The sequence below is a fragment of the Eretmochelys imbricata genome, chromosome 12 (assembly GCF_965152235.1).
Source record: "Eretmochelys imbricata isolate rEreImb1 chromosome 12, rEreImb1.hap1, whole genome shotgun sequence".
Taxonomy (NCBI): Eukaryota; Metazoa; Chordata; order Testudines; family Cheloniidae; genus Eretmochelys; species Eretmochelys imbricata.
This window is the reverse complement of record NC_135583.1, coordinates 24675563-24932632: the sequence shown is the minus strand read 5'-3', so window position 1 is coordinate 24932632 and position 257070 is coordinate 24675563. Positions and strand designations below refer to the sequence as shown.

Here is a 257070-nt window from a genome sequence, read left to right as displayed (position 1 = left end):
GACAAAGTTGACAGTGGGCCTAAAGCCCTGGATGTTCAGGTGATGTGATTAGGTTCTGCCTCGACCCATGTTATAACTCAGGGGTCGGCAACTTATGGCACGCGTGCCAAAGACAGCATATGAGCCAATTTTTAATGGCACACTGCTGTCTGCCTACCCCGGCCACCACTCTCTCCTTGCAGGGCAGGCAAGCTTCCCCCTCCCCCTGCCTCTTCCCCCAGCGTGCTGGGTTCCTGCCCCTCCTCCTCTCCCTCCCTGTGGCCAATTAGCTGACGGCCCTTCCTACAGAGGGGAGAGGGAAAAGCGGAGGGGCAGCACGCTCTCTGCTCCGGGGACCTTGGGGAAGGGGGTGGAATCGGCATATCCCCTCCAGCCCCCTGCCGTGAGCCACTCAGGGCAGGGGGCTGGGATCACCCCCCATGACCCCAGCCCTCTGACCTGACCCCTGCACTCCCCCACACACATCCCAGCCCTCTGCCCTGACCCCTGCACCCCCCCACAACCCCATGCCCTGACTCCTGAACCCCCCCCACATACCCAGTCCCCCCATGCCCTGACTCTTGCACCCCCCCACACCCCCCCAAGCACCAAACAGGAGCTCCCGCACCCCCCCACATTCCCACCTGCACCCCTCCCACCAATTGGGAGCTGCCCAGGTAAGCGCTCCACACCCAAACCTCCTGCCCCAACCCTGAGCCCCCTCTCTCATTCTAGCTCCTGGCCAGACCCTACACCCCAACCCCCAGCCTGCTCCTTCACCCCCAGCCCTGTTCTCAGTGCACTCCCACCCTCATCTCAGTGCAGAGAAAGGAAGAGAATGGCTAGAACCAGGGAGAATGTAGGTACCTACTCTATGTGGACAGGGACGGGACCCCAGACCGGCAACGGGCTGAGCGGGGCCAGCAGCTGGGACCCTGGCTTTTCAGTCTTTCCTTTAGAAAGGTAGTCTCAGAGCCTGCAGACGGAACCCCAGACTGGCAGCGAGCTGAGCCGCTCAGCCCACTGCCGGTCTGGGGTCCCGGCCACCGGCCCCGCTCAGCCCACTGCTGGTCTGGGGTCCCAGCCGCCGGCCCCGCTTAGCCCACTGCCGGTCTGGGGTCCCAGCCGCCGTCCCCGCTCAGCCCACTGCCGGCCTAGGAGAACGGAACCCCAAGCTGGCAGCGCGCTGAGTGGGCCAGCGGTGTAAGATCAGCATTTTAATTTAATTTTAAATGAAGCTTCTTAAACATTTTGAAAACCTTGTTTACATATGACAACAGTTTAGTTATATAATATATAGACTTATAGAGACCTTCTAAAAAACGTTAAAATGTATTACTGGCACGCGAAACCTTAAATTAAAGAGAATAAATGAAGACTCGGCACACCACTTCTAAAGGGTTGCCAACCCCTGTTATAACTGTTGTTGATCGAGACAGAAAGTGAATTAACTTAGCGCAGATCTGCACGAGAAGCACTACATTGGTGCAGCTGCGCTGGTGTAGTGTGTCTGGTGAAGACGCTCTATGCCAATAGGAGAGTGCTCCCTCGTCGGCATAATTACTCCACCTCTTTGAGAGGCAGAAGCTATGTCAGCGGGAGAGCATCTTCTGCCGACATAGTGCCGGTGTGGATAGTGCTTAGGTCGCTTTAACTTGCGTCGCTCAGTGGGTGTCGTTTTCACACCCTTGAGTGACGGACATTAGATTGACTAAGTGGTGGTGTCGATCTGCCCTTTTTGTTTATTATTGGGTATTGCATGTTATGGTACTAATTTTTGTTTAATCTCAAAATAGACACACAAGTATAATGTGTATTATGTTGGAAAATTGATTATCATCATAATTAAAAAATAAATTCTCAGGCAATAGAGGCAGGGTATTGAAAGAGTGATGGATAGACATGTTTATAGTGACTCAGCCTGGTTCTCACTTAACACTAATGTTATTTTGGTAAAGTAAACTCTTAACAGGACAAAAAGGGCTGTAGAGTGAGTATGAATTACTGTAAAGTTGTGGAGACTGGATTAATGTTCAGAGATTTTCTGAATCTTTTGAGTGGATTCCATTTTGAGATTAATAATAAAATATTTTGGTTTCTCTCAAAAGTCAGATCTGAAAGAATAGTTAGTTTGGGGATTTAGCATGTATAATAGTGAAAGAAACTCAATCACCTTGACAGCAGTAAGCTCCCAAATTTCACGCTGCATTGCAAAGTATGGTAAGCCTTTTTTAACTGTTGAATTTCTCAGGAGTGCTTTGCAAGTAGTACTGACACTTGGATTTCCAGAAATAGATGTTTAATCAAAACGTCTGGAATCATGAATTCAGATGGCTATTTGTTTAGGTGCTTCAGAAAATAACTGATTTTAAATGAGTGATGAAATAGTGTTTCTCTTCCTCTCCCCCTGTCTGGATAATAAAAGATAAAATAATAAATAAAAGAAAATAAAGAATTATTCAAAACATGAATTAAGTGGCACTCACATTACAAACACTTCATATTTTTGGATTTCTCTGTTTCAGAACAAGACACCACAATCACTTCACCTACTCCAAAATTCTTCTCTCCAATTTGGCAAGATGCTTTTTTTTTTTTAAATAAACTTATATAGTTAACACAGCTGCAGTTCTCTTCATTGTGTACAATTTGAATTATTATGTTCCTTAAAGTGTTTATCCAAAGCATTAGGATTAAGGAAATGCATCACTATCCAATAACAATAGAAAATGTCTGCTTTTAAACAGCAACATGAATATTGCCCCTAGAACCTTTTAGAATGCACTTGTGCCCTCTGGATGTAGAGCAACCAAATGGATGGTGGCAGATAAACTCTTCAAATAGGACTCTTGTCCAGAACTGGAGAGAGATGGCATGAGCCATCTTTCTCATCATACCTTTATTTTAATCCAAAAGGTACTGGGTTTTACTGCAACCACAATATCTTGATTTTTGGTATCTTTCTTTCACAAATGCACAATCTATTCTATGCTGGCTGATGCATGGCCAGAACACCTCTCATTGAAAATACTGCCAGGTGCTAATTTCACACCAGCCTTAAGATGATACTGAATAGCTGACTGAATTGTTAAAAGTGGCTGTCTTCTTTCTCAATGAAAAATACTTATTTAAGATTTTCTACCAAAAACACGAGACAACAGTAACTACTAAAGAGATCATGAGGGAGGTATAGCTATAATGCAGTAATTGAAACTTTTCAGTCTTTCCTTTAGAAAGGTAGTCTCAGTGACTGCTGATTGTGTTTCATGGTTGGTTTGTACCTTTTTCAGGAACTAACATGTGTGGCCATCCAGTTTTTCTGCTTGTCTCATCAGAAGGCTTCTTCCCTGTCAGGAAGACATTGCTCAAGTGTATGTTGGCTTCATGTCTAAGGTAAGACATCTTCAATTTCAGGCACTCTTTGAAATGCTTCCATCGCAGCACTTGTCTTTACTGGGGTAATGAACTGCTGCATTGCATATTTAAATGAGCTAATGCAAATACCCCTTCAGCATAGCTGTCAAGCTAAAAGATTTGGCAGGATCCTTGCCACATTTGGTCAATAGTTTGATAGGGAGATCCATGTTTAAACATCCGAATCCTTGGGTAGTAAGAGCAGAGTCCATTCTGAATAAACAACGAGGAGTCCTTGTGGCACCTTAGAGACTTTATTTATTTGGGCATAAGCTTTCGTGGCATAACCACTTCATCGGATGCATGGAGTAAAAATACAGGAGCAGGTATAAATTCATGAAAGGATGGGAGGTTGCTTTACCGAGTGTGAGGTCAGTCTAACACGATAAATCAATTAACAGCAGGATACCAAGGGAGGAAAAATAACTTTAGAAGTGGTAAGAGAGTGGCCCATTACAGACAGTTGACAAGAAGGTGTGGGTAACAGTAGGGAGAAATTAGTTTTGGGGAAGTTAAGTTTAGGTTTTGTAATGACTCAACCATTCCCAGTCTCTATTCAGGCCTAATCTGATGGTATCCAGTTTGCAAATTAATTCCAGTTCTGCAGCTTCACTTTGGAGTCTGTTTTTGAAGTTTTTTTGTTGAAGAATTGCCACTTTTAGGTCTGTTATTGAGTGACCAAAGAGACTGAAGAGTTCTCCTCCTGGTTTTTGAATGTTATGATTCCTAATGTCAGATTTGTGTCCCTTTATTCTTTTACGTAGGGACTGTCCGGTTTGGCTAATGTACATGGCAGAGGGGCATTGCTGGCACATGATGGCATATATCACATTGGTAGATGTGCAGGTGAACGAGCTCTTGATGGTGTGGCTGATGTGGTTAGGTCCTCTGATGGTATCTCTTGAATAGATATGTGGACAGAGTTGGCACCGGGATTTGTAGCAGGGTTTGGTTCCTGGGTTGGTGTTTTTGGTGTGTGGTTGCTGGTGAGTATTTGCTTCAGGTTGGGGGGCTGTCTGTAGGCAAGGACTGGCCTGTCTCCCAAAGTCTGTGAGAGTGAGGGATCATCCTTCAGGATAGGTTGTAGATCCTTGATGATGCACTGGAGAGGTTTTAGTTGGGGGCTGAAGGTGACAGCTAGTGGCATTCTATTACTTTCTTTGTTGGGCCTGTCTTGTAGTAGGTGACTTCTCGGTACCCTTCTGGCTCTGTCAATCTGTTTCTTCACTCATCTTATGCCCAAATAAATTTGTTAGTCTCTAAGGTGCCACAAGGAGTCCTCGTTGTTTTTGCTGATACAGACTAACACTGCTACAACTCTGAAACCTGTCACCATTCTGAATAGTTATATTTGTATGTTAATGCTGTATTTGGTATCTAGATGCTGAGGTGCCTTTATAAATGTATTGGATGGCGCTAACTTTGCTATTAAGGTTTAATTTGCCAGGAACAACTGCCTGCCGTGGCAAGGCTTGCTGTCATCGACCCACCAATTACAGTGTATTGTCTCTGATTTCCATGTTAGTGAGGCAAAGACGCACCTGTTTGAAGTTCATAGATAGCGATGGATTTTGAAAATGTAGAAGTTCCAGGAGCCCTAATTTTTTCACCATCTCATAATTAGAAAATTTGCTTTTTGAATAAAAGTTATTTAATCCTTAATCTCTCAGTGCACAGATATAGTATGAGGTGTGTGAATATATATGTGATGTGTGAATTGAAATGAAAGATGCTGTACGCAGATCATTTGTAACTATTCTTTTATATCAGAAGTGATATTTTTTAGGGCCAAAACTTATTGCCAGCTTTGGATACCAAGGGGAGTTACTGCCATGAAAATATTGTTTGGCATGTTAGATTCATGTACTTAATAAAATATTAGTCTGTATAAATCAGACATGTCTGTAAAAGATCAAAATATTTTTATTTACAATATACATTCAGCCTTTTGCTCAATAATTCTTCTTTTGGTTGAGCTGTTATTCCCAGGGTCTGGTCTGTGGTGAATATGCCCTAAAGTTTAACTCATCAGAAAGAAAACTTGCCTTTATTTAATAATCTAGGGAGGAGGTATCAGGTGAGTACTAAACACACTATCACCCACAGTATGTGATTATTAAGGGGAACTGTAAACTATACTTGCCTAGGGATGGATTTAGTGATCCTGTACATAACTTCTACCTGAACATCCAGGACCTTGTTAGCGAACTTCTGGCATGACGTACACCCTTGTGCATCCCCAGTAAACTCAGTGCTAGAATTTAGCCCATGTATTTTTCTCGTGCACTGGTGATCATGGTAATGTAGTGATAACTTCCTGATATGTAAATATTTACAACGTTAATCAAAAAGCTATCATTAATTTTAGCTCTATTGTGTTGGAGGTTGGGTATGCTGTTTATAGAGCAGAAAGTTAGATACTATATAAAACCCTTCACTATGAAAAATGTTACAGTTCTGAGCACACAGTGAGAAAATTGCCTTTTAGAGGTCAAAACTCCCAGTGCCTCTGGCAGCATGGACTCAGATGTCATCTGACAAGGTGGAAACACAAGCCCTTCATGGAGCAAGCAGCCAATACCTGCACAATTCATTTTGTTAGGAGGTCTGTCTTACCATTGCTCAGTGATATTTATAATGTAGAGTAATGAAATCTGCTCTGTATTTATTTAAAAAAATCTTTCTTCTGCAGCCTGTCTTGCATCTGATGTTAACTAGCTAAATAATAACTTCTCCTTTCCGCAGAATTAGCAAAGAAAGTAGTAAGTGAATCCCATGACATTTCATGTGCCCTGGTGACACCTGAACCTCTTAGAGATGGAGGGAGGGAGGTGGGAAAGTTCTGGCACCTGGTTAGCGGAACATTCTCTTGCTGTCTTCCTCCTTCTGTACCTTTTTAGGGCTGTCTGTTTGGAAATGCTCAGCTGTTTTGTGATGTGCAATTCTTGTAGAAGAAACATGGCAGAGACCAGCAGACATTCATTTGAAATGATCTTCATTCACTATATTTTGGAATGGACTTGAAAGCAGGTCTCAGAGGCAACTTGTATGTACCAGTTTGTCTTTCATATTTATTTATGATAGACTTGAATCTTCAGGATGGCTTTCTATCAAGTGACATACCCGTTCAGTGTGATATGTGTCTAAAAATAGGTCATTGTCAAAGAACAGGAAAGAAATTATATCAAGTTATAAACTAAACCTTTGTAGTGGAATATTAACAGCAGTTTGTCAGTCTGAAGCTGCGACAATGAGGTAGTGTGTTGGATATTCACATTACTGCTTCATGTGGATTAATTTTTAGCATATTAGACATTTTTTATTAAAAATGGAAAAAGGCTGGCTGCAGACTGTTCAGGTGGCTTCTTTTAGAGATACTGATTACTTTTGCAGGGAAAGCATGAAAAGATTTTGAAAATGGCTAAAATCTTCCAATATGCGAGATAATAGGAATATTGGACCCAGTTCTGCTCGGTTACACAGGTATAATTCCCAAACATTTCATTGACTTAAAACAAAACAAACACAAAAACAATGTCTTCCATCTTTTGAAAAGGACGCCACTTATGTAGGTGCTTAAATAAGGATTTAGGCACTCAGTTTTTAAAATGTTATCCCTGGTCCATAGAATCATAGGACTGGAAGGAACCTCGAGAGGTCATCTAGTCCAGTCCCCTGCACTCATGGCAGGCTCTTGATGAATAAGAAGTGAATAATTACATTCGTCTTACTATGGAATAAATATTATGTATCTAGCTGAAAAGAAAACCGCTAAGAAATATGGGCCTTAACTATAGTGTGTGAGTAGGGGTGGGGAATTAAAGGACGAAGTTTTGGCTGTTCTGATTTCCCATTCACACTTATATTTAGGGATCCTTGGAAACTGTCTAAAGGATCAGAATTCAAATTAATTCAAGTGACTTGATGCCCAGCTATACGTTTAGTACTTCAGGATGCTGAAAATATGAAATTGCTTTTCTGGTTGTGATACAGTTCAATAGCTCCTATTTAAATTAGGCTGGGGATCGAGGTATGCAGTATAAAAATGCCTTCTAATGTCTACCTTAAGGTTTATTATGACTGCCAAATTAGAGTGACTGATATCTGAGTATTTATTCTGGAGGTTTGCAATAAGAGATGAATAAATTGAGAATGATTGTGCATAGATGTTTGTGCACTTAAAAAAAAATTAGTGAATGTGATCTGAAATTAACCCCACATAAAAACTGGCAAGAAATAAAAGGGAAGTGTGACATCTGGTGGAAAGATGATCTCATTGGGGTGCAGGAGTTCTGCAAACAATAAGCAGGGATTTCTTGTAAAATTTGAAATTTACACTTTTGAATATCATGCTTTAAGCATAAATATCAGTATTTTAGCAATTAAGTTGGTGTGAGATTTCTCCCTTCCAACCTCTAATTCATATTGTCCTAGATAATAAAATATGGAAAGATTAATATATTCTTAATGAATGGTGGAAAAATATTCTGATAAATAAAACTTCTGTAGTATCTTTTCTTCCAAGGATCTTAAAAGCCCTTATGAACATTAAGTCTCAAACACCACATGAGATACAGAATTCAGCCACCTCAGATATGTAACAGTTCACAACGGTTTAGGAAAAAAGTAGAAATAACTCTACATTTCCTACCTTGTTTCTAGAGCAGTTATAATGCAATATAATCTGGCCAGGACACCAGGTTTAACATCATTACTTACTCTTGTGAAAAGTACCATGGAGTCTAAAGGATGATAAATGACTAGGACCTTAGCTTTCTTTAAAAACATCACCAGCAGTACAGTACCAACTATGTGTTTCTCAAATGCAGCCACCAGGGGCTTTTCTTGTGTCCACAGCCTCCTGGGATGTGGGCTTTGGCAGGGCAAAGCAGCGGCCCCTCCCCCTCTCTGTTACTCCTGGATCCACTCCCTTGGTGTTGGTTGGTTGGGCCCTGCCCCCCTCTGGAGACACCTGGGGCACAATGCTGGAGGAGCAGTCAGCCGGTGAGTTCCCCACCTTCCCAGAGGCATTGGGGCTGAGACTGTGGGTTTCAGCCCAGGAGTAGTGGGGCAGCAGACTCTGAACATTTGGCTTTGGGTGCGTCGCGGCAGATCCCAGGCTCTGGCCGTGTGGCTTTGGGGTCTGTCCCCGGGCACCGTCCCCTGGCTGTGGGGCTTCAGGCTCCAGCCACCCATCCCCATCACTCCAGGTCCCTGTTGCCTCCCCCATCCAGGGCTTAATTTGTCCCCCAATTTGCTGGGGCTGAGCAAGTTTGCTGTGAAAAGTGATACTTGTGAAAAGTAATATTAACAAACATACAAATATCACTTTTTACAGCAGACTTACTAACTAGCAATACATAAATTACAATCATTTGGATGTGGATATGTACATATTTATTGGTTTTTCCTAAAGCTAATTAAGTATTTTAGGAAAGTGTGAGAGTGGCCACCTGCAAGAGTTAGTAGCTGCACTCTGAGGCCACCAAATAATTTGTCCTGAGAACCCCTATATGATGAGAGGTGCTGGCTCAAAGGAAGGAGTGGTATCTACTGAATGAGCAGTGCCTCTTGGAAGCACCTTGGTATCTCATTCAACTAATACCTATCTTATCTTGGAAGGTATGGCTCCAGATATACTAAAGAACAGCAGTCTCTGAAATGGCATTGCCTTATGCTTCTAAACTGAGAAAATGTAAAATGTTCAGATTATCTGATATTTAATGAATATATATTCCTGTTTATAAAGCATGTCGAATAAACATGCCAACGCACACTTCTGCATTTAGTACAGTAATATTCTAGATTGGTGGAGAATGGAAGGTTGGAAGAGAGAGCGAGTAGGAGCCCTCCAGAAAGAACAGGTGGGGAGATTAGTTGCCCATTGGTTAGTGTTTTTAAACTCCTCAGATAAAAGATCTTGCAGCAAAACTCCCCTTGAAACCAAGACAGGCTTGGAGCCAAAGACTCCAGAAGTAAAAAAAAAAATACTCTGCAGAAGAAATTCCCAATGAATGCAGCACTGTGGCCTTTTCAAATTGTTCTGTGCAGAGCTTGAGGGAGATTCCTATCAGCCAAGAGCAGGTAGAGAAACTAATGAAAAAGCAAGGTGAGTCACTTACACCACTGCAGTAAAATCTCTTATCTGATCCTTGTGTTGTCTTCTCTCCATATGGTATGATTAATTCCTTGCTATTTTAAGATTTGCCTATGTTCTCACTTTTCTGTTGTCCATTGCATTATCCTATGATCCAGTATGGGCCAAATTATATTTTCTAGGTCAAGCCCATCTCTGGTAAATACCCTTACCCTTCCTTTTACATAGAGATTTTCAAAAGCGCATATGTGCCTTAGATGTACAAGTCCTGTAGGTGTTTAATAGGACTTGGGCTCCTAAATCACACTGGTGCTCATACTTCATTTTTGTTGCATACACAACACTGGGAGTTTAAATGTACCAATTTCCCTTTTGGTGATGGATGCTGTAACCTCAGCAAGTTTTTGTTTGTTTGTCTGCTAACTTATATTCCTGTAGTCAAATTGACAAAAAATACTTGTGAAAAATATGACATTCAAACTTCCTGTTTGCCTTCCGCTGCACCTAGATTGACAGAGTTTGAGCAGCTGCATGTGCAATGTTAGCAGCAGTGTCACCGATCTTCTTCTCGGGTTCCTCGATCAGTGGGTGTGGGGGAGGCAGGAGCCTGTTTCCTAAACACCTCAGTAGCCAGGAAGGGGGGTGCTGGGGAGTCCGTGGGGAATGAGGTATTGGAGGGGAGAGGTGGTGTTGTTGGAGGGAGAATCTAGAAGAGGGTTTGGAGGGGGGGAAGGAGCCTGCTGGTGGTTGCACCAGAGGGAGGATTATTGTGCGTGAGTGGGAATTGCTGGGGATTTGAGGGGCAGTGCCCCTACTTTTTCCTGCCCGTAATCTCCTTGCCTGGGTGCCCACAGCAGCTCCGTGTTCTGCCACTGCTGCCTCCCTGGTGCCCAGACTCCAGCAGGGGGAGCAGCAGCCACCTAGCTGCTTGGAACAGGGCACCAGTGTTGCCCTCCACAGGCAGGAGGAGCAAGTGCAGCTGTCTGTCTGCAGCCCTGCCAAACGCATGAGGGCTTGAATGGATTGCCTGATGGGAGTGTCGCTCCAGATGGCGGATGATTGGCAGCCTTATACAGGTGCACAGATAAAGCCAATGATGAAGGCTGGCCTTGTTGTGGCTAAGGACCTGGCCTGGGACTCAGGAGCTCTGGGTTCAATTCCCTGCTCCAAAACAGACTTCTGGGGTGACCAGAACTATGTTACTTAATTGATCTGTTCCTCAGTTTCCCTCTCTGTAAACTAGAAGCGTTATTCTCCCAGCCTCTGTCTTGTCTATGTAGACAGTATGATGTGCAGCGCAGGGTCCATCTCTTACTGTCTGAACATATGCTACGAACTGGGGCCTCAGTCAAGGCACTGCTATTATGCAAATGGCAATGTAACTGAGTGATCGGTTTTGCTGCCTGGGAAGGACCACGACTGTTAAAGACGTAGCTGCTGAGTGTAGAGGGTAAGGCACATCTGGCCTGCTCTTGGGTTCAACCTGCAATGCAGGATAGGAAGCTTGCTTTTGCTGGAAAATGTTTTCTGGCAGGTCACAGAAGCTCTGTTGCTCCCCCTGTAGGAGAAATGGAGGAAACAGAAGGCACATTTAGCAACTAGCAGGCTAAATTCACATACCTATCGTTTGCTTCAATACAGTTTAATAAACTTTATTTGGAATTTCTTTGTTAAATTGGCTGTGACAACATTAAAAGAATTGCTACAGGGAAAGTGGGCAACCCTGATCTGACTGTCAGTGGGCTCAGGTTAGGTAGATCAACCCAAAGTAGATGAGAGAGTGAAAGCTTTGATGTTGTGCTGATCTCCCAGTTGATGCGAAGCTCCAACCCAGAGTATTGGACTCCACTGCAGAAACAGATTTAAGTGTCCTATTGGAGTTGGCAGCAGTGGACAGGGGCACAGCCGGTTAAGTAGTGGTTATGAGCTGAAAGAAGCCATCCACCTCCTTCCTCCATCCCATTTGACTACAATGGTGTTGAACTGGATTAATGAGTGAGGTTGAGGCAGGTATTGATTTGGGGGCCTCAATGAGTAATAATAAAGACTGCAGTGGGTTCAATAGCTCATGTACATGTTGGTTTTTCTTGAGCCTTGTTTATACACACAAGTTATACCACTGTAACTGTACTGGTATAGTTATCTGCACAGTCTTCTAGTTCGGGCACAGTTACACTGTTATAACTTATTCCCATATATGAAGGTGATGATTAAGTTATACAGAGGCAGCCACACTATAGATTGTACAGGTATATCAGTAAAGAACCATACCCCTAATGGACATAGCTACACCAGAACAAATACTGGGTAGAGATGAGGCCTCAGTTTCTTACCAAAATAAATGCTTTTTCCTTTCCTAGATAAGGTATATAAGTAGGTTCTCAGATAAAAGGTAGCTAGGTAATTAGGTTCCCAAAGACTCCTGTGGGGTGGCTGAATGAGAAAGAAACACTGGTAAAGATGACCAAGTGGTTTAGTTTTAACTTCCTAGAATCCATAGGGTGTGAATATGCTTCTAGGTAGGGGCTCAAGACAAACATTTCCTTTATTTAGAAAGACTCCCATAAATATAATCTATATATCAAGTGCACTTGGACCTGGTCCTTTTTACTGTTCTTTGCCTCTGGCACAAGAGCTACATATGAAATTAATTTATGCCTATTTACTTAGTAAACAGTTCCCTCTTTCATTGTATAGTTGGCTGACATGAACCTTTGAGAACCTTAAAGGTGCAGTGTAATTACAAAGCGCTTTACAAACATTAATGAAGCCTCAATATACCTGTAAAGTAGGAATTATCATTTTGAAGGATAACAGTTGAAGGAACTCAGGCACAGAAGTAAACTGATTGACCTGCCCAAAGAAAACACAGAGAGTCACTGGCTAAAGTGGGAGCCAGACATGCGGGACTTGGTTCTCTGTTCTGTTTTAATCACTAGACACTTCTCCCTCTCTCATTCTCTCTGTAATGATGATAGCTGCGTCAAACTTTACAAATATCTGTTTATGCTATTGATAGCATCACAGAAACCTTTTTGGCTGGTGTCTTATTTCAAGTGTGAGTTCATAGTCCTGAAAATCTTCATTTATAAAAAAAAATCCATATGCAAGACTAGTGGTACTTTTAATGTCTGTTCTGTTCCCTGTTCTGGCAACAATAAAAGGGCAGCAAAAATGACATGTGTTTGCGTAGCAATATACAGAAATGTATGTTCAAACTGTCGATTGCATCTAAATATGTTCCTGATATAACGGTTCGTTTACTGTCACTAAAATCAGCGTTTCTCAAATGCGGCCACCATGACTGCATGCGGCCACCAGGGGCTTTTCTTGCCGCCACAGCCTCCTGGACTGTGATTGAGGCGGTAAAGTAGTACCCCCTCCCCACCCTGTTGCTCCTGGATGCACCGCCTTGGAGTTGGTTGGTGGGGCCCTGCCCCCCTCTGGAGACACCTGGGGCACAATGCTGGAGGAGCAGGCAGCTCGTGATTTCCCCACCTTCCCAGGGATGGAGGGGCTCAGGCTTTGCGCTTCAGCCCTGGGGTGGCAGTGCGGCAGGTTCTGGCCATGGGGCTTTGGGCTTCATCCACAGGCTCTGGCTGCGTGGTGGCAGGTCCCAGGCTCCAGCCACATGGCTTTGGGCTCCATCCCCAGGCTCTGACTGTGGGGCTTCAGGCTCCAGTCCCCTGCTGCTTCCCTGGTACCCCACCCACTCACCCATCCCCATCATCGCTGGCCCCTGCTGCCGCTCTCAAACCCCTATCCGGGGCTTAATTTGTCCCTAGGCTTCCCAGGGCTGAGTAAGTCTGCTGTGAAAAGTGATACTTGTGTGTTTGTTAATATTACTTTTCACAACAGACTTACTAGCTAGCAATAAATAAATTACAATGATTTGGACATGTGTATGTGTATATTTATTTGTTTTTCCTAAAGCTAATTAATTATTTTAGGAAAAAGTGTGAGAGCCAGAAAGAGTTGGTGGCCATACTCTGAAGCCACCAAATTTTTTTTTCCTGAGAACCCCTCCACTAAATGATCAGGAGACGGGCAGTAACCCAAAGAGGGCCTAACTGAAAAGTACAGACCTGGAAATGTATCTGCTGCCATCTTGTGGACGTAAGTGTAAAAAACAACTGCAGGGCCAGGAGACAGCCCTAAACACCTCAAAAAGCAAGTTTATTCTCTGATAGCTGGAAGAGAGAACTCAGACAGCAGGGTTCCAAATTTCTGAAAATAAATAATTTGAAAAAATGTTAAAATCTAACATTATCCAGCTTGCACATAAATTTCAAAGGTGCCTCAACCTAGCTTCCAAACTTGCAAAGATAATTTTAAATGCACCCTAATTTGTGCAAGACCAAATTTGCATGCGAATCATAGAAATATAGGATTGGAAGGGACCTCAATAGGTCACCTAGTCCAGTGCCCTGCACTGAGGCAGGTTTAAGCATTAGTGTAAATAGCTTTCTAACTAGCTAACAGATGCACATATTGTGTCTGCTGACACACACACTCTTTTCCTGGTGCTAATGACTGCATGGGTGCTGGAACAATTTGTATAGTGGGGGTGCTGAGAGGCATTGAACCAAACTGCAAACCCTGCATATGATGGAAACCACTTCATGCTGGAGGTGCAGCAGCACCCCTAGTTCCAGCACCTATATATGACTGTCCAAAAGTGAGTGCATACTGGAAAAACAGTTTTGGAAAATTTGCTCCATAGAATATTCTGACGGATGGCACGATTAGTGATATTTTTATCCAGTATTCTTCTATGGAAATATACCACTGGATGCCACTGTTGGTTCATGCAATAGCATACAAAAATAGCATTGCATCTGCTTATTTTGTTTTTATTCCGGTTTCCCTCTCACAATTTTTTCTTTCTTTCTTTTTCATATCAAAGGAAAGGAAAAAAATCATGCCCCACTTATTCTCTCCAGCCATGATGATACAGTTCCCATATCTACAAGTGACAAATAGTTGCAGAAAAAAAGGGGAAAGCTTTGAGGGCGACACAGGTTTCTTTTTCCAGATGTAAAAATCTTTCTGAGAAGACACGGATTTGGATGAAAGAGTAGCTAAATTCTTTCTAGCTACTAGCTTGCTTCTTTCTGGCTCTAACTCCCAAGTTAATCACTCCTAGATAAGTGTGCAAAGGCTTTTATCCTCTTACTATAAAGGGGATGCAAGGCTGGGAGAGAGGTTGATTTCCCGAGTACAAAGAATTTTGTGCCTGAAAGAATGTATTTAGCTTAGCACAAACAATTTGTGTCCCCATAGGGTGAGGTGAGGGGATAGTTGAAGGTCATAAGGTAAGTTTTGATGGCTGTAGTTATTTTTACAAACTCACTTGTAATCACCTGATCAGCTGCTGTGGATTTATGGGAAGAAAGGTTATGGGTATCTTGGGAGACGATTTATGAAAAATACTCCCAGAAACGCTGTAAGTGCAAAAATCTGCTCCCTCTCTTTCCCTGATTTTTCACTTAGTTCATACTTTTTGTATTCTGACCATTATATTTATATCAACTGTTAAGTGCTGGGGGTGTGGGGGCATAGAGAGGTGGATAGGTGTTGGGAGTGAGGGACTTGGAATACTTACGGTATTGTCTCTTAAGCCTAATACTTGGCTTGTGTAAGATCTTCAGAGCAGGAACTGTGTCCAGTGTGCTTGCACAGCTCAATAGGGCCCGCAGTGTTTGCTAGGGCCTGAAGGTGCTAGCAGACTGCTAATGATGATAGAAATGTGGAAAAGGCAGGGGACCCTCATGAAAAGAAATTGGTTAAAGGGGTAAGAGACAACCATGAAGATCGCAGAAAGCAAGTTTATTCTTTGATAGTTGGAAGAGAGAACTCAGATAGCAGGGCTTCAGCCTAAAGGCCTTGGCAGTGCCGTGGAAACTGTGTGTTAGGAGCAACATTTCCCTCAGGCTCCCAAGTCCTCGTGGTTTTATTGGGGATTTAATAGGAGCTGCATCCACATGACCTACATTAAATGGCTGTGGAACAGAGAGGGTTAAAATGTACATCTGTTCTGACTTGTCCACCCTGCAATTAGCTTCTAAGGTGAAGTGAAGGGGTGGTGGTGGTGGGGGAGACAGACAGAATAGCAGCTGCAGCCTGCTCCCCTGCTCTGAATGTAGAACAGCCAGAGTTAATTAAGCTACTGGCTGTAGATGGCTTTAGTTTCATTGCTGGGACCTGGGCTGAAGCTTTATCTAAACTTGGCATTGTCTCTACCATGTCCAGTTAGTACAAGTGCCTCTAATAAGGTAGTATGTTAAGCCACTACAAGTGAAATCTTAGAGGAGGGAGGACAAATGCCACTAGCATTGATGCTGCATAAACTTGTAGCAATGACCCAGACAGCATTGTGACTGACCAGGAAGTTAGTATATTGTATTAATTTAGATCAGTGGCTCTCAACCAGAGGTCAGGGGCCCTGGGGGGGGGTTTGCAAGCAGATTTTGGGGGTTCCATCTAGCAGGGCTTGCATTAAACTCACTGGAGCCTGGAGCAGTTGTCCTGCTTGCTACCCCATCACCCGGCCCTGGCTTTTATATGTAGAAAACCAGTAGTTGTGTGACGTGGAGTTTTTAGAGCATGTTGCGGGGCGGAGGAGGGGGCTCAGAAAGAAAAAGGTTGAGAACCCCTGATTTAGATGGAATACGTGGGCTAAAGGTGTTAATGTAACTCAGTTACTGTCTCATATTTAACAGTGTTAAAAAGGTTTGGAGTTTGGTATACAGACTTCAGCCTGCTTAGTCCTATGACAAACACTCTTAAAAATTCTTTAAACATTTTTATTAAAGATAAAAGAAGGAAAAACAGTTAAAGCATTTAAATGTAAAGTAAATAAGGCTTTCATTAAAACAACATTTCTGGTTCCCTTTTTCTTTAGCTGGAGATCATTTTAGGAAGGGAAAACACCCTTGTTTGACAGTATTTTAGATGGTGGTAACTTTTTACCCCAAAGGACAGATGTTAGTTGAAGTGAGCTGGAGCCGTTCAAGTCTGATCGTGTTTCATTTTAGGTGGTGGTTGGGATTCAGCTTGAGCTGGTAGGGATGGTGATGTTGCCTGGATACATCTGTCTGGCCTGGCCTGGCCCGGTCACGACATCTCTCAGGATCAGGATGACAAAGGCCTGGGGCCCAGGAAACAGTGGGGATAGCATCCATGATAGTGAAGCTTGCTCCTGTTGCCTTAATCTGTTCTTCTGTCTTCCCCCACACAAGTCTCTTTAAGGACTCAAAAAAGGGAGTGGTGGGTAGAATAACCCATCCTCTTATTATTTGTCTGCTAATTAGGCCTAGTTTTGACACCGCAATTTTGGTTTACTTATTTTTGGACTCACATTTTTTGTTTACTAAGCATGATTTTAACACAATCTTTGAATTATACCAGTTGGCCTTTGTTTAGACAAATTCACTTTTTCTCTCTCCCTTTTGTATTTTTCCCATCAACATATTATAGTTTATTGGGACACTTTATGAACTTTTATAAACTTTTTACAGTTGAACTCACAATTAGGGTAAATTTGTTGGCCCAGTTATTACAAGTGTCTGTGGAAATGACTGTCCTGTGCTATGGTGTGTGCCCTTATGCCCCATCTACACTAGGAAACTGACTCACTGCTCACAACAGTGGGGACTTTGACCATTGCTTTGAGGTTTATAAGTTGGTTATTTCAAATAGCTTCAGAGAATATGTACATGAAATTGTTCACCTGCTTTATGGGTGAGGTCTCTGGGCTGGTTAATTGGGCTCTGTCACCACCCACCTTTTAAGGATTCCATCACCTAATATCTGAACCTCTTACTGTAATGGCCTCTTGGGTATGGAACTTGTACTCCCTCTGACTGTCCCATGAGCCCACCAGTCTTAACTTGAACAATACACTAACACCTCCAAACACACATGACCCTTGCCATGCCCCCCAACCCAAAAGAGAGAAAACCCTCTTCAGTGACTTTCTTTTCATCATTAAACGCTGGCATCCCCAAAGACAGGACTTCTCCTCCTTCCTTTCTGTTTTCCTGTTTTGTTGTGCCTTTACATTTTACGGACTCAACACCCCAAAGTGCAGCCACCTGTTGGCTGATTCTTGGTGGTTGTTGTATCTCTCACCTGTCATTATTCCCTAGGAAACTGTTATAGTCTTCCTGCTCCTCATCATAGAAATGTAGGACTGGAAGGGACCTCGATAGGTCATCTAGTCCAGTCCCATTCAGTGAGGCAGGACTAATTCTTATCTAGAACATCCTTGACCAGATGTTTGTCTAACCTGCTCTTAAAAACCTCCAGTGACAGAGATTCCACAATCTCCCTAGGTAATGGGTAATTTGTGCTACTTCCTGTGGGGAAGGGAAAAAGCACACAGCCCTCTTACTCCACAGTCTTTATCATGTGGGAGGGCCAGCGTTTCCCAATAGCTATCAGTAGCTGATCTCTCTAGACTAGACGCGATAAATCAACCCCCGAGTGCTCTCCTGTCGACTCCTGTACTCCAGCGCCACGAGAGGACAGGCAGTCGACGGGGGAGCGGCAGCAGTTGACTCACTGCGGTGGAGACACCACGGTAAGTCGATCTAAGTACGTTGACTTCAGCTACTTTATTCATGTAGCTGAAGTTGCGTAATTTAGATCAATCCCCTTAGAGTGTAGACCAGGGCTAAGTCTCTGGCTTTGAGCAAGAGCCTTAACCCCTCTCCCTCAGCTTCCTCATCAGTAAAATGGGGATCATAACATTTTGCCTGGGAAGAAGAATTATGTACAGCTTTATCCTGCACATCAGAGGGGCTGAGTTTTGCAAATATTAGTGCAAAATTTAAAACATTGAACAGGACAGAGTGCAGGGAAACCTAGCCCTATGTTAATGAAGATGCTGCTGTGTGGCTAACAAGCTACTCCTGCCTGGTAGCAAGGATAAAACCAGAGTGGGGAGTACGGAACTAAGAATCTCATTTGCATGTTGAGGATCATGTTTCTGTCAACATCTGCCTAGACGCATCTGTTCTTAATCCACACTCCATCCCTTATTACCTTTTAAGTGGGCGGATACACACAGAGCTCAAGATGAGCACACTGGATTACACCTAGGCTTTACCCTTACTTGCACACCTACATAGCCACTGCTCACACTTGTGCTGCAACAGCCTGGAGTTTGCGTTGAGTATCGCACAAGGATGCGCGGGATTCAGCCCCTGATGAGTCTAAAGCATTTTGACGATCAATATTCATGATTGGTTTGTAGCTGTCTCCTCTTCCGTTGCCCTGGAGTCTGTAAAATATATATCTGCTGTAAGCCCTACTACCAGTGATCTCTAATATCTAGAGATCGGAAGAATCTGAAGTAGTAGAGGAGGAGCAGATGTCTTTCTGGAGCAGAGGATATGAGTTCTCTTCTCTGTGCTGCAGGCATGCAGTTGGCAGAGGGGCGTGTGTGTGAGTGTTTGTGTAGCCATGGTTTATTAGAGCATGATCCAGTTGTTATCCCATGTGAGCCTCTATTCATTTGTCTGCTTGAAAGCCACAACTCATTCTCTTGCTTTTCCTTTGTGAGCTTCATGATTTAATGTCAGTATAAATCTTACAGGTGACATCCTCACACTATAGTTGCTCTTCGCTCCACAGTTGTGGAGCATAATTGTTTGTAACCTCTTCACTGGAGGCAGTCTCTGTAAACTCAGTCTCCAATAGGGATGACACCAACTCCAGGCATATGGATTGCACATTCAGTACAGAAATGTTTATGGCTCTTTCCTGCCATATTGTTGGATCCCTGTGTTACTCCAGCATGAGCCTTCTTCCCAAGTATTAGGATGATAAGATATTTTCAACAGGTCCTGGGCTGTAACCAACCATTCTTAAGTCCTAATTCTGCTCCTTAAGTCCCTCATTCTGCTTCTACAGGTCCAGTTCTGGGTGAGCAGGTTCACTGAGGCCTTGATCTAGCTACCATCAATGAAATAAGGCAGAGCTGGGTGTCGTTGGTGCTTCCACAGGCAGATCCATAGGCAGTATCTTCCCCTCCAGTCAGTGCTGAATGTATGGGGTAAAGAGTCACTGTAGGTGGCATCACATGGAGAGGATGTAAAACTGGCATTAAGGGGTGGGATTTCAAAAGTGCCTGACTGACTTAAGAGCACAAGTTCCATTGCAAAGAGCACAAGTTCCATTGCAAGTCCGGTTCTCCTAAGTCAGTTTTAAAAATCCCACCCTAGATATGTTACTTTAGATGAGTAAGGATTTCGGCTTCCTGTACCATACCTACATTTACCCTGAGGTTTCAGTTATATATGGTATTGTTTTTCCTAGACTATCCTAAATTATCATAGTTCCTGTATTTGTCCCAGAAGGGGCAGCATTTCAGCAGTGGATGAAATAATTCCAGTAATGCAAAACGTCTTGGGACAAAAGGCACTAGGCAAATGCATGAGATGATGGGAGAGAAGTATAGTAGGACCGCATGACATTCTTAAGAAATAATCAAACTTGTCCTATGGAATAATTTAGTGTAAGTCTGTGTGCAGAGTGTCATTTTAAAGCTTTCCTGGGGTAGTTTTAAATTATGCACAGATTTTTAAACAGGGGCCAAGTCCTTGATTCAGGTAAAGCATATGCTCACTGAATGCCATGGGAGGTGGGTGAAAATAACTGAACAGAAATTGGACATAGTGATTTTAGAAGGGAGAACATAGAGCTGGTTGGAAAAACCTTGATGGAGCCATTTTCCATCAAAAAATACAGTTCTGTTAAAATCTAAATGATTCCCGAAATTGCTGATTTCACAAACTTAATTTTGGAAAAAATCTGGGTTTGTATGGGGGTGGAGGGATGGAGGAGTGCGTGTGGTATATTTCAATATCCTGTCAAATTGAAACAATGTTTCAATTGATCCAAAATGAATCTTTGTTTGGAATTTTATTGCATGGAAGATTTTGAAATTGTTGGGTTTTTTTCAAATTCAAAACAAAGCCAAACTTAAAAATGTTTATGACATGAAATTTCTATCCTCTGCACGGCTCTAGGAGCAGGAGTGTAACTTGCTCAGTGTGTCAATGTACCCCTTTTGAATACTGGGGAGGTTGAAAGAGTGAGACGTGTCCTAAGGGACCAGAATATTTTTAGTGTGTAGAAGGCCTTATAAACTGAATGAGCTGCATTATTATGCTGCTTATTTAAAGTACATATAATGATCTAAATAAGAGAATGTACAAAGGCGCCAACTAGTGTCCTAAATATCTTTAGTATGATATCACATTGCTGCTTTGAGTGCATCCTTTGAATTGGTAAAAAGCAGTTGTATTATTATATTTAGGCTTAGAATGATTGTATTTTTATTGGTAAATGTAAAATGTCAATTTTGGTTTGCACACGGAAGAGAAAATATTTCCATCCAATGTAATAAAAATTCACAGATAGGCAAAGTAAGAAAAATGCTGCTTCAGTTTGATTGAAGGCTGCTTACTTTGTATATTTTGACATGTTGATCATTTTTTTTAAGTTATAAAGCTTTAACTCTTTGAATCTCAACATCTGTCCTTAAATGATTGCCTGATCTCCTTATTGTCTGCCCCCATAACTTCCCACAGCTGTGAAGATCTAAATAGATAAAAATAAAAAAAAAAGTTTAAAGGTCTATATTATCTATCAAAATTATTTTAAAAAATCACAAAAATGAATCTGCCAAGCCTAATTATATTGCATACTTACTATGTTGAACACCATTAAAGTAAGGCTTCAGATTTTAAAATACTCAGTTCTTACTATCCTCATTATTAACATCCATATTCTACATTAACGCTGCTGGCAAGAGGTGAAAGGCATCCAGGGTGAAAAGAAATTAGTTTCATTATGCAGTAATTATAGGAAAAATTGTGTTCACTGGCTTTAGTCACCCTCTCAAGTTATTCCAGTGCTTCTGGTTAAAAAGACCCTGATCTATGATGTTCAGCTAATGATCAACAGTTTTAGAAATGACATTTCTAGCAGCACAGTTTCTGTATTATTGGGACACCATTTTCCGTTAGGCAGCTGCTAGATCCTTCAACACTGCTAGGAAGTTTATGAAGGGTGTTTTTATTCTTGATGTTGCAATCTCTTTGGATGAAAAATAGTGGCTATTTCCTTTGAAAATTGAGAACATTGCTTCAAGACTGACATTTAAACTTAATATCAATCTAAGACCAAGTAGAGAAAAATGTTTGTTAGTGCCTTAATACCTTCAGAACAAGGTAAAGGAAGAGCCATTGGAGACAATCAATAGAAAGAAATGGGAGAGGCAGAACTGGGTGTTAACGTCGCAGTTGGATGACAGTACAGTAAGCTCAGTATGGACTCAAACAGGAAAACACAGCTGACAAACTTAATACCCAGCTGAGAGAAGGAAGAAGTCAGCTCACCTGGCAATGCTGAATGAGAGTGGGTGGGTTGTGATTTGAGGCACTTACCCTGGAGGAAAGAGAATTTACCACCAATGAAAATTATGAGGATCTGGCTCATTTAAGTTTCACCTGGTAAATCATCACCCTTATGGGCCTGTTTTTTATGTAGTCCAGCAGATAGCATGCAGCTTTGTTCCAAGCCATGCATCCTATACCTTACAGCTAGAATCTTGCACATCAATGAGATGAAATTGTATGCCTAATTTTCATGAAAATTATTGCATTTGCATACAATTGGATATTTGCAAGTGCAAATAAACAGTTATGGGTTCAAGTGGTCTTTAAGTATCTCAGTGACCATTTATACATGGAAATGCTCTATTTGCACATGAAATCATAGTAAACTCTGCACTTATTGTCCATACAACCTTGCAGGCACAAGCATGCTTTTTTGGGAGAGGCGGGGGTGAGTTTGATTTTTCTAATAAGAATGAGGGAAGAACAGCAACGGGGAGGGAGTATAGGGCTACAGGAAGGTGTATATTCCAGAGGATTGGAGAAACATGGATCTTCTGAGCCTAGTGCACGGCTTTGCCCGGCACCTCCCATTTCTCCGCTATCATGATGGGGACTTTGGATGTATGGTGCCTCAATGTTTTTCTATCCTACTCACTGTGGTTTCAGGATTCATACATATTTACACCACCCCTCATCCCTGATCTCTGTATTGTTTCACCTTGGATTAATTAGAAGGAGCTGGATCCTCAGGGAAGGTGGGGGGGAGTAACATCTGGTGCTACGGAGTAAGAGTGGTTTCTTGAACTGGGGGGAGAGGAGAATCATGAAGTATCTTGACTCTTGGGCAGTCTCAGTCATGCAACTAGTGCGCTCGGTTACATGTTAGTGCTATTAGTTCTTACAGTTATAAGTTGCTCTCACCTCATCTTTGAGGCAGTTCCATACTGTATGAACTAGAGCTCTTTCAGGTGGTTCTTAGTAATGTGCCACCAGATGAGGGCAGCATCCTCTAACATCACTCAAATTTATTAAAAGAAAAGATAGTAAAAGCCTTGCAATCTCTTTTGTATAATAATCCTATTAAATACCTGTAGCATGAAGAGTTATAATTTAAATGCTCTTGGTTTAGAAACTTAATTAAATTTTAGAACCTTATTTCCATACTTCATCTTCTTCAAAATAGGAACATTGGACTTTGAAGACATTAAAACTGCAGCAAGATATTTTACATGAATAGTTTATATCTTCTGTTACCAATCAAGCTAGTAGAATGTCCAGATTCTTTCAGGAATTTGGATACCATAGAAATGATTCCAGAACAAGTTACGTGGGATTTGCCATAGAGCATCAGGCCACTGCTCTATCTAGTCCGGAATCCTGCCTCTGGCAGTAACCAATATCTAATACTTCAGGGGAGAAAAAATATGAAAACCCTTCATAATACACCTAGCAATTGTGCTATGCTGCATGTGTGTGTGGGTTGGGGAGGAGTTCCTTCATAATCCCCACATAAGCAATCATTTTATGTCTTGAGGCATGAGCTTTGATTTCCCTTCTCATTATCTTAGCTGGCCTAGCTACAAGGGCCTACTATTGGAAAATTATTCAGACCTTTTTTTTTTTTTTATAAAGTGAGTGTCTGGCTGCGGTGGCAGCAAATTACACAGCTGACCTGACCAAACAGTGTGCACAGTAGTATTTTCTTTTTTGTGCTAAATTTATAGCCCTTCATCATAAGCGCTCTCATTCCTGTAGCATGGGATAAAGTAAAAGGCAAGAGTCAACTGGTTTTCACTGCATCCTTTGTAACTCTTCTTTAAGTTGTTGTTGCAGAGTCATCTCTGGCCAGTCAGTGCTTGCTCCAAGCTTTGTTAGTCAAAAAATAAATGCCCTGAAGCGCACAAAGTGACTCTCTACCACTGGTGGTCGAGGGGGGCAGCATGAACTTCAAGCAGTCCACAGCTGGGGCACCTGTTCCCTACTCTGAGGTAGAAATACTCTCTCTAATGTTGGATGCCTGTTTCTCTCGCTGGAGTTTGTGACTTTCCCTAGCCCAGTGAATTCCCTGAACTCCTAACTTGGAAACAGGCTTGTTTCAGGCTGATTGAACGCTGGTGGGACCAGACAGTGTCTAGGAGTGTCTGACTTTATCAAGATTAGACTGGTTTTCAACACACATCCTGGATGTCTTAAACAAATGTGGAGGCTACAGTGCAAAGAGGATGAGGGTTACTATGAAGGTGAGAATCAAAATGGCATTCACAATTTGACACTCACATACACTCAATCTGTCCTACCTTGCCCCTTTCACTTCTTTTCTAGGAACAGGAGTTTTTGTAAGGTTTTGTTCTACGATATAGGTGAACCTTCCACAGAACTGGCCTCCACAGCCTTCTAGGATTTGCATGATTTAGAAGATTGCAAGCATAACATGCTTGATTAGCCCCCAAAAGGCTACAACATTCTGTGTAGCCAGTGGTAAGGAATTGCTTACTCATTTCCCAATAGCGTTCTGTTCAATTAAGAGCTCTTCAGAGACAAGCCAATGATAAGGTATCCTGAAGACGTTGGAGCCTATGGCTGGTATTTTCAAAGGAACAAAAGGGATTTAGGAACCTGCCTCAGAATGAAATTCAATGGGAGTTGGGTGCAAAAATCCCTCGTCTGCCTTTTGAATGTCCCAGCCAATACGTTCATTTAAATATATTTCATTGTTAGAATATATCAACTTCCGTTAGTCTTGAAAACTACATAACTCATGGTGAAAGAGTCACGATTTGGCCTGGCTAGTTTAATACTGGAAAAATCAAATACCTCCAGATCATCATGGTACAATGAGCTGCATGATCACTACTTTAATCCCACAATACTGAACTGGAAACAAAGAACAAATGACATAACTGGAACCAAAACTTGTATTGTCATTTCTTAAAAATTCAGATTCTACCTGTGGCTAAACTATCTTCCCTCTGATCATGCATTTAAAAAATGCCATGGACTCACTCCTGTAAGGAGGGGTGACTCTCGAAACCCAATTACAAGACCAACATCATTTGTCACACATTAATAAGGGTTAGATAATCAAGATATTCAGAATATAGAGATAAATTGGAAAAAAAATTGAGCAGGTAAACATTTTTTAATATACAATTAGCAGCATGGTATGATTGATTTAACTTTGGGTCAACCTGGATTGTTTCTTCTGGAAGTTGGAATTTCTTGTATCTCTGGAAGAAAATATATGCCTTAACTACTGACCAGTCAATGACCTAGCAGAACTAGAGTACGGATGTATATAGTTGAGTTTGAACTTGATTTTGTGGTGCTGAATATCTTTGAAGACTTAAAATTTATTCTGGAAGAAAAGTGGAGTCATATCCCACTTTCAGATCTGTAACACCTGCAGCTGCTAATCTGTTTCCCAGTGATACATCAGCATTAGACCAGATGAACGGCATGCTATATCTGAGAGAATCCAACCCTCAATATGCAAGCATATAGCCCAAGTGGACAGTTTAATTTGCAAAACATGGTAAGATATTTAAGCCATCCTTTTGTGGGTCTTTCAGTAGTGTCAATGGATTCTGACATGCTTAAGTGAAGACAAACAAATCCAATTCATTGTCAGTCTTGGGAAGGAGAGATTGCTTGGTGTAAAACCAGAATCAGACATGAGGGTAATGGCCTTATATTCAGAACTGCTGAGCACCCACTAAGTGTTTTGGAGTCAATGGGAACTGCAACGGCTCAATATCTTTTGAAAAATCAAGCTAGGAAAAGGCAATTCACTCATCTTGCCCATCTCCTTATAAATCCAAGATTGTTCCCTAGAGCAGAATCAACCGATGTGTATGAAGTCAATTGGATTCCCAAGGCTGAATGTATAGCTCTTTCGCCAAACTGCATTACCATGTCAGCTGCATCTGGGAAGGTTCAGCCCAGCAGAGTGGGTACGTGGTGGCAGTGGGGAATGTGTGTTAGAACAGAGGTGGATGTGTTCCCTCAAACAAGAGGAAGGGAGGAACCTGTGGTGTGCTCCAGTACAGGCTTAGAATAAAATGGGAGACTTGATATATCTCACAGCAGTCAGGCAGCTGCTCATGCCCCATACCATGTGGCACTTAACTGTGACCAGTGTACACTGCACTAGCATTGCATCCTGTATCTATCTGGTGGTGGTCCTCTCCCTGTATCCTCAACACCAGGGCTTCTGGGGAGTGCAGGCTTGGCAGCGTCTTGCCAAACTACCTCGTAGCATATTCTCTGTTGCTTGGCCTGTCTCTTTTCAAATTACTTTAGCAATGCTGCTTGCACCCCATCCCTTGGCAACTATTCCTCAGTTGAGAAATATCTTCCGGCTAGTCAGCATACACTCTTTCTTCGCTAAAGGCTAGAGTGGAAAAACTCAGTCCATGGTTGGGGCAAAGCATGTAGTACACTTTTAACTTGCTGATCTGCTGCTTGATCTTAAAACTGTCAGCAGACCTCTTGGTGATTAAAGGATAAGGCAGAGCAGAAGGGGCATTAGTAAGCTACTGGAGAACGTCTCTTATGCTTCACAGAGCACTGAACAGCGCACTGGTAACTTTCTAATTCAAACCTTGACATGTCCTAGGGTTGACCATGACCAACTAACATCTGTAATGGTGTTAAACAGTCTTTTTGCAGAGACAAATGTGGATAAATGAGTTTGCTAACAGGGTATTTTTCTAGTTTAGAGGGGTCTATGCCAGGGAAAAAAAGTTCCTAGTGAAAGGAAAAATATACAATACAGTGGTAGGCATCATATGTTGAGTCACTGGGTAGAAAACAAGTATTGCCTGGCATCACTTTGTGTGCAAAACCACCCTGTAGAAGATGGCTCTGAAAATGCAGCATGGATGAGTGAGGGGGTCTCTTTAGTTGCACTAAATGGCACCAATTTAGTTTCTAAATTGGCTTGTTTCTGAAGTAAGCTAAATCAATACAAGACACTCTTAGACTGAATTTGAATGTCCAGGCAAGGGAGTTGCACCAATTTAACTGAACCAGTTTAGAAAACAATTTAGTTAATTGTCATTTCTGTTTGTACAACTGCTCTAGCACGTGGTGACATTTAATTTTTCTTCCAAGTTTTCTTGGATGAATGCATTTTTGGCCACAATTACTACTGGGTTCCTGAGATAGGTTAAACAAACTGCAAACCACAAGCAACTGGACACAAACTCTCAACAGGAAATATTTATGGTCTCTGCCAGTTCATCGGAGTACTTTCTACTTCCTACCAAGTTCACCTCTGTCTTACAGAGGGTAAGTAAGCTTGATCCAACTGCATTTCATCCAGGTACTTATTTCTTTTAATATCCAGGCCAGCTGGGTGATGGTTTTGTCTCTTTTTGATGAGAAGATATATAGCAAGGTGTCATCAGTATATTGCTGGCATTTGTCATCTGTAGCAGTCATGCTGAAATTTAAATGTGCAATAATTGCGTTCCTAATTAGATTCTAAATTTCACTTAGGGTCATCCACAGAGTGGTTTTTCTCCCTTTGTAATCAAATCTACAGAGTCTCAGGATGGTGCATATTATCCTGTATAGTTTTAGCTCTGTTAAAATCAATTCACTTTCTGCTCCTGTTGGTTCATGATTCTTTCTGACCTCCGTACTTGTCCAGATCTGGCCAAGCTTTTCTATTGATTCCTGAGCCTTGATTTTTAAAAAGGTTAGTGATTGGGGTAGTGGTAGTTGGTTTTAAACTTATTTTGAAAGAACTCCAAAGATAAAACCCTTTTTTGACTAACATCTGCTGTTCCATGCTTCTGTGGAGTACAATATACAGCTGGCGTTCAGTTTTGTTTGGGATGAGCTAATGATCTCAGACATGTTTCAGATAATTAAAAAAGCCCTGCTTTGTTGCGGAGACAAATATGGATAAACTGTCAAATTCATAATACAGCTCGTATTATAGCTGCAAAATTTTCCTACTTTCCTACTTTAATTGGTCACTGTGTGCATGATTTATGGAGCAAATATCACCTTGAGTGCACTGTCATTTTGGTAGGATTTGTCTGTATGGATTTCAATGCAGAAATCTAGCAACAGGCTATATAAATATCATGTCTCTTGCTCCTCCATGTCTTCTTTTTATTGCGCAAAGACTGGTGAGGTCATGGTGACTGACCGTGGTGCTTTGTGTTTGGCACTGCTTTGTGTCCTTTTTTCAAAAAGGAAAAAGTAAGATCTTACTGAAAAAAAGTTTCAGTAAAAGCGAAACCCCTTTTATCTGTCCTTGTGTATTACTGGGGATGAATAATACTTTGAGATCATCAGATGAAAGGTGCTGTTGAAATGCAAAACTCTTTAAAAACACTATTTAAGCCTTATTATAGCTCTGTGAAGGATGGAAGTATTATCCCCATATTGCCCATGGGGAACTCAAGCACATTGTGTCCAAGGTCCCATAGCGATTCAGTGGCGCCTAGGAGGTCTGATGCCTAGTCCCATGTCTTAAAGGCTAAATAAAACATTCATTTGTGATTGACTGCAGTGGCACGCTTTGGTAAGAGTTACTCAAAGACTGCAGAATTAAGCCTAAAATTTGCTGTGACCATTATCATCATATAAGTAATCTACAACGGTGCCCTTCATGGCCTTCATCACTATTGGACTTGTATGTGTAAGTATGCTGATATTCACGGGAGTTCTGTGTGTGGCTACATCATGGGAGCTGGATAGGTTACATTGATTAAATGTCCTTGAGTGCACACTTAAAACAATGGCAAAATTATTTTTTTTGTTCATGTCATATTAAATTCATAAATCCGAAGGTGAACGGTAGCCTGGACAATTCATTTGTTAGCTAAGAAGCAGACTCCATTAGTACGGCATGGATTGGTGCAGGCTGTGACAGTGTAGTCTTGTGTCACTACTTCATATGCTGATGCTTCAACTTCTAGAAATTAATCTTAACACACTCTGCAATTGCACATGTTTGGGTGTGTATGAGAGGGAAGAGAACAGTGAATCTTCGTGCCCCAAGTAGGGATGGATTGGGACAAATCCCAGATCAGAGCACCCACAAACTGGAAAAATTCAGCTGTGGATCAGAACCTGGCTGTTCACACTCATCTCTAATTTCATATTTTGACAATCTCACTTTAAATCCTTGCACAATTGGGATATCAACAGAAAACATCACTGATCACTTTTGAAGGGGAATCCTATGTACCTGAGTATGGAACACAGTCCAGGACTCCTGCCATGGTAGAATCAGAACATAGAGGAACCCAAATATCAAACATGGGGTGCTTTTATGTGGTATGAATTTAATAGAATTACACTAGAGACAAATTTGTTCAATTAAATGCTCAAGAAGAGAGTCAATAGCATAACTGGAAATGGGTGGCAGATGCGTAAGGAAGAGCTCATTTTTCTGTTCCACTGGATAAAATGAATAAAACAAATCACTGTAATATAAAGTTTTCTTGGGTAATGTTGTCAAACATCAGGCTATGCAGGAGGTATTGGCTGCATATATATTTATCATCTGAGTTAATTTTCCAGTAGCAGCTGAATGCACACACTGGGCTTTGAAAGATTTTTTTAAACTAATTAACTGGTGTTCTTATTACAGCCAATTCACAAAATATTTCTGAAGAACTACACCCATCAGATTGGCCCCGACAGCAGCAGGTGCAATTTATGTGACTTGCATTTATGAGGCAGCTGATGTGCTTAAACTTGATTTTGAGAAGAGAATATTTCTTCACTGCGTTGATTATCCAGATGGATTGTCAGCTTCAAATATGACTCATGTGGCAGTCTTCCCTATCAATGTTGTTGCCTTTTATGACACTTGGCACTTACCTAGTTTCTTGCTTTAAAATCCCTGAAAGAACTTAGCAAATGCTAATTAAGCTGCCCCTGAGGTCACTTCAGGGGATAAACAAGCATGGAAGTCAAACTGCTGCTGGCCAAATCAATGGGAGATGTGAGTGCTTGGCATTTCTGAAATTCAGGCCCAATATGTCTTAGGCTGGAAACTCAAAAATAGACGCACCCAGAATTTATGGCTACTCTGGAAAACTTTGGCCTAACATGATTTACTGGAGGTCACTCAGCAGCCAGAGCTAGGAATAGGCCTGGCTTGAGTGTCCATTCTAAACATTAAACCTGATCTCCTCACCCATACTTGTGGGAGCCAATATGAACAAATTCTGATTGTTTCTTGTGCTTGAGTTTCGATACATCCTCCTTAAAGTACAGCCTTGGAGTTCGTTCAAGATATAGAAATATTTATTTACAGGTCTGCCTGTTAGGCTCAGTTGCTTTAACCTAATGGATAGAGTCAAGGGCTGTTCTTCACCTATAGTTCTGCCTTTGGGAAGAAAACGAATTGTACGCATCTTGACATATGAAGCATGAGACACTTATTGAGCCCTTGTTCAAGTGTGTGCAGGCTTCAGCTTTGAAGTCACCCACAGATAGCATCATCAACACAAGAATAATCTCTTAATGCAATATGAACATGAACAAACTGTGCTGTTACTTGTTTCCCACCCGGTGCTGTGGAAATAAACTACCGTGGCTGCCTGCAAATGTTACTGCTTTGATATTGGTGGAGTATAAAGTGTAGAGGCCAGGTTAGGACTTGTGTTATTCCTTTATTTAGTTATACCTCTTTTCCATATGGCCAACAAAATTCTGTCCAGATACCTATGAATTGGTTGGTTTTTGGGGAAGGAAAAAAATGAGTCCAAGCAAATTGCATAACAGAATAATAATAATAGTTAAAAAAAAAAAAAGCCTGTAAGATCTGGCATAATACCTCAGGAGAACATGGCAAATAAGGGCATGCCCTGAGCTATCGCTACACAATAAATATGAATTAATGAATGAATAACCAAGAAAAAAACACACTCAAATGATTGTACAGATGACTTATGTGGAGGCTGTCCTTTATCCAGGCTTTATCATGCGTATCATACATGCATACATCTATTATAAATATCTGTAGGCTCACATATAGAGTGAACAGTGTGTATACACATTTGTAACTAACTTTAATGAAGTTACTGATTTACATCAGTGTAAAACTAGCAGAAGAGATTCCAGTGTTGGATGCAGGTGTGCTGTGTGTGTACATAGATCTACGTGGGAATGGATATTGAAAACATGAAAGGCAGTGCATTAAACTCTGTAGGTCTGTCTTGACTAGTTAGGTATGATTGGAGTATCAACAAAGAAGCAGACTTAAATGTGAAGACTTTTAGTACTTTCAGTTCAAGAGACACTTTCACATTATTATTGTCATTATTGTCACTCATTTTTATTTGAAAGAAAACATGAAGGTGTCTGAGGGGGAGCTCTGAATGTAGCTTTTGTTACCTTCTCTTCCTTCAGATCCCTCCTAAAAACCTCCATCTGGCCTTTGAAAAATGACTTGCATCAAAATGGAAGGAACTAAACAAAAGTTATCTCCTCATGTGGATTTCCTATCTTTAGACAGCAAGCTCTTCAGGACAGGAAGGGACTGTCTACTTTTTGCATATTGTGTTGGGCTGAGCACTTTGCTGATGATAAATAATAATGTGTCAAAACTGGTATGTACTGTACAGACGTATAGGAGAACAGAGTTTGCTGAGAGCCTAGAAATGATGCTAATTACAAAAGATCTTAGGCATTTAAAAAGATAAGCAAGCTCCCACTCCACCATTTCTCCTGTTTGTACCTTTGTTTATATTGCTAGATCACAATATCTCTACATTTTTATAAATGACATTGAGCCATAGGGCCAACTTTATTAAGCATGCATTTTTGATTCAGCAAAACCAAGCTAGGACATTACATTGTTTCATTATATTGTTTCTCAAACACTTATGCACTTTTCTAAGGGAACAGAATTTGTCTTATACATTTTATAATGAGTTTGAGATGCAGCAAATCTTAAAATATTTTCAGGAATGTTTAATTTATATACATTGCTGGTAAATTACCCACGAAATAGTACAGAAGGATTGTCAAGGGCTGTTAAATTACAGCTTTTACTACCAAACTTTGAGAATGCAGCTTTATAAAATGCACCTTCTAAGGGCAAGAAACCATCTGGCAAAAACCTTTAACTGGAGATATAAGCAGCACTAGATCTTCAGCTTGACTGAATTCCTAACTAGAGACATTAAAAAAAATGGGATTTTCCTTTGATGGAAATTTTGACACTTCAAAATTACTTTACATTCCCAATCAGGGGGAAAAAACTTCAATTTTGGAAATATTTTTGCAAAATGAAAAATTCTGAAAGTTTGAATTGGAAATGTCAAAAATGAAACCTTAAACATTTTTCCATAAGAAGATTTTGACATGTCAAAGTGGAATTTTTCATTTCAAATCACCCAACTGGAAAATAAGCAATAGTTAAAACTGACATTCTTATGAAACACTTTAATTTACATGAAACCACATTTTCCAGGAGGTACATTTATTTTGGTCAAAAATGTTGACCAAATATACTCTTACCTCAGACTGAGCTTCTGATCTGGATCAAATTAATTGGGCTCTTTAACTGGTGTGAGAGCTAGGACCCGCTGATCAGTTTTATAGTTCCCTGGTTCTGCCCCTTATTGGCTTTGGCCAATCAGCTTTCTCCATTTCTTAATACAGTTCCCCCTCTCCTCTTTTCTTTGTATATATATATGTGTCTCTCTCTCTATATATATATTTCCTTGCCCATTAAAACACTCTCCAACCACACTGCTTATGGTCAGTAAGAAGTAAGAGGCCCCAACCAACAAACCACCCATAGCTAACAAACCTATACTAAAACAAACCAGCAGTCTAATATATAGCGGATTCCACGCTATGGGGAGCTGCCATTCTTGAAATATCATATTAATTATATCAGTTGGTGCTGTGTACAGCTGATCAATTTTTTTTTTTGAATGAAGAGTTTTTCCTTGAATGGCCTCTTGTTTTTAAACAACATTTTTCACAAAAAAAAATGTCAAAGATTTCATTTTTTGTGGCATTCCCCCCCCCCTTTTATTGAAATGGTTAATGGGGTTTTTTTGGTGGTGGGAGGGGAGCAGGTGGGAGGGGACACTAATAAAAGGTATGACTTTTTACATGATAAATGGGTCCACCTTGTATGCTTCAAAATATAAGCAGCTTCAAAATTTAGAAGTTTTTCACAAAATAGGTTTTAATTTTTCGACCAACTCTACTGGCATATAAATAGTCGTTCTTGTGGGTCCCTTCGCATGACCCAAATCAGCTCAGCAGCAAATGCTGCCTTCCCTGGAGGCCAGAGAAAGTTTTACCAAGTGTTGCTCTAAGGTAAGAATGCCCAAATCTCTATTCTCTCAGGTCTCATCTACACCCAAAAATTGTACCAATCTAGCTATACTAGTATAGTAAAATCGGTAACCCCCCCCCCTCCAGTCTGGATGCAATTATACCAAAATAAAGACACTTATAACAATACAGCATATCCCCATATTGGAAGGGGAATAAGCTATACTGGTATAATTGTGTTGAATGAAGATACAAGCCCAGTGCTTCTCTCAGTGAGAATGTGCTCCCATTCAGGTAAATGAATAGGGTTCAGCACTAGGCAGAAGTGTATCTGGAGGGGTAGCAATCACATATTGAGTGCTCTGGTTCTTTGTGATCCTTTTGGCAGCTTTCAGGGTCAAATCCAAAATGAGTAAATTACATCCATTTAGAGAAAATGAGCTCAGACCTTATCACATCCTCTTTGTGTTTCTTAGTGACTCCTCCAGATTTCCTTGAGTTATAGCCAAACCTAATCATGTTGATTAGAGAGACACCTCTTTTTTTTTTTTTCATGGACTGAATTCCAAGGAAGGTGTAATAATGAAGAACGGCATTTTCAGCTACATTGCTGCCTAAATTACTATTGCCTAGACTTAAACTTGCAGTGTCTCTTATTTTAAATTCAGGAATTTACATGCATAAACTTCTGTAGGACCCACTGAATAAAACACCTCTTTCTGTGCTCAATCCTGCAATGTGCTGAGCACTTTAGCTCAGATCCAGCAAAACACTTAAGAATGTGTTTAACTTTTAAAAACCTGATTTTCCCATTGACTTCAATAGGGTATTGAATGTGTGTATACAAAATTTGTTTCTGCATCCAACCTGTGATCTGCAGATATAAAAAGTATATACACGGGTTTGCAGGGCTCTGTCAATAGGATGCTAGACACACAGATACTTGTAAAACTTTTTCTGAGTGAAAAACATTCAAGGAACTTTTTTAAAGTATATTTTCAGTTTTTAATGGCAGACATTTTAGAAATCATGCGGGGGGGGGGGGGTGAGACCTTTTGTCAATAAAAAATATTGTATTTATATTTGTCCTTTTGTTAAAAAAAATTAAGATAGAGTTAAAATATGACGATTTTAGTGGGACCCTAATGGAAATACTTGCAGTGTGTAAAAATATGCGTATATGTAAATGTTTGCAATATTGAGTCCTAAAATTGTAAGTTCTTTGGAGCAAAGAATGTCTTATACAGGTTTGTTAGAGAGACACAGTGGATGAGGTAATCCTTTTATTGGACCAATTTCTCCTGGTGAGAGATGCAAGCTTTCGAGTTTACACAGAGCTCTTCTTGAGGTCTGCATTAGCCAATGTGTGTACAGAACCTAGCATGACTTATAACTGAGGCTTACAATTTTTGATTGCTTAATGGATACTGATTCAAATGTGCTCACCTAACTGAAAATAGCATTGACCTCAAAACCAGGACAGCTAATTAATTAGCCACATATAGTCAGCAATAGTTTATATAAAGTTAACATGGATGTTCTGCTGCTGTTGTAACTCTCCAACATTTGAACCTCATGGAGCTTTCTACTTGAGAGAAAACGCAGCAAAACTACAGTTAAATATAGAAAATGATGAACAAAATGAAACCACAAACAAATATGCTCTGCTTGTTGCTGTGAACTGAAATCTGATTTTAATCAAAATAAAGCCTTATTGTTTGTAGCGATAAAAAGTACCCTGATGGGCAGGAAGTTGTATTTACATTTATTTGCCACTTTAAAGGAAACATTTGATATTCCTGGTGACTAGACAGATTAAATTAAAGATTTGTTAATGCAAAGGATTAAAATAATCTTAGTAACATGCATAAAGATGTAAATGTTCCTTTGCATTTTATCTTCTTGCAGATTAATGTGGCATAAGGGGAATATGGAAGGGGGACAATACATCCTCACTCTGTGAATTGCAACATCTGCTTTAACACTGCACTCACATGGCCATTAAGTATTAATGTTTTCACTAGAACATGTCTGAACATAGTATTGTAATTGTAATAAATTTTCTCTTATTCTAATTAATTTGGTAATCACAGAAAGTAATTAGAAATCTGTGTCCAGCTTCAAATTTATAAGACCTTCTTGGTGTATGGTTGCATGCATTGTGGATTGCAAGGAACTGTAAAACTGTTAATGAAACAGCACTTTGTTTTCTTTATCTTATGGTATTTTAAAGAGCTCATCAGAACAGTTAGGAATTTAATAGACTATTGGATCCACCACAGGATTTCAGGTGCTTTCCCCATCTTTTCACCCACTCTTCTTGCCACCCTCCAATGCAAACACAAATAAAGACCAGAATGGAAAATCACGTGCTTTATTTAGGAGCCCTGATGTATATTATCAAAAATTTATGATTTAAAGGAGGAAGTTAAGGAGCAGATGTAAACGTCACTAATTGTAAATCATTTATGCTCTGTTACGTATTTTTTGCTGCTGTGGAAATGCTCTTTAACTGACCCTTTGCTAAACAGACGGTAACATCTAGGAGACGTCACATGGAGGCATAAGGACTTTTTATTTCCCGTTTTTCTTTGATGTTTCAGGCCAAATGTAACAGTCAGGTTTTTATTTATGGTAAATTTTCTAAAATGAGACTTTGTACATGAAAAGCTATCCATTTTTACTATGTAACATGAATCCACTGATTATTCTTAGAAAATATGAGAGTGATGTGCTTCTAGAGTATCAGTGTACCAAGACCTGTATCTATTATGTAATTCAGCTGATATGAAATAGAAGTGTCTGTTACTTTCTAATATAAATCTTCAAAAGGTTTTGAATAGTTAAACATCAAATAATCCATATAATAAAAATCATAACTGTGTTGTCTTTGAGCAGGGGAAAGCTGTGCAAAATAGCTCTGTGTAATTTTAGTGGTTGTTCGTTCTTCGTTGGAATGTCTGTCTTTAAACCTAGGGAAAGTTAAATTTTGTGGAGCACCAATTAAATGCAGGAAAAAATTTGCATCTTCTTCCATGCTTTCAAATTTCCCTACAAAGTCATAGTCTATTAAACATGGGCTGCAAAGCCTGTTGATGTGATCCCAGTGAATGTCCATGCCCACTGGCCTATGTACATCTAGAAGATATTGAATGAACTCTTTAAATTTGACTCCAGAACCTGTCCTTAATGCTTCTTTGGAGGCATTGACACGGTATCTCGAAATGATAGCTTTTCCAAAAACAGGGTGGTAGTAATTGTTCGGATGCTCAAACTTGTCGCGAAATGCGGATACCAACTTTTCAAAGGGTTCGCGAATGAAAAGCATCTTGGTGTAAGTGTTGAGTCTGTGATAAATCCCTTTGCGATCAAACCCATCCAGCCTTTTTAAGTAATTTCCATAGTGCACTGTGTTGTGCTGTATATCTTTTGTGGAGGAAGCCAACCCATTGAGAACCATGAGCACCCGTTTCCAGTTAGAACAGCCAGCTTTTGGAACTTCACAGTATAAAATTCTGTATTTATCTTCTACAAATATTCTGGAAACGTGATAAGGAGTGATTATCCTTCTGTTATTACTCTTGTATTTGGAACAAGTATCTCTCATTATTCTCTTTCTTTCTCTTTGGATTTGATAGAGACTTTTCCAATTGTTATTGTTTCTGTCCTCAGATTTAAGCAGAGGCAAGTTGAGAGAAGAATTGTTCATAGCAATCAGTATAGGGCTCTTCTTAATTATAAATCTCCTTCTCCGTTTGTGGAGCCCGATAGGATTAATTTCTGCATCTTTTTTTTGACGGTCTTTCATCACAAACATTATATTTTGCTTTCTGTCTGTACTTTGAAACTGAGTTGGTACGTTCACAGGTGGGTATAATGAACTTTTCTGGTTTCCCATTGCTAATTCCTCTGCAGAATTTTTTCTTACTCTTATGTCCTGATTGTTGCTAGAAGTGCAGTCCTGTTGGAAGAAAAGTCCCAAGAAATTAGTAAATGAGATGTTATCAATAGTGATAAATACTTTGTACCGTTTAATGGCAGATCTATTCATTGACTCTCAGTTCAGCTAAATTATAAAATGACATGTATTGCAGCACATCTGAGACTCTGCTCCTGCACTAGACTTTTCCATTTCCTTGTCTTTCTGTTTTAGGTTTGTTTAGACATCAAAGCTAGAGGTGAGCCTGAGCTGGCAAATGGAATGTTCCCATAGTTTGGGGGTTGTCTGTGTCCAGGATTCTGGTATGGATCCATCTCTGAACTATGTATCTGTGGCATGAATAACTTTTGTACTCATTGGAAATGGAGGGGCAGGGGGAGGAATTAATTAGCTGTATGGTGCAAGAACTAACACTCACCGTGTTGCCGTTTCTCTGTCTGGTGTGATAACTTTGGAATGCATTGTAGCAATTCCAAAATTGCAGGGAATGTTCTAGGCACCATGGGCACAAGACTATTGATTTTTGTGCAAACTAAAGTAGCAGAAAAGCCTGATTCACAGGAATATCCAGGCCCTCAGACTGCATGGTGCTGCAGGCAGAGAAATCTCTGTCTGCCCATTGTTGCTACCTTAACTTGTTGCATGAGGACACAGGGAGGGTTTATCAGGGAAGCTGCAGTGCTTAAAGTCAGAGAGAGAGTGTGTGTGTGGGCATGTGTACTGAGGGGGGTTGCAACCCTCCATTTAAAAATCAAGCTGAATCTCTGAGGGACACACTGTAAGCACTGTCTCATCAAAGCTGCCGCCCCCACATTATGGTAGGCCCCACACTTTTTTTCAGACCACTGTAAGCACTGGACAACAGGGATGCTGGTGTGGGGAGGAGCCCTGAATGAGGGTAGGAGGGAAGCAGCAAGTATCAGAGGGATGGGAGGGGCAAGGACCTGGGGCTAAATGGGTGGTTGGGGGCAGGGGCAAAGTAGGGACTGAGACATGGGCAGGGGGAGAAACCAGAGCCTCAGGGAGGAGGAACAGAGATGAGGAAGGGAGATATATGAGTGCACACAGAGTCCCTGCCATAGGGGAAGGGGAGTGGGGGACAATGGTATGTGGGAACGGGACGTGGAGGACACACAAAACCCTTGGCATGAGGGAGGATGGGGCTTGCAGGGAGTCCCTGAAATAGGCCTTATGTCTACACTGCAGCTGGGAGTGAATCTCTTAATCCAGGTAGACAACACAGGGGCGTGAATGGGAGGGGGGAAAGCAGGGGTATGGGCCAGCCAATAATCTCTGGGGACACAGAACTCCTCTGGCCCCGGGGCTGCAGGGTGGAGAGTGAGCTCTTCCGACTCTGGGGCCATGGTGAGGAGAGCAATCTCCTCTGGCCCCTGGGCTGCTGTGGGGGTACAGAACCATGCCTCTCCAAAAGTAGTAAAATTTAAATTTCTGCACATGGCCCTGACAGACAGCGACGGTGGGGCTTGAGCTAGTATGTTAAAAATAGCAGTATGGACATTGGAGCTCTGAAGCTAGCCCATCAATCCCCTCGGCGTCAGAGCCTGAGCCGTAATGTCTATACCATCTCGAGCCCTGCAACACAAGTCTGTCTGCCCGAGCTGCAGCGCAGACATAGGGAGTTTGGGGAGGAGAATGGATGAATGCAGAGAGTCCTTGGTAGGTACAATCCACTCATCTTCCATATGCTACAAATCGTGCATGACCTCCTTGTTACACTATTGCCTAGTCTTTCTAAGCAGGCTGCACTGGTTAATTGCCTTCCAGTCCCCAGCCCAGAGAAATTAAGTTCCTTCCATTTTGACACACCTAAACTAAATTTCTGTCTGTATCTCTAGGGATGAAATTTGCTCCTGTAATGAGATGCTCCATCATTCAAGTTCTGCATCAGTCTTGTTTTGAAGGCTTAAGTAGGGCAACGACCCGTACAGGCTACCTGCATGGCAGTGAATGTCACCCTTGGAGAAGTCATTTTCCAGTTACTAGCTAGACCATGATGCTCTAGCCCCTAGAAAATGAGCCATCTGCCTTAGGACATGTTCCGGGAGATGGCATCTTATACACATTCTCACTTTGCAGCAATTTGTGCCATTTCTTTCACTCAGCAAGATCTTGCTGTCTTTAAAAATATGCATGTACATATTACAAGAGGAACACAACATAGATTATGCAGGTGAGCCTGAAAATGATGACCCAGATAGGTTACAGTTCTGGCAAGCAATCATTATTCAGCATAAAATACTACTTTTTATTATAGCTATTAATGGAGGCTTGAAATAATTTCACCTTTAAATGATTTCACATGCTTGGCATGTCAGGAAGAAGGAGAATCCCACACTTGGTTCCAATGAACTTCCTCACTTTGACTTGTTTGCTCATTAGTTGTTGGAGTGTGTTTCAAAGTGAATGTTTATAAATTATAGCTGTCATTATCGCCCTAATCCAAAGGCCAATGAAGTCAATGGGAATCTTTCCATTGACTTTAATGAGCTTTGGATCTGGCTATTTGGAGTGAAAAATGGTGAAGTGGTTGCAAAGCAAAGACAGTCTGTGCCTCTTGCTGATCATTTTCCTATCTCACCAGAGTGGGATTAGGGGCGAATTGTATGGATTAATTAATTAATTAATATGTTTGCATTATCATAGAAAAACTATGTCTCCTGCTTTGACTAAAATTTTGTTTAACTGGTTATTATAACTGTGGTTTTCCAAAGATGTTATAGTTCAGATGGAGGGCGGAATGGGAGGGCAGGGAATACGCAGATATAGCTGTTCAGCTGGTGAATACTTTAGCCTAAAATACTTTAACATTTAGAGGTAAACTGTGATGCAAATCACAATCTTTCCTATCTTCGCCTTTCACCTGCTACTTGATAATGATTAAAGATGTCCCAAAACTTAAAAAATCAGTTTTAGATTTGAAATGAGTATTCTTTCTTCTTCATGCTGAAACACTTTTGCGAATTATCACGGTGACATCACAGCTCTTCTGCCTGTTCTCTCAGCTGAGCAGGGGGAATCTGCAGTTTGGGCTTGATCCAATCCCCTTGAAAGCAATGAAAAAACACCCAGTTGACTTCAATGGGCGTTAGATTAGCCTCTCTGTGGCCCAACAGAAATCTTCACAGGGTTTAAGATTAGGTGTCAAAGAATAAGAACAAACCTTTCCTGCCACTCAGTTACAAAGGGGAAGCTGCAACTCAGGCTACATCCCCATCTGGCATTGCTACTGATTTACTGTATTTTCCCAAGTTCCTCCTTCAAAGGAGAATGGGTTTTACTTTCCCTCTTTTTTTTTTCCAGGAAAAAGTTGCTTCAATATTCATCATCAAAAAGCAATGAGCAAAAATCCAAACGGTGCTAGTAACTCATTAACTTGTGTTCAGAAATAAACTGGAACTAGTCACTATTAAACAAATTCTAAAAGCAGCTGTGCGTAATAGTGGAACAAGGGCGAGGTGGAACACAGTCTGGGCTGTCTCTTCACTTCTTTGTATACAGGACGCTAAGACCCAAACAGAGCAGAATGTTCTCTACACTTGCTTCCTTTTGTAACTGTTCAGAAAAAGTTACACTTTTTTCTAGAATGACTATGTAAAGTTTTTCCTACTGCTTTGCTATTGCTATTACCATGTGATATAGGCTGACTTGGAAACCAACTCATTCTGGTACTCCCATGTATAGTTGCCTGGGGGGGGCTATGCAAGTATTTGATTGCTATTCTGTTGAGATACTTACCCTGATGTAAATGCATCAAACTTATATTGCAGTTGTCTTGTATATGTAAATGGCCAGCTGTTTTGTTGTATTTACTGCATATTGCTCTTTACTGAGTGATGTGGAAATCATATGAAGAAATCAGACTTATATTTGATAATTCGTACTTATACCATGCTAGGGTACAGTCCTCCCCACAAAAAACCCAACACCCCACATTGCTGATGATGAATCTAAAACTAGCATTTCCACCATAAGCAAATGTCATAATTTGAATTGTGGACAAAATTCCTATTCACTCCCATTCGAAAAGTAAGTTGAACCTGCAGAGAAGGAGTGATATGAACTACATCTCACTAAGTTCCCCCTGGAATTTGTATACACAGCTGGCAAATTCAAGCATTCTTTCAAGTACTTGCATTCATCCCTTAAACTTTAAAGAAGTAAGAGATATAGTCACAGCTACTTTGAATGAACTAGTAGCCACTAGATGGCACACTTATACCAGTATTTTTCTTTCTAATATTCTAAGTACACTCAATCAATTCTTTTATGCAATAAAATTTCATACCAAATATGAATATGCAAATATCTTTCAAGTTTACAGTATCTTTTAGGAATATCTAGTCTAGCAAACAACCATAAAACTAAATTTTCATGGCTTACCAAATTTGTATTTTAATAAAAAATATTTGCACGCCAGGGAAAAGCTTTAATGCTTCATTCCTGTTTGATACTTCCAGTCTAATGGTTTGCTCTGAGCCTTCTCTCCCACATTCTGTATTGCAAATATGTCTTGCTCTATTTTCTTGCATTTTTTTCTGAAGAACTTACTTTTTTGGGTTGTTGGGGTCCCATGTTATATTTTATCCCTAAAGAAAGAAAAGGAAAATTACAATAATATTTGGTAAAAATACATGACATGCTTATCTTGCACCACTGAGATCAATAAGAGTTCTACCATTAACTAGAATGTGAGTAGGGGCAGTCCCTATTAGAACAATATTAAATAGACCTGCAATGTTTTATATCAATGTATAGCCCATAGTAATAATACTTAACTCTTTTATAGCTCTTATATCCGTAGAACTCAAAATGCTTTACAGAGTAGGTCAATATCATTATTCTCATGGGGATAATGTGGAAACTGAGGCAGAGGTGAAATCATACAATTATAGAAGATTAGGGTTGGAAGAGACCGCAGGAGGTCGTCTAATCCAACCCCCTGCTCAAAGCAGGACCAACCCCAACTAAATCATCCCAGCCAGAGTTTTGTCAAGCCAGGTCTTAAAAACCTCTAAGGATGGAGATTCCACCACATCCCTAGCTAACCCATTCCAGTGCTTCACGACCCTCCTAGTGAAATAGTTTTTCCTAATATCCAAACTAGACCTCTGCCACTGCAACTTGAGACCATTGCTCCTTGTTCTGTCATCTGCTACCACTGAGAACAGCCGAGCTCCATCCCCTTTGGAACCCCCTTCAGGTAATTGAAGGCTGCTACCAAATCTCCCCTCACTCTTCTCTTCTGCAGACTAAATAAACCCAGTTCCCTCAGCCTCTCCTCATAAATCTTCTGCCCCACCCCCTAATCATTTTCGTTGCCCTCCACTAGACTCTCTCCAATTTGTCCACATTCTTTCTGTAGTGGGGCCCCCAAAACTGGATGCAATACTCCAGCTGTGGTCTCACCAGTGCCAAATAGAGGGGAATGATCCCTTCCCTCGATCTGCTGGCAATACTCCTACTAATGCAGCCCAGTATGCCGTTAGCCTTCTTGGCAGCAAGGGCACACTGTTGACTCATATCCAGCTTCTCGTCCACTGTAATCCCCAGGTCCTTTTCTGCAGAACTTCCACTTAGTCAGTCAGTCCCCTGCATGTAGCAGTGCATGGGATTCTTCCATCCTAAGTGCAGGACTCTGCACTTGTCCTTGTTGAACCGCGTCAGATTTCTTTTGGCCTAATCCTCCAATTTGTCTAGGTCACTCTGGACCCTATCCCTACCCTCCAGCATATTTACTCTCCCCCCAGCTCAGTGTCATACATGAATTTGCTGAGGGTGCAATCCATCCCGTTGTCCAGATCATTAATGAAGATGTTGAACAAAACCAGCCCGAGGACCGACCCCAGGGCACTCCGCTTGATACTGGCTGCCAACTAGACATCAAGCCGTTGATCACTACCCATTGAGCCCAACAATCTAGGACTTGCTCAAGGTCAGCAGGCCAGTTGCAGAACCAGGAATAGAACCCACGTCTCCCGAATCCCAGGCCAGTGCCATACCCACTAGGCCAAAATATCATCTCATAAATGCCTGTCTTTAAGTTAATGAAAAATTGCTGTTAATTGTGCCCACTTTGATAGTTCTGAATGCATGCGTTGTCCTATAATCCCTTCCCTCTACTGTGTTATGTATATAGGAGGTAATATTTGTAGAGCATTTTGAACATACTATGGAAAGCACTTATCACTTTTACAAGTATTATGCCACATGCTCTTAGCTATTAAAGAGGGATCCAATCAGGAATATAATGATAAAGATGTGAGTGTCTCTTAAGGCTAAACTAAGAGAACTTTGCAATTGCTTATAGTTTGTTGTATGAAGTGTTGTTGTAGCCATGTTGGCCCCCGGATATTAGAGAGCTGAAGTGGGGTGAAGTAATAGCTTTTATTGGGCAAACTTCTGCATGTGAGAGAGACAAGCTTTTGAGCTTACATAGAACTCTTCTTCAGGTCTGGAAAATGTACTCAGCATCTGTACTTTGAGTACATTTTCCATACCTGAAGAAGAGCTCGGTATAAGCTCAAAAAGCTTGTCTCTCTCACCAACAGAAGTTTGCCCAATAAAAGATATTCCCTCACCCACCTTGTCTCGCTTATAATTTATGACCACTGTTGCAGTTAAGCTAAAGTGTATGCTATTGAAAACACTCTTTTGTTTTTGGAATCAGTTGAGATTTTTGGTGCATCTCTCTGGTTTGAATAGTGCCACTTGTCACTGTCAGTACTGACTAAAAAAGATTTCAGTTTAATTAATGGGGCTACATTACAAATCTGCAGCCGTTGACAAGGACAATTGCAGGTCAGCATACCACTTTACAGTACCTTTGTACTACAAATTGAAGCACCACCGGAGAAGCTCAGTCCCATCAGATTAATTTTCATTACATCATTCAGGTTCTCATGAATACTGTGTGTGTTTAAAGTTATTCTATCAGTCCCCTGACTATATACCGCTTACATTAATGAGTTTCTTGCAGCTATAGCACCTGCTCCAACAAGCTGATCTTTGGCTTATTTTTTCAGAAGTATGAACAGATATTAAGGGTTGTACCTATTTCTGTGTTGCTATGGCTATGTGTACATGTTCCATACCAGCAATTTGTTCGCAGAAGGCATGAGTTAATGTAGTACTATGCAGGAAGGGCATGAGACAATGCATACTATGTGTCTGATTCTGCCCCATTAAAGTCAAAGGGACTTTTGCCATTAACTTCAATGGGAGCAAAATCAGGAGGTGCCTTGTTTTTGATGAGATGCAAGTCCAAAGTCCCCTCTTACTCAGTTCTAATATAGTACCTGTTCAGCGGGAAGTGGAGATCTTAAGGGTTTTGTTTTTGTTTTTTTTACTCAGAAGAGTGGACACTAACTTGTGGAGTCCTGGCCAGGATTCTTAGGTAACAAAACTGTTCTGGTGCCCATGACTGAGCGATGTTGTTGAGTTTTTATTGGTGGCTATATTTGTTGATGCGGTCAGTGTAAAACAAACATTTAATCCATGGTTTTGTAAAATGCTATGGAATAGTGAGTATGAAAACTGCTATGCAAAGAGAGGCCTGGAATTCCAGAGTTCTAATCCACTTGTATAAGAAATATGTTTTAACCCATACAGACATCATGGTAGTCATGATATCTGACTCTGAAGGCACAATTTTATACCATTTGAGCTAGACCTCTATTAGTTGCTTGGGCACCATCCTATAGTGAACCCATAGACACTACTAATATATTTGCCTTTAGACTGGCAATAGTTGCTCAACTGTATAGATACAGCCTGTGGAATAGCACCTAGGGCTGCTCTCTCCAGAGACAGCCACTTGAGTACCCCTTTTGATCTCTGCTGCAGCTAAGCACAAGAGGTTGATATAATCACACACATTAATCACCACATTTTACTGGCTCTGCATTGACTCCCTTTGTGGCCTTTGGCAAGTTTGTACCTCTGCCTCAGTTTCACCATCTGTAACCTAGGGTTAATAGCTACCTCCCTTAATTTTGAACGCCCTTGCTGTGGTAAGTAAGTAGCTCAGGATTAAAGTACTGTAAAGTGTTATAAATGGCAGATATTATTAAATCAGAATTTTTTTACCCTCTCTAACTCTCGTGCCCTATGGAGTGAATGAACCCTAGTCTGTTGATTCTTCTAATTACTCCTGTAAAATGGGTTTTCTGGTAGCATAGATACAGGTTGAAACCTCCAGAAAGTTTGAATGTTCTTTTCCTTATCGGTTCGGAATGTTGTAATGAAATCCCTTTTGGGGGGTCAGAAATTGTATATATTGAATACTGAAAAGTCAAATGTTTAATTAAAAGAAATCCATGGATTGGGTTAGGCAATTAGCTTGTTTTATATGGAGATGTTTGGTTTCTCATGTATAATTGCCAACATGCATTTAGTAATTTCCTTGTGTAATAGCATCATTACAGGCAATAGTCCATTCAGAGTCATCAATATTATTCCTCTGCTTTATACTTCAGCTTTGGACTTCACTATTTTTAATATCAGATTCAGCTTGTTAAATCACTTCTCATCCTCTGTCACAGATACCAGAGATTTACTTTGGTTGTCAATACTGTCAACATGTATAGGCAAGAATTTACATATTTAAATATTTATCCTTGCATGAACTAGTTATGCCTACCAATGTAAGACAGGAGAGTGGTTGTATAACCTACTTTCCTCCCTGAAATTATAAGATGTAATAACATCCAAGGGTGGTCTAACATTTTCAATGCCATGGGTCGGATGCTAGTTTTGGGGCAGTTCTGTGGGCCAAACACAGAAATATAATTCCCAATTCTAGAATTGGATCACTTTTTTTTTAAAGGACTTATAAGCACACTTTCTCTCTGTATCCCGTCCCTGAGAGCCTTCAAGCTTGCCAAAATTGAAAACCAGACTAGTCAAGAGAACTTGGTCACTCACCAAAATGCAAACCAGTATTTAGACAGACTTGGATAAATTTTTTTAAAATTTCTTTTGCCAAGCTTGTAATGAAAGACTTAGGGAGGGGGTTTCAAAAGAGCCCTCTGAAGCACCTGGCATTGGCCACTGTTGGAAAACAGGATACTGGGCTCGATGGACCATTGGTCTGTCCCACTATGGCTGTTCTGTTGTTCTTATGGGCATAGTTTCAATGGTAGCAGAGATGGACCATTGCTGGGAGCCTTTGAAAATCCCTTTCATAACATATAATTACCTATTTAACTTTCCTGTAAAAAGTAGGGATCATTCTTGTACAAAAAGAGATGAAGGTATTATAAATGCTGTCTGAGCTATCTGTTCTTAAATTATAAAAGAAAAGGAATTAATGATGAGTAATGCACACTTTTATTGCTAACTACTTCAAAAGGTGGCTTGTTTTTTATTAGAGTGGATATCTTGTATTTTTGTGCTGTACTTCAGTTATTATGTCTAATAAAGAAATTCCATTAGCTGGAGGGAAGAATGTGTATCAGAACTGAGACTTCAATTATTGGTGCTAACATGTGGTCAGAACAACAGCGAAGAGTACATTCTGAATGGAAGATGTATGGTGGAGCTGGTTGCTAGTCTCTTGAATGTTTCTTGAGGCATATGACTTCTAAATTTTGTCTCTTCTCAGCTCTCTCTTTCACCAGCAGCAATCTGTCACACCAGATTTAAACCTACATGGAGAAAACCATTCTTAGGTGCAGTGAACTCAGCCAGTAAAAACACATTGCGCAGTTCTGTTCAACTAATCAGATCTAAGTTTAATGTGATGCTGCACCCATGGTATTTTTGGCACTGCTAGCTCCTAGATGGTAACCAAAATGGCAATGTAATGTACATTTGTGCCTAGGTTGGACACATGTACCAACTATATAACTGAAATCGGTTATGTTAAGGAATAATTATAAAATGTGGTGCCAGAAACCACAACATCTTAGCAGCAAATAGATAAGTAGGAAATCAGATAGTGTTACTTCATTGTATGCACAACGCTTCTGTGGGTTCTCTTTTTCTGCATGAACTTGACCTTCAAAGACCCTGGATGGGCCTGACACTGATATCTCTGTTCTTGTTGTCTTTTATTATGCCCAGCTCCATTCAGTCTTCTCATCTAACTGCTCCATTTCCCTTCTTGTCTCTCTTCTTCCAGGTGCCTCACACCTCCTCTTTTTCAAATCCCTCCTGGCTAGCCTTTTAACCCTGTTCTCTCTTCTGACACAGTACTGGGACTGGGCTTAAATAGAAGTTGATTTCACTTCTATATGTGTGCCCCTTAATGTGCTTCCATGAACAATGTTTGTTTGCTTTTTTTTTTTTTTTAACTGCAATATCACTGCAAAGGGAGAGTATCAATTCTTATGCAATTACATAGTTGCAAAAATAGATACTTCAGAAATGTTGTGAACATTTGTGCAAATATGTTCATGTCACCAATGACTTATTCAGTGACTCCAGACTGGTTGACAAGCTATTATAAAAACAATCAGGCAGTGGGAATGATAACATATAACTGAAGTGGCCAATCACAGCACCGATAGCAAATTATGCTAGTGAATTTTCCAAACAATAGTTTTGTGTGTAGCATTCAGATTAAAATTTATTTGCATAAAAATATCGGCAAACAAATTTGAAAAATGTAACTCAGTTTGTGGACGATTTATTAACAGAAAAAGGGGTTAAACTTTTTGACTAAGTTGTTTGCTATGGATAGATTGTCCAGCCTGGTCTGCACCTAATCCTGTGCCTAATCTTTTATCATGTATAGTATATTGGAGTTAAATTGCAAGCTCTTTCAAGCAGGAAATGATTAAGTATTTGCAAAGTGCTGTTGCCATCTATGTTACTGCCACATATCTCATTCTAAATTAGAAATAATAAATTGTACATTTAAGAAAAAACTCCCTGTAAAAAGACAGACAAGATTTCTATTTTGAGATGATGGCCTAATCAATGTCATAAACTATATATATTTTTTGCCCTTCAGTAATTTCTTATCTCTAAAATGATGTCTTATTTGACAGTAACAAACCTTAATAGTCCTATCTCAGCCACATATACAGTCCCCAGTTTTAATACACAGAAAATTAATGAGATGAAGCAAGCAAGGTTTAATGAAAGTATAGAGTGCCTTGCATAAAGTTGCCATTGAGAAACAAGTGAATCTGTACAATGAATTTCTTGTTCTCAGAGAAGTTGCAAATACTCAGTGACATTTTCCATAGATGAGAACTTTCACAGTGAATGCTTTGAATAAAGTGCCTAGCTCCCTTGAAGAAGAGTCTAAGTTAGATATCTCTTGGTGTCAAAATCCTGAGCATATTCTTAACAGAGAGTCCTTGGGCAGTATATCCATCTGACCCTGCAGTGACTTAGTAGTTCATTTTAGTTTCAAACTAATTGATTTAATGGCAAAGATGTTGTAGTATTTATTTATGCTAATCTCTATGCATGGTAGTTATTACAGGGAAGACCTTGAGCTTCCTGATCTTTTAAGAACATTTATCTTGTTCTTCATATGAAATGTAGTCAAAGGCAAACCGTCACTATGCTGCCTTGTATTATATATAGCACCTTCTTATATTTGGTGACAGACTAATTATACACAAAGCAAAAATGACTCTGTGTCAACAGCAAAAGAGAGTGAATTATAAGAGAACTCATTTGTAATAAATGGTTTTTTTCCCCAGAAACTGCAGGATTAGATGGTGATAATAATTAATTCTACACTTCACTGCTACAATACTTACACAGTGATTTCTGCCCCCCCGCCCCCAGATCACAAAGTGCTGCACAAATATGGTTCATAGTTATTCCAGTTTTACAGATGGGAGGCAGGAGAGGTTACAAGCCAAACTTTCAAGTGTGGTCTGACTTTGGGTGGTCGTATTTTTGATTACCTTAATACTTAAGCTGGGCATCTTAAACTAGTCACCTAACAATTGAGGAACCCCAAATCAGTGGCCAGATTTTAGGCTGAAAACCTAAGACAAGGATCATGTAGAAGGTTGGTGTTAGAGTCTAGACTAGAAATCAGGTGTCCTGACTCCTACCTTGCGTTCAATCCTCAAGATCACAGCTGCCTGTCTACTAACTAGGTGTAGTTAGTTAATGTGAGTCTTGCATTTGGAGCACAACATTACGGACATTGTGCTTCTCTTTAGAATCATTAGATGCGATAGGTGCAATGACATGCTGCTCAAGCACTTGAATGATGCCCACATGCTGCATGTCAGACGTTGGTGGGATCCAGATTGGAAACCCCTCCAGCAAGTCTGCCCCAGAAGCTGGCTCAGGATGGGATGGGACACAGCCGGACTGGAGATGCACTTTTCAGTGAGCTGCTACTTTCTGTAAGAACGCTGTGGAGTGGGAGGGAGGGTGGGAGTATTGCCGGCTCTCACCTGAGGTGACTGATGCTTCCCGTGTGGCTGCTCCTGCCCTATGACCCCGGAGGTGAATCTGGCCTGACGCCTTGCAATGACATTTCCACTTCTGTGGCAGTCTTAATGTTTCTCTGCATATAATTAGCTGGTCCTTTCTAGAATTTAACAACCATCTGTTCTCTATTAGCTTAACATCCGACAGCTCCTTCATTTGTGCCTTCCCCACCTCTCAATATTCATTCTTCCATTCCTCCCATTCGCTCCCTTTATCTTTCTCTGAAGGGTCCTCGGCTTCCGGCCTCAAGCTCTTCATGATCCAGTGCTTTCACAGTACAATGGAAACTGAACACATTAACATTCCTGTAATCAAGGTGTGTGTATTTTATTAACTCCATTAGTTGGTATGCCTGAAGTGGTGCCAGCTGAAGTTTTGTTATCTTCCTACTGTTCTTGGAGCTGTCAGTGCTGAAAAGGTCTTACACAACAGACAAAATCTTACTGGGATATTTCACATTCTGCAGAGAGATGTCAAGAACAAAATCTGACACAAATTGCATTTCTTCTAATAAGGAACTACACTAGTTAAAAATTAGTTATAGAAAACAATTTCTTTGCTTTGTTTTTAAATAGAAAACATGTTAAACTATTTTCACTATTTTACTTCTTTGTATTTCTCTTTTTGGATAATCAGAATAGACTAAGTCAGTTTCATTTTTTGGTCGTCATGCCCTTTCACAATACTGCAATGTTTGGATTGCAAACGCTACATGGGAGTGAATTTTTTGTCTTTCATTTAGAAATTATTGATTCCTCTGGAATGTAATTCATGGAAACATTTTTATTTAAATTTTGTAGAAGCTTTTTTCTTAAACCTCAATTTTAAATTTCATTTGTTTATTCAGTCTTGATTTACATGGCTTTATTTTTGACGCCCTCACTCAGAAATGGTGTGGATTGTTTCAGAACACAATGCATGGTTTCACAATACATTACTACTTTCACTGCCCAAAAAGGTACAAGTGATAGCTAATCTTTCCCATACCCACAGTATACTCACATATAAATCAAGGGGCCTGATTTTTGACTCCACCCCACTGACTCAAAGAGGCTGGAAACACAGCAGATCTGGTCAGCTGGGAATTTCCTCTGCAGACATGGATAGAGTTAAGGACAGGGGCATGAACAGGACATCTCTGGCTATTTCCAAACCTCCAGAATAGCTTTTGGATGCTATAAGTAGTCAGGCATGACTTGCAGCAGCCTTGATCTAAGGATGATCTAAGTTATGATTAATGATGGACTGGGGAACAGCAATGCCATGAATGTCTAAGAAGTAGGACTGTCGATTAATCACAGTTAACTCATGCAATTAACTCAAAAAAATTAATCGCACCTTTAATCGCACTGTTAAACAATACAATACCAATTGAAATGTACTAAATATTTTTGATTTTTTTCTACATTTTTATATATATTGCATTCTGTGCTGTAATTGAAATCAAAGTGTATATTATTTTTTATGATAAATATTTGCACTGTAAAAATGATAAACAAATGAAATAGTATTTTTCAATTGACCTCATACAAGTACGGTAGTGCAATCTCTGTTGTGTAAGTGCAACTTACAAATGTAGATTTTTTTTGGTTACATAACTGCACTCAAAAAGAACAATGTAGAACCTTAGAGCTTACAAGTCCACTCAGTCCTACTTCTTGTTCAGCCAATCTCTAAGACAAACAAGTTTGTTTACATTTATGAGAGATAATGCTGCTCACTTCTTATTTACAGTGTCACCTGAAAGTGAGAACAGGTGTTTGCATGGCACTTTTGTAGCCGGCATTGCAAGGTATTTATGTGCCAAATATGCTAAACATTCATATGCCCCTTCATGCTTTGGCCACCATTCCAGAGGATATGCTTCCATGCTGATGATGCTCTTTAAAAAAATAATGCATTAATTAAATTTGTGACTGAACTCCTTGGGGAGAATTGTATGTCTCCCACACTGTTTTACCCGCATTCTGCCATATATTTCATGTTATAGCAGTCTTGGATGATTACCCAGCACATATTGTTTGTTTTAAGGACACTTTCATTGCAGATTTGACAAAACACAATCTTTGAGATTTCTAAAGATAGTACAGCACTTGGCCCAAGGTTTAAGAATCTGAAGTGCCTTCCAAAATTTGAGCGGGACAAGGTGTGGAGCATGCTTTCAGAAGTCTGAAAAGAGCAACACACCGATGCAGAAACTACATAACCCAAACCACCAAAAAAGAAAATTGACCTTCTGCTGGTGACATCTGACTCGGATAATGAAAAGGAACATGCGTCGGTCTGCACTGCTTTATATGGTTATCGAGCAGAACCTGTTAATAACATGCACACGTCCTCTGGAATGGTGGTTGAAGCATGAAGAGACATATGAATCTTTAGCGCATCTGGCACATGAATATCTTGTGATGCCGGCTAAAAACAGTGCCATGAGAATACCTGTTCTCACTTTCAGGTGACGTAAACAAGAGGCGGGCAGCATTATCTCCTGCAAATGTAATGTTTTTTACAGTGCAACTATTTGTAATCACAAATAAAGTAAGCACTGTACACTTTGTATTCTGTGTGGTAACTGAAATCAATATATTTGAAAATGTAGAAAATATCCAAAACTATTTTAATAATTGGTATTCTTTTATTGTTTAACAGTGTGATTAATCACAATTATTTTTTTAATCACATGATTAATCACTATTAATTTTTTTAATCGCTTGACAGCCCTACTAAGAAGGGTAAAGATTGTGGTTGATCAATTTAGCAGAGTAATTGGCCTGTGAGAGCCCACTTGTTTTAAAACGGGAAGGGGAGGGATCAGTGTGTAGCTAAAAGCACAAAACATGGTGTCCTCTGCGTTCCTGGCTCTTCCATGTACTGTAAAAATGTGGAGATTGTCCTATCTCTTGGGTTTGTGTAGCCTGAATTTACTAAAGCTTGGAAGGTATTTTTAAATGGAAGGCTCTATTAAAATGCAAAGTAGTATTTATTGCATTCAAAAGAAATCAGTTCTCCAGTTAACCTCCTCCTGTTTGACTAACAAACCAGCTTGGTGATTCATACACTACCAAGCTTATGCTGGATGCTTATTTGGACTCAAGAGAATGCAAATTTGTGCATGTTGCTCTTACCTGGCACAAAATTTACTGTTCACTTACTGTTACACTATCTCCATTACACCCATTTTTCAACTGATGTGCCACCACTTCACTACCAGTAAACTTAGCCCTATGTATATCCAAAGGGCTAACAAGAGCCTCCATTCAAAAATACAGTTGGATCTGAGGTATTGCTTTGCTAAAAAAGCAAGATAAGGAGGGAGATGTACACCAATATACCTGAGCTCCAAGACTCTGCGTAAAGTACTATTTATACTGAGAGAGTGCCAAGGAGTTCGTCGTGGACGAGAATCCCATTGTGCTAGGCACCATACAGACACATAACAAAAATGTTCCCTTCCACCCAAAAGCTTGCAATTTAAGTATAAGACAACAGCTGGATACAGATAGACAGATGAGGGAGCACAAAGAAACAATGAGACAATATTGATCATCAGGAGAGATAGCTGCCTCATCACATCAACTGCCTAATCATTGTCAATTTTTTTGTAGGTATCATGCCAAAGGAATGCTTTAAGGAGAGATCTGAAGGACAATGACATGGTTTTCCTCAACTGTTTTCTGGAGGGGAGTTTCTTGGTATCATAGGAGGGTTGGGTCTTGTTCATTCTATGATGAATGAACTAGTCTCACTTCTCACCACCCACACATCCACCTTCCTTCCCAGTGCATCTTGCCAGTGGTCCTGAAAATTGGTTAGCCCCCTCTGAGTTATGAAAATGGGCACTACTTTTTTTTCCTTGTGACTTTAATTATTTTTAGAAATGGCCCCAAACTGGCACTTGTTTCCAATTCTTCCTTCCCAAACATAGCTGTACTTTGCAAATGGGTCATCTCTAACTGTATTGTATGGAAAAACCAAAAATAAAAAAAGGCAAAGGAAACTCAAAATGCTTACTGTGGAAGCATGTTATGAATATTTTTGGAAAAGCTATATTTGTCCCCACTAGCTGCTATAGTGAAGTTATCAAATTGATATAGTTTGTTGCTGTTACTGAAGATGACATTTCCAGAGTCAGCAGGAACCCGGGAAATAACATAAGCTCCAATTTCTATAAAAACCAACTTGTGGATACTGTTCCTCCAAACACTGATACTGAGGGCAGTTTATTTTTTTATTTAAATCCCATATACATATATCTTTAATTTCCATTTTCTGAGTGGTTTCCCTGCATTGTTCTCCACACTACCCAAAATAATTCATTAAGAATCCATGAGAGAAATATTTCCCCCCACCCATTAAGAAATGGTTGTTTTCCATGTTGAAAGCGATTACATTAATAGTTAAGCAGAATTACAGACACTAAGGTATAATGCAAGCATATACCAATGATAATAAATAAGATACAAAATACTTTGATGTGCCCTAATGTACTGCAGCTCTCATCTAGTGCTGTTTTCCTTCAGAGTAAGTTATTTAAATGTTTCCTATTTATCAACTGAATAAAGAAAGCTACTGAAGGGTATATATTCTGTTTTTTTACTAATCCTCATGGAGATTTTTTTTTTTATTGCATTCATGCTGTGAGAAACTGGGGAAGAGATTTTAAAGACTGGTTAGCATTTACTTAACATGGAATAGTGAAACGTTAGCACTTGCTACTGTCATGCCAATTTACAGCCTGCAGAAGTAGGTGGTATATTATTGGAAGGGATTTTGAATACAGGCACCAAAGAAATGCTAAATAAATTCCAAGAGGCAATAGTGAAGGGGGATGTCGTATTTCATGTTCAGAACATATGCTTTAATTATGTTGGCCTTTTAGTACCTAACTAATCATTAAGAATGACTGGCCCAGTGCACTTTAAGGGCCAGATTCTCAATGGTGTAAGTTGGTGTAACTTCATTGAAATCAATGGATTAATTTATACCAATTAAAGCTCTGACTCTCACAGTGAAAATCACCCCAGCATGGAGGGCCTCTGCAAAGCCCATTGTTCAGCCAATGCTTTGCATTTTCTCTCTAGGATGCAGAGAGCCATACAAGGGGGTTTGTGCCTCCTGTGGACTTGCATTGGACCCATATGGGCAGGCATTGGGTCTGAGATGGATAACTGAAAGTGTGATTATAGATCAGGTGACCTGGAGGCAGTGTCTGCAGTTCACAGGTTGGAATAGTGGCAATGGAGGATCTGCACTGCAGTATGGTGTGTGTACTCTAGCCAGTTAAAGTACAATTCCTCTGGCTTTCAGTGACTGAAATGACATTGCAGCTTAATGAAGCATGGGAGTTTTTGGTCAGGAGTACAGTACCTGGGGAAAGTAATGCTATTCTGAAGGGCATACAAAAATAATTGAGACACTAGGTTAATCCATTAAAAGAGCATGAAAAATTTACAAATGAAGAGAGTCAACACAGAGATCAGCTGACATTCTTAAGGTTGCTGTTTGAAACCTGAATTCTTTACAATGGGAAAGTCTTCAATTTTCTCAATTCATTCATAATAGAAGTGTCCAGTCCTTCCCTCATCACTCAGGAAACACTCCCAAAGAAGTGCAGGGCTGGAACACACCATGCTGCGATGTGGCACTGACTTGCCCCTTCTCAGTTCAACTTTTGGTTCTCCTGTTAACTCACTCATAGCCAGGAGTTTAGCATAACATTCCCCCTCTTGGAGACTAATTTATTAAGTCCCCACAACAAACATGGTTTTGCTACCAGTTTCAACCTTTTCCTTCCTCAGGGTTTCCAATTTCCTTTTTGCAGGACTTCAGACTCCAGTTCTTTCAGCTGCCTGGTTCATCTCTGCCAGCTCTTCCCCTAGGTCTCATATTAAGCCTCAGCCCCTGAGTTAAAACATCTTCTATGCTATCTCCTTTGTGGGTTTTTTAAAGTTAAATATAGTAAAATTTCTAAATGAATCTTCTTTTTGAAAGGAAAAGTCAGAATTTGGTTTTCTGTTTTTATTCAGCTGGAACTATTTGCCAAATTCAACCTGAATTTGCAGATAGTTGCATTTGACCAAGAAATACATTTTTCTGCAAATAGCCTATTCACCCCCCGAATTTGCTGAGCTCTGCTACTGAGTCTGACTCTAGGCTTCCTCTCTGAGCTAAGAGCACTTCATTTTAATCCTCAGCAGGGGATTACATGACTCTATCCTCCCTCCCCACCTCCAAAGCTGGTCTGAAAACCTTCCCTGAACTACCTGTTCTCCAACGAGACATGCCTTGGAATGGTATTGGCCTCAGGCTCCCACTGCCCTTAAAAGTGACAGATTACCCTGTTATAGGGAGTCTTGGGTATGCAAGGACCACTGGTCCAGTTAGTGCTGCTTCTCACTGCTGGTGCCCGAGTGTAATGATCAGAACTGTACACAGTGGTTTCAGAGAAGCATGGAAAGGCAGCAGGGTGCAGTGATCCCCTGAGTTCTACGTGCAGCTTTGCCGAGGGCTTATTCTGTGGCCTTAGACAAATCACTTCCTATCTGTGTCTCACTTTACTGGTTAGAAAAATGGGGATAATACTTACTCCTTTTGTAAAGTGCACTTAACAAACTCCTAACCACGTAGAGCTTACCTAGTTTCCAGTTTCACTACCAGCATTAAGCTCAGATCATTGTTTGTTAAAAGGCCCCATGGCCTGTGGATTGTCTTTTGGTCATGTGAAACTCCTGTGTGTGTTTAAAATTTTCTTTCATGTGTTTCTACACACATTCAGGTGGAAGTGGTTATTTCAACTACATTTTGCTTTGCATTTTGTGGGTTCAGTGGAACCTCAGATTCAAAGCAAAAGAGAGAGGGCAGCAAACTCATATGGATCAAAACAAAAGAAAATGATGCTAGGAATCACGGCCAAATGAAAGCCTCATGTATTACAGACCTGCAGTAACTTTGGCCAGCTATAACTCCTGAATGCACGAATTCTACTCATCTCACAAAATGACTTAAGCTGTATTCAAACCTTGTAATAAAATATATAGTAAGACATCCTGTCTCTTGCACTCTAAACAGACAAGATAGGGCCAACTTTTTGGAGAAGGGACTGAATGGAGAGTGCCTAGCACAATGGGGCCCTGATCTCAGTTTGAATCTCTGTTATGTTAATAAAAAAAGACATGAACTATTGTGCTTGTGATAGGTAATAACCCCATGTTCTAAAATATCCCAAACTCATTGACTCCATTCTACACACTTGCAATCTTTAAAATTTTCTTGATAACCAATAAAGAGGAGGAAAGTACATAATACCTTTTTCGTGCAAACTTAATGGATTTAATACAAGAAGCTGCTGCTTGCAAATTTATTATGAGGAAGGTAGCACTACTTGTTTGCTTTGTCTTCTCTGAGCTAGTTAGGCATCCTAATTAGGAAGTGACATTTTCTGCACTTAATTTATATTCAATAAGAATTCTTCAAAGAAAGCAGAAAAGCCAAATCTGTGCTGTTGCATTTCCCATTCCTCCTATGGACCTATCCATGGGAATATCATTAATTAGCGTCATTAGCTTTCAGGCACTGTCAGCAGTTACTTGCAATTTCTACTTAGCACCTTTCAGTTATTCTCCATTGTCACATTGAATATTTGCATGAAGGCAGCCTTCATACACAGCCTGACTTTGACAAGGACGCTAGACTTTGTTCAGTTTTATTAAAAAATAAAAGCTGAGGTTTAAAAATATAACACTGCATTTATAATTAGTCGCCTGCAGGAATGATCTCGGTAGCCAAAAGAACTGTAATGAATTTCAGTGCAGTGCTATCTGCGATTCTTGCATGCAGCAGGGAAACAGTCACCCAAAATAATGCAGCTAGTGTCCAGACCATTTCGGGAAATTGGATACACAGTACATTACATGAAGCTACCGTGGTTTATTTCTGCCTAATGCAGCAGAAAATGTCTGGGCTACTTTCATGTGGCTCCACTATTGAAGACACTATTTTCCTTTCCAGAAGAAGAGAGATTGAAAGAGAGGAGAAAGCAGCAAGTAACACTCATTGGGTGTTGGTAAAAATGCAGCTTTATGCAGTGTGTTCTGGAACACTTTTTTCCTCCCCCTAGTGGATATAAATAATCATAGGGTACTGTCCATGTTGGTAGTTGCCTACATATGTTTAGTGGTAGTTCAAGAAAAGTACAGTATAGCACACTTGGGAAGAGAGGTATAAAGATCCTCAGCTGGTGTAAATTGGTGCAACTTCACTGAAGTCAAGTAAACTATGCTCATTTACTACAGCTGAGAATCTAGCCCTTTGTCTTTGTCTCCAAAATCCTGCTTAGCCTACACCCTCCCTGTATTAGTGACCACCTCTCCTTTTTCCTCCCTCCAACTTTGGCTACATTCAGTGGGGATGCTTTAGCTGACAGGTTTGAAATCATGACGGTCAGTGAAAGGCTCTCGTCAGCGGGGATAGTGTTGTTAGGGAGTGATCTGTCATTGTGTTATACTGGTGTGCTTTATGTGGCTTCAACTGCATTATTTATCTTCTAAAAGATGAAGACTAAATCACCACATTCTCCTGCCTGCAGCTTCTAGACAGGGAGGCTATATCTATGGTACTTCCTCCAGCCCTCCACCGAACCTCAAATTTCATCACCTTTTAGAGCAAGATGAAAGATACTTTAAATGGATGTTGCCTCAAGAAATATGTCAAAGGTACCCAACATGGCTATCTGGAAAACATCCCAGTGCCACCCGATCACTGCAACAAATGTGCAGAAAGGAGGGGCAGAAGAGAATTCTTCCCTCTGGAGGTAACTGATATAGCTTTAATCTGGTGAAGCGCCTAGATGCTACTGTGATGGGCACTTTAAAAAAGTCATACACTAATGGGAAGGGGAGCAAAGCCAAAGTGCAACCTAAGGAAAGTGACCTTGAGCCCTATGAATAAAATATGAAAGGAGAAGAGAATGACGGAGATTAGTCTAAGTCAAGGTTATAGTTAGAGAGAACATGAGGCCATGAACAGAGAACAAGTAAACAGGGTCATGCCTCTTCCTGACAAAACAGTGCCAGCAGGAAAAATAAAGAGTCAGATATTGTTATTGCTAGTTGGGGTCACCAGGCATATCAGCAGGCAGTTCTCCGTCAGCAAGGTGGCAATTTCCTGCCTCAACAATATCAGCACCTTGTGTGTTTGTACTTTTTACCCTGCCATGTCCGTGTCAGTAGAAAACTGGTAGACACCTGGAAACCCAAGCTTTAAAATTAACTAGAGGACATTATCTCTCTCCCACCTACCTACGCATTCAGGAGAATGTTTGGGGTAGAAAAAAGGTAAATAAGGGTTTTTTAAAGAAAAAGAAAAAGGCTATTGCATGTATGTGGATTAGACAGAGGCAGCTACATTAGGGCAGATGGAGTCCACTTTGGTGTGGCTCCCTGGGAAAGTCAACCATTGAGTCTAGGGGACAGAAGAATCCCACAAGAATTTGGGGAAAATGGACTTCCCTTGCTATAACTGGGCTATCAAAAGAAGGGATGGGGGGGAGTCAAAATCACCAAAACTCTGCCTGGGATAAATTTCTCCATCAACCTACCTAGAAGCATGTGTTAGGATTGCTTGCTCTCCTTCAGATATTGCCAACCTCCACTGGCTTTTGAAAGCAGAAAGCTGGATTGTTATGCAATCTGAGGTTTTCTGTTCTCAGAATCCCCGTTCTTACTAGGGGATGACAACCTATTCAGCACTGAAAGGTGACATTTTCTATGCAAACCTATCTGAAATTGGATGAGAGTTGAAGGCTTTCAATACTTTACAGGATTAGATACTGTATTAAATTGAGCTGTAAAAGATGGGGCCTCATTGCTCATGCTGTGGTATATGCTATACTTCACTCTATGCTCCAACTCCCTTAGCTGTATCTTCCTCAGTGATGGTGACTAACATTGAAAACTCATTGGGGTAGCATGTAAAATCTGTGGGAAGGTCGCTTTCCAGACAGGGTGTCATCCTACCAGCTGCTGAATTCCTTCTGTTGGGAAAATGGCAGTTAAGGCACTCAGCACTTCACAGGAGATGAGATGCTCAACACCATGCAGGTTCAGGTGCTTGAGGAGCATTTGGCTTGAGTTTAAGGAAGTATATATCATGTGGCCTTACAGCCCCATGTAAGACCATTTCCGTTAATGTGAGATAGGCAAGACTTTGCTGTACTATCTTCTGCTCAGTGGACTGTGATCACTCAGAATACCAATATCCCAAATAATGGTTGCCAGTGACACTTTTTAAAGTCAACTTTTGGGTGTCTGCATCTTTTTGCTTCAATAAGTCCATGCTACAGGTATGCGAGAGCACTGGAGTAACCGTGAAAGGGATCATAGATCTCAAACTGCCTACAGGTCCTTTCATCACTGAACTATCTGACAAGGAAGAATATGCATAGTCATTCAGTACTGTTTATCTGTATCTGCTGGGTGAAAGTCCGTATTTTCCAAAAGGACCTACTATTCATCAGTGAACCGGGGTGCTGGAACAATTTGTATAGTGGGGTGCTGAGAGCCATTGAACCAAACTGTGAATCCTATATATGACGGAAACCACTTCAAGCCAGTGGGTACGGCAGCTCCCCTAGTTCCAGCACCTATGTCAGTGAAAAGATGTTTGGCCAAGGGGAAAACCAAAGTGTCCACAAACTAGAGTAGAGGTCTCAAACACACGACCTGCAGAGTTATTTCCTGCAGCCCACCATAGGTGCTGACTCCCCCAGCAGCCAAGCTCCGCTCCCTCCCCAACCTCCCTCCTCCTGAGCACACCACGTCCCCTCTCCTTCGCCTACCTCCCAGTGCTTAGGACTTTCCAGAAGGGAGGGGGAAGGAGCGGGGATGCGGCGCGCTCAGTGGGGGAGGAAGAGAAGAGGCAGGGCCGGAGTGGGGATTTGGGGAAGGGGGTGGAATGGGGGCAGGGAAGGGCTGGGAAGAGGCAGGGCAGGGGTGGGACCTCATGGACTAGATGAGCAGTCTGAGGTATGAAGTTCAGCATGTATGATTCTTTGCTCTGATTCTTTGCTCTGCTCTTTGTATGATTCTTTGCATTCTGGGAAGAATGTTTGTTAAAAGTGGCAACGTATTTTGTATGAATAGTTACTTTTAAAAGTTCCTGCCATTACAGCTGTGTTGATAGACTGTTAGTGTAGATCATCATCAGTGTTACTGACCACATAAGGAATAGTTACAGGTGTTTATATTTTATTAAAACCCCTCTTCGCATTACAGTTTTTAAAAAGTTAATACATTGACTTTTAATAGCATACTATACTCCTCTTCATTTTTTTGACTTTTGACTGTACTTTTGTATTGTTGCATGAAAAGGTTTCAGTGATGCAGCCCTCGGGCCAATGTACTAGTCCTCATGTGGCCCTCGAGGTGATTTGAGTTTGAGATCCCTGAACTAGAGAGTCACAAATGCTTGAAACATCAGGAAAAGAAGTCAGGACTCTACAAAGTAATAGAAACAAGCAAAAGTAACAACTACCATGATAAAAGGTGGTGTCCTTTCACTTGTGGGAAGAATGAAACAGATTTATAATAGGAGATGCTTTAAATGTAGGGAGTAGTACAGTGGCATCAAGTCACACAAATGTGGTTTTACATTAGAAATGGGTATAAATTGCAAAATTCAGATCTGCAATGTGAACTTTTTTTGGTGGGGTGTCAGTTCTGGAATTTTATTTGCCCATTTATTTATATTAAGGTTTTTGTTGAGTTTTTCCTTACAATATAAACATCATAAAAAATAACATTACAAAGATAAGGCCTGCTCTGTTCAATCTGAGTTCAGATACCAAATACCACGAATTCTGTGGGTGTTTGGATATTGTAGAAGAATCCATCGATGACAGCATATATGAGAGAGAGAGAGAGAGAGAGAGTGAATGTGTGTGTGTGTGCGTGTGTGTGTGAATAAGTATCTGTGAAGACTAGTTTGTAGTCTGAAATGTCATGCTGAACATAATGTGTCAGCCTTTCCCCATACCAAGTGCTCATTTGGCTGATTATTATGCAGTGTGTGTGAGGATCAACAGCGTCAAACTAGGCAGGCTTATTTTGTGGAGGTTCATGCAAACATTTTCTTCATTTGTTTACATCCCATGAGTTTGTGAAACTCACTTCAAACTGTGGCGTTTCACTGAGTTTTGTTATGTGAAACTCTGTAAATCCATGCGGTTTTCTTCTAGTTATGGTAACACGTTAATCCAAACTAACTCAAAACTTTGTTTGAAAGTTTTGCAAAACATGGCAAGCTGTTTACTTAACCAAGCTGTGTTCTGAATTTGTAACAAAGCCCCAATCAGGTAATTTTCACATGCTTTGCGGTTTCATTGTGAACATTTTGTGGAGATTCCAATGAACCTTGCAGAGGGTGATGTGCACAACTACCTGAGAACTCCATCATCCAGGAATACCATTTATTAGAATGGCCTAGGAATTTTTCATGTTTTTCTGTTGGAAAATGCCAATGCATAGAAATGGAAACTTTTGTCCAGAAAAATATTTGTTTCAATAAAACTTCTATTAGGAAAGTTTCTCAGGTTCAGAACGGATTTTCTTGTGAGCACACAAGAGAGAGAAACCTATTTACCCAGAATAGTTGATAGCCCAATGGTTAGAAAACTTCCCTGGGACATAGGAAGCCGTGGTTCAAGACTTGGGTTTTCTATGTCCAAGGGGAGTCCTCTAACCACCAGGCAATTGAATTTTCTGTGGTGGTTCTCTTTATGAAAAATTTAATTCTAATGCAGAGTGAAAAAAAAACTTCAAAACCTGGAAATATTTTTTGGAAGAGTTCTTGTTCTGCAGCCAGCCCTAGTAATTTACTTGCTGTAGGAAAGTCTTACAGAAGTTTCATTGCCCAAATGAAAGGATCTGGCCTCTCTGCTAAATTCTCATGGCTTATGCCCGTGGCTGCAGGTTTTGTTTAGTTCAATATTAATTGTTTACTAGCTCATAGCTTGTCTTTCTGCTGGCACCCCTACCAAACCATTCATCTCAGTGACAAGCATAAGACTAGGTAGCAAACTCTGAATAAATATGTTGGTCAAGTCATATGAAAAATAGGCCCATTTACATCTGGACACTCCAGCATACTAGATTTCTTTTCTATTTAAACCTATAGTATAGATATCCACGTAGTGAATATCTGGATTACGTTTTCTGCATATTAAATTAATGATAACTTTCCATACAAGTAGGGAAAAATCTATAATCAGTGTTTTAGGTTGGGATTTTCATAGGATGTAATTGTCGATTTATTTTTTGTTTAAATTCATAAAACTGCAATCTAGGGCTGTAGTAACCAGACAATTATAAACAAATATACATAGATCTCAGATCAAAAAGACCTGGACCTCCATGGAGAATCCTGGTCTAGCCTTCCTGGTGCCCCTATCCAGAAAAGCCTATCAATCTCAATAAACCATGCAGCCTGCCCCCAAGGCTGCCAAATTCAGGCTCTGTCAGACAAAAAGGAGAAGCAAATTCCAGAGTAGAGGGATCCTTCACTGAGAACATCCTACTACCAAACCAGTCCTATTAAGACCAGAAACCCAATGGCTCAAATGAATGAACTACCATGATATCAAAGGGGAAGAGATGTATGCTCTGTAAGGCAGCTCAGACCATATAACTTAATAGGTTACACTCAAAATCAACACCTTTCACTTCAACCAGAAACCAATGTCTAGCTAAATTATTGTTGGTTAATAATAATTATTAGTTAGGAGTTCAACATATACTTCACTAGCTGAGAGATTAAGCAGCTTGTTTTAATGTCAACAAAATTTCAGAAAACGATAAGGTTTCTATTTTAACACGGAGAGGTACTCAGATTTCACTGTCATTGCAATGATCATAAATGATCATTTGAGTTCAGAGGGATGTTATGGGTGCTTCCTTAGAAGTTCATTAACATTCTGAATGTGCTGAACATCAGTTAATGGACATCTAAAGCAAAGTGTTGCCACTTTGTATTATATTACAGCTGAGATATTCTTCTGAGGCATTCAATTTATAACTGTAGATATTTTCTAAAACATGAAACACTCCATTAGCTGACTGTATATTTTACACAAAGTAATTCAATATTGCTAAAACTGTTTCCTGATGTATCTGCCTGAATGTTGATTAAAACTTCAGGGCTGAAGCAGAAAGCTGTGTGCATCCAAGACTCCACCAATATAGCCACTTCTCATTGGCTAATTGGAGACTTACCTGACATCCCGTATGGATGAGGTAAAAGTGTCAACAGACTCATGGGACCAAGTTATGAGCTAGGCACAAAGAGATGCATTGAAGTCTGTGATAGTTGTGCAAAAGTGCACCAGGCATCCACATTGGAATTTGTTTTGCAAAGTTTTGTGTAAAATTATTTCCTACTTCTTTCTACTTCTAAATCACTGCTCATGATTTTGATGTGCTTTGCCCTTATTTTGCAACTCCAACCCCCTACAAGTAGAATGCCCATTGACTTTAATGCGTGTCTTGCAACAATTGACTTCTTAAGTTCTCATTGCAAATACATCTAGGTTAGAGGCTGTGTAAACAATAGATGTGACTTACTTTAAATGCTGCAGGAGGAATTTAACAGTAGATTTAACTGCAGCAGATGAACTTGTTTATTTGTATCTTTAATGTTTCTTCACTGACATACATCAATTAGGTTTATTGATGAATATTTTCTCCAACTATTTTAGGTAATACAGTGCCTTCAGACTCCTGATTTCTTGTTTTGCTCCTTTGGTCAAGATAATTTCTGTCTTTAAAGTTGTTACTCTGCTGCAGCTGCAAGTCAATATTAAATTTAAAGTGGATATTATTTTTCAGAAGCAAACATTTTACTGTTTGCAAACCAAATTTTACTCCCTTTCATGTAGCAATTGATACTTTACAGCTCTTCACTTGATGACTGAGTTCCTTAAAAAGTGTATTTTGCTCACAATTAATAAATGAAACATATAATGACTGTAGCCATAGCTATCTAGACAGTCGCTCCTCCAAGGGTCAGATGTGGAAGTATAATTTTAAAAAAATATTTTTGGTATGGTGGTGTAGCTTTTAATATTTAAACAATAATTATTTGACTCCTCTTTGCTCTCCTTCATGGCCTAATCCTGCACTATGGGAACCTTGCCATTGACTTCAGTAGGATCAGACCCTTCATGAGCAAGTAGTAATGGTAACATGATGTTGCAAGGAATGATCACCTTCACTAAGCTTCTCAGCCACTTGCTCTGACAGCTGACTGTTCAGTTCCATAACCCATATGGGTTGGTGACTTAAATAAAAATGAATAGTCTATTGAATAGTACCTTTTATTCATTAAACTTACTTTCAAATACTTTCTTGTTGTTTTTCAACTATTCCAGTTGGAGGCAATGGGGGCAGAAAGATGTCTGTGTAAGGGTTTTTTTTTTTTTTTTGGTCCCTTTATTAAAAAAAAAGTCCTGAAAATCCAAAAACTGAAAATAGAAAACTATTATTTTTTGGTTTCCAAAACTGTAGCAAAAGAACTCTGAGTCAAAATGAAACAAAGATTTTTGTTCAGAATCAACATTTGAAAACTGAATATTTTGTTTCAAATGTCCAGACAGGAAAATAAAAACATTTAATCAAAATTGACATTTTCTCATGGAAAAATGTCAATTTTGACAAAATGACATTTCATAATGACTCTCTAGTCTTCTCCCTACAGAATTCCATCTTCTTGGGCCTAAAGAGGCTACGATAACCAGTGTGGAATTACTTTCACACTATTCACTCTTTCTAACTCCTAAGTGACTTTGTTTTTGATCCATACTCACTGTCTTCCAATTTCCACAAACACTTAAAGCTTTCAGTTATGCTGAGATGAATTGAAACTTAGGGGCATCTTATGCTATTTCAAAGCAGCTATCATGTACATAGTACTATACAGGATCATCACGGTCCATTTATTTTGAAAAAATATTGTAGTCTTGGCCTTGAACTTTAATATATATAAAATATATTTATAGTATATACAAAATATAAAATCAAATATACTTTACTGCAGTTGATCTGCTGGTGAAATTCTTGACAGATCAGATCCCTTAAAGGCCTCATGTGCCAAGTTATCCTGAATTACACACTGACATTAGAAAAAGCCTCTATTTTGATTGGTAAATAGGGCTGGTGATTAGGTGGTGCAATTAGTATTCGTAAGTGAGGAAGAATCCATTTCACACATGGTATCAAGTCATTCAAATCATAGCAGTCTTGTCCTGATCTACTCTGACTACTTCTGACATCTGAATGCACAGCATAGTGTTACTAGCAAACAAATGGGACTTCAAAATGCTCATTTACATCATGTGCCTTTTTCTTCTCATTAAGGAAGGTGGTAATTGCCAAACTGTTGTCAGTGAGTGCTGGAAAAAGCAATATGAGTGATTTCCTTGGTGACTGTCAGGATCTTCAGATGAGGCTGTTGAACTACATTCTTAATAACTGAAATACACTGTGGGAAAAGACAGATGACAGTGTCTTTAGCAAGCTTGTTTCATGTCGATACGCCCAGGATGCTCTTCCAACTCCCAGCCCTTGCAGCATGGTGCTAGTGTGTGAGTTTGGGGAACAAGTCTGAAAGCTTGAGTGTGCTGAATGATGTGCTGAACTCCTAATACGTTGCATGGAAAGAGGTAGTACCATCCTTTTAAAAGACTAGACATTTGAGTGCCTGAATCCCAGTGAATTTGTGTTCTTCTCCTAAAGGATTAATTATGTATTTCTTAAACAAGGTTAAATGTGTCTATACAGGTCTCCAAAATTAAATCCCAAAGCAGCATTTTTCTGGTCTGTTTTTTCCTTCCTGAAGCAAAGTAATAGAAGGAATAATTGTGAGTTCTTACTTAGACAAACCGCTTTTGATAAGCGGCTAAAAATGTTGCAAACAAGATCTGCTTACCACAAACTGTTTTCATGCCTCATCTTTTTCTATTTTTAGTGGGCTAAATTTTCAAAAGTTTTGAAGGCCAGTAGGTTTGAAATCCTTTGTGGTATAAAGCCATGAACTCAGGAAGCCCAACTTACCATGTGTCTTGGGCAACCCATTGAACCTCTCCGTGAAAAGGGGGTAACATTTGCCTTCCTCAAAGCGGGGCTTGGGTATTAATTGTTTAATAAGAACACAGATGCTGCCATGCCAAATCACACCAATGATCCATCTAGTCCAGTATCCCATCTCTGAGAGTGGCAAGGCCTTCGGAAGAAGGTGTAAGAAATTCCATAATTTCTTCCTAAATGCTTTCAGATTGAGATTGGTTTATGGCCTGAGGCATGTCACTCTCCCTCCCTTAGGGATTCTTACATGGTTTATATTTAGCCTTTTAATCTAAGATTGGTGGTCAGATTCTCTGTTAACATGGCCATTTCTGCCAATATTCATGCATTGCACACTAATTTGATATTTTGGGTTTGTTTCCATTTACTATGAGCAGATGTTTTTAGCTGTGCATTCTCTCCCTTTGGTCACACACAGCTAAATCCTGAATGGAATTTTGCCTAAGGATGTACAAAAACAGTAAGAACTTGAGGATTGAGCCCCAGCTCGTTATGTCCCAGTCATATGCAAACACTCCATAGAATGCTGGAGCGTATTATGCAGTTGGGCCTCACTCAAAATTTCCATTGATCTCAGTGGGAGTTTTATGTGCAAGGTATTTGCTGGCTCTGGAATATAGAGATTTTCACCTTGTTGTTTGGGCTGAATGACTTCATAAGGTAAATAAGCATAATATTATTTAAGTGATTGATTCTGATTTTCTGAAATCATGCCTATACTTTGCACACGTTGCTATATATAGGCACTCAAATCAAGTTTTGCATGCAATGGCTAAATACCTTGCATAAGCCAGACTTGTGTGTATACAAGTTAGGTACACAACAGTTTATACAGGTGCCATTAGATTGATTTCTGATTAATCTATTTTTTGGGGTTTATATAGTGTTCCTAAGCACTTTACTGGGTAAATTAGATTTACAGTAATCAAAGCAGCTTCTGAATATTTTTGAAGTATTGGCTTCTACTTGTACGCTCTTACACACTTCCTGAATAACTGCTTAAAATGAACTAGTTGCTGAAATGGTGAGTGGTGATTTCACTTCCACCCATCAGATAAGACAAAGTTCCTGCATGTTAGTTTTGGATTTCTGAAACCTTAATCTGTCTAATATCTTTGTTTAATTGATATACCTTTATTAGCCTCCAACAAGGAATTACTCTGTATTCCTGTGCATCATTTGTCCCCATAGAACACTACCTGCTTCTCCTTCTGAGTGTCTTCTTTCTTCTCTACCAACACCCTAAAGGTATCAGAGCAGCTAAAATGAATATACTGGAACATTTTGAGAAGGTAGAAATCCCTATTAGGATTTCTGATCTGAACATTTTCTGCCTTCCCTTATTTGCATATGGCTTTGTATAATCAACAAACAACCTCATCATTAGAAATACAGCTAGGGACTTCTGTATAAACAATGACTATCTAGATTTTGTACCATTCTTTCACTTTTTTGCATTCTAAAGTATTATCTATAACATAAATAAATGTAGTTACTGACAGAATGTATTTTTTTAATTTGACAATGTACCTTTAAGACTCTCACACAATTCCTGCGTGCAGTTTTGAGTCTGTAAGGAAACTGAAACCTCCTTCCCTCCCCACCATGTTTTGTATGGTCTGGTTTCTAAAGGAAAGTTTACATTTCACTTATTGTTACTTCTGTTAACCTGGATACAACTGTTTTGTTGTAAGAATAGCCCATGTAACAACACAGACATGAAGATGTAAGTCCTGTAACATTTTCACTCAGCCCATTATTTGTTTGTTTGATATTTACAGGTCTATAACTCTTCTTAAAGCATGTTATAAAATATACAATGGAAAATGCTGATGATGGCTCTTCAGACCCATAAAACTATCTTTATTATCTCTTGTAAAAGTATGTAGTGTAGGTGGGGTCTCATCTTTACTCAACCCATGAACCATATGCAGAGACTCGCAGCCTGTTTCACAAAGACATCCCCTGGAATCCTTTGCACCAGTTTCCAAGGTGCCCCACTCACTCAGACCAAGTAATTTCCTTCAAGCTTCAAGTTTTCCACCAAGCAAAGTAGAAATGTTAAGTGGGTAGATGTGCATACCTCATGGTGACCAATGGTGGAAGCCAATGCCAGCTCATGGGAAAGGAACAATGCGCCTCTGTCTGCTTCCTTACATCACAGCAGCTAACCCAGTAAACATGAATTTTCATCACCTACATTGCTATAAATCTTGGTTTAATATTGATTTCAGATGTTCTAGATAAATCCTTAACCTTTCAGCTAGTCTCTCTCATAATCCCATATCACTGATGACTCCAGGCAGTGACAATTGGCACTGTTAAACTCTGCAGCTTCTCTCTCTCTCTCCCTCCCCCCCCCCATACTACCTCTTTGGAGGAAGGTGGGAATTGGGGGAAAGCCAGTGTTCCCCAAAGGCCACTCTTCACAAATAACTCAGAGTGGGACAACTGGTCTGTGAAAACCAGAAGCTACACTTGCAGCAAAATGTATGGGCTTGCTGTAGTCAGTTTATCAAAACTTGTTTTTCTAAGTCCGGTAGAGCACTTAGATACAACAGAGTAGCTTATTGTAGAGAAATGCCTGAGCTGGATAGATAGGAGTCCAACTGTCACCATGAATAAACTGTGAAATGGATGTAATATTTTCAAAGGCTACCGATAGGTTGGCCATCTTGGCAAAAAGGAGCAAAATGCACCTTGCAATATTTCTAAGCACAAACAGAAGGGCTGGAAATATTTTAAGACTTCCAGCCCAATGTTGCAAACCCACTTAAGGTTTATATAGGTATCAAATAAGTTGCTGAAGTGTAGAGTGTTCATGAAATGAAGTTGAGCTTGCTACTGAGTTTGAACTTGGGTTTGCTGACCCGACCCACTGCAAGTCAAGAGGGACTAAACAGGCATGACAAAAAAACCCAACCCTAAGCCCACGAATGATACTATTCCTGGTGCTAAAGCCAGCAAGAAGGTAAATATGACTAGCAGTGGCCTTGTCTTCACTACAGTGTGTTCTTAACTGAAGTTAACTCAAATGAGTTACAATCCTAGTAAAGACAAGGCACCTCGTAGTTCTCACACAAGTTAGCAAGTTAAGTTAAAACTTGGCTCGTCCGTCTTCAACTTGATCTGCTAACTGATGTACAAATTGCCTTGTCTTAACTAAAATGAGTTACAATCCTCATAAACCTGGGTTAAAAGCACAGTGGTTTTTTTTAGTGAAGACAAGGCCAGTATCATGCCCTTGTCAACCCACAGTGACCCATCATGGTGAAATTTTGGCCAAATCATTCAACCCCAATGGACATGGACTGCTGAAGAGGTCTTTCTGCTGTAGCGAGTAGTAAGAGATGATCTGAATGGAGGGTCATTCAGCCGAATTATTGGAACAGGTCCATGTAGTGAAGACAAGCGTACAGGCCTAATCTTCTAAAGTGCTTGGTGTTCTCAACTCCCAACAACCTTCAGTAGAGCTGAGAGCACACAGTACCTTGCATGATCAGGCTCAGTCTCTAAATTTTCATGACTGTATTCAGCCGAGTCTTGTTTTCAGTTACCTGTAAAATGGGTATAATTATTCTTAATGACCTCTCAGCGATGTCATGAGAATTAACATTTGCAAAGTGCTTTGAGATCCTCTGTTGAAAGGTGCTGTGTAAGTATAAAGCTTCATTATTTTAATAATATATTTCTCTCAGAAACTATTCATTCTATTACATCACTAAGAATCACTGCAGAGATTTTGTGCTATTTGTTAATTTATTTAGATTAGATGCTAAAGTGAAAACTTAAACATACTGTCATCTTCAGACTCTTGGACAATTAGAGTGCAGCTTGTATTATAGTTTTATAATCAAATTGAAGAAGCTTACTGAAGTCATAAATTAAGAAACTCATTAAATTCTCAATTGTATTAATAGGAAAATTCAACTTATTAAATTCTTCAGTAAAACCTAATAATGAAGTATTGAAAATGTCTTTATTTTTTTTCTCCATCCTCATTCATTCTTGCTGCCCAGATAGTTCTGAAAATTTCCCCTGCTCACAATTCAGCAAAAAGTAATAAATAAAACAACAGGACTAGAAATTGCATAACATAATTTGGTTACGTAGATTTTTAATCTGAACGTTGTGTATCACATTTTAAAGATTTGTTAAAAATTTCAGGTGTTTGAGAGCCAGCCCAGTAAATGGCTGTAGGCATTTAAGCTGTAAGATACCATTGTCTTTGTACTCTGTGCACCGAACTGCCCTGTTTACAGCAGGATGTTGAATTGATGACTGATTATACTACTTTTGTTTAGCAGTATACGATACAGAATTTAATGCTATAAATCATGCTGTTGAAAGAAAAAAACATTTTAATATATCCATATTTTATTTCCAGTAACTGAAATTTGAGCACATATGTACTAGTGAAGGTCATAGGGATGGGGAGAACATTATTCCACTCAATAGGCCAAATCCAGCCCTGGTGAAAATGGATGCATATCTGTTAAAAGTCAAAGGGCCAGATCCACACCTGCTGTAAATTGGCACAGCTCCATTGACTTCAGTGAAATTGTCATTTAATACCTGCTGATAATTTGGGGTCCAAAGTTTTTTTTTTAAGTCAGTGGAGTTGCACCCACTTACATCAGGGCTGGATTTGGCCCAAGGTGTTGGCTTGCATTTAATACATTTTTCATGAGCCCTGCATCAGTGCTCATTTCAGAGATATTCTCCACTCCCTTTGTCATTAAATTGCTGAGACTTGGTAGTGGAAACAATTACTAACAGCATCTAGTGTGAATGAAGAAGAAATCTACTAAGCATAAAACAGATTGCTCAGTAACTAGCCAGTACAGGCAAGAATACACCAGGGAAGGGCACCATTTTTTGGATGCTTTGTGGGGTTCATTATAAGAATGGTAATCTTTCTTAATGGTGGTCTAACAAACTGGGACACAAATCAGAAGGTTGGTGACCAAAAGAGTAATTATCAGGGGAAAGACCATTTTCTCCATATTTGCACACACACTACAAAATTGTGCATCTACTACCCATTAGCACATGTAGCTATCCAGTTGGTGCACACAAACAGGTACACATAAACAGCTGTGTGTGCACATTCCCTCTTTTCAAATGCAATGGATATGCAGACAAGCACATGACCTGTACCAGTAAAATCTATCTCTAGAGATGTAAGAGACCTATCTAATGCCCACTGAAATCAACAGACTCCCACTGACTTCAAGGAGCAATGGGTAGGGTCCTTAGTCAGGGACCCCATTAGATTATCAGCAGCTAGGATTTGTTTCTGCAGAACATGAGGTACTTACTCTTTATCCATATGTGATACGGCACATAATGAAGTATTATCCTTTAAATGCCCCTGTCCCTATTAGAGGCATTGACATGCCTCACTGCCTCTGTTCCTTCCTACAGGCCAGCTAGTTATTTTCTGTTTTTCTCCTGTGAAAGGTAATATTGTTGAGTGTACAGAGTGTGTGCATTTGCTACCAACATTAAATGTGATGTATCTCAGAATGTTTTGGAACCTTAAAGCAGTGTGGCAAATGGAGAAGGTATGTAGGTTTTGATTTGCTTTTATAAGTCAAGCCTCATATCTGCTGCATTTGTAACTTGGACGCAACGGGCTGCAGTGAAATGCAGGATCCTGAAGAGGATTCAGTGCAAATCTTAGGATCAAATCATGATCCATAGTACACACATGAGCAGGAGGGTATTGGTATTGTGGACAACAGAGCAGGGGGACAGATGCCTCTTAAGGGCTGCTATTTCCCATCCCATGCATGTGGGCAGGGAGTGGTTTGGGCAGGGTGGAATGTGGGCAGTGGCTTGACTTCACCCATCTTCATGCCCAATCAATGCAGCTGATCTGATACTGAGGGGAAAATACATTGCGCCAGTTAAAGTACTGACTCACGGTGTTGCAAAACCTGGTGATTTCTGGAGTTTCTTCTTAAAGCCCCCATTTCTGGAGTCATGAGAGAATCCTAAGTTATCATTTAATACAAAAAAAAAAAAAAAGCCAGCTTCTATCCCTGGTGGTTGCAGAGAAAAGCCTGAAAAACAGGACACAAGTGAATCCTACATGCCCAAAATCCAGAAAGCAAATAAAAAGAACCCAAGTTTATATTTTAAAACTCATGGTTTTTAAACCAGTCTCATGATTTTTGAACACTCAGAGTTGGTAATATTGTGCACAGATTACTTCTCCTATTGAGACAGTGTGCTTTATAACTTGGTCTCTGATCTGCTCCTAACCCAGGGCTTGTGGTAACTCCACAATCTAGCCTTTAGTGAGATTTATAGTAAGTCTTTTGTTGTCTTTTACTTATCTGGCAGAGACCAAAGCAAGCTTCCTGTATGTTGCAGCCTCCAGTCTAGTTAGCATCCTGTTTTCCTCCCCTTGTGTTCCATCTATTGCAAGTCCTCCTTCCATTCACAAAAGCATTGTGAATCCATAATAATGTGTGCCTATCCCTGCTAACTGCTGAAAAACTCCACAGTAATTTTCATTGACTCCAGTTACTCTTATTACTTAACTGATCACTTGTATCCTCCCCTGCTGCTGAACTCATCCTGAAAACTGCTTATGACTGTGCCAGAAGCTGTTTCCTTGCTACTTTAAGCTATTGCTTAACTTCTTCAGTAAAGTTTTCTTACCTCTTTGGGGAAAAAAAAATTGTGGAATAGGTGAAATGAAGAATATCACTAACTAGCAGTGACAAGATCCTATGTGTAATCTAATATAATCTAACCTATTTAGGATTTTCTACAGCATGGGTAGTGTCTAAGCACGTCTCAAATAAATGGAATCTGTTTACTGAGTTCCCTAATATTTTTCATGGAGTCTTTGTAGATACAGCATATTAATTTTAAAACTTTAATACAATGTGTATGGTTCTGTTTGGGCTAGTAAGTATAACAGCTTTCTCCAAAAGTTTTAAAACTTAACAATGCTTCAAATTTGAACGGAAAACCACATGCTGTCTAGTTAAAGTCAGCATAGCCGTGCCTATGGGGGCATTTGGGAAACCGAACATTAGTCATGTATAATCCTCAAAGGCTGGCTCTCAGGAGATTTCCTAGCAAACTCATGCTCTGGTCTAAACAATATACCACCTCGTGCTGGGGAGCAGAAAGTGATAGGGTTGCACTGTGAAATGACTTAATTTGTACTGCTTTCTTTCTAACTCTTGGCAGCATGAATTTTCCTAACTTCCAGACTTGTAGTTTGTAGCTGTGTATAGTACAGCCACAAATATCTGTGATATGTCAGGTCTGTACTACAAGGCTGGGCTTATAGCTGTGTAATGGTGTACTGGTGTACATTACACAGCTGCTGTACTGGTGTACATTCTCACATGTACAGATATAGGCCCCAGGAAATCACTTTGAAAGTGTGCTTTGCTTCGAACTTTAATGCTGAAATGAAACATATGCTTAAGCGTTTTCCTGAATAGGGATACTTACCTGAATCAGGTCTCAGTGCAGAGTGGTCTCCTTTGTTTTGCATTAATGATTGTTTTATCTTAATTCCACGACGTGTAGAGTCATACTGAATTCTTCAATTAAAGTAAGTGTGGTACTATGCATTGATTATAAGATGTGACAGCCTTTCTTTAAAGGCAGAGCAGTAGACTTCGTGTCTGACTTTTTTTCCTTTGTTATAAGAACATAAGAATAGCTATACTGGGTCAGACAGATCATTCATCTAGCCCGGTATCCTGTCTGAGCATGGCCACTGCTAGATCCCAGAGCATAGCATTGTGTCCCTGACCATCATGGCTTATAGCCAATATCCTCCATAAATTTTCCTAGTTCTTTTTTGACCCCATTTATACTTTTGGTCTTCGCAACATTCCATGGGAACAAGTTCTACAGGTTGACCATGCATTTTGTGAAGTGCCTCCTTTAGTTGATTTTAAACCTGCTGCCCATTAATTTCATTGGGTGACCTCTAGTTCCTGTATTACATGAAGGAGTAAATAACACTCCCCCATGCACTTTCTCCATACCATTCATGATTTTATAGACTTGTATTATATACTCCCTTAGTAGGCGTGGTACAATTTAAAATATGTTTTGGGTATATTTCTTTGAAAAAGGTAGATACAATTAAACTTATTCAATAATTTCACTAACCTTGGCCCATCCTTGCAATAAGAATCTTTTTAATTGGCTAAGCGTAGTACAGATGTGAGATCTATGATTACTGCACTCTGCCAATCTATAGACAATGTGTCATTTTTAATGTGACAGCTGTATTCCAACAATCAAGGGTTACAGCTTCTGGCAGCATGAGATTCTCATTAAGCCATTTCTGCTCTGTAGTAAAATAATTATTTCAAAGCAAGCTGCTTCCTTCTCACCCCCAACCTCAGTACAGAAGACTTCCTGTTTATTGTTTTGTGACTTTTCATCTAATTATCATCTGCTGCAGGTCTATTCATGCTTAAAAAGTTATGATGTTCTCTTAGGGTGGCCTAGGGTACACTGCCGAATAGTTTTTTTTTTTTAAACACCACAATATCACTTCCCAAATGCTTTGCTTCCTCAAGAAAACAAACTGAGAATAGGCTAAAAATCTTGGAGATAATTTACACCTGTTTAATTGTGTTATACAAAAATTATTTTCACAAACCTATCGGTCTGCTAGCATGTGTGCTATCAAAAGGAGAACTGTCTAAAATGATCTCATCTAGGAAATTTAAAAATAAAAGCCATGAATATATGTCTTCAGCAGTAGCCACAGCAGAAAGCGGAGTCTGCTTGATTCATTTCACGAGGTGTTTACAAAAAGGGATATTTTTAGTAGAGGCAGGGAGCTGCCCTTGCTTTTTTCCATGGGATACAGTACAGTTCCTTCAAAATTTGGATATTAGGAAAAACTTTTTCATTGGATATTAGGAAAAACTTTTTCACTAAGAGGGTGGTGAAACACTGGAATGCGTTGCCTAGGGAGGTGGTGGAATCTCCTTCCTTAGAAGTTTTTAAGGTCAGGCTTGACAAAGCCCTGGCTGGGATGATTTAACTGGGAATTGGTCCTGCTTCGAGCAGGGGGTTGGACTAGATGACCTTCAGGGGTCCCTTCCAACCCTGATATTCTATGATTCTATGATTCTATGAAAACCAACAGGCACATGGACACACAAAGTGAACTGTTGAGAAATGCTGTGTAGTAGCAGAATAAAATATACTCCCAACTGTGAAAGTCAAAATCTTCGGTCAAGTTTTTGAAGTTTTTTTATACAGATTCTGAAATTGTTGGGGGCAATTTAAGTGTGTGTGTGTGAGAGACAGAGAGAACGCCACGTTTCAGAGAATATTCAGCTTGTTTTTCTTTTTTTTAAAAAAAAGTGTGTGTGGGGGGGGAATAGCCTTAAACAATTCTTGAAGTACAAGTGCATGATCAAAAATAGAGAATCAGGTTCTCTGATCTAATGAATGCAGTGATTGGTGGTAGGATGGAATTGATGGAAATTAGAGCAGCATCTTGCAGAGAACTACATTTCATCAGTACATGATTTTAAATAAAGCAGTGTTGAATTTTAATGTTTAATAGTTTCCTTAATGTGCTCACCTCAAGTATAACTGAGAAATCAATATCTTGGAATTTTCATTGAACTTTTGCCTTTTCTACTTTAAAGACCATGTTTTGATTCAAATAACTGCAAATTTTTAACATTTTGCAGTAATTTAAGAATTGTCTCTGACTCAGAGAATAATATAGTAACAGTGCCCTTTGGCAACAAAGTGTTTTGTTACATTACTCTTATCTAGCAGAACTCATCTTATTAACAGTCTTATTAGTGAGCCACTTATTTGCAGGAAAATTGCAAGTAAACTGTAGCTTTACTCTCTGCCAAGCAGCTTCCGCTTACTGTTTTCTGTCTATCTTCTGGCAATATGTCATTTTTTTAATGTGACAGAAATGTTCCAACAATCAAGGGTTAGAATGCTAACAGCATGGAGTCCTCATTACATGAATTCTGAACTACTGCAAAATAATGATTGTGAAGCAAGCTGTTCTCCATGTAACACAGCATAACTCATAAGACTACCCATTTACCAGCTTCTGGTTATGGATTCAATTACTTCATGCCTCAGGTTTGTGGATGTTGGAATCATGTCATGCATCTGTCTTGAACTGCACCATAAAAAGCATTCAAAGTGAATAAATTACAGGTGATGTTCCCCAGTAGCACTGTGAAGATTTTGCTTTTCCCCAAGCCACTGAAGGCCCTGTCTTCGGAAAGTTTAATGAAGGTTTTACAAACCATAAAAAGCCCGCCCACTTCCCCCCGAATGTCATGACCTTATCTCAGTTTCTGATATTGAGCAAATCTGTTTTCTGCAATTAACAAGGAAAAGAGTATTGTACCTGAGAGACATCATCTAAATGCTACCTTTATGCTCCCAAATACATATTAAACCAAATGGAAGAGGTAATTCAAAACAATAATTCACATGGATGAGAAGAACTCAAAGGGGTACTTTAGTTTCCTGATAATAGGCCTTTGCATCACAGGGCCCGTTTTTACTCTACATATTTAAAGAGAGAAACTGATCAAAAAGATGAACTGATAAATATATAATTCGATATAGAAGTTGATTTATGTAAAAGTAGAGTGGTCATGCATAAAAATGTCTCAGAAGATAATTCTGTCCATAAAGCTATCTCAGTATCCTGTAGACATATATTACAAGGAATACTGCAAATAATGAGCTGTTGTCAATTGCCTTAGATAACCAAATAAGTTTTAAGTCAGCCCACTGTATAAACCATATCACAGTTACAGCTCAATTATTGATCACACTCTTATAAGAAATTTAGCATTAGCTGTTCGTTACTGTCTGCTGCCCTGGAGAATGCAAAAATATGATTATTTGAAAAAGGAAATAATGACTCCAGTTAGAGTCCAATTTTGCTTTGTTCTTTTTTTCAGCCATGCCCTGTGGAATTTCACAGAGAATGAGATATTAAGGATACTAAAAATAATCTTAACTCTGGTCTCTATACCATCCAGTTAGAGTATTTATATGCCGTATAGCCACATTTGTGCTCTTGGCTCACACTTTGCCTTGCAATTCCACAGAGCTGATCAGCAATGCTAGGAGGCACCTACAGTGTCACATATTTCCATGACTTCTCAAGCACTGTGAAGGATATGACTGAAAATTAAGTTTGGCATGGTAAGCCTATTTTGATGTGACAGTTAAGGGGGCATTCTGCACTGAGTTCTTAACCATTTCAGGAAATTGGCATATTGCAACAGGGTGCCAAATATTATTTCCTAATAAATTTAAAGGTAGTGTCCTGCCTCAGATGCCTGTCAAAGGTATCAGCCCCACTCAATGAAGTGCAATGGCAGTGCTGTAAAATACGGCCATGTGGCTGGAATAAGATTCTTATGTGTGGAAGTAGCTCTTCTCATTCTTCTGCTCTACAAAAGCACTTTTTTTGTGTCTCAGCAAATGAAGAATGGATTCCCAGTAGGTGAAATGTATGAAGGAATGTTTAGAACTAAACACATGCTCTCAAACTGTTGCAGCTATCTGGTAAATTTAATTTGTGGTCAGTGGACATGATGAAAGGATACCAACAAGGAATTCCCTTCATATGTACTCTCAACTAATAGGCACTTTTCAGTTTCAAAAGTGCTAATCAATCTGCATGACATCCCTGCTAGCTGAGTATTACTCTCATTGCAAAGAGGGATAACTGAGGCAAGAAAGAGAACTTGCTGAATACAAGACAGCAAATCAGTGGTAGAAGGAATAGAATCCAGGATTCTTGGCTTCTGAGCCTTCCTCAGACTAGTAGGTATGTAACTTTACCTAGTTACATATTTTTTATTATTTTCCTCCCCAAATTATTTTTGCAGCTTTTCCAATTCTTCCTCTTTTCTCTTGTTTTCTAAGATGTCCCTGACTTGCAGCACGAATCAGCTGCGAAAAGAGATATGGTTTCATGTAATTAGTTCCTTATAACCTTGGCATTTATACCATGCCTTTATTTTACTTCTCCATACATTCAGCTTTGACAAAAGATCAAGGATCATAAAAACCTAGGGATGCTATATTAAAACAATTTCATTTCAGAAATTTCACTAATGCATACTTGTGTCCCTGAGAGGGCTTGAAGTGATTACTTGAATTTTGTATGCTTTTAGCTAACATGCATGTGTCAGCTGTATGTATGTAAATGATGATGCAATATTATGCAGGAAAACAGGAATCATGTTATCCCTACCTTTTGGCTATGCTAATATAAGTAGTGAAAGAGTGGTCATGTATGTTTGTGTATGAGGGCAACAAACTGTAGCCTCACCACCATAAAATCATTACGCTGCAATGCATTAAGAGTATACCAATTGTCAGGTATTGGAATAGCAAGCATTTTGTTACACTAAAATAAATAGTACCTAGGGTAAACTATTTCACATTCAGTACATATTGCATACATCCAGAAGATTGTAATTTATTTGTTAAAATGCATAGAAATGCACAGGTCTTGTTCTTTTTAATATAGAAAATCATAAAAATTTTCTCATATGTAAAGAGAAAATGAAGATCAAACAGACCGACAGAGGACATGCATAAAATTGAATTTAGCTACTTTGCCTGGATAGACGTGGAGAACTCATTGAGGATAGGTGAGGTCCCTAAGGATGGAGAAGGGCAAACATAGTACTTATCTTTAAAAAGGGGAACAGAGAGGACCCGTGGAATTATAGACCAGTCAGCCTAACTTCAATACCTGGAAAGATACTGGAACAGATTATTAAGCAATCAATTTGTAAGCACCTAGAGGATAATGGGATTACAAGGAATAGCCAGCATGGATTTGTCAAGAACTAATTATGTCAAATCAGACTAATTTCTTTCTTTGACAGGGCTACTGGCCTAGTAGATGGGGAGAAACAGTAGATGTAATATATCTTGATTTTAGTAAGGCTTTTGACACAGTCCCACATGGCATTCTCATAAGCAAACTAGGGAAATGTGATCTAGATGAAAATAATGTAAGATGGGTGCACAACTGATTGAAAGACCATACTCGGAGAGCAGCTGTCAGACTGGGAGGGTATAACTGGTGGATTCTACAGGAGTCATTCCAGTGTCCCAGTCAATATTTTCATAAATGACTTAGATAATGGAGTGAAGCAGGTGACAGTAAGATGGGAGGGGTTGCCAGCACTCTGGAGGAAAGGATTTGTATTCAGAATGACCTTGACAAATTAGAGAATTGCTCTGAAGTTGACAGGACAATATTCAATAAAGACAAGTGCAGACTACTATGGTTAGGAGGGAATAATCAAATGAACAATTATAAAATGAGGAATAACTGGCTATGCGATAGTACTGCTGAAAAGGATCTGGGGGTTACGGTGAATCACAATTTGAATGAGTGAACAATGCGATGTAATTGTGAAAAAGACTAATAATTTTTGAGTGTATTAACAGGAGTGTTGCATGTAAGACATGGGAGTTAAATGTCCCTCTTTATTTGGCACTGGTGAGGCCTCAGCTGGAGTACTCAGTCCAGTTCTCGGTGCCACGCTTCAAGAAAGATTTGGACAAACTGGAGAAAATCCAGATGAGAGCAACAAAAATGATAAAAGGTTTAGAAGAGCTATGTTTAGTCTTGAGGAAAAAAAAGACTGAAGGGAGACCTGATAAGAGTCTTCAAATATGTTAAGGGCCGTTATAAAGAGGATGGGGATCAATTGTTCTCTATGTCCATTGGAGGTAGGAGCTTAATCTGTGGCAAGGGAGTGTTAGGTTAGATATTAGGAAAAACTTTCTAACTGTAAATGTAATTAAGATCTGGAATGGATTTCCAAGGGAGGTTGCTGAATCCCCATCATTGGATTAAGATTGTTTTTAAGAACAGGTTGGACAGCCGCCTGCCAGGAATGGTCAAGGTTCATTTGGTCCTGCTTCAGCCCAGGGGGTTGGATTTGATAACTTGATTCCAGCCCTACATTTCTATGATTCTATGCCAGCTGGGTTGTCCCTGTATGGGATTTGAATCTACCCTTTAAAAAAGAGTCCTATATAAATTAATAGGAAATATCCCGCCCATAACATGAGAGGCTTGGGATGGATAGGGCAGGGGTAGGAGAGGGTCTCTTAGCCCCTTGCTGAGCATTGAGTATCCTTCCCTTCCCTCATAAAGCTCCTGAGTGTTCCATGGGTATGTGTGAATGTAAGAGGTTTATGAGAACGGATGAGGCCAGGTGTGCTGCTTCCCCCTCCACAAACTTTTATTGGCTTTTTGGAGGGGGGTATAGAGTTCGTAATTGATCTCCTGACCCCTTGTGGTTACCTAGGTCTCATCCTGGGCATGGGCTGCCATTTTTGGCACCCCCTTTTTACTCCATACACTCAGTCTATATCATCTTGATGGGAGGGGCTGCTGGATCTCCCAGTGTGCTGGGGACTTGGTTGAGTGCAGTGTGGGTCTAGAATTAATGGTTCCATGAGGCAGACCTGGCAATGACAGTAAAAGTTCTTACATTCCTCTCTTCCTACTGCTTTAGTAGCTCTGTCTTGGGGTGGGGGGCAGTAATCTGGCAGTAAGTTCAGTGCAGACTGCAGGTTAGCAGGGGGCAGTTTATGGGCCATTTAATTCAGAGAGTGAGTGAGCCAGACAAGCACTGGATTTGGGCCTCTATTTTAGGGCAGGGATGTAGATTCAGTGTCTTGCATAACTTCAGACACTTCTTATCTCATCCCGTAGGCCTCACTTGAGGTATGGGTATCAGGATGACAGCAGGGTTGAATCCCTTTAGTTCTAGAGGGACTGCTAAGGATACCCCTACCCAGGGGTGAAAGTAAGTCAGAGGACTTACCGGTACGCCGGAGTCCTGAGCGGGGGCGTGGCCTCAACCGGAAGAGGCGTGGCCTTAAATCCCCGGGCCCTTTAAATCTTGATTTAAAGAGCCAGGGCTCCAGCTGTGGTAGTGGTGGCTGGGAGCCCGGGGCCCTTTAAATCACCCCTGAGCTACCAGCTGCAGAGGCGGCTGGGAGCCCTGGGGCTTGGGGGTGATTTAAAGGGCCCAGGGCTCCAGCTGTTGCTACCACAGCAGAGCCCCAGGCCCTTTAAATCACTGAGGAGCCGTGGGGGCTCCCAGCTTCCACTGCTACCCCGGGGCTCCACTGTGGTAGCAGCTGCCGGAGCCCCGAGCTCTTTAAATCCCCGCCTGAACCCTGCTGCCCAAGCCCTGGGGTAGCGGTGGCCGGACTCCATCGGGGATTTAAAGGGCCCTGGGGCTCCAGCTGCCACTACTGCCCCGGCCCTTTAAATCTCGGCCAGAGCCCCACCGCCGCTACCCCAGGGCTCGGGCAGCAGGGCTCAGGCAGGGATTTAAAGGGCCCCGGGGCAGTAGCGGCGGCTGGAGCTCCGGGGCTCTTTAAATCCCCACCAAAGCCCTGCCACTGCTACCCCAGGGCTTGGGCAGCAGGGCTCAGGCTGGGATTTAAAGAGCCCCAGGGGGGGTAGCAGCGGCTGGAGCTCCAGGGCCCTTTAAATCCCCACCGCAGCCCCGCCTCCGCTACCCCAAGGCTTTAAATTGCCCTCTCGGAAAGCCGGTCCTGGTACTGCGTACCGGCTCCTACTGGTACGCACCGGCTTACTTTCACCTCTGCCCCTACCCCCTTTTTCTGTAGGCCACTTGGAAAAGCCACATTGGAACAGGAACTGCTGGGTAGATGTATGGATGCTGTTTATTTGGTTAAGCCGTTTATTTAAGTTAATAAAGTAGCAGCTTCTACTTATAGCTTTGTGTCTGTGCTTCATTGTCCTGCATCCAAGTCAATAGTCTTCCAGTAGTTTTTAGAACCATCCTATAGATTTATACAGTATAGAATCAATATCCCTGCTATAGAAATCTATAGGATGGTCAAAAAGGGAAATCTTTACTTTTTAGATACTAGAGGTTTCTACGGTCATTTCTATGAAATTTTTGTAGAATTCTATTGGTTTCCTTATTATGTAGGACTCCAACACTGGGAGTATGATTGCATGGAGGGGTGAAATCCTGTCTCTTTTGATGTCAATGGTGAACTTGCCATTGAGTTGAGTGGGGCCAGGATTTCACCCTAGATGTTTTAAACTGGCTTCTCAGACTGGTAAGATGCAGGTGTATCTGCACATGAAGGGTACTGATTATATGAGATACCCCCTGCCACTAAGCCAAGTACCGTAGATCAAACTTCTTTATACAGCTGGCTAGTATGTCAAAAAGAAACAAAAACATTGAAATAAATGGGACATTAATTGTAATGGGGTCAAAAGACAGAACAGTAAAACTTCTAACCTTTTAAAAAAGCCCCAATCTATTATAATTTAATATTTCTCATATCTCCTAGAAACCTCAGCACTTTCCCTTGTACCACTTCCTACCATCTACTCAGCTTTTTCTGATTCCTATCCTTTAAAAGGGAAAACCAATTTACTGGCTTGGATGCACAAGTCAATGCATCCTGGAGCATGTGTCTTGGATTCAGATGTGTTATCACACCTGTGGCGCACATTCTCACTGTCTATACAAGTTATACCTGCAGCTAGTTGGCACTTCACTGTAATGTGAAAAATGCCAGGGTTCAAAATTAATATTGTATCTTTGCTGTCACAGACAATACTTTCCTTCTAGTTTATTAAACAAGCTCTCTACAAACTTGGAATTATTAGTAGCACTTAAACCCCAAAGTGATTTTTATCATAATACTGTAAATTTGTACATTGCTTCCACACAAGGATTTCAAAGTGCCCTTGCATGCTTTATTCTACAGCTGAGCTTGCTGTTAAGCCACTCCAGATATGGAAGGAAATGAGATACGCTGAGAGCTATTGAACACAGAATTTTCACAGTGGATCAGCACAAATTTATTTAGCAGAGGTGTCTCTGTAACTGATGTACTGTGAATTGTTCCATGGCACTCAGTGTGACACTTCCACCTAAGTGGTGTACAGGGCAAAAGCAGGAACACTAAACTGGAACACAAAATGTAACAATATATGAACTCACTCCTGGAGTTTGCTTTGCAGGCTACTTTGCTTGTTGACGGGTGGTTAGCTGCTTCTCTTAACAGAAAAAGCATTCATTTTTTAAAATGTCAAAATAGGATTTGCAAGACTAGTTTGAATAGGGAACCTCCAGTATTATCACCAGTTTTCTGGGATGGAGATATAATGTACTATATAAACCTCTACATAAATAAATACATTAGTCACTTTCCATGTCTTAGTATTCACTCTAAAAAGTAGCAAGTTTCAAATAGCAAAATATTTTGCTAATTTTTTATAACATTAGGTGCACAGTGGTGCTTTAAACTGCTTGCACCATGACAGTGATTGTCTGGACAATTGTAGCAATTGTGCACACAAATCACCACTTGCATGTCATGACAAAACCCTTGTGGGTTCCCCAGCTGGACGAAATCTCCCATGATTTATTTTGGCCAGACACTCCCATGATGCACCACAGTGGCTCAACAAGAGGGGAGACCCTGATGCATTATAGGAGGTACAGTCCAATCAGGGAGCCTGGCCCATATAGGAGAGTAGGGGCATGAGATGCCTGCTCCACAACTCCCATGAGGTACTATGACAACATTTCCAAATAATTTTGACTTTTCAATTGGAAGTTTTTAACCAAAAATTTTTAGGTTTTGATTTTTGTGCCAAAACTTTGAAATTTTCCAACTCCATCCTTCCCAATTTTCTGAACCACTCTACTGATCAACCTCAGCTGTCACTAACTCTAAATGGAGTTGTGGGTGCTCAGAACTTCTGAAAATTAGATCTCCTGTAGGAGTTCTCTGATGAAATAGGAATGATAACACTGGAGTTTGGCTCCCAGCAGAATTTCACTTTGGGTAATTAAATTCTGGTTACCTCAATTTCTCCTGCAGTTTCAGTTGCATATGATATTTCTCTTCTGTCCTAAAACAGCATTACAGTGTGATGTTAAAACAGCTCTCTGGGTCCCATGGGCGGCTGAATTTTGGTGAACAGTTTTTTTTTTAAAGTAACAAATTAAGGGAAAACCTCCTGTTCCCTGGGACTGGAATTCTCCTCCCCCACTTCACTGTGTCCAGCTGGAGATCTGGAGTGCAGCCTTTCAGTCCTGGGGTACCAGGCTGTAGTTTCTCACCTCGGGATAGACCGAGAAGGACCGTCACTCTCCTTCCCCACTATATTATAACACACCAAACATTAACAAGTTCTAACCTTTGCTGAGGTCTATCCAGTATTTATGGGGTCTCCCTGCCTGTTTCTCCTGGCTGTTTTGAAATACCGTAGTTTATTTGGGATACCAGGAACCTTTGCCTGAGGTCTAAAATGTTATCAAATATTTGTGCAGGTTTTAAAAACTATTTATTTTCTATAAAAACAACAAGGAGTCCGGTGGCACCTTAAAGACTAACAGATTTATTTGATCATAAGCTTTCATGGGTAAAAACTTCACTTCTTCAGATGCATGGAGTGAAAGTTACAGATGCAGACATAAATATACTGACACATGAAGAGAAGAGAGTTACCTCACAAGCGGAGAACCAGTGTTGACAGGGCCAATTTGATCAGGGTGGATCTAGTCCACTCCCAACAATAGATGAGGAGGTGTCAGTTCCAGGAGAGGCAAAGCTGCTTCTGTAATGAGCCAGCCACTCCCAGTCCCTATTCAAATCCAAATTAATGGTGTTAAATTTGCAAATGTATTTTAGTTCTGCTGTTTCTCTTTGAAGTCTGTTTCTGAAAGTATAGCTACTTTCAAATCTGTTATAGAATGTCCAGGAAGATTGAAGTGTTCTCCCACTGGCTTTTGTGTGTTACTGTTACTGATGTCCAATGTGTGTCCATTTATTCTTTTACGTAAGGACTGTCTGGTTTGGCCCATGTACATGGCAGAGGGGCATTGCTGGCACATGATGGCATATATAACATTAGTAGACATGCAGTGAATGAGCCTCTGATGGTGTTGCTGACGTGGTTGGGTCCTCTGATGGTGTCACTAGAGTAGCTATGGGGACAGAGTAGGCAACAAGGTTTGGTACAGGGATTGGCTCCTGGATTAGTGTTTCTGTGGTGTGGTGTGTAGTTGCAGGTGAGTATTTGCTTCAGGTTGGGGGTGTCTGTAAGCAAGGACTGGCCTGTCTCCCAAGGTCTGTGAGAGTGAGGGATCATTTTCCAGGATAGGTTGTATATCGCTGATGATGTGCTAGAGAGGTTTTAGCTGGGGGCTGTACGTGATGGCCAGTGGTGTTCTGTTATTTTCTTTGTGGGGCCTGTCCTTTAATAAGTGATTTCTGGGTACCCGTCTCGCTCTGTCAATCTTTAAGAGAGCTTGATAAAGATCTTGTAGGTGTTTGTCTCTGTCTGAGGGATTGGAGCAAATTCCATTGTATCTTAGGGCTTGGCTGTAGACAATGGATCTTAGGGCTTGGCTGGATGGAAGCTGGAGGCATGTAGATAAGTATAGCGGTCAGTAAGTTTCCTGGTATAGGGTGGTGTTTATGTGACCATCACTTATTTGCACTGTAGTGTCCAGGAAGCGGATCTCTTGTGTGGACTGGTCCAGGCTGAGGCTGATGGTGGGGTGGAAATTGTTGAAATCCAGGTGGAATTCTTCAAGGACCTCCTTCCCTTGGATCCATATGATGATGATGTCATCAATGTAGCGCAAGTAGAGGAGGGACACTAGGGGATGAGAGCTGAGGAAGAGTTGTTCTAAGTCAGCCATAAAGATGTTAGCATACTGTGGGGCCATGCGGGTACCCATAGCAGTGCCACTGACTTGAACGTATAAGTTGTCCCCAAATCTGAAAATGTTGTGGGTGAGGACAAAGTCACAAAGCTCAGCCACTAGGTGTGCCATGGCCTCATCAGGGATACTGTTCTTGACGGCTTGTAGTCCATTCTCATGTGGAATATTGGTATAAAGAGCTTCTACATCCCTGGTGGCCAGGATGGTGTTTTCAGGAAGATCACCAAAACATTGTAGTTTCCTCAGAAAGTCGGTGGTGTCTCGAAGATAGCTAGGAGTGCTGGTAGCGTAGGGTCTGAGAAGAGAATCCAAATAGCCAGATAATCTTGCTGTAAGAGTGCCGATGCCTGAGATGATGGGGCGTCCAGGGTTTCCAGGTTTATGGATCTTGGGTAGGAAATAGAATACCTCTGGTCGGGGCTCTGTGGGTGTGTCTGTGTAGATTAGTTCCTGTGCTGTAGCAGGGAGTTTCTTGAGCAGATGGTGTAGTTTCTTTTGGTACTCTTCAGTGGGGTCAGAGGATAGTGGCCTGTAGAATGTGGTGTTGGAGAGTTGCCTGGCGGCCTCCTGTTCATAATCTGACCTGTTCATTATGACCTCCTTTGTCAGCCCATTTGATTATAATGTCAGAGTTGTTTCTGAGGCTGTGGATGGTGTTGTGTTCTGTATGGCTGAGGTTATGGGGCAAGTGATGCTGTTTGTTCACAATTTCAGCCTGTGCACGTGTGCAGAAGCATTCTATGTAGAAGTCTAGTCTGTCACTTTGACTGTCAGGAGGAGTCAAAGCAGAATTCTTCTTCTTGTAGTGTTGGTAGGAGGGTTCCTGTGGGTCAATGCATTATTCAGTGGTGTATTGAAAATATTCCTTAAGTCGGAGACAACGAGAGTAGGCTTCCAGATCACTGCAGAACTGTATCATGTTCTTGGGGGTGGTGGGGCAGAAAGAGAGTCCCCGAGATAGGACAGACTCTTCCGCCGGGCTAAGTGTGTGGTTGGATAGATTAACAATATTGTTAGGTGAGTTGAGGGTACCACTGTTATAGCCCCCTGTGGCATGTAGGAGTTTAGATAGTTTACTGTCCTTTTTCCTCTGTAGAGAAGTGAAGTGTGTGTTGTAAATGGCTTGTCTTGTTTTTGTAAAGTCCAGCCACGTGAAGTTTGTGTGGAACTCTTTCTCTTTCTGGGCATTCATAAGACTAGAAAGGGGATCTTACCACCTGATGGCTGACTACCCAATGTGAGCTAATTGCCTGGTGATTTTGTATTGCAGACACTTGCACTAGGAACTAGAGTGAAACCACTCAAATAATTTTACTGAGACCACTGAACCTCTATCTGACAGTAATGACTTTTGGTTACTACAGACCTGTGCTGGATTCAAACCAATGACCTATAGATGAAAGGCTCCATATCCCATTACCGTCCTCTGAGTTAGCCAATCTTGGCTTGTTTTTATACTCCTCTGCAAGCAGAGGAATGAGGGAATCCTATTGCCTCTGGAATTACCGACTGAAACAAGCAGTAAAGAAAAGATTCTGTTGCTTGTATTTCCACTTGGGTTCAGCATCAGAAATAAATGTGCTGAGCTGAAAAGGCCTTTCTGGTTTGCTTAAATGTTTGCCACAATATAAATGTGACAAAAGTGCTGTGTATTCCAATTAAACTTAAACAGCCGTACAAGCAGAGAGGGGCTGCTGCGTGGGAGCACAGGATAGGATAGCATTGCTACTGAGCTCCAGACTGTATTTACAAAAGAAGAAAAAAAATCTATTTCAGCAACTTCCCGAACAAAGCACATCTAGTTTTCTCCTTCTCATGTAATTCTAATTCCCGTGCTCCAGACACTGCCTGTGGATCACTACCAGGCTGTGGTCAGTGGGTATATACCACTTTTAATTTCTGACACCTTGTTTTTCATCAGACATTTTATTACTCTAACTCTGTCCGTAGTTAAGGGACACCTGGTGCCATCATGACACCTGCAGTGCGAATGATCATGCTCTGACCTGGCTCCGATCATCTTAAACAAATGGTTCAATCAATATCAATAGTACTACTTGTATAAGTGCGTACCTGTATTATGTTACAGCTATGGCACTGGAGTGGGACTCAGGAGATCTGAATTAAATTCTTAGTTCTGCCACAGACCTCCTGTGTGACCTCAGCTAAACTATTCCTATTGTATAAGTGGGGAATCGAGGCATTTTAATTTTTCTGTATCCTGTCTATAAAATGGGAATATCAATACTACTTTTCTCCCACCCTTTGTCTTAGCTATTTAGATTCTAATCTCTTTGGGGCAGGGTTTTTCTCTTACTATGTGTCTCTGTGATGCCTAGCACAGTGGGTCCTGATCTCAGCAGGGGCTTTAGACACTACTGTAATACACATAAATAATAATATTGTAATACACCTGGGACTTGGCTCATTGTGTGTGAAGGTATGTGTATTTTGGGAGACTGTGTACATACACATATCTACATGGATAGCCTCAAGTGGTAGAGTGCACGGTGTTCAAATTTTTGGTTGCTGGGAGCTCCATTCAGCAACAGTTTAAGGTAAAAGATATTTCTCACATTTAGCAATGTCCTTTCAGTACTGGTTTCAGAGTAGCAGCTGTGTTAGTCTGTATCTGCAAAAAGAAAAGGAGGACTTGTGGCACCTTAGAGACTAACAAATTTATTTGAGCATAAGCTTTCGTGAGCTACAGCTCACTTCATCAGATGCATGCAGTGGAAAATACAGTGGGGAGATTTATATACTCAGAGAACATGAAACAATGGGTGTTACCCTACACACTGTAACAAGAGTGATCAGGTAAGGAGAGCTATTACAAGAGGAGAGCGAGGGGGAAAAAACCTGAAATGGCCCACCTTGATTATCACTACAAAAGGTTTTTTCCCCGCCGCTCTCCTGCTGGTAATAGCTCACCTTACCTGATCACTTTTGTTACAGTGTGTAGGGTAACACCCATTGTTTCATGTTCTCTGAGTATATAAGTCTCCCCACTGTATTTTCCACTGCATGCATCCGATGAAGTGAGCTGTAGCCAGAGGTGAAAGTAAGCCGGTACGCCCCAGTACGGCGTACTGGCAAGAGCTGGTGCACTGTACTGGGGTGGGTCGGCTTCCCCAGGTGCAATTTAAAGGGTCTGCGGCTTCCAGCAGCGGCTGGAGCCCCCGGCCCTTTAAATTGCTGCCAGAGCGGCAGCGGGGCTGGGGCAGTGATTTAAAGGGCCTGGGGCCCTTTAAATTGTCCCCAGAGCCCCGCTGCTGCTTCCCCAGGGCTCTGGCAGGCTCCGGGGATGATTTAAAGGGCCCGGAGCGGTAGTGGCGGCCAGAGCCCCGTCTCTGGAGCCCTGCTGCCGGAGCCCTGGGGATGTGGCAGGGGGGCTCGGGACGATTTAAAGGGCCCAGGGCCCTTTAAACTGCTGCTACGGCCCAGGGCCCTTTAAACTGCTGCCAGAGTCCCTGGCTGCTGCTGTTACCCCAGGGAGGGGGAAGGAGGCACTTGCCGGTACAAGGTGGGCCGGGGCTGGCTCTGACCCCCCAGCCCCGCCCCTTCCGCCCAAGGCCCTGCCCCTTCCGGGGGCCAGAGCCAGCCACAGCCCAGCCCTGTACCGGTAAGTCCCTAGACTTACTTTCACCCCTGGCTGTAGCTCACGAAAGCTTATGCTCAAATAAATTTGTTAGTCTCTAAGGTGCTACAATTACTCCTTTTCTTCTTTCAGTACTGCTAATTCTCAGATGGTGCACTAGTAAAATGTAGTTTTCACTTAGCTAGAACTTGGTTGGCTCAGGATGTTAGTCTTCCCCTTGGATAGGTTTGTTTGGCCTCTTAGTTTTGTGCTATAGATGGAAATGACCTCCAACAGGGCCCAGTCAAAACCTGGGAGTTCCTTATGCAATTCCTTTCACAACAAAGAGCTGACCTAGCTGGCAGACTCATAGATATTAAGGTCAGAAGAGATCGTAATAATCTAGTCTGACCTCCTGCACGTTGCAAGCCACAGAATCTCACTCCTGAAATGGACTCCTAACCTCTGGCTGAGTTACTGAAGTCCTCAAATCATGGTTTAAAGATTTCAATTTACAGAGAATTCACCATTTACTCAGCCCATATACTGTGGCCTTCTGTCATGCATGTGCAAACTGACCAAAAGAAAGCAAGTTTTATTAAGGCTGTTGTAAAAGTAAATGGTTTACTATGCTGAGTCACTGGTAGAGATTAATCTGACTTCCTATGTTTGAAAGGCTAAAGCTCATTATGTTGATTTTAATAACTGAAATTTTATATTTGGAAGCAGGGTTGTTCCAGGGATAAAATGAAAAACAACTTCTGTATTTACTCAGGCTCTTTTTGTTGTCTGAGTCCCTTTATGGGTACATGAGAGAGAGTCTGATTAAATGAATTATAGATATAAAAATAGCAAGAGTAACATGCATTTCAGATTTTTTTTTATTTGGTAAAGGGAGCCTTGGGAGTTTAGTTTGACAAAAATTCATTTTTTTGTTGTTGCTTGCCTTTGTGTGAAATTGAGATGAGGACAAAGAATGCTATTAAAAACTAATTTTCCTGACTCAGAATGGGAAAGCTTGTGAGATAGCAGGACACCCTGTGCTCTGCAAAAATTGTGTAGCAATCAATAATAATGAAATTTTAAACTGTAAATCATTTTACAAGCTGTACATCAGCAGGATAGTAATCTGGAGAATGCTTATGTAGCTTTCAAACAGCTGGTCATGTTCAAAAGTCTCCATTAACTAATACTAATTGCCAGGGTATTCCTACTGAAGAACATGCATGCCACCAAAATTCATGAGGTTGCAATGCATTCAAAACTGTAGCTCTTAAAGTGCTACTGAGTAACACAGGGAGGATAGTAAACAAATATTGAAAACACAAGACTTTTGGTTTTTATTTAATACATATGCCTTATTTAATAGCTTTACAGGTACTCATAATGACTGATTTTGCAGTGGGTAATGACTCAGAAAAAATGTACAGTATGCAGATGTAACCTAGAAGTGCAATTCTTCTGTAGTAGCAAAGAGAAATAAATGGGCATAAAAGCTTTTAAAAGTCCATTTAGAGAAAGAGTGAGTCACTATTACATCATTAAAACATTTCCATTTGCTACAATATGTGATTAGGTAAGAAGTAGTATTATCTTTGCACTGGTTTCAGAGTAGCAGCCGTGTTAGTCTGTATTCGCAAAAAGAAAAGGAGTACTTGTGGCACCTTAGAGACTAACCAATTTATTTGAGCATAAATCTCACTTCATCAGATGCATGCAATGGAAAATACAGTGGAGAGATTTATATACATAGAGAACATGAAACAATGGGTGCTACCATACACACTGTAACCAGAGTGATCCAGAGTGATCACTTAAGGTGAACTATTACCAGCAGGAGAGCGGGGAGGGGGGAACCTTTTGTAGTGATAATCAAGGTAGGCCATTTTCCAGCAGTTGACAAGAACGTCTGAGGAACAGTGTGGGGTGGGGATAAACATGGGGAAATAGTTTTACTTTGTGTAATGACCCATCCACTTCCAGTCTCTATTCAAGCCTAGGTTAATTGTATCCAGTTTGCAAATTAATTCCAATGGTGCTGAGTGGGTATTTTGAACATTCTAATAGGACAATTTCTGCTTAAATACATTTTCCTCTAAAGTTCAAATTCTTTACAAAATGTGGACTGGGAGGAATCAAGTACAATTGTTTCAAATGGGGTATCTGCAGGTTTTCTGGGAACGTTAACTATTGAGTTACACATAACACAGAGTCAACGTTCATTTATATGTAGCTAAGGAAAATGCAATACTCATACACAAAAACAAAAGGAAAAAAAGAACCAAACCAACATGAAACAAAAAGTTTGGACATCTATGAACAGATTGTATGGGGGACGCAGGAGAATGGTCATGACAAGGATCAGCAGGAGTGCACTGTTAAAGCAAAGAAACAGCAGCAGGCATATCCGAAGGCCAGGGAGGCTATCAGTTGATCAGATGCTGAGCCACAGACCTGTTGCTTTTACAAAAAGCTGCATGCCATGCTTGGTGGAGACTCCGCACCCCACCGCGGATGCCTCCCAGGAGCTCCTGTCACAGATCCAGGGGTCCGGCTATTCCACAAGCCAGAACTCCATCATAGTCCAGTCAGTGCCAGCAGTGGAACACAGACAAGCCCGATGCAAGGGAAGGAACCTCAGGTAAGTGTGCAAATTAATTTCCCATTACAGTGATGGTGCCTACCAACTTAGTAGGACACAGCTGGTGATTTTTCTTTAATTTACTTATACTAGGAGAGCTAGTAGTATGACAGAGAGGTACAGTTATCTGCTTTTCATTCCCTGTACAGTTAAGCAGAGGGGTCCATGCAGAGCAATTAATTTATGTACACAGATAGATCCCTTGAATCCTCCTGAGAGAACTTGATGATACTTTTATGGAGGTACTCTGCAATCCTCTCCCAACGCTTTCTAGGGATGGAAGCCTTATTTCTTCCTCCGTGGTAGGACACTTTCCCACACCTGTCGGTGATAACTTCAGCAGGCACCATTGCAGTATGCAGGATAGCAGCATATGGGCCCAGGTGGCTTTGGGATGCCAGCAGCAGTTGTGCTCTCTCTGCCTTTGTTAATCTTGGGAGTGGGATATCAGCTAACATCACCACTGCCTATGAAAAATGGTGCCAGTATTCAGTGCCATTGCCCTACATTCAGTTGCATGCAACCGAGCAACTCCCTTGTCATTTCCTGCATGGTTCATGGAATGTTCAAAGTAGGCATGAAATCAGTGGGATAGAGATGCCATTAGGGTGTGGAGAAAGTTGCGTGATTGGAAGTTGACCCCTTGCTCCCAGTCATCCCTGCTCAACTCATGTATTGCCAAAATTTCCCAAAAGACACTGGGATACCTCCCATGATGGTGCACCACGCTATGCAATGACACAAGCAATACTGGTGAGTTTGTGCAGTGCCAGTGTAAGTTGTTAAGTGTGCATGCACAAAGCAATGTACTAACTGTCAATTTATGTCAATATAACTTGTGTTGACAAAAGTTTGTAGTGTAGACTTGCCCTAGACTAAAGTGGGGAGGGATGAGGGTGGGTGTCTAGGATGAGAGCTAGGTGTCACAGTTCAGGGAAACTGCACTTGTAGTCCTCCTCCGTGGTCCCTTGAAGGCATGAACTGCAGGCTCCCGACTCCTCAACCATTATCTCTGGGGCAGAGACTTGTGTGTCTGTCCCTCCTAACCGGGTCTTTTCCAGGCTGCACAGTTCTCTGCCTACACTGTAATAGTCCCAGCGTTAAACAGGCCAGTGTTTGCACTTTGTTCTCTCTCCCCAGAGGCTATAAGCAGCACAACTCCACACAGTTATAAGTTACCATATAGCTCTTTCTACGCAAGCACATTTATTTTTAAGGTGAAAGCATTATAGAGAGAACATATTAAAACAATAAAAGAACCTGCAGGTATGCTAATAAGCTTCCCAGAAATCACCCCTCTCCTGCACTGACTCCAGCAGGGGCTCTGGTAAAACCCCACAAAGGGTTTTTTCCCTGGTTACAGGTTCACAAGAGTTTTAGCTCAAAACTAGCACACCCAGGCATAGTTTGTCTTTTCTTTGTACAGCTTGGGCCTTTGATCTTCCGAGTGCGGGAACATAATGGTCCCCTCCTCAAGGCATAGTTCCAAAAGGCTGGGCTTTTGTATAACTGAAGGTGGGAATTTGCATTCACCTCCTCCTTGAGGTCTCCCAAGCAAACTGCTTCATTTCAATGAAGGTGCAGATTACTAGAGGAAAGTAGGAGGGCAGTGCTGCCCCATGCCCAACTGGGTGGGGACAGTGAAAGTAGGAAAAATCCTACCGTAACTGTGAGTCAATGGAACTCAAATAACCTTTTCTCAGTAGAATGAACAGGGTGGGGTGTTTCAGGCATACACTGGTAGCCTGTTACAGTGCTCTTTCACTGCCGGCTGTGCACAACTACTGAAATTTAAAGTGCTGGAACTAGGAGATGTAATGGATAAATTCCCAAAACACGGAGTGCATTGCCTCTAAATATCATTACAGACCATTTAGTCGTCATCACTGCATAACAATATGCTCATTAACTAGAAGTAGGGGATTGCTAAGTAGCCTTAAGTACTGTAAAATATGATTTTGCAATTTTTTTCAACTATCAGGTATTTAAAATAGTCCAATGTATGCCAGTGCAGTCTGTTTTCAGTTAATGTGTAAAATAACCAACCTCTTTACTTTTCTGGAGGTTCCCATTTGTGGCTTCTGATTTTCTATGGAGAACTTTGTTATATTCATTATATAGTAAGCAATTCCATTTAAACACTAGATATTACTTTTATTTCTGGAGTACCAAAAGCGTGTGAGGTTCTTTGTACATATTTAAAAGATGAATTCCTGCTCTGAAGAACTTACAATCTGAAACATCACAGAGACAATAGAACAGGTGAAAGGCTACAATACTTCATTTTTGTATCCAGAATCAACATAGAAGTTAATTTATGATAAATAATTACCAGTAGTTTTTAAAGCTCTAGCAGTTCCTTTAAGGATTATATTTTTCTTTACCCTCTACCATAAAATCTCCAGCAAAATCCTGAAAACAGGAATCAGTCTGCTTTGCAAATACAATGTCAGTCCAGTTTCATGGCTAGCTCTCTGTACAGTGGGGGGTCATAAAAGAGTGGGAAAAAAAAAAGACAACCAATACTGTTATCCAGTTTCCTTTGAAGTACAAAACACACTGCAGCTGTCAGAATAATACAATATGATCTCAAAAACAGAGCAGATAAAGCTAAGAGAGCTTTCGGTTTCTGAGAATTAAGATACCATTACTTACTGAAGATGTCTGATTATACAATGCATTTCCCTCCCTACCAATATTTTCATTGGGCCAGTTAACAAACAGGAAAAAAGTAAATGAACACTTTTAAGGTCTAAGTTAACATATCTTTTTTCATTGATGCATTCACTGTAGCTGGTTTCAATTACGAATTAAATATGTGATGAGTAGAAAAATATGGTATATTGTCTTCTCTACCAGAAATGATTCTCCAGTTAAATGTAAAAATTCAACCTAACAAAACATTCTCCCTGGGATTAAATGTCATTGCTTCTAATGACTTGATTTATATCCATTGGCTTTACAGTACTAAACAAAATGTAGTGATGACTATTATAAATCATTGTGGGGATGTTTACAACGGAGATTAGCATATTTTCTGTTTTAGAGACAATTATGGAACAGGGGATCCTAAATCATAAAATTCAAGGGTCCAATCCTGCAAACCCTGATTTATGTGACTAGTACAGCAGGATGTAAAATGGAAATTCCATTTCATGGAGGCTTTCAAAATTGATTTTAATTCCAATCTGAAACAAAGCCTGAAAATGTTGATGTTCTCAAAAGAAAATTTTGGGAAAAGCATTTCAGCTAGATCAAAGCATTTCAATTTCAGCTTTCAAAAAATGTTGTATTATGCATTATGAAACAAAAGTTAAAAAATTCAAAACAAAGTCCCTATGAAAGAAATTAAAACATTTTGTTCTGAAAATGCTGCAGCAGGACGTTTTGACATTGTCAGAATTTCTTCTTCTTCTTTTCTCTGAAACAAAATGTGAGCAGAATAGACATGAGTTCACAAAGTATTTCAATTCTGAGGGAACTGCGTTTCCCAACAGAAAATCCTTCTGTCAACATTTTTCTGAATCGCTGTAGTGAGAAGTTCTACTGAAGTCAGTTGGATTACCTTGTATGAAAAGGGTTTGAAGAACTAGGCCTCATCCCTTTGATGGTGGTAGTCATGGGAGTTTTGAGGCAAAACCTTCAACCTCCCATGCTCTGTTTGTTGCAAATGAATTGTGCTGAAGGGTGCCATGTTTACACCTAATTACATCAATGTGGACCAAAGTATTTTAATGTTTTAAATTAGAAATAAAATACAACGTCTCACTCTCTAAAACTGTGATAAATTAAAACATGTCAGCATTAATTGTAAAATTACATTATACAGTTTTCTGATCTTAGGTCTTACAAGCTAAAATCATCAGTATTTAACAGATTTAAAAGAAAGATGTCCTCTCAACCCTGTAGCAGATGGTGTGTGTCCATGTGTCTCTAATTACCATTCACAGAGCAAAGTCGCTGTGTGTAAGATTTATCAATTTGTGCATTTGCTCACTCAAAACCTTTAGCCAGTTCAGATAACTACACTGGATCGTGTTTATGGATTGGCTGCTGACTGCCTGATCTGATTTTTGTCAACCACTTAAGTGAAGCAACTTCGATGTAAACTTTATATACCCTGTGGGCTCCCATTGAAATGAATGGGAGTTTTGCCATTGAAATCAATGGCGCCAGAATTTCAACCACTGTTGGATAAGGCTCATGATATGTTTTAAATATTAAAATACAAATGCACCAGAAAACCAGTGATATACCCATGGTACATCGATGATATTTTCATTCTCTGGATGGATGACTTAAACTCCCTCATAGATTTCCACAACTTCAGTAACCACCACCCATCCATTAAACTCTTTCTGGAACATTCCCACACTAGCATCAACTTCCTAGACATAACTGCAAGCTTCAACAATGGAACCCTACAGACAACTATATACAAGAAACCCATAGGTCACCACACTTACCTTCATAGATCAGTAATCACCCTAAACAGACCAAGAAATCTGTTATCTGTAGCCAGGCACTCAAATACCACAGAATATGCTCTGAAGCGAAAGTCCAGGACATACAACTTTAACACACACAAAACCGCCTCCACCAAACAAGGACACTCCACCAGAGAAGTAGATCACATCATGGAATAGACCACCCAAATTTCCTGAGAGAACCTGCTTCAAATACAAATGTTCATTCGGGGTATCATCAGACAACTACAACACATACTCAGTGGGGACCCCATCCAGAAACAAATATTTCCTGAATCCCGTCTTCTGGCCTTCAAACACCCTTCCAAGCTTTTCATCAGAAGCAAGCTCCCCACAGACCAGGACACCCCAACTGAAAGCAGCATCAGACCCTGCCAGAGCAACAGATGTAAAATCCACAGACATGTCTCAACTACTACTCACAACACCCCCTTCAAGATCTGTGGGTCCTACACATGTATATCACATGTGGTGTACCTCATGCAGTGCACTAAATGCCTCAAGAGCAACTAGGTGGGTGAAACTAGACAATCACTATGCTCTTGAATGAACTCTCACAGGAAAATGATAAATGACAAAAACACCCCATCACCTGTGGATGAATACTTTTCACAAAGTGATCACTCTATATCTGACCTATCCTCCTCAACTTCAAAGGAAGTCTGCACAACGCTTTCAAAAGATGAGCCTGGGATCTTAAATTCATAACTTTGCTAGACACTAAAAATCATGGACTGAATAGGGACACTCGATTTATGGCTTATTCATAGAATCATAGAATATCAGGGTTGGAAGGGACCTCAGGCGGTCATCTAGTCCAACCCCCTGCTCAAAGCAGGACCAATGCCCAATTTTTGCCCCAGATCCCTAAATGGCCCCCTCAAGGATTGAACTCTCAACCCTGGGTTTAGCAGGCCAATGCTCAAACCACTGAGCTATCCCTTCCCCCATTACAACAATCTATAATCCACTACCAACCCAGCCCTCACAGCTGTCTTCCTCCTCCCCCCCATTCTTTGACTGGAGGGGTGTTCACGGGCTACTTCACCTTGAATGGTCCCTTGACATACGTGTTGACTACTCATGCTAAACGATCTGTTCCACCTTTTAGTTAGTTGTGACACGAAGGGCTTGTCAACACTAGAAGCTCTACAGCAGTGCAGCTGCACCAATAAAACCACCTCCGCAAGAGGCGGTCGCAGCGCTGGCGGGAGAGCCTCTCCCACTGACATAGCGCTGTCCACACCGGCGCTTATGTCGTTTGCGGGGTGGATTTTCCACACCCCCGAGTGACATAAATTATGCTGACCTAAGCTGTAGTGTAGACATAGCCGAGGCTTGATCTACACTAGGAAATTATGTCAGCGTAACCACGTCACTCACAGGTGTGGATTTTCCACCCTCCTGAGTGAGACTGTTATACTGACCTAACCCTGCAGTGAAGACAGCGCCGTGTCCTGTTGATCTAGCTACCGCCTCTTGGAAAGGTGGAGCACCTACGCCTCAGGGAGAAGCTCTCTTGTCAGCATGAATAGTCTCTCCATTAAGTGCTACAGTGGTGCAGCCGCATCGGTGCGGTTGTGCTGCAGCCCTGTCAGCGGAGACAAGCCCTGAGTACGTTTCCCAGACTGGAAGAAGAGCTCTGTGTAAGCTCGAAAGCTTGTGTCTCTCACCAACAGAAGTTGGTCCAATAAAAGATATTGTCTCACTCACCTTGCTCTCTAAGGTTCAGCGAAGCTGAAATGAAATGCACCTAGCTGGTTAACCAAATCTACTTGCATAGACACTTACTTCTCTACTGTGATTTCTTGCCTCTTTTGAGAAGGACAGTAGTTATCTAGGACTGTACAATCAATAATGTTTGCACTGGCTTCATAAAAATTAGGCTGTCTTTGCATGTTAGTGAATAATACTGTACCTGTTTAGGGCTTAGCCCTACAAATATAATACCTGGCAAAGTGCTTACTGTTATGAGTACTCTAATGAATGTTACTCTTTGTAACATCTGTTTGGATGGTAGGATCTTCAAGGTAGGGACACATTGTCTTGTAATGTGTTTGACAGACTGCTGCAGGGGGACCCTGAACTCAAGTGTGGCCTCTACCATAACAACGAGATGTATATCACATGAGGTCACTGCATTCAGCAAGTTTTATCAAATTAGTAAAAGTCAGAAGTTTTTTATTTTTTGTTGTATATTCTTACAGAATGAAAATTTTGACAGCATGGTCAGCATAATGACCATCATAATCCTTATGTGCAGAGGTGCAGTATTAGTACCCTCCATTATACAGGTGGGGCAACAGGTATAGAAATAAATTGCTTCAGGCCACACACACTGGGATGCTATCCCTACACTTGGAAATTTCTAATTCCACAACTCTCTTACTAGTCAGTGTAGGGGAACAGTGTGGCTATTTGTGTACTAACTAGCGATGTAATAAAACAATATCTTAACTATATCTAGTGTTGTATATTTATCACCATTAATAAGTCTACAATTATCAATGGTTACCATACATTAGCGTGTCTGGGATAGGGCAGCATTTCTCTGTGCTTAGAAATGGAAACTGTGGCATCTCAGATAATTTGGTTTGGTAATTGGTTGCTTATGTTGTCTGTGGCGATCACTATATACTAATACTACAACACGTTAATATATTGTTTCCTCCTAAAGGATCTCTAAGAATTCACTCTCTGTAAATTATTTTATACTGCACTTATCAGCATGTCCTTTAATAACCATGCATAGGAGACAAACCTTTGTTTTTTAAAGTTTCCTCCAAAATGATGTGCTATTAAATACGTTGTAGGAGATTATGCAAGCTGGATGGCATGCAATTAAAGCACAGAAAAGATTAGCTTGTTGGCATTTAAAAATATGGGTAACAAATTACACACAGTTGTTTCAGTGACAACACAAATGAAAGGAATCATTATGCTATAGGTCACAGAATACAGCCTTTTAAAACTGACTTTCCTTTTTGATGTGCAGTGCCAAACATTTTAAGCCTTTCAAATGTGTTAGTTCCATTCACATTAATAAAGTACTGCACAAGGCCCTTCTACCCTTCAGAGCTATCAGTAAAAAGGAATTTTATCTTAGCTCACAAATGGTTTAGAATTTGAGTTCTTTTTACACAAGTATCCACAGTTTTAGCTTTTATTTGAGCTTTTGAGAATACCTCTCCAGGTTATGTGAGCCACCTTCCTGACACACAACACCTCATCCCTGTGGCTATTCTTGCACAGTTGTAGGGAATTTTATGATGCCTCAGGGCCAAAACTACAGCATTCATTAAAAATGTTAGAGGTCAAAATCAGCTCAGCAAAAGGGCTAGGAGATTTCACACTTGACAACATTGTTTGTCTGTTCTGATTTGTACAGTTTCACACAACTGCGGTTTTCCTTAAAGCCTCAAACGCATTTGAACCGAAGATGGCATAGATGAAAACTTTAATAATCTAACATGTTGCCTATGGATTTGCTTGACGATGGCTGAATCTGGAAATTCTGTGAGGAGGAGCTATCAAACATGCATGCACGTGCTGGTGGGCATGGGCCTTGAGGAGGAAAAACGGGAAAGAAGAAGGTCAGTGACCATCTCCACCCAGAATAACGACAGCTAGCACTTACACAGCCCATTGTTTATACAAAGGGCTGTATATCAATCAAGTACTTACACCTCACAGTAGTCATGTGAAGGCAGGAGTAAGGGGGTTATTATTACTCCCATTTTCTAGATAAGGAAACTGAATTGGGAGGTCAAGTGACATGCTCCGTCTGGTATGAGAAACTCTATAACCACTCCACACACACTGCCACCAAATGAGACAGACTTTGAACTGGAATTAGAACTCAGGTGCTCCTGGCTCGCTGTCCTGTGCTTCTTTCTTCAGATCATACTGCTTCCCCAAAGCCAACTAAAATTGGGTAGGTGTAGCAAGGTGAGACTCACCGGCATGGCACCTCCTGCTGGTCTTCTGGGAATTAGCGCTTTTCCAGCATTGGAGTGCCCTCTGCAGGCCGGTGTCTCACCCGCTGCTGGCCCCGTGTCCTTCCTGGACCCCGGTGACCTTTACCTTGGGGTTCTGCCCCAGCAGTACCCCCCACACTCTGGGTCTCCCCTCCCACACTCTGGAACCCCCAAGCCTCTAAACCCACCTTGCTTCAGTGGCTACTGCCAGTCATCATCTAATTCCCGCTCACTGAGGCAGACTGCAGTGTAAAGGCCACCCATCATTGGTAAGCTGCCTCTGCCTATTCCCAGGCTGCCCCTCTGCAGCCCCAGTACCTTTCTGCAGCCTGGGGTTTACCAGGCTGAGCTCCGCAGCTCCGTTTGCCCTTCCCCAGCACTACTCCGCTTCAGGTACCTTCTTCTCAGGCAGCTAGCCCTTCCCACTCCAGGGCTAGAGTGAGACTCCTCAGCTTCTGTCCCACAGCCCTCCTATCAGGGCCAGCTAGGCCCTAATTAAGCTGGCCACACTTGTGGTCAGCTAGTCAGTCAGCTTCCCCAGCTGTTCTTAATCCCTTTTACTCAGCCGCAGCTCTCTCCAGGGTTGCTTTTAACCCTTCCAGGGCGGAGCGGGGTGACCACCCCACTACAGTAGGATAATTGGGTGGAGAAAAGATAACTCCTTCCAGATCAGGCAGCTTCTGAGTCTAGATCTCAGCACAGGCAGCGAGCTATGGCCCTCTAGTAGGCTCCCAGAAGAGGGAGCCATCTTGGAGTATGGTGGGTGATCTAACCTCCCACAGCCTCAGAGATCCAGGGAAAGAAGCTAAAACAAATTTGTATGGGAGAACAGGATTTCCCAATACCCTGTTGCACTGTGGGCCATTTCAGCGTCACAAGAACCCAAAAAAAGGAGAGACAATTTTTGTCTGTTAGGAAAACAGATGAATACAAATCTTCAGCACCAAATGAACACAATCTCAGAAAAGGAGGACAGGATCTGTTGGTGAGGACAGTGCAGGTGAAGGGAAAAGAAAATGCTGGAAATGCGTTTTAGATGGAGTCAGGACCCCAGGATCAGAACAATGAGCACATGCAAGGCACACAGTTCTCACACCAGTTCTGTACAATTATGTCCTGTGGTTAGGAGTAGAAAGGTGGTGTCTGGGAGTTCTTCTCCCATCTACTGTATATGCTTATTCTCCTCTGGGATAAGGATGAATTGAAGTTAGTGTCAGCCATTTGGTATAGCCTCACCACTATAAGGTTGGCTTCTGGGCCCAACAGAGATGAAACTTCCCTCTAGCTCCTCCTCTGATCAGCCCCAGTATAAGAGCAAAGCAGGCAGCCTGCTTCCCTCCCCTTGGACAAGTCATTCCCTCAGCATTGCAGCAGCAGCAGTCCTTGGGCTCCTTCCACAGATGGGTACAGGTCTTGGGGAACTCTTGAGCCCTGCTTATAAATGGGTCCAGTGGCTGCTTTTAGTCAGTCAACGCAGCAGCAGAAAAATACACCCCAGCACCAGAAACCTCCCTGGTCTGCTCTTAATCCCAATTAAAAGTGCAGTAGCAGCTCCTCTAATGGCAAACATTGTTCTCCTAAGCAGTAGCACGGGGGGGAATCACAGCTCTGTGAGGCCAAGTAGTCCTGAGGCAAAGCTAAGAAGAGGCTGCAATTCACCTAAGCAGGCCACAGTGAGCCTGTCCTATTGATAGACATACCAGTTATTGATTCTCTCTCATATTTGCCAACAGTATCAGCCTGGCGGGGACTGTAATCCTGGGCTTTCCTGAGTCACCCTGGGTGGCTTCAGTCTTGGCTGGTATCCCGGTGTTGGCCTCCTGTCACTAGGATCTAGGTGGATGGTGAGGTGCTGGGCTCAGCTGCACTTGCTGTCTGTCATGGCCTATTCCTCCCACCTGCAATCCTACTCGTAAGGGGAGGAAGGGATCAACTTGGAGAGGAAGAAAGGTGGAAGAAAGCAGCACCTTGCAACGGGCACCCAGCCTCAGCAGCCTGATATTTGTCAGCTTGGGGGAAAAGAACCCACTTTTCCTAAATCTAATCAAGAGTGCAAGCAGCAAAGCAGCAAGCTGGCCTGGTGGTGCTGTCCGTCGGAGTGGGGAGCATATTGGCTGCAGCCACAAGTGTGACAGCTGAGGCCTTGGGTGGCAGGAGGAGGGGGGACTAAGGAGACATCTGGGAAGGACCCTACAGTCTGGGGCTTGGGCCTCCATTAACAGAAAATAGGCAGAAACTAGGGTTACCATACGTCCGTATTTTCCCGGACATGTTTGGCTTTTTGGTTCTTAAATCGCCATCCGGGAGGAATTTTTAAATATCTAAAAACATCCAGGATTTTGCCATTATTTTTCCCCAAAGAAGAGTCGATAATTCAAGAAAGAGAGTGAATGTTGATCATTTGAGAAAGAAAGTGAATGTCGATCACTCGAGGGAGTGCCTGCTTTTTCTCCCTAGCTCCCAGCGCTTGTGCCGCGAAACAGCTGTTTCATGTGGCTGGGAGGGAAGGGGGAGGAGGGGGAATGCGGCGCGCTCAGGGGAGGAGGCAGGTCCGGGGTGGGGATTTGGGGAAGGGGGACCAATGGGGCAGGGAGAGGGTGGAGTTGGGAGGGGACTTTGGGGAAGGGGTTGGAATGGGGGCGGGGAAGGGGTGGAGTTGGGGCAGGGCCGGGGGTGCGGGGGCACAAGCAAATACCTGCCCCGTGGAGTGTCCTCTTTTTTGAATGTTCAAATATGGTAACCCTACAGAAACTGTTTTTTAAAAATACTGAATTTTGATTTTCATCTCACTCCGGTGACCACAGAAGCATAGGAAACTGCTCGAGAATGCATGCATGGCCTACAGGGGCTAAGTAGCAGGTCTGTGGCCTATTGGAAGTACTATCCCTAGAAAAACTTTTCCAGTATTGGCACGTACTCTTCCAGAGGCCCCCATCATGATCACTTTAGCAATATCACTTGCAAATACATATACAAAAAGTAGACCCACTGATCTATCTGAATATCCTCTATTCAGGGAAATTGGGCCTCTTGCTGATGAACTTGAGCAATATTGCCTATAGATATAGACCAATCTCAATAAATGAATGCCTTGTCCAGACCCACCTTCTGCCATGGCACCTACAAGAAATCAGCCAGTGTTTCAGTAACTACGCTCTGGAAAACCAGTATGTGTATATATATTTATGTTTGTTAAAAATTTATTAGATAAAATTGTTGACAGTACACATTTTTTCGTAAGTATTAAGAGGATGACCTGCAAAAGCTAATGGAATACAGTAGAATTGACACAGTATAGATTGTTGTTTTTCATGTAATTTATCCCCAAACATATACTCCATCCTGCTTATGTTGCTTATCTTCTTGGATTGTAAATTGCTTTGGCATAGCCTGTGCCTGCCTCTGCATGGCATCTAGCACAATCCTGATCAGAGCCTCTGGGTACCACTGCATTACAAATGTTAAATAATAATAGCTCCTCATACCTATCATTAATCTGGGAGTGAATATTACTAATCCTGCACTTCATGAGTGCAGTAGTATCAGTGTCCTTTGGAGTATGGTCAGTGGTGCAAGTAGAAATCATTTCTTGACGGTATGCTGCACTCATGGGAGGGACACATGGGGGGGGGGAAGTGACCTCTCCATGTGACCCCCATGTGACTCCTTCCCACGCAGCCCGGGGCCCCCATACTCTCCCTGTCCCCTCTCCATGATCCACATCTATCCCACATTATCTGGGGAGGGGAACCTCTGTCCTTCTCCTGCTGCGCCAGAGACTTCTGCTGTACAGACCCCAGGCAGGAGGACTCCGGAGATGCAGCTGCATGGAAGTGCTGGGGTCGGGCTGGGAGTGGTACAGCTGCACTGGAGAAGCTGCCAGCGTGGGGCCGGTGAATGGTTCAGGGCTCTCCTGGGAACTGCAATGGGGAAAGGAGCAGAATGTGGGGCCGCTGGGGCGTCCCATGCCAGCAGCTCCTCCAGCGCAGCTGCTGTACCGCCCCTCCCCCACCCTGTCCTCCCGTGGGGCTGCTGCACAGACCCCAGGCAGGAGGACCCAGGAGATGCAGCTGTGTGGAAGGGCTGGGGCCGGGCTTCTCCTGTGTCTTTCCAGTACGCCGTACCTGCTATAAATATCTTACTGGTATGGCGTACTGGATTGTACCACTGTACTTGCACTGCTGAGTATGGTTGGGGGAATTCTATATTTGAAGGGCAAAGATGGAACCATTTTTATCAGGTTGCTTAAAATAAATAGTTCTGTGAAGTTAACTAAGTGGAATGGCAGGGGTAGTTTCAGTGAGATGGATTAATGGTCAGAGTGCAGGTGAAACTTTCAGAGGTGCATGAAAAAGGTAATTTATCACAGAATTCTGCAGTCACAGATATGGTGTGTGCGCTTTATGGATAATTTACAAACATTCAGACCTGTCAGAGCTGGTTGGAAGAATGAGGGGTTTGTAACATGGTGTCTCCTGCATTTTGTGACATGGCCTACTTGACCATTTTCAATTGTATTTCAGTCTTGTTCTTTCTTTAAACAAAAGATAAAAACACTGCTTTTCTTTACATACCCCATTATGTCTGAACCTTCCTCTTAAAACGTATCCCTGACAACCGCCCCCAGTTTCTCGTGTTATGAACGGAAGTGGCTACATTTCCCATCCCCACCTTGCGCAATTTGAAAATAAAACGATATTGCTTCTGTCAAACGTGAAAAGAAATCTGCCTCCCCTGAAAACAAAATAAATGGTCTTGCTGGAATTAAACAAGGGCAAAAAGTGAAGCGTTTGTTTGTTTCATGAAGTCTGGTGAATTTTGATAATGAGTCCTTTCAAACATGATCCTGAAGCCTTTCGAATTCAGGACAGATAAGAAATAATGGTTACATATTTCAACTTCAAAGACAAAAGTAACCTTTTATCATCTAATTTAGCTATCTTCTTAGGAAAGTGTTTTAGAAGAATGTGAGAAGTTATTTAAATAATAAAAAAGCACCATCTTTGAATAGCATTTTTTTTTAATTGCCATAATCAAAGTCCAAACACACTTCTGTACTGGCTTTAAATAGATCTTCCTAATGACAGGCTTTTCCTTAATTAGGACAAGAACAGAGGGAAATCTGAAAAATTTTGGTGTGACTTTGGAATGACTGAAGTTTTGAGTTTGACAGCCCCCCACTAGGAGAGTATGAAAACTGGAAATGTTATATTTAATATTCAGCAACAAACTGCTCGTTTGCATTTTTAAATATTATCAACTTAACATATACTTTTAGTAACAACAAAAGCTAAAGAGTATAAAGCTAAAGCTACACTTATTATAGTGTAGGTCACAGAGAGAGGCATATTAAATCAGACTTCCTTTGGTACGTGATACAAAATAGTCTAAGCTTTTAAAAAGTGCCATCTTTGTAGAATATGATCTTTTGCATGAATTTTGTAAGTGATAAACAACATAGGTGGGCTGTAGTTCTGTATGAATACGAATTGCACTATTCATTAAAAGGTATTGGAACTGAATTAATGTTTTATTATTAATTCCAGTTCCATATTTTCATAAAAGTTACCCAGCAATTTGTTTTAATAGTCAAAGTTATGTTAACATCACTAAAAATATTAAATTTAGATAACTAGTGTGTACCAAATGTATCATGGTTTAATAAAAAAAAAGGGTGTAATATCATAGTTAATGCTGACTAGAATTTGCTGTTGTACAGTAGACAAGGCAGAAAATGTCACTTCTTGTTGGATTACTATGTACTGTATATTTCAATACACGAGTTTTTGGGCCCGTTCCATAGGTGGATCTGTCTGGAAAAGCCATATAGACTAAAATAGAAAATGATGATCTAATTAATAATACCTAATAAATAATTAAGATGACATAAAATTACAGAGCAAGAACATAATTCTTCATTAAATAATATGGGGAGGGGAGTTAGAGTAACTTTGATAGAACCCAATTTGATTTTTATAGAACCCTTTTTATTTTATCCCACTTAAGTGCAATAAAGTTTCAAGTTTATTATTTATTTATTGGAAAGAAAAGTTTCTAGATGTCATGGTACAAGGAAAAGCACAAAAATGTGACTTGAGTCTATAAGGCCTTGTCTACATTTGGAAATTAACCAGCAGATCTATATTAGTATAATTATACCACTATTATTATACTGGTATAACTTCTCACATGGAAACTTTTATTCTGGAATTAGAGTGTCCACATAAGGAATACCAGTACTGACATAACTATAGCAGTATAATTATATGGTATAGTTCTGCTGGTAAATTTTTCCTATGTAGGAAAACCATAACCAAAGCAGTAATGTCTGTCTGAGTTTGCAAAATGCCTGAAAGAATAGCTCTGAGAGGTACGAACTGCCTTATCCATCTCAGTATGGTGTTAACTCCAAAACCCACTGCCCTCTCCTATTGGGGCCTGTAGGATTCATTCAAGGTTCATGCACTTGGCAACTTTCAGGGCACACCCGGAGTGTTGTGTAGGAGCTGTGCACACACAGCTCCTCTCAAAGGCATGAACCTTGGAATCTCGCCCAGATGACATGAACCGTGGGAAGCCTCCCAGGACTGGGCTCAAGGCCTGAGAGCAAGGAATGCGGTAGATAGAAATTGGTAAATAAGAATGTTAAACAAAGCCAGTGTGTTCCTTTTATCTGTTGGAGAATGTAATGCGCGGGGGGAGAGAAAGAATAAAGGAGAAGGTGGAAAGCTGACAGGACCAGTCTGTTGGCAGACCAGCCTGTTTGCTTGCTTAAAGCTCTGTGCTGTCTTGTATTTGAACCGCAACAACTGGTGCCCAACGTGGGGCCCTCAGCACTCACCTCGCCCGGCAAGGGTTTCAGACGCGTCACTCATCCGCTTCGCGGATCCCGGTGAGTATTTTTCATTGTGGTAAGTATGGGAAGCTCCCTCTCTGCTTTGCAAGTGCAACACCGCAATGAGCTACAGTATTTGCTGCGTAAGGCTCAGCATGACTGCCCCACTCGAGAACTCACTCTCCTGCTACAGGAGGTGAGTGCCCAATGCCCGTGGTACCCTGAAGCTGGAACCCTTAAGCTAGCAGACATTGCACAAAGAGCCTCGGGCGCCCGTGCAGGCTTTACATGCCTGGCAACTCTGCCGCGACGCGATACAGCGTGTCGCTTCGGACAGGCCCTCCCTCTCGGTGCTGGTGCTCTCGCCACTCCCGTCCGCTCCTGCAGCCATCCCCCCTCCTGGCGATGTGACACAACGTGTCGCCTCGGAAAGGCCCTCTCCCGCACCAACAGAGGGGCTGCCGATCCCGCCACCCCCGTCCGCTCCTGCAACCATCCCTCCCCCTGCTTCGCCCCCAGTGCCTCTATTACCACCGCCTCCCTTGCCTTCCCCACCAGAGCCGCTGTGTGATTACCATCCCCCCGTGGGGCCCCATGCTCCGGGGCCCCCCGGGGGGTCGTCCATGTCTGCTCAGGGGCTTTCGCTGGTGCAACAAATGGTTCACGCAGCGAAGACTCGCTCAGATATTACAGCAGAGGAGCTGGCTGATCTGGTCTCAGTTTGTCCGGTGACCTGGCAGGATGATGGCCAGGGCAACCAGGTTGCAGACTGGGTCAGTTTGCCTTACTCGGTGATCCGAGAGGTAAAGAAAGCGATTCGCGAGTTCGGCCTCACTAGCACGTATGTACGTGGTCTCATTGAAGGGCTAGGTACTGGGTACACCCTGATCCCTGAAGATTGGAAGGTGCTGTTGCGTATGATGCTGACGCCCAGTCAGTATGTTATTTGGCTTAGTGAGTATCGGCAGATGGCGGAACGCCAAGCCCAGGTATATAGACAGCAAGGTATCATTTATGAGCACTTGGCAGGGGAGGGCCAGTTTGCTACCATTCAGATGCAGTCTCAACTCCCTCAGGCCGTCTTCCCCATTATTTCCACCTGCGCCCAGCATGCTTTCTGGAAGGTCCCAGATTCAGGCAAGCCTACCAAAAGCTTTGCCAGTATCCGTCAGGGTGCATCAGAGTCCTTTATGGATTTTACCAACAGATTGCAGGAGGCTATCCTCCGACAGGTGGATAACCCCGCGGCAGCTCAGGAGATCCTGTTAAAAATGGCGGTTGAAAATACGAACGAGGATTGCCGCCGTGCTCTCCAGGCGGCACAAGCCTCTGGAATTCTAGAGCTGTCAGACATGCTGCGGGCGTGCCAAAACATCGGAACCCAAGCACATAAAGCTGGGGTTCTGGCCGCCGCCCTGCGGAAAAGCAGGAAGGAGGGGAAGCGTTGTTACCGCTGTGGTAAGAAGGGTCACTTTCAGCGGGAGTGCCGCTCATTGACGGCACCCGCCCGCCCCTCAAAGAAGTGCCCCAAGTGTCGGAAGGGCTATCACTGGGCTAATCAGTGTCGTAGCGGGTCGGGAAACCGCACGACGGGTCTCCCCCGAACCCAGGGCCAAACGGGAGTGTTTCCCACTCAGACAACTGTTCCTCTGCCTTAAAATCCATAGATTCCATGAGGGTGGCGACTGCTGGAAGTGCAGGGCTTGATTTGATTATGCAGGAGGACGCTGATTTTCAGTTGCCGGGGGAGGTTTGCGCCATACCTACACAGGTGACGGGACATCTCCCCGCCGGATTTGTGGGTCTGGTTCTCCCTCGCTCACACGCTGGGAAACAGGGTTTTTTTGTCATCCCAGGGGTCATTGACACTGATTACACCGGCGTTATTAAGGTTTAGGTGTGGACCCATCTTCCGCAGTCGCTCCCGCGTGGACGGTCAATTGCACAATTGATTTTAGTCCCCTATCAGGTGCCAGCCGCAGAGGATCGAGCCCGGGGCGGAGGTGGCTTTGAATCAACGCTGTCTCAGTTGCCGTCTCACAACACGTCCTCTCCACTTGTTGCTCTAACAATGTCGGTCCGCCCCTCGAAACCTCAGTTAACACTTCTCTTAAATAATGCTCCTTTTACAGGGCTGGTGGACACTGGAGCTGACGTTATGGTGATTCGTGATCCGGAGTGGCCGGTTAGTTGGCCAACAGTTCTTTCTAAAGAGTTGTGGGGGATCGGGGGTAGCAAACCCGGGCACCAAAGTTTGTCTTGGGTCATGGTCTCTAAACCAGGAGGCCGTGCCCTTGCTACAATCCGCCCTTTTGTACTCCCTGTCCACCTCAATATTTGGGGCCGTGACTTACTTGTAAAGCTGGACACCACCCTCGATATTAATATATAATGGCCCAAAATCCTCCCTCACCCACCTTGCCATCCGCATTACCATTGGTATGGCAATCCATAGAGCCCGTATGGATTGACCAGTGGCCCCTCCCCCTAGAAAAGCTGAAAGCGCTTCATTCACTTGTACAACAACATTTGCACGCACAGCACTTGGAGAGCTTCACTAGTCCTTGGAACTAGCTGCTGTTGTTTTGGCCTTTCAACTTTTTGCTGATTGTCCCTTTAATTTGATTGTGGACACGCATTAAGTTTATCAGGTAATTGATCATTTACCCCTTGCCCTCATTACCCCTCAGGTCGATGCGGACCTTCTTCGCCTGTTTTTGTCCTTACAGTATCTCCTCACCACTCGTAATTTCCCTTATTTTGTTGCTCATATTCGCAGTCATACCCCTCTGCCTGGGCTACTCACTGAAGGCAATGCGCGCGCTGATCGCGCGTTACGTGGTCAGGTAAATTCCCTTTTTTCTGACCCCATTGAAAGCCATTCCTTTTTTCATCAGTCTGCCTCTGTTTTGGCCCGACAGTTTTACATTCCTGCTGTAACGTTCTATTGTTTGTTCCTGCCCCCACTGTGCCGCTGCTGCCCCTACCTTTTCTTATGCCATTAACCGCAGAGGTACCGCAGCGAATCAGCTGTGGCAAATGGATGTCACTCATGTGCCACAATTCCGCCCCTATTTGTTTTTACATGTTTCCATTGATACCTGTTCGGGATTCCTCTGGGTGACCCCACAGTGTGGGGAAGCCACTCCCAAAGTTAGTCACCATTTGCTAGCCTGTTTTGCTGTTATGGGTCGCCCGAGCCAGATAAAAACGGATAATGCCCCAGCCTATTGCTCCACAGCCCTCTCCACCTTTTGTGCCCAATGGGATGTCCGTCTCAAACACGGGATCCCTTATAATTCCACAGGCCAAGCTATTGTTGAACGTGCAAATCGCACGCTAAAAACCTTGCTCGACAAACAAGGGGAGCTGCGTCTCCGAACCTTAGGAGACATTCAGCAACAAATGCATATCCTTTTGTTTACTTTAAATAATTTAACGCTGAACGCAGATCAGCAGACCCCCACGGATTGGCATTTTCATAAGTCCGAGGTACTGGAAAGACCGCGTGTCTATTACCGTCAGCTGCCTGATCCGCAATGGCTGGGCCCAGTGCCTTTAATCACTTGGGGTCGGGGATATGCTGCTGTGTTTCTCCCTGCAGAGGACTGTTGTGGGTTCCGGCTCGGTGTGTGCGACCGGCACTGAAACAGCATGGCGTGGCAGCAGAGGCTATCGAACCCCATACCGGAGTTTCAGCTGACCTTGGAGGAGAACGCGGTGCCTCCCGGGTCGACAATGGCGGGACGGAAATGGAGGAGGCGTAGCGTCCCAAGCCAGCCCGTGACATGGGGAGCAGTAAAAGCATTGGTCGCCGCGGCTCAACGAAGACTGGCAGCAAACCAACAGCCAGAGACTCCTGAGACTTTGTTTGTGGCAATTCTTGCCCAAATTACTGCTAATTCTGTATTGATTGTATGCTTTTTGTGCCTGCTATTTCCTGTACAGGTTGGCTTGGGAGCGCTTCCTCCGTTACGGGCCCAAATGACATATAATCTATGGGAAAGATTGGCTTCAATAGCAAATGTTACCCACTTTTGTTTTTCTGATTTTGTAGCAGCTGAAGAATTGTTAGGTACGTGTCTTATTCCAGTATGCCATCACCCTGAGGAAATTGGGAATGAGATGATGCTCGCTGCTTACGCGAACCTCTCTTCCCAGTACTCTAGCATGGCTAATTGGGGCCCGGCCAATTACACTTTACCCTTTTAAGCTTATTTTTTGCTGTTGCTGTGTGCAATGTATTTCCTTTTTGTTAAGGCTTTGTCGAGACCCGCCCTGGCAGGCTCCATGAGTTATGACCTTGTCTGGCCGGGAGTTAATTGGCTTGCAAAAGCAAATTGATGGCTACCATGAGATGGCGGAGCACAAATAAACAAAAAAGGAGGGGATGTAGAATTCATTCAAGGTTCATGCACTTGGCAACATTCAGGGCACACCCGGAGTGTTGTGTAGGAGCTGTGCACACACAGCTCCTCTCAAAGGCATGAACCTTGGAATCTCGCCCAGATGACATGAACCGTGGGAAGCCTCCCAGGACTGGGCTCAAGGCCCGAGAGCAAGGAATGCGGTAGATAGAAATTGGTAAATAAGAATGTTAAACAAAGCCAGTGTATTCCTTTTATCTGTTGGAGAATGTAATGTGCGGGGAGAGAGAAAGAATAAAGGAGAAGGTGGAAAGCTGACAGGACCAGTCTGTTGGCAGACCAGCCTGTTTGCTTGCTTAAAGCTCTGTGCTGTCTTGTATTTGAACCGCAACAGGGGCCCCCCTTAACACCATCCCAATAGGGGACTTTTCACATAGAATGGTATGAAGAGCAAAAAAAAAAAAAAATTGGGGTTGGGGGCTCCACTTTTCTGGAGCCTGGTTTCTGAGCCTTTAGATCACACTCACTTCATATTTTCAAACTTTTCTCTGCAATCTGGAGTGCTAGAAACTCACATTTTTAAATTAAGCTGAGATACTCCCTGGGCCCTGCCACAAAAACTTCATCTACGCTGCAAGCCCGGGGGTGATTCCCAGTTGTGCTAGCTCTTATCTGAGCTAGCATGCTAAAAATAGTAACGTGGGCAATGGCAGCAGCAGCCTGGGGCTAATTATGCTGAATACAAACCTGCTTGAATCCCCTGGATACATACGTGGCTATTCCCATGTTGCTACCACCAGTGCGCGTGCTATTCCAGCCATGCTACTATTTTTTAGCTCAGATAAGAGTTAACACAAGTGTCTATGAGATCTGGGAATCACATCCTTAGCTTGTAGAGTAGATGTAGCCTAAAAGACAAGACATAATAGGTCGATAAGACAAATGAGTGGGCTGGGTTTCTGGGTAGGATGACAGGGTAACAAGCACAACAGGATGTGTGCAATTCTTAGCCACTCAAGGAGTTATTCTTGAGAAAAGACTTCAGGTCAAAAGTTATGAATCAGGACTAGAGAAGGATGGAGCAGGTTTTAGTTCTGAGATGGAGAGGAAAGTTTGCATGCTCTTAACAGAGAGCTGTGTTCACCTCTATAGGAACAAATCCCTCCAAATGCAATTACAATTCTAAGAAACAGTAATTATTTTAGTTGCACTTGTAAGTCTGAGGATCCTTCACTTTCAATTTAATTGGAAGAAAAATGGCTACCAGTTATTGAACAGCAGGGATTTTTTTATTTTACACTTTCTCCATGCATAACGAAGCTATGAATCACCAAAACATATGGGTAGATACTAAAAAGATCCATGGGTGTCATCTGAAATTTAAATGAGCCAAAGGGTTGGGGAACCTATTCTTCCCTCCAGCCAGCCCCGCCAGTGACATCTGCTGGAAAGGTTACTTTGCAGAATTGCTTGTTTAAAAATCTTTTTCATTTTGCTCCGTTTTCTACGAGCAGCATCTGCTGCGAGAAAACAAACTGCACGATGAACCTAGATTCATTATTAAAAGAAGGGATTATAATTTCCACATCATTCTGTCCATTCTCCACTTAGCCTTCCTTGCCAGTATTTGATAATAATCTAGTCTCATAATGAAATTCATGAAGCTGCAACAACAAAGGAGCTCATGGAAGAGAACAGGAGCTTGTCAGATGGTATAGATTTGCATACTAATGAAGATTATGATGTTATTAATATTGCAAAAACTTAGTGTCCAAATGCCACTGAAATGTGGAATGACAGATCACGATTAAACTCAGAAAACAAATTAGAGTGTATTTTATGATACAGTTATATCTCCCAATTGCTGAAGACACAAGTAAATCCATTGCTTGTAACTGAATTGTTTTATGATTTGTGTGGTGCTACTAGAAGGTTAATAAATGTAGACTTGCAATATGTTTTATTAGCTGTACTTTATTGGGGAAAAAAGTATTGAAAACTGCAATTTTCTAAATTTACAAAGGCTGATAAAAAAATCAAATAACATGAAAACTGTGTGCTGCATATGGGATTGTGGTTCAGAGGAATCCTGTTTTTTTGGCTTCTGGTAGAAAAGACAATCTTGAGGTTAAAGCAGAAGGGTGAGCTTCAGGAAATGAGGTTTTATCCCTGCCTCTGCCAAACGCTTCCTTGGGCAAGTCTCTTAATCTCTCTGTGGCTCTGTTTCCACATTTTTAAAATGGCATTGTAATAATTGGTGATCTCAGAGGGTGTTGACAAGGCTCATTCAGTGTTTATAGTGTGCATTGAGATCAGCTGATGACAGACGCATAAAGTCTATACTTTACAATATTGGATAGTAGAGGAGAATAAAGTATCAGTTGGTCAAATCGTAGGTGAAGCTCTGCACTACTCCTTAGCTGCATGTGGGCTCACTAATTAAGAGCAATTTTGAAAGTACTTCTTAGTCTTTGCTCTATGACATCCCTATGTTGCTGCTTTAGTAGGACAGGCACTGTATTGTCTGGGCAGTGAAGTGTTTGCCCCACCTAGATCCTCAGTCAGTTGGTCTGATCTGGTCAGCTATAAATATTAATGGACTACAAAAGAAATTCCATCCAGTTGAAATGGTTATGGATCCTGGGAAAAGACTGTTTGAACCCTTTCTTTAGGAGTGCGGAGCCTTTTTCTGTATTCTCTAGTGGTTGCTAATAGCTAATCATGTTTTCTTGTCCAGCATCACAAAATTTTCTTTTAACTTCCTATCTCCAGTTCCAGTCCTTAAAATTTTTCACTTGTCAGTTTGATTTCCTGTCTTTCTGCGTACACTTAAGCCATTTATAAGGCATGCTTTCTGTCTATCTCTTCAGAATAGCCAAAGGTCTTGCATTGCTCCAAAAAAGTGCTTTGGGATTTCTCAGTTGTCATGTCAAATACATTAAGCTAAAGATACAGCTCTGATTCTTCACTGCCTCGCATCTTATGTGGCCATTGATGTCTGTGCCAAGTGGGTGTTTTATACTATCAGAATGGTGGTATTTTGCACCCAGCCACTTTGCACAGGTTTAAACAACTTTAAAGTATACAGCAGTGAAGAATTAAGCCAGCAGTCTCAGCCTGACAATTAAAGACGTGGGGTAGTGCGCTAATACTTTTTTTTCTTTTTTGGCCACCTTCAGACAATACCCGGCTGCCACAATCCAGCACATGCCAGCTGAAGATCTGTAAAAGGGGAGAGGTCAGTACAGTATTTGGCTGTATTAAGAGGCTTGTCTTCAAGTTCCAAGTATGTAACTAATTGAATCCACTATAAAAGAAGCGTCTGTTGGCCGAGAAGAGAGCTAAAAAGGAGTAGGAGCCATTTTGCATGGAAATGATTGAAAGGGGTGATGTCTGACCAGATTTCAATAACATTTAGTGACCGTGAAGAACTTCAGTGACATTTAATGTTTGAGTTGTATGAGCCTAACAAAGCAGTTTATGCTTCACAGTTATATCTTGCCACGGATCATGCTCATTTTAAATCTAGCTGAAAGTTACTACCTTGACAATGAAATTGTTGAGGAGATCAAAATCCTGTGAAAAATAAGGGTTGTGTAAGGCACGGGAGGCAGTTGAGCCGGTATAGTTCTGCCATGCTCACTATGGGAGCAGAACAGAAGAAAACATGCACGAGAGTTGAGCAAGTTGCACGCACCAAGAAGCTCAGCTTTGTTTTAAGGTCGGTAGGGGTAGGGGTGTGTGTGTGTGTGCAAGTGGGCAGTGTGATGGGGGCCGAGGCAAGTTAGGTGAACCCATTTCCTATCCCTGTCTGTTGGCCAGCCTCACAACCCATACAGATGGGGGGATGAGGAAGGAGACTGAGGATAGGAATCTCCCCAGTGTGCAGGCAGTTTCCTCTGGCTGTGTGTGCAGGAAGATAGGTCTTGGCCTAGTACACAAGTGCTTTTGTACAGAGAGGCATAGATTCATGTTCAAATATTTGAAAGTGTCTCTGTGTTAAGATTTAGCCCTAGGCAGACAGTCTGTCACTTACATGGAATTTTAAATAATGTAAAAGTTTCAGAATAAGCTTTGCGGTTCACCTTAGAAATAGTCTGGCTCTTTTTAGAGGTTGCGAGATGACCACATCATCACATTAATGTTCTACAACTGGTAGCGTTCCTAAGAGTCTGCATGGTTTTCAATTGCTGATTTTGACGCTCCTTCCCCAAACGAAAGCTTTCAGTTCACTTTTAATATGGATTAATAAACCTGTGTGAAATAATATAACATGGAAAAAATGACAGATCTGGCAGCCTAAACTTGTACTCTTTTTTGACATTTTCTCTGAGGGATTGAGGCTTAAGCAACACCTTGTATCATTGCTTTAGCTGATCAAAATCATTTCACATTTTGAAAGAATAATAGTGTGGGAAAAGACAGACAGCTTGTCTAGTCTCTTTCACTTTCCACACAGGATTGTTCCTCATTGAACACTTACTCGTGTCTGGTCCCCTCACATACATTAAGCAGGACAATGGTAGGGCCATGGCATTTTGTGCATGTAATGGCTTTAACAGTGATGCTGTTTACTTTTGAAATGGGTGCAGGCCATACCAGAATCACTTGAATGACAGGTAACAGGACATTTACTTAGAGCTGGAAAAACCCTGCTGGGATAGGAGTTATATGGGTTAACAGGGTCTGTTGCCGGGGCTGGCAGCTGCTTTGGCAGGAAGGGACCCACTGCTCTGAGTAACCCCTTAGATGTTCTCTTCCCTCAGGCACCAGGCATGCATTCACCTGACCTTAGATTTCTTCACTGGGGACCATTCCCAGTTAGCTGCCACTGAGCAGGAAGGGTCCAACTGCCCCTTGAATACATATGAAGTAGGGTGCATGGTCTCTCTGGGGTCTGGGCCAAGGGCACAGCTAGGTGGTAGGAAAGATGTGTTCTGGGGAAGAAAGGACTAAGTCTGCTCGAAAATGATCATCCCAGGTTTGAGATTATTTTCCAAATGTGGCTTATGGTTTAAAATGACTCCTGAACCCATTTTCATGTCAGGTTGATTACAAACTCTGCACACGGCCCTAACCTCTATTGTTCTCTTACTGTTGTTCACAAAATTGAATACCTGAGATTGTCAAATACTTGGACCTTTACCATGTAAAATCCACCACAGGTCAGTTTCTATTTTTTATTGTTTTATGGAGACAATGGCAAATAGATGCTTCAACTAACTTATTACAAATCCCATCAAACTTGCTGACTTACAGAACTGATTGGAACTAGATATTTGCCCCTGTATTAACACATGCTAAAATCCAAATAGTGCCCAAATGCTAGTCTGTGTATTAGTGGCTTTCATAAGCACATTAGCAGCCCAGTATTTTGCACAAAATATTTTGCACTACATTGTCATTGCAGAGTCTTTAGTGGAGAACTCGGTGAAAATAGATGGTAGGAGCTCTCCAACAATACATATTCATTGCTTTTATGTTAAAGTAGGATTCCTCCTGAACATTGTACTTCCAAGGAATTAGTATCTAATACATGAAGACAGACTTCTTTGCCTTAGTAGCATTTATTTCTAAAAAGAAAAGGAGTACTTGGGGCACCTTAGAGACTAACAAATTTATTTGAGTATAAGCTTTCGTGAGCTACAGCTCACTTCATCGGATGCATCAAATGCTCAAATAAATTTGTTAGTCTCTAAGGTGCCCCAAGTACTCCTTTTCTTTTTGCGAATACAGACTAACATGGCTGCTACTCTGAAACCATTTATTTCTAATTTATCTTTTGTTCTCATTTTCTTGAGCAAAGTGCAATTACTATATACTTTGGGACTGGGAATTGGGCTTAAAAGCTCTGCATATTGTAAACCCACAGACTTGCAAGTTCCTTCCCTATCACTTCTCCCACCCCAGCCTTTTAAATATCTGCCTACCGTATTTCTCTGTTTACAGGAGTATGGTGATACTGCTGAGATATAGCTGCCAGGGTTGATACTAATGCATTGTAAATCTGTGCAGCATGCCAATAAATCCGCATTCCTGGGTACAAATTCAAATATAGTATAATTGGCCCTCTGACAAGAATGGGAACTGCACCTGCTGATACCAGGGCTGAATCTGGCCCCTAGATTCTGAAATAATAAGGGATATTGTGAACACTTAAGGTCTGTTTCTATCAGGTTGGGCAGGGACCTTTCCCTTCACAAAACATGGAATTTATATGCCTAATATCTCATGCACTGCAGTGAAAATCTATCGCACAGCAGATCCTTTATCTGTGAAAGAACCAACTCCTGCAAAACTGAACCACTTGGGATCAAAACCTCTTCCAATTTGCTGTCCTTTCTTTCAAACAAACATACAAGTTATAAGTCAACAAGGTGCAATTTTCAGCCTCCCTGACCCACTATAATCTGGAGTTATGTGCAAATATGTTGTGATAATTCCACTCCATTTGATGCAGAGCTATGAAGGTGATCCATACTGTCTTCCCTTCAGAAGAACCACAGCAGGTCTGAACATGGGTCATAATAAGTGGCTCCTCTGAATTCATGGAGTTGCACCCACTGACTGCTGGGTCTGGATCTTTCCTGATGTGCCAGATTGATTTACAGAAGTCAGAAATCTTAATTTCTGATTTGTCCGGGGAGGAGAAGGGGTAGAATGGTTAGTGGGAAAGAGTTTGCATATGGTTCAATTCTATAAGCATCTCAGAATGTATGACTGCTGACAGAGTTTGGCACAGCATCACCTTTCTACTACATCTATATTTTCCACCAGGTAATGCTAGATGTAAGAACTCCCCCCACACCCCAGCATTCTTACTTTGTCTCCCCTATATACATATTAAGATTCCTGTGGCTCTTCCTGTGATCCCCACAAAAATTAAAATATTGTTTTTTTTCCCCAATAAACTTCAAAAGTCGTTTCAAGAAAAATCTAGCTGTGTAGTGTAGCTTGGGGAGGATGGGCAAGAGAAAACATGAGAGCAATTCAGAGAAAAATGTTGTATTGTGGTACTTAAGGGGTGATGGCTCTGAATCATTGCTCCCCATGATTTTGTTTCTATATGATCATGACCTAAATTACTCGGCTGCCTTTACCTTTCTGCAAGAACTTCACTTACAGGTGCTGCCTATGGCTGTGTTCTGCAGAGCCAAAGTTCTGATATATGAAGTCCAACTGATTTCCCCTTTAATTTAAAGGGAAAGCTCCAGGACACCAAATATCAATGCATGACATTGCAGATGTTGGACAGCTAGTGTTAAATGCATTGTACATTTGAATCACTTCCTGTGGTTTCCCCTTTACTCAGCTGCCTTTTGTAATTTCTGAAACCTCTTCTCTCCCGTCAGTCCCATTCCCCTTTTAATTCTTCTTCTTGTAGAATGTCCTCTTTTTTCTTTACAAATTTGCTTCAAACCATCTCATCTGCTGCATATCATTATCATATCTCTGTTTTAAAAGTCTGTCTCTTGCCTCCTAAAACAATTGCCTCTTCATTTCAGAGGTACTTGTGTATTTAACAGCTAATCAGTTTTTCACCTTCTGGTCTCTGCTGCCCTCCTCCATGTACCGCCAGATCCCTTTTTCAATGTGCCTCCCATATTTTGTTCACCATTTAGGTTTTGTATCATCCTGCCCTTTTTCATCTCTCTGTGCTCTGTGTATTCCACTCCAGATTCTCTTTTGTCCAATTAACTTTTTTCTATTTCATCTGTTCTTTGAAGAAAGCTTCACTAATGAAATATTTCACTTCATCTAATTCCCTTCACTGGTGTATGCACTTTCATTATTTTTAAAAAAATGTCACAGTATCTGAGCCTGATTCAGCTTCCACTGAAGTCAATGGCATAGCTCCCATTGGCCGCAGCAGTGAGGATCAAGCTGTACGTGTGGTGCCGTGGTGTGGTATTTTGTGCAATAATCCATCAATAACACTGATCCATGTGATCTTTTACCCAGCATGGTTAAAGATGAGAAATGAAAGGGAAATCAGTTAAAATGTATTAGATGGGCCTCATCAGGAAAACCTTTAGAGCTGCAAGGATATTAATAAACAGCAGTGTGCTGTTGATGGTATTTTAATAAGGAGCCTCCCCCAGTATACAAGGGGCCTGTGTGCATGAAGAAACGGGAGGAAAATCATTCAAGTTTACCTTCAAGTATGGTGGCAGAATTTTAACAAAGGGGCCTTCAAATCCTCTCCATCACATCAGTGATAATTAGTCCACCATTACTTTACTGTAGAGCTGTCCAAACTGGAACACTGGAGCCAAGCATCACCCACCCTTGAATGCTGGGAACAATCTGAGCCTCGCTCTGTAACAGATCTGGGCTGTGATGTGTTGAAAACTATTAAAATTGTATCACTTTAAATGCTTAGGGGCTTATTCTGTGCCTGCTGGCAAGCTAAGGAAGCATGCAATCTGAATCTAGAGCAGTCAGTCTGCAGAAAGCCAGCTTAGAGTAAGGTGGGTTGACTTTTGTGTGTTTTTCTATTTTAGGGAGCAGTTTGCTTTCTCTCTTTGTTTTTGAGTTCTTATATATTATCATTCTGAATTCAAAGAAATAAAGTAGTGTTACATTGCAACCTTCCAGCAAGAGTGTTTTATGTTTTTATCTAACTTCTCCATGTGTATGCTCAGAACATAATATGGATCAACAGTTCTAGCCCCATACCTATCCCCCTGAACTGTGGGGAAATTCTGAATCAGGGTCTGAACTTTTCAACTTGAGCCCACCTCCAATGAAGGTAAGTCTGTATCTCACTGACACTATCCCTTGCTCCCTTGTGCTAGAAATTCAGAAAATGTCTGTACAAATGGAACCAGAAACTGAAAGTAAGGCAAGTTCCAACACTTTTAGATGCTTATTTACTAATTACTAAGATCCTGATCTTGAACTGGGATCTGTGTGGCACATTCACATGGATTTCCTGTGAATTAGGTGGATCTTCACTAGGGCTCATCTTCACTGCAAAGTTAACTTGAGTTATAACTTGAGTGTTGCTCCTAATTTGAGTCTCATCTATACACAGAAACACTTACCCTGAATGTAGAGGTGCTTTTAACTCAAGTGGGCTGGCCCATCAGGAGTTGTAGATTAAAGATCAGGTTAGCACAACTCATTAGCTACTAACATGACCACTCTGTAGTGTGGATGCAGATTAGCTACACTCAAGAGCCACTAATCCTCCAGTACCATTCCATAATTCCCTCCATGTTCCTAGAAAGGACAGACAAATTCTCCCCCAATTCACTTGTAAAGAGTTCATAAAGTGGCAGAGCTTACTGCAACTCGAAGAACCTTGAGATATGCCCCCAGAAGTCTTAGTGTCACACATGAATAAATGCAGTGTCAGTGTGGGCACAGCAACTTGAGTGTTATTTAGTAGTGTGGCTGCTCTCACTTGAGCCAGGCTAACTGGAGAAAAGTAACTCAAATATAGATAACTTGAGTTAATGCTGCAGTGAAGACATGGCCTTGGGGTTTAATGGACTCCCAATGCAAATCCCTTTGTTGGACCTGGGCCTAATGTCTTGCATACATGAGAAAGTTGCATTAAATTGCTTTTTAAACCAACTTAATTAAATTAGTGTGAACCCTTGTGTGGACGTGCTTAATTTGGTTTATCTTAAGCAGATTCCTAAGTGTTGTAAGTTAAATCAAAATAAATCCGGTTTAAATTGAAATGAGTATCCACAAAGAGCTTTTTGCATGGGTTCAAACTATAGGTTTAAAAATCAAGTTAAACCAGTGCAACTTTCTTGCGTAGATAAACCTAAAGCTGTCCATTTGTCAGGCTCGTGACTTTTAAGAGTTTTCATTAACCTCCCCCCCAAAAACCCCCCCCCCCCCCAAAACATGGGACCTAATTCTCAACTCACTTTGAGATTGATCTAAAGCCCATGGAGCCAATGGAAAGATGCCTATTGATTTAAATGAGATTTGTACAAGGCCCTTATAAGTTTTATACCTTTTATAATCTCATAATTTTCAAAGGAATAAATCCTCATTTATACCAGTGTAAATGCAAACAGAATTGGGCCTAAGCCATTTCTTATCCCGATCATGGAGCTAATGAGCATTCTTTTGCTCTGACAGATGCATAACTTTAGCCAGTTTTTGCTATGACAAATAACAAGCCTTACTTGCCTTTGTACCAATAGCCTATAGCCATCTGTTGGTTAAGGTCCCTATGTAGTCTAGTATAAGTATAAATAGAGTAATGAACTGGGTAGTAGAATCATCTAGTTGTAGCATAATAAACTTCTAAACAGACTCAAGTAAAATTAAAAATCTGAACACTTAAAAGAACGAAACAGCCACATAATGAACTGTGGGTGCTGCAGCATCTTATGTATTTTTCGTTGAAATAAAACCCACAAAACAAGCTTTGGTGTGAGTAGTAAGCAAGGCTCAACCATTTTGGTCCTCCAGGATAATTCTCACCATCTGGATTATCAGATTTCACATATGTATATTAGCAGTCAAAATGTTGAATTAAATTTTAAAAAATTGCTGAAACAACACTGAGGAACATATGCCTTCTTCTACAAAATCTTAATTATAATTACACTGCTTTATGTCTTCAGTCTGCTGGGGTGAAGGGAAGCGTAGAAATCTAGAGAATCCATTGTGCACCCCACAATAGTGTTGGGAGGAGAAAAGTTTTGGCCAGTGGTATGAGGGTAAATTGCTACCATGAAATCCTAACCCCACTAAAGTCAATGACAAAACTCCCACTGGCTGGGCTTTCCCAGGAGCTGACAGCACAGGCTGCCCAGGAGATGCTTTGAATCAGCACATCCTCCGGCTGTCCTTGCCTCCTGGGGTTTTGGGTGGTTTGTATTTTTCTATCTCCTCAACTGGCATGGAATGAGGGTGTTCTAAATCAGAGGCTTTGTGGAGAGGGATACAAATAACCTGTGACTGTTTCCTTGCCATTGCTTGTTTTTAAATGATATTGCTTTCTGTCCCTCTCTTCCTCCTTGCCCAAAGTCTGAAACAAGTGTTAAGATTTTTTAAATTGCCCTGAGAAGCAGGGAAGGGATGTGTAACCATATGATCTTAACAACATATTTGTTTGGTGCAATTTTATGAAAGTCTGAAATGGAGTGCTCTTCTCTGTCTCCATCTTTTCTCTTCTAATCTGTGACTTGTCAGTAACTGAGTGCAAACTCTCTGTGATTTTGGGCAGAGAGCATGCAGCAAGCTTTATGTGCAGATAGGTCTACCATGGATCAACTTGGTCAAACTTGGACTTCCTAGTAAACTGTCAGGAATTGCTGTTGGGCTATGAACGTGTTACTGAATCACCACTTTTTTTTTGCCATGCATAAAATAACAACTGCACAGAGCATATTATTTTGCACTGTTTTGTATTCTAAGTATTATAGGAGCTCTCTCTCTCAGGCAGTTTTTGTGTTCAATCCAAGCAATCATATCTTATAATAGATTGCAGATGCTAACATTAGTAGAATTTTATATCTTCATAGCATCGTCTACGAAATACCATTTTAGATTAAATTCATCTGCACAATTTTGTTTTATTCTTGCTTGGCCAAGGTGGATGCTTAGCTGGATACACAATCCTCATATGCTGCCTTCTGGCACTCCTTGAGAAAGTTCTCTACAGAGCAATATGAAATGCACCATATTAATTCAAGGATGTTTCTCAAAATAACCAGAAAGAAATTTGTTCAAGGAATCTTGGGTGTGCATGTAACTAGGCTGTGTGTGTTGTAATTCTTGAAGTTCTAAGGAAATGGCTATTGGTCTTCTGTGTCATACTGGAAGCCATAGCAAGGTTTTTTTTAACCTGATCACAGTTTAAAATACAAAATGTCAGGCAATAGAACAATGAAACTTTAATGAAAAGTTATCAGTTCAATATTTAGGACAGTAGCCAGCTAAACATATGGTAACAGAGAGTCACAAGCTCCTAAGATATTTAGTAGAAAACTTCCAAGTTACTGGGGCTTGTGCTGCTAGGCATTTTTGAAAATATCCCCCTTATTGACCAAATGGCAAAACATGGTTTACACAGAGTTTCAGGAAAGGTTCCCCCCACCCCCATTTTCTGTTAGCAAAATCAGCCTTCCTTTAGATCAAACAGCATTACTTAAAAATAAAAGTCCTGGAACGCCCCCCCACCCCGGCACCCCCCACCCCCCCCAAAAAAACAAACAAACAAAAAAAAAAACAACCCAACCACCAACCCTTACTTTCTGGGTTTTCTTAGTTCATAATGTAATGTACTCCCCAGCCTCCCCAAACCCCTCAAAAAACAACAACAAACACACACCCTTACATTCTGGGTTTTCTTAGTTCATAGTGTAATGTACTCCAGCATGCCACTGGGCAGGCTGCCTTATACTCTGAATTCTTTTCATATGACTATGACCCTTCTAGTAGCTAAGCTGTGATTAGGTGCTTTTGCTTTTCACTTCCTGAAATCAGCTTTCTTTCGGAGTTAGCAATGCACACTGAGTCAGAAACTCATTTCAAATGCTGACTTGACCAGTTCAGATTTGTGCTAAAGAATAATAAAATGGGTTTTGAAAGATAGAATGGTCCTTATAAACCTTTGGGAATGCTACTCCTCTTTTGCTGGAAGGATTCTGGCATTTAGTTTTTAAAAGGCAGGTTTAAAATTGTACTTTGAAATAAGTATATAAATGAATCATTGCCCTTTACCTACTAATTTGTTCAGCTCACATCTTTCTGAGGGCAAAAGGAAAAGGACTGTTCCTTTTTGTGCTTGGGCTAAATAGAATTTATAATATTGTCTCATGTGCTTGAGGGTAATAGGAGTGTTATATTTAATGACAGGGTATGATGGGCCACGTAGAGGAAAGACAGAGATAGTGTCTAGTATTGCAGTGGTACTGCCAATCAATTGTGGCAAACCAGAGAAAAATCTGAAAACTAGATAGAAAAGGAACCCTTCCTTCCCCCGCCAACAATTAGATCAAAGATCATTGAGTGTGAGCTTGATGAAATTTAAATTTGGATAATGAGGTGTCACTAGAGTGAAGATCACAAAATGTAACTACAAAAGAAAGAACCCTGTCAGGCATTATTAAACCTATCATTTTGACTACAGTCTGAAACTTCTCCCGAATCCTTTATGCAATAAAAATTTAAACCAATGTGATTAACCTTAACTATGTCATTAATGTAATAATGGATCTGTAAGATGGTGCCTTACAATCTCCACTGCACTTTCTTCGTCAATTTCATACTTGGCATTGACTAATGTGTGTAATAAGATGCAAAAGATGCACTTCAATCAATTGGATCACTCGCTGTCTCTCACTCACACCCACCCACCCCTTCTGCTAGAGGAACATTTGGGCCAAGTCACACAAAGAAATAAGAGTGAATTACTAGTCCTGGAGTTATTCGGTTGGAAAAGAGTGTCTAGCCATAAAGATTCTAGTTGCTAACCTGTAACATCAGAAGTCAGCACTGTGAAAAATTGGAACTCATAAATAATTCATGGTTCAGAGTCCATATAGAATTTTTTAAAGTATCAGTGTTTGCACAGTTTTACACACATTCAATATTTGAGTTATCAATAGATTTTAATCAAATGGGAAGATGTATTCTGGTTCCAGAACTGATTTAATTTCATAATACTACATTATTTGAATAATCAAAATAGTTTCCTTCCCATTTCTAGTGGATTGAAGCTATTCTGGGCATTCTTGGTTTTTTTTTCCTCCCCTCTGGGAGTTTAGCTGAGCTTGTTACCCATAGACCATTGGTAAATGGAATGCTCCAATGCTCAGGTTGCAATAGTATCCTTAACAGTTACTCCAACTGAAGGCTGGTTTGCTTTTCCCTTCTCATATAATTACTTTAATATTAATAATACTATAATTATTAGGGAGTTGATAGTATAATATATTTTGAGTTACATACTGCCTTTATTTGTTTTACAAAACTGGGTGGTGGTATTCCTGTTTTACAGATGGGGAAACTTTTAGACACAGTGATCAAGTGACTTACCTAAGCTCAGACAGCAGGTGTCTCAGCCAAGAATAGAACCCAGGTCTTCTGACTACCACTTCTGCATTCCAGCTGCTGGGCAATGATACTCCTATCATATAACCTCACAATTTCATTCATATAAAACATCATCCAGACCTGCATAGTTCAGTTCCATATCCAAATTTCTCCAAATATCTAAGGTGTGCAGATCCAAGGTCAAGCATCCCATAAAATAAAGTCCAATCCCATCTGGAGCTGAACTCTTCCAAAGCTTGGAAATGTTTGTATCTGGGATTTTGGTTTGGGCCTATTGCTGGTTTAAATTTTGTATTGCCTATGCAGTAGGAGCAGTAGACTAAAGCTCAGGATGGATAAACTAGCTTAGGTATTACGAAGAATGTTTTGGTAGTAAGGTCAGTCAGAAATTGTAGTGAGATTGTGAGAGCACACTTACTAAGTGTCCTTAGGGAAAGTTCAAAAAAACTTATGGAAAGACGTCCTTTCTACATGAATTAGGTGGTTGGGCTACATGATGGAAGAGATCTCTCCATCCCATCCCATCAGATCTGCCATCAGTAAATATTTGTTATTTAGGCTAGACATGTCCAAAGTAGCACTGATTTTGCTGCTCAAATTGGAGACCACGTCTGAAAATATTGGCTTTCATCTTTTCTTATCACACTGAAATGTGGGTAGGTTTAAATGGTGTCTTTTGTTCATCTGAAAGTTGCCTAGCAAGTTAATCTTTGTTTGCTTATACCCAAGTGCATGGTCAGCACAATGAGTTTCCTGATGTTATTTTTCAACCTTTCTTTTGTTATATTTTACTTTGGGTTTTTTCACAGACTGTTAACAGAAAAAATAATACATGTTCACTTTTCCTTGCTCTTCATACTAGCAATTGTACACTGCTCTCAAAAGTATTCCACAGATTTCATATAAGACTTCCATGAACCTTTCTCCAAGCTTATGAGCTTCACATGGTCAAGACGTTTTCACATTCATGTAGAGATTGATCCATTGTCACAGGATTTTTGATTTTATTCTTTCTTTTCTCATTATGGAAGTTTTATCAATCACTTTATAATGACTTTTACTTTTACTTCTCTATTTCTGTCTCTGTTTTTATTCTTTTATTTGGGTGATTTCCTCTAATAACCCATCCCATGCAGCTCATGCTTAAAATGAGACAAATTGGTAGCAGAAAATGTCAATCCAGACTTGACCAAAACTTCAGGTATTGGTGAGTCAGAAGTAGTGGGCTTGTTTTCATTGGCGAGGAGAAAGAGTGAGAGAGAGAGAAGCTGCTGGGGAGGAAAGTGTGAGGGGGCATTCAGGTTTCAATGAGTGAAAAGGAGGTGAAAAGAATGGGAATGAAAATGTTGTAGATGGCAGTGGTCTTTTTAAGGCTGGGGCAAGTGTCCCTGAAGAAGTAGGGGAAGTATGGGGATGGTGAACATGGTGTCAGAAAAGGATTCAGGAGGTCGAAAGGATGAGGATGGATGGATGACATTGGTGTCAAAGTCATCGGAGGCAAGAGAAGGTGGAGGCTAAAGGTGAAAAAAAAAGGGAGGACTGGGAACAAGGAGAAAAGTAGGGGCAGAATTGATAGGAGCAGCAAAAGGAGGGATGTAGGTGACAGGAGGTGTATGAGTGGAGGACATAATGAGGAGTAAGAAAGTGGGTGGCAGCAATGAGGGATTGTAATCATAGTGGGATTGTTTGAAGTACTGTTGTAGCCGTGTTGGTCCCAGGATATGAGACAGACAAGGTGGTTGAAGTAATATCTTTTATTGGATCAACTTCTGTTGGTGGAAGATTCAAGCTTTTGAGATCCACGAAGCTCTTCTTGAAAAAAGCTTGTGCCTTCCACCAATGGAAGCTGATCCGCTAAGAAGTATTACCTCACCTATCAGGTCTTTAGTTATTTTTGTCAGGTTTAGGTGGTCACTCTCATTCTGTGACGACAAACTTTTGCACCAAGATTTTCAAAAATAGGAACCCAAAGTTAGGCTCCTAGATCCATACTTTGGGTTCTAAATAGGTGAAATGTTTTTCAGAAGTGCTGGGCAACTAACAGCTCCCACTAAAGCCAACAGTGCTCAGCACTGTTGAAAATCAGGTCACTTATGTACAAGTCTAAATTTGCATTTAGAGCGGGGGGGGGGGCAAACTTTTTGGCCCAAGGGCCACAACTGGGTATGGAAATTGTGTGGTGGGCCATAAATGCTCACGAAATTAGAGGTTGGGGTGCGGGGTGGGGTGAGGGCTCCAGCTGGGGCTAGGGATGAGGGGTTGGGGGTGCAGGGGCTGGGACCGAGATCATGGCTGGGGTGCAGGAGGGGGTCAGGGGTGCAGGCTGTGGGCGGTGCTTACCTCAAGCAGCTCCCAGAAGCAGTGGCATGTCCCCCCTCTGGCTTCTATGGGGAGGTGCAGCCAGTCAGCTCTGCGTGCCGCCCTGTCCACAGGTGCGACCCCTGCAGCTCCCATGGGTCGTGGTTCCCGGACAATGGGAGCTGCAGGGGCAGTGTGTGGAGCCCCTTGGCTGCCCCTATGCATAGGAACCAGAGGAAGGACATGCCACTGCTTCTGGGAGCTGTGCAGAGTGGAGCAAGCCCCCGACCCCACTCCCTGGTGGGAACTCGAGGGCCGGATTAAAACATCTGGAAGGCCAGATGCAGCCCCCGAGCCATAGTTTGCCTACCCCTGATTTAGAGGTTTAAGTTTAGGCTGTTAATGTTGACATCGTTGGCTCGAATCTTTCAAACCTGTTGACCTGTTATGAAGGTACCACTGAAGGTCAGTGTTTCGATGATGTTTCAGGATACCCCCAATTCTTAATGCCATAAAAGCTGCTATTTATCTTGATTGTATTGTAATTTCTTGTCTGAGTGATTCTGGTTGTCCAGTTAATAGGAGATTTCATTGTGTTGAGTATTTTTTTTATTATTGTATTTTATTATAATTAAGCATCAGTAACGTCAATCAACTGATCTTAACTGTAAAAGACTGGCAGTATTGTGACTGTATCGCTGAGAGAAGCCTTCTAGTATTTCTTGTTCCAATATTAGAACTTGTATTAACTCTGAAATATTTCCAGAGGAACAGGATACATTACATTGAGTTTAATGCAACACACTTGGTGCCATAAATCAAGAGCAACATTTAATGAAAGTTTTTGCAGGGCATATAACTATATGAAAATAAATGACACAGGTATTTTCAGGTACGTAAACTAATTATTATAATTTTGCTTTCCACATGTTATCTCTCCTTTTTTTAGCCAAAGTAATGATCTGTCTTATCACAAAAGTGCCTCCACTAAATCTTTTGAAATGTCAGAAGAGAACTAATATTTACATCAGAATAATAACTACAATTACTTACCCACTTTCCAATTCATTTGGAGTCAATTATTCTTTAGTACCGAGAGAAATGGAGCTTTACTGTAATACTGAAATGAGTTTAATTAATCCTGTTCCACATACAGCAGGCTGATAAATGAAATTCAGCCTGTAATTTAAGAGCTTGGGGAAATAGTGCGATATTAAGGGTGCTTTGAGTGATTGACAGTTTAATTTATTACAAAGAACAGCATTCTGTCTTAGCTTGGCGTTTATTCCAGTTCTCCAATTAATGCTTTTAGCTAGGGAACAGATCCTAGTTCTATGACGACTTTTCAAACAGAAATTTTATGGACTTTTTGGCACAGCCTATTAGTTATTACACACCTGTGGTCCTTTGTTTCATAAAAAATGACTAATAAAGAAGGTAATGCAAAATAACAAAAGTGGTGTTGAAAAGTTTTTAGGAGCAGGGGGATAAGATATATTTGTCTAGTAGAATTTTCAACTGGTTGAGATCATATTCTCATCAGGAAAGGAAAGGGGTAATTGGATTTAAATGTCAAGATGCTCCTCATGAGGGTTTGAAGTCACACAACTATTTTCTCAGCTACATTTTTGTGCTTGTGATTATGAAAACTGCAACCACTTGTCGTTGAAGATGATAGTAAGGAATTCTCCAGAAGTGAGTTAAATACTGAATTATAGCCTCAAGGTTTAACACACAGTCAACAGAAAAAGCAACACAACACCCCTAGAAAAGGAGAGAAATAAATTGCTCTGCTGGGTTAGGTATATAGTAGTGAGCTGAAAATTCAACCAAGAAGCATATCAGATAAAGTTAAGATATTGTTATCCAGACAGATTCATGCAGAAACAGGTTCAAATCTTACAGAGATGTGGGGGAGTAGCTTAGTGGACAAAAATGGATTTGCCTCCAGCATAGCATCTTAAAAATGTTCACATACTTCGACATTCTGGTCATTTTAAATTTAGAAGCAAGTTAAGATTCCTAACAATGCAACAACTTCCCTAGTTTGTCACATGTAGCTCCTTTTATGAAAAATAACAAAAAAGCATTAAATGAAAGACATGGAGATGTGCAAATTACTCATAATACAAAGCCACTGGTGGAAATTTTATTCCATGCTTTTAAAATCAGGCTCTTACTAGTCAACAATCCAGTAGGTGTGATCTATCTGTACTGCTACCCAAATCACACATAGGGAGTAATGTAAATTTGGCAAAACGATACAAATAAGAACATTATCTCTCTTCAAGTAGTGTCTGGGCTAAATTCTGCTATCTTTTACACCTCTGTAAATGAGAGAGCCCTCTCCTCCCACATCTTCGGGATCCAATTTATAGGGCCAGATTCTGCCATTCTTACTCCTGCCAAGCAGTAACTCACTCTTGGAGAAGGATATTGCTTTTCACGAGGAAGGATAGCAGAATCTAGCCCATCATGTGTTCATGTGTGCCTCCATGCATTATGTGCTATATATTTCTGGTTTCAGAGTAATAGCCGTGTTACCCTGTATTCGCAAAAAGAAAAGGAGTACTTGTGGCACCTTAGAGACTAACCAATTTATTTGAGATCCGATGAAGTGAGCTGTAGTTCATGAAAGCTTATGCTCAAATAAATTGGTTAGTCTCTAAGGTGCCACAAGTACTCCTTTTCTTTGTGCTATATACTGTAACAGTGCTTATTAGGATAAGGTAAATTGACATCCTAATTCTTACAGGAACAGTTTTCTCTGTATTTTTAAAGCATGTTTCCAGGTTGAAGTAAACTGCTCGTTATCTTGACATTTTTTAAAGTGATATGATCCCCATATTGCCAGTGGTTAAAAATTTCCTTTAGCTAAGTTCCAATGATTTGTGCATTAAATATTTGGCAACACTGACTGGCCTCCAAAGGGTTAAAATTGGTCCTAATTTTAACTGTGTCTGCATTGCCTCCTTTCCTTGATGTAGTGGATGATTTTTAGAAAGTCTTTCTTGCCTCCTCCATGCCTGACAGATAAATGAAAAGCAAAGGAAGGGAAGCAAGAAAAACATCTGGGTCAAGGGCTTGATTTTTAGGACTGCTACAGGAGAAGAGTAGGAAAAAAAAGGTTTTATGTTCCACAAAGCTTCAGCAGCAGCAGGATTGACAGTCTTCTGGAGAGAATTCCTCTTCCTCTTCCTACTTCAGTTGCAACTGTGCCGGTGCTGCAAAGCTGCATTTTCTTTTTGGAGCCCTTATTTGGGCAGTTACCATTTTTTTAAATCCCTGTTTTTTGAGTTGCCTAACGAGAGCAATTAATAAAGAATAGTGAGGGGTTTAACTGACCATATCAAATCAATTTGCTCATGTTCGATACAGAATTGGATAACATTATCTTAATTTACATAGTATCTTATGGTTTCAACAATCCCAAAGCCCTGGACAACTCAAGACATGTAGCAGCACTGCAGTTCAGTCACTTCTTGGGTGGAAGGTAGCAATCAACTGGCACACAGCATACTGCACAACAGGTGTGTGGGCATCAACTTTAGCCACAAACATTCGACTGAGTTCCAACCCTTACAATATGCTCTACAGCAGGGGTGGCCAACCTGAGCCTGAGAAGGAGCCAGAATTTACCACTGTACATTGCCAAAGAGCCACAGTAATATGTCAGCAGCCCCCCATCAGCTTCCCCCCTGCTCCCAGTGCCTCCCACCCACCAGCAGCCTTGCCGATCAGTGCCTCCCCACCCCTCCCCGCACCTCCCGATCAGAGGTTTTCGTGGCGTGCAAGAGGCTTTGTCGGGAGGAGCGAGGGCACGGCAGGCTCAGGGGAGGGGGCAGGAAGGGGTGGAATGGGGGCAGGTCCTGTGGCAGAGCCAGGGGTTGAGCAGTGAGCACCCCCCGGCACATTGGAAAGTTGGCGCCTGTACCTCCAGCCCCGGAGTCGATGCCTATACAAGGAGCCGCATATTAACTTCTGAAGAGCCGCATGTGGCCCTGGAGCCACAGGTTGGCCACCCCTGCTCTATAGGATCTGCATTGTCTATGTGGAGCAGACATAGCCTCAGTTTTTAAAGTTTCCTTCAGAAAACTCAAACCCAATAAACTATTTTTCTGAGCCATAAGGATGAAAGTCTACATCAGCCCTGCTTGGAGTTGAACTTTCATTCCAGAGAGACTGTTGCCTTCAAAGCTGAAGGAGAATCTCTAAGATACAATCCTGCTTATCACATATTCTTATCCATAGATAGACTGCAGACTGGCTTTCTCCCTAAAATACTGTATATTCCCAAAATTGGGGTGCATTGACTTTAGTTTCTACTTATCCATCTTGCATAACACTACCTAAGTCCATGCTAAGTTACCATTCATTTGTTTGCTACTTCCCTTGCTGCTTCTCAAGATAAATTGTTGCCTGTGCATCTGTTTTTGGGTAGCTAACTGGACAAGAGCTCTAGGGTCCACTCTTTTGATATCTATGAATGCCAAAAAAATTAAACTTCTCTCATTTTCTTCCTGTTTGGACTGACTGGTGCCTTTTGAAATGATCTTTCTGCACATTGCCAAATTTTGATACTGTACATCACATTCATAAATACTTATTTCAGTCCCTGCAGCTAGATGTTGGGATCCACCAGTTCTGAACAGGCAGTAAAATGGCTGTCCCACTGTCTCCCATCAATGCTGTCATGTAGGTTTGTGTTAGTATGCACAGTAAATATGGTGGATTTCAGAAACATTCTCTGCATCACTGCTTCTGTGAGATCCAGTCTGAAAATGAAAAATATTAGGGTTATCCTTAAGTTAAGGTTTAGAAGAACAATCAACCAATTAAAATTGACTGGGAGCCTTTTAAATACTCAGCTACACACTAGAGTTGTGAGAAATTCTGTTTTTTGTTTTTTGTTTTTTGGTAGGATATTCCTCCTTTTCTCTGGTAGTGGTAAGTTCCCATATTAAGGGTGCTAGGTAGGAAAGAAGGCTGCTAGGTAGGAAAAACAAAATGAATCTAGGCTGAGCCTGGAGAAAATATTAGCGCATAAAGCCAAGGGAACCGAGACATAACCCATTAAAGAGAACAATCAGGTAAAAATCATCTGCCGCAGCCACGCTGCTATTGAGTCTTGCTGCGATAAGTGAAGTTTCTCGACTCAGGTAGAACAGAAACAGAGTCCGTCATGGAGATTTAACCCGCATCACAGTTTGGTGGTCAAGAAATTCTGATGGGAACTCATTGCAGCTAGGTAGGCCTGGATAGAGGTTCATCTGTTTGGATCTCAGTAAATTAGTGCCTTAAGCATTATGCCCAAGTGTTTGCTCAGTTCCTCCTGGCACAGATAGGAAAATATAGTCCCAAGATGTTAGTCTCACTTCTGACAGAGCCAACAAAACAATGCTCCAACAAAACAATAGGATGGCAAGGAAAGGGTGATTGGGGTCAGAGCTATAAGATTAGAGTTACTCAGCACAGGCCTGTACCCAGCATCTTGGTGCAGGGTTTTGGATATTTTTCAATGAAGAAAAATGATTATGTCAGAATTGACTCATTGATAGTGGGTGTTGTGGTGAGACTGTATCTTCGGAATGGATGTGCAGGAGGAGATTGCCTCTGCTGTAACTGGATGAAATTCTATAGCCTGTATTGCACTAGATGATCTAATGGTCACTTCTGGCCTTAAAAGCTATGAATCTGTGACAGAGCAGTGGCCTTGCACATTAGCTCAAGGAGTACAGTCTGTACAGAAAGGGAAAAGGTGGGGATGGGGAGGGAGCATGGGGCCAACAAAATAAAAGACTAGGTTGTGTAAGTAGGCAGGGGTGGAGGTATGTAGAGCTTAAAGGTGAGGAGAACAGGTGTGATGTGGTGAAGATGGAGGAGCTAGTGGTGGGATTTGAAAAAGTGGTGGCTTAGTCACAATGATGGGCCAGGAAAATATTCTTGGCAGCTGTGTTTTATATAGACCGGAGTGGGGCAATGTGGAGGAGTCTGCGGTAGTGAAAACAGGAGATGAGGAGGACATGGACAAGAATTTTAACTCTATGGACATAAAGAAAAGGTTGGATCTCAGAAATATGGCAGAGGGAAAAGGGGCAGAATTTGGAGGTGGACAGGATGTGGGGGAGAGAAGCGTCAAAGATGATTCCTAGGTTTCTGGCCTGAGTGATGGGTGGGGGTATGGGGAGAACGTTAGTATGGTCACAGAAAATGGGGGTTGGGGGCCTGGAGCAGGTTTCAGAGGAAAAATCTCTGTAAGTGAGGCTAAATCCCCAATCCAAAATTCATGCTTGAGACCCTGTAAACTATCAGATAATTCCAGGAAAGATGAGAGGTAATTTAGAGGACTCTAAAGGGTTTTAGGCTCAGAGCAGGCCTCAATGTAAGGAGATTGTGATGCGATCCAACACAGCAGCTATAGCAGCAAGATCAAGAGGGAGGAAGGTGCCAGAGACAGCAACTCGGCATAATTAATCATTAAATTGTGAAAGGCCTATGGATCATATGTAATACTATAATTTTCAGTGCACCCAATATTTGATGTTTTTAATACTTATTACAAAATATACAAGAATTTTGGATGTGATGTGAAGCCTCATGCTTCAGAGCATAACCCAATGTCTAACTATTGGGGGACAGAAGGAAACTTGCCATGACAGCATGTTATCCCATAACTGCCTGCCGCAAGATTACTTACACCTTCCTATGAAAGTGCTAGAGCTGGCCAGTGCAGGCGACAAGTTATGTAAATGTATATATTACCTTCTAGGATGAAATTTTGCATATTTAATTTGATTCCAAAGAATTAATTTTTTGAAAGGCTGAGAAAAATCACCACAGGATTTTGGAGTTATGAGAAAGTAAAAAAATATTTTCCCCACTTTACAAATGTGCAATGCATCATTTTTAAAGAGCATAATACTGAAAATATCTTTACCTTGAACATTCAAATTTGGTATTTAAAAAGGGTGCACTAAATCGTATATGATTTTCTGAATTTAGAAACAAATGTTGAAGTTATGATCATTTGAAAATTTTTGATTGAGCCAACATTAAAAAATCCATTAAATGGTTAGGTGGGCATTTAAAATGGATTCTGTGCACAGAAGCTAACTGCACAGCTGTTTTTATAGGGAAATGTATACGTTCAGCAACTGAAGCAGGAGGGGATAAGCTCAGAAGGCCATAAAATATATAGGATGCCCAACATGACCTAACTTTCAGATTCTTTAATATCTGATTTTGCAACCTTAATATTTGCAGGAATGCTAGAGTTTTTTTCCCTTTTAAATTATAGTCCCACAGAATAATTACACAGCCTGAAGTAAATGGTTGATATTGCAGCAAATGTTGAAATAAATATTCAGCTCCTTCTTTTAGAATTTGAATGCCATCAGCATTTGACTGACAGCCCATTTATTAATACTGTTGCTGGATAAACAGGCATGTCATAGTTCAAAATTAACATATTGATCTTCACTTGTTCATTGATGTTAGCTTGTCATAATTCACAAGTGGCTGAACTGTTGCTTGTGCTCTGACGTCATCTGTTGCAAATTTACGTAACCCAAGCTACATTAATGTGCCAGACTGTTCTTTATTACACTTGTGGTGTTTTTGCAGTACTGTAACACAGGATAATTTGTCCCAGTGTAGACCTAATCCTTCTTGGAGGAGAAATGTCATTGGCTAGCAGCTCCATGTAACTAAGAGCAGAATTTAGGCTACTGCTTAGATTTATGTGGATTGGAAGACATATTTTTTGAGAAATTAAAATCTGCAGTTGATTTTTTTTTTAAAGAACAGAATCCTTTTCCAAAGGATGCTTCACAAATGATAAGTATCAAGAAAGAGCAAAGGCCATGAATCAGGACCTCTAATCTGAATTTGCTCAAGCATTAATATTGACAACAACAAAATCACAGAAATTTTTTACAATAAAAAATACACAAAGGATGAAATTCTGGCTCAACTGAAGGGCTCATCAGCAGGACCAGATTTTCATCCTCGTTGTTTTAAATCACTATTCTTTAGATTTTTTTGGATTGACTTTTAAAGGGAATATGCCTTCCTTCTCTGAGTACTAATTGGAACCTTTCCTGATGATACCTACAACTGGACATACCCCTTTTTTTGCAGGTTTGAGAGACAGTAGGCCTGTGCGGTTAGTGGCTATGTTCTTGCTACTGCCTCACCTGCCAACCCCACCCTTTACACTCCCAGGGAACAAACCTTGATTTCTCAGCACAGAGTGAGCTATGGAAAGTTCCTGTATGGTGTGTGTGCTTCCTAGCCTCATGGGCAGGGATTCAATGGTAATACTATAGGCCTTACTGGTTGGCCTTGCTTGCATGAATAAGATGAACACAGTAGTGTGAGAATTGCATAGCCACAGAGGGACTAGGAGAATTTAGCCATGTATTAGTACATGAAAAAAATATTCTGGGTTGTGGTGGTGATTTTAAGAAAAAAAGAAAATACCGTTGTGATGTTCCTGGTATTTAAGTTTTAACACTAAATTTTACTTAGAGATTTTTGTCTGAGAAGTTGTCTTGACTTTGTGGCTAGTGGTTTTATTGCCCTTTGCCCTACTGAGTAATACCTTTTCTTTGTTTGTAGACACGTTGGTTAAGTTTTGTATTAAATTGATAATGTTCTTAGCTAGAATTAGGTGAGGCAGCACATTTTTGTTGTTGGGTTATCTATGATGTGATTTCTGTAGTTCATTACACAGTTCTCCCCTCCCTCCCCCCGGCCCATAATTTTTCAGTACATGATAAATTGTCCCCTGCATGTTTTTTTCAGCTTCTACCATGCCATACGGTATGCTGATTTGCTGATTACCCATTAATCTCATACTCTGCGATCATAGATTGTAAAACAATTCATACTTTTTTTTTAATCTCTAAGTAAACTGGATCAATGCAGGTGAGAGGATGGATATATGGATAGATATGGAAATGTTATCCAAAAGACTTATTTCCAGTTGATACGTCTGAAAACCGAGGCACTACGAAGAAAGAAATTAAAACCATATCTGTCTCTGAGTTGGGGCTGTTGCATAATCAAAAGAATATTTGTAGGCTTCAAATGCTGTGTAGTTTCAAACATTAGATTAATAATTGTTGAGTCCTAGCATATAAGAAGTTGAGGTTGAATTAGTCTCTGATCTATTTATGAAAATACCAAGGCTGCAATGCAATCTCCTTCTAAAACAATTAAGTTCCCACCCCTGGGTAATAAAATAGTTGAAATTTCCTTGATCAGAGGTTTTTATGCACCAGTCGCATTACTGTACATTCATTACAGTATATTGCTGCCAAGTGGAAATTGTTGGGCATTGAGAAGATGGCTTGAAATGAAGGAGCAGATTCTCCTTTATAACCATGCATAACTGACGGTCAGTTAATTAGATGATTTAATTCCTCTTTGCTTGCATAACATAATCCTTTTATATTCCAGTCATGAAGCAGTGATGTGTTAGTGTTGTCTCACAGGGCTTGAGGGAGACCCATGCTGAAATTTCACCATTTGATTGAAAGTTGAAGTGATTTCCCTTCCATTGATGGATTTTGACTGAGTCTGGGTATGGCTATATCATACCTTCCAAGGATGATTTGTACCCCTAGGGATCATAAGTACTTCTGGAAAGCTAGTTTTCTTTGGAATGCACTAGATGGCATCAGGGCTCAGTGTCCCCGAGCCCCTGAGGAAAGGCTAGTGTACACTGAATCAAAAATGGTTGTTTTGAATGAGTTAAGACTAGAAAAAAGCCAAAAGGTGAGAATCTCCCCTCCCGCCCCACAGTAAGAGATCTAACCAGAATTCATCTAGTATTCAGGTCTAGATGTTACGTGTGTCCTACTTATGGTCCTGATCCTCTTTTCATTTTCATTACTGTAAATCTGCAGTAACGCTCTTGGCTTCAGTGGAGTGTCACCACTTTTACATAAGTGGAAGTGAGAGGAAAATCAGCCCCGACGTTTTTACCCAATGTATCTAAGGTAAATTGATATGAAGCTCCAGCAATGAAATATCTACTTAAAATTCACAAGTGTGTCCTTGAGAATCTACTCTTCAAAGATATAAAAATGATGATAGCATTTGTCCTTTATATCCAGTAACCATAGGAATTAGCATGCTATTGTGACTTTTTCTATCTGCAGGTAAGAAACAAGGTTGTCATGATGTCCACTACTCCAGTTCCCCAGGGTAAATAATGTAGGACCCCTCTTGAGCCAACAAGTTATAAACAATGCATGTTTCGACTGCGTGAACTACCACGCAGGTTCTGTTCACAGGGTCTTGGCACCCAACCAGCCCCTGCTGCTCCATTTGGAGGTTTTGGTTCCATGTAGTTTAAGGACTCCCCACCAACCCTTGCTCAGCTGTCCCATAATGACCTGCCCTTCCTTGTTGTCCTGGGGTGGTGGATGCCCTTATCTTGGATTCTATAGGAGCACCAGATGGTGTTTCATTTTACCAGGATCTTTGAAGGTAAGAGTGAAGTAAGGGCCACTTTTTCCACTTTAGCAAAATGTGTACCAGTGCACCACAAAAGTCCACCCACAGCCCCCAGTAGAGCAGTGGGATTTGAATAATACTTCCACTGCCACTTGTCTTTTCCCAGCTCCTGCTAGTATTCTCCAAATAATCTCATGGATTTGTGGGAGAGGGCAAGAGCCCTTCCCTGGTATTCACTCCTCCTTCTCCAAGACTAGAGTATAGGGGAGCAGCCATCCAACATCACTGAAGACTAGGTGGCCTCCTAATGCCACAGCAGGAGAAGGGTTAAGTCACTAGCAACCTAGAAGACACCTAACATAGGCTTGGTATTTGCTATGGAGAAGCCCAGTTTAATATAGATGAACCCGGGAGGGTTCTATAGACATTTCTATATAATTTAATACAGAATAATATCATTTTTGTAGGTGTTTTAAATTCTTCTGTATTATTCCATGGAAGGGATACAATCTCTATTACAATTCTGTAGATAGGTTAGAGAAGCCTGTAGAAAGATTAGCAATTTCTGTTAAATTCCACACAGATATCACCAGTTTTCAGAGTAACAGCCGTGTTAGTCTGTATTCGCAAAAAGAAAAGGAGGACTTGTGGCACCTTAGAGACTAACCAATTTATTTGAGCATGAGCTTTCGTGAGCTACAGCTCACTTCATCGGATGCATCCGATGAAGTGAGCTGTAGCTCACGAAAGCTCATGCTCAAATAAATTGGTTAGTCTCTAAGGTGCCACAAGTCCGCCTTTTCTTTTTACAGATATCACCATTCCACGTTCACAAAGGTTTCACATACATGGGCTGATATTCATGGATCACAGTAGATTACTCGCCCCCCAGCCTCCCGCCCTCAGTGTGGGTGGGCTTCTGGTTCTAGGTGAACCTTTTGCACGCCCTTTGTGCTTATATGTTCCTGTACATCAGAAGAAATACTATAACTGAAATTGCTAGGTGCTTTTCATGTCTGGGGAGAAGCAGTAGCTGTTTCAGACTTCGATAGGTACTGCAACTTGAATTCATCGAGTCATATTAATCAGCAATGGACTCTAATTTTATATCTGCAGTTTTCTACCCTAATTAATTAAAAGATGCAAATTCAAAGAGCAATAAATAGGCCTGGAATTGATTTTTGGGTGAAAAATAAGAGGCTGAGTTGGGCCCATTTAAAATTGTAGGGCCTTGAGATTTTCTTACTTGAATGATTATACACTAAAACTGTTGATCATAATTCTTCATGAAGAAAATGACTCCACACAAATCAATACATGGCAGTAATCATATCAAAATGAGATGTTTAATTCTTCAGAGGGGGCCAACTTTAATAGTAACTGCATTTGCAATGTAATCAATATGCTTATTGGAGGGACAGAGTTTTTCCAAGATTTTACTTTAATGTATTTGTTAGATGTGACACAAACTTAAGTTGAATTTCCAATATGGACTGTAAAGGTATTGGCTGTGCTGAATTTGTTGGCAGAAAGAAAACCCCATCACATCACTTTTTATAGGAATTGAGTATGAAGTGATTATTAAGCCAGCTGATCACATATGCCACCTCAGAGCAGAGCACACTGGAGACAGAAGAAACATCATCTGTAATAAACAACTGAACAATGTCATCTGTATACATGACTGTTTTGCATTTCATATGTAGACTGTCTAGGTTATTGATATTAAGACTGAAAAGACCTGACCCTACACTGACCCCTGAGAAACTCCTACAGATGTGAAAAGTGGTTCTGACATGGAGCTCTGCATTGAAGTTCTTTGAAAATAATGCCAAAGGGAGAAAGAGAAACATGACAAAGAAACAACATAAAGGCCAGGCATTTTGGATTTAGAGAGTAAAGTGGAGCAGATGACTGTGTCAAAAGTTCCCGGAACAAAGACAGGCAGACCTGTAAAATGACCTTTACCCAGAGCAGAGTAGATGTGATCAGTAAATTCAAGAAGAGCTGAGGCATTGTATGGTAGTTTAATGAGCTTCATGAAAAGGGCAAACATGAAATTAGAGATGAATTAGTTTATTGTAATTTAGATATTTGTTGACCTGGTCAGGAAGGATGTTTTCAATTATTTTCGACAGGATAGATGAGATTAGCCAACAATTTTAAAAATCAAATGCAAATAGCAGTATGGGAAAGATGTAATATAGAACCTTTTCTATTCAGCTGAGATTGTGCTGCTGGAGAGAGGTAGATAATGAGTGAATGAATGAAAAGCGGTAATGAAAGCTGTGGGGGGTGGGGGAGGAAGGGGATAAAGTGAGATGGTTGAGCAGAGATTTTTCTGTAACTACTAAATCACAGTCAGATGCTGACATTCTGAGGTGTCACTGTTCTGTAAGAAAACCGTACATGACTAATGCATGAGAGGTACTATGTGGCTGCCTTTCGTTATAGTCTTTATTTCTTAATTTAAAGGACTTTATGTGCAAGGCAAAAAGAGAACAAAGGATGAGACAGTAATTTACAGGTGTGTAATTTTTCACTTGCATGTGTATTGCAAATCCAATGAAAGTAATCTTTCAGAATTGTCTTTGAAAACTGACTGGCCAGGTACAATAACAGCAGCCTAACTTAAAAACAATAACATTAAATTAAAAAAAATTACTCCACTTGAGTGGGTGTTTATCCTGATTGGGGTTTAAACTCAGTTAGCTCAATATGTGCCAACCCCTGTAGGGCTTGCCCTCACTCAGAAGTAAGTATGGTGCAGCTGCACTGGCTGCTGTCAACAGATTATTGAATTGAGGCTACTCCTGAATGTAGACAAGGCCTCAGTGACACCTGTATAAATCTGGAGTGACTCTGATGTTAATGGAGTTTCTTGAGTTACTATGCTGCTGTAACTGAGAGAAGAACATTTTTACTTGATAGGTCTGTTTACTGGACTATGTGCTATTTTCATATAGTCATTTTTTAAGACTAAAGCCCCACTTTAAATCAGTCACCAGTCACATTTGATTGACTGGAATATCTCTGAAGCTGGCTAAAGTGGGCTGGCACTTGGGTTAAATTACATGAACAAGTGTCCTCCTGCCAAGTCAATCAGGATTAGAGTCCCCAAGAACAGGAATTTCTGATTTGGGATTATAGATTCTAGGAGTTACTTAACATTAGAAATACAATTAGCTGAGTTATAGAAAGCACTGTCAACAACAGCCTGTTAAATTACAGGCAAGAAAATGATTTTACAGGTTTTCCTGACACCTAGGAAGGAATGTCCGCATTTTTTATCAACTGCCTGTAATTTTACAACCCTGGCAGGGAGATGATAAATAAAACCATCAATAAGCAATAAACAAGTAACTGATCACATATATGTCATGTCAGCTGCACAGCAATTTATTTTGTTTTAAAATATTTAAAACAATAAATAATATCTTGTGGCTTTATTTTACTGAATAAACAATATTTTCCTATTGCTTGGGAGGGCAAAAAAGAATGTGAAGAACAATTAGCCAAAGACTCAAAAAGTTATAGCGCATTTTTTTTAAGTACATCAAAAGCAGGAAGCCTGCTAAACAACCAGTGGGGCCACTGGACGATCAAGGTGCTAACGAAGTACTCAAGGACGATAAGGCCATTGCGGAGAAACTAAATTAATTCTTTGCATTGGTCTTCATGGCTGAGGATGTGAGGGAGATTCCCAAACCTGAGCCATTCATTTTAGGTGACAAATCTGAGGAACTGTCCCAGATTGAGGTGTTGTTAGAGGAGATTTTGGAACAAATTGATAAACTAAACAGTAATAAGTCACCAGGACTAGTGGTATTCACCCAAGAGTTCTGAAGGAACTCAAAGGTGAAATTGCAGAACTACTAACTGTAGTTTGTAACGTATCATTTAAATCAGCTGCTGTACCAAATGACTGGAGGATAGCTAATGTGATGCCAATTTTTAAAAAGGGCTCCAGAGGTGATCCCAACAATCCCAGGCCAGTAAGCCTGACTTCAATACTGGGCAAACTGGTTAAAACTATAATAAAGAACAAAATTGTCAGACACATAGATGAACATAATTTGTTGGGGGAACATAATTTGTTGTGTCTTTTGTAAAGGGAAATCATGCCTCACTAATCTACTGGGGTGAACAAGGGGTCAGTAAGCATGTGGCCAAGGGGATACAGTGGACATACTGTACTTAGATTTTCAGAAAGCCTTTGACAAGGTCCCTCACCAAAGGCTCTTAAGCAAAGTAAGCTGTCATGGGATAAGAGGGACGGTCCTTTCATGGATTGGTAACTGGTTAAAAGATAGGGAACAAAGAGTAGGAATAAATGGTCACTTTTCAGAATGGAGAGAGGTAAATTGTGGCGTCCCAAGGGATCTGTACTGGGACCAGTCCTATTCAACATATTCGTAAATGATCTGGAAAAAGGGGTAAACAGTGAGGTGGCAAAATTTGCAGATGACACAAAACTACTCAAGATAGTTAAGTCCCAAGCAGACTGCGAAGAGCTACAAAAAGATCTCACAAAACTGGGTGACTGGGCAACAAAATGGCAGATGAAATTCAATTTTGATAAATGCAAAGTAATGCACATTGGACAACATAATCCCAACTATACATATAAAATGATGGGGATCTAAATTAGCTGTTACCACTCAAGAAAGATCTTGGAGTCATTGTGGATAGTTCTCTGAAAACATCCACTCAAAGTGCAGTGGCAATCACAAAAGTGAACAGAATGTTGGGAATTAAGAAGGGGATAGATAATAAAATGGAGAATATCATATTGCCTCTATATAAATCCATATTACGCCCACATCTTGAATACTGTATGCAGATGTGGTCACCCCATCTCAAAAAAAATATTGGAATGGGAAAAGGTTCAGAAAAGGGCAACAAAAATGATTAGGGATATGGAATGGCTGCCATATGAGGAGAGATGAATAAGACTGGGACTTTTCAGCTTGGAAAAGAGACGACTAAGGGGGGATATGATACGGAAGTGTTATTTACTCCTCCTCATAACACAAGAAGTATGGGTCACCAAATGAAATTAATAGGCAGCTGGTTTAAAACAAACAAAAGAAAGAATTTTTTCACACAATGCATAGTCAACCTGTGGAACTCTCTGTCAGAGGGTGTTGTGAAGACCAAGACTATAACAGGGTTCAAAAAAGAACTAGATACGTTCCTGGAGGATAGGTCCATGAATGGCTACTAGGCAAGATGGGTAGGGATGGTGTCCCTACCCTCTGTTTGTCAAAAGCTGGGAATGGGCGACAGAGGATGGAACACTTGATGATTATCTGTTCCGTTCATTACCTCTGAAAAACCGGGCATTGGTCTCTGTTGGAAGACATGATACTGGGCTAGATGGATCTTTGGTCTGACCCAGTATGGTCGTTCTTACATTGGCACTTTGTGTTCTTTTTAATTAGGAAGGTAACTAAGGGTGAGTGAGTTTTAGATCCTAAACGTTGAAATCCTACCCCAACCCCCAAAAAAAGTTTAGAAAGAGCACTAGTTTCTTTTGCATCAACTGATGCTACAGCCAAACCACAATGCTACTCTGTGTGTGTGTGTTTTCCCCTCATCATGGTATCAAGATCTGGAAAGCCTCATATCTTACATCATGGGTTTTTTTTTTCCTGGTCTGTGGTAGTCTTTGAAAGGCTGTTATGAGTCTACTTTTTGCTAATTTGCCATTGAATTATTAGGCCTTGAGCCAGAAGCCTAAGGCAGTATAGAATTCAGTATCAGATAAAAACCTATTCAGTTGTCATTGACATTCGCTCCCCATGCTGCATAAGGTTAATTTATTTTTAAGCTGTGATTTCCCCTGTGCTTGAATTACAGAGCAATACTGTAAGTGCATGAAGGAACATCACTAGTAAGCATTGATCAAAGTGTCCAACCAAATATACTTTAAGACAAAAGTAAAAACTTGCTTTGAAAGATGTTAAACTTCAAATTAAGGCATTCTATCTTGAAAAACACTATCTAAAATGTAGGATCTACTGTTGTTTTCTCTTTGTGGTGGTTCCAAGGAGCTGAAAGCTCTAATCAAGGATAAGCACCTTATTTTGTGTCTATACTGTAAATATGTTCAGTACACTAAAATGCCCCCAAAGAGTGTGTCATACTTGCATATTGGTAAAAAAAATTATCCCAGAAAATGGATGACATATTGTCAGAATCGCTGCTTAGCAGTTAGCACAAAAACACACACACTAACCTTCAACTGTCACAAAAGAGCACTCATTAATAACAGGACACTGCTGAGTAATTTCTGTGGTGAACTTCCCATTATTTGAATAACTTTTCCCTTCCTGTTTTTGTCCACTTAGCAGTTGTTAATTTCCTTCTCTTTTTTTTTTTACCCACAACCTTGTTTCTGACAGACCTGCAATTAACATGGCACATCTTCATCCCAGTACTACTCCTGTTAAAATCAATGGCTTATCTCCCATTGATGAAGTGAGAGAAAGAACAGGCATGTTCTTGTGCTTATGGTGCATGAACTAAATGAAAGCTGAGGTCACAGAGCAGTCTACCATTTTGTAAGATTATGGCTGTCCCAGTGTGGAAACTGGAGAAGACATGACGTGGTTGGCTGCATGTCCTGAATACAAGTGGTGCCCTGGAAGTGTGTGGGCTTGATTATTGCTATATCTCCTGCAAGCAGCTGTGGTGTGGAACACAGTCTGCACCGATAGTGACTGCTGCCGGTGAGTGTGTGCTACACAATAGTGCCTCTGAAGGAATAACACTTCCAGATTCCGACATTTAGGTGGTTCATCTTCTGTTCCCCCTACTTTCTGGAATGGTTTAGTCTTTTACAACTATAACAGAATCCCAAGGATATGGAAGATTATTTAGGATAGGTCAAGACATGTCTATTGACAGTGGGATATAAAATTAAGACATGGGAAATTTATTCTGGATACTAGAAAAACTAGCAGAGATGGAATGGTTGTCTTTGGCAAATACTAGAAACACCACCCCTTGGTACTAGCAAGTGTATTGCCAGGAACAATCCAGGATCTTCAGGGTAATGGGTTAGATGACCTACGGATCATAGACCTTTTATTTCTCTAATTTCCACACATCTTTGATGCTGGTAGAGGGATGGGAAATTTAATTAACTGTTGCGATAGAGCTAGCATTTATGTTATGTTAGTGCCACAAAAGGAGCTTTTGGTGCAAAAAATACCTAGAAGTGTCTCTCAGTGGAGTGGTAGATTTATTGAATGAAACAGAAATGCTAAAGATGGCTAATATTCCTCACCAAATTACAACTATTTTCAAATAGATCAAATTTGGGGCCAAACCAGTTGGTAGTATTTTTGAATCTGACGTGAGTGTGTGTATATGTGTGTTTGATTTTTGAGGTACGCTCAGTGCTGGTGAACTCTGCTCCCATGGAATTTAGAGAGTTTTGCTGTTGACTTCCAAAGGACCAGAGCTTCTGCAAACTCCTCATAGTGTTGTAAGTTGACGTATTCATAGAGTTTTACATTTGGTTTGCACATCCTTTGTACAGGAATTCGTGCTAACTACTTGCTGTCAGTGGAGTTGCCAGAAATAAAATGCTGTTTGAACCACGAAATATTTCTTTACTAATGATCCATAGGATGGATAATGCCCAAACATGAAGCGAGAAGAAAAGTATTGGTCAGCTTGGTATTTGGGTGGAGATTGCCATAGATAAGTTAGACTTAATAAATAGCCAAATCTAACTTTATTGTTTAAAAAACACAGGGAATGAGGTAAGGCCCACCATTAAAATACGTGGATAATGTATCGTAGGAGGTCAAAATAGCTGCATAGTCAGGATCTTTTGCACTGAAGAATTTTGAATGAATCCTACCCTTTTAGGGTAAGAGAGTTCCTTTCTGTTGGGAAGTTAATTGGATAGCTTGTCAGCTGTGCTGAAGTGAATCATGTTACTTGGTAATGAGGATAACTGCTAAATAAAATGTGTGGGAATAATTACACTTCAAAATTATATAGAATGGTGATAGCTGGTTCTGATTAGAATTAACATGGGGGAAACAAAACACATTTAAGCTCTTATAAGTGGGTGATGGTAATAACAGGGAGACCATGTTAGATATTCAGGGATGACATAATTTTCCTGGAACAATCAGTAAAATAAGACCCCCAAAATTAGATGCAGCCATTCAGTCCACTAACAAGACTGAAACTCTCTAGTGAGATTAGTTCTCTAGCAGCAAAATTCCTCAAGAACATCTACAAAGTGAATGATTAACAGGAAGGTCTCTGGATTGGGTGAATATGAAACTTCAGAGAAAATGCAATTTATAGTTGAAAACAAATCACCCTTTTTCTTTCAGCTTCATATTCATCATTACAGCCCAAGCAGTAATGTAGTTGCAGGTGCATGTAAATTTCCACAAATAGAGTTTAGGGGTTAAAACACTGTAATGTAAACTATATGCTTGAATGGCTAAACTAAAGCTGAATGGCTCCTAGAGTCTGTAGATATTGTAGTTGTTGAAGGGTTGATGGATATGCTAGGCGAGAGATGTGTGAAATGGTAAAAATGAAAGACAAAACTACACCAAAATCTAGGGGTTTTTTTGCACATATCCTGATGAATTTGAAAGTAGGCCTGTTGTTGCATGAAGTATTGTTAAGGTGTATGAATAGTTAGACTAAAAATAGACCGAATAAAATGGGGGCATGTTTCTGAATCCATTTGTCAAGCAAAGATGTCTTTCCTTTCAAAAATGTGGTTTATGCTTTCAGGGCAAACAATAATTTTTGTTGCTGAAGTTACAGCCCTACATTTTTTAGTTTGTGTGTGAGAACAGATAAAATGAAACCACAAAAAAAGTTTGTACAAGAAAGTAAACCAAAGATCGTAAATTTCTCACATCTCTAAGCTGTAGCCTTTCCATAAGTCCAGGATCAAGTGCTCCCAGAATCTTACTTCATGGGTAGTCCCATTGGACTTACTTGGGGTGAGTAAGGGTATTGGAATCCATCCCAAAGATAAAAAGGAGAAAATTGAAGGAAGCAGGAATGCAGAGTTATACAGCATTGTTAGATTATCTCTGATAAGATTTTGTAAGCATCTGACATTGCCTGCTCTTTCCAAAAGAAGATAAACATATAGGCTATCCTCAAAGGACAGCGTTGCATAACAACTCCCCTGGGAGATTACTAAAGCAGAAACCATGTCTGTTAAGGATGGTCCCTTTTCTTAGGATCCTCGAGAAGACATAATGGGGGAGTACCATTACATTTTGGATTGTTTCGGTCTATCCAGAACATTAGAAACTGCGTTCACGACAGTGGTCATATTATCAGCCATCTACATTAGTATACTATATAGTATTTATTTTTGTTTTTTAGGATGGGATAGAAAAACGTCAATATATTCAGAATGGAATTACCCAAGTTGGAATTTAGGCAAGACACAGGCTGAGCAATCATAATCATGTGAAAAGTGCCAAAATCTTTAATGATTACAAATATTCATGATCTCATTTTTGCATCTCTCTTGAAATACTGCACCTCCAGAAGCACCGCATGTCTTAACGTTAGTTATACTGCTAGTATGCCATTTTCCTTGGTGATATTTCCAGGAATCATGTTTGAATGCAACAGATTGCGTACGGGATTTTAGTTTGTAATGTTGTATTAAAGGTGAACTATTTGATATTTGCTTGCCCAAGCAGTAAAAGAGAGGGTTTCAGATATACAAAGTAAGGGAGAGTTAAGACAGGATAAGTTATAGCTTGCAGCAAGTTTGCATATAGTTATAAAAGTTGTATCAATGATGTGTTTTAACCATCTTATCCCTGTTGGCCCATCTTTTGTCAAACAATTCAGTTGTTAATCTAATACAGGATGTAAGTCATCCCATTTCTCTTTTGGCAACCGTATTGCTATCTTGGGTATTTATTTTTTCAGACCTAGTTCTGGAACATATTTACTGGCTGTAGTTAAAAGGATTCTACACAGTATCTGTCTTAATTATAATAAATCAGGACATTTCCCTAACATAATACTCATCGGCTATTGAGGGTGTATCATGGGCATAACTCTTGCTTCAATTTGCCATTACAGCACAAGCCTTTCAATGTAAGGCATTAAGTGCTGGAGGGAATGCCTTCACGTGAGCCACAAGATGTTGAGGAAAACCACAACTAGCAGCACATGAGTTTCTTAGTACAATTATACTGTTGACCTACCCATTACAGATACAGGGGTTTTAGCATGTCTTTTAAAGCAACCGTCTCACAAAAAAGAGAGGGGAGTTCAACAGGGATAGGTGCTGGAGATTGTACTGGCTGTCCCAGGGCAGAATGTCTCTGGGGGTTGGTGCCCTTCTTCTCTGCCCTGGCCTGACAGCTGATGCACAAGGGTGCTGAGCCATGGTGTGTCCACCTTGGAGAGCTTAGCTCCATCTCTGTGGGCCCTGAGCCAAAGCTTGGGATTGGAGCTGCATGAAGAGCCTGGAAGGGAGTGAGCATATGCCTTTCTTATTACTCTGGTCAAATGCCAGGCACAATCTGGGCCGAGTAATTTGTTCTACTTTCGCAGATGTGAAGAGTAAACATAGTTAACATAAAATAAACCATTTGTTTAGGGAGGGAGTGTTTTCTAGTGGTGAGAGATAGGACTCCTGGATTCGATTCCCAGCTCTTCTAATGAATCACTGCATGAGCTTGGGCAAGTCAGTTAACCTCTGTGCTTCATCGTACCCATCTGCAAAATAGGGAAAATACTTACCTACCTTGCTGAAGTGATACAAGACCCAATTAATACTTGCAAAGTACTTTGAGATCCTTGGAAGGAAGCTGTTATAATAAATATATAATAAAGATATACTTAGGGGAGGTTGTGGAATCTCTGTGGTAGCAGGTAGTTAAGAACAGGTTAGACAATCACCTGCCAAGAATGGTCTAGATAATTAGTCCTGCCTCAGTGCGTGGGACTGGATGAGGTGACCTTTCGAGGTCCCTTCCAGTACTATATTTCTATGATTTGATGATATAAATGCAAACTGTTAGTAGTATTTGCAATGTCATATGTATAATAAAATCCTAAAATTAACTTCATTAGGGACAAACATCTGAATAATTTTAATTATACACAGATGTGATGGCGTGTATAAACCCCACACTAGAGCTGAAAGGATGCTAAGGGGCAGTTCTGGCCCAAGTGACTCTGCCCCCCTGAACCTGTACAGCATGCTCCAGCTGTGGAAAGGAGCCAAACAACTCAGATGGGGGTAGTTGGGGGAACAGAGCAGATCTACCCTGAGAGCTCCTGACCAAAGCTGCCACAGAAACATTCCCCTGGGGAGGAAGCTGAGCTGAAGGTTCAGTTACCTTTTTCTCCCCTTTGCTATCGCATGTTGGACTTTGTGACCTAGGAGGGGGGCAGATGGGTAGGATGTGGCCCAGGGAGGCAGGCTTGAGTTACACCCTAGTGCCAGACATTGTTTGCCTTTCATAAGGCCCTGGGTAGGAGCCTGGTGAGAGAACCAGGCCCTCCCACTCCACCAAACACCTTTCCCATATAGGGACATAAATCTCACTTCCTCCCCTCCCAGGAGTAAAGAGAAGTTAGACACATTGAAAGTCGCAGGGAAGGGATGAACCACCTACAGAAGCCAGGAGATAGACTGGGGGTTCTTCCTTGACATAAGGACACAGATCCTTCTACAATTTGTTGGACACTGCTAAAGGGGGATGGACCTAAACTGGTGACCAAACTGGAACGCCAAGGTCTCCACCCATCAAAAGGTGGGCCATCTCAGTGTTGGAGGAGCTGCTGACAGGAGGCACGAGAGATTGAGAGGGTGAAATTGAGGGCCCAATGACCTAACTGCTAAGTGATGCCACCGGGAAGCCTGGCATCATATCATAACAGATCATAATAAAAGAAAATGGAAGTTTAAAAAATCCTTATGGTACACATACAGAAAATGTATTCAGTTCAGATGGCACTAAAATTACCGATGCTATAATATAGTCTAGAAGCCTTTATCTTAAAAGTATAAAAACATTTTTGAATAAAGAAGGCTAAAGTTCCCAGGAAAGAAAATTTGTGAAGTTATTCAGAAAAAGTTACTTTCTGCATCAGCTCTTGAGTGTAAAGCTATCTGGCAGACTAAAAGCATTCAAAGCAGCTCATATCTAATTCCATCTGCCAGTAACAGCTTCTTCATTATAAAGAAAAGGAAAGAAGAAAACACAAAGGAAGCCTAATGTAATAAACCTATATATTTGCCACCTCGTTTTCTGTCTCATATAATTGCAGTTATCAGTCTCCATTTATAATCCAATAATGCTCTTAGCAAATGTTTGTGCAACTCAGGCTTTGCCTGATAGTGAGGGCTACAGATTCTGATTGAAGACCTGAAGCTATACATTTTGGTCTAATTTTTGCAGGGTGTTTTTGAAACCCCATTTTTGTAAGTGGATTTTACACCTACGTTTTCCAAGAGCTGCACAGGATTTAACCAGGCGCACTTTGATGGGAACTGTGTGTTTAGAAGGGACTGGTTCTAGGAAGTGGTTTGAAAATTTAGGGGTACATGTGATTGCTCAAATAGATGTTATTTAGGTGTCTTTCGTGGCAATCTATCTATGGGCCTGTCCAAAATTCTCTGATATTACTAATTGTATTTCATACCTTGTACTTATGACTCACAAAAAAGAAGAACTGTAAGTGTAATAACCTTTTACAGCACAGTTATCTTTGGCAATATGTAAGTTAGAATAATAGAACTAATCTAGGCTAAATTTATTTTTTACTTTCTTGTATAGTAATGATTAGAATGAAAATGTTGCATGATTTATTTAAGTAAGAAATCTATAGAGAGACATTCTTAGGTTCAACACCAATCTGGCACTGCTCAGGAGGATTTGTGACCCCTGACATAAGAAAGAACAGCTTTATGCCAGATGCACATGGACCCAAGGGGCTATTCCAGAAGCTGGGGATTTGGCACGATGCAGGGATGGCCTGACCACATCCTTTATTCCCCAGCAACTGGGAGCAAGGATGGCAGAGGAGCTGCCATAGTGGCTCTTATGCCATGAGAAATTGCCCCAGGAAAGAGGAATACACAAGTGGCTTGATAAGCTTGCTTTATTATGCATTGGAGGATTAGGGTCAGAGACAACAGCGAATTTAGAAAAAATGCAATTTTTGGTAGGAAAAACATGCACACAATAACTTTTTCTGAAAGATTTGAAACCCTTATAGAAAAATAATTAGATCTCATTAACACTATAATCTTCCATTGCTTCCTTAGGGGGAGTTCCACTAACTAAGTAAATGTCAGTTGTAAAGGCAGATAAATTTACTGGAGGACTGGATTAAGACCTTGACTGTTGCATTTCACAACTTCTGATAACATTACTACAACAGCACAAAGTTAAACTTCTGGGCTCAGAATTCCAAAAATGTGTATGTACATACGCATGTGTATTGTTTGTCAGCAACTGAAGTAAATGCATGTGTAGATGGCCAGTTAGATATCTAACTGGCAGTTTGCATGCACAGTCATAGGAATTATGGACACAGCTCCACACATACTTCAGATGCAACAATCATCAAAAAGCCAAGCCTAAATAAGAATGAATCCATAGATATGTAACATTTTTGAATTACATTTTTTAGTGCGAGAGCCACAATAGTAATGGGTGAAGAACTGCACTCTTGAGGTGGGGCTAGCATTACACCCGTAGAGGACAGGAAGGAATCCTGGGGGAAGCATCACAGCCCTAACATAGCACTTTTGGAGCCTGGAGCTTTGCCAGCACCAAACTTCTGCTCCCCCACTCCCAAGCACTCACTAATAGAGGATGAAGAGCAGACCGCTCCTCTGACCTTACGGTGCAGACCAGAGGCCAAAACATCTCTCTCATTCCTTCCCATGTGTGGTACATATAAAATCCTACCACCAACATACAATGTAGGGATTCACACTATCACCCTGACACTATTGGGGAAAGATCACATACACTTGAGAATGGCCACTAATCGACTTCTCCCATGCCAGTCATCGATGTTTGAGCCACAAACACCAAATGTCTTAAACATTCCTACAACAGTGTCTCTGTACCTTTTCTATTCTGGAGGGCAGATGCATTGTACAATGCATTGCAATTCCAATTCATAGAGAGAAGAAGGTATGTTTCTTACACTTCCCAATAGTGGTGGTTATCCCACCAGTAAGAGAAAGAAGAAGATTGGTGTTGGAACCTACTAGTACAAATGTCTAATTTCCTGACTCTCCATTTTTTAATAACTACAGTGTTAAATAAACAGACCTCTATCCTCAAACATAATTCTGTCTTAAGGGTTTTTCTGGGGGGGCAGTCTACAAATTTTCTATACGGGGCAGGATAAGTCTGCTACCTACAGAATATTTAGCAATACGAAAGCCAGAAATATACATTGCATGCTGTTATTGGAACCCAGAAGAAAACTTGGAAGTGCTGCCTTCTGGGAAAACCCAACATAACAGACCTGATTTGCAGACAAATGGGAGTGGGGATTTTCAAAAGTACTGATGTGACTAATTTAGGAGCACAAATCCCACTGATATTTTGAAAATCTCACTCACAACCAGATAATTAGGACTTGTCTAGATGAACACTTCATCCTTGGGAAGCTGGAGTATAAATCTACCCCGCTCTAGCCTGCCACACGTTCAATGTCCATATAGACCCTGTTGCTGGGCACTAAAAGTTCCTTAATGCTCTTTGATCTACCCCACTTTCAAACAGAAGTAGATTAAAGCACAGTAGGGAACTTTTAGTGCACAGCAACAGGGTCCATATGGACACTGAGTACCTGGCAGGCTAGTGCGGGGTAGATTTACACCCCAGCTTGCCGAGAATGAAGTGTTGATCTAGACAAGCCCTTAGTTTCTAACATGTAAATTCTTTGCTGTCAGTAGCTGCAATTTTGTGTTTGCAGTTGATTGTAGGTACACAATTAGGCCTTGACCCTGCAATTGGATCTGCTAACACAGATCCCTTTACTTATGCGGTCCTGTTAGCGGTTCAGCAGGGTCCCTACTAGCCGATCTGTTTGCAGCATTGACACCGGACAGTCAACTTTAAAAATCCGGACCAAATACTTTAAACAGGAGACAATGTTCACCGGCTGTGCGGCAACATTTCAGTATGCTCAAGTTAAAGTCACAGGAGTGTGGAAAGAAAAAGATATTTACTGCTTCTGACTGCTTGTTTTTTTAATTTCTCCTGCAAATTCCAAACAGCCTTGTTTTCTCACATGAAATTTAGATCCCACACATTTTGCACCCTCAGCCAGCCCATTATGCTAGTGCCCCCACTCCCCTTTCTTTTCAGCCTTGGTTGATGAAACACAACATATTTTCCGTGGGTGTTTTAAGTCAGCAGCCATGTAAAGTACACAACAGGACAGTGTGAAAGGCAGCTCTTAATAAATGATTCTGCTGGAAGCTATTCCTAAGCCCATCCATCTTTTAACCAACCAAACCCTTTTTTAAGCTGTACATTAAAGGGCCCCAGTAGTGCACTAGGCCAGCTCACTGTCCTGCCTCTCCTAATCCCTTCCTTCCTTGTATGGGTGTGGGAAGAAGGGCTGTTCTGATGTCACTATTATAATAAGCAGCAAAGAGTTCTGTGGCACCTTATAGACTAACAGATGTATTGGAGCATAAGCTTTCGTGGGTGAAGACCCACTTCATCAGATGCATGTGGTTCGGGTTAGGGTTATTATAATAAACAATGTGTCTTCTTTTCCTCTGCTGCTGCTTTTCCTTCTCTGTTCTCATGTGCCATCGTAGATGAATGAAGATGGCAGAGCAAGAGAGGAGCACCTGCCCCATCTTGCTTTGTGAGAGCATTACCATTTCTGCCCACTAACTGCTCGGGGTTATGTGTAGACATTTCAGCTGGTATCTTAAAATATTTTCGTTCTGTATCCAGAAACACAGGTGTCATGCTCCTTAGTGAGCTACCACAGCTGAGCCCCAAAGAGAAAAGAACGCTATGCGGAGTGACGTGGGGTGAGGATAGCATTTCACTCTTGACCCATAGACTCCTCAAAATGAGATTCTCATCCTCTGGGCTCAAAGCTGAGGGACTAGATTGTGTTCATTTCCAGTCTCTCTTGCCCAGCAGGAACTCTACTCCTGTTCCAGCCATCCGTTGTCTGAGAAAATCCATCTAACCTCTCTAATCCTCTCCTGACCCCCACACTGAGGAGCCTGTATCCTCCTCCTCCTACTGCTGCTACTGCACGTTGTTATTCATGTGCGACTGCTTCTCTCTACTGTGTGTTGAAGAGGCTGGCCAGAGGGGAGATAAGGTTTATAGGTGACAGGAGGCCTGTCATGCAGAGTGATGTTCTTCTAGCACTTATATGGGGAAATGGAGGGACATGGTGGTGGAAAGGGTCTCTTTCATCTGCTGGGAGAGAGGAAGAGGAGTGCGAAGGTGGGGGAGGAAGGAGACTGGGGGGAAAGACAGGAAGAAACTGTTTTCTAAGATCCCAGCCCTCCCCTTATAATTCTAAGGATGCGTAAACAATTCCATTGGTTCTTAAGGGTTAAGAAACCCCTTTGGCTGTTGGTTGAACACAGGTGCTTTGTTTTATGGCTTAGTAGCTCTAACTGTGACAGGTGTATAATCATGTACTCTATCATTACTCTGCAGTAGTGTTAGAAGAGCACGGCAAAGCTCAGATGTAAGTGGTCGGTGACATTTTCTATTGGCCCCAATAAATCTGTTAGCTTAAGAAAAAATAGTTTGAAAATGAAGACATGCATGGCTGATACTGAAGCAGAACTTGTTTGTGCCTAATACATTGGAGAGTTTCTTCAAGAATAGTTAGTTCATCCTTGTGAAAATATTACCCATGCCATGTTGCCAGGGTCACTATCTGCTTAGGTTATCCGGTGCACTAGGACACATTTCTAAATCAGTGAGGTCCTTGGAAAGGTTTATTTCAATGTCTGGACTTCAGCTTTGCTGTTATACACCAGTACAGTAAATGTTTCTTATTATTCTTAATACAAATAGAGAGAGAAATATCCTTGCTTGTTTGGGTCAGCAGCATACAAATGAATTACTACCATGTACCACAAGGAGAGCAAATAATTAAGCTACAAAGAAAAAGCTGTCCCAGTGTTGAGCTACTTCCTTCATGCTGCAGAACAGAAGGCAGACATGTCATATCTGTCTGTGGTCTCAGAGCACAAGATGGTTGTTTGCTAGTGTAACCCACACCAGGAGAGCGTGCACCTTTGTCTGTCTTAAAAGGCCTTGTCCACATAAGAGGCTTATGTGCTTGCCATTGCTTCAAGTTAACTTTTTTTGCTCAAATGGTACATGCTTTTAGTGTGTAAGGTCCTGAATTCAAATCTTACTGTTGGTCCAAGTGAGGCTGGGCTATAGCCCAGCCTTCCTAGAAGTAACATGCCTGAGTATCGTATGGGCCTGACTAGCAAACAGCTGCCAGACTACCTTGGGGGCGTGCATACTAGCTGTTCAACAAGCATAGTAACTGCTGCTGGCGAGTATACCCCTGGATGTATTAAGTGTGCTTGTGGCCTAGACCCTCCCCATCTAGTGTCCCATCACTGGTTGTTGGATATATTTGCTACGAGCAGGCACAGATCTGTTACATGCCATTGTAGGAATCTCATCGTACCATCCCCTTCATAAACATAATTAAACCTTAATAGGAAAGCATAAAATTAGTATAGTAGAATTCTCTTAATTGGGATATCACAGTGGATCCATTATCTTGCTTGAAGGGAAAGCCATTTAATCCTTAGAACTATGTATGTGTCACAGTTGCATGTAGTACAAAGAATTCAGGGGTGGTGGTGAAGTCTAAAAAGATAAAACACTGTACTGGGTAAAATACATAATGAAATGTAGTAATTTTTTTTTTCATTAATAGTCTTTATATGGCAGCTTCTTTATCAAAAGATCAGAGCTAATCATTTCATACCTCTTTTAACACCTAGTAAAACACCACTTAACTTCTTGGAACTAGCCAAATATGTCTCCATTAGGTAGAATATTTGCCTGTTTTCATTAAGCAGCAGTTATTGCTATTCAGTATCATGAATCTAATTAGCTTTTCTATAAAAAATCTTAATAAAATAGCAATTCCAATTAAGAGCATCCTGATTAAGTGGCAAATAGTGTACTGTACTCCCAATATTTTTGACAACTCTCAGGAAATTCCTCTGATGTAACATCTGCAAAGAATTTTAGAAATACAGGAAAACCATGAAAAATTACTGAATTTTTCATATGTAAACCACAAGTTATACTTTAATTAAAAACAACTCCCAGCAATCTACAATACTGTCAGCATTGCCAGTAGGGGAAACTACACCACAAGATTAAACCTGACTGACAGGAGATTTACAGTAAGAGAATATTTAGGTGTCCGGATGCATAATTATTTATCTATTTAGATTTATAAACATGTATATTGGTGCCCACTCCATGCTCTTGACCCCCACCCTATACATGCAAAATACAATATAAAGGACTGTACATTCCACCTTGATACATTCAACTATCCACCATCTAATAAGAGGGTAATAAAATAAGTCCAGTCTGCCTGATTTGTGCAGACAATACCATGATACAGTATTTTATATAGTAATTGAATGTGGAAATTAGATCCACAGATGCAAGAGAATTTTGACACATACATTGGCATGCCTAAAATATACTATCAGGGCTGATAGTATATTCCATAATTCTGAGCTGCAGAAAGACTAAAATATACATGAGCTTTCAACAGCTCACTCTCTGACCTTCACAATGAAAAATTCAGATTTTGTACCTTCTAAATTGTATTTTTTTATTTCAAACATGATTTGATAGGGGAGTTAAACAATTGATACTGGGTAGAAAACCAACCTCGTATGGTGAATTTAAAATTATTTCAATCTCCTGCAGTATTCTCTGTTTGCTTATTACCAAAATCCACATTATCTGCCAGTAATACAAAGGGTGAACGTGATTAACCACCCACTCACTCCCTTGGAACAAGTGGTATCTTGATTCATCTAATTTAGAACATCTAAAGCTGCCAACTACTTACCATCTGCTGAGGGTACCTGCTGGAGTCTGAGATGCCATGTTAGCTATAGACTGGTCCAGAGATCTCAGAAAAAATCTCTCCCTGCATTTTGAGAACATATTTACTGGTTTCAGTGTGCCCAGCTAAGAACTATGCGGCATAAATTACTGCAAAGACTGTAACTATACTGCTCTCCAAATCAAATCTGTAAGACCTCTTATATAACCAGTCAGAATCTCTGTAGATTGTGAAGGACAAGAGCATACAATGGGGTGTGTGTGTTTGTTTATTTCAGTCCTGGGTATATTCAGTTCCCTTCCTGGGGAACTTTCCATTCTGCAGATTGATCTGTAAGAGAGACCCTCTGAGGGACCCACTTACTTTTCTAGCACCCCAATTTCCTCCTCCTTGGTTCCCAAACTATTGTGTATTACTAGTGTTCCATGGAATACAGTTTGAGAGTCATTGGCATATGAGATAGAACATCTGCACCTGCAAAGAAATGCAAGTGTTTAAGTCTTCGTGATTTAATATTTTGTTCTCAGTGGTATAGTGTCCACCTGACAATAACAGCCATCCCGATTGCCATGTAGTACTAGTAGAAAAAACAAGTGTGGCCATGGAGGCTCTAGAAGTGGTTCATTTGAGTCATGGATGAGGCATACTTAATGGGACAGTGTGATAGTTTAGACATTTGCCATCCCTGTACCTAGTATGTGGATAAAAAGAGGACTTAAGTTATCCAGTCTGGCAACCTAGCATCTTTCATGGGCACTGAATTAACATTAAAACATAATTTACTGTTGTCTGTTTTAAATCCGATTCCATGCCCTTCTCCCCTGCAAAATGGTTTTAATAGGTTAAAACTCTGTTAGCGGTAGAATAACAAATGAAAGCTAAACCCAAATTCTAATGCCTTTTGCCATGCTCTATGGAGGAAAGGCAAAATGATATCACTGTTAAATGGGAAATGTAGCATGAGAAACTACATAAAAATAACATTAAGGCTCAGACTGAAACCAACAAAGACAAAGAAACTCTTGAGTTATGATTACCATTGCATTCTTTAATTTAGCCCGATTGTACCAAGTTACTGTAGATACACAGTGACATGCTCCAAAGCCCATTGAACCCAATGAGAGTTTTCCCATTGACTTCAGTGGTCTTTGGATTGGGTGCTAGGGTCTTATCTGTGTAACGAATACACACTTAACTTTAGATTTTGTTGCCAGTTGGTTTGTTATGTAAAGAGACATAAGAATTTTTCATTTTATAATCTGAAACCATGCAAAACTTGGAAGGTTTGGGGTTCTAACATGTAAACAAAACTAGTACAGATTCATGAATGTTTAGGAGCCAGCAGTCTGTTCCCAAACTCTGGGCCTGTGTATGACAGTGCAGCATGTTGAGAAAGAAACTAAAATACTCTGGAAATCCTACTGAGAATGTAGAATATTTTCAAAAGCGCCTACGTTATTTAGGAGCACAAGTCACTGGCACTTGTGCTCTTATTCCCTGTGGCCCTTTAAAAAAAATCTCAGTCTGGGAAGCATCCATTTCAGGGTTTTGTACCCTCAGATAAAATATAAATAATTGGTATTGTCTGTGTGCAGAATACCTATTTTATTTGTTTCAAATCTGTCTACTATTTTGTGTTTTGGGGCAGAAACTACCTTTTTGGTCTGATTCTTCTGCTCTTTTGACTTTTGCAGCCTTAAGTAAAATAGGCATAGGGATTTGTGCATGGTTCAGTAGGGACAGGCATTTGGCCATGGTTCAGTAGGACTTTATATACAGCAAAGTAACAAACTTTGCTCAGTTTTTGTAGCTTCCAGAACTCCTTAAAAATCTGCTCTTTTTAAACTATACTGTGGCTGTTCAGAATACTTCCATAATGCAAAGGGTCAGGTTAAGAGCTAAGCTTTTGGGGTTTTGACCGTCCTGGGTGGTAAAGTCCTGTATTCTCAGAGCCAATGCAGAATGGGCGGAGGCTGTGCTAGATTTTGTATCATGCCTCAGGTAAATGCTTCAACCCGGACCCAAAGGGACAATCTCTAAGCATGAGAGAATACTTTAGTCTCTTGGCCTTCTCATCTGAGACTGTCAGCAAAGATGCAAACTGTAGCAATACTTTAGTCCAGTAGGAATGGGACTGATACCAGCCATTCACAGGCTATTAAACAAGCATTGGATGGATGTTATTTTCCGTCATTACTACAGTCACTGCTAGAGGTGGGCCTGAACAAAAGCTACTATAAATGAATATGAACATCTCTCATATTTGGAGAATATCAGAATTGGATGCTGATTCCAATTTCACCACCTCTCTATATCATGGGGCAAATGAAAACCCTGGATCCAGTCTCCCATTAACTTTGCAAAGTTCAAACTTTGGGTCCCTCTCTGGCCACTGTGATGGATGGAACCATCCATGTGATCTGTGGTGGATGGAACCAGTGCTGTGGAAGTGGAAGTCTTTATGGTCTGTTACCAATACCTTGAGACAGCCACTTCCCTTGGTTAGGATGTAAGCTATGTTTTCAATTATGCTGAGATAAAAGAGAAACTGGGTAATAAAATGTAAGTGGGGAAAATGCTGCTTGACTTCGAAACATATATCTTAGCGTTATCCCAGCATTTTGGAAGGAGAGTCTTGTGGTTAAGGCACTGGACTGGAACTCTGGAGATCTGAATTCCATTCACAGTTCTGACCAAACTTTCCAGCATGACCTTGACAAGTTACTTAATTTCTCTGAGCCTCAGTTCTCCAACTCTAAAATGAGGATAAAAACTTCCTTTCTCCCTCCCTTTGTCTTGTCTATGGGGGCCCAATACCTTGCACAAAGGGGGCCAATCAAGATCTAGGCCCTATTGTAATACAAACAAAAAATAATTATTAGGCTCAAACCAAAACCAAAAAAAGTAACAGCCCATCAGAGATTTTCATTCTCCTTTACTCTGTCTCCGTCTTTTCCCCTCAGCAAAACAAAGAGTAAAACGTCCAGAAATTATCATTTTGGAACAACAAATAAACCTGGAATCCAGATCACACTTCATTGGGTGAGTTGATGATATTAATGGAGTTTTGTTTTTAAGTAAGCATCCAGGGGATTCCAAAGCTAGTCATCAGCAGCGGGCTGTCATTGCAAGCACTGGAGCAAAACTACACAAAGAAAGGGAACAGGAGAAAAACAAAAATTTTCTAATGGTGCAATCATGTTAGAAACATGGACATAGTAGGGGCACGAGTCATCACTCTCTGATTCCAGTTCTATGCCTGCATAATTCCATTGATTTCAATGGAGTTATGCTGGAATAAAATTGGAGTAATGCAGTAAGGCATCAGACCTTTTGTTTCAACGTGGGTGGCCGTGCTAGGTGGCCTGAACTACTTCAGTTCACCATTCCAGAGGGCACACGCCTCCATTTCTCTTAGTTTAACGAAGCACAGTGTTTGACAGACTGTTACAAAATATTTCTCTTTTTCACAGAGTGCTGTCTGTTTGCTTGTAACAAATTCATCATTTTGATAACAGGCTGTAAAATGATTCCTTAAATAGAAACATTTATCCTTATTCTATCAGTAAAAATGTCTGGCTAGGAGATTTGGAACTAGTCAAATGATTCATATTACAGGTAAATTTTATCATTTTCAGAGTGAGGAAGAAAGTAATTTCCATTTCTTTTTAAAGCGCAGTGAGACAATTTGCCATAAGGCAGCTCTGTAAGGTAAATTGTGATGTGTCACACTGCACACTTCGTTTTGGAAGAGGAAGGAGGGGAGAGTTTAAATGCTTGGCTGAAGGCAGAAGTTCTGTTCTCTCACATTTTTGTTCTCTCGCACTGTCAGTGGTACATCCGACACCTTTTTTCAATCAATCTGCAATCTCTCTCTTACACCATTTTTATTGCTTACATAATACATTAGGCACAGTTTAATCAGTGTCTGAATGCACACATCTCCCTTCTGCCTCTGCAAAGCCTTTGTAAAACAAGTACCTTTAGATTTGTGTGTGGGGGGGGGGGGAATGAAAGCTGATATCTGTATATTTCTTTGCAGTAGGACATGAAACCATCAATACTGAGTCAAGCTTGTACTTAGGTTTGTTTTTCTTTTCTTTTAAAGCGGTGGTTTTCATTTCTGAAAGTTGCATGCATGCCAGGACTCTATTTTTGTTTCGAAATTTTCCACTTTAGGAGCAGTGGGGGAACCAGACTTTGCTAAATGAAAATTCTCAATATCCTGTTTTTACAGACACCTTCACAACAGTCTTTCCTCTGACTCCTGCTGTCTAAAATTGCACTGTTTCCCATACCTAGTGCCCATCAATAACTGTTCTCGTGTCCGCTGGATATATGCGCTGACCATGCCGATTTTTATTTAAAATGGCCCATATGGACTGTGCAGAAAGGCAGTCGCTTTGCTTATAGGCCTTAAGTTAAAGTGACACTGTCAAAGGTAGTCAGGCTCAGACTGTGACCTGCCTTTAAAAAACAAACAAAATAAATGCCTGCAAAATCCATGTAATTCTCCATGCTTATTCACCTTTCTGCCTCCCCCCGTTCCCCCAAGGGCTTCAGGGCTCTTTTTTTAAAGGAAAAGAATCAATTCCAACAAAAGAGCGCCCATGAAAAGTGGTATAATACACCAAAGTGATGGTTTAAACTGAAGTAGTGGAGAGGAGAGTTATTTGGGGGCATGATATTAAGGAAATGGACCTTGGTTTCCAACTTCCTTATCCAAACATTTCTTCTCGATCATATTTTTATGCGATTTAATGGTCAATAGCTTAGCTGTTCTTTGCTCATACCCATCACGTATACTTGTAGCCATTTGATATGAATTAGAAAAATATAAAATCACACTAAAATACAATATAATTTTAGAAAAATTTAATGTTTTCTTTTGCTTAGAGCAATGCAAAGTTTTAGAAGCAAAAGACCAAATGGTTTTAAACTCACCTGCGTACAGCTTTTATTACTAATTCAAAACTTGCTCAGGTTTCTCTGAAAGGGTCACAGCTTAGGGTGAATTGTTAAGTGTACCTGGAGGTGATTTATGACTTCAGGTGGAAACTAGATGCCTTTGCATAGTTGTGACATGAAATGAGGTACGTTTGATGCTGTCAGCTACTTTTGTTTGGGATTTGGGGTTCACTCAATACTCAAAGCAAAACTCAGTGAACCTGAAACATAAAAGTTTGCTCAAACCCCTGTAAACCAAAATCATTGAATGTTGCACAGCTCTATTTCCGGCGCATCCCTTTTGTACTATTATGAATGATGCCCATGTACAAAATGCCAGGTATTATAGTCTTCTGACATTATTTCCACAGAGAGAAATAGCTGCATCCTACTATTGTTGTATCACTTAGCCTAGCTGCTCAGATAGCTTACTTTCTACAGTGAAGAAGTGGCATTTTATTACTCTGTTTCATCAATATCATGTTACCGTGCACATACAGGGCAAAATTATCTTTCAGAAATGGATCTCATCTAATGTGATCACAATTGTTTATATGCATTCATCATTGGTGTTCACTCTACAGTGGCAGTGTCTAACCCATTTAGATTTTGCTCAGTTATTTCATCAATGTGGCATGCAGTAAATTTAGCTATCTTTATTTTTTTTCCCCCTGCTTAAATGCATCTCAATATACTAGCAGGTTTTTGGTTCTCAAGACATTAAAATCCTCCACAAAACTTAATATCACTGCAGAATATTTTATTCTCATAAATGCCTATTATTGTGTGCTTTAGAGGGCAGAGAGAAACCTTTTTGAATACTATATGTGTAGATGTTTAATAAGTAACTATGGATTTAAGCTCTCTTGAAGCACCTGGTTCTAATGAGTTCTTCCTTTACATGAATATATTCTTGTTTTCTTGTGACTTTGGTGCCTTTCATTCATTATATGTAAAGCACAATTCTTTCAAGTATAACTTGTTTATATGCAGAGGTAAATAATATAGAATCCATATTCTGGAGATTATAGTATTTATGATTGGGTGCAAGGAAGGTTATACTGTATTTCTGATTCATACTTTTGGCACTTAAGATTCAGTACATGAACCATTTATTATTTTTCAATAAGTTGCTTCTGAGCCCCTTGAAAGCTGGTCCAATTTAATAATATTATATGATAGGAGACTTTCATGAAAATTATCTCCATAATCTCTCCTCATTAGTGAGGGGAGAGGCAGGAGAAAGAGCCCTACAATTGGTCTGTCTGTAGAAATATTTTATGTTTGTTTTTAACTACAATTTAGTTCCTTTATAAAAGTTCATTAATGACTGTGATTGAAAATGCAGTGTTGTTGTAGCCATGTCGGTTCCAGGATATTAAAGAGAGAAAGTGGGTGAGGTAATAACTTTTATTGGACCAACTTCTGTTGGTGAGAGAGAGAGACTTTTTGAGCTTACACAGAGCTCTGATTAAATTTCCCAGACCAAAAGAAGAGCTTGAAAGATTGTCTCTCTCACCAACAGAAGTTGGTCCAATGAAAGATATTACCTCACCCACGATGTCTCTCTTGACTGAAAAGTTATTTAGGCCAATTTGATTATATTTGTTCTGCCAATGGTATAATCTACTGAAAAAAAGATGGTCCTTTTTAATAGTGCTGAGGGATTTGTGGTTTAACTGAGCTCTGCTTTAAATGAGGGACTCAACATGTTTTAAATTCATAGCAGATTCTCTCACAATGTGGATTTCAGTACTAGCAGTCAGGGTCTTATCACAGAAATTAAAGATGAGAAAGGACCTTTTAGGTAGTTTAATCTCCCCTTCCTTCCACTTACATACAGGATTGTTATCTACAGGGAAAACTCCAATGCTTTTTCTGTCTTGTTTTAAAGTCCTCAAGCGATGTGTCTTCCAGGCTGTCTCTTGGGATACTAAACCACATTTGAAGGGCTCAATGTCAGGGATAAGGCTGGGTTTTTCAAAGGAATTAGGTACCTGAATCTCATTATATTTGGGCACCTAACTCTCCTTTTAAAATCCAAGCCTACACCTTGATATTTATCCTGAATTTTCCTTTGCCTCATTTCCTTTCCTTTTCCTTTCCTTTCCTTTCCTTTCCTTTCCTTTCCTTTGCCTCATTTCCTTTCCTTTTAATTACACCCCTTTTACCACCCTTAACAATTCCTCTCCGTCATTTTGTTCACTCCTTTCAAATGCCTGTAATTAATAATCCCACCTTTCCTTAGTTGCCATTTGGCCAGGCTATAAATGTTTAGTTGCTTTCAACATCCCTTATTCATTTTTGTTGCTCTTCTCTGAATTCTCACCGATGTCACTAGCATGCTTCAAGCTATATGCACCATCCTGGATATAGTCTCTACAGTACCATGTATGAGAAATTATGTTGTCTCTCTACTTTGTGATATGAATATGCTTTTGGATGTTAGGTACAACACACATGTAATACCATAATTAAAATATCAGCCTTCTCCTCTGAGTGTTGCCCAAAGTTATAAAAGCCAAAGAAAACTGCTTTCTCAAGAAATGTAGAAATCCAGGTCTCCTTTCTACTAAATTCTTATGTTTTCCTTTTGCCTTTTTCCCCTGCTGCTATCAATGGTCTTGTCTATAAGGCAGGCTTCAGTTACAAGCCCTGGAAAGAGAAGGATTAAACCAATCAGAAGCAGGGAGTATAGGAGACAAAACATACATTTAGAAGACAGTAAATCTCCAGAAGTGCCTAATAAAAGCAGGGTGATTGACACAGTCAGCCTTCACCCACCCAAGTGAATGGAAATTCCTTGTTATCTCAGACACACGCTGAAGCATTTCTAGCACCTTTTATAAAGCAGTTGTGATGGTGGTGGTTGATGCTGGCCACTAAAGTAAATCTTTATGAAATTTAATGTTGTGCTGTGAAACCTGCCATTTTCCTTCATGGAAAATGGTAATTTCCCCATCAAACAAAAAATGCCTCACTAACAGATCTTTCCGTCTCCATTGTCTATGATCACATTTGCTGTTGACCATTGTCCCTCGTCCTCTTTTCTCATTATTAAATTGACTTACGGTACAAGTATATCCGCTTCCAGTGTACATTTGTATTGTGTATTCTCTATCCCTTTCAATAAAAACTCTTCCATTTTTCTAAGCTGAATCTTCTCCATTTTCTTCTTTACTTATTTCGAACCCCTCTAGGTCCCTTTTTACTTTTCCTACCTGCCCTTACTGATGATCATAACATCCTTTACTTTCATATTGACTGATTTCTCAGCTGACCCAGGAGAGATAAATATCACTCCAGAAGGGTCCAGTCAGATACATGAATTTTCATGACCCCTTTTATATTTTATAAGATTGACAGGGGGTTGGCTTAGCAAAGAGGCAATGGGACTCAATTCCCAAAACTAAGTAGGAGTATTTGCTCTTCAAACGGTTATAAAGCTAAAGAATATGTCAATAAAAAGGAATAAAATCAATGGACCATACTCTTCAGAATAGGAATTAACTCTTTCTTTTATGACTAACTAAAAGGAGGTAGGCAATCAGGATGCTCAAACACAATATTATATTACTGTCTTTTCACTGCCAGTCAGAGTACTTGTAAGGATGTGATGGAATATTTTAAAGCATCATGTACTGTCAAACTGAATTATGTATTATGCTCTCGCGCTGCATTTTAAATGTAAGACATTAGATGGGATGGAAAACCATTAATAAATGTAAATGATACATACTGTACTTAGCATGTAAAAAATTATATGGGTAAAATACAGAGACACTGAATACTCAGATCTGAGGGAATTTAGGGACCACATTTCTACTCTTCCTTCAAAAAAATCCTAACTTATACAGTGGTCTCAAGAGATGGGTACAGACAGGACACAGCTTTTGTCTTTTTATAAAAATAGACGATCATTAATACCATCCATGACAAAACTCATCGCCGTCAGATGTCCAGCCAGGTAGAAGGAGAAGCCGTTGTTCTTTCTGTAAACAGCTCATACGGTTAGGGGGGACAGATGACATTCATGACTTACTTTTGTACCAATTGCAAACAATTTATTTCTTGGGAATCACGACTGGAACTGAGCTCCCTCTATCATTTATTAATGACGAGATGTTATGTCGACAAGGAAGTACCTGCCTGCATAGTCACCACCTTTTTCCTGCATTTCAAGGTGACCTGTGCACTAGGGAAAATGGACACTTCAGCACAGGGAATGCTGGTCTGCTGGCATTGCAAAGGTCATTTTTGGAAGTTCTGTGGCCAAGGGCTAGTATGTTCAGGCATCTTGATTCATTGCCTCGAGCATCTGAGAATGTTTGGTGGCTGTGCAGTGAAGCAAATAGTTAAACATACCAACCACAGGAGTACACTGGTGCCTCCATTTTTAAGGGCATACTAGAACTGATTTTTTCTATTTGATAAAGCACTACCAGAATGTTATGCACAGCATCAACTACCCACTCCTCTCCCCCACAAACCTACCCCAATAAGATATTTCTGTAATCTTATAAAGAAAAAGGGCCAGATAATGAATGAAGTCTCCCACTAGAGAACTTGTTATGGCCAATATATTACTTGGAAGGTGCTCAGATTCTGTGGTTATGAGCCGCAGCAGGAAACCTTAAGGTAGATAAATAGATGGATTGTTAGAATTTCTGCAGGTTTTGCATAACAGACACATCGCTAAAGAAGGTAAACAGGAGCAGTAAATGCTCTTTGTACTACATATTTATTGCATGACAAGTGCAAATTAAAACTGAAGAGCATTTTAAACAAATAATGTCAAACTGGAACAATTTCAATTATAACTTACTCAGTGATACCACAACATGTATCTATTTAGGCTGATGCCTGTCTTTTGTTAGGAAAGAAACTAAACAATACAGAGCAGAGTTTCATAAGCATGCATGCAGGTTTGTAATGTACTTTCCACAGCTCCTGGCCCTGCATTCCTTGCATATTCAGTGTTCCCAGGGACTTCAGTGGCAGTTTTGGAAGTGTGAGGAATGCAAGCTTGGAATTTCCTCTTGGAATTCCATTATGAAGCTGGAATGGAAAGCAAGTATGGGCAGGCCTATTTTTAAAGTGATAGATGGCACTAAGGGGCACTATCTGGAGCGAGTTGAAATTTCTCTTCTAAAATAAGTACAGTAACATATGCCGAATCACAATAGCAGAAATGCCTCTGAAATCGCAAACTGTGTGATTTACCCAGTCATGATGTATTCCAGCTAAAACTGGGGACAAATTTTTTGCTGGGGCAACCCAATTGATGTCTCTGGCATTGTGCAGGATGTACGTCACTTCAGTACTTGGCCCATCATTTACAGTGTGCATGCATACTGGATTCCATCAGGATACTAAATACAGAGGCCTGGATTTTCAAAAGCAGAAGCCTGAAGTAAGACGCTTAAGTAAGTGGACTGATTTTTCAAATAGTGAGCACTTAACAACTCCCACTGCCTTTAGTGAGAGTTTCTGAGTGCTCAGCAGTCTTGAAAATCAACCCATCTTTTAAGAACTAAATCAGGAGTTACAATCCTGACTTTTAGACTGAGATATTCAAGGGAGCTTCAGGGAGTTAGGCACCCAATTCCCACTGAACTTTCTTAGAGCCCTTTAAAAATCACAACCCTGGTGTTGGGAATTTTAGCTAAAATCTTAAACCTGTATCACAAAACTGGCATCATCTGAATGTTGCTAAAAGTCTCTAAAATAAAAGTAATAATACTAATTTTTAAAAAGTGTCTCCAGTTTAACTGTGGCTAGCAATATCTGAAATAAACAGGTATTAAGGATCTATTCACATTTTTTGAGAATCAGTGCCATACTTAAAAATAATTGATACAGTGTTAGAACACAAACTTATTTTCTATTCATTCATCTGAGAATGTGTCCTAAGAAGAGTGCATTTTATTGCAGGGCATTACAGTAAACTGCCCACTAAATAAATACAAGGAAATACAATGCAATGGAAAGAGAATCCTATTGTATAGTCTATCACGGCTTGTGAACTGTCATATGACCGCTTTAGTTACTGTCTACCTGAAAATCTGAATAAGAACCTATACCTATTGATGTGTCTACCAAGAAAGCATAAAGAAGGAGAAGCACTCCATTAGGAGAAATAGAAATATTTCAACATGCATTTCATAGTTATCATCCATAGTCATCTTTCAATCATTTTTTACTGATACTTGTTGTCCATGATAATGCATACGTGACTGCATAGTGCTGACGTGGTACTGAAAACAGGGACACATCTATTGAGACTGAAAATACAAAGCAGCACAAAAAGCCGCTTTTCTGCATGTTTCAGTGGTGTTACCTGTGACGATGTGACATCACAGCATATTGCAAAGTATTTAAAGGTGAAGTATTTAAAATCTGGATTTAGATTTGTCAGGGATGCTCTACAGCAGCTATTTTCAAACTTCATTGCACTGCAACCCTTTCTGACAACAAAAATTACTACATGATCCCAAGCCACAGGGGGCCCCACGAAGCTAAGATGCTCAGACTTGGGCTTAAGCCCCACATCGCAGGGCTCAGGATTCTGCAAAGTTGGCATTAGACTCGGTGGGGCCCAGTGCAGAAAGCCCAAGCACACGCCCCCTGAACCTGAGCCCCATGGAGCAGAAGCCCTGGGCTCCAGAGAATCTAATGCCAGGCCTGGCAACTCCATTAAAATGAACACGCGACCCACTTTGGGATCCTGACCCACAGTTTGAGAACCGCAGTTCTGCAGAATTCTGATGGGCAATCTTGGGATTTTTGCATGTACTGATCTAACAGATTTACGTATCTCCAAGCATATCCATCCATGGTGAGTGGCCAATTGGGGATAAGAAAGAAAACTCAAGTTTTCCCACCATTTCACTGTACAATCTTTTTATTACTGTATTTCCCTTTCTTCACCCTTTTTCCTAATATCTAATCTACATCTCCCTTACTGGAAATTAAACCTGTTACTACTTCTCCTAACTTCAGTAGACATAGAAAAGAATTGATCACTGTCCTTTTTGTACATTTCTGAAGACAGTAATCAGGTCTCCCCTCAGTCTTCTTTTCTCAAGACTAAATATGGGCAGTTTTTTTTAACCTTTCTTCATAGGTCAGGTTTTCTAAACCTTTTATTATTTTTGTTGCTCTTCTCTGTACTCCCTCCACTATGTCAAGATCTTTCCTAAAGAGTGACACCCAGAATGGTACGTAGTTAATCCAGGTGAGGCCTCAGTGCTTAGCAGTGATGGACAGCTACCACTTGTGTCACACATACCACACTCCTGTTAGTACACCTCAGAATGATATTAGCCTTTTTCACAACTGCATCACATTGTTGACACATATTCAATTTGTGATCCGCTATAACCCCCAAATCCTTTTCAGCACTACTACCACCAATCTAGTTATTCCCCATTTTGCAGTTGTTCATTGGATTTTTCCTTCCTAAGTGAAGTAATATGCACTTGTCTTTATTGAATTCCATTTTGTTGAATTCAGACCAATTCTATAATTTGTCAAGGTCATTTCAAATTTTAATCCTGTCCTCCAAAGTGTTGGCAACCGTCCCAGCTTGATGTCATCGCAAACTTTATGGGGACGCTCACCACTCCATTATCCAAGTCATTACTAAAAATACTGAATAATACTGGACCTAGGATTGAACCCTGCAGGGTCCCACTAGATACACACTTCCAGTTTGACAGTGAACCATTGACAACTACTCTCTGAGTATGATCTTTGAACCCGCTGTGCACCCACCTTATAGTCATTTCATCTAGACCACATTTCCCTATAATGGTGTTGTCTAAAAACAGTACAAGTTTTATCAGTACAAGTCTGTGAGGGCTATGGACTCACAAACGAGTTATTATCAGTTGGATGGGATTTTCAGTAGTGCCTATGGGTGTTGGGAGCACAAGTCCCATTGACTTTCAGGCAGTGTCAATAATAAATTCATACCCACATTCTCATGTGTTCTGTATGTCACATATATTGTACAGACAAACTGAGAAATGTTTAAAAGATTTTCTTGGTTCTGTTTGTCATATGCCTCTGCCTCTAAAACCAGGCCTTTCCACCATTAGTCCAACTGTAAATGCCTCAGAACAGTGAAATTATAACAAATACACTACAGAGACCTCTCAACACCATCTAAATTAGACCCCTTTGAGGTATGACCACTGTAAATGAATATTTTCTGTGCAACCGTGTCCCCATTAGCCAGTTTAGAAGAGATGATGACCAAAGTGTTGGTGACCATGGGGATTTGAGCATATGAGATGCAAAACAGAAATATTCTTGTTAAACAAGGATGCAGAGAACAACCTAGAGAATAAATAGACACTGTGGTTTCTTCATCTCTGCAAGTGGCGTAATGCACCAGGTGAAATGTGTTTGCTTGTAGGACAGTCTGATTTGCCAGCCTACTCTGTGCTGTGCTTTTGAATGCAGATGTAAAACCCTGAGCCTCACACTTCACCTCATCTGCTATATTTCCCACACTGTTAACAGTCTCTCTCTCACTCTAGTTTTGGCAACATGTGCGTGCCAAAATTTAATAAAATTGCTGCAAAACTTGATTTTAATTGAGAAAATTGCAAGACTGTCCTCCACCTCCCTTGCAAGAGGCAGAGGTTACACCCTGCTCTAACATGTCCTTTATAATGTATACTATTTCAGTTCCCGTAGGATGCAGTGTCAATTTAGACCCAGAGCACACAGTGACAGCCACTCACTCCATGTGCCATCATGTGGGATGTGGCACGGCAAATGCCCTGCTCTTTCCCTATTCAAATAAATGAGGAACCTGCAGGTAAATTACAACTTGTGGTGCATGATCACGGACATTGTAAGTGGATGCACTGCAGTTGTCTTAGCAACTACCACATCCCACTAGCTAAAGAACAGCTTCTTAACTCACACACTGATATAGAGACACTGTGACATTTTGTCCCCACAAGGACAAACACATGTACAGTGTATCAAACATTGCTCCTGAATATTAGAAAGGAGAAGCCTGTGATAGACTAGTGCATATACGTTTGCTATTGTAGACAATTAACTTGCATTCATTCACACATTCATCAGTTTCTTCTACAGAACATGTTGCCAAGCAAACACATGCACATTAAACTTGCAAAAGAGCAAATTTCCCCCATGTATTCTATTTGGGGACACATGGCAACAGCAGAAGAAATCATGCCAGAAGCATGATTAATCGTGACAGGGAGTGATTTTAGGGGATTAGGAGCTATGGGCCTGATCCAAAAACTATTGAAGGAGATGGAAAGATTCCAATTGACTATAATGGGCTTTGGATCAGGGCCTATATATTAAAACATATAGAATACGCTCCCAGTGTATGCCCCTTGTGGCTAGACCTGCAAATGTGAACATCATAATTTTTGGGAGTTGGCACAAAAACTGAGCCTTCTGATTCATTATCTGGATTAAATGCATTGGTTGTGTGAGTAGGTGTGGTTTGAGTCCTGAATCTGGCCCATGAGACAGATAGCTATTGATTCAATGTAGCTGGCATGATGGAGCAAAGGTTATTTGCTGTGCCTCTATTTTGTGCTGACACAGAAAGTCTCTATCATGATTGGATAATTTACCAAGATTTTACTTGGGATTATTAGTTTTACCACTCTAAGTAGCATATAATTAAACAATGCCTCTGTATTGTTGGGACCTATTGTGCTTTTTTCACAATAGATTTACATGCTGTCAGTAAATATTGAAACTGTGAAGCTGTAATTAAGATTTGCATAAATCTTCTGTGGGAAAGGGACAGGGGATTGCTACTGTAGAATTTAGTCGCAGAGTTGTACTGGCATAGAGAGGTTTGAATGTGACTGAAGAAGGTAACCCTTGGTTTCTTGATAACACTAGCCCCCAAATTATTTAGTTAGTTCTGAGTTCAGCCTCCAGTATAGCACAGTCTGCAGTTTCAAAGGGGAGAAGAGTCCTTCTAAAAGGATGGGACAGCATTCACTGATACCAGCCAAAGCAAATGAACATCTAATCTGCAATCTAAGAGATAACCTTGAAGTATGAGAACATATTTGGGAGCTGCTCTTCTCATACTAGGATGTTACAGCTCTATTCAGTCTGACATGTCCTGAATTGCCAGATGCATTCCACCAAAAGGCTTGAGCCGAGATGTTCAGAATTGACATTTTAATTTAAGATCCGCATACTTCATAAAAGGTGATTAACCTTTTTTCAGAAAAAGACCATTAAATTATCATTTACAATTTACTATTTGGACCCACTGCTTACCAATGTTATGGGGATTTTACTCATAAAAATGCAGCTCATAACAAATAAAATATTCTTGTTAGTTCATAGTAAAGGCTAATTATCCCTCCACAATTCAGACCATGTGAATTTTCTTAGCAGCAGAATCCAGCTAAGCAGTGTAGTGAATGTTTATAAATGACAGTCTCATGTTGATGATTTCTTTTTTCCATTGTGTAAGCTATGACTGAGAATGAGAGAGAACAGAAAAACTGAACGAAGCTTTCTGACAGCAGTGTGAAATCCCTGATGAAGACAGTTACCATTACTTTAGATATGATGACAGAAACTGTGCTTCTAAACTACAGAAGAGGCAAATGCTAATGGGCGTGGTTATACCGCTAAGAAATAATTGTAAATTCCCTGGGCCAGGGATCGTCTGTCTGTTCTGTGTTTGTACAGCACCTAACGCAATGGAGTCCTGGTCCACAACTAGGGTTCCTGGATGCTACTGTCATAGAAATAATAAATAATAAAGTGGCCAGGCTAAAGAGATACCCCACTGATCCTCCATGTTGGACAAGCCGAGCATGTTTAACAGGCCCTTTATGGAGGTGTGATATGGATAAAATTAATTAAAATAAGATGTAAATTATTACAGGTTTCCAGTGATAATCTGGTAAACAGAGCTACACAATATATAATTAACAAACAAAAATATTTTTAAAGTTACACATTTTCAGTGCAACCAGATAAAATAATCCTTGCAATTTTTTTATACTGTAATGAACGTTTTCTCTTGTCATTCCATATATGTTTCGTATGATTTTAATATAATGTCAGGATGAATTAACTACTGTTTACAGCATATGATACTTTAATTATCTCTTCAGTGCAGTGACACGTCTTGTATAGTAATACTGTCTTTCAGTTACAACATCTGGTTTAACGAAACCTGAAATACTGGATTGCTTTATCTTCTCATTGTTTTTTCTATGGTGAATGTTTTTGCCTAACAACAAGTATGAAATGAAGAATTCTGAATTAATCATAATAATAAAAATAATGTCCTGAAAGACTGAGACCCGCTATTCTCCAGAGCAGTAAATATGTGAATAGTCCCAGTGGCTTTTATGGCAGGGGTGGCCAAACTTACTGACCCTCCCAGCCTCATATGACTGTCTTCAGAAATTCGAGAACTGGGGCCTGCCTGATGGGGCTGAGCCCTGGCAGGTGTGCCCTGGGGGCTGAAGCCTCGAGACACTCCCCCTTCCCCGCTGCCAAAGGTAGCGGCGCATGGAGGAAGGCACATGGGGTCACCTTCCCTTCCAGACTTTTGCCAGGGTTTGCTGACCCTGCTTGGTCACATGGTGCCGCCAGATCCCCTCCCTGCACGACAGCTGCTGGAGCCGGCAAGCTGGGAGCTGCGGCTGTGGGGAGAGGCAGCAGCCAACAGCTGGGAGCTGCAGGGAGAGCTGCTGCTTTTGCTGCTGCCTCTCCTCAGGGAGCTAAAGCAGTGGCCTCTTCCTGCAGTTCCCAGCTGTTGGCCGCTGCCTCTCCACTGGTGCTAATTCCTGGGAGTTGCAGGGAGGGGCTGCATGCCTGGGTGGGTGTAACTCAAGCTTTTGGGCAGTCCAAACCTTTAAATTGTGCCCCCATCTCAGCAGGTACCAGTCATCTCTGGCAGAGGCCTCTAGCCCCACCACCCCACTGCAGGACAGAAGCCACAAGCTCACGCTCTAGTCTGGAGAGTGGGAGGGGTGTGTGGGGGCTCATTAGACGCAGTTTAGCCACCCATGTTCTATAGGATTACTCATGTATGTACGGTTAAGAGCATGTGTTGGTCTTCGCGGAATGGATGGCTAAAATTTGATTTGTATCTAGGGTTGGATTGATGGCTATTAATCATAATGTTGTTTGGTTGGCTCTTTATTGGGTAATAGGTGATTATGACTCTCTCTCATATTTCTGAAAGACAACTTCTTGCCAATAGCCTCTCCGTTAATGGACACAAACAAGTGACATAGAAACAGAGACTGATACAAGGAAAAATGAGCAATGGAGAAAATACAAAGGAAAATTAGAAAGCACTTACATTTACTTAGCTTTGATTTCTGAATCATGGTGTAGTAATACCCACCCAAATAATTAGGCTTATTACTACAGAAATTTTCATTCCCCCTGCCCTCCTGCAAACATTAATGTCTACATTATAAGATAATGCAACTCTTCTTTTTTGTCAAATTAGGTTGCTTTTAAAAATATTTTATAAGTGGCTCTTTGCTAAGTCCATAGAGCAAATTACATAATTATTAAGTTATGCTAAAAATATGGGTTTATACTAATTATATTCTATATTCAGTCTCTGGAATCTTGCCATAATACATGCACGATTATAGCTCCCTTGGGAGTTGAATCACTTGGCACCTGATTGAACTAATTATTGATGAACTTTAAAACCTTTAATGCAGTGAAAATTCAAATATTTAACATTCCCTGATATTTGCAGGATAAAAAGATGAAATTTACACAGACATATGATCTCCAATTTCTTTACATAATAATAAAAGTATCTATGTTAACTCATAAATATTTAGTACAGTTATGAATGTAGGATTTTGATACTATGATTATAATCAATCATGCCATAGGCCTAGGTCAGTTTTACTGCTCTTGCTCATTCTTCATAAAACTTCATGATGGAAAAAAAGAAAGCAATCAACTATGCTAACTTATTTACAGAGTTAGTTGTGAAAGAAGGAGTAATGTGACTTCCCAACATTGTTCTAGGGTTGTCTTAGTAATCTATTCCTATTAACACTACAATGAGTTATTAACAACATCCAATTCATCACAGGAGTTAAATAAATGTCACTGACAGTTAATACCAGGCATAACAGTGTGCAACCTTTGAACTTGATAATCAAGTTGGTAGTTTTTTAAACATAGTGCATTTATACAGGGCCGGATCGACAGTTTTTGCCGCCCCAATCAGTGAAAAAAACTGCCGCCGCGGCCGGCAAAAGGGAGGAGCTGCCGCCGATTTGCCACTGTGGCCAGCGGGACAGTGGGGCTGCTGCTGAATTGCCGCGGCAGCGGCGGAAACACTGCCGCCCCTTTCTATCTGCCGCCCCAAGCACCTGCTTGGAACGCTGGTGCCTGGAGCCGGCCCTGCATTTATATGAAATATGCTTAAAGCCTTTGAATCGAGCCATTCCATAGTCAACTGCCATCTGCAATACCACATTAGATGCTGATGTATCATTGCCAAGCCCTACTCTGTTTTATGAGCTTCATTTATGAGAATGTCCACTTAGTGGCTGAAGCAGAGAGTTATCAGAAAAAGAAATGAGGTAGAATTCACCTTCCTTGTTCAAAGGCACAGAAACTTCTGTTCATGTTCCCAAATTATCTGATACAGTATATATATCCATAGGTTTGCATGAGCTTGGGTTAGCCTATTTAGCTATTCTTCACAATTGACTACGGCAGTGGTTCCCAAACTTGTTCCGCTGCTTGTGCAGGGAAAGCCCCTGGCAGGCCGAGCCGGTTTGTTTACTTGCTGTGTCCGCAGGTTCAGCTGATTGCGGCTCCCAGTGGCTGCGGTTCACTGCTCCAGGCCAATGGGAGCTGCTGGGAGTGGTGCAGGCCGTGAGAGATACTGGCTGCCGCTTCCAGCAGCTCCCATTGGCCTGGAGCAGCGAACCGCGGCCAGCGGGAGCAGCGAACCGCCGCCAGTGGGAGCCGCGATTGGCCGAACCTGCGGACGCGGCAGGTAAACAAACCAGCCTGGCCCGCCAGGGGCTTTCCCTCCACAAGCGACAGAACAAGTTTGGGAACCACTGGACGATGGGATATGCTTAGAATGTCCTTTCATATCAGGGTACAGGAGAATGTTTTGGTCTAATGATGATTGAGATTAGTTCTGTCTAAGCATGGGGATGAATGTCTTGTTGGATCAGTTGTCTGCAGTAGGATCAAACACTAAGCTTTTTCTAAACTTCACTAAGTTTACGCTTGGTATTCTGCCTTTTTGAACTTGGTGTTGTCTTCTGCTGTTAAATCATTTCAGTGGTCAACCTTATCCACATGCTTGTTAACACCCTCAGAGAATTCTAATAGATCAGTGATGCATGGTTTCCCTTTACAAAAGCCAGGATGACTCTTCCCCAACAAATTGTATGTATCTATGTGTCTGATAATAATTCTGTTCTTTACTATTTTTCTACTGGTTTGCCTGCTACTGAAGTTAGGCTCACCAGCCTGACATTGCCAGGATCTCCTCTGGAGCCCTTTTTAAAAACCGGCATTACATTATCTACATTCCAGTCATCTGTATGCAGGCTTGTTTCAGCGATAGTCCAAATCATGAAGTATAACAGGCCCGGTGTGAGCACTTTGATTGACTTTCACATTATCAAGACTGCACCCTGTCATAGAGTAGCACTGAAAAATTCACTTCTGCTGCTGTTTACTTTGTTTAGGCTATTCTGCAGTACTCCCTCTTTCTGCACTAGAGATAGGAAGAAGAATCTTATTTGGTGTGAACCTCTCCTACTTGTCAGTATTCCCACTTAGTATTTGAGTATGTTACCTTCCCATTAGCCACTGGCTCCTTACTCTGCCTCCTGCCAAAGTGGAGGGCCAACTTACTATTGCACATGTTCTGTATATGCCGGCTCTTTATTCTTCTGACTTCACCACACAAGGCAAATTGAATCATTGTGAAGAGAGAGACAGAGAGTCTGAGTGTGTGTGTGTTGGGGGAGGGGGCGGTTACTTTAGAAAAAGTTCTTTTCAGGCTGTTTTCCAGCCTTTTCTCTCCTGTTTTATGACTCTTTCAAAAAGTTCCCATGAAATTCTTAGATTAGATTTACCCAAACTCATTAGGCTATTCCAACTCCTTTACTTTAAAATATTCATGACAGCCTCACATTGCTGGCTGCACTGAACCAATTTCAGGCAAAACTCCCATCAACTTCACTAAGTAGGGGACTGCAGAGTAGAACTCTAATTGTCTACAGCGTGGACGCTGCAGCTGTATTCCAAAGCAGGCACTGATTCCGATAGCACCTCATTGTACGTTCTGCTCAGCTGGCTGAGTGGGGGGCAGGGAGGTTAGTTGTGTTTTTTTTAATTGCCCCACATTTTTTAAAGCAAATTGCAAGGAATTGCTGACTGAAATCTCAGTCCGAGAAGGTTTGTTCACATCAGCTATACGTAAAACTTTATTAGAATTACAGCTTTCAAAGTACAGCAACGCACACATCTCTGAATAAAATAAAATAAAAAACTCTGTGCAGATTTATAGCTTTCTGGTTTATTCAGATAGTTGGTTTTGATATTTTTACTATGGCCTGGGATGCAGTGCTGTGAAATGGTGACTTGATTTGTCTACTGTGACAAAGCTCTGTCCTTGCCTCCATGGGTCCCGCATTTCCTGGCGGATTTCGCTAGCCTCAGAGGTTCACTGTGACCCTCCATGTAACCCTTCTCTCTCTAGAGACAAGGGTCACAGTCTACTGAGCCATTTTCATCATAAGCCAGTGAGGGAGGTGAGGAGAAGTTATCCTTTCTTGCACAGTCTCTGTTGTCTCCCAGTCTCAGTGATCAATCAGGGGGCAAAGGGGGGGCAGGAGAGCCTGGGCCCACCCTCTACTCCGGGCTCCAGCCCAGGGACCCTAATAGTATTAGCTATGGTAGCTGACCTTTTAAAAACATGACATGTACAATTCCCTGAGCTACTTCCCCCACAGCAGCCCTCACTTCCTCAAGCTCCACTTCACCCTTACCTCAGGGCTTTCTTCCTTGTGCCTGATATGGTGTGTACTATTCAGTCTCTCCAACAGCACAACTTCCTCCCACAGCTCCTGACATGCACACCCACCTGACTGACTGGGAGGCTTTTAACTAGTTTCAGCCAGCCCCTGATTGGCTTCAGGTGTCCCAATCAACCTAGCATTCCCTCTGCCTTCTGGAAAGTTCTTAATTGGCCCCAGGTCTCTTAATTGACCTGGAGCAGCTGCCATTTCACTTATCCTGGTACCAGGGATTTGTTTAGCTTGGAGCTAATATATCTATCTCGCACTACTTTTCTATAACCATCTGGCCTTGCCCCGTCACACTATGTGATGAGAAGGATATCTTTACGTATGAAGTGCCTTTTAGCTCAGTCACACTGTGCTTTTTAGCTTCATTAAAATACAAAGGGCTGGTTCTGTCAGGTACAGAAATGGAGTCATCTTCTCTCTCCACACACCAGCAGGGAGAGATGTGAGTTGCTTAGCCTCCTACTGGAGGCTCATGGAGTGTTTGACATGGGGCCCTTAGTGGCAGAATGGATGTTTCCCCCCATTAGCCTCCAGTGAGAGAGGCGGGGAAGGAGATTTGGGGGGGGGGCAGTGATGGTACTCCAAAGGGAAGGAGAGCTTCCTTTAGGCCCTCCCTCTCCCATAGAATCATAGGACTGGAAGGGACCTCGAGAGGTCATCTAGTCCAGTCCCCTGCACTCATGGCAGGACTCAGTATTATCCAGACCATCCCTGACAGGTGTTTGTCCAACTTGTTCTTAAAAATCCCCAATGATGGAGATTCCACAACCTCCCTAGGCAATTTATTCCAGTGCTTAACCACCCTGACAGTTAGGAAGTTTTTCCTAATGTCCAACCTAGACCTCCCTTGCTGCAATTTAAGCCCATTGCTTCTTGTCCTATCCTCAGAGGTTAAGAAGAACAATTTTTCTCCCTCCTCCTTGTAACAACCTTTCATGTACTTGAAAAATGTTATCATGTCCCCTCTCTGTCTTCTCTTTTCCAGACTAAAAAACGCATTTTTTTCAGTCTTCCCTCATCAGTCATGTTTCTGGATCTTTAATCATTTTTGTTGCTCTTCTTTGGACTTTCTCCAATTTGTCCACATCTTTCCTGAAATGTGGTGCCTAGAACTAACACAATACTCCAGGTGAGGCCTAATCTGTGCAGAGTAGAGCAGAAGGATTACTTCTCGTGTCTTGGTTACAACACTCCTGCTTATACATCCCAGAATGATGATCACTTTTTTTGCAACAGTGTTACGCTGTTGACTCATATTTAGCTTGTGATCTACTCTGACCCCCATATCCCTTTCTGCAGTACTCCTTCCTAGGCAGTCATTTCCCATTCTGTATGTGTGCAACTGATTGTTCCTTCCTAAATGGAGTACTTTGCATGTATCCTTATTGAATTTCATCCTATTTACTTCAGATCATTTCTCCAGTTTGTCCAGATCATTTTGAATTTTAATCCTATACTCCAAAGTACTTGCAATCCCTCCCAGCTTTGTATTGTCCATAAACTTTAAAAGTATACTCTCTCTGCCATTATCTAAGTCGTTGATGAGTGATGGTTCCTCAGCAGGGCAGTCTTCCAAAGGCTGAGGTGCATGAAATCAAGTGTGTCCATGCAGGAGCCTGCAGTGTGCATGAACCAGCCCTCCATACAAAGATCGGGATGATAGCTTATCCACAGAGGAAGGGGGTCAGTGGTATAATGAGGAAGGCAGAAGGGATAAAGGTGAAACTTGTAGATGCGCCTGCTGGAAGAACACTACAAAGAACATTGGTCTCCCCTTTTTCCTGTCCAAAGGACATGTTTGTCTTAATGGGTGGGAAAGAAAAAGTTGGAGAAAAACAAATGACTGGATTCCCATGATCTGTGGCTATTGGTGGAGTCGGATGTTCTCTGGAAAGTGTATTATTGTTCTTTGACAGTAAACAGAAATACATTTTAAGGTAATTAAAATGGGAGTAATAAGCTGAGATTTCTCCCTTAACTTTATTTGAAAGCATTGTATTGAGCTACTGCACTTTACATACCCCAGTGGCATCCAATAACAGTCCAATGCTGCAGGCATCCCTGTAGTATAGCACAGAGAATGCTTGCCATCATTCCTACAGTGTGTGCTAGTTCAGGGGTGCAAAGTGCCTCTAATTCCCTCCTTACTACTTCTCCCCTTTAACTCCTTTCTCAAGACAAAGTGCTCCTGCCAGGTGAGTCAACATCCAGAAATGTGCTGCTAAGTACTGTACAATAATTCCTATTCCCAGTCTCATGAACATCCCAAGATTTGAAACAAAGTCTCGGGAGCATAGTATGATCTCAAATGTCTCCCGCTCCTAAAATTGATTATTGTAGCAACTGCACTGTGTTTGGACAGTTAAGATGGTTTAAAATATATGAATACTACTTTAAATGAATTAGATTTTGTTGTCCATTCTTTGATTTCAAGTGAAATAGATGTCTGTCTTTTTTTAAAGCTACTGAAACAAAAATGTTTCAGACCAAGTTTTCCAGAGGTTTTCAACAGCGTTGCCAGAAAAATAGAACATGTTCTCCTTTTACCCACAAACACATGTATTTGTAATGCAGGTAGCCACATGCACAAATGACCAATTAGATACATAATTGCTGCTTTGAGTATGAATGCAGGTTTGCATGGATACAGTAGGTGTACATAATTTTTGCAGGCATGTGCAATGCATGCTCCTTTGTAAACGTGTCCCTCTCTGTTATGTAGACTGAAACTGTTACAGAATGCTTAAGGGGTAAAATTCAGGATGGCCTCTTGATAAGTGTAACTGAGGTGTGACTAATCTGATTTGCTCCTGCCTGTCATTTTGCAGGTGCAAAATATTCAGGCCTAACCTCCAAATATTTTGTATACCTCCAAAGGGCTGTGAAGTGTAATGTCACCCACTGCACTCTTTCATATACCAACAGTTGGGTTACATGTACTTAGAGGTTTGTGTCTTTTTAGCATTCCTGGCTATTAGTAATGGTACTATTAGGAATCTTGTTCACTGACCGCATTCCAATGCCAATTTGCATGTTTATTCTTATGTCTGACAGGCTGAGGTCACTTAGCTATTTTCAAGCAAATCTTAAAATAACTGGTGGTATTTCACTTTCTGAAACTTGTTCTAACTTTTGCATTTTCTCATATAAAAAAAGTCTTTTGATTTGAAGGCTTCAAATTTGTTTTAAATATTTATCTTCACTGACAACTATTGTTTTACTGCTTTATTTTGTTTGTAAAAATTCTGGATTTTGGTATTTTCCATTAACATTAAACTATGTTCCCCTGCACAGCTTATAAACTCTGTGTAGGAGGAGTTTGTGGACACTGTAGTCTCTGAGAGCTCCTCTGAGGCTGGAGAAAGGGAGAGCTTGGCTCATTAGATTGCAGCCTCATGGTGGGGTCCTGCTCCATGACTAGGGCTCCTAGGTGATACAGTAATACAAATAATAATTAATAACTAAAAGGTTCAAGGGCACATGAAGAGAAGGTTCTGAACAATACAAGATTTTGACCCAAGAGACAGGGTGTGGGTGAATTACCATGTGGGTCTTATAGGAGTCTTTGCTGAGGCGGTTATAAGACCTGTTGTGGTATTTAGAGTGACAGTCCATTGACTCCAGTGCTATTTATACACTCTGCATGTCACTTACAGATAGGGTGACCAGCTGTCCCGATATTAGGGCCATAACCAACCATACCCCCACAACTCCTGAAAAAAAATTTCCTGATTTTTCACACTTGCTATCTGGTCACCCTACTTAGAGATGAAAAAAAGAGTAATCTTGATTCCAAGACATGGCCAATGGTCTGCAGTTTACAATGAGAGTCTAGTGGATACGAAGCGTTTCACTGATGAATGGCTGTCCCGGCAGAGTTGGCTGAGCTGTCCAGGGATACAGAGGTGATGGGCCCCAGCTGTGCAGTATTTTATTCCATCACTGTTTTGTCTTGTGTGATGTTTCATTGACTAACACATCACTTTAGATCACATTTCTAATGACAGAAAAATAAATGTTCTCTGTTATATTTTCTTCTAATAATCAATATCATTAGTAATATTTTAAATAACAATACCCCTCCTAAGGAAACTTCCAGACCAAAAAAAACCCCTTCAAGGTAAGATTCTGGTTACGTCAAGTGATGTGGGGGTGGAAGGGACTGAGAGAGGCTGAGTAGCAGAGGGAAGGTGGTGCAGAATGGATGACTGTGGAGGAGAAGTGGAGAGGTGAATGCAAGGGGGATGAATAGGAGAGTGTGCATTGGGAGGTCTCCTTGCTTTGTGTGTGTGTGGGGATGACTGTGAGGGGTGAGTGTAACCGTGTGTGAGATAAAAAGAAAAGGAGTACCTGTGGCACCTTAGAGGCTAACCAATTTATTTGAGCATAAGCTTTCGTGAGCTACAGCTCACTTCATCGGATGCATAGTCTCTAAGGTGCCACAAGTACTCCTTTTCTTTTTGCGAATACAGACTAACACGGCTGTTACTCTGAAGTGTGTGAGATGACTCTGAGGGATGAGTAGTATGTGACTGAAAGATATGTGAATTAGTAATGGGTAGGGATACAATTGGGTGAATCAAAGAGTTGGGTAGACAGTGGCTGTGGGGAGTGGGTATATGAGAGATGTGCACACACAGTAATGGTGTGTACCATTTTCTTCAGTGTCTGGAGAACCATACAGAAACACAGACACCCTGGGTCCATGTTGCTTCTCTTGCATTAGTGCTATCCCAATCTAAGGTACCTGCTTACCTGGCTACTGTGCTGTCCCTAGCTCCCCTGGGAGCTGTCAGATAAGAAAAATGATATGCTTTATAGACATATTTTAAAATAAATTGTATTTCCTAAGTCCCACAACTGGTTTAAAGAAGGAAAGAAAAAGGAAAGGAGGAAGGAATGGGGGACTGGAGATAACACAAGTGAGGAAAATAGCAGGAGGGAGTTGGTGAAAACATGGACTAGGAAAACCCATTTTGTTCCAAGCCCTGTAAATCTCAAGTGCAGCCCTGAATATGGTGTCTATAAATAACTCACATTTTATGTGTGTGAGCAGGGGGAGCAGAGAGCAGAGGGGTGGAAATACAGTTATTAACTTTTGATAAAATGTTCTGCCTGTTCCTCACCTTTCCTGAATTAAACAGTGAGATTGCAAGAAATGTGTGGTACTTTCAGTGAGAGACACCACTCTTTGGCAGCTAAGAAAGATTCTTGTGCCATTTTATCCCAGCAATTAGAAGGCAAGGATGTTTTGATGTGATTTCATGCATTGATTTTCTGTCACAGAGGCTTGGAATTTGTTACAGAGAATGTCCCTTATCTGGAGTTTGAGTGCCCCATTATTTTACACACACAATCAGTTTGGGCACCAAATTTGGCACTTAGAATGTGTAACTACCTGAATTATGGGTCAAGGAGTTGAACCAGCTAAATGTTGTCAGTGTGCCTGCAACGGTTTTATTCCTATAGTCCACTGAAGGTAACTATTGGAGGGTTTGGTGTGTCTTTGTTTTTTTTAAATTGGATGCAGGAATTTATGAAGCACTCTATTTAGTTATGTATTCCCCAAAGTATAACAGATGAATAAGGGCATTGGCCTAGAATTGAGTGCAAGCACAGCTATAAATGAACATGTAAGAGAGGGAGCTCTGATGTTATCTTTTCACTCTCTAACATCTACTTGAAAGAATAGGTGATCTTATCTACAGCCCACGAAAGCTCATGCTCTAATAAATTGGTTAGTCTCTAAGGTGCCACAAGTCCTCCTGTTCTTTTTGTGGATACAGACTAACACGGCTGCTACTCTGAAACTTATCTATGGAAGACTGAACATTGGCTAAGCAATGATTACTTGTCAATCATATAACTTGATTAATGCTGGAACACCCTTCCTTGTGTTACTCTTGGCATAAAGATGGACACATTATTGATCTATTTAGCATTTTGGTATCAGCAAATACATATGTCTGAAAGAAGCTGTCCAAAATGCAAACAGAGAATTCAAAGATTTCTATGGGTGACATAGGACGGGCAAACATTCTTAGCTAACACAACATGTCTGACTGACGTATCGGTAATTAGACCATATGGCAGGAACATTCTTTTGCAAAAAAAAAAAAAAAAAACTTTTCTGAACAAATATTTTCCAATGCGAAACTAGAAGGAACATTTGTTTGTAAAGCCAGTGAGCTAGGACAATGGGCCCTTGACTCTAAAAAAAACACACTAGCAATTGTTGATATCAAAATGTGTTTGACAAGTGAAGCATAATATTTGGCATTATTGGGTGATTTGCTCATTTTACCATTAGCTAGAAGTTATGACTATTTACTGCATTTAAACAGTGAGCTAACAAAAGACAAAAACATCCATCTGGGAGCAAATTGGAGAAAACAAAATTATGCATTTAAAATTGTATTTAATGTGAATTTATACTAAGCCAAGTGTGACAAACAATAATTGCCCAAATTTCATCCTCCCTTGTAGCATTTTCTTGTAAACTGAAATCACATCTGCTGTTACTACTTCACACAACGCACAATCAACCTGTGGAACTTATTGCCAGGGGATATTGTGAAGGCCAGAACTGTAGCAGGGGTTCAAAAGAATTAGATCATGGAGAATAGGTCCATCAATGGCTGTTATTCAAGATAGTCATGGATGCAACTGCATGGTCTGTGTGTCTGTGGGAGTGCATGACAGGGGATGGATCACTTGATGACTACTTGGTTCTGGTCATTCCCTCTGAAGCACTTGGCATTGGTGACTGTTGGCAGACAGGATATTGGGCTAGATGGACCATGGTCTGACCCAGTATGGCCATTCTTATGTTATATTAGTATTTGTAATAACTATACTTGTGACAAACGATTATACTGAATGTTAATTGCTTCTGCTAATGTTCACAAGAATGGATGCACAACAAAGCTACCTGCTCCTTAGTTTGAGAAAAGTGATCTGTTGTCAGTACAATGCACACAAAAGTCAGCAGCTCTTCAGAACAACAAACTGTTGTAGTAACAACCGAATAGTGAAGCAGTAAGCAGCAGATAACAAAGCTCCCTGAAAGATCTCCTTTCAGAATATGATAGGACTGTGAGTATGATCTATTTTTATGGGATTTTGGGGCAGTAGCTCATTTATAACTTTTTACCACAAGTCATTTTACCACCTACGCATCAAAGGCAAAGTAGAAGACAACAACAACAATGAACATATCAGAAGAGAGAACGACAGAAATAAAGACATACTGATCTTTTTTTAGAATGAAATCACAGTCACTTTCTTTGAGCCAGCAACCTTTTACTCTCTACTTATTCTTTATACAATTGGTGGCTGCAATTTTGTTTAATGAAATAATACTTATATATATCAGAACATTTGCAAAGAGTGTATTTCATTTAATATACTCTCTTGAATTCCTTTAATACTAGCATAAGCTGCAATAGATTTGTTTTCTTAAGAAACTAGGGTTCCTGTATGCTAAGCATTGAGTTCGTTGTTTGGTTAAATTTGTATTTCTGTACTACATAGAATACTGCAAACCATATTGCTAGCAACAAAATAATCTTGTTATGCTTGTAAATAATGTCAGTGTCACAATATATTGCCCAATCTCTCTCTCCTATTTACTTCCAAGTAATTTAAGATTCACATATCTACATTGCTTGTAACCTGCAAATAAGAACATAACTCCTCAAACTGAAACTTTTTGGGACATTTTAGTCCTTCCAGTAAGCTCCATTATATCACACACAAAAATAGTCTGTATTCCTATTATAGACATATATTCCTTTGATCCTCTGATATCCAGAATGATTGCTTATCCAGCACATTTCCCTTTCCACGGGGGTATATCAGTTAAGAGAATTCTGTGTATATAAAACTGCAGAGAAAATGAACAAGGCTAACGCATGTATTCAGTAGGCCAGATTGTGATGTCTCAGACCAGTTTAAACTCCGTAATTTACTGTGGGGATCAGAATCAGTGTATATTATGCCATCGTACAGAAAGTTGATGTATACACTAATTGATCCATCTGTAGTGGAGGACCTGCATAATCAATGCAGCCTGGTAGTTCAGGCACCTATCCTTTTAAGGTTCTAACAGCATCGTAATAGCAAAGCTTAACAGCTGATGCCTGAACCCCGAGATGTTCACAATATAGAGCCTTGGAAATCTTCTTTATATTTTAAATATAACCATGTCCTTTCGATTGGCACACTCTGGGAGAAAGAGAAATGTGCTAATTAAGAAATCAGCCTGGCTATCCAAGGCGCCTAGGAATACAATGTGCTGCGAAAGATTCAATTTTATATCCTTCTACTATATTTCTAATGCAGTATCTAGGTGCCATATACAAGAGAGAATTACACTGATTTCATGAATTGCTTCAAAAATAAACATAGTACAAGACATTAGAATGATGTAAAAATGGTCAAAGCAAGACTGACTAATTTAGCAGCTATTCTAGAACAGGGAAGCACCATGCAGTGAACAAAGGACCACCCAGCAGGAAATTTATAGTAGGAAACACCAATTCACATCTGTTAACCGCTGTGTAGAGGCTTGCAGATAACACCAGGCATGCCATTTCAATGGACTATGGCTGTGGTATTTATCCATTGTTCAAAGTCACTGAAATGCAATGCACAAAAGCTACGCACTGGCAATTGAGAAAATTAAGCAGGCATATTATTTTTCAGAGTACTGATTAAATGCATTCTGCTCTAATGCTTTCAGATATAAAAGGCCTTTAATTCCAATTTACAAATTGTATTTGTGGATGTGTGCGCAGTGATATAAATGTATCAAAAGGCTCTACAATGTATGTCGCGGATAGCACACATGTATATTTTGGTGATAACCCTACATCACATGGACCTATGCGATAAATTATTTATTATTCATTTTCGGTTGCTTCTTTCCTTTAACCCATATGCTCAGGATTTATTCTGACTTTCCACTTAGCCACTTCAAACAACCAACTTTATATTTTAAAATTAACCGGTTTTCTCTTCTCGCAAATGTGAATTTTTATGCCAAAATTACAGCAGCATCAAACCCAAGAAAGGGAAGATTCAGTCCTGTAGCAGTGACTATTTTTGCACATCTTTAAATGTTATTAAATCAATGTCTGATATCTCACAACCCTGTAGGGCTTGAAATGGAGCTTTATAACTAGGGCTTCTGGTTTTAGGTTTTAAGCAATAAAACACCCTGGATTAAAAATATAAAATTGTGTTTATCATATACTCATTTTGGGTTGCTGTCATCCCTTTCCCAGTACAGTGTATTTAAATCGGCAATGTTCCTGCTCCTTGGCTTGTATCTAATAGCTTGTCTACATTGAGCAGTAATGTGGACAATAGCGGGTAGGGTGTGGGGTGATTTCTAAAGTGCACTAACGTGTTGCACATTAATTGGTCTATATAGACCCTGCTAGTGCACACTGTAGGTTTCCTAGTGTGCTTTAACATAGTGCTGTTTGACATCTATGTAGAACGTTTTGATATCTATATAGAACTCAAAAATTGCTAAAAATAAGCCCCCCAAAATGATATTAATAAATAGAAAGGGATGGCAGCGTGTTTCTGGTACCATCTAACAGTGTTACTGTTTCAACTCAAGAGTCAGAGGCGTTGCTAAAGGCCCTAGATTTAAACCCTGTTGTTGACCCATGATGTTACACATAAAATGACTTTTCATATAACTTCAATTCACTTTTGGTTTCACTGCTATGTGCGGTGATGTCAATCCCCACACAGAGAGGGAAGAATATTTGTATGGTAGTGGACTATCTGTATCCAATCTTTTCTATCTGATTCAATAGGTGAAACCTGCATTTTTTTTTTGCCAGATTTCCATATAGCAGGCTGTGCAGATTATGGACTGAGAATTCCACAGGTGAGTTAATTAGTTTGGTGATAGCTGGCGATATTGGACAGCTGCCAGATGGCATTGTATCTGTTTTCTTTGGGAAGAGATGTGAAATAACTGATTGATAGAAGGCTTCAGAAGCATTTAGTTCATTCAGGGTCTTCTCATTACTGTTGACTTTGGTTTTTGTAGCTTACATTTTTGGGAACATTGTTCTGTTAATTGTTACCCCTAGCACGGTACATATGATTATAGAATACTTCAACAGAGTACATACTGGGTCTGATGTGGTATTCCTTGGGCACTGGAATTCAGAGGAGTTTTGCTGCATGGAATCTGGAATCTAGAATTGATACTGTGCTCTCAGAAGTATCGTCAATCATTTGGTAAGGTCCTTATGTAGTCCATTGTTCTATGGAGAATATATATATTCGGAGCCTGATTCTGTGAAAGGCTAACTATTCTAAACTCACATTGATTTAAACACTCAGATTCAAAACAGCAAACAAATTCAATGGGAGTCCAGTGGCTAAATATGGGTGGATTTTTATGGTAACAGCAACAACCACTTCTCCAACCTCCAACTTTCCAGTTCCTCTCCCAAAGCTCAGGCACCTCTAGAACTCTTCAAAGTAATGGCTGGGGACAATGTTCAACACTGGCAAAATTACCCCCTTCCTCCCATGGCCATATCATTCTTGGAAATGGCTGGACCATTTTTTGCTGAGACTTAAAAAAAAATTCAGCCTGAGGCAGCCAGCATGGAAACTTTCAGCCTAAATGCTTAAAGTGTGGCAGACTTTTGTTAGCAACTCAGTCCAAGGTCTCATAATGGGAAGAGTTAGACAATTTTAACTATTGGCATCTCTACCGGCTCTGCCTATAATTCAGTTTTACAGAAGACTAATAAGTGCACCAAAGGGTCAGTTCTTCCAAATTATCCTGCAGTCTAGTTCAGGGTACAGGAGATTAAGATCTCAACTTTTTACTTATCCAGATAATTCATGATAATTTTCCCAGTCTTCTAAGATCAGAAAACAATAAAAGAAACTTAGGGGAGTAAAGATATGCTGGAGATATAGGAACAACAGTAAGAGCCTGGAGTTCTGGGTACTATTCCTGCTTTTGCCATACATTTTCTGAGTGAAACTGGGAAAACTGGTGAACCTCACTTCCTTCATTGGTAACTATGGGGGCACTCACAGGGTGTTTTGAGACTTAATTCATATTTGTAAAGGACTTTGACACTCAGACTGAAAGTGATGTAAGCATGAAGTACTAGTATTAATAGTTAAATCATAATTGGACTCTGTGGAGGCTTTACTTCAGGCACCTCATACCCAGGAATTGTAAGAAGGGAAAGTTTCTGAGTTTGGCTGTTTGGTTAGTGTGGCCTTTGTGGGCATGCTCATGAAAATGAGGGCAAATTTTGGCCCTAGGAGTAAAATTTTCAAAAACACCTGTGAGACTTAAGTTCCACTGAAAATCAATGAGTCCTAAGTGCTCGGTGCATTTGAAAATTTCAGTCCACATCCCATTGACTTCAATGGAACTTGGGTTCCCAAGTCTCTTAGACACTTCCATAAATTTTGCTCCTACTTTTTCACTGATGAATAAGCAATTAATATATTTATGCCACTGACAGTAACTCCCTTCTGCATTAACAGGAGAACTGATCTGAGCTCTTCACTGTATCTCCTGCGTTAGGTAATGGAGTGGAAATAATAAGGAAAATGATACATTTAATGAGATTTTTTTAAAATTAATCTATATATAAAAAACATCTTTCACCTTTCCAATATGGTTTGCCAGTTTTAAATTGAATAGTTCAGGAATGAATCAAATTGTTCTACACAACTTTAGTTCTGATTTTTGTTCCTAGATACATTTTTCAGAAAATGAGAAAGTCAGTTACTGGAGTTCCATGGATGCTTCAGTTTCTCTTTGTAAAATGGAGATAAAAGCACTTGCCTTACAGATATTAGGAAGCTGAATTTCATTAAAATTTCGACAGCACTTTCAGCTTCCCAGCCGGAAGGTGCTATAATAGGGCAAATTTATATTTAATGTTGATTGATGACATCTTGACTTTTTCTTTCAATTATTAGCCCCTGACTTGCTGAATAGCTTGTGACACTTGAAAAACATATTTTATTTCCTTTCTACAACAAAATAAACAGGCAAAATTGACCGACTTTTCCAATGTGTTCATTATGTACGTCAGTGTGTTCTGATTACTTTCTGCCTTGTATTCTCCCTCTGCACTTCCATTCTACTTCATAGTAATTTTCAGGTTTTGGGGGCCTGGATTGTCTTTTTGTTTCATTATTAGTATAGGTCCCAGCACAGTGAGGCTCCAATGTGTCTACACTACTACTTCTGCTCAATCAGTGAGAGTTGAGGTACCTCTTAGAGTGAGAACCAGTGTTTTAAAACTGCTGTACAGTTGGAGTGTTGATAAATGTCTTCTAGAGAGATGTGGAATACTAATACTTGCAGTTTAGACTCTGCAGTAGGTTGTATCAAGTGGGAATGTTGTTAGGTTCAATTTAGCAGACGTGCTAATGGACAGAAATTTGCATATACCTCTTAAAAGAATTGTAATGCAGATTTTCCCCCACTTTGGCTTTCTGATGCTGCCCTCCTTCCTAAGCAACTTTCTGACACTAGAGACTTCTAATGTTTTTAAATGTTGCTGACTGAGGAAACAAACAACACTGTCACATTTGGAAAGTCACAGCAGAAAAGTGTCTCATTTGTAGAGCGATTCATTTCGATTTTCATCTTGCTGCTGTCACTGAGGATACATGAACAACAGCAGTTGGTATTATCAGGAGACCTAAGCAGACCTGTTTCGTTGGCTGACTTGACAGCTGTTCCATGAAAGAGATTCATGCTCACAAAATCAAAAAAGTATGAAGACCAGATTTTCTTTTTAACTCTTCATTTGGCTAACTGTACCTGGCTAACGCTTTCCAGTGGGATCCGGGAAGAGGAATAGGTCACTATGTAAAACTGTGGAAGGATTTAGTTTAGGGAATTGCCTTGCCACCCTCTGTGTAATGCTCTCCTTAAAACAATGTCTCCGACCTTGTTTACACCAGCATGGTTGTCACTGGGGAACGTAAACATTGTTTAATATGCAAACTAGATACCATTAACTTAGGTTTGAACAGAGACTGGGAATGGCTCGGTCATTACACTAATTTAATCTATTTCCCCATGTTAAGTATCCTCACACCTTCGTGTCAACTGTCCGAAATGGGCCATCTTGATTATCACTTCAGAAGTTTTTTTTCCCATGGTGATAATAGCTCCTGTTAATTAATTAGCCTCTTACAGTTGGTATGGGTACTTCCACCTTTTCATGTTCTCTGTATGTATAAATATCTTCTTACTATATGTTCCATTCTATGCATCCGATGAAGTGGGCTGTAGCCCACGAAAGCTTATGCTCAAATAAATTTGTTAGTCTCTAGGGTGCCATAAGTACTCCTGTTCTTTTTGCTGATACAGACTAACACGGCTGCTACTCTGAAAACTAAACATCGTTAGATATTTCCCCTGTCATCACCAACAGTAGATAGCAAGGGAGAGATGTTCTTCCCTTGAGTGCTTGATTTCTTAGGTGATCTGGATCTATTTGCAAGCGGTGTCTTTTTCCTTAAAATCATGGGTTCTCAAACTTCATTGCACCACGACCCCCTTCTGACAACAAAAATTACTATACGACCCCAGGAGGGGGGACCAAATCTTGACCCCTCTTGAGCCCCACTGCTCTGGGTGGGGTGGGGGGCCAAAACTGAAGCCCAAAGGCTTCAGCGCCAGGCAAGGGGCCTGTAACCTTATCCCCACCACCCAGGGCTTCAGCTTTGGCCCCGGGCCCCAGCAAGTCTAAACCATTATGTGACCCCATTAAAACAGGTTCCCTACCCACTTTGGGGTCTTGACCCACAGTTTGAGAACTGCTGCTTTAAATCAACGAAAGTATACATAGATTTTTAAATTATGTTTTATGTATTTATTTATTTTGAGGCCTGACAATTTAAAAAGCAGATGTGATTTCAGCAGAGATTTCTTGGGAACTGTATCCTTTGCTACAGTACTTCTCAACTAGTTATACCAGTTGTGTTTTACATACAATACATACCCAACTAGTATGGTTTTGGGCCCTGACCCTGAATCCATCTCCATGTGGATGGACCAAAGAAGTCAATGGGGTCTGTGTGGTGCAGGGATCCACTCATGCTAAGATAGTTACAGCCTTAATGTCTGTCTGTATAATACTGGTGATGCTGAATGCTTCAGGCCTGCTGAACCATAACACCAATGTGACACCACTTCATTTAATTCTGGCCACAAAATTCCGCCAGTGAGTTGATCGTACATTAACATGAATTATTGCTATCATGAGCCATTATGTCCAATGGAAATAATAGGTTATGGAACCCAGCCTCCTGGAAAATATCAAAGTTGGTGTAAAACTAACCTCTGTCACTAATGTAGGAGCCTAACTCATTACAGTAAAAAAGATAGAGCCAACTCCAAGGAAAATTTGAATGGGCTTGGCTGAGTAAGGGCCACAGGATTTGATCCATTCTTTGTTGAAAATGTTTAAAAACTGCTGTGTTTGAACCAAATTAAGGCAACCGGTCCAAACTAGCCCTATTTGGTGACCTTCAGTGAGCTTTCCAAAGTGTATCTTTTTTTTTTTTTTAACTAAGGCTTTGAAACGTGTTGCCTGAGGAGTGATGTGGGGGGGCTCTGTGGTAGTCTTTGTTTTCAGGTGCAAGCTGTGAGGACTAGATTAGCTATGGCTGGTATATGATGGAGTCTGTTTTGTTATGAGAAAAGGAGGGCTTGTGGCACCTTAGAGACTAACAAATTTATTTGAGCATAAGCTTTTGTGAGCTATAGCTCACTTCATCGGATGCATTCAGTGGAAAATACAGTGGGGAGATTTATATACACAGAGAACATGAAACAATGGGTGTTACCATACACACTGTAACGAGACTGATCAGGTAAGGTAAGCTATTACCAGCAGGAGAGCGGGGGGGGGGGGGAGCGGACCTTTTGTAGTGATAATCAAGGTGGGCCATTTCCAGCAGTTGACAAGAACGTCTGAGGAACAGTGGGGGGTGGTGGGAGGATAAACATGGGGCAATAGTTTTACTTTGTGTAATGACCCATCCACTCCCAGTCTCTACTCAAGCCTAAGTTAGTTGTATCCAGTTTGCAAATTAATTCCAATTCAGCAGTCTCTCGTTGGAGTCTGGTTTTGAAGTTTTTTTGTTGAAGAATTGCAACTTTTAGGTCTGTAATCGAGTCACCAAAGAGATTGAAGTGTTCTCCGACTGGTTTTTGAATGTTATAATTATTGACGTCTGATTTGTGTCCATTTATTCTTTTACGTAGAGACTGTCCAGTTTGACCAATGTACATGGCAGAGGGGCATTGCTGGCACATGATGGCATATATCACATTGGTAGAAGTGCAGGTGAACGAGCCTCTGATAGTGTGGCTGATGTGATTAGGTCCTATGATGGTGTCCCCTGAATAGATATGTGGACACAGTTGGCAACGGGCTTTGTTGCAAGGATAGGTTCCTGGGTTAGTGGTTCTGTTGTGTGGTGTGTGGTTGCTGGTGAGTATTTGCTTCAGGTTGGGGGGCTGTCTGTAAGCAAGGACTGGCCTGTCTCCCAAGATCTGTGAGAGTGATGGGTCTTCCTTCAGGATAGGTTGTAGATCCTTGATGATGCGTTGGAGAGGTTTTAGTTGGGGGCTGAAGGTGATGGCTAGTGGCGTTCTGTTATTTTCTCTGTTGGACCTGTCCTGTAGTAGGTAACTTCTGGGTACTCTTCTGGCTCTGTCAATCTGTTTCTTCACTTCAGCAAGTGGGTATTGTAGTTGTAAGAATGCTTGATAGAGATCTTGTGGGTGTTTGTCTCTGTCTGAAGGGTTGAAGCAAATGCGATTGTATCAAAGAGCTTGGCTGTAAACAATAGTTCATGTAGTGTGGTCTGGATGAAAGTTGGAGGCATGTAGGTAGGAATAGCGGTCAGTAGGTTTCTGGTATAGGGTGGTGTTTATGTGACCATCGCTTATTAGTACCGTAGTGTCCAGGAAGTGGATCTCTTTTGTGGACTGGTCCAGGCTGAGCTTGATGGTTGGATGGAAATTGTTGAAATCATGGTGGAATTCCTCAAAGGCTTCTTCTCCATGGGTCCAGATGATGAAGATGTCATCAATGTAGCGCAAGAAGAGTAGGGGCATTAGGGGACGAGAGCTGAGGAAGCGTTGTTCTAAGTCAGCCATGGGAGGGAAACACGAGGGATGCAAAACCAGCCTCTGTCATTAGAAATATGGCCTAGTAAGCACTTCAGAGTTAGCCTCAATTCAATGTGCATAGTTTTTACTACCTGTAGACCTTGCTTTTGTGACTAGCTCCATTTAAGCCATGTAGAGGCTGCATGCTGTATGGCTCCAACCCGGCAAACCACTTAAGCATGTACTTAAAATTTAAGCATGTGACATCTATGAGACTAATCATGTGCTTAACATTACGTATGCACCTACGTGCTTTGTTGGATTGGGGTTGATACCCCCTTCTTAATAAACCTTAAATACTAGATGTTACATTTATGTACCTAGTTAGAATTAACTGGGGTTCATCCAGGGCCTTTCAGCCATAGTTTCCCACAGCTCTTTGCTCCCATAAGAGTTCAAGCACAACGGGCAAGTGTTTAACGGCTTGTTGCACTGCAGCAGAGGGAGGGGAAGTTTTGGCCACAGATGTAGAGCATACCTCTGATCTTATGATCACTGCCAAGAGGCTGCCACCAAAGTACAGACACAACCTTCTCATTTCAAATTAAAAAACATGCACATACACCAACAATAACTGGCACATACTCAGGTCACTTACTTGGGAGAATGAAGGAATGAATTATTTTGCTGGGATTTTAAACTACAGTTGCAGTGAAGTCTGGGCATTTAAAACTTGATGCTAAACCATCCCCTCCAGCAATGGGATTGATTTGTTAATAAATTATGCACCAATTAATTATGTGTTTTCCCCCTCTCCTCTTGAAAAAATACCTACCTCAGTCAATTGTTTAAGCATTCTTCAAAGAATTACTGTATTCCCCTGAACAGCTAATTTGAGACCAAGCCGCTGACATTTTGTGAACTATGATAAAGAGGCTGAGATTAAATAGGCTAGATGCATGTCTTTTTTCCTTGAAAATCTGATCTATTTATGCAGGGTTCTTGGGTTAGACCAGTAGGAGGCTGGAGTAGTGTAAAATTAGGTTATTTTTGTGAAATTTTAAATGAGATTTAAAATAAAAGAGAGCACTAATATTGTCTATAATATCCTCTATATCACATTATACTCATATTTGCCCAAAATTTATCAGTTTTCCTTGCTAAAATGGACATCTTTACAGGCCGATTCTGCAAACACCATGGTGATTAATGCTTACTCAAATGAGTAAGTATTACTCAACATAAGCAAGGGCTGCAGAATTCAGCAATGAAAAGAAGAAAAGAAAAAAATGATCAAAATTAGCTGGAAAGTTAACAGAAAGTTCAGGAAAAACAATACTGTTTTTACATTTCTGTAAAGTATTTACTTAATTCTTCGACTGCATATAATAACTAGGGATTTGTAACACTGCATTTCTTTCTGTGAAAGAAAGCCAGTTCAGTATAGTTATTTGCTAGTGTTCTATGCTTTCTTTGGATATTTTTTTTTTCTGTGCTACTGTATAAATACAACTGATATAAGACAATGGTATAATATACATAGATTCTCTTTTAGGGATGAGGCAACAGGTATCTACAGTATATGAACTATAGTGTATCTAGTTTCAGAGTAACAGCCGTGTTAGTCTGTATTCGCAAAAAGAAAAGGAGTACTTGTGGCACCTTAGAGACTAACCAATTTATTTGAGTATGAGCTTTCGTGAGCTACAGCTCACTTCATCAGATGCATACCGTGGAAACTGCAGCAGACTTTATATATACACAGAGAATATGAAACAATACCTCCTCCCACCCCACTGTCCTGCTGGTAATAGCTTATCTAAAGTAATCTTCAGGTTAGGCCATTTCCAGCACAAATCCAGGTTTTCTCACCCTCCACCCCCCCACACAAATTCACTCTCCTGCTGGTGATAGCCCATCCAAAGTGACAACTCTTTACACAATGTGCATGATAATCAAGTTAGGCCATTTCCTGCACAAATCCAGGTTCTCTCACTCCCTCACCCCCCTCCAAAAACCCACCCCCATACACACACAAACTCACTCTCCTGCTGGTAATAGCTCATCCAAACTGACCACTCTCCAAGTTTAAATCCAAGTTAAACCAGAACATCTGGGGGGAGGGGGGTAGGAAAAAACAAGAGGAAATAGGCTACCTTGCATAATGACTTAGCCACTCCCAGTCTCTATTTAAGCCTAAATTAATAGTATCCAATTTGCAAATGAATTCCAATTCAGCAGTTTCTCGCTGGAGTCTGGATTTGAAGTTTTTTTGTTTTAAGATAGCGACCTTCATGTCTGTGATTGCGTGACCAGAGAGACTGAAGTGTTCTCCGACTGGTTTATGAATGTTATAATTCTTGACATCTGATTTGTGTCCATTTATTCTTTTACGTAGAGACTGTCCAGTTTGACCAATGTACATGTGCCAGCAATGCCCCTCTGCCATGTACATTAGTCAAACTGGACAGTCTCTACGTAAAAGAATAAATGGACACAAATCAGATGTCAAGAATTATAACATTCATAAACCAGTCGGAGAACACTTCAATCTCTCTGGTCACGCAATCACAGACATGAAGGTCGCTATCTTAAAACAAAAAAACTTCAAATCCAGACTCCAGCGAGAAACTGCTGAATTGGAATTCATTTGCAAATTGGATACTATTAATTTAGGCTTAAATAGAGACTGGGAGTGGCTAAGTCATTATGCAAGGTAGCCTATTTCCTCTTGTTTTTTCCTACCCCCCTTCCCCCAGATGTTCTGGTTTAACTTGGATTTAAACTTGGAGAGTGGTCAGTTTGGATGAGCTATTACCAGCAGGAGAGTGAGTTGGGGTGGGTTTTTGGAGGGGGGTGAGGGAATGAGAGAACCTGGATTTGTGCAGGAAATGGCCTAACTTGATTATCATGCACATTGTGTAAAGAGTTGTCACTTTGGATGGGCTATCACCAGCAGGAGAGTGAATTTGTGTGGGGGGGTGGAGGGTGAGAAAACCTGGATTTGTGCTGGAAATGGCCTAACCTGAAGATTACTTTAGATAAGCTATTACCAGCAGGACAGTGGGGTGGGAGGAGGTATTGTTTCATATTCTCTGTGTATATATAAAGTCTGCTGCAGTTTCCACGGTATGCATCTGATGAAGTGAGCTGTAGCTCACGAAAGCTCATGCTCAAATAAATTGGTTAGTCTCTAAGGTGCCACAAGTACTCCTTTTCTTTTAGTGTATCTAGTGTGAGCATTTCTCATTCCCGCTTCATTGCCATTTAACTGTAATTGTTAGAGAACTGTAAAATAGCAGCAGCTTGCACTTTGATGAGTAAGACCACAAGAAAATTGTGTCTGGGAACAGTTCATCGGCCTATTGTAAACAGCTACAAATGTTTCAGCACCAGGGTGACTAAAAGCAGGGGGTGCACTGATGGAAGCAAAAGCAAAATGTACCTGTGAAGTACTGTCTAAATGACACAATTGTTGGAGCATCAGGCCTGGATGGTGACACACAAAGACATCTGGCTGCTTCAAAATGGGGATGTAAAGGGCTCCCTGCAATCCTGCTCTTTTATTGCTAGGACGAGAGGCATTTGCCCACTCTCTTTTGGCTCCTGTGGAAATGGCACCTTCTCCGGGATTCCCTCTTGCTGGAAATGGCCAGGGCAGCACAGCAGGATGGGGTAGCAATGATAGAATCATTAAACAGCACCCTTTAAAAAGGGGGGGACCATATGAATTTATCTCCAGTACCTCATAATATTGAAACCTTTTCCTTCCTCACATAGAACTTCTGGGTGCTTCCTCATGTCCCCTTTTATCACACTGACAGCCTGCATGGGTGTCAGGCAATTATTTGGGGGGATGAGACAGGCATATTAATCAAATCATGACTTCTGCATAAAAGCTCAGTGAAAAATGCCAAGCATATCATTTTATGTGGAATGGAACAATGGGAGTTTGAGGTGGACTTCCATCGATATTGTTAGCCCCTTTGTTTTCGGAGGTTCTGCCAAATATATTTTCGAGCTCTCAGAGTGAGTCTTGCTGTTTGATTTTGTACTGTTCACATTCTTAGTTTTCTGAACTAAACAGATACAAAATGCAGCTACCAAGTGAAAGCTGAAACATCGCTTCACATTACTGAGAGAGAACCACTGGAAATTAGATTTTATTCCTTTGCCGTGCAGGAACAATCTTCATAACCACAAACTGGTGCACTGCAATCATGCTAATGGGGGTGAGGGCACTGGCTGCACCATTCCTAGTTAATCCACAGAAGGGTCGGAACAACAGTCATTTCCAAGGGTGCATTTAGCCTTCTTCCTGTATGAAGGACGGTGGCCTGCCGCAATGCCAGGGAGCGGGATGGAGGAAAACCTGGACTAATATTGCCCCTGTAAATGAGGGATTGGCATTGTCCTTCTCAAACGCCTGCAAAGACTCTTGAGTGGAGGCAAAACAATATCCCTCCCCTTCTGCCAAAAGTGCCCCAGTCAGAACTAATCACCCCTTAATGAGTAAATGCAACATATTCAATTTGCCAAAATTCAAAGTCCTGCTGGAGTGGCAGGGAAATGCAGTAGTTTAGTGGGCTGGCAGGGACTGGAGGGGCCAAGGAATGCATAACTTACCTGTTACACCTCTTGCTGATGTCACAACTATGACTAGGAAAGAAGAGCTGCAAAGGGTTTTTTACGTGTATAAAATTTGATATGAATCTATTTCTAAACCCTCAGCTCTCCCAGAAAGCCCCATGCATGTTTAAAAAGTAGGATAGAGCAATATTAATTGTTAATCCAGTTGTTCTGGATGATTTCTTAATAGGTAGGTGAGAGATTCTTGCTTTCAAACCCAGGAGAAGATGGCTATTTAATAATGTTTATATTCATAAAACTACTACCAAAGATTAAAGGCATGCTGACGAAAGTGATAATACAAACATTCTCAAGTAGCCAAAACTAAGGGGAGGGGAAAGCCCTGTGTTTAACTACAATTCAAAATACTAGGTGTTTATCAGGTGAAATACAAGCTACCAGTAAAACTTACAGGATACCAGGGTGGCAAGTGGAGAGCAGGTGGGAAAAGATACCCTACATCTGATGATTACTCATGTTATAGTAGCAGTTCAGAGATTACTTTAATAATAGACAAAGCTGCAGCCTGCTGAGCAGCTGTATGATGATATGTCCTTGACCATTTACAGAACATGTCTTGGCATCTTGTAGCAGTTGTGAATTTTACCCAAGGACAGGCTGTAAAAACCGTAGGAAACAGCAGAACTAAAATATTAATATATGTTGTAGGATCAGATGGTGACTCCACACGTGCTAGATAGAAGGCAACTTATAAAGCCACTGAAGACAAAGAGAGTTAATTTTAATATTGCTATCTAAATATGCAGAAACCTATTTTCAGTGACCAGACAATCGCATCCTGCCTGGCTCAGGAGGACAGTCTCTGAAACTGAACGGACAGGCTGCCATAGAGAACTGCAATGTAATCATTTTTGGGTTTGAGCCAGGCATATCAATCGAATCATGACTCTGACATAGCAGTTCAGTGAAAGAAATGCAGAACGAGCATGTCATTTTATATTGAACAGAAGGCTAAGAGTTTAATGGCTGTTCTGGGACCTCAAGCAAGACTTCCATCAACATAGTTAGCCACTGTTGTTTTCAAAGGAGCCATGAAATAAACGCTAAAGTTGTGAAAACTTACTATGGGTCCCTTGGCCCATGTGAAGGCTGTCTGGCTGCCTACATGTGCTGTTTGTTAAGCACAGTAGAAATCCATTCTTTTGCACCACTTTTGACTCTGGGAGTCTTCAAGGGGATTGGAGATCCCTCCCCAGTTACGTTAATCTTAATGTTTGGAAGGTCTCCTAATGCTACTCAGTAACACCTCCTAGGTCTCCCCACATTTGCCTAAACGCAGACTTCTGTGGGATTTCTCATGACCTCAAGGCTGCCACCAAAACTGCAGGACTCTCAGCTGTGTAGAATGGATGCCAAGTCTTATCTGTGTAGCTCCTCAAGTGACATGAAGGAGTGAATTGAGAGAGAGATTTCCGATCAGATCTGTCTTTTTCTCCATCTATTTTTATCCTTAACCTTTTCTCCCTTCCTTGTCCCTGGTTCTGTCCTAATCTGTTGCCCTCCTCCTTTTAGTCTCCAGCAGTGCCATCTTATCCACTGCTTCTCTATGTCCGCACAATATGTTCTGTCCATCCCTACTGGCCCTCTCTCCATCCCCTCCCTACTCTTCTCCTTCATTGCCCCCTTCTGCTCCCATATACTTTCCCCATATTTGTCCTATTTCTTCTACTTCCCTTCGCTCCTCTGTCCCAATTGACCGCTCCTGTATATCCATGCATGCGCGTGCTGTTGCAACTGGTGGTCATGGCTGGGCTGTGGGTGTTTGAATAAGTCAGAGGCAGTTGGTGCTAGCTGCTTCTTCCCTACTGCTGCACTAAGACACAATGGGGGTGAAGGAGATGGCAAGGGAGCAATGAGAGTGGAGGAGAAAGGAGAAGTAATTTTGACTCCCTTCTCAGTAGCTCCAAGAATAGCCACCAGCGACTGGGAGGAGGGTCTGCAGGAGAAGCCCTGATCTCCCTCTCTGCATCCTTGCTGTTGAGTGGCATTTCAGCAGGGCATGAATGACGGAGTGTTGGAGGAGGCAAGTATGTGAGTAACACTTTCAGCTCTGGGTGGGGGTCATAAGCACTGTAAATTCCTCGGCTGCAGTTGCTGCAGTTATGGAAGTGAGAGCTCAGAATGGAGGCAGAACTGATAGATATGTGCACATCAGAAAGAAGACAGAACTCTAGATACATGCACGCACACTGTGTGTGTGTGTGTGTGTGTGTAATACACATATAGTCAAGTCCTGAAACTCTATGCTGTGCAAAGGTTGAATATAGGTCCTGAGGATTGACTGTGGAGGAACTCCAGTCCTGCACACAGAAAATCCCAAAGCCTGTTTGACAAGTTCCCATAATTATTTGAAACCCTAATTATCTAAGGCCTACATGGAAATCAAAAGGTGTGATGTTGATGTACAAAAGATAGAATGAATTACATCCATGTATGGATGCTCTCATTCTGAAGTAAAGTGGCCTTAGTTCATTGTACGTTTAGCCTTTAAAGAAAAGCTGTAAGGGTTTTAAGACACCCCCACTCATCCCAAAAAAAACCCACCTTCAGGTAATCTGGACCATACTGTATACGGCTCATGTCATTTCATCCAGCACCAAACTGGAGCCTCTAGATGGAATGCCAGCAGCAAAAACAAATTAAGGAGAGGAAGTGAAAAATACTATATCTAATTAAAGCAATGGAGGAAAGGGAAAGACAAAGAATATTCTTACTGCAGGATGTACAAGAGGTTTGCTGAGGTCTTCTGCACTAGCTCAAGCAGGAAACAGTTTTACAGTGACCCATATCAAATGCACAGCTTAAAAATGTATGGAAAACAAATATTTAGAATAGGACCATATAACGTTATTATGGTGATGAACATTAACTCCCTGTCATCCCAATTATTTGTTGATCCCCATAATACTGGCAGATGTCATGAACAACAATCTTAACTTTAGAACTAAAAGACTTAACTACCTATTTATTTCTTGTGTCATTGTTATGAGGTGACTTTTCACATCTATTAATGTTTTCACTTCCACAAATATTTGGTATAGCAAATATGTTTGATTTCTTTTCTTTTAAAAAACATAAACCTGTTTGAAAAGGAATCAACAGTCCCACAGGCTAAATGCCCTAGGGTCTAATGTACGATAAAAGAGACTTGCATATAATCAACTGTGCAAACATTGTTTCTGGGACCATTGCTATATGCTCCTAGGTTTCAGAGTAGCAGCCGTGTTAGTCTGTATTCGCAAAAAGAAAAGGAGTACTTGTGGCACCTTAGAGACTAACCAATTTATTTGAGCATAAGCTTTCGTTGCAGTGAGCTGTAGCTCACAAAAGCTTTTGCTCAAATAAATTTGTTAGTCTCTAAGGTGCCACAAGTGCTCCTTTTCTTTTTGTATATACTCCCAGTCAACGTCGCTTTTCCATTAAGATATGATTTGAAGATCCTGTTAAATTTTTAAAGGGTCATACTTGGATACAATTTACAATTAACTTGCATAATGTCTTTCTTTTATTCCAGTAAATTATTCAATCTGCAGAGTGATCACCCCACAGGGGAAATGACTGGCTTGTTTTACCTCACCTGCTGTGCTAGACCCACATTTTTCAGAGCAATAAAAGCTCATTGTAGCTATTTTAACTTTGCTACATACTGAATTAGAGGTGTGCCAAATGATTTAGAAATAATTCAGCTAACTCTGAACAACATGGGGATACTTGTCAGTTGCGAGCATAGGATGATATACATTTGCCTAGCTGTTTCAGATGATTATGACAGTGTGAAGTGCCACCCATATATATCTCTGCCTGTCCTGGTTAAGAAGTAACAACTATCTGTATGAAAAACGCCACCCTTTTCTCTTGGGGAATTGGGCAGGAGATGGGTTATCAAACTGAAGATACAGGTTGTTGTTTTTTTATTATCATGATGATCATTGGGCAGGTTTGTTATGTTGTGGGACTAATTACCATCTATCAGTGATTTTTATTTCTGTGTTAAATATCTGTTAGTCTGCTTTCTGTGACGCACCTTGAATGTTAGATAGGCACTAAAAGTCTCAATAAAATAAATATAGATTATTAACAGAATTTCCATGGCTTGTGTTGCTGCTCTCTTCACAGCTAGGTCCACGCATGCAAAGGCATTACTTTGTGTGATGTGAAGAGCGACCATTTATATTAAAAATCTGAACCCTGCCAATCAATCTACAGTAGCGTATTTTTTCCCTACCAATTATGGCCTAGATTTTAAAAAGTGACTAGTGGTTTCAGTTGACTCAATTTTTTGATGCCCACCTTGAAAAATAGTAAAGTGGCCTTATTTTCAGAAGTGCTTAGCTCCTGCTCTGTGTAAATCAAGCCCTGGGCATCCAAACACTACTAGTTACTTCTGAAAATTAGACCTGTCTCTCTGGAAAGTGTATGTGTGGCCCCAGAAAAGGAAATGTTTGTATATTTGAAATAACCTATTATTCCTATCTGCCACCCTGACACCCTCACCCTGAACTGCTACTTCTCCATGAAAAATCCCAGTGGCTTCTTCAGCCTGCTCCTAATGTTATGTCTTCTTCATCTTGGTGTTGAGCCAAAGCTTCTTAAAAATCAATGGAAAGTCTCCCATTGACTTCACTGGGCATTGAGTCAGGTCCCCAGTTGGGAAATAGTATTCCTGCTACCAACTCTCCTCCTATGGTAGGATCAGGATGCCATTTAAGAAGGGACAGCATGGTTGCAGGACAGGACAATGTAGCCGCAGAGACACAGCAGGCCAAGAGTCTGAGCTCAGGACTCTGGGACAGGCCCATGGAGCAGCCTGAGCATATGAACCTACTGAGATGGGAGGGGCCATCAAGAGTGGTTATTATTGATGGAGGAAGCATTTCTTTTAGGCATTTTGGATTTATGTCTTACCCCTCTTTGCAATAACACTGTGGTTCAATCCGTGCTAATCAAGGTGTTCAGATAGATCTGTGCATTTGAATTCCTGCCTTTCCAAGGGTACTAAGTGTTCTGAATAGCCCAGCAGAGATGGGAGCCTACTTTCACATGTCATCTACTTCTATTGGCCTCATCTAGACACAGAGCGTTCACATAACCCTATTTCCTGAAAATGCAGGACAGATGGTCGTTGTTGTGATGTGATGAAGGGTGTCAGGGAGTTCTTTGTTTGGCCTTGACAATGACATACCTGAGAATAGTCCAGTATTTCAAATTGCATTTGTGTAAGCAATTAATTGCCAAAACAAAACACACAAACAAAATCAATCACTATTCTAATCGGTGCAGGTTTTGGAATAATTCATTGATCGAGAAGTGTGAGTGGCAGGGGTCACATTTCTGAAATGAAAAAAGCTAAGACATCCTTGTGGTTCATGACAGTATCCCAGAGCGATTTGTGAACTGTACTGTATACATCCCTCTTAGACATGCATAGAAATGTTTGCTTAGAGCAAGAACCAAATAAACAAAACCTAGCAGAGGATTGTTTTTACTCTGTCTCTCTCTCTTTTTTTTTTTAGCTGAAGATTTTGTATCCTTGGGCCAATACCATAAACTATAGCAACTAAAAGACACTCACTGTTCCCATTCTAAGCAAGTTCTATAGTCTGTTTAACACAGACAGAAATGTCTCTAGTGGGTTACAAGTGCATAATACTAACAACTTTGCTCGGTTGCTCCTTTGTTCAGTATGACAGGGACGCTGCCCAGCAAAATAACACAGTGTATTCCGGTGGTAATCAAAGAGAATCACTTAATCCAGGAAATATCAACACTAGCTACATCCTAAACTGGTGTAAATGGTGTATTGCCATTGGCTTATAACCAACAGAGAGTCTGGCCCTATTGTCTATCTATAATATGCTTGATAAGTCTTAATGCCTACATTTTCCAAGCTCTGTGCAAGAGGGGAGCTGTTTATAATGCATGTACATCCATTGCTGCAAAAAAAAAACAAAAAACAAAAACAAAAAAACCCCTTGTGTCTGCATGCAAACAAGTATCTGAAAGTAGAAACTGGCTAACTGCACATACAAATTGGGCAAGTGTGTGAAATTGTCTCATGTGCATGAGGAAATGGGGTAGTGTGGGCATATTGTGTGCCTCACCAGTTGTACAGGCTTCTTTTGTTTGTTAATGGAAAGTGGATTAAACATGTATTTCTGTGACAATGCCCACACACAAATATATTAGCATTAGAAGTGAGCCTGGGCAGCACCCACCAGACATGCGTCTAAACTTTTACCAAGCTGTGCAGTTTTCAGATTTGGGGTTTTGTTTTGTCTCTCTCCTTGATAGACATTTCTGGATGATTCCCTGGCTGTGGCCCAGCCAGCCATGCAAAACAGAAAATACAGATTGATAATTTTTTGAATTTTATTTTAAAGCCAGCAAATCATCTTAGTTTCGTGCTGATGCACCTGGTTAGATTCTGGTGGGCCAGGGTGTTATTCAACAGTTGATCATTTTGGACTGAACCACTTCAGAGGATGTCAGAGTTTGGCCAGATAATGGCAGAAGGGGGGGGGAGAGTTCTTTTTAATAACTGTTTAACAGCTTCTTGCAAAGCTCATAAGGTTGCATTTCAGTTCTTTTTGTCTCCATGAAAAGATAATTTAATAACTCAGGGTTTCATCCTACAGGGTTGTGGCTGTGCATTGTGAAGGAATAGTGATGGGCTGCAGGTAACCTTTAAAATTTATTAGTAGTTTAATTACATAGTGGCTTTTGTTATTCTTTGGCCATATTTTTCGAACGAAGGCACCTAAATCAAAGTGGTCTGATTTTCAAAGCTCCTAAGGTTCCTATTGTCTTCCATGAGAGCTGTCAATGCTCTGTTCCTCTGAAAGTCAGGACAAAGCTTATCTAAAGGCCCAACTTCAGGCACTGCTGTTTGAAAATGTTTCTTTTGTTGAAAGAAGAAAACCACGAGTAGGATCGGAAATAGGAAGTGCACTAAATTATTCCTTTTGGTGTTCTTCACCTTCATTCGTGTTCACACAAGAATAAACGTATAAAGATGGAGAAGCTGAAATATAGATGGTCACCAAAAGAGATGGAATAATTTTCTAATTTTTGGGAAAGGTCCTGAACTAGTTACACAAATCTCTCTTTCTAGCTGCTGCCAGTTTGTTTGGCAGTAGTGGTTATTGCAATTCTGCTTCAATTTCTCTCTCTCTCTTACAATGCTCATCCCTTTTATATGTGGCAAATGAACCTTACTGTCCTTGCCTTACTACTAAGTACTATATAAATATTCATCTATTTCTATTGTCTTGAGTAGGAGTACACACATGATTAAAGCTAAACATGTATGAAAGTGTTTGCAGGATCAGGGCTTAAGTCAAACATTTTCCAAAAAGTCCCTCCAAAAGATACTGATATACAGATGTGCTGGGAATGTTAGAAGGTATGGAAACGGATTTGGATGCTCATTAAAAATAAATCACATTCTCTGAACTGTTAACCTGGTGGTTAACAAAATACACTAGGTGGGTAGGCCAATAATTCATGTGTAGACAGATGAGTTCTTGCCAGCTTGATGCTACAAGAGGTTATTGGAACCATTCATGAAGAATATATATAGGCTATTTTGTCATAAGTAAGTGAAATGGGGAGCTCGCACAGCCAGGTGCTTTTTGGCAAGGGGTTAAGAAAAAGTTATGACAGCAACACTGCATGTGTCAGGGATTTCACTGCTGTTTCATAAATACAAGTGAACACTGATGAAAAAGATGGTGCTCATAGGTACCAGTGGGACACAGTCTTCATGCACATTTAATCTTGGTCATCTTTCAGCAATGGTGCTGTTTGATTTGTGTTTGCTGAATGCATGTAATCAGGCTGCAGTCCAGTTGGAACTGAGCTAAGCCCACCACAGGGTGGTAAATCATGTGTTATGATCAGTTGGATGGTCTGGGATACTCAGCATTACAGACTAAATTCTGCACTGATGTATACACTGTGCTATCCCATTAAAGTCATGGTCAGATGTATTTAACTTTTGTAATTCTTACCATTTTTATAGTTGTATAGAAATTGCAAACATTATGTACCCAAGTGCAAAATCAAAACTACAGAATATCCATTATCAATGTAGAGGTGTCTTGCTTGAATATCCAAGAGAATAGTTATTACATGTGAAAAAAGTAAAAAAGACAAATTTATTAAATGGATGATATTCCATCCTCATCCTTATGTCCAACTCCCATTGACTTTGGTAAATTCAAAGGAAGCAGCATATATGCTGGTCATGATTTGGCACTGTGGCCCAGATCCGTAAAAGGTATTTAGGCATCCCCAAAGGTATTTGAAATTAATGGGAATTAGGCTTCTAATCCGGGCCTCTGTCTCATAAATAGAAGACGTGATGTTTGAAGATTTAGGGCTATTTTACAAAAGACATATACATTCCGTGGGCCTTATTCTCAGTTATAGTAAGGCCTCTTCATTCCATTCTGGCAGTATAAATGGGCTTTAAAATGGATGCAAATTCCAGCATAAAAGAGCTCTAGTATAAATAAGAATCAGGCCCTGTGATAGAGAGAGGGAGAACTGATCGACTCAAACATGGTTGCTGCATTAACCAATTGTTTGCACTTGAACACCTTTTCTTCTTGCTGTAAGAACATAAGAACAGTCATACTGGTCAAACCAATGGTCAGTCAAGTCTAGTATCCTGTCTTCTGATTTGTGCTGGAAATGGCCCAACTTGATGATCACTTTAGATAAGCTATTACCAGCAGGACAGTGGGGTGGGAGGAGGTATTGTTTCATGGTCTCTGTGTGTATATAAAGTCTGCTGCAGTATCCACGGTATGCATCCGATGAAGTGAGCTGTAGCTCACGAAAGCTCATGCTCAAATAAATTGGTTAGTCTCTAAGGTGCCACAAGTACTCCTTTTCTTTTTGTCTTCTGACAGTGGCCAATGCCAGATGCCCCAGAGGGAATGAACAGAACAGGACAATTTATCAAGTAATCGTCCTGTTACAGGTTTAGGGGCACCCAGAGCATGGGTTGCATCCCGGACCATCTTGGCAAGTAGCCATTGGTGGATCTACCTTCCGGAACTCCTTATTCTTTTTCTGAACCCAGTATTACGGAGTTTTGTTTTATTTTACAGAACATAGACTGAAGAGATCATATTTAGATTTTCTCATGCATCCTTGCCAGAGATATTGTGTCTTGGCTCTCCTCCAAAAGCCTTTTCTCCATCTTCAGGAAATAAACATGACACTACCTGCACCTTAATTTCATAGATATTCACAAAGAGTGCGTAGATTGCAAATCTGAGATCCAAGACATGAATGAAACACGCTGCAGTGCCCTGTCACTCATGAAGTCCTATAAAATACAGAGAAGTGGCAATAATATTAAAAAATCAATTTCAATTATCAAAGAGCTGTACTCTGGCAGACCTTACAATGGGCTTGTGGAAAACCAAAAGTTAATGGAAGTCTAAGGTTTATTATAAATTTAGTCTCTTTTTCTAGAAAATGATTTCATTTGTTTACAATAGCTGAAGTGATGCATTACATGCAAATATTCCAGTACAAATAATGTGCTCAAAAATGAAGTAAATAGTACGTCTAGATTTAAATCAACAGGAAGAATGTCTTTAGTGCTGTTATAGACCCCTTTTGTGTGCGCAATGGGGATCTGTTGTATCCCAGTCCATCATTTCCATTCCCAACAGCTTTCTATGCTTAGATTAACTCTATCATGTCACTTGGGATGGCACAAAGGAACAGGTACAATCTCAACTCACTCAGAATAGATTAATGCAACATTTTTGTCTCTAGAACCTCTGCAAGTAAGATCACTGCATGAGAAGTTCCCCATAGTACATTCACATTATTTGGTCATTAGGCTGAAAGTATGTCATTGCAGATTTCACATAACAGGGTACAGATTCCAGTGTTCTCTTTTCTTTTTTTAACTAAAGAAACCATGCAGTTGGTGAAATGTCCCCGAATTTTTCAAACACTTGCATACCTAAGCATTCTTACACAATTGTATGTTCATTTCTATGGTAGGCAAATCCTCAGAATACATCTGCTAGTTAGATTGTTCACATATATACCTTTATGCTTGCATTTTTGACTTTCATAAACACACATTTACTTGCTTAAATGTAATACGAGTATGTGAAAGTACATATGCATTTGTGCTTTTACAATACATTTGGCCAATATATGCCATTCTCATGAAGAAAGTTATTATGTAAAGGTCATTATAATTAAAATTTTCTGAAATGATCATTGTGGTAGAATTACTAAAATTCATAAGGAATTTGGAGCTGAAGACAATCTGCCCATTATAACACTTTTTATGCTGCCTTTACAAAGCATTTCATCCAAGACAATTGTGTTCATAGAATCATAGAGGATTAGGGTTGGAAGAGACCGCAGGAGGTCATCTGGTCCAAGCCCCTGCTCAAAGCAGGACCAACCCCCAGTTAAATCATCCCAGCCAGGGCTTTGTCAAGCCAGGCCTTAAAAACCTCTACGGATGGAGATTCTACCACCTCACTAGGTAACACATTCCAGTGGTTCACCACCCTCCTATTGAAATAGTGATTCCTAATATCCAACCTAAACCTCCCCCACTGCAACTTGGGACCATTGCTTCTTGTTCTGTCATCTGCCACCACTGAGAACAGCCTAGCTCCATCCTCTTTGGAACCCCCCTTCAGGTAGTTGAAGGCTGCTATCAAATTCTCTGTCACTCTTCTCTTTTGCAGACTAAATAAGCCCAGTTCCCTTATCCTCTCCTCGTAAGTCATGTGCCCCAATCCCCTAATCATTTTTGTTGCCCTCCACTGGACTCCCTCCAATTTGTCCACATCCTCCCTGTAGTGGGGAGCCCCAAACTGGACGCAATACTCCAGATATGGCCACAACAGTGCTAAATAGAGGGGAATAATTACTTCCCTCGATCTGTTGGCAATGCTCCTACTAATGCAGCCCAACATGCCATTAGCCTTCTTGGCAACAAGGGCACATGTTGACTCAGCCAGATTTTGAAAAAACTTCATAAGATATTTGACAATTTTTTTTTACTCACCACTTCTCATCCCACAGAATCTCACAGAACTCAGCAGACATTATATGCTGCCTGCTGAGGTAGTTATTCTCTCTCTAGTGCTAAAGACAACCTAGGTGATTTAGGCAATTATTTATAGAAATTAAAAAGCAAATCTTCATAGAGACCTTTAACATGGTTTTGCCATTAAAATGACAGAGTTATAAATCCCTGGGAAATGAGGTTTATTATTGAAATACCAAAAGAATTTTAGGGGCATTGTAGCACTTACAATTATAGTGGTGTTTAGCATGTAAATTGCTCTTATGTTAAAGAAAGGTTAATGGCTCATGTAAATGCATTAGCCTTCCACTCCTGTATGTGAGATACTGTACATGTGGCTCAATGCTGCGAGGCATCAAGTGCCTTCTGCAAGGTGGTGACCAACCTCCATTCCTATAGAACAGGATTGGACCGTGAAAGCAGAACCAGTGATGAAATATTTAGCCATGTTGCTTTAAAGAAATGCTTATAAGTTACGTCCAACAAACTGAGTCGGGTCCATCTAATGGGCTGCACTGCCAGTCAGCTCCCCACTCATGGAACATGACTGTTCAAACACTACAGCCTGCAAAGTGTCCGACAAGTGTTTTCATGTTAACATTCATTAGATGACTTGGTCAAACAATTCATGCTTGATTAATTGATTATCTCATGGTGATAGTTCATTTTTCGAAATAGCTGCCAACCTGAGAAGGAGCAGGACAGTTAGAGCAATGACAAAAGACACTGACAGACAAATGCTAGACTTATTGAATAACTGCTAGAGTGACAGACCAGCATCTACAGAATTTAATCAGTGCTTCAAAGACATGACAGAGCTATAAAGCTTCTTTATTTCTCCTTTGTGCATTTATGAATTGTTAATGTAGTCAATACATGTTAGCTTCATTGGTTGTTTGGTTAAAAAGCAGTTTGAATGTTCTAAGTTAGAATTGCCTGAGTATCAGTTTTTGCACAATGAAATTTTTGAGTACTTAGAGATTTATAAGATTTTATTGATGACTAAAAAGCAAAGCATAATTCCCAGCTTTGTTTTCCAGCATTACAGAGTTCGTAAGAGTTGACACTGCAGTGCTTATTGAACAAATTCATTTTCCTGGCACAGGGGGTGTTTTGAATTTTCTGAGTTAGGGCTGGATAAACTGGATGCACCCGTGCAAGCTAGCAAATAGCAATTGCACTGAAAGAAGATTTCAGGCTAGAGCAGTGCAGGGAGCAAACTATCAGCCAGAGTGAATTATCTGCAGAAAATAAACGTACTGGGAAACATCATCCCTGGCAATTGGATTGCCCCACCACAGAGCTTGGGCCAATATCCATTTGTAGAGGATGCTCGATCCACTAATTATTGGAAAGAATTTGAGAGAATATAATTACCAGGTACCACAGCCTGCTGTTTTCAGGTTTTTCTTCCAGATATAGAAAGAGTAATACACAAGAGGAGCTTAAAGACCTAAGGTCAGTTTTCTGAAGGGTTGCCTCTTCTTGTGAGTGTAAAGATGTGAGCTTATACTTGCACCCCCAATCAGTTCCAGGTTGCACCTGCACAAGAGAGGCAAGGACTTATCTCACCTGTAAACTTGCTCCATGGACTTGGCCTTGTTTCCACACAAAAATGGGAGTTTTGCCGTTGACTTCAATAGAAACTGGATCAGTTCCTCTAACCCCCACTGTTGCATCATAGTGAATTTTGAACAGTTTTCTGGGCCTGACCCAAAGTCCATTGAATTCAATGAAAAGATTTTGGAGAGGATTCTTCCACATGTATCTCATTTTCTGTATTTCACTGTTATAAATCTTGTTTTGCTTAAGAGTTCATCAGCTCCTGGTGCTTATTCCTCACCAAAAGTTCTAACTGGCTCTGAATAACCCCACAATTAGATGTTCTGGAAATAATTATGATGCCACACACAAAGGTTCAGGTCTTCAAATGAGGAATAAGCAGCAGGCACTGATGAAGCATCACACCTGCTTCCTTAAAGAAAAGGGATTTTTACCTTAAACAGAAAACTGGGCATTCTCAGACACTAAATATTCACAGTTTAGGTTGTTTTGGTTTATACACTATAGTGCTAAAAAAAAAAACTAAAGAAAATTTTGTTTCCATGAAGATCTCCTTCACAATTAGCAAAACCCATAATTAGCAGCATAGGAAATTATGTTTAAACAGACTGGAGGCATCAGAATATACCTCCCAATTGTGCCTTACTAGAAGGGGGTAGGAATGGTTGATAAGAATGATTCAGGGGGAAAAGCTCTTGTGTGAAGAGAGATCAAAATGATTGGGAGTGTTTACATCACAGAGGAGATGAATAAAATGGAACATGATAAAAGTGTGTAAAAGGCAGATCAGGAGCTTCTATTCATCCTTTCTCATAATGTAGGAGAAAGCAGACATAGGATGAAATAGAAAACTGGCACGCACACTGAAAAACTGATAACTTTTGTGGGGGAGGGGTGCAACATGCAGCCTGTGGAACTCATTACCAGAGGATGTCATCAAAGGCAAGAGTTTAGCTGGACTCAAAAAACAAAAACATGTATCTGTATAATGAAGATACCCAGGGTATTAATAGTACATTATGAGATAAGGCTGAGCTTTGGAAGGGATATTAACCCTAATGCTTCAGGGCATAAGCTAGACTCTTCTACAGGGAGTAAGGAGGAAACTTTCCCTGAGAGCAGATTATTCCATAACTGTCTACTGCAGGGTTTCTTGCATTTTCCGCTGAAGCATGTAGAACTGATCACTGTCAGGCTATTGTCCTAGATTGACCACAGTGGCAACATCTGTGCTCCTATTAAGAGGGACTGCTAACTAGATTTGGGTGAAATGTTCCCAATGAATAGTTTGTTCACTGAAAAAGACAGTTTTGGGTTGACTGAAACTAGGCATGTACTCGTGTCACATTCGATGAATGGTTTGGCCAAAAAAATTTGGGGGAGATAGATTCACAAGGAGACTTAGGTGCCATTCACAAAACTGAGGAGGAGATCTGGGGGACAGTTTTTCCTAGCCTTGTGCTCCTTGGAGAAAAGGAGTACCAGGAACCTACGGGCTTTGCCCTTGTTTTTCCAGTATGCACATGGCACATAGCCTCTCCTCTCTTTTTTGCTTCTCTTTCTGTTTTTCTTGGGCTTTGTACTTTTTGTCTTCTAGCTCCAGGTCGCTGGTATGCTGCTATTTCTGCTATCTGTTTTTTCTTCTCTGCTTCCAACTTTTGCTTCTCAGCGTCTATTTCCAGCTTTTTGGTCCGCTTCACTATCTCCATCTTCTGAACCTCCATCTCAGCTAGTTTGACTTGCATGGCTGCCTCACTGAGTATTGTGTCATATTGATCTTCTAAGCCTCTTTTACCCTTGCGTTCAGTCCCTTTTGGTAGATCAGTCCGATCTCTTTGCCATCTATCTTGCTTACTCCTACTTTCCTGTGTTCTGTTTCCCTTACCCAAAATAAACAAACAGAAAGTAACTGTAACATTTTCTTTGTCTGTTACCAACCTTCTCACTTGTGAATTTCCCAGACTCTAGTGGATATGTGCTTGGAGTTAGCTAACCAGCAAATGGAGTGCCAGGCCCTGCCTATGCCACTGTGACACTCCCCAGAAGTGCCCCAGGTTCTGAGGCCCCTCACCACTACCTGCCCTTCGCATGAAGCCGTCTTGTCTGTACCTGCTGCGAGTCAGCTCCCTAAAACCACCAGCCTCTGGCAGCATAGCGCTACTCTCCAGTTAAGCACAGGCCAAGCCCCGAGACCGTGGAGCATTCCCTGCAGCGTTCAGCCCCTCATCAACTGAACACTCTCAGAACGACCAGGCCTGTTGTTTCCAAGGGACAGCGCATACCAGCTTGTAAGATTCAGCTCAGAACCATCACTTTGCTTAACTCCACAGCACTTGCATATATTTACAGTGAAAACAAGAATAAGTTTATTATCAAAGAACAGATGCAAGTAATAGTGAGTAAAAATATTGGAAACTAATGGTTACATATACAACTAAATTATAACACTCTCTTTAGAGACTAAACTTAACTAACAAATTAAGCTCTTGCCTGCTGAAGTTTGTCTCACCCAAAGTTCTCTCCAGGGTTTTCAACCAAGTCTGGTTGAGGCCCCTTTTTCATGAAGCAAAAGCACCATCTTTTGACATCCTCAGAGAAGGGTGACAGGTTGTCTTTGCCCCCCAAATAGAATAAACCAAACCTTTGATGTTTATCTTCAGATAAGGTTCTCTTTCCCCTGCTGTTTTTCCCTCTGAATTCCCCACAATTCTTCATTTGCATTCTGTTCAGACTGGTTGCAGTAGCCCCATTCTGAATGAGACAATATTCAATTTGCATGTGAACAGATGGCTAAACATCTCTCATCTGACAGAAAACCTGTTTTTCAGCTATACTGGGCCCCAATCCCCATACACAAACTTTAAGAACATAAGTTTTATATATATGTACATAGTATCTGTACATTCATTTCACAATGATATTGATGACCAGTATCACACCGGCTTTCATTTGAGACCTCACATGAGATTCCTTTGCTGAACTAAAATGTACGTACCAGAATCAGGAGATTCCTGTAACCCCTCTGCACCCTGTTGCTAGTTGGCATTAAAGAGATTCTTGGGTCAGAGAGACCCAGGTTTAAGTCCTGCTCCAAATCAGGCAGAATGGGGATTTAAACCTGGGTCTGTCACATCCCCAGGTGAAAAGAAAAGGAGGACTTGTGGCACCTTAGAGACTAACCAGTTTATTTGAGCATGAGCTTTCGCGAGCTACAGCTCACTTCATCGGATGCAACCCCAGGTGAGCACTTTAATCCCAGGGCTTTAAGGGGGGGCAGCAGCAGCATCACCACCTCTTCCTTTTCCAGTGGTTTTGTGAATGGCATTTCCAAATGGCCTTTGCTTTTTTTAAAAAATTGGTTAAAAATGACCTGAAATCACAACAAAATGTTTTTAGAGTAACAGCCGTGTTAGTCTGTATTCGCAAAAAGAAAAGGAGTACTTGTGGCACCTTAGAGACTAACCAATTTATTTGAGCATGAACTTTCGTGAGCTACAGCTCACTTCATCAGATGCATACCGTGGAAACTGCAGCAGACTTTATATATACACAGAGAATATGAAACAATAGATAAGCTATTACCAGCAGGACAGTGGGGTGGGAGGAGGTATTGTTTCATATTCTCTGTGTATATATAAAGTCTGCTGCAGTTTCCACGGTATGCATCTGATGAAGTGAGCTGTAGCTCACGAAGGCTCATGCTCAAATAAATTGGTTAGTCTCTAAGGTGCCACAAGTACTCCTTTTCTTTTAACAAAATGTTTTGTTTACTCAAAACCATTTGAGGGAGGGGTCTGTTGTTTCACTGAGAAATCAAAACAAAAATTGGGGTCTATTGAAACAGTTTTTTATGATTTGTATAGCTCTACTGCTAACTGATTTTAATAGCAAATCCTGTTAACAGTAATACATTCACATCATCCTCAGCTCTGGTAGATATCTGCTACGATAAGCATTTAACTATTCCAGGCTACATAAATTTTGTACAGAAAATAGAGTGCTTGTATCTGGAGACTTCCCTTAAAAATCATATGTTATACATCTGCCACTGTTAAATTGTTACTCCAAACCTTTTAATTGTAATAACTGAAGTTCTGTGCTGTTCAGAGTGGCTTTTTTACAACTTGTGGTAATGTAGAAGAGCTAGTGAGGTCGAATGTGTCACTTGCAATTTTCCTCTCTACTGCATTTTTTAACTTGTTTACTACGGTAGAAAGCAAGAAAAAGATACTTTGAGAAAGTGCACCAGGTACATTATCCACTCAGTGGTTTGATCCTTTTAAACTTGTTCATTAGGTGTAGCAGAAAGAGAGAGACAGTCAGAGAGAGTGAGTGAGTGAGATCCAGGATTGCACACTATAAGGCACCCAGCCATTACACGGTCCATCACAGTGCTAAAAATCCTCTTTTATGTGTATTTCCATACAGTGTGAGCTGAAAAGTGGCTTGGCAATGGCTAAAAATGAGTAAATCCATTTCTCTGTTCAACAAAGCCACAGCTACTGTCTTGTTTTTAATAATAGAAAAAAAGCTAACTCTGAGGAATAGTCAAATGAGAGGTACTTTATTGTGGTCAGGAAATGGAGATAATTTCCATAAAGTATAGTGGTATACATTAGATTTGTCCTTTTCACTTCTGCATAAATTGTGTCTATTTGGGAGCTTGCATTTCCTGCATGCTCTTTCACCTTTTTTTCATCCCAAAGCACCTTTGCAGACCCAGGGAGCAGTACAGCATCACCATTCATTCCTGTCCATGGCTTGTTGCTCCATTAAGCCCATGTCATATACTTGTGTACGATGTCCTGCCATCTAGTTGCTCGTCGGCCTCTAGGTCTGACTGACCTCAGTTGTGTTTGCATTATTTTCTTTGGCATCCAACCATCTTTTTGACTTCTGTGATGTCCCTACCATAATAATATTTTTAATTGTAGCCAGTCCAGTGCCCTGATTTACCATCTTACCCTCCTTCTAACTTCTTTAACTCATTCCATTTACACCTGCCATCTTTGACGCACTCTCCTCTCTACTGCCACCACCCTTATTATTCAAACACTACATTTCTTAGCTTGATCTCCCTCATATGACTTACATGCTACACCTCTTAAATACAATGGGTGGAATTTTCAAAAGTGCTTAGCTCTGCTTCCATTAAAGTCAATCATAAAACTGTAGTAGGAACAGAGTTAGACCAGTGCTGATTGCTTTGGAAAATACTGCTCAATCGACCTGGTTCAGCATTCAATTACATGAGTGTAACTGATGGCAGTGTATGGCTCCAAAACAATGCACAGCAGAAAATTGTAATGCAAATTGCTACAATGCTACCAATTAAAATGTTAGCTTCCATAAATTTAAAAAAAAATGTTTATACTCCTTTCTTTCCCCTTAGATAGGAGAGTTGGAGCCTCAGTCACAGCTCTGATGATGTACATGATACTTCCAAATCTTCAGCTTTACTTATTTCCTGGATTGACTTCATTGTGAGTTAGGGTGCTCAGTGTTTTGGGCCCTCTGTTGGGCTGATCAGCCTTTCAAGTGAGCAGAGCTGGGCACTGCTGCCAGGTCAGCCAGGGAAATCACTAGCCAAGAGAGCTGAAAATTTTCAAAATTTCAATGAATTTTTTTATTGAAATTTCAATGCAAAAATTCTCAACGATTTTGCAAAAATGTTCCATTTTTTGAGCAGCTTTGGTCAGTAAAAGGTTGTCCTTATTCCTGCCTCTGAACATGCGCATACTTGTTTTGGCCATGCTTCCAATTACCACTCCCAGTGACTTCCAAGGTTTTTTGGACCAGGCTGTTAAGGACTTGATTATTGAAATATTAAACTGTGCAAATGCTCAAGCACTAAAATGTGTATAGTTTGCACAGTAGTTTGGGCAAGTGGTGTGTGTGTGTGTGTGAAAGACAAGTTAAATCCATTAGTCACGGAAAATTTATTTGGCTGTGGTCGCCTTGGGGAGATTTTCAAAGACAAAACTGGGAGTTAGCTGCCCAACTCCCATTGACTTTCTCATTGATTTAACTGCCCTTTGCCTTTGAAAACCTCCCCTTTGTGTATTTGCCTACCAATATAACTTTGTTTGCAAGCAGCCATTCAGTTTCTGAAGATTAAGATGACTCAGAGTGGTACAAATGTCTTACTACAGTGGACGTTTTGCTCTGGTGTGACTCTGTCCCAGGGCATGTAGGTAGAGCAGGTAGTGGAAGGAGAAAGCTGCTGCAGGTGAGCAGCTCAGGAACTGATTTTAGTGGATGTCGGAATATTATCTGATTGTGTTAATATACCACTTTTCATCCCAAATACTTTAAAAAGTAGTTACGGATCTGGGAAATCTAGGGATCACTTTCCCAGCTTCTGAATGAAGTCACCACTGGGCTGAAACACAGCAGCCATTCAACTGTATAAACCAACTCTTCCCAGGGTTTTAGAACAGGGAGTGACCAATACAGAATTCTGCTGAAACTGCACATGGTATTTAAGTAGAAAGTTAGGGTTTGGACAAGACACTGTGGTTAGTACCCAATATCTTACGGAAAGTACCTGATATCTTTATGACCACTTGCAGTTCAACTGGCGACTGCCAGTAGCAAAAATCCCCAAAGCCGGAGACTGGATACTAAGTGGGGAGGGCTCTGAGTTACTACAGAGAATTCTTTCCCACATGCTCAGGGACTCACTGATCACCATATTTGGGGTCAGGAAGGAATTTTCATCCAGGTCAGATTGGCAGATACCCTAGGGGCTTTTCTCCTTCCTCTGCAGGGTGGGCCTGGGTCACCTTGCAGGTTTAAACTAGTGTAAATGGTGGATTCTCTGTAACATGAAGTCTTTAAATCCTGATGTGAGGACTTCAATAACTCAGCCAGAGATTAGGGACGTATTACAGGAGTGGGTTGGTGAGGTTCTGTGTAATGTGCAGGAGGTCAGACTACATGATCATGATGGTCCCTTCTGACCTTAAAGTCTATGAGTCTCTGAGTGTTATGGACAAATAGGGCCAAGTTCTGTTTTTGGGTTTTTTTGCAAAACGTCAGTCGGAAAACTAAAATCAGGGGTGTTCAGACCCCTGAACCAAACCACTGATCTTTGGGGTAGGAGGCAGGGCACTGGCTTGAACAAAATATCCAGGTTCTGGCTCCTCTCTAGTTTTAAATCTCATCTGAAAGCCAGGGTAAATAATACAAAGATTTGTGTGTGTCCAGGATGGGATTGTTGTGCAGGAACAGTGGAAGATATGAGATGTCACAGGATAGCGGACTCTTTAAAAGGGAGTTGGGCTGAATCCCTGAGCACCCCCCATTATACCCTGACTAATCATTGGTCTCCTAGCTGATGGTATGAGAGGGATCATATGATAGCTTGACAAACGTAAAAGCCAGCAAGTAGCTCAGTTGAGCTGGAAGAGCTGCAAGGGAGTAGGAAGGGTCTTGCAGGAGCTCCTTTATCAAGCCAAGAGCCCAACTGACATGCAACTCCCAGGTGAAAGGCCTGTGGAGTGTAATTCTGCAAGGAGTTAGAGAATTGGAAAGAGTAAATAGACTTCTAGAGCAGACCTTGGGTGATGGGGAAAGGACATGACTGATAGGTTGAACTTGTGTTATTCTGAAGATATAAACTGAATCCCCGAAGAAAAGGGAATCCTGTAGCTGGAAAGTTTTCTTTGGTGCACAGAGATGATGAGTGAGCCCACCAGCTTACACGAGTTGGTTACTGAAAATTATGACAAGCTGAACTTCAATGGTAGTTTAGCTGCAGCTGCAGCTGCAGTATCTGTAGGGGGCTGCTTCTCTGCTGAGGATTCTCCCTCTCCTGTTCCTATTTCCTCCTCCAAGGCCTTGTGTTATGACCGCCATCATTTGGGCAGAAGGGAACCAGACAGGGTTTTTAACTTTGAAATGTTTGCCCTAACTTGGCTGCTGGAGTCACTGCTGGGTGACATAAGTCTTTGTCCTCCAGAGAATACATATGCTGTTTTCGGCAGCTTTCTTTTGTGATTTATGAATTTTAATCGCAAGCTTGGGACTGTGACGTCTGTGCTCATGTCCCAAGATAATTTTTTCCTTTCTATTTTTATTTAAATAAATGAATAAGCAGTAGGGGAAAAGAGTTGAAAAATCTACATTTGCTAGGAGAGTTAAGTGGCGATTGCAGAGAACAGCTGGAGCGTATCTAATGTTCTGGTCTCTTTATCTGGCCTCCAAGGAATTGCACACAAAGCACTGCTTACTCATACCTTGATGAATGAGCAATGTGCAGCAACCAAAGGGAAAGGAAAAAGATAGCTATATAAAGAGTTGTTATCAAAAGGTCCCCAAATAAAGACAAAAACAAATATTGTGAGTGCAATTTTTCAAGGGATGGAGCAAGTTCTTCTCTTGAACCTAGCTGGAGTTGGGAGAAGGACAGATAAGCATACATGCATTAACCACAGATACCATTCCGAAGCTGGTCCAACAAGATAGTGAAATATTTTATCTACATGGTTGTAGTTCTATAGTCTCTGTTGCTGAGCATTTAGAGTTTATTACACCTTCTTGAAAGATTGTGGCTTGCTTCAGTTTCTTTTCAAAGAGATCTCTAGAGTTTTGTAGAATTGTGTCTCTGTCTGCACTACACAAGGTCCAAACCAAAAACTGTTCGAATAAAAGCCAGCCGAAGGGCCCAGCCCATTCTGTGAATGGAACCAGAATGTCCGTGCAACTTCACTAGAACTTTAGTCCCAAAGTCAATGTGAATTTTGCCTTAGCGAAGACTTCAGGATTGGGCCACTGGTCTCTGTGGATTCTCAGTGCTAAATTTAAGCACAGGATAGCTAAGGCTCAAATCCACACTGTCCAGCCTGAGCGTAGGATACCAGGCGTGTTCATGGGGGAAGGGAAAAGGGTATTTCCCCATCCTCAGGTCACAGAGTAGCAGTGCAGCTGCTCCATGGATGCTACTCCAGTTGAATATATGGCCCTAAAGCACCCCCCTAAATTGTGGTAGAGAGCGTGGACCTGTGGAACCAGTAGAATCTCCTGCACACACAAACACACTCTGGTGGGTCCCCTCCAAACTGAGCTCCATGTTTCTGGGTTATTTTTGGTAAAAATAAGTTTAGCAAATACACATACGTCTATGAGGGGTTTGTACAAGATTATTTATGCATTGCCTCCTTGTCAGGGTTTGCAGAAAACTTATATTGACTCATCATACTGCACATCTAAGATATTGATGGCTAAAAGCCATATAGTTTTAGATGAAGAATTAGGTCTCTAATGTGCACCCACTGCATGGTAATGCTTCATTCTGAGAAACAGTATCTATTGAACCCTTAAGTTCTATAACTGGTATGCCATTTGCCATGGCCAGTGAGGCAGCAGCTGTCATACATTTCAATTTTAGTGCCTTTAAATAACCTTTCCAAATGCTAATTTTCTTATAATGCTTCTCTTACAAGTCTAAATAAGGCAATGTAAACAGCAAGCAATATGCAGTTTTTCTTCTTTAAAGGCATCCGATCAGGGGTGTTTTCATAATTACTACATTTTAAAATAGGTATCTGGTTTACAATCCATGTTATTCCAATCACAGTAACACTTCCATTTGCATGAGCCCTTTTCATATTACGCAAAACCAGTTGGTGTCTAGTAAATTTCTGACCAATTTTTAGTTTGGATTCTGACAGTTATTTAATTGCTTTGTTAATGAGAATCATTCAATCTTTTATCAAATTAAATAGCAGTCTTGGTAGCAGTACACTTTTGCAATAAGCTGTGCTGCGAGCAACATATAAGTAAACTGAATTGGAAATTATTTTATGAAATACAGTTTTCATTACCATGCTGTGTTGTATCGTACTTTTAAAAATTCTGTTTTCAGTTCTATGAATTTTTGGATAATACTAGTAGATAGGAAACTGACCAAAAAAGGCACTTACTCCACTTCTCTTGCAAAGTTGGTTCTGCTAAATTTGGATAATCCTTTTGAATTTTATCTTTTTTGCTGTTTTTCACAAAATGAAATGCAGTTCTAGCAAGTGAAAATGGCAACAATCCTACATTAAAAGAAAATTGTCAAAGTCAAAACCAATATGTATAAGGGAGCTCTCTACAGGGAGATTTTCTCAGCTCTATATTCCAATGATATGTGGACACCTCAAAGGGCTCCACCATCTTCTGCTGCAGAGCACCTATAAAGCAGTGAGACCAGACTGTTCTTCAAGCTGGGTCCAGCAAAAGTGGTGGAATCCTTCTGAAATACTGAGGTTCCATTGAAATGCCACCTAGTCATAAGTGACATGCCTGGTAAATTGGGCTGCACCATAGATATGTTTTGCCTAACATAATAGGCATGTGAAGTTGCAACACAGACAATTATAAACCTTATTTATTATGTCTCTTACTGATAAGTCAGTAAACCTTCTGATGTACCTTCTTCCTGGTTTTGTTATCCTGCACGAAACCTGCAGCAGAGCTGGGTGGACAACACATGAACAATTTAATGACACCTCTTTTTTTTATCATGAATTGTCCGTGAACAGATCACAATTTTCTTTAATATTTTCATCATTTAAAATTCTTCACTGAATGCTGTGTGGAGTAACTCTTACTCCTTACCTCATTTGTTGAGCAGTTTGATTTGCACTGTTTTTATTATACACATTGGTGACCCAGTATGTTTCTGTTCCTTAACTGGATAAAACATCTCTCTTTAAATCAGGTTTCTGGTGAAAATACCCTCACTTATGAATTCAACAGCTGACTTTCTGAGGATATGCTTGAATATTCCCTTAAAATTTGCTCTTTCTGTGAACAATCCTGCCAGCAAACTCCTTCACTAGAGTAAATGTGGAAAAGAAAACACAAAAGCAGCATGAAAAGAGTCTAAATTAACTCATTTAAAAAACTGGAATGAATACAAGTAGACTTCTTTTTTTCAGTGTTTGCCTAGGTTTCTCACACAGCTTGCAATCCATTTTGAAAGCTGAGTTTCGGAGCTACCTGTCCTCTTTATGTGACTTTCTTCTATCAGTGCTGTTCACCAGAAAATTGTATTCACCACCTCCAGAATATCATTGATTTGTTATAGCCCTGTGGAAAATTAAAGTGATTATAGCCCCAATCCAGTGATAGGGTCAACCTATACAGATCTGATTTCTGGATCAGAGCCTAGGATTACAACTGCCTTTTCATTGGATAAAGCATTGATCATCTCTTTAATCCATTGGTGTGTGCAGTAACAGAACTTCTCATGGATTCTGACTGGCATTAATTACAATTGGCACAAGCTTGGGGATATTGGTTAAAAATATATAGCAAATCTGCTGCGTGGTAAACTCTGATCAACCTGGGCAACCCAATGAGGAGAATTATTTGTCCTTTACATACAATAGGCATAATGAAACCAAACTAGTTAATGATTACAAGTTATATAAAAGTGTGAACTCATTTTACATCTATTAGATCTCAGTTTTTAAAAGAATATGAAAGCTGTTTTACTCAATGTAGCAAGCTAAAAGTACAGAAAATATAAGAATAGCTTCTTAGGATAAATAAAGATGGAAAGAAAGAAAGAAAACATATTGCAGTCACCATTTTGAAGCAGCCTGCCGAGAGTGGCTGTCTTGTCAAGTAATATTAGGCCCAGATTGTTTTAGAATTGTGCACAGTAAGTTGTTAAATCGAGGCAAAGAAAACCAACTAAAAAAGTCAGTCATAGCCCTTAGTGATTACAATATTGTACCTTGGTATAGTATGGCACTGGAGATGGAGGCATGTGGAACAGGAAAAAACACTGTTTCCATCTGCTGCTGCCACACTGTCACCTATTGTGATTTACCAGCGGCAGCTGCCCTAATTATGCTAAATGGCATTGGCCAGCAGTACAACTCATGGGAATGTGGTCATTCTAGGCCCATAACTACAATCTCCTACTGGTTGCAATGGCCACTGTTCCTTATATTAGTAGAATGGGCAAACCATAAGTACTAAGGCTTCACTTGACAGAGTTCATAGTATTTGTAGAGCTGTAGGTTAATACCTATTTCTCCCTTCACTGTACCACAGGAAGTATTGGCAAAGGTAATGAAAGGGCCTCTGGATCTCTATATTCTGATATCACCCCATTGGCTGTCCACACCATGGTTCCAATCAGTTCTACAATTCCTGGTATGTTACCACATAGTCCTGGAGAAAATGCAAGAGGGTCAACTGTGCAGTGAGCACTCTTGGGGTGCAAATTTGCTGTCAAAGAATCCTTTGCAACATGCAGGGTTGCAGAAATAGAATGACCAGTTCCTGCCTTTAGGTTAGGAAACAGCAATCATTAAATCCTACAACAGGGCTTATAAGAACTTTGTTTAATGGACAAAGTCAAAGCCAGAAAATAAAATGTCCCTTTCAGGAGTTAAGCCTATATTTCTGAATTACTTGGTCAATGAGATTAGATGGTAAATCTTCTGTCACGACTACAACCTAGGCCCTAGCTTCCATTTTGAATAAATAATGAGGGAGTTTGGCATGCTAGTTAGAGCAGTCCCCCTAGCCAAAACAATAAAACCCAAACAGGATTCCTTTGTAGACCTGGTCAGGAAAGTTTTGACAAAATGCTGATTCATCGGAACTGACTTTTTCATGGGAACGTATGTGTTTCAATGAACATTTCATTAGGTGTTTCTCAGGTCAGGGAGAAGAAAGAGAGATGCATAGACACAGTGCCCCTAGAATAGCCAGTGTCCTGTTGGCTAGGCACTCACCGGGCCCTGGGGGAGAACCACATTCAAGTCAGGCAGAGCAGGAGCTTGTACTTTAGTGTCCCCCTGGCCTGGTGAGCGCCCCACTCACTGGGCTATTGGCTAGGCTGGGGTGGGTGTCCCTTTTGGGCTTTTTCAAGAAACATTTTGAAAGGTCTCCATTTTGTTCTGATGCAAAACAAAACCAAATTCTAAAACTTTTGACATTTTTCATAAAACAGAATTCATGTTTTCTAACCAGCCTACTCCTTTGGGACTATTAACCATTTCACAAGGCATTTGTCCTCAACTGAAAAATCTTATTACGTCCTCATTGGTTTGGTTGCTAAAATGGCGTTACCATTTTGGATAAAGAATAATTCAGAAGGTTGCAAATTGAAAAGAGGACTGAAACGCAGCTAGCTCCCAAAAATAACCTGATTTCTTTTAAATGTTGCCACCATGGAATTTTATTATACATATTTCTAAATGAATATATCATGTATTTATTATTGCAGCATCACATAAAGGTCCCGATTAGGTCCCATTGCGCTAGGTATTGTACGGACATATATTAAGACATGGCGTAAAATCCTGGCTTCACTGAAGTCAATAGCAAAACTCCCATTGAATTTAATGAGACCAGGATTTCATTATCATCCCTGCCCTGAGGAATTTATGCTCTAATCTGGAATAAATTGCAACAAGTGAGTATAGCAACAAAGAGGCAGGAGGAGGATGTAATTACATGAGTTAGCTATATTCACACCTTGGCTGGCTCTAAAGCAGCTGTCAATGCCAAAACACCGGGTTAATTTAAATGGGGCAGAATCAGGCCTCTGCACTCTGGGCTTGAGTAGTGAGAGCACCTCTTCTGACTGTCACTTGAATTCACTTGGAGCAAAGAAGAGAATAACCCGAACTGGATACTCGAAATGGACTGTGGTATTTATATCACCACAACTAATATGAAGGGTAAATCAAGTACAGTTCAACCTCTGAAGTGGGGTGGGAGGAAGTAAAATTTACTCTTCTATATTGTAGGTGTCCAATTTCAAATCTGTGATTTCATGGAGGAAAGAAATTGTGTGCCTGGTCTCCATTTAGGGCGGGGTGGGCAAACGTTTTGGCCTGAGGGCCACATCTGGGTATGGAAATTGTGTGGTGGGCCATGAATGCTGACAAAATTGGGGGTTGTGGTGCAGGAGGGGGTGAGGGCTCTGGCTGGGGATGTGGCCAGAAATGAGAGTTCAGGGTGAGGGAGGGGGCTCCAGGCTGGGGCAGGGGGTTGAGGTAGGGCTGAGTATGAGGGGTTGGGGATATAGGAGGGTGCTTCAGGCTGGGACTGAGGGGTTCAGAGGGTTGGAGGGGATCAGGGCTTGGACAAGGGTTTGGGGAGGGGGGCAGGGGTGCAGGCTCTGGGCGGCGCTTACCTCAAGCAGCTCCTGGAAGCAGTGGCATGTCTCCCATCTGGCTCCTACATGGAGGCGCAGCCAGGCGGCTCTGTGCACTGCCCCATCTGCAGGTGCCGCCCTTGCAAGTCCCATTGGCCTCAGTTCCCAGCCAATGGGAGCTGCGGGGGTGGCACTTGGGGCAGGGCCAGCGTGTGGAGCCCCCCTATGTGTAGGAGCTGGAGGGGGGACATGCTGCTGCTTCTGGGAGCCGCATGGAGCCATGGCACACGCAGAGCGGGACAAGCCCCCGACCCCGCTCCCTGTCTGGAGCGCTGCAGAGGGACAAGTCCTGGACCTAGCTACCCGGCAGGAGTTGGAGGGCTGGATTTAAATGTCTGAAGGGCCGGATGCAGCCCCCGGGCTGTAGTTTGCCCACCTCTGATTTAGGGGGCTGTGTGCTCAGCTTATTAGCTTGCTATAAATACTTTCGCATTTCTTAACAAATAATAAAATGGGAATGTGTTGGGGGAGGTGGGTATAATTTCAGAAAATGTTTTAGTTACCTATTTTATCTACTGAAACATCACCTAGGAGGTATTGTTTCTCTGTGATGCAGCTCGATACTACATGTAGCAAACAGCAGCACTCTTCCATAGTTCATTAAATTATGTTGTGGTGATCTTGTCTCCACTGGGTCTCAATTAAGAAATGAAGCTAGTGCCTTTAGAGGAAATGACAGAGTACAATCAGAATATACTGAATATATAATTTGATCTGTGGAACCAAGCAAGAGGAAAAATGTAGTTGGCAAATGTGTAGACAGGAAGAATGTGTCATCTCTCCAAGATGCACATGCCATAGTGCCTAATTAGACTGTTATATTGTTTAAGAACATTTATTGCATTTTAAAATTGAAGTTGACTTGTTTAAATTCATTAACCACTGTTCTATAATAGTGAATATTATTTCCTTCCTGCTCCCCTTGTCTCCATTTTCTCACCCCTGGGAACTTTTAGCATACTGATTCTGGGCCCACAATCTATTAACACTAATTTTGAAATTGCAGCAATTTAAATTTTGTGTTCTAATTTAATTAAACATTTTGCTCTTGGTTTAAATATGTTTGTTTTTACTTTTAACATATTTTAATGTGCCTAACAGAAGTAATTTCCATGGATGTTTTTCTGCATAAAAAACAAACAAAGCTCACTTGCTAAATAATAACAAATGTGAAGGAGTAAAATAGGAAGAGTTACATATTGCAGATTAGAGCCACAGTCCTGCAATGAATTCAGCATAGGTAGACTCCTCTGCATGTCTATAGTTCCATTGACCACAGAGCCTGCATGACTCATTGCACAGTCGGGGCCTAAGGATGTCGAAAATTAGTTGATATTGTGAGATCTAATGAAAGGCATCAATCTTTTATATAGAAATGAATGGTGGATGCCACTGACTTTACTTAGTGCAGACTTCGACCCCAGTTATGTATATTTCTTCATGTTTTTCATGTTTTCTTCATGTTTCAGATTTTTAAGGCCAGAAAGAACAATTATGATGATCTAATCTAACCTTTTGCATAGCACAGGCCCTAGAATCCCACCTGCTACTTCCTGTGTCAAGCACATAATTTCTGGTTGAGCTAGAGTATGCATGATAAATTGAGATTTCTACATCTGTTCGCAGCTCATCTTTGTCTGTTTTTCTTGCTGTACTAGCTACTCTTTTTCCTTGATATTCATGATACAATTTAGTTCTCCTAGTGTTTTGCATAAAATTTAATAATTCCTTTGTACAGCACATTGACTGCATTTATTGCAATTTCACAGAGATTAAAAAAAGCCATAATGGACCAAATGTATACCTGGTGTAACTCCACGGAACTCAATGGAGTTATCCCATTGGAGCTGGGATTGTCCTGAATGTTCTGTTGTGCAGCATATAATAAATAATATCTGACTTTGTGTGCTCTGGAGTAGCTTAATTGCATAGCTTAATTGCCATCAATAGCATGAGAATGAGCTGTTTATATATGCAGAACTTGCTGTGTCCCAGTTTTAATTAGGTAACAATTCGAGGGTTCTTCCTGTTTACAAGGTAATAACCATATCCTGAGCTAAATAAATGGAGACTATAAGGCAAGGTACAGCTTTTAGTTTCATAGGTTATTAAAATAAATATACTTTGATTAATATTTGAGACAAAGTTGACTATTCATAACATTTGAATGGGTTCTTGGCTGGAGTTCCAGCCCTGCAGGGTATCTTAATTGAGAATCCCACTGACCTATATGAGAGTTTTGCCTCAAGAAGGTCTGGGCCTTAAACAATTGCAGTGAACTACCATAAAATTGCAAGTCAGTATGCTCTGCAATATTCCTGTTCCGTGACTGGCTCTAACTTCAGTACAACACGTAGATCACGGTATTTGTCCACAGACGAAAAAAAAAAAAAAAAAAAAAAAATCACCGTCATGAATATTTTAATGTACTTCTTTTTTAATAATCTATAATTGTGCGGCGAGATGAATTCATTTCCCTGCATAATATAAACAGCCTATTTTTCCTCCATGTTATTGTCTAGCTAATGAAATAACTTCACGTAGAACTGCAAATGTGCAAGTGTTGCTACATAAAGATAACACGAGGGGGTGAGGGTTACTCTGACTGCAGCCTCTAATTTTTTCCTCCCTGTGGCTAGACTTAGGGGCACTATGATATGCAAAAGATTTTTAACAAATCCCAGAACCAGGAAGACAATGCTCCTGGTTTCATTACATGCTTGAAATTGGCAAGAAACAACAGACAATCTCATTCTTCTGGGGGACTGGCAAGGAAGGAGGTGTGGCCAAAGCTTCTGTGAGGTATGGTGAGCAAATCTTCTCAGCAACCTCAGCCAGCAGAGGTCATGTGGAGATGCAGACAAAGAAAAGCAGCCCTCAACAGGTGAAACCCCAAGGAAGGGTGTCTTCCCTCGAGGTGAATTCCCTTCTCCAGTGCAAGGGTCCAGGCAGGAGAGAGAGAAATTACACACTTCCTTGCACCAGCATGGCGGCATCTGGCCCATTGTGTACTGTATACAAAGCCAAACAACTGGGCCAATTGCTGTAAACTAGCTAATTATCTACCAGCTGAGAGATGATAAACAATTGTCTCTCCTCTTCCCTCTCGCCATGTAGACTTTTTGGTCCTGTCTGAGTTAATGGCTATCTGCTTTTCTCTCCTGTTTTGCTGAATCAAGGTCCAAGTTCACACGCTGTTCCCCACTTGTTTGCAGGGCACATCTTCATTAGGTTTCTAAACGCTCTTTGTAATTAATGGGAACTTCGGGTGTACCAGGAATTCGGAATCAGACCTTCCGTCCACAGAACGTTAAACAGACTAAATTCTTGGGATAACTGCCTAATTGTCACCAAGGGAATTCACATGGGTCACAAGCTGAATCATGACAGTTTGGTCAGTTAAAGCTTTTTCCTTTCCTCAAATTTTCAGCTTTAGGTTTCCAGTCTCATAAGGAGTTATTACATTACTAAATTAAAATAATAAATCCTAGATTGTCCCAAGCAGTAAATGACGTCCTGTGACTATGGGAAATGACCAGACATTGTCATGAAATGCACCAATGAAAAGATAAAAGTAACCTGATTAGAAAATAGAACCACTTAAGAAAAGGAACAAGCCATCTCAACATGAGGATGGGATATTTCACCCCTAGCCTCTTCACTTTGCCATTTAGTTCATTCATTGCTCCTAAAAGTAACTTTGGTGTCCCTTGGATTCCTTAGAGTCTTCGCTCCTGGAGCAGACACCTGACTTCACTGTTTCCCCTGACTATGTACATCAGCTGCCCAGCATGCTTAACCTTCATCATTTTGAAGGACCCACAGTCTGAACTTGGGTTACTCAACAAATGTGCTGCCAAGAGCAAAAGCACCACAAAGCCATTGTCTGACAAGACTTTAAAATTAAATGTGTCGTTTTCAGTTGCAAGCCCTTGGGAAACAGACACAGAAGCCCAACAGGGCTGACTTTGTGAAGATTTTAATAGATGGATTTTATCTGCTTTGAAGAAGGGGAAAGAAAATTTAGTGAGTTTCTGAACAGAACTGGCACGAAACGGTATAATGGCCACGCTGTAGCAAGTCTCCGCTGAATCACCACCAGCACCTCCTGCAGTGATTCATTACAGAATGGGACATAGATAGGGTTCCATCCTGCAAGGTGCTAAGTATTCGGACTCTGATCCTGCAAAAGACTTTAAGCACAGGAGTAGTCCCAATTAATCAATTAAGCTTATCCCCAACTATGGAACAAGCTGCCCCCCTTAAAAGATATGGAACTAACATGCCAGTTGCTGCCATCGCATAGTTCATTCTGCTTGGGTGTTCTACCCCTTCTCCCATCTTGCATCTGTCCTGTCTATTTAGATTGTAAGTATTTTAGGGCAGGGACCATCTACTGCTCTGAGTTTATACAGTGCCTAGCACAATGGGGCCCCATTCTTGGCTGGCCCTTCAGCACTACTGTAATAATAATTCAGTGGGGCTACTCATGTGCTTAAAGTTAAAACCAGGCTCAAGCACTCTGCTGGTGTGAGGCAGAGTGTTCAGCACCTTGCAGAATCGAGCCTCTAGAAAATGTGTGTGGAGACAATTCAATGTATTGCATAAATCAGTTAGAGACTTACCTACTGAAGTTGGGGTTTAGATCCAGCCCCTAGGGCGTAATAAATCATTATTCACTTTCAAATAAAAATCTACTATTTAGTTAGACAAAATGACAATCAGCCCCATAACTACTGTTGATGTAGGACCTACACAAAATCAATTATTTGGCCTCTTCTGCTCCCCTCATTGGTGCTAAAGCAATAGTTAATCGAGACTGACGATCCAGATGTACAAACAAAATAGTAATAGAAAAAAAGAGCCACTTTAATTTCAAGCTCCACTAGAAACATGAAGGGAAAATGAATGTTTAACAAATGAGAAAGGGTGATTCTAATGGAGGTATAAGGTTTTGTTTAAGCTTTTAGGAGAAAGTTAAGAACACTGAGAAATGGAAACAATATAAAACAATTTTAAAATGGCACAATCAGAAATACACTTGAAAATATTTTTTAATTTAGTTACAATTGTTTAAAATTATGTCCACATTTGAAACACAGCTGAATTAATTAACTGCTAACAAATGGGAGGAAATTTCCTTTCACTATCATATTGTCTATGCAAAATTATATGAACTCTTTTTAAAAAAAATAAAAATATAATGGAGTGAAAATTAAAGACTGTTGATCAGCTTTTGCAAATTTCTGTAACTTCTCTTTAAATCTTTGGAAAGGGTCTTTAGAGGATGCAGGATGATTGTTTAGAAACATGCTTTCATAAAGCCATCATTCTTACATTTTTCTGACAGATCACAGCATTGTTGCTTTGGCTATGACATGTTGCCAAGCACTGAATGCAGCTCCACTATGGCAGGTTGTTTTGATTTTGCCCGACATAACAAAGAGGTGTCAACTTCTGAAGGCTTATAAAAAAAACAAACCTTCTTTAACAAGTCAGTTTCTAGGAGTAAGTACGCACAGCAAACGGTGGATGGGGGGAACCTGTGGAAGCTGCAAGTTGAGAGCTTCAGTCAGTTCCAGCATACTGGCTCTCCAAGAGCAAAGCCGCATTTGATAGAAAATTACAAAGATATTAAACACTTTCCTGAGATCAGATTATCAATAACTGCTGTAGTTGTCACAGGGTTGTTATGGAATCAGGACTGAGAGTAGGTGACCAAGTAACCATGAAGGTGAAGGCAGGTGGTCTATGAGACAATGTCTCTATTGTGTTCCACACAGTGAAAACAATTGGGAATGCCTGCTCTGGGTTCTTGCCTGCATATCTCCTGTTTAAAAACTCAGCTGTCAAAAAGTATGTTTACTTTGTATCTATTTAGACAACTTTATGACCCTATTGTAGATAGCTGGGTGGGAACTGGCACAACTTTGCTTCAAGATCTAAATTGGGTCATAGTCAATCAAAACCAGAATTGTTGCTGATGAATCATATCCACAATGGTGTGTAGACCACAGCATTGCCAGAACTAGTGCTTCACCTTAATGCTAATGTGTGAAGGTCTTTCTCTTTTAATCAGAATAATAGCAAACTGATTGGAACAAGATGTAAAGGCAGAAAGGAAGAATCTACTTACTATGGGAAAAGCTCAGTCAAAGCTTTTTAAGGCAGAGAAAAGAAGAATGGCAAATGTGGTTGTAGAAGGTGCATCCATTCCTTGAACTAATTCCATATATTTACTAGTACTGCCTCTTCTGGTTGAAAAATGTAGCCTGGAGTCCATTCATCTGATATACAGTTACCAGATTATTTTACATATGGTTTGGATGGATGCTGTTAGTATAGAGGCAGGTTAAATTTATACCAGAGAAAAGTTGTAAACTGCAGCCACATTAGTTTTGAAATTATATTTATAGATGCCAATTTATTTTCAATTGCATTGTCACAGATAAAAAAAAGTTTCTAGTACGACTAAAAAGTAGTGCAATATATATATAGTAGGATAATATTATGGAAATGCACAGTTATCATGGAGTGATGTATACAGGACTGTAATATGTAAGTAACAAGGTGTAGGGGTGTGTGTGTGTGTTCTGAATAAGTGATTAAGAGAGAGAGAATTACAATGCAGCTGCAATATTGGTCTTTGCTCTAAGGCTGCTGTGATATACAGTCAGACTGCTGCACTATGGCTCCCCTGTGCACTGATTTTTATTATAGCAATTACCCTCTCCTCTTTCCCCCCTCTCTTTCCCCCGTCTCCACCGGTGAAGCAGAAAATGAAAATAAGGCAGTATTGTGTTGTAAGATTTGACTGGATGAAGTAATGACAGTAGAGTTACTGCACAGACTCAATGATTCTGCCAAGTTGTATGATTCTTGGGTTTGTTTTTGTTAGTTTATGCCTGGTAGCTATATTAACTAACTATAGTTAATAGTGCGCAGCCATTTTCATTCTAACCCCCTGTTTGCACATCTTGGTAACTTTTGGGATGAATTTGACACACTCGATCTGTTTCTAAAGGTGTTTGTCTTCTGACTTCAGTCCCCAGAGGAAAAAGCTTTCCATAAAGTCATAGAGGCGGTAGCTAGTTCAACTTTACAGCAGTGGTCCTAATATTGATTACCATAGCTCTGTCTCCAGGCCACTGACTGGCTGTTCCAGAGTTCACAAATTTTTAGCCCAGTCCTAAACTCATCTCAATACCATTTAGATCAACTGAATTGACCCTCACGTGACACAACGACTTTCTTTTTCCTAGTTACGCTTTCACTCCTGCACTGTCACAGCTGTCCCAGATTTGAGTTCTGACTAGTTTTAAGGGTCTGAAATAAACATTGTGTGCAGGCACTAACAACAGTGCTAAGGTGGCATTATATCAGCTTCTTCTTTATAAATCCCAGTCTTCGGGGAGTATGTCATTTTCTGAAGAGGTTTACTGCTGAGTACAGTAATGATGGATAGGCCATCCTGCTGGCTCATTGTAAGGCTCCAAGACAATGAGAGCAGTGGCAATTACTGAATATTTCACACAAATGTAAAATCTTTCAGTGTTTAATCCTCCATCATGGGCAGGGGATTTATATTTGTAAGTCTTGATAGCAGTCAGGGGAATTTAACATATAACTTGCTTGTGCACCACTATGAAAATGTATCTTGGTTTACCCCAGAGTTTCCTTTCTGCTAGCAAGAGTCCTAAAGGTACCCTTTAATAATACTTAACTTTAATAACCCTTTAACAGTTTAATAATAATGATAACTAGGGGTGTTGATTAATTGCAATTAACTCACAATTAATCACAGTTTTAATCGCACTGTTAAACAATAGAATACCAATTGAAATTTATTAAATACTTTGGATGTTTTTCTACATTTTCATATATATTGTATTCTGTGTTGTAACTGAAATCAAAGTGTATATTTTTATTACAAATATTTGCACTGTAAATATGATAAACAAAAGAAATAGTATTTTTCAATTCATCTCATATAAGTACTACAGTGTAATCTCTGTCATGAAAGTGCAATTTACAAATGAAAAGAAACAAGTTTGTTTACATTTACAGGAGATAATGCTGCCCTCTTCTTGTTTACAATGTTACCTGAAAGTGAGAACAGGCATTTGCATGGCACTTTTGTAGCTGACATTGCAAGGTATTTACGTGCCAGATATCTAAAGGTTTGTATGCCCCTTCATGCTTTGGCCACTATTCCAGAGGACATGCTTCTATGTAGGTAACTCTCGTTAAAAAAGTAATGTGTTAATTAAATTTGTGACTGAACTCCTTGGGGGAGAATTGTATGTCCCTTGCTCTGTTTTACCTGCATTCTGCCATATATTTCATGTTATAGCAGTCCCAGATGATGACCCCGCACATGTTGTTCATTTTAAAAACACTTTTCACTGCAGATTTGACAAAACGCAAAGAAGGTACCAATGTGAGATTTCTAAAGATAGCTACAGCACTCGACCCAAAGTTTAGGAATCTGAAGTGCCTTCCAAAATCTGAGAGGGACAAGGTGTGGAGCATGCTTTCACAAGTCTTAAAAGAGCAACACTACAGAACACAAACCACAAAAAAAGAAAATCAACCTTAGACTGGTGGCATTTGACTCAGATAATGAAAATGAACATGCATTGGTCCGCACTGCTTTGGATTGTTATCAATCAGAACCTGTCATCAGCATGGACGCATATCCCCTGGAATAGTGGTTGAAGCAGGATGGGACATATGAATCTTTAGCGCATCTGGTACATAAATATCTTGCGACGTCAATTACAACAGTGCCATGCAAACGCCTGTTCTCACTTTCAGGAGACATTGTAAACAAGCAGCGAGCAGCATTATCTCCTGGAAATATAAACAAACTTGTTTGTCTGAGCAATTGGCTGAACAAGAAATGGGACTGAGTGGACTTGCAGGCTCTAAAATTTTACATTGTTTTATTTTTGAATGCAGTTTTTTTTACATAATTCTACATTTGTAAGTTCAACTTTCATGATAAAGAGATTGCACTACAGTACTTGTATTAGGGGAACTGAAAAATACTATTTCTTTTGTTTTTTACTGTGCAAATACTTGTAATAAAAAATAAATATAAAGTGAGCACTGTACACTTTGTATTCTATGTTGTAATTGAAATCAATATTTGAAAATGTAGAAAACATCCAAAATATTTAAATAAATGATATTCTATTATTGTTTAACAGTGTGATTAATTGTGTGATTAATCACGATTAATTTTTTAATCACTTGACACACCTAAAAATAATAATAATAATTAATAATGTAATTGCACATATATATAGCACCTATTAGCAGAAGTTCTCTAGAAGTATAGAAGGTTTGCAGAGACTCCATGATAGGGCATTACATTTCTCTACTTCCTCCATGACATCTCATTTTCACACCAATTCTCAACAGAAGGCCCCCTGCACCTGACATTCAGCATAATAACACTCTCCATAAAAGCCCATTAAGTGTCTATCGTAAGTGAAGTTACTGCCTCTGTAATGACCAGAGAAATATGTATTGAATTCAGTGTATTGGCTTGGGAAATCTGTTTTGTCCACAATGAATGGCTGTCTGTCACAGCCATGTCTGTTCAGAGTGAAGTGCATTATATAAATATAACTATACAGACAGAATATTTGTCAATCAGCAAAAAAGGCTATACACCCCCTATCCAGGGCACATATACTTTGTAAGCATTGGTTTCCAATAGATAAATGTAATCAAGGTTTATATGTTCACAGAAGCCAACAGGATGGGATTGTTTCACTCGAAAGATCAGAAGAAAATTGTAACTAATGTTGTGGAAAATTACTTTGATATTGCTTTCTCAGTACAGCATCACAATTAGGTAGCAATGTGAAGCACAGGAAAAGAATAAATGAATAGTAACAAATCAACACAAACAGCTACTGTCAGGCGTACTTTGCTCAGTGAAAGTAATGTAAGCATTACTTAAAGTTTTATGACTGTAGTTTTATACTGGTTTAAATAGTACATCAAGGTTTTGCCATCATGCTTGCTTGGACTAAAACAATAAAGAACAATTTCTGGAAGAGACAGATAAAACTAAAGTACCAAAGTATTTTTATTAATCTTGTTTCAGAAGTTACACTATTCCAAATTAAAGACGACTGAACATATTAGCAGTGAGAAATGTCTGCTTGGTCGATGCAAAATTCTACTGTGCTTCTTTTTTTGGGTGAAAAATGTTCTTTATTGAATTTCACAAAGCTCTGCAGATGAGATTGTAAATGTATTCAGCTACGTAGTGACTACATGAGAAATACAAAAGCAAAGACCAATAAATAAACTTTGTCGTATAGAATCTGTTGGCCTAAATAGTATAATGACACATGCATTTATTCAGTTCTATAGAGGGACCAATTATGTAAGCAAATTACAGCAATATCCTGTCTCTAAAAGAAACTAATATTTTTAGGAGCTATTCTGAGTGAGGGAGGGAAAACATCGTTTTAAGCACACCTGGTGTTTCTCTCTTACAGACTTACAGATTTCCATAGAACACAGTGTACAATAAGGAAACATGGCTATTCTTCTTTTTAATTAAATGAACAGTGTCTTTTCTATGTTCTACCAAGTGCCTATTGTGCTTTAGGGACAATTGGCCTGATTTTCGGTGGAGCTGAACATGTGAAGCTCCTGAGTTCAGTGGCAGCTGAAGGTGCCCTGCACTTCTGAAAATCAGACCATGTAACTATTTTATAAGTACCTTTTCTCTCCGTCTAACTTCCATTAATGTAAATGGGAGTTTGTTGTGTGAATCAAGCAAGATATTAGACATCTTTGGCAGTAACAGATAGTCCCCCTTAGAATAGTCATTTTACAACCATACACAGGACTCTGTCCATGAAAATCTAATAAGTTATTGAGATAGTTTCATCTCTGAGGATGCTTGTGTTCAAACCTTGATTGGTATGTCAAGTGTAAATGGGTTGGGCCTCATCCTGTTCTTTATGTCTACCTCAAAAATAATTTCATAGTTGGTCACAATCAACAGTCAGTGCTTGAGAGGCTCATGATTGGAAGAGCAATGGTCCAATAGGTCAGGACTAAGAGGCAATGGTAGAGAAGCATGGGAAAGCTTACCAAGGGCTAGTTGAAGCCAGTGCTGTAAAGTTCTTGACTTTCATAAGTAGAACGTGAACCAACCATTTTTTTTAAATTATGTAATTCTAATGTCCAACAGGTAGTAAACAATGGCAGAGTTATCCAGTTATTGTGGAATTAATTTTCATGCACCTACCTATTCTTTCTAAATTTTTCAGGCTTAACATGAGCTGTGTTTATTTAAGGAAAAGTTCATTACAAATGTGAATACTTTTCACAGGGGATTTTGTTATTGTCCTAGTACAGAATGAAGCCAGAGCCTTGCTACTTAACAACCCTATTTTGCAGACATGATCTAAGTCTTAAAGAACTGTCTGATGAACATTCCCCTTGGGTTTGAGAGTATGCTGCTGTGATGGGTCAGTTCCCTGGCCACAAACCCTCGCCATTGAGCCATCCCGTCCACATCTCTAGAGCTTAATCCCATGGAGGTCCTTCCACAGGGAAAAGGAGAAACATTGCCATGTGGAGATGCTGTCCCTCTGCTATATCTGCTGAGGTTGTGGCTCATCCTCCATTTGCAGAGATGACATGACCCAGAATTAGAGTTTGTTACACAGACTTCTTTTTGAATTCATATAATAATAGGAAATAACTATAGCATATCTGGTTTTCTCCTATATTACTAACAACAGTGGGTCATCTACTTTCAGTGTAAAAAACAAGACATATTATTTGGTGAAGAATACGAGCCCTTGATTAACTACTTTGTGTCTAGGTATTGCAGGTGTCTGCAAAAACTGTGGGCCAATTCCTACATTCTGTGTACTCCCAACTAATCCAATGAGCTGGGCTATTACAGGGAGCACATGATGTCATAATCTGTTTCAAATGTTTCTTCTTATTGCCCTGTTCTCTTTCAAATGTGTACATGCAGTTTCCATTGACTTCAAATGGATTTATAGACACACATCTTAGAGCAGAATTTAGCCCATTATGTCAGTTCAATATATAAGTTGTTTTGCATTTAAATATACAAAATTATATTTAAAAAAAAAACAAGTGAAGTGACTGGCAAATCCTCCACTTTCAATCAATTTCAGTTTTGATTCATTATTTCCACAGTTTTGGCTGAGTGGCTGCTTTCAAAATTAGAGTGCAATTGGTCTAAATAACAAATATATTAATGTTTAAGTATGTTTGATGATACAGAGACAAGCACTTAATAAATCTGGATACAGAGGGTAGCATTTAATGTAATGACAATTCCAGGGCTCTGTGTGTCAGAGTGCAGCTCCTTTAACACAATAGCAGTATTTTGCCTTTAAAATGCACAAAATATTACAAACTGCACATTAATTGTGACAAGCAAACAGAAATAATATTTAATCAAATGACAATATCCAGTATAAAAGAACACAATGGACCAAACTCTGCCCTCTGTTAAACCAGAGTAAATCTAGAGTAACTCCATTGGCATCCCTCTGCACTCTAGGATTTTATACTGCGCTCATTACAGTATGCTCACCGCTGAGGTATCATATGTAACTGAGGGCTTGTCTAAATGGCTCTGCAGTGCGGGTTACAGGGGTGCGAGCTGCAGCACATAGGAAAGTATTGCTCTCTAACTTCCCCATGTAGACCCTGCTAGTGCTAACTAAAACTTACCTACTTCACGTTAACATACTGTAGTTCCGACTGGTGGCCTTTTTAGTTCACACTAACAGGGTTTACAATGGGGCAGTTACAGAGAAACACTTTAGTGAATGCTGCAGCTCACACACCCATAGTCTGCCCTATGGGGCAATGTAGACAAGTCCTTAGTCAACATGAATCCCATGCTTATATCTGTGCATACCTGTCAACTGTCCCTCATTGTGAAGGACATCACTCATTTTAGTCCCAAAGTTACCTACTTTCCACACAGATATGGACTCCTCAAAGTTTCATTGTTGAAAATTATTACATCAGAAATAACTAATCATGAGTTATTCACACTAAAGTACTGAATCGCACAACATTTTAAGTTTCTTGAGTGACTAATTTTCTTGTGTTCCTCATTTTGGGTCTGTCTCTCACAATATACCCCACTGGGCAATGGCATGTTGGGAAGCATGTATCTGTATGGGTGAAGTGAGTGGAGTTATTCTGGATTTACCCCAGTCTAACTGAGAGCAGAATTTGCCTCAACTCAAGCTGACATCCTTGACAAAGCAAAGATTCTCACATAACCTGGCATTCTTTATTGAGTCTGATTTTTAAGCATGATTTATTCTGAGCAAATATTTAGTCCCACGGTTGGCCTTATAAAAATGAAATATTAGTCCTAAAGAACATTTATGCTCGCATCACTTTTGTAACATATGTAAAGAGTGTCAAAGATACAGGACAAAATTATTGGATAAAAATTGGAATGCTAACCTGGTGTCTGCTGATGAACTATGTCTTCTGGATCCTGCAGATGAATGAAGACGACAAGCCCCGCTGCTCCAAACAGCAAGATGAAGGAGAACATACACGTCAGCCTCATAATTATTGTTCTCAAACCAATCCACTTTTGACCCAGGAAAATGAACTGCATGCAATCTCCAAGACACACTCTTCACTCATAGTCTCATCTTCTCAGCTGCCATTCCATTATAATACCATCTACAAGAGGTAAAAAAATAACACACCTACATACACCATTTATATTTCCATACCCTTTTGTAAAGACAGGTTGATTTTTTTTTCAGATCTAATAGTTGATCTACATATCATCCCAGTGAATGTAATTGCATGTATCTGGTCAATTTCTGCCCCATTAGTTTGTTTTTAATAAGGGATGTATCACTCCGTGTTTTCCACTTGTTTAGAGGAAAATGTGGAATATTAAAAAAAAGTATAATTTGGGGGAAATGATCACATAGTGGAATGTATTTGCACAGAAACCCCCTTTTAACAGGCTGTTTGCTCCAACTGAAGCATGTGTCACTTTTTATTTTTCACTTGTTAAACGAGATGAAAACATAAAGGACGACAATGTGGGGGAAAATGATCGTATGAGCTGCATCTTGCATAGCACAAACATGGAGAGAATGACAGAAACAGTTCGCAGGTTTCTGCATCGTTCAGTAGGAAAATGATTTTTCTAAAACAGCCGGTACTGTAGGCCAAATATGCATCCCATTTATAAATCTAGGTGGGCATATTGACCTAAGGAAGCTATGTATCCTAAGGGAAGTAATGCAGGTGCTTGGGTCATCTTTAACTGGCTTGGACAAAACACCTAGCTTGGGCCTGGCTGGCATTGGCAGGAGGGTGGACTATATGAACTACGAGCTCATTCCTTCTCTAAGATCTATGAGAGAGTCTATGGGCTCAGCTCTGCAAATACGACCAGGCATGCACTTTTTACTGTATGTAATCCCAGTGAAATTGGAATGGGGCTAGTCACAGAATACACTACAGCTGGTACTAACGCTCCAATTCAGCAAAGCACACAGGTAAAAGACTGAAATCAATGGCACTACTTGTGCTTAATGATAAGCACAAGATTAAGTGTCTTGTTATTTCAGCACTTAAGCATCTGCAGGTTCAGATATCATGATCCTGTCTAAATATAGTTAAATAGTGGTGATAGCTGGGTGAGACGGATTGTAGCTTGACAATATACCTAAAATTTCAACCAGAAAGACTAAATGAAAATGTTTACACTAAAACTAAAACAATGGGAGGGGGAAGGAGGGAGGTAGAGAGAGAGAGGGAAGGGGAGAAGATCAAAAAAATGATGTTGCATGACTAAACTCCAGGGACAGAGGACAAATACACTAGTGGTGTTATTTGTAGAATGGTCTTCAGCATTGTTATATTTCTTAGAATAGATCTCTTTCTTAGGAATGTTGTTTAATTTTAGATTCCCATTGTATTATTTAGGGAACATGCCATAACCAGTAATGTTTTATCCTTTCCTGAGCCTGTTGGGGGCAGTTTAAGAGAACAGTTATCTCTATTAGGATTTACAGCACAATGGTGTGCCTAAATTTGAGTTTTACAAATCCCATTGTGAGCAGAATGAGAAAGCAAATGCTGATTTCCAAAACAATTTTTTCTTGTTTAAAAAAAAAGATACATCTAGATCATGCTCCATTTTTTCCTGATTTGTTTAAAAGTTTTTATTCAAACTAAAATCAGAGTCGAAAGTCATAGAGGTCATCCCAACATTCCTGTGAAAACACCTTTCTTTATTAATATTATTTAATAGTTACATTATATCATCTATCCCAGAGGCCCTGTTCAGGATCAGGACCCCACTAGGTTACATCACACATTGTCCTCTCAATATGTAACGTTTAATGAAAGCTACAAGCTACATGTGCATATGCTGAAGGGAAAATAGCCCCATATGATTATTTTATCCCAGTGAAAGTCAATTAAATTCACCATAAGCGAATAAAGAGGGAGCCAGGGAAAAGAAAAGTAAACCACCTCTCAACAAAAACACAAACCTCAAAAGGTTCTAAATGATGGGTTTGGGCTTCTCCCATCTTTACTTTCCTGTAATTATTTTTTCACTCAGTTGACTTTAATTAACTTGCTGTAGGCTTGCAAGCCTGGTGAATGAGAACAATGTTTTATACATGGTAGCAAACAGGGGAGTTTGAGAGGGAGAGAAGGAAATCCCCCTGCTGAACAAAGAAGGTGTGACCTCTAATCTTGGGGTGAGTGAGCTTGTTTGACTGTTTGGTTTTGGGCTGTTTGTGTTTTTTTTTTCTCTTTCAGGTTATTTTAAATGTACGGGTCAGTTGGGATTGTGTGTTTGGGGACTGTTTGAGCCTTGTTCAATCATCTTTGATCAGCCCGGTGATCACCCTCCCCCTCTGTGATTAACGAAGGAGTAGGGCTGGCTAGGAGAAAAGGCCTTACAAGCCAGAGGCTAAGTGACCAAGAGGAGCCAGCGAACAAGAGAGCTTGTAAGAGGGAGTCATAATATAATCACTGTGGTTAGGAAGGGCTGCATTGCTAGTGTCAACGCTGCTCCTGTCCCCTCCACCTGTCTCCAGGCAGAGAACCTGACCACGGATGCCTCTACCCAGATTCTGGTGTGGATTTGCAGAGACTGTGGCCTGCATTTCCCACTCTCAGAAAGCCAGGATGGCGGGACCATCCAGTGTGAGACAGGCGGAATCTCTCCGGAAGCAGGTGGGAGAGCTACAGGTGGAGATGGCTAGGCTGAGGAGCATCTGTGCCCATGAGGAATTCATTGAGAATATTCATATGGAGATGTCCAAGGCTGAGGAACCTATGCAGCTAGAGAGGACTGCTGTCATGCCCTCAGGGGAGGAGGATATGGCTCTGTCACAGGGAGGACACTGGCTGCTGATTACTTCTGGCAGCAGGCAGTGCTCCACCTCTACCCCCAACCCACCCTCCATAGTAGTGAAGAACCATTATGCTGCCTTGGCAACAAGCAATGAGGAATTGCCCCCAAAGGTGGAGGAGAAGCTATATACCCACAAGGTTGGAAAGACTGCAGCCACCACTCCCAGGAGGAAATGTAGGGTAGTGGTGGTTGGTGACTGTCTTCTGAGGGGGATGGAGGCACCTATCTGTCGCCCTGACATGACATCCCAGGAGGAATGCTGCCTGTCAGGGGCCCATATCCGAGAAGTCACATAGGATCATCGAGGATCATCTGGCCCTCTGACTACTACCCCACACTACTCATCCATGTGGGCACTAATGATATTGCAAGGTATGACCCTCCGCAGATCAGAAGTGACTACAGGGCTGTGGGAGTAAGGGTGAAGGAGCTGGGGGTGCAGGTGTTGTTCTCTTCGATTCTTCCAGTCAAAGGTAGGGGCCCAGGCAGAGACAGATGCATCCTGGAGGTGAACGCCTGGCTGCGAGGAGGGCTTTGGCTTACTTGACCAATGGGATGCTGTTCCGGGAAGAAGGACTGCTAAGTAGAGATGGGGTCCACCTATCAAGGAAGGGGAAGAGCATATTTGAATACAAACTGGCTAACATAATGAGGAGGGCTTTAAATTAGGTTCAACAGGGGCAGGAGACAAAAGACCACAGGTAAGTCAAAAACATGGAGGCCTGGGAGAAGGATTGGAATCTGGGGAAAGCATAGGTTGCTATAGAAGGGATAAGGGAGGGATGAGAGAATATAGAGGGGAAATCAAATCAGTATCTTAAATGTCAGTATACTAATGCGAGAAGTATGGGGAATAAGCAGGAAGAACTAGAAATGCTAGTCAATAAACACAACTATGACACAGTTGGCATCACAGAGACTTGGTGAGATAATACACCATGACTGGAACATTGGTATAGAAAGGTACAGCTTGCTCAGGAAGGACAGGTAGGGAAAAAAGGGAGGATGTGTTGCGTTATATATCAGAAATGTACACACGGACTGAGTTTGATGGAAATAGGAGACAGACTTGTTGAAAGTCTCTGGGTAAGGATAAAAGTGGTAAAAAAAACACGGGTTATGTCATGGTAGGAGTCTACTGCAGACCACCTAACCAGGAAGAGAAGGTGGATGAGGCTTTTTATAAACAACTAACAAAATCATCCAAAGCACAGGACTTGGTGGTGATGGGAGATATCAACTACCCAGACATCTGTTGGGAAAATAACACAGCAGGGTACAGATTATCCAACCAGTTCTTAGAATGTATTGGAGACAATTTTTTATTTCAGAAAGTGGAGAAAGTCACTAGGGGAGAGGCTGTTCTAGATTTGATTTTGACAAATAGGGAAGAACTGGTGGAGAATTTAAAAATAGAAGGCATCTTGGGTGAAAGTGATCATAAAATGCTGAGAGTTCATGATTCTAAGGGATGGTAGGAGGGAAAACTTCACAATAAGGAAAATGGATTTCAAGAAGGCAGCCTTTAGCAGACTCAGGGAGTTGGTTGGTAAGATCCCATGGGAAGCAAGTCTAAAGGGAAAAACAGTTCAAGAAAGTTGGCAGTTTTTCAGAAAGACATTATTAAGGGCACAAGAACTAACTATCCTACTGCGTAGGAAAGATAGGAAGTATGGCATTTAACTAGGAGATATTCAATGATTTGAAACTCAAAAAAGAATCCTATAAAAAGTGGAAAGTAGGTCAAATTACAAAAGATGACTATAAACAAATAACACAAGTATGTAGGGACAAACTTAGGCTATGGCACAAAATGATATTAACTAGCTAGAGACATAAAGGGTAACAAGCATGGGTGGTGGGTATAATAGGCCAGGGAATGCTAAGCTTTCCCTGGAGCAGCCGCCACCGCCAGACATCTGGGCTGCGGTGGCCCCACCCCTTCCCCGAGGCCCCTGCTGCCTGCCTGCCTGCCCTCCACCTTCCCCCTAGGTCCCTGCTGCTCACTATGTTGCTCCTCCTCGGGGGCGGGGAAGTGAGGCGGACATGGCAAGCAAGTGGTGGGTGTGGGGGTCTGGCAGGGGAGTGAGGCAGCTCGGCCAGGCACTGGGGCCAGTGGCTCTGCCTGGCACTTGGGCAGGGGGGGCACGGCCTGGCACTGGGGCCAGCCCAGTGCTCCAGGGATGGCTCGGCCTGGCCAGGAGTTGGAGTCATTGGCCTGGCACTCAAGCAGGGGGGAGCGGTGCAGCACTGGGGCCGGACCGGCACTCAGGCTTGTTGGGGGTGGGGAATTGGCCTGATGCTGGGGCCAGCCTGGTGCCTGGGGGAGTGGGGACTGGCCTGGGGTGGCGATCCAGGGCTCCTCTGGTCGTGGGGGGGCCCCTCAGGGCTCCTCCTGTTATTGGAGGGGGTTCGGGGCTCTGGCTAATGGGGGGCGGGGCCTCGGACAGAAGGGGCCGGGCCGGTGGGCTAGCCTCCCCAAAGTGGTGGTTCACCCACCACCCATGGTAACAAGCAAACATTCTACAAATACATTAGAAGCAAGAGGACAACCAAGGACATGGTAGGCCCGTTACTCAATGAAGGGGGAAAACAATAACAGAAAATGTGGAAATTGCTGAAGTGCTAAATGACTTTTGTTTCAGTTTTCACCAAAACATTTAGTAGTAACTGGACATGTAACTTAATGAATGCCAGTGAAAATGAGGTAGGATCAGAGACTAAAATAGGGAAAGAACAAGTTAAAAATTACTTAAACAAGTTAGATGTTTTCAAGTCACCAGGGCCTGACGAAATACATCCTAGAATACTCAAGGAGCTGATTGATGAGATATCTGAGCCATTAGCAATTATCTTCAAAAAGTCATGGAAGACAGGTGAGATTCCAGAGGGCTGGAAAAGGGCAAATATAGTGCCCATCTATTAGAAGGGGAATAAGGACAACCCAGGGGATTACAGACCAGTCAGCTTAATTTCTGTACCCGGAAAGATAATAGAGCAAATAATTAAGCAATCAATTTGCAAACATCTAGAAGATAATAAGGTGGTAAGTAACAGTCAGCATGGATTTGTCAAAACAAATTGTGCCAAACCAATCTGATAGCTTTGTTTGGCAGGGTAACAAGCCTTGTGGATAGGGAGGAAGTGACAGATGTGGTATATCTTGACTTTAATAAGGCTTTTGATACTGTCTCACATGACCTTCTCATAAACAAACTAGAGAAATACAACCTAGATGGAGTTACTATAAGGTGGGTGCATAACTGGTTGGAAAATCATTCCCAGAGAGTAAAAGTGGCAAAGAGTCCTGTGGCACCTTATAGACTAACAGACGTGTTGGAGCATAAGCTTTCCTGGGTGAATACCCACTTCATCGGATGCATGTCACCCACGAAAGCTTATGCTCCAATACGTCTGTTAGTCTATAAGGTGCCACAGGACTCTTTGCCGCTTTTACAGATCCAGACTAACACGGCTACCCCTCTGATACTTGACACCATCCCAGAGAGTAGTTATCAGTGGTTCACAGTCAAGCTGGAAGGGCATATCAAGTGGGGTCCCACAGGGATCACTTCTGTATCTGGTTCTATTCAATATCTTCAATGATTCAGATAATGGCATAGAGAGTACACTTATAAAGACTGTGGATGATACCAACCTGGGAGGGGTTGAAAGTGCTTTGGAGGTTAGGATTAAAATTCAAAATGATCTGGATAAACTGGAGAAATGGTCTGAAGTAAATAGGATGAAATTCAATAAGGACAAATGCAAAGTACTCCATTTAGGAAGGAACAATCAGTTGCACACATACAAAATGGGAAATGACTGCCTAGGAAGAAGTACTGCGGAAAGGGATCTGGGCATAATAGTGGATCACAAGCTAAATATGAGTCAACAGTGTAACACTGTTGCAAAAAAAAAAAAAAAGGGGGGGGGACACCATTCTGGGATGTATTAGCAGGAGCGTTATAAGCAGGACACAAGAAACAATTATTTTGCTCTACTCTGCACTGATTAGCCCTCAACTGGAGTATTGTGTCCAGTTCTGAGCACCCCATTTCAGGAAAGATGTGGACACACTGGAGACAGTCTAGAGAAGAGCAACAAAAATTATTAAAGGTCTAGAAAACATGACCTATGAGAGAAGATTGAAAAAAATTGGGTTTGTTTAGTCTGGAGAAGAGAAGACTGAGAGGGGACATAACAATTTTCAAGTGTATAAAAATTTGTTAAAAGGAGGAGGGAGAAAAATTGTTCTCCTTCACCTCTGAGGATAGGACAAGAAGCAATGGGCTTAAACTGCAGCAAAGACAGTTTAGGTTGGACATTAGAAAAAACTTCCTGTCAGGGTGGTTAAGCACTGGAATAAATTGCCTAGGGAGATTGTGGAATCTCCATCATTGGAGATTTTTAAGAGCAGGTTAGACAAACACCTGTCAGGAATGGTCTACATAATACTTAGTCCTGCCTTGAGTCCAGGGAACTGGATGGGAAGACCTCTCGAGGTCCTTTCCAGTCCTACGATTCTATCATTCTATGCTAGGTATGCATTCCGCAGACCTTTCTAAATCCAGTGTTTAAGTTGCGGAGTACAAACTCGAAAACCAGTTATACACACAAATGAGATATACTTGTTAGAAAAATACCAAGGAGAGATTATTAAAAGACTCTAATCATATGTCATTTGTAAACTGGTCAATAAGATAAAATCAATATTGGGACTATACAGTATTATTGCAGCTGCAGTGGATAAGGCTGCATGAAGTCTTCCATTCTAACTTCCATTGTCAAGATGACCATAACTTTCTAGACAGCATAGGAATTATATCTCACAAATTGGCTCACTCAGAACTTGCAGAAATGCAGTGAAATATATGTAATTTATACTCACTACACTTTTTCTGGTGGCTAAACCCCTTTCTCCCTATCAAGTTTTTATATGGTTGTCCATCACCATGGTATCTGAGCACTCTGTCCTTGAAAGCAGCAGGAGTATGTGCATATGATGATAATTAGCACCTTCCTGACATTAATTAATTGCCATAACACCAATGAGGAAGGAAAGTATTAGTATCAAATTAGGGGAAAGGTGGTGTTGTATCATTAAAAACCAAATATTTAAAGAAAAGTGGTTGGAGGTAAAAACATGAACTACGATTGCATGAATATTTTAGCAGAATTTTCAGACATCAAACCCTTTATTTGCAAAGATACAAGTAGACTTAATTTCTTCATGCTCCCAGGTGACATTGAAAGCAAATTAGAATGGCAGAAATGACATTGCAAAGTAACATGATGGGAAAGCCATATTGCATTAGCTGTTTTATTGGAGACAAACTAGTTTAGTATAACTGTAGAGTGAGATGCTGCTGAAAATGAGTTACCTGCAGCATGTCACACAAAGTGCTAGGTCATAGAGGGAGGACCTCAGTCTTTTGACAGACAGCAGTTTTCATTTTAAATGAAAATTAAAATGAACATTTTATTGAAAGTGCCTGGTCGGAGTGCAACTGAATTGTAGTTGTGCTTTTCAGCAACCATCTTCTGGAATCTTATGGACTGAACATATTACTGTGAATGATATGACATTACAATAATACATCAATCCAAGAAATACAATAAAAAATAGTTGAAAACTTCTGTGAAAAGACAAATGTTTCTTTTGCTTTAAATTCTTTGGCAGAAATGCATAAACCAATCTACATTCATGTGCCTGATAACATGGGTTTGTTTACTGATTCATGATTATCGCTTCCCCCCCAGCCCTCTTGTTTATCCACCAAGAAATCTGACACTTCATGAAGAATGTAGTTGATACGTGTGTAAACTAGGCTTCTGCCTGTGATCTAATTCTTCAGGGAGAAGCCTAGGAACTGCCATTCTGGAACAGACCAGTGGTCCATCTAGACCAGTGTCTTGTCTCTGACAGTGACAAGTATTAGTTGCTTCAGAGGAAGATGGAGGAAATCCTGCTGAAGACAGTCATGGCATAACATGGACACAAGGAAAGTTCCTTCCACCTTTAGTTAGAGGCTGGTTTATGTTTGTTCACATCCAGTATCTCTGGCATGTAATGTTTTCGAAAACATAGTTGACGTGACTTAAACAGCAGTGCAAACAATTGTTTTCCAAGGGCTCCATCACTCACAGAAGGGAGAAGCAGTGGCCTAAGGAACATTCTTTACTCCCTTGTGTGGGCTACTCCAATTGCCAGACCCTGTGTACTGGGGAACGGTTGCTGCCATCTCACTGGTTTGGTTGGCACATCTGAGCCAGTGTGGAAGGTGAAGTAAACTGTTCCAGGGAAAGGGATGCTGCAGCTTATTTCCCCTACAGAGCAAAGGTGATGCAAAATCAGATTGTGACTCTAACGCTTTGCTGTGCTCCTTGGACAGTGCAGCTACGCACTGCCCCTTGCTCAGGCTGGATGGCAAGATGCCTGTCCAGCCCCAAGTGAAGAAATGCACATAGACTAGTGTTGATATCCGGCTGATATCCGTACATCAACGAGTCAAGAAAATGACTCGAATTGTTTACAAACACTTACTGATTACTAAATTAGACAATTACAAATCATACAGAAATCAATGTAAATGTCTAGTTCACATGCACAGCATAAACTTAATTTTTCATGCCACGTGAGCTGCTGTAGCTTGAACCAAATCCTCTGTTTGACAGCAGGCTCCAAACATATTCAAACAGCTGCAATAGCATGTATGCATCTGCATCTTTCCATATTCTATTGCCTGAGCACATATATCTTTGTCCTATTTGTTCTGGCTCCTCTTATCTTTCCTGCCTGCAGAAGTGTGGGTACTTATTATTGAATACTGCTCTCCCCAGTTTAAAGCTGCATGCTAGGAACATTTTAAAGTAGCAGTTGAGGAAACTCACCCAGTCAAATTGATCCACAGTGCTAGTCCAGAGATGTATTTTTATGTGTGACATCTATAACGAAATCAGGAAATGAAAACAAAAGAGTGGAAACATACTAAGGAGTTGGGCAGGTGAGTTGGAAGATGACGTTTGGGGTTGGGAAGTCATTGTAGGATGTCTGTGTCTTCTCTTGAATGCTGTGCAGGTGGTGTGGGCCTGAGTGGCACCCAAGTTAGATATTTTATTACAACCATTTTATTTCAGTTCTGTAGCATGGTTAAAGACTAGGATAGGCACGGTGAACAAATAAGGGAATGTGAGGATGAGAAAGAAACTGCTATTACTACTAGAATATCATCATTACTAGGCATACCATCTTGGGGAGGGAGGGAGATGGGGAATTCTTCCTCTGATACCAGAGGTTAAGCCAGAGTCCTTTACCTCAGATGCTTCCAGGGCACCAAGGCCTCCCACTTTCCAGGTATCCAGTCTCTGCTTTACACCTGACCTGCAGTGTCTATTAGACTTGCCATGTCACTCATCTAAGAAGAGGAATGTACAAACATGTCTCTCTCTCCACTATATGTATTTTCTGCTAAGGCTGGATTTCAAACACAGATATTGAATCAGAGGGGAAAAGATTACAAATCTCTCATTTGGTCACTGTCAACTTTTTCCTTTGAGGTTAGGAAACAAAAAATTAAACCCATCCATTAAGGCCAAAGTTCTTTACCTTCTGTAGCACAGAGAGAAAGTGGGAAACCATTAGTCCCCTTGGTGAGCGGCTTGCCACACACCAAGAGTGCACCTTTGGGTAGTAGCTTGTCACACATCCTTCTCTTCTTGCCCATGCCTTTACTACATATTCTGATGGGAATTTTTGTTTATTTCAAAATTTCCCACAGAAAAAAAATTGTTTCCTGTTGACACTTCAAAACAAAACAGGCTTTTGTTTTGACTTACAATGTTGTTTCATTGTTTTTTGAAACCATTAAACCAAAAAACCTGTTGTGTTAAGTGAAAAGGAAATGAACATTTTCAGTTTGAAATTTCCTCCTGGAAAACCAAATTTTTTTGCCTGAAAACTTTCAATTCAAGATTTTTCATTCAACATTTCTTGTGGGGAAAATGGTTTTCTTATCAGTTGTATGACAGGGAAAATACATAATGGGGCTTGAAATTGGGGCTTGCACTGACCCTGGAAACCTAAGTAGATGGAAGTCATAAGTGGACTGTCAAGTCACTGCTCATTGTAATGAACGGGGGTGTTATAGCTCTCCCCTCTCTCTAAAACTCCAGTGTTGGGGATCTTAACACCTGCCATAGAACACCAAAGGGCACTTATTTTTTAACAAAGTATTTTTGATTTAGTCCCTCATCACAATATGGCTTAGGTAGAGACATTCTGATTGGCCTGGTCAGCTCTGTTGGATGTTAGAACCAACCTAGCAGTTGGAATTCAAGGAGTGAGAGAGAGAGCGTACTTGTCCTGCCTGTTTTATGATTCTATTCATCCTTGTTTTAACCTCTCAGCTTTGCCAAGAGTCACTTGAGCAGGCAGAAATTGAGGTTCCAATGAACTGGAATTCCTGACTGTAGCTGATGATCTGGCACCCATTTCTCTGTGCATCTAGAGATGCTGCTAGGTCTCAGTGAAATTGCTGACCTGACCACATATGTTATGTGCCACCCATACCACATCTTCAGTGTTATTTTAAATTATGCAGAACCTATTGACTTTCACTGGCTCTGTTCTCCAGTCATTTATGCCCTTATGCATCTTGACTTTCACAGTCTCTTAAAAGCCAGGCATTGCAATTATGCAAAATGGGTGTTTCTGCCATTACAAAAATTCTGTGCTTTACAGGGGGTTCTTTTAATTTACATTAGGGCAAATCCACACAACAACAATAAAAATCATAACTGTGCTAGAAGACAGTTATTTGGATTTCCCCTATTCTTGTGGAAACTTTGATTTTGTCAAAGATCAATGGGTCAAATTCTGTTACACTTGAGCAGCCTATTCCCATCAGTTTTAGAGCTGTCCCTAGATATCACTAATAGGTGTATTCCTCCATGTTTGAACTCATTGCTGAGGTTTGACATAAGTATAAAAGACGACAAAATTGTTCTACAGGATTGGAACTGAAGAACAGGGTGTCAATGCTTGAAAAACACAAAACTGGCCTATTCAATTCCCATCACATATTGCAGCAAGAAGCAGGCACTTCTGATTTCTGACTTCATATATTATTAAAGCCAAAAAAGGCACAGCACTCAGTAAACAATCCAAATAATCCTTTCAAAGTCAGAAAAAAATTCTTCTCTAAGTTTCAGGGTGCAAATTACTGCAGGAGTCATGTGTTACTAATCTCCTCAAAACTACACAAAGTCATTAACAAGTTAACACACACGCTTTCTCAAAGAACATTTGTAGGCCAAAAAAAAAAAAAATCTCTAAAGCATTTTAAATTTGAAATGGAAAAGCTTTCTTTACTTTGTTTCAAATTAACATCTCACTGGAGCCATATAGTGACAGCGCAAATAGTGAATTTTTCAGCCTTCTGGCTTCCTTCAGCACCAGAATAGCAATGATGCAAAGACTCTAATTCAGATGCTTAGACTCACTAGGTTCAAGCAAAGCCTCTCTCCCATACTGGGTTTGGCAGCGTAATATAAAGGACATTGTCCCACTTACAATATTGCAGGAAGAAACATGTTCTGAATGTGATAGGGCTCAGTTCTAAAAGCTAGTAGAAATGCTCTGAAATTTTCCAAGCTCACAACGGTAAGTCAGTGGCCAGTCAGAAAGAGACAATTACAAACTGGGAAGCCATTGCCCCTTCTTCCCAGTTGGATGTTAAACAAAGATCAAGTTTTCAGGAGTGTTTTTTGTGGATTCTTAGGGCTATGATTCCAGCTGACACTCAGAATTGTATTTCACTGAGATACCCCTGATTACCAACCACATAAAAGAAGATCTAGGCTTTACCCTGCCCCGAAACAGTGGTCAGCACTGAACCATTTCAGAACGTTACAAGGCAGGTGCTGTTATCTCTTACGTTTCTGGGAGATGAAAGACAATTCGTGACTCTGGACATCAGTTGCAAACTATGGACCATATTGTAAATTAGTGCCCGCTTTGATCACTTGTCGGTGGCATCTTAGACTTACACAAATCACTTCCAAAGCTACTCCCTGGCTCACTTATCTGGCCTTGGTTATTTGGATGTTGCTAATCACTTCTCTTGCCATGCAAAAGAAGACCTTCTTCACCAACTCCCCTAAATGTGCTTCAGGCCTCCCCTGCAGAACTCTGGAAGCTCCAACTCAAAATTCTCCCAGCAAGTAAGCATTGGGGTGGAGGAAGCTGGACCTGTTCCCTTTCCTCCCAAGACATCCAAGGTTTAGGAGGCCAAATGCCTCCCCTCCAAGATGTCAGTGCTGTGTACATAGAGATGGAGGAATGGGATTTTTGTGGGGGCTGTTGAGGGGAGGGGAGAATGAAGCAGGGGCCACAAGGCTACTGAAGTCCTTCATACATGTAGGTTCAACATGACATCACTAGGTTTTGTTTGTGTATTTACAATAGTGATTTTGCAATACCAGGGGTGAGATTTGAGGGATTTTGTGTATGGTTTGTTTTGCTACAATGATACTAGTTTGCTGCATGCCCTTATATAATTTTGCTCCTTAAGCTGGGGTTTGTATTTCTTAAATTGTATTCCCCTTGTTCTAGAAGCAAAAATTATTTTAAAGGAGAGAATAACAATTCTGTTTTTCGCAAAAAGAAAAGGAGTACTTGTGGCACCTTAGAGACTAACAAATTTATTTGAGCATAAACTTTCGTGAGCTACAGCTCACTTCATCGGATGCATTCAGTGGAAAATACAGTGGGGAGATTTATATACATAGAGAACATGAAACAATGGGTGTTACCATACACATTGTAACCAGAGTGATCACTTAAGGTGAGCTATTACCAGCAGGAGAGCGGGAGCGGGGGACCTTTTGTAGTGATAATCTATTACAATCTACATACCACACAGACTATGCTGACAGCTTGTGCCATACGCTCTCAAAGAAACTGCGGAACCACCTGACCAACATCCTCTACAGCAAACAGGGAAAGATTAAGAATGAGCTCTCAAAACTGGATACTCTCATGAAAAACCAACCTTCCACACAAACTTCCTCATGGCTGGACTTTACAAAAACTAGACAAGCCATTTACAACACACACTTTGCTTCTCTACAAAAGAAAAAGGACACTAAACTATATAAACTACTACATACCACACGGGGCCACAACAGTTGTTCCCTTAACCCACGCAGCAATATTGTTAATCTATCCAACTATACTCTTAGCCCAGCAGAAGAATCTGTCCTATCTCGGGGCCTCTCCTTCTGTCCCTCCACCCCCCCGAACACAATACAGTTCTGTGGTGACCTAGAATCCTATTTTCGACGCCTCCGACTCAAGGAATATTTCCAGCATACTTCTGAACAACATACTAACCCACAGAGAGCTTCCTACCAAGACTACAAAAAGAAGGATTCTGGGTGGACTCCTCCTGAAGGTCGAAACAACAGACTGGACTTCTACATAGAGTGCTTCTGCCGATGTGCACGGGCTGAAATTGTGGAAAAGCAGCATCACTTGCCCCATAACCTCAGCCGTGCAGAACACAATGCCATCCACAGCCTCAGAAACAACTCTGACACCATAATCAAAAAGGCTGACAAAGGAGGTGCTGTCGTCATCATGAATAGATCGGAATATGACCAAGAGGCTGCTAGGCAGCTCTTCAACACCACTTTCTACAAGCCATTACCCTCTGATCCCACTGAGGGTTACCAAAGAAACTACACCATTTGCTCAAGAAACTCCCTGAAAAAGCACAAGAACAAATTCGCACAGACACACCCCGGAACCCTGACGTGGGGTATTCTATCTGCTACCCAAGATCCATAAACCTGGAAATCCTGGACTCCTCATCATCTCAGGCATTGGCACCCTGACAGCAGGATTGTCTGGCTATGTAGACTCCCTCCTCAGGCCCTACGCTACCAGCACTCCCAGGTATCTTCGAGACACCACTGACTTCCTGAGGAAACTACAATCCATCGGTGATCTTCCTGAAAACACCATCCTGGCCACTATGGATGTAGAAGCCCTCTACACCAACATTCCACACAAAGATGGACTACAAGCCATCAGGAACAGTATCCCCGATAATGTCACAGCAAATCTGGTGGCTGAACTTTGTGACTTTGTCCTCACCCATAACTATTTCACATTTGGGGACAATGTATACCTTCAAATCAGCAGCACTGCTATGGGTACCCGGATGGTCCCACAGTATGCCAACATTTTTATGGCTGACTTAGAACAACGCTTCCTCAGCTCTCGTCCCCTAATGCCCCTACTCTACTTGCGCTACATTGATGACCTCTTCATCATCTGGACCCATGGAAAAGAAGCCCTTGAGGAATTCCACTATAATTTCAACAATTTCCATCCCACCATCAACCTCAGCCTGGTCCAGTCCACACAAGAGATCCACTTCCTGGACACTACAGTGCTAATAAACGATGGTCACATAAACACCACCCTATACTGGAAACCTACTGACCGCTATGCCTACCTACATACCTCCAGCTTTCATCCAGACCACACCACACAATCCATTGTCTACAGCCAAGCTCTACGATACAACTGCATTTGCTCCAACCCCTCAGACAGAGACAAACACCTACAAGATCTCTATCAAGCATTCTTACAACTACAATACCCACCTGCTGAAGTGAAGAAACAGATTGACAGAGCCAGAAGAGTACCCAGAAGTCACCTAGGACAGGCCCAACAAAGAAAATAACAGAACGCCACTAGCCATCACCTTCAGCCCCCAACTAAAACCTCTCCAACGCATCATCAAGGATCTACAACCTATCCTGAAGGACAACCCATCACTCTCACAGATCTTGGGAGACAGGCCAGTCCTTGCCTACAGACAGCCCCCCAACCTGAAGCAAATACTCACCAGCAACCACATACCACACAACAGAACCACTAACCCAGGAACCTATCCTTGCAACAAAGCCCGTTGCCAACTGTGCCCACATATCTATTCAGGGGACACCATCATAGGGCCTAATCACATCAGCCACACTATCAGAGGCTCGTTCACCTGCACATCTACCAATGTGATATATGCCATCATGTGCCAGCAATGCCCCTCTGCCATGTACATTGGTCAAACTGGACAGTCTCTATGTAAAAGAATAAATGGACACAAATCAGACGTCAAGAATTATAACATTCAAAAACCAGTCAGAGAACACTTCAATCTCTCTGGTCACTCGATTACAGACCTAAAAGTGGCAATACTTCAACAAAAAAACTTCAAAAACAGACTCAGAGAAACTGCTGAATTGGAATTAATTTGCAAACTGGATACAACTAACTTAGGCTTGAGTAGAGACTGGGAGTGGATGGGTCATTACACAAAGTAAAACTATTTCCCCATGTTTATCCTCCCACCACCCCCCACTGTTCCTCAGACGTTCTTGTCAACTGCTGGAAATGGCCTACCTTGATTATCACTACAAAAAGTTCCCTTTCCCCCCCCCCCGCCCCCACTCTCCTGCTGGTAATAGCTCATTTTAAGTGATCACTCTGGTTACAGTGTGTATGGTAACACCCATTGTTTCATGTTCTTTATGTATATAAATCTCCCCACTGTATTTTCCACTGAATGCATCCGATGAAGTGAGCTGTAGCTCACAAAAGCTTATGCTCAAATAAATTGGTTAGTCTCTAAGGTGCCACAAGTCCTCCTTT

The 257070-nt window shown here is 40.8% G+C and overlaps 1 protein-coding gene across 1 annotated transcript; it reads right to left on the bottom strand.

The window, feature by feature from the left end:
* Window positions 1-35980: 35980 nt before the first annotated feature.
* Window positions 35981-240569, bottom strand: CHST8 (carbohydrate sulfotransferase 8). The gene is made up of 3 exons (XM_077831425.1): window positions 240410-240569; window positions 41678-41715; window positions 35981-37129 (listed from the first exon to the last, which is right to left on the bottom strand). Exons 1-3 carry the CDS (start codon window positions 240567-240569, stop codon window positions 35981-35983), a joined length of 1347 nt encoding a protein of 448 aa, XP_077687551.1.
* Window positions 240570-257070: the final 16501 nt, after the last annotated feature.

What these genes read in the sequence shown, in the direction of transcription:
- CHST8 (XM_077831425.1), bottom strand. Translation starts at nt 240,569, where the DNA reads ATGCAGTTCATTTTCCTGGGTCAAAAGTGGATTGGTTTGAGAACAATA. An exon ending in AGTTCATCAGCAGACACCAG is followed by an intron (nt 41,716 to 240,409) that starts GTTAGCATTCCA and finishes TTCTTTCTTTAG; the next exon opens with GGATAAAATATAACATGGGA. An exon ending in GACCCCAACAACCCAAAAAA is followed by an intron (nt 37,130 to 41,677) that starts GTAAGTTCTTCA and finishes TTCTTCCAACAG; the next exon opens with GACTGCACTTCTAGCAACAA.